The sequence below is a fragment of the Manis javanica genome, chromosome 18 (genome assembly GCF_040802235.1).
Source record: "Manis javanica isolate MJ-LG chromosome 18, MJ_LKY, whole genome shotgun sequence".
Lineage (NCBI taxonomy): Eukaryota > Metazoa > Chordata > Mammalia > Pholidota > Manidae > Manis > Manis javanica.
The window spans coordinates 3432652-3680089 of NC_133173.1; the positions used below are offsets into that span (position 1 = coordinate 3432652).

Here is a 247438-nt window from a genome sequence, read left to right on the forward strand (position 1 = left end):
CAACATGATTATCTGTTCTCTCCCTAAAACAGCCCAGACCAAGAGGGGAGGGCTCTGGGCAAAGGTGGAGGGCCTAGCTTTAGCGGGGAGCCACTTCTGCTCCGAGCTGGAGGGGAGGAGTCCAGTGTGGGGTGGCTGCAGGTGCTGGCCCTGAAGCAACCACAGGCAAGTGAGAAGGAATGTCACCGGTGGGGGAGGGGGGAGGACCGGTGGCTGATGGGAGGGAGGAAAAGTTGTCACATACCATTGGAAGGAGGGGATAGTCAGTGACTAGAGGGAGAGGAGATTGCCAGGGATTGTTCAGGGCCAGTAAATTTATAGGCCCTGGTTGGTCTTCTGGTCATGGGAGCTAAAGAGGAGAAAATAACCAAAAGAAGGGGGTGCTAAGAATCTAACATCATGGTGGTGAAACCAGGAAGAGTGGGGAACGATGGGGACCACTGGATTTCCCAGCTAACTGGTCATTACTGAAGTGATGGCCAGAGGGTGACTATAGTATCAGAGCAGATGATAGATGGCAGAGAAGAAAGGAAACAAAAAATAATGAGGCACTAAGCACATGCAATTCAAGAACACTGTGAAATTAAAATAATTGGTAGACACTGACTGGACAGAGTGAGTCAAGGGAAGTGTATTTTTCTTTGTAATGGCCATAAAGTTATATATTACATATATGCTTCATATGTACTTATCATATATTCATATCATATATATCATCATGTATTCATATCATATAGATAGATAGATATAAATGTTTTTAAAGGTGAAGGTAGCAACTATAGATACTGACAGAAAAGGGAGGAGAAGCCTTAGGGTCTTTTAAAGTTGGCGTACTGAAAAAGCCTCACTTTACATAGAAGAAAATTTCACTTATTTTCATAAGAATGCCTTGATACCACAATCCCCATTTATAGATACAGAAACTGAGGTACAGAGGGGTCATTTGTCTAGGAATCACACAGTTTGCAAGGGGTAGAGCAATTTGGCTCCAGGGCTCACTTCTTTAACCCCCTGTCATGTCCTGGGGCTGTAGGTGTTTGCATGTGCCTGGACTGTAGGGTGAGGGGTTGACATGGAACATCAGAGATCAAACTGATGAGGGAGGCAGTGGCGAAATCAGGCAGTGTGGCAGAAACACCTTGAGGAGAGGCTCATTGTTACTTTTTTTTTTTTTGGTATCATTAATCTACAATTACATGAGGAACATTATGTTTACTAGACTCCCCCATCACCAAGTCCCCCCCACAAATCCCATTACAGTCACTGTCCATCAGTGTAGTAAGATGCTGTAGAATTACTACTTGTCTTCTCTGTGTTGCACAGCCCTCCCCGTGTCCCCCCATATTATACATACTAATCGTAAGGCCCCCTTTCTTTCCCCACCCACCTTATCCCTCCCTTCCCACCCATCCTCCGCAGTCCCTTTCCCTTTGGTAACTGTTAGTCCATTCTTGGGTTCTGTGATTCTGCTGCTGTTTTGCTCCTTAAATTTTTCTTTGTTGTTATACTCCACAGATGAGTGAAATCATTTGGTACTTGTCTTTCTCCGCCTGGCTTATTTCACTGAGCATAATACCCTCCAGCTCCATCCATGTTGTTGCGAAGGGTAGGATCTGTTTTTTTCTTATGGCTGCATAATATTCCATAGTGTATATGTACCTCATCTTCTTTATCCATTCATCTACTGATGGACATTTAGGTTGCTTCCATATCTTGGCTATTGTAAACAGTGCAGTGATAAACATAGGGGTGCATCTGTCTTTTTCAAACTGGAGTGCTGCATTCTTAGGGTAAATTCCTAGAAGTGGAATTCCTGGGTCAAATGGTATTTCTATTTTAAGCATTCTGAGGAACCTCCATACTGCTTTCCACAATGGTTGAACTAATTTACATTCCCACCAGCAGTATAGGAGGGTTCCCCTTTCTCTCCAACCTCACCAACATTTGTTGTTATTTGTCTTTTCGATGGTGGCGATCCTTACTGGTGTGAGGTGATTTGTTTTCTTATGGCTGAATAATATTCCATTGTGTATATGTACCACATCTTCTTTATCCTTTCATCTACTGATGGAGACTTAGGTTGCTTCCATTTCTTGGCTATTGTAAGTAGTGCTGTGATAAACATAAGGGTGCATATGTCTTTTTCAAACTGGGCTGCTGCATTCTTAGGGTAAATTCCTAGGAGTGGAATTCCTGGGTCAAATGGTATTTCTATTTTGAGTTTTTTGAGGAGCCTCCATACTGCTTTCCACAATGGTTGAACTAATTTACACTCCCACCAGCAGTGTAGGAGGGTTCCCCTTTCTCTACATCCTCGCCAACATTTGTTGTTGTTTGTCTTTTGGATGGCGGCCATCCTTACTGGTGTGAGGTGATATCTCATGTGGTTTTAATTTGCATTTCTCTGATGACTAGTGATGTGGAGCATCTTTTCGTGTGTCTGTTGGCCATCTGAATTTCTTCTTTGGAGAACTGTCTGTTCAGCTCCTCTGACCATTTTTTTATTGGATTATTTGCTTTTTGTTTGTTGAGGTACATGAGCTCTTTATATATTTTGGATGTCACCCCTTTATCAAATCTGTCATTTATGAATATATTCTCCCATACCGTAGGATGCGTTTTTGTTCTATTGGTGGTGTCCTTTGCTGTACAGAAGCTTTTCAGTTCGAGGTAGTCCCACTTGTTCATTTTTGCTTTTGTTTCCCTTGCCCAGGGAGATGTGTTCATGAAGAAGTTGCTTCACTATTACTTTTAAGTAAATGTTTTTTATCACTTGGGTGCTTATATAAATTGCTAATAATTGTATCTTTGAATGTGGTGGCAATAAAAGAACATTATATTCAAATCCAGATTTAAACAGGCCACGTTCCCAGTGGTGATTCACTTCCTCAGCAGATTCCCATAGGATCCCTTAAGTTATCAAGAGGAACCAACCCCTGTCATTCCTCTTATGAGCAAAAGCTCATAAGGCCTTTTATCAGTGAAGAGCAGATATAAGCTCCAGTTAGAGGGGAGAAGTTAAGGTCACCCCTGCTCTTGGCCTTTCACCCACAGAACCTCTGCATTCACAACACAGCTCGCTTCTCTAAGAACTAAGGAAACAGACAGCAAGGCCCTTGCTTCTTTTAGCCAAAATAGTGGCCAAACAGGAAACTGGTGCCTCTTACCCCACCACATGTACACACATACCAACCCAGAAGGCTGGTGGTTCCTTCTCTCCCAGGTGCCCCTGCAGCTGTCCAGGACTTTCTTGAGAGAGCTCCCCAGAAATCTTCTGGGGAGACTTGCATGACTTTAGTAATCTTTCTACCCAGGAGGCACCTTTGATTTTTGGCAATGAGATGTATTCCTGACGCCTCATGTTATAAGAGCTGCTGCATCTTTAAAGCTGTGCTCTCTGATATCCATAGCCATTGGGCTGGTAGGCCCAAAGTTCCACCTCTCCAGCCCCTGACCTGACCTTGAGGAGGTTGGATGGACTTGGTCCTCTTGGCAAACCCAGACAGATCCTTTGGGGAGGTGGCACCAACGAGGCCAGGCCTCCGGTGTGGCCAGTGCGGTGGCCTGCCCTGAGATGCCTGGGCCACTGCCTTTCCTGGCAGGGTCATAGGAGGACTTCCTCTGCCCAGTCACTACTTCCTGAATTGGGAAGGTCAAGGGGAAACTGGTGAAATCATCTTGAATAAGGTTTTTTAAGTGGAGTCAACTTTGCTTCTGCTGGTAGACACCCTTGATTTGTACAAAAGTGATTAAACAGGGTTCAACTGTAGTTGACCCTTAAACAACATGGGGATTGGAGTGCTGACCCTCCCACACATGCAGGCAAAAATCAACATATAGTTTTTGATTCCCCAAAAACCTAATTAATAGTCTACTGCTGATTTTATAAACTAGTATCTACATATATTTCATGCATTCATGACATACCTTTTTCTTAATTTTTTCAGTATTTCCAGGCTGCAGTGTGTTTTCTTCCAATTGTTAAGAATCTCCAAAAATTTTTCCAATCTATTTATTGAAAAGCATCCACACATAAGTGGATCCGCACAGTTCAAAGCCATCTTGTTTAAGGAACGATTGTATAGTGACAGACTCTCTTAGCCTTTGGACATCAGTTTGAACCCACTTCCTGTTTTTAAAAATTAATAGAATTAATTGTCCACCTACCATATGTCACCCATTGTGCCAGCAGCTTTATTAAGGCACTACCTTGTTTACCCTTCAGATGAGGAAGTGGTTTTTTATTCCCATTTTACACACCAGAAAACTGAGGATAGAAAAGAGTTAACTGGCCCAAGTTCACCTAGCTAGTGAGTAATTGGTCTGTGATTGACAGCCAGGTGAGTGTGATGTAATCTCTTATAATAAGGTGCTTCTTTCGCACAGGCCAGCAGACTATATATGAAGGAGAATACCAGACATGCCATTGTGATTGATGGGGTCCAAAACTCTTTATGTGTTGGGAAGACTGGCAGGCCAGTGAGTGGAGAAAAATCGCCTGTCAGAGCCCTCATTTGTAAAATTTGATTGCTTAGGCTTTACGTCTTCATGTAGTCTGGGATCAGCTGTTCTAAACGTCTGAATTATTTTCATAATGACACTCTTTCCACCTGAGCACTGAAGGGAAACCTCATTAAGCCTTTCCAACCCCACTGGGTTTGTATTAATCTCTCTAGGTCCCAGTCCTTCCTAGTGGATTCTTTTCATCCAGTTATTTCTTGCTCAGTCTGTCTTTCCCACAAGACTGTACTCTCCCAGGAAGGAGGCTTGGGTGGTATTCATCTCACCACACCTAACCCCGTTTCTAATCTGTGCTTGTCATTATGCATCCTCTGTTATAAGGCAAAGCTTTCCTGACTGTGGCCTGGCTTCCTTCAGAAGTCTCCTTTGACTTAGGCTGTGCCGGGAAGATTCTCTCTCTGGAGTTTTCCATAGCATGGAGAGGCCAGCTGTTACACCTTAGCGTGTTTCCTTTCATAAAGATACCTTTTTTTCTGCAATGGTACTGAAAGCTCTTCAAAGACTAGGGCTCTATCTTCTGCTCTTAACTTTGAAAAATCCTCTTTCACCCCGGGGCACCATCCCCATTGATCTGAGCAAGAATAATCCTATCCTTGGAGTCTTGCTTAATCCATCTGTCTCTGGGAGGGCTGGGCCTTCTGGACTTTAAGATCTCCATTCATTTATTTAACAGCCTTTTTTGAGTGTTTGTTTCATGCAAATACTGGAGGTAAAAAGATCAGTAAGAAGGTCCTCCCCCCCCCAGAAACTCAGAGTTTGGCGAGAGCAAAACATACACAATTAGATAGTGAATATGCAAGTAGACCTCAGTAAGGGGAGTAGAGTGCTGGGATAGGCGGAGGGCGTGTCAGGCAGAGAAAGCAGCTTACACAAAGGTGAGAGTACACAACCTTAGGGAACTATACACTCTCAAAAATGAGAGGAGTGAGGCCAGTTAGAGGGGTTGGCAGGGGCCAGATAACACAGTGTCTTTTGTAGCATGCTAAGGAATTTGACTTTATCCTGAAAGTCAAGAGAATCTACTGAAAGATTTCAGGTAAAGTAACATCACCAAATTTATGGTTCGGATAAATCATTCTGGCTGTAGTGTAGAGAATCAACTGGAGAAAGGCAAGGCATGGGAGCAAGACTACAGGCTGAAAGACCAGTCGGGAGTTCACTGTAATAATCAGGGTAAATGATGGCAGCATGAACCATGCTAGTGACGGTGGGGATGGAGAAAGTGAATGACTAAGAGATATATTAAGAAAGGAGAGTAACAACACTTGGTAACTAAGTGGCTTTGGAAGGTGAGGGAGAGGGAAGAACCAGGGGTGGCAATCAGGTATCTTTTGTTATCAGTTGATGCCGTTTGTATTTGGAGCATAAGAGTAAGAACAGGTCTTTTATGAGGTGCAGTAAGAATGGAGAGCTGTAACACTTGGGACAGGGTGAGCTTGAGGTGTCTGTTGGACATGCAAGTGGAGATGTCCAGAGGTGGTTGGTAAGTCCAGGAGGAAGTCAGTGCTATAGATACTGAAAAGGTGAATGCACAGAGAAGGTGGATGAAGTCATGAGAACAGATAAGATCACCCAGAGGCAGTGTAGAATGAGAATATGGTACCGGATTCCAAACCAGTTAAGGAGTGGGCTAGAGTCCATGATGGAGACAGAGAACAAGAAGCCAGAGAGGTTGGAAGCAAACTGCCAAAGGGACCTTATGGACCTAAAGGGATTTCGAAAGGCTATTTTATGACTTTCAGCCATGGGATGGGGGCAGAAAGCAGCTTTCAGTGAATTGAGAAAGGATGCAGATGATTAAATAGTTATGTCTATTGGTTGAAATTAATCAAGTTGTATACATATTGTTGATGCATTTTACTGTATGTAAATCATACCTCAATAAAGCACTAAGCATAATAATTTTGTAAGAAATATTTGAACATGATCATATGCTGGGAAAAGAGAAAGTTAAGGGGAAGAAATCAAGGGAGAGAAGGAATGGTTAAGAGGAAAATGTTCTGAGGAGGCAGAAAAGATAAGCCTCAGGCAAGTGGAAGGTTTGGCTTTAAACAGGAGGAGGGCCCCCTCTGCCACCCACAGAGGAGAGAAAGGAGGAAGGGATGTTTATGGAAGCAGATGAGGTGGGTAGGGGGTAAGGTAGGAAGTTTTTTCTTTAATGCTTTCTTTTCCACCATGCAAATGGACTCCAGATATGGTGGCTTAAAACATATGTCTATAAATGATTTGTACTCCTCCCTCGAAAAGGTAGACCTTAATTCTCCTCCCTTTGAGTCTGTACTGGACTCACTTATAATGAGTAGAATATGGAAGAAGCAGTGATATGTTACTTCAGAGATTAGGCTGTAAGAAAGACTGCAACTAAACTGAAGGAACAAAACAGCAGCAGACTCACAGACTCCAAGAAGGGACTAGTGGTCACCAAAGGGGAGGGGTGGTGGGGTGGGGAGGGAGGGAGAAGGGGATTGAGGGGCATTATGAGTAGTATACATGGTATGTGGGGGTTCACAGGGAAGACAGTGTAGCACAGATAAAAGAGGTAGTGACTGTGGCATCTTACTACACTGATGGACAGTGACTGCAATGGGGTAAGGGGGGGGACTTGATAATATGGGTGAATGTAGTAACCACAATGCTTTTCATGTGAAACCTTCATAAGAGTGTACACCAATGATACCTTAATAAAAAAAAGATTGCAATGTATTTATTTATTTATTGGTATCATTAATCTACAATTACATGAGCAACATTATGTTTACTAGACTCCCCCCATCATCAAATTGCCACCACATACTCCATTACAGTCACCGTCCATCAGCGTAGTAAGATGCTATAGAATCACTAACTTGGGAAAGACTGCAATTTTGTCTTGATAGGATAACCAATGAGGCCTTGGGACTGAGCTGCTTTCTGGGATGCTGAAATTTCAGGGGAAAAAAATAGGAAAGTTCTGGGAAAATCAGGGTAAGTTGGTCATCTTAGTCTTTGGCCGGTTCTTAGATCATTCACTCTAATGGAAGCTAGCTGCCATACTGTAATCTGTCCCTAAGAGAGGCCCATGTGGCAAGAAACTGAGGGAGACCTATAGTCAACAGCCAATCAGGATCTGAGGCTCCAATCCAACAGCCCAGGAATAATGGAGACCTACAAACAATCACATGAATAGAGCTTGGAAGCAAATCCTCCCTCAGTTAAGCCTTCAGATGAGACTGCAGCCCCTCTGGACAGCTTGACTATAACTTCATGAGAGACTTTGAGCCTGAACCACCCAGCTGTGCTGGCCCCAAATTTCTGATCCACAGAAACTGTGAAATAATGTGTGGTGATTTAAGTTGCTAAGTTTTGGGGTAACTTGTTATACAGAAATAGATCACTCATTCGTCAAATAAATGAAAATGAAAGGGAAGTGGTGAGATGGGTTTCCAGGGCCTAGCATGGTTGGATAGCTCTCTCCAGGAGCCCATAGACAACTCAGACAATGTGCCCATCCACTTTGTAGGCCACTGATATTGTGTGATGTCCAACAGTATCTTTTTTTCCCCAACACTATATTTTCATAAAGGAATTTTGCCAAAAGATTATTTAGCTTTCTTACTGAGCATATTTAACATTATGATTGATTTTAAAAGCTTCTTGGCAAGAATGTGATCTATCAATGTTTTGGCTATAAAAAGTTCAACTTTAAGGGATGCCTTTATAGCTTTGATCACTACTCTTATCTTTAGGGAGAAATTTTATCAATGTTTTATTAGGAAGCATTATTTTGTGGGTTTTTCTTCCTCTAGAAAAATTTGTTTTGATTATCAGATTGGCCACTGAACTTTTTTTTTTAAGTGGCCCTAAAGCTTCATTGGCTTTATGCCACTATTTGACCAAGTTTCATAACATAATGTACTGGGAACCAGGGGCAAATAGATTACCAGTTTAATAAGACATACTTCTTAGAGGCTTATTATGTTTATTAGCAGTTTTCCGTTTTTTTTTTTTTTTTGAAAAGCAATATACTTTATCTGTAGTGGGCTTTATCTGAAGTGGGCCATGTCCAGAGACCTAAAGTAATTCCAGGCATCCTGAACCAAAATAAAAGGACACAACTTGTAGAAACAGTTTGTTTTCCATCCACCTTGTTTCCTTTTTGTTTAAGAGTCATGGAAGAACAGCTTAAGACCACTCAGTGGTGGTTCCTACCCATTTGGTGGCCTGAGCAGTGGGAGCAGTGGACTGGTCTTTGGTGGCAGGCTGAGTGCTCCAGTCTTCAGTGGGGTCTGCTGAATAGGCACAGCGGGCACCTGCATGCCGTCAGACCACTCTGTGACCTCAGGCTGGGCAGCAGTGAACTTAGGGGCAGGAGAAGTCCATTCACCCTGAAATTCCTCCTTGGTCACAGCCTTTTCAGTGTTGGCCTGCTCTTCCTTTTAAATTTCTTTAGGATCTCTGTAGAAGTAAGGATCAGGCATGACCCCCCACAGGTGTTCACAGGAGATGGTGCCACACATACGCAGAACTTCCCGGGCTGGCAGTCCCCACATCAGACCCACCAAGTAAGCTCCCTTGTTGCTGCTCGAGATGGTAATATCCACCGAGCACAGAAGAGAGTCCGGGTTACACTGGGCAGCAGTGGGCAGGTTGATATGTCCCTGTGAGAGGCTGGTGGTCAGCCCTGGGATTGGGCTGCCCACATCTGGTTGGTGAAGGTGCCAGGACTGAAGTGGCCGGCAATGGAAGTGGCTCGTGGCAGAGCAAACCAGAACAGCTCAGTGGCCAGTGTTCCTGGACAATATGATGCTGCTGTCAGCCAGGGTTTCAACAGCAACAATGGCACAAGCTCCCCGCAGAAGCTTCTCCCAGGTTCTCTTCAGATTTATGATATAGACACCATCGCTTTTCCTTTTGTAGATGTGCTGTTCCATTTGGAACTCAAGGTTGGAGCCACCTAAATGGGTTCCTGCTGCGAGGAATTTGAGGACATCCTCATCCTTCATTTGCAAGACATCATGGGTTCCAGACATTGTGAAAGTTTCCCGTTGTTATAATGGGACCAACCGCCACATGGAGCCCTTGACCGGCTCAGAAAGGGAGCACTTTTCCTTTTTAGCTGCTCTTCATAGTTCATCACACTTAGGATCACTCATCCCAAGCACAGTCATATTCACCCTGTATATTTATTTACACAGGATTTCTGGTCAATGTTTCACTTACATTTTTTCTGAGTTTAAAAGTATTCAGCATCCTGATTTAATTAACTTTCAACCAACTAGTTTGAATTACTGGTCCATTTTTGTGAATTGAAAATAAAATGTAACACAATGAAATTTCAAATTTAATACATAATAGAGCAGGAATTACTGGTCCATTTTTGTGAATTGAAAATAAAATGTAACACAATGAAATTTCAAATTTAATACATAATAGAGCATACTATGAAACAATGCATTAGTTTAGATTAATAGCATCCTGTGAAGTGAACAGCAGCTGAAACAAAACTATAGTGCCAACACAACTTAAACCTTCAGAGTGAAATGACTAATGAGAGTGTAAGATGATTTCTGGGAAAGTCATAATTAATCTGACATTTAAAACTTGTGAGGTAGATGTGTAAAAAGCTTCTCATCCTACTAGAATAGCTTGTAGACAACTTGATAGGTCACTAGTCCAGGGACCACATGTTGGAAGAATGCTGGCAGATGGGGAAAAATCGCAGTCCTGTGACTGGAGGACTTATAGAAGTAGAAGAGAGTAAATTGGTGGATGGAGAGCAAAAACTGAAAGGAAATGTACAGTGTGATATCATTTATGTAAAAAAGTGACTGTAAATTTTATGTATATAGGAAAAAAATACTAGAAGGAAAAACTGCAGTGGTGATCAGTGGAGAGAGGGAAAAGAGAAGGAGAGCAAAGACCTCCACTTTTTACTCCATATATGCCTGTATTTTTTTTATTTCAAATTGTGGTCAAAATTTACCATCTTAACTACTTTTAAATGTAGAGTACAGCAACATTAAGTGTATTCATGTTGTTGTGCAACCATCACCACCATACAATTCCAGAACTTTTATCAGTAAATCTTGAAAAATTGAAACTGTACCTATTTAACCTATTTCCTTCTCTCCCTAACCTGTGGCAACCACCATTCTACTTTTGGTCTCTATGTATTTGACTACTTTAGATACCTCATATAAGGGGAATCATACAGTATTTGTCCTTTTGTATCTAATTTTGCTTAGCATGTTTTCAAGGTTCATCCATGTCATAGCATGTGGGAGAACTTCATTCCTTTTTAGGGCTGAATAATATTCCATTGCATGTATAGACCACATGTTGTTTATCCATTCATCTATCGGTAGACACTTGGTTTGTTTCCACCTTTTGGCTGTTGTCAATAATGCTGCTATGAATATAGGTGTACAAATATCTCTTCAAGACCCTTTCAATTCTTTTGGTTATGTAGCCAGAAATGGAATGGCAGGACTGCTTGTCTTACTTTAATATTTTATCAACAGAATGTATTCATGTATTATTTGGATAATATAAAACATACAGAGAAATAAAAAAGAAGTAGCCATCATAAAGTGGGTTATGGAAGCAGAAGATTTCAGATGCAGAGTAGTATATGAATGTGGCTGTGAGTGCAAATCATGTGTAAACAACAAATGACATGTCAGGTTTGCTCGGGCTTCCTCAGTGCCAAGAGAGCACCTGCATACCTAACTAGCCCAGCTCCTTAAGGTATGGGCAAGGGTGGAATATCAAACTGGACTGTTCAAATACATTTTCCGGTTCCTGCCTCTATACCTTTATTGCTGCAATTCCTTCCACTGGATATATTCTTTTTGTCTGCCCACTTTACTCATATATCAAAACAATTTTACCCATATCTCAACTGTTCTACCCCTTTTGAGCTTCCTTTTTTAGCTCCCCAGATAAACTGACTTAACATTGACTTTGTGCCTTAGGGCTCTTCACAATACAAAGGTGAACCTACTATTTGCTACAAGTCTGGCACTGGTGAGACCGGAGGATAGAGAGGTGGACGAGACAAGATCCCTGCTCTCAAGGAGTTAATGTGTATTTTCCTTCACAGGCTTTCCTAATTTGGAGAAATCAGGAATTCATTTTTCAACTCAATAAATATGGTGTGCCTAGGGGCAGCAGCTGGAGACACCACACACACACCCACACACACTTTAAATTCGACAAATATGCATTGGGTGCCTAATATGGGCCAAGTTGTGCATTTGCCACTTGGAATTTAACAATTAACAAGACATCAATGGTTCTTTTTTATTTTTATTTTTCATAACAGCTCTTTTGTGATTCATATACCATATACCATACAGTTCACCAACTTTTGGTGCACAATTCAATGGTTTTTAGTATATTCACAGAGTTGTACAGTTATCACCACCATAAAGTTTGGAACGTTTTCAATACCCCCAAAGAAGCCCCATGCCCATTAGCAGTCACTCCCCATTTCTCCCAACCCTCCAAGCCCTAGACAACTACTGTTTTCTGTCTCAATGGATTTGCCTATTCTGGACATTTTATATAAGTGGAATCATGTAATACGGGGTCTTTTGTGACTGGCTTCTTATGCTAAGCCTAATGTTTTCAAGGTTTACCTGTGTTCTAGCATTTCTTTTTATTGCCAATATGCCGTTGTACAATATACCACATTTTGTTTATCCATTCGTCAGTTGGTGAACATTGGGTTATTTAATTACACTTGCTAGTTATTATGAATAATAATGCCATGAACACTCAGGTACAAGTTTTTGTGTGCATATTTGTTTTCGGTTCTCTTGGATATAAACCTAGGAGTGAAACCGTTGGTTAACATGGTTAACAGGGTAACTCTACATTTAACCTTTTGCCGCTCTCACTTCCTAAGTGGCTGCACCATTTCACATTCCCACCAGCAGCGTAGGAAGGTCCCATCCTCCACCAAATTTTTTAGCTGCCCTTTAAAATTATAGTTATCCTCAACTCTACTTTGCTTTTTATTTAGAAATAATTTTCGATTTGAAGAGCTACAAAGATAGTACAAAGGGTTCCAGTATATCCTTCACTCAGCTTCCCCTAATGTGAATAAACCAGTCTTTTGAAAAAGAGGGAAGTCAAAGCAGGAGACCAGCTCTGTCCTTCGCATCCTGGGTGAGTACTGGGAGCTTCCGCCAGTCAAAGCAAAGGCTACTTACACGCAGAGCAAAAGGCAGCGAGAAAAGGGTCCCATCAAGGTGCACGAGGTAACGCCCCGGGGGCTGGAGCTCGAGGAGGGGCCGATGCCGTGAGCGAGGTCGGGCTCGGGGAGGAAGGGGCCCTGACAACCTGCACGCCTGGTGCCCTCACCGCCCCGCTGCACCGCCCGGTTGTTTTCTAGTCGCACTGGGTTGCTTTCTCTCCGACCAGGAGTTCCCTACCTCCCGGGACAGGCTCAGGCCGCGCTTTGTACGTCTCTCACGTCCTCCACGCTGACGGGAACTGCACGCCTGACACCACCTCCGCCCTCAGCTTCCCGGACAGTGCCGGGCGGCCACCGTCAGCGCCACACCCAGACCCGCGCCGGCGCCGCCCCGCGCCCACCACTCAGGGGCCGCTGCTGTCGCAACGCCGGGGACGCGGCTCCCTATTGGCCAGACATGCAGAGAGCCCGCCTTCCGGAGCCAGCAGGGCGGGGCCCGCGTTTAACTCCGAGGCAACGCTTCCGCGAGGAGCGGTAAGACTGAGCGCGGCCAGTGGCTTCTGGGGCTTCTCAGCAAGCGAGGTCCGGAGTCAGGGAGCCCTGCGGCAACGAGGCCAGGCCCGGAGGCTGGTAGGAGCGCGCGAGTCCGTTGGTCGGCTCTCCGCAGAGAGGCGCGGCCGCGCCGGTTCCCGGCCCGGAAGCGGAAGTGCGGGCACCGGGGGTCCTACCCAGTGTAAGCGCCGCGGGAGAGCCAGCCGTTTACCGGCAGCGAAGCATCCTCCCTGCTCCCCGCGTGGCCTTCGCCGGCCCCGCCATGCTGTCCCTAGACTTTTTGGACGATGTGCGGCGGATGAACAAGCGGCAGGTGAGGTTGGCAGCCCCGTTTCCCCGGGCTGCCCTGGTCCCTCCGGCGCTGCCGCTGCGCGGCCCCGCGGATCTCTGGTCCGCTGTGTGAGGGCCCGAGTGGGTCTGACGCCTGGATCGGTCCAGCTCTTAGCGGGGATTGTGGCCAGAGGTCGCTCTGCCCGTCTCCTATTTTTAGCCCCCAGCGGATTCGGTGCCGCTGCGGGCGGAGCTGGAAGCCGAGGCTTCACGTTCCCTTCCTCCCGGTGAGCCGGGAGCAAGTGGAAACCGCAGGGCGCTTTGTAACTGGGAGTTGCGGGCGCTTATTGTCTGAGACTTGGTAAGGCGGCAAACTCATGGTTTCTCCAGTCGCGGCGACTCCCGATGGATTGCGACGACCAGGTTTAGCAGTTCACTGCTGCTCTGGCTTCGAGGATGCGCAGGAAGGCGGTCGTAGCCCCACGAGAGCGGTTTTGCTGCTTTACGCCCGTCGCAACCCTTCGGGTACGCCTGGGCCCTAGCAGGCTGCAACTGACTTTTCCTTGGACCACCTCTGACTTTAGAGATGGGGCAGTTGCTGTACTTGCCCTTGAGTCCACTTAGCAGTAAGGTGGCAGCTCTCAGAATCTTCGGGTATACCGTCCAGTATTGGCACAAGGATCTTGAAATTTAGATCTCATTTTGTCCTTAAACACTACTCCAGCTTGGACTTCTAGATCGTGTGCCAAATGGCAGTGGAAATTCTTGTGTAATAATTAGTCTTTAGAAAAGGTTGTTCCTTTTTGTTTTCTGCACCAAATGTGTTTGCAGAGCCTAGTTTGGTGGGATCTTTTTACAGTATTTGCTGTTAAGAATTATCCTGATGTCACTATTAAAGGTTTTTCTCTTGGACTTTTATTTTACACTATTTAATGAAGTAGGTATGTAACCTCCCATTACATCCCTCCACACTCGGGTTATAGCTCAGTGTAACCTCTGAGACATGTTCCGAATTCTTCTGGTCATATCGATTGTTCTTTTCAAAATGCACAAAATGTTTATGTCTTTGTTATAACAGATTCTCACTTGTACAGTGTTGTTTTTTTAACTCATTTCTGAATTTCTAGGTGCCACAGACATTGTCTGGAGAAATACTTATTTGGGGCCTACTATTTATTATATTATACCCTATGCTAGGTATGATGAGGGAAATGCAAAGATAAATAAGAGATTGCCTTCAAGGAGCATAAATGGATAGAAAATGACTAAAGCAAAACAGTGTCTATTTGGAGCTCTTCTTAATTGTGTCGTGCTTTATATACCTGGGAGGTAGGAATACCTGAAGAAATTACGTACCTGAAGAAATTGAACAGCCTCCCAGAAGTTGTTAAGAAGGGCTTGGTGGGAATGGATAGCATGAGGATAGAATGAGAGAAAGTTATGAAATGAGATTTTACTTGTACACAATAGCTGGGAAAAAGAATTGACAGTTACCGGAGATAATGAGAGCTAATGGAATGAAGAGAGGGAAGCTAGAAGTTAAGTTTTACTCTTCTAAAATTGCTGTCATTTGCATAACTTTTCCATTTATGCCGAAAATACTAGCACCTGGCAACCACTGATGTGCTTTTTGTCAGTATGTATGGGTTGCATTTTAAATGGAATCATAGGGTATGTATTATTTTGAGCTTTGAATTTTAATTGATTTTAGTGCCATATTCAAGACTTTTGTTTATTATATGTAGTGTACTTTTTTTATGTCTGCTTCACGGTTTTTAAGAATAAAGCGTTTCATTAACTTCACTGTATCCTATCAACTCTTGCTAGATTCATCTCTCTCCTGCCCTCAAACTTTCCGTAGCTCCACATTGCCTTGTAGGTTAAAGCTCAAACCCCTCAGAATGGCATTTGCAGTAAGTCCCAATTGTTTATAGTCTGCAATTTCTCAGTGTTTCAGTCTTGTCTCCGTTTACCTTTCCTACTTATTTTATGCTGTCTTTATGAACATTTCTTCTGTTCAAACCTCATGTACTTAAATGTCTTCAGAACTCCCCTTGTATTCTTTCTGAGACTTTGGGGAATGCCCTAGAATATTAGGTGATCTCTAAAGTCCTTTTAGCTATTATATACTGTTTTTATTTGTCTTCACCCTGTGGGAAGTGACTCCTTTCATCAGATCATCATTTTCCTGCAGCTTTTCTTAGTCCATAAAGCCCTGATTTGTGGTTTGCCTATTTCTTTGGTGTAAATATTCCCAACATGGCTGATTTCAAGATACTAATATGACATCACTGATTGTGATATTAGAAGATGTGGTAACATACAACTATAATTTCTACTTTATAGATAAAATAGAAAAAAGTAGCCTTAAGTAGTGTATAGTGAAATAATTAGGCACTGATGAATTTAGAATATTTATTACCTTTGTTTTTAATGTAATTTAGTTGAACTAATTTTTAATAACACTGTGTTTAACAACCAGCTTGCAAAATTCCTGAACATTTAGTAAATTGGCTCCACACAGCTGATTGTAGGTTAGGGTTTTGATGCTCGCTGGGTTGGCCTTTGTATGTAGAAAAGCCTATTGAGAGTTTTCATTCATTAAAAAAAATAATATCCAGTCTACAGAAGCTAAAAATTTAAAACTTAAGCTCTTAACCTTTTAGAATCAGTTTACAAACCTTTATCCTATTTTATGTCAGGCAAATTTTAACTTTGGGTCTTTGAATATTAATTTACAACTTAAACATCTTAAAAACATTAAATTTATTTTATTAATTTTAAAGTTTCCTTTTTAAGAATGTTAATTATTTAACAGACATCACTGATTGCTTAGGTGATTTTTGTAATCCATGACTTAAGGTCTTTCAAATGTTTCAATACTGTATATAAAGAGTATACTTTCTGATTAAAATAATAAATCTGCAATAATTGATTATACACATTAAATTGGAATTACAAACCTGACATATGACTTCAATAGGTCAAATTCTCTTAAATTTTACAAATACTTAAAGTACCAAATATGCACAGAGTCCTTAACATAAAATATTAATATTACACATAATTTCCTTTAAGCATTCCTGGGTTTTTTTTGTTGTTGTTTTTGGTATGGCTCCTTTTTGGGGGAATATACTTGACATACAATATTATGTTGGTTTCAGATGTACAACATAGTGACTTGACAATTATATACACCACCAAATGTTTGCCACAGTGACTATAGTTACCTCTGCATTTCTGTTCTTAATTGGAAGTTTTCCTAGGGTCAGAAGATGTTTACTAAGAAAATAAGTGTGTAATGGGCCAAATAATTTTTATGTTACGTGCATGTGTAAAATTCCTGGGATTGTTTTCACTGAGTTCTGAGAATTCTTAATGACCAGAGAATATAGGCCAGGATGTTACTAGGTCCATGTTTGAGCTCTGATGGGACTAAACAGGCTTTCACAGAATTTGCTTATCAGGAAATTACCTTTATGACTTCCTGCCTAAATTTAATGACCTTAGGACTTGACAGAATCCTTCTTTTTATATCTTCCTGGCTCTTAGGATCAAATAACTCTTAATGACTGTTTTAATGATATCTGATTGAATTCTGGATATCTTCGGTAACTTTTTTTTTTTTTTTAATGAATTAGCCCTTTTGTAGAGCACATAGAGACCTAGGAGAATTTTCTTATACTTGTATCTAATATGAATGAGTGTGCAGCAAATAGGACAGATCCATTGCTTTTTTAGATTATTGAAAACTAATCTGGTCTTGTTTAGGATCAGGAAAATATCACTGGCAGGGTGTGGACATTCCGTAATGAATTGTCCAGTTTTGATGTAGAAATGCTAACATCAGCCTCCATTATATATACAAAGAAATCACAAGTAAAATTATGTTATAAATTGCACTTATTATCCATGGGTATATTCTTGAGCATCCAGAAATCATTCTTTATCCTATGTAACTCTGAGCAAAATCTAGAAGACAGCACTGTAGTAAGGATGTAGCCATTTACTTGGCACTGATTCCTAGGTACTTCACATTTTCTAGGGTTTTTTTTTTTCTTTCATAATATTATCTCCATGGACATAAATACAAGCATAAAACTTTTATTCAAAAATGTTATCTTTTCTGAGTTCAAGGAAGGAGGTAAGATAGTGTCCAAGCACAGAAGATGTCCACAGGGACAGAAAGCTTTATCTGAAAAGCATGGTTTACCAGCCAGGGTTTAGTCTGGAAAGTAGAACCACTATGAATTTTATGGAGTTTAATATAGGAATAAGTTCTTACACAATTCTGGGAGAAGCTGGATGAGAAGAGTCTAAAGCATCTCAGAGATGGAGGATCAGAGAAATGTCACTAACCAGGTCTTGTAAAGCATTGCTGTAGGTGGCAAGTCCATGTCTGGCCCATGGAGTGGGACCACACTGAAGGAGAGTAGATGATGTCTATTGCCTGTATATCTAGTCTCTGCTAGTCAGCCTGAGGAGCTGTACATGGGGCAGGGAAGAGAGAGAACAAACTGAATTCTGCCAGACCCTTAATGTCTGTCTCTAACTGCCTCTAATGACATTGACCTTCAGCATAGTAATAGCTGCTTCCCTTTCACTTCCAGATCTTGGGCAAATTTCTCTTTTTGGCCAGCTCTAACCGAGAGCCATACAGGGAAGGAGATTTGGGGAAACCTAGGTCTAATTTAGCCAAATTGGCAAAGTACAAAACTACTACAGCCTATCCTTTGTCCATTCAGCATCTATACACAGCCTTTAGTCGTATTTTACTTTTCAAATTAAAATAAAAGTAAAACTGCACTCTAATACTCAGCTAGCCTTTGTTTCTGTAATTGGTCATGTGGCCATAGCTGTATTCTTCTTCCCAGTAACCATCCCATTGTCCTTCTGTTCTCAGCAAGAACCCAAGTTGCTTCTTGTCTGGTGGTTTCTTGTCTGGTGGAATGACCCCAATCTTTACTCAAGAGTTAATGTCACGAGTAGCCTGCCTGAACTGGGTTGTTAGTTTTCACTAACTTTTATCACGGGACAAGGGCACAGAGAGGCTTCAGAGGACTCTCCGTATACACTTATACTCACTTCCTTCGTTATGTAGTTGCAACTCTGTTTTTCTCTAATGGTCAGGCTCAATCACCCTTGCCAATAAAGAACCCCCTGTCCTGTGTGTTTTGGCTCAGTGGTGTGAGGAGCCCAGTGTGGCCAGGTGACAGTCTCAGTTTCAGTTTAATGGAACTTTTGTGCCCAGTAGTTGAGGGATATCTCCTTTAGGAATGAAAACTTCTGCACCAGCAGAACCCAAAGTTGTGAGAATGGGAAGTAGAAATATCCCAGCAGATTAAAGGCTTTCCTCACTTCACTGTGCTTTGCTTTCTCACACTTTGCAGATACTGTGTGTTTTTTACAAATTGAAGGTTTGTGGCAACTGTGTGTCTGTCAAGTCTGTTGGTGCCCTTTTTCCAACAGCATTGCTCATTTTGTGTCTCTGTGTCACATTTTGGTAATTCTTACAATGTTTTTCATTATTATACTTGTGTTTTATGTGTGTGTGTGTGTGTGTGTGTGTGTGTGTGTGTGTGTGTGTGTGTGTGAGATCAGTGATCTTTGATGTTACTGTTGTAATTGTTTGGAGTGCCACAAACTGTACCCATATAAGACAGTATATTAGTAATTAGTATTTAGTATATAAGTAAACTTAATTGACAGATGTTGTGTGTATTCTGACTGCTCCACTGACCAACCACTCCCATCTCTCTCCCTGTCCTCAGGCCTCCCTACTCCCTGAGACACAGCAATACTGAGATTAGGCCCACAGTGGCCTCTAGGTATTTGAGTAAAAGGAAAAGTCACATTTTTCTTACTTTAAATCAAAAGCTAGAAATGATTAAGCTTAGTGAGGAAGGCATGTCAAAAACCAAGAAAGACCAAAAGCTAGGCCTCTTGTGCCAATTAGCTAAGTTGTGAAGGCAAAGGAAAAGTTTTTGAAGGAAATTGAAAGTGCTACTCCATTGAACATAGGTATGATAAGGGAGTGAAACAGCCTTATTGCTGATAGGGAGAAAGTTCTATTGGTCTGGGTAGAAGATCAGACCAGCCACAACATTCCCGTAAACCAAAGCCTAATCCAGAGCAGCGCCCTAATGCTGATCCTGTGCTGAGAGGGGAAGAGGCTCCAGAAGAAAAGTCTGAAGCTGGCAGAGGCTGGTTCATGAGGCTTAAGGAGAGAAGTCATCTCCGTGACATAAACGTGCAAGAGGGGCAGCAGGTGCTGGTGGAGAAGCCGCAGCAGGTCACCCAGAACATCTGCTGAGATCATTCATGAAGGTGGCTGCAGTAATCAAGAGAGTTTCAATGTAGATGAAACAGCCTCCTGTTGGAAGAAGGTGCCATCTAGGACTTTAATAGCTAGAGAGGAGAAGTCAGGGCCTGGCTTCAAACCTTCAAAGGACAGGCTGACTCTCTTGTTAGGGGCTAATGCAGCTGGTGACTTTAAGTTGAAGCCAATGCTCACTTACCATTCTGAAAATCCTAGGGTCTTTAAGGATTATGCCAAATCTACTCTGCCTGTGTTCCATCAATGGAACAACAAAGCCTGGATGACAGCACATCTGTTTACAGCATGGTTTTCTGATGTTTTAAGCCCACTGTTGAGAACTACTGGTCAGAAAAAGATTCCTTTCAAAATATGATGCTCACTAACAACACATCTGGTCCCCCACAAGCTCCAATGGAGCCGTCGCAGTGAGATTCATGTTGTTTTCGTGCCACTAACACAGCATTCTTCAACCCACGGATCATGGAGTAATTTGGACTTTCAAGACTTATTATTTATGTAATACACTTCCTAAGACAACAGCTGCCATAGATGGTGATTCTTCTGATGGATCTGGGCAAAGTCCATTGAAAGTCTGGAAAGGAGTGACCATTCTGGATGCCATTAAGAACATTTATGATTCATGGGAAATGTCAAAACAAACACATGAACAGGAGTCAGAAGTTGATCCCAGCCCTCATGGATGACTTTGAGAGGTTCAAGACTTCAGGGGAGGACGTCACTGCAGATGCAGTAGAAATAGCAGGAGAACTAGAATTAGGAGTGGAGCCTGAGGATGAGACCGAACGGCTGCATCTCTTGATAAACTTGAACAGGTGGGGAGCTGCTCCTTAGAGATCAGCAAGGAAAGGGGCTTCTTGAGGTGGAATCTGCTCCTGGTGAGGACGCTGTGAAGACTGATGAAATGACAACAGGGGATTTAGAATATGGCATCAAGTCAGTTGATAAAGCAGTGGCAGGGTTTGAGAAGATTGACTCCAGTTTTGAAAAAGTTCTGTGGTTAAAAATACTTTCAGACAGCATCTCATGCTACAGCGAAGTCGCTTGTGAAAGGAAGAGTCGATCAATATGTCATACTTCATTGTTGTCTTATTTTAAGAAATTGCCACAACCACCCCACCGTCAGCAACCACCCCCTTCAGTCAGCAGCCTTCAACATGGAGGCAAAACCCTCCACCAGCAAAAAGATTATGACTTGTTAAAAGCTCACGTGATGGTTAGCATTTTTTAGCAGTTAAGTTTTTTAATTAAGGCGTGTACACTTTTTTTAAAACATAATGCTGTTGAGCACTTACTAGTGTAAACATAACTTTTGAATGCACTGGAAAGCCAAAAAATTCACTTGACTGGTTATATTGTGATACTTGCTTTGTTGCGGTGATCTGGTGCCAAGCCCGCGGTGTCCCTGAGGTGACCTGTATTAGCGCTGTAAAAGACGTCATACACATTTCCATCCTTTGAATCCAGACTAGTAAATCCTGCCTGTAGGTGACGTAACCCTGTATGTAGTGGTTGCTAATTCAGAGCACAAACTGCACCAGAGGGCATTAGACATCATCCCACAAAGTGCCACAAAGTGTTACTAGTGCCTGGCTGGTGCCATAACTGTCTTCACAATGCCATTTGTATCACTCAGGAGATAGAAACACCAGTAATTAAACAGGGGAAAACTTAATATAAAGAGTTGTTAACTAGCAAATGATGCTTAACTACTAAAACGGATAAAAGAAGATTCTTAAGGGATTTAGATGTAGCATGTACAGAAAAAAGCTTCTGCCCTCTAGGATGGGGAAGAGTGAACAGGGAAAGAAATCTCAAAACACCTTCCATCCCTCTTCCCAAGCCTGAGATTCAGACCTCTTTGGTGAGGGTGCTGCCATAGGAACATGCAGTCTGTCATGGTGGCCGTGACATTGGTCAGTGTAGTGATCTGGAGCTGGTGCACAGAAGTGGCCAGCTGAGAGGCTGAGAAATTTCCTAGACGGTTTATGGGGCAGGAGCCAGTCTGTGAAGGTCACTGAGGTGAGCACTGCCAGGCCTCCTTCATACAGATCCACCTGCTACCGTGTGAAATAAAAACGTGGAGTGGGCAGGGAAGCCCCTTCCTCCCTCCGTCACTTTGCAGTGGCCCTTCAGTGCCTTTTATTAGGAAAGCCTAATGTCACTGAGCCAGTTGGAAAAGGAGAATTTGTTTATAGAGGTCAGCTTTAGAAATACGAAGAAGGATGGGTTTGGAGTTGAAAGACAATAAATTGATGCCTGACCTACCATTCCACTGCTCTTTCAGGCCAGCTACTTGAAGATGATGGGGGACATAGACCGGTTAATTCCATGACCATGTGCCCTCTACTGTGCTCTAACTGCCTGTATGCTAGGTTCCCCGGTCAGAGCAATGTTGTGTGGAGTACCATGATGAGGAATAAGGCATTCTCTAAGTTCATGGATGGTGGTTTTGACAGAAATACCAAGGACAAGGAAGACGATCCGTATGCAGAGTCTGTTCGGGTCAGAAGAAACTGCTTCCCCTTTCGTAATGGAAGTGACCCAGTGTTAGGAGTGGTGCGGTTGTTCATCTTTGCGGTTGGCTCTCACCGTTGGCTAAAACCAAACTGGTCTTGGTGAGTGAAAGTCATGTTGTTGACCTTCCTCTTGGCAGCTGCAGACAGCCACTCTGATCATGAGTCCACTAGGCATGACAGGAGTGGCTTGGGAAATGGGCTGACTGACACATCCACATAATTTTAACTTTATCCATCTAATTATTATGATATTCCTTGGCTGAGATAATTCTTTGGTGAGCATTTATATGGGACACAACTATCTTCACATTCTCTGTTCCTGTTTAGAGGGCTCTAGCCACATCTCTCTTCTGCAGACCTTATCTCTGCAGTTTCCCAGTGATGTCCCTTCCAAGTCTTGGCTATCCAGCTAGACTGCTAGCTACTCTTGAGTCAGCATAAATCCACACCTGTGGCCATCTCCTTCCAGTCAAAATGAACAACTGTTGTATGACTCAAAGTTCTGCCTACTGGGAGTATTTCTCTTCATCACAATCCTTCATGGTCAACTCTAAGTGGGGATATAATGCCACAGCTGGCTACTTTTACTTAGTGCTCAATGGTTCATGTAGAACCATCTAAAAACCAGGCCCAACGTTTTCCTTAGTCCACTGGTGACAGGGAACTCCTGTGAGGCAGCAGGTGTAAGATGAGAGAGAAAAGCATTGTAGCATGAGTAGGAGCAGTGAGTATCTGAGTCCCTTGCTCATACAACTTGTATCTTCAGGACCTGCTTGAGCCCAATCTTACTACTTCCCTTAATGAGGGGGTACTGCTGTGAATGCCTAACCTGACGGTTTGTGGATCTGGCAGCATTCAGTTCATGCTGGGGAGTTTAGGTCACACGGTAACTTGGTGCTCCATGGTGAAGTATTTAGTCTCTACTAGACCTCAGTAGCGAGCTAGAGCTGTTACAGTAAAGGATAACAGTTCTTCAGAAGAGCATAGCTTTGTCCTCAAATCCACAGTTATGTGCTGTCATTAACCTGTAGAGGACTGCCAAAGGCTCCCTGTCTGTCACAAATACTTAAGTCACCATGAGGTCTTCTGGGTCTTATGGCCCAGGTGATAGAACAGCTTTCATTGCAATTTGGCCCTGTTGTGGAGCCCTACCCAAAATTGGCTCAAAATTGGTTTAGTAGATAGATTGTAACAGCGCACCCAAGTGAGTTATCTTGCTGCCAAAATCCAAAGAGGCCTCTAGCCTTTAAGTTTCTTAATGATAGCAGGAATCAGACGTAGCAACTTGCCCTTTGTCTAGAAAGAGGTATTTTAACATGACCAGGACCACCAAACCCCAAGAATTTTCAATGAGATGGGACTTTTTGTGGTAGTTTTTCCACACAGGCCACATACGTGTTTTCACCAAGGTATCCAGGTCACAAAGCCCAACCACCAAGTCCAGTCAGTATGATATCAGTATAGTAAATAAGTTTGTGGAATGGAGGGCTAGTCAAGGCCCCCATGGACTAGAGTAGCAGGCCAGAAGGGAGTGGCATGAAATATTAAATGTACTGAAAAAGAAGGACCTTCAGAAGAATCCTACCCAGCAAGATTATCATTCAGATTTGAAGCAGAGATTGAACAGAGTTGGTTGATGATATTCAAGTTTTCTATGTAAAGGCTCAAGGAATTTATGACTAAACCAGCATTACAGGATATGTAAAAGGGACTGCTGTAGATAGAAATGTTCCTAAGGCTAAATAATTTTCACCAGTAAAAATAAACCCAAGTAAAGGTAGTAGACCAATTAATGACCAAGCAAGTATGAAATTAAAAGTAATAATACCAGCTATATTCAAAATCAGTCAAGGGATACACAAAAAGTACAGATTATGACATCTAATACATAAAGTGTGGAAGAAGAAGAAGAAAAGTACTTTTGAGATTGTGTTGGAAATAGAGCAATGAGCAACGTAACATACAGACTGCTGTATAGTCAGGAAGCTATCCTTGAACCTTATGATAACCATAAAACTAAAGCCTATAATTGATACACAAAAAGTAAAAAAAGAAATCTAATCACAACACTGAAGAAAATCATCAATAACAAGAAAAGAGTTGTAAGAGGAAGAAAGGAACAAAGCTGTAAAACGAAAACAAAACAGTTAATAAAATGGCAACAAGTACATACCTATCAATAATTCCCTTAGATGTAAATGGACTGAATGCACCAATCCGAAGACAGAGTGGCAGAATGAATAAAGAAACAAGACCCATCTATATGCTGCCTACAGGAGACTCATTTCAGACCCAAAGACATACACAGACTGAAAGTGAAGGGATGGAAAAAGATATTTTTTGCAAATAATAGGGAGAAAAAAGCAGGAGTATCAGTACTTACATCAGACAAAATAGATTTCAAAACAAAAAGTAACAAGAGACAAAGGACATTATATAATGATAAAGGGGTCAGTCCAACAAGCGGATATAGCCATTATAAATATCTATGCACCCAACACAGGAGCACCTAAATATGTAAAACAAATACAGAATTAAAGGGAGAAATAAATTACAACACATTCATTTTAAGGGACTTTAATACACCGTTCACATCAGTAGATCAACCAGACAAAATAAATAAGGAAATAGAGGCACTGAACATTAGATCACAGAGACATAACGTAACAGATCTCTACAGAACATTCCATCCAGAAGCAGCAGAATACATGTTCTTGTCAAGTGAACATGGAACATTCTCCAGAATAGATCCCATAGTAGGCAGCAGCAGGAGCCTCAATAAATTCAAAAAGATCGAAATTGTATCAAGCAGCTTTTCGGACCACAGTGATATGAAACTAGAAATAAATCACACACAGAAAAAAAAATCGTGGTAAAATACATATAACAAAATGTGCTGTCTTAACCTTTTTTTTGTTTTTGTTTTTTAACCATTTTTTAAGTATAGAGTTGGGTAAAATACATTCACATTGTTGTGCAGCTAATCTCCAGGACTCTTCATCTTGCAGAACTAAAACTCTCCATTCTCCCCGCCCCCAGCTCCTGGCAGCCACCATCTACTTTCTGTCTCTGTGAATTTAATTGATTTTTTTTCTCTCTATTTATCTGTTTTCTATTTCTTTGATTTCTGCTCCAAACTTGATTTCTATCCTTGGTTGCTTTGTGTTTAGTTTGCTATTTTTTCTGGTTTCTTGAAATTTTGGGTTATTGATGTGAGATCTTTCTTCTCTAATTAAAGCTATAAATTTCCCCCTCAGCCATGCTTTAGCTACATTCCATGAATTTTGATATGTTGTGTTTTTGTTTATTCTCAGTTAAAAATATTTTGTCATTTCCCTTATGAATCCTCTTTGACCCGTGGGTTATTTATAAGAATGTCACTTAATTTCCAAATATTTGTGGATTTTTCCAAATTTCTTCCTAGTGCTGATTTCTAAATTCCTCTGTGGTTGAAGAACATAGTTTGTTTTGTTTTTTTTTGTCCTTTTTTTTTTGAGGGCGTCTCTCATATTTATTGATCAAATGGTTGTTAACAACAATAAAATTCTGTACAGGGGGTCAATGCTCAATGCACAATCATTAATCCACCCCAAGCCTAGTTCTCGTCAATCTCCAATCTTCTGAAGCATAACGAACAAGGTCTTACACAGTGAATAAGTTCTTACATGGTGAACAGTACAAGGGCGGTCATCACAGAAACTTTCGGTTTTGATCACACATTATGAACTATAAACAATCAGGTCAAATATGAATATTCGTTTGATTTTTATACTTGATTTATATGTGGATCCCACATTTCTCCCTTTATTATTATTATTATTATTTTTATTTTTAATAAAATGCTGAAGTGGTAGGTAGATGCAAGATAAAGGTAGAAAACATAGTTTAGTGCTGTAAGAGAGCAATTGTAGATGATCAGGTGTGTGCCTGTAGACTATGTGTTAATCCAAGCTAGACAAGGGCCTTAAAACATCCACGGATGCAGAAGATTTCTCTCAAAACAGCGGGGGTTGAAGAACATAGTTTTATATCATTGCAGTCTTTTAAAATTTGAGGGTCTTTTTTATATGCCTAGAGCATGGTCTTTGGAGAATGTTTCATGTATATTTTACAAGAACGTGTACTCTGCTGTTTTGAATGGAGTGTTCTGTACATATTAGTTGGTTGATGATACTTAAGTTTTCTATATCCTTGATGATTTTCTTCTGTCTTGTTCTGTGAAACTATTTAGCAACAGATACTGAAGTCTTTTTTTCTCCCAGTAAAGGCCTACTTAGTCATGATGTGTATATTGTTGTACCTGAAATGCTAAAATGTTACAAATAATTTTTCTATCTATATCCATGATTCTGTTCTGTAGTTTTCTTGTAACATCTTTGGGGTGGGTATCAGTAATGCTGGCCTCATGGAAGGAGTTGGCAAGTACTCCATTTGCTGCAGCTTTCTGGAAGTGTTTGCATAGACTTGTTACCGAGGTTTTCATTGAGCACTTGGTGAATTTCACCAGTTAATGCCATCTGAACTTGCAGTTTTTCTTTGTGGGAAGGTTTTTAAACCATAAATTCAACTTCTTTAATAAATATAGGTCTTTTCATGTTGTTTTTCTTCAGTGAGTGTTCGTAGCTTATGTCTTTCTAGAAATTGGTAATACTGGTATAAAGCTATTCATAATACTTATCCTTTTAGTATCTGTATTAATACGAATTAATATGTATTACTCTAGTTGTGTCACCTCTCATTCCTTCCTAATATTAGTTATTCATATGTTCTCTTTTTCCTTTTAATTGATCTTCTCAAAGAAACAACTTTTGTTTTGATTTTCTTTACTTTCCTCTTGTTTCATTTATTTCTTCCTCATTTTTAGTATTTTCTTTTCATGGGTTATGTTGGGTTTCATTTGCTTTTCCTAATGTTTGAAGGTAGAAGCTTAATTTGGGAAGTCCACAAATATTTGGAAATTAAACAGTGTATTTCTAAGTAACCCATGGGTCAAAGAAGAATCACAAGGGAAATTGCAAAATATTTTGAACAGAGTGTAAACAAAAACACAATGTAGAATTTAAGACCTTTCCTTTTTTTTACTTAATACAGGCCATTACTCTGTTATAAAGTTCCCTCTACACAATACTTTAGATGCATCCCACATATTTTGATATGTTGTATTTTTGTTTTTATTCAGTTGCAGATACTTTTTCTAATTTCTCTTTTGATTTCTTCTTTTACCATGGGTTATTTAGAAGTAATCATTTGATTTCTAAATACTTGGAGGATTTTTCAGGTATCTCTCTGTTACTGATTTCTGCTTTCATTCCACTGTGATTGGAGAATACACTTTGCATAATTTAAATTCTTTTCTGTTCGACATGTTTTGTGGTTCTTAAGTATGGTCTATCTTGGAAAATGTTCCATGTGTACTTAGGAGGCATGTGTCCCGGCTGCTATTGGGCAGAACAGGCTATAAATAGCAGTTAGGTCAGCCTGGTTGGTGGGGTCCAGATCTTCTCTATCCTTATTTTCTGTCTTCTTGCCATATCAATTATTAGGAGAGTGGGCTTTTGAAATTTCTAATTGTAACTGTGAATTTGTCTTTCTCTTGGCAATTCTGTCTGTATTTGCTTCTTATATTTTGAAGCTAAGTTGTTAGTTGCATAAATGTTTAGGATTATGCCCTCATAATGAACTCACCTCTTTATCATTATGAAATGACCTTCATTATACCTAGGAATATTTGTTTTGAAACTACTTTGTGTGATATTAATTTAACCACTCAATTCATCCATCCATCTTTCATATCTTCAGTTTTCTTTTGATTAAAGTTAGTATGATGTGTTCTTCTATCTTTTTACTTTCACAAAATTTGTGTCTGTATTTAAAGTTCAATTTTTTTATAGGCAACTTGGGCTTTTTAAAAAAATCTAATTCGTAATGATTGTACATTGAGCATTGACCCCCCTATACTGAATTTTATTGTTGTTAACAACCATTTGATCAATAAATATGAGAGATGCCCTCTCAAAAAAAAAAAGTCTAATTCAACAGTATTTACCTTTTAAGTGTAGCATTTAGGTCATTTACATTTCATGTTATTAATAAAATGGTTGTGTTTAAATCCACCATCTTTGTTCTTTATTTCTCCCATTTGCTTTTTGTTCTTCATTTCTTTTTTTCCACCTTATTTTGGATTAGTTGGGTGATTTTTGTTTGTTTATTTCTATTTTATTTCTCTGGTAGCTTGTTAGATATACCTTGTGATTTAGTTTGCCTTAAGGCTCATCATACACATTTTTAACTTATCTCAGCCTGTCTTCCAGTTACGTTATACGACTTCATGTATGAGAACATTACACTAAGGTACTTCCATTTACCTTCCTCTGGGATTTGTGCTTTTGTTGCATATTTCACTTCTACACACGTTATCCCAATACCTTGTTGTTTTTGCTTTAAGTAAATTATCTTTTCAAAGGCCTTTAGGTAAGAAAAATGTATTTTATATTTACCAACATACTATTCCCAATGCTCTACATTCCTCTGTGTAGATCCAGATTTTATTTGATATTTTCCTTTGCCTGGATAACTTTTTAAAGATTTTGTTGTTTTAGAATAGGTCTGTTGGTGATTTTTTAGTTTGTGTGTTTGAAAAGGTTTTATTTGTCTTCATTTTTGAAGGAAACTTCTTAGGGTCTGGAATTTTAGGTTGACAGTTTTCTTTTAATATTTTTCAAGATGTTGCTCCAGTGTCTTCTGCCTTCTGTTGTTTTCAGAGAGAAGTCTCTTGGACTCTGCCTTCCTCTTTGTATAATGTCTTTTTAAAAATCTGGCTGCTTTTGTAATTTTCTCTTTATTGTTGGCTTTAAGCAGTTTGGTGATTATGTTGTATTTTGTTATTTTTCAAGTTTTTTTCTGCTTGGGTTTTGCTAATAAGCTTCTTGGATATATGGGTTTACAGTTTTAATCAAATTTGGAAAAATTTTTACCACTATTCAGTTTTTTTTCTGTCCTCCCTTTCTGCCTGATGAATCCAATTTCACATGTTAAACTGCTTTGTGTTATTCCTCAGCTCGCTGATACTCCACTTTCTTTCAGTCTTTTTTTCCTTTTCTTTTTCATTGAGATAGTTTTTACTACTGTGACTTGCGACTCACTAAACTTTTCTTCGTGGTGGCTGATGTGCTGTTACTCCGTCCTGGGTGGTTTTCATTTCAGTCATTTTACTTTTCATCTCTAGAGGTTTCATTTAGGCCATGGATATATTTTCTGTCATCCAAGCATCGATTTAATGTGTTCGATCTTTGCTCCACCTCCTTGAATATACAGTTTTAATGTCCTTGTGTACTAATCCTATCATCACCTTCATTTCTGGGTTTGTTTCTATTTACTGATTTTTCTCCTTATTGTAGGTTTTAGATGTTTTTTATTTTTGCCTCTTTGAATAGTAATTTTTTTATTGGTTGCCAGACTGAATTTTACTTTTTTGGGTGCTAGATATTTTTGTATGTGCCTAAGTATTCTTCATCTTTATTCTGGAATAAACCAACTTCCTTGGAAACGGTTTAATCCTTTCAAGACTTTTTTAAAGGTGGGTCCAGAGCAGCCTTTAGTTTCAGGCTAATTTTGCACCACAATTGAACAGTACCTTTCTGAGTACTCTATCCAAAGCCCACGTGTTATGTTCCCACAGCTGGTGGAACAAACTCCTCCTGCCCCATGAGCTCTGAGAATCATTCCGTCTACTCCTTTCAGATGCCTCTCTGTCCGTTCTTGGTGATTCCCTCATATGCATGTGCTGAGCATCTCTGTTCACTCCTCAGCTGAAGATCTTTGTGGAAATCTCATTTCTGCTGCTCTGCAGTTCCCTAGCTGCCTTTGTCTCCCCAGACTCCAGTTCTTTATCCTCAAGTCAAGGAGACTTCCCGGCTCTGTCTGCATTTCCCTGTTGCCTTGTGGTCTGGAAACTCTTCAGTCTGTAAGTTGGGGCAGTCATAGGGCCCACCTTGTTTCTCCTTTCTAAGTAATCACAGTCCTCTGCTACCTGGACACAGTCACATGTCCAGTGCCTAGAAACCTTTGTTTCATGTATTTTGGCCAGTGTTTTAGTTATTCTAGGCAGGAAGATTAATTTGGTCCCTGTTACTCCAGCTTGGCCCAAGCAACATATTTTTGAGATTTATGTATGTTGTGTATGTCAGGAGTTCATTCTTTTCTATTCCTGAGTAGTATTCCATTATATGGAAATAGTGTAATTTATTCATCTGTTGATGGACATTTGGGTTTTCTCAAATTTGGGGCTATTATGAATAAAGCTGCTATATATGTATGTATAGATACGTTTTCATTTTGTCAGATTTTAAAAAGATTTGACAGATTTTTAAAAATGAAACTTCTCTTACTTTATTGATATTATACCTGTTTAGACGATTCATGTTTTTTATTGTTGTTATTTTCATTTGGGCTCTTCACAGGGACTATCAGTGTCTTCATTGAGCCATAATAACTGTTCATTCTGGACATACTTCAATTTTTCCAACGCCATCGATTTTACCTCTAGCTGCTATCATTGTATCTGCCCCTAATACTCTAGCTTCTAATCACTTCTGCTCCTGTGAGTTAGAAAGCAGAGAATTATAGTTATGGATTAATGAGTCTCTGCTTTGAGGTGTTAAAATAAATGGAATTTAGGACTTAGGCCAACTGCTATTTTATAGCTTTGAGTCATATTTTTGCTTCTGTGGTCATTTCTTTCTTTACTTGAGATGGCTGGAAGTCTGACTTTTATGAAAATATTCTGCATGATGGACTTCAAATAACTCTTACATGAATAGGAAATATACTGGTGTATTTGATAACTACAGTAGATAAGTGCTTAGTACATAACTTCCAGATTATGGCCTGTTGAAAATAAACTATAGTATTTAAAATTATGATCAGCTTTTATCTTGCTGAATTTTCTGTCCTAGGTTTTCTTAAATTCTTGTGATATGTTACTTACAATGTATTTTAAATTACCATGCAGATTATTCTACTCACAGAACTTTTGGGAGCAGGTTCCACATTACCTCTTAAAAGTACAAAAGGAAAATAGCACACACAAACCCCCACACCATACCTACCAAGAGATATTACATAGAGCTTTGATTGGTTTTCATAAGATGCTTTTCTAGCTTCATCTTGGGCATTGAGGAACATATCGTTCCAGGCACTTTTTAGACAAAAATAATAGTGCTGTTCAGTCCTGTGGTGGTTGTTCTACACACATCACAATGTCTTACTAGCAGCTTGATGTGGCCAATGAGAAAGTTAAATAGTCGCCACCTTATTTCTGTCAGTGCCAGAAAGAGACAACACTTTTTCTGGCCGTGCACATGCCTGAGCATTCAGCTGTGGTGGTAAAGAAAGCAGGGGCTGGGGAGGCTATAGTTTGTCTTTTGAGTAAAGGAAATAGAGGGGAGAATAACATGCTGTTTTTCAAACTTCTGCTCAGAGAGGATACTTGTTTTACCAAATAGTGTGCTTCTCTCACTGACACCTTTTAAGGAACATACCAGCCAACCATGGAGAGGGGCTTTAGCATTTTGCTTTAATAAATGGTGAGGATGATCTTGGTGAGAGAAATTTCACAGTAATGACTCTGTAGTGAAAGGTAGTATTACAGGTCTGAAGAAAAAGGGGAGGGTAATTATGGGCAGGCTAGTGACCTTGTAGGGACATAGGAATCATAATGTTTTTGGCTTTCATATTTCTTCTAAAGAACAGTTATCTTACTAGATATCCCACATGTATTCGGACAAGCTACATCTGTGCCTGTCTGAAAATGGAAATATTTTCCTCAACAAAATGGACTTGAACTGATTGGCATTTGCCTATTGTTAGTTTTTCCTTACTTCAGTGGGAGGTTTTTGTGTTTGCTGCAGAAATACTAATGTGCTTGGTTATGAGAACTGTCACAGGCCCTGCCTGCTGTGGGTGCTGCTGTGTGACATACGGTACATGCAGGTGTTACTTTTTTCAAAATCTGGCCAGGTCTGAATTATAAACGTATCTTATCCCCGTGGGTTTTCAGTAAGGGATCATGGAACTATATTTTGTGTTTTTTATGGAATCCTACAGCCTCTCCCTCAGAGGTTCTGGATTGAGGTCCAGAAGCTATTGTCCCAATCAGTAGTTGGTGATTTATTTTTTTAGCATGGAAAGCTTGGAAAATATAGCCTTTAGCTGAATTCTTGACTGCTTATCCATTTGTTGACTATAATTACTTTTTACAAGCTAGTTTTCCTACTTCTGGCTTCTTCTACTTCACCTCCTCAGCTCTGACTTCTGAATAAAAAGACTGTATTTTTTTAACCTTTAAAAAGCTGCTATTTCGAAGAGGTGGAATTTAGGGGACCTGAATTTTGTTGGCGCTCTGCCTGCCAATGGCTGTACATTATTCCTTGGCTTGTCTGTGCCTTCGTTTCCACACTTACAAGTGAGAGTGTCAGACTAGGTCTCAGATCACACCATTGCTCAAGGAACGGCATATACTTCTAAGTGTCTATTAGAAAATGTCCACATTTCCTTTTCTTCCTTTGTGGATGACATTAATTATAATGACAGTTATGTCATACTTCATTGGAATGCCAGAAGAGAATGTTATGGCAATTAACACAGACCTAAGAAAAATCTGAACAACTTATTTTTGAATAAGTTATCCTTGCTCCTAGAAAAACTTTAAAAATATGAAGCATATATATATTGGAAAGTATTTTCCTTCCACCGTGATTTCTAGTTTCTTCCCAGAAGCAGCTACTGTCCCCGATTTCTTGTGTAACCTTCCAGAGATAAAGTGTGCATTTATAAGCATATGCAACTTGAAACTTTTAAATTTAAGTATGCAGGAGAAGCAGGTCGATTTCATGGGAAAAAAAAAATAGAAAGTGGTGTGAGAGAGCTAAAATCCTCATTGTAATGGGTAATTTTATTGATCCAGATTTTTGAGAACAAGAGAATCAGTTTTTAGAAGCGTGAGGGTAAATACCAGAAGAAATAGCTACGAGAGATGAAAATGATTGCTGGGGGTGGCCTGCCATGGCCAGGTCATTGCTTTTTTTTTTCCAAATTATGTATCTCTTGGCTCTCTGTATATATCATATTCTGATAGAAATGAAAATTAATTTAAAAAGAAAAAAGTAGAAAATACAAATAAACAAAATAGAACAAAATTGCCTGGTATTATAGCCCTGGATGTGGCCACTGACATATTTTGTTTATATTCTTCCAATTTTTCCTATACTTTGAGAAAAATTGAGAGAAATCATATCCGCCCCCTCAAAAAAAAAGGTAAATACATGAGATGATGGATGTGTTAATTAACTCTATGGGGGATCCTTTGACAAGGTACACATATACTAAATCACCATGTTGTACACTTCAAATACCTTATGATTTTGTCAGTTACAATTCAGTAAAGTTGGAAAAAAAGGAAAATTGAAAGACTAGCACAATGAACACTTGTAAACTACCATATAGATACAGTTGTTAACATTTTGCCTTATTTGCTGTGTACTTACCTGTGTGTGCATATATGTGAATTTTTTCTGAATCATTTGAATCGAGTCGAAGATATGACAATTCACCTGTAACTACTAGCATCACTAATTAATTGCTACTAGCAAGCATCTCCCAAGAAGAATAAGGACAGTATACTGCATAACCACAAAATCATTATCACATCCAAGAAAATTAACATTAATATTAAGTCATTTAAGTATCATTTAAGTCATATTTGAGCTCCCCAATTGACCCCAAAATGTCTTTTATAATTGGTTTTTTTTCCTTATATACATTTTGTTCTTTTGAACCAAGATCCAGTCATAGTTTATGTATTACATTTGGTTGTTATGTCTCTTTACTCCTTTTTAATCTAGAACAACCTCCCGCCTTTATTTTCATGACATTGGGTTTTTGAAAGCTAGAACAGTTGTTTTTTAGACTTTATACATGCACATATATTTTTAAAAAATAACGAAAGAACTCATTTTGTGCAAATTTTTGAAAGTTTTTTTTTTTTTTTTTACCTTAAAGTATTTTATGAATGTCTTTAAAGGTCTACATCTTTGGCCGTACATTGAAGGTTCTGCATAATGTGAGTTTACTATTCTTTTTCAGATTTCTCCCAATACTCCCAGCACCATCTTTTCATTCATTGAACTGTTTGCCATAGTGTCCAGTCATCCTCTAGTTTGACCGTTATCTACCCTAAATCCAACACAATTAGCTTGCTTGAAATGCCTTTCTGGTATTATATCTGCTTATCAAGTCATAGCATTTTACAATTTGTTGGGCAGTGGCAATTTAATAAGACTGAAGGCTGGCCTTCAAGTCTTATGTGACTGACCAGCTGTTATTAAGTAAAGTTATTTCCTCTCTCTGAGACTAAGTTTGCTCAACTGTAAAATGAGGAATGGAGTTAAATGCCATATTGAACAGCCCATCATTATCATGGGGTAGACTGTAGTGGAGAAAGTACTAGAGAGTTCAGAAGCAGAGTTATATTATTCTTTGCTGGTATGTATCATGGATGTAATCCAATTTAAGGTGAATAGTTGTGAAGTCCACATGAAAAACTTATGTGAACAGTTCTGTTATGTAAAAAAAGGAACACGTTTTAGCAAACCAGATGGACCAGGGTGCTGTGGTGAGAGAAGGAGCACCGGTCCAGGGTGCTGATGGTGTCATCATTACAGTATTTTAAAGAATGGCTCAGAGCTTCAGCTGCCCTCATAGTAGCACTTAAACTTATTAAACTGATAACTATTCTCAGTTGCTTTCCTGGGTGAGGATAATCTTGGATCTGATCTCTTCTCTTTTGTTCTTACAGCTCTATTATCAAGTCCTAAATTTTGGAATGATTGTCTCCTCGGCGCTAATGATCTGGAAGGGGTTAATGGTCATAACTGGAAGCGAAAGTCCGATTGTAGTGGTGCTCAGGTAACAGATTTTCTTTTCAAGGCATGGAATTACATGGCATTATTTGAGAGAAAAATTGAGATACTGAATAACTTTTATTATTCCTTTGAAACTACTCTTTCCCAGAAGAGGGCCTGGAAGAAAATTAGTTACCATTTCTCAGTTGGGAGAAATTCTCAGTTTTGTTAGACAGTTTCCATTCAGACCCCAAAGGGTTTATGACCTTTTTTGTAAAACATTTACAATGTGAGCTTTATTTTTGGCACCCTCTTAGGCGAGTGTTTCAGTGTACTTGCCTGAAAGTCTTTTGTCTTCTTAACACTCTTCACTTTGATACATCAGGACTGGTACTTAGTTCTTAGTTTACTAGAATATATATCATCTCGAGGAATTAAGAGTTTTTCTGCAGCGTGTTCTCAGTGTCAGTACAGAAGCATCGCTAATTATTTCCATGTTTCCTTCTGACCTTTAAATATCACTTCTAAATAGACTTCAGGAATTTTGAAGGTATTAATGCTATTTCTTAAAGTGACAAACAGTACTGAATTTTTTGCCCACCGTACATCCTTTCCTTGTACTCATAGTGATTTAAAACCTAATTTAGTAACTCATTTTTGGAGAATTACCACTTGATTATTTAATTGGATCATCATAGTTCTGTGTTATTTGGGGCTAATTATGTAAGGTATCTCAAAGTCTTTTCTAGAGTTAAATATAAAATAAAACATTACCATTATCTAGAGTCTAGTTAATAGTACATTACTCGGACCATGGATTCGAGTCCCTCGTTGTCATGCTGGGGTGTACTTGCGGAAGCACGTGGCTGGAGGCACTGGGTCTCCAGTGTTTTACTTGTACCTTTAGCTTTGAGTCTTTATTAATAATCAAATGCAACTGTAATTTTAGAGGTCCAGAGAGATGTAGGGCATTTTATTAGTTGGAAAAGCATGTAATGTACTGGTCTGGGAGTATAAAGCTCTTTCACTGTCTAACTACAACCTTGGGCAAATCACTTTTTCACTGAACCATAGTTTTCTCATCTATAAAATGAAAGTTAGACCTGCATGATGTGAGAAGACCCTGTCAGTTCTAAAATTATGTGGCCCTAAGTCCTTAGTCTTTGAATTCAGCCGAGAGCTTCAATTTGTGAAGTGTTCAGTGACAGAAGGAGAAACCACACCAATTGGCACTGTGGGGGAGAGTGTCGAGAGCGGGCCCAGCGAGGCTGGTGTGGAGATTGCTTCTAGGAATGTTTCAGATTGAGTTCCCTTCAGTGGAGATGTTTTAAGGACAATCGAATGACCTTTAAACTGGGAATGTTGTAGTGAATAGGGGCTTAGATGAAGGACCTCTCAATACATTGGTGGTCCTGAAAATAGTCCATTTTTGTAATAGTTGGAAAATTTGTAATACCAGTTGGGACTTAAAAGTGTTGCTTGGATAAATTATTTGGTAGCTAGGTTATTTATATACTAAACTTTCCTGATTGCCATTGTGGAATAAAGAAATCAAAAGAGACCAGGTCTTGTTAGAGGAGAATCTGGTCAAGAATGGAAGGAGTGGCCATTAGAGAAAGGTAATTTACGTGCTTGGGTGGCCAGGTAGATTTGACCTGACTGAGGGCTTATGTAACTTGAAGGAATGTTTTTACCTGGAACCATATATGCCTCAGAGGACTCCGGCTGACTGAGAATCCACTTTCAAGACTTGTGAAGCCTTTGGGGGTAAAAACAAATACTCTCATTATTTATTTTACTAACTGGGTTTCAGAGAACATTCACAGTATTTTTTTTTTCCTTTTTGTAGAGCTGAAGTCAGTTTTAAAATATTTAAATGATTTATATATAGCTTATAAAATTATGATAAGTGCATTAAATTGAAAATATAATTTAATCAGATAATAGTAAAAAGTTTACTGATTATCTAATGTTTAAAAGGTGTCCCCCCGGGTCTACTTCTTTAAGGTCCTCTCACTATACTCTTCTGTCAGTACTTAATTGCCGTTTCCATATGAATTCTTATATGTTTTATTTCTTATCCAGCTTTCTTCCCCGAAGCCTCAGCTCTTGTTCCCACCCGACACTGGATGTCTCCATCTGGATGTGGGATAAGCACTTGAAACTACACATAATGAAAATGAGATTCATGTCCTTTTCCCACAGACCTGTTCTTCCCCTCCTGTTTCTGTGACTGTCACTGCCATTTGCTCAATTGCCAGTGTTAAAAACCTGAGTCATTCTTGATTCCCCACTTCTGTCATATCCAGTGGGCCATCAAATCTGTCATTTTCCTCCCCCCAGTCGACCCCTTTAGAGTTGCCCTCCTTGCTGCTGTTCTATTTCAAGCCCTCTCATTTCCTGCCTGGGCTGTTGTAGTGACCTTTAAAAAAATGCTTTTATAATCAGAAAAAAGTTTATATATTTTCATTACATGAAATGTTGAGAACACACACAAATACAAGTGAAACTAAGTCACCCATAGTTCTGGGATATAATCACAATTAACATTTTAGTCTTTTCATGTATATGGTTTCTTGAATAATTGAGATAAATTCTGTATATGCATCCTTTTCTCTGTTTTTCTCCCCTTATCATTCTCCATGTCCATGATTTCAATAACACTTTTAATAGTGGCCAAGTATTTGGTTATACTTGTATGTGCTTGTGTATGTATGTACATGTATAATACATATATATGTACATACATACACACCAGTATACAACTGGTCCTTCTGACATACCTTCTGATCTTTTCAGTTTACTCGTTAATTCAATAAATATTTTAATATTTTTAATACACCCCATAGCTTCTAAAGTGATGCTTCTTAAATGCAAATATGATTATGATACTCCTTGCTTAAAATTCTTAAGTGGCTCAGAGTCAGTTTAGCACAGTGAGAGTGGATTCTGCTGAACTCCTTTGGTTCAGATCTCACCTTCACCATTTTTGATTTATGACCTTAAGCCTTTCTAAGCCTCAGTCGCCTTTTCTGCAAATTTGGGATAGTAATAATACCTACATCATAGAATTGTTCTGAAGATTGTTACCATAAAAATTAGAATAGCACTTGGTATATAGTAAGTGGTCAATAAAGATGAGTCATTTAACCAGAGCAACTCAGCTTTTATCCATTTTATTTATATAATTTTCAAGCATGGTTTTACTTGAACAAAGGATATCACTGATTTTTAGAAATCAAAGTAAAAACTTGAAAACTACATGTTTAGAATACCTTTTATAATGTTTTCACTAAACTGATGTCCTGTCTTCTGTCTGAACACTTTCTGAAAAAGGGAACTCATTACTGCATGGGGAACCTTAATAAAAGTTTTAAGAATAAATACGTACTGAAAATTCATATTCCCAATTTTTTGCTGTTTATTGGAATTACCTGGGATTTACAAAATACTGTTGCCTGCCTCCCATCCCCAGACATTGATTTAAATGGTTTGAGATACGACCTGAGCATTGGGATTTTCTTTGTGTTCCCCAAGTGCTTTTAATGTGTAGCAAAGTTTGGGAACCACTTCCATATTCCCTTAAGAGAGGGACCAGTCTTCAGACAGAATTGTTTGCTGTCTGTATTAATTTTATTCTCTGTATTAATTCTATTCCTGTATTTTATTCTCTGTCAGTCCATTTTCTTCTTACTAAATCTGTTGTTATTGGAAACTGGAGCTTGAGTTTCTGAAAATAATACTGGCAGGCTACTTCTTCATAGAAGAAAAAGGTTCATTAATTAGTGAAAATATCCTAGGGCCTTTGAAAAACTTGGTATAGGTGAGAGATGAGAAGACACTCTAGAAGTTTGTTCTCACTAATGGAGAGAACCGAATCCTTTCTTCATTTATGAAAATCTTCATTTATGAATCCTTTCTTCATTTATGAAATTCTTAAGCAAAAATCTCTGCTTTGGTCCTTGGTTTTCTTTCTTGTTCCTCTTTTTAAAATAAATAAATTTATAACACAAGCATTATCTCTGCAGCTGGCTGGTCTTTGACTTGATGTGCTGTTTTGCCTTCATAATGGATTGAAACCATAAGGTCATCTTGGTCTGTATCTGTATAAATGGCACAAGAAGATGATCTGGTTCTCATTTGAATATTTGAATATGTCTAGCATTTTCAGATGAAGTGAGAATAAGGGCAGTGATTATAAAGTTCATTCTTTTATATATTCTGTTTGTCATTTGAAATTTTAAAAGGTTAAGGAATTAGTAACATTGCCCTTTTCAAGATTGAAGCTCCTTTGAAAATAATGCTTGAAGTGGAACTGGTTAGTGAAGGCTAATAACTAAAATCTTTACTATAACTCATTAGTCTGAGGAAACCATAGTGGAGAACAGTACACATTTCTGTAGATGTATTTAGTAAGGTATTGAGTATACTCCAAAGGTAATAATTTTATTTGTTGAGTATCTAATTTTGGAAGTAAATGTAATCTCCAGTGTCCTTTTTTTTACCATATTCTTCTTTTCCTCCCAGTGGCAGCATGGAACCTGCATTTCATAGAGGAGATCTTCTCTTTTTAACAAATCGAGTTGAAGATCCCATACGAGTGGGAGAAATTGTTGTTTTTCGGATAGAAGGAAGAGAGATTCCTATAGTTCACCGAGTCTTGAAGATTCATGAAAAGTATGTGCAAACTACTCTGTTTTAAAATATTTTTATGTTTTAGTGTTTACAGTATTTAATTTAATAGCCTAAAGGTTAAGAAAGGGTGGGGAACTCCTGTGTTCTTATCCCAATCATTTTTATGAATGTCTGAATGTTTGGTGAACGTTGGAAAACTAAATAGTTATTTATTAGTTCAATTTATTTCTCTGAAGGTTTTTCTGGAGGTTTTTCTTGGCTCCCTTCCTCTTCCTATGGGAAAGTTCCCTTCTAGTAACTCTGATCTGCTTATAACCCCTAAAAATATGACATAAAGGTTAATCCCAAATAGAATCTTACAATACAATGGATGAGATGGCCCTAGTCTTTCAAAAAAAATCCTTAAGGCAATCTAACAAACTCTTAATTTCAAATAAGAATAAATTTACCAACTTTTCAAGTCCCAAAGGAAATTTCTAAAATCTGAGGTATTCTTTTAAATATAGACATTTGTATTTTAGAATCAGAAAGGACATACGTAAAACCGTTAGAATCACTAGGGGTGGAAGTGGGGCATGCCGCGAGCAAATAGTGTCGCCCGCTGGGTTCCCCTGGGTCTCGGTGTCCTTCTCTGTGCTGCAGAGGTCCGGGGAGATGGGCTGTGAGAGCCTGAGTTCCGAGCCTGTGCTCCTCATCCTCCGCTTTCCGAACCCCTAGTACTTCTCGTTAAGGGAAACTTCCAGAAAGGAAGGAAAGACAAAAGGGAGAAGGAGGCATGCTGGAGGTCGCGGGAGACTGAAGCGGAGGGGGATTCGCGTTCTCGAGTGTGAGGAGGCCCTACAGAAGCGTTACTGTATTCTTACCACCCTCTGACATAGCTTGTTTTCTCCACTTAAGGAACATGGAACTCTCAGTGGTTGCCTTTTGAAAATCCCTGTTTAGAAATTCTAGTTTAGGAGAGTTCTTTCTTCATTGATGAAATAAAGATCTGACTGCTCTTTTTTTTCCAGATCTCAGTGTATATTGTGAAAGATTATTATTTTTAAGTGACATTCTGTTATCGACTAGGAAGGAATAAAATTTCTTCAGAAATTTATTTTGGAATTTTGAAGGTTTATTCCATAAAAGTAATGTTTTCCAGATTCTCAAAGTGGATTTGTGTTCTTTGTTCTCAGCGCTGCCCTTTATGAACAAAGCAGAACCAATTCCCCTGAATTTATCAGAGAAAATTAAATTACACCCAGGCCCTGCTTTGAGTAGAGTTGTCCATTTTTTATGTGTAACCCTTTGGAATTGAGTGAGGTTTTTATTTTAAAACAGATCATTTTGTTTCAGAGCAGGTCCATTGACAGATACTATATTAACTGCAAATTCCTTAAATTTTAACAATTTTTAGCGTGAATGTTTTGAGCTGTATGATACTTAGAACTTGGGGTTTTTTGTGATTTATTTTAGGCTCTTGAGATGCCTTCAACTTGCAGTTTAGATAATAGACCCTATTAATGTTCCGAAGTTTCCAATTTTCTTTTATCCTTTGAGAAGACTAAAATACCTGGTTGTGATAATCATTTGATTTAATAATATAACATTTTTTAGTTGTTAAATATGGGACCAAATGACAACCAAAATGGATACGGTTCTGTAGTAATAAGTGTGTTCTGAGCATTTTCAGGCTGGCTTTTGCATTATTCATTTCTCTCATCTTACCCTTGTTTTATGGTAAAACCCTGAGCTCTCAGAATAAAGGTGGGATTGTGCCACTGATTTCTCTCTTGTCTCATCCCCCTTTCCTCCTGTACCTGCTTCTTATATAATGAATGCCTTTGTAAATTTGTAAATCTCATATAAAGCTCTCTTTCATATATTGAATTTCTGTCTTATGAACGTCTTACTACATGTGTATTGTGGCACATGATATTGTGTACAATTGGAAAACACAGAAAACAAAATCACGGTGTAATCCTATCACCCAGAGGTAGTGTTAAATTCGGGGTAATTCTCTTTGTTTTATAAACATTTCCCCCATACAATGCTTGGGATCTAGTCAGTACTATTTTGTAACATGATTATCTCATGAACATGTGGTAGAATATATCTGGTATTACCACATATGCAAAGAATCCCTGAGCTAAAAAATCAACTTGCCAAGTACTGCTTAATAAGATGGTAACAGGTCCTTGAATTTGACTCTGTTCTTTGTGCCCAGTGCAGTCATTTGCCTAGTCCTGCCTGCCCTCCAGGTGAGACTGACTGTGTGTACTGAACATCCAACCAGCGGAAAAGCACATGTTGTTATCCAGGGCTTACCTCTAATGCACTGCTGAGCTCGGGCAAAATTCTCTCGTCAGGAACATTGACACTTCCAATATGTGGTCACAATAGCAAATCGAGAAAAAGTCGTTGGCACTGTTTCTAAAAAAGAAACCTCCTGCACTTATTATAGTTACTATATTTTTAATTAAGTAAAAAAATAAGAATTATTCCTGGCTCTTACCTGGGGCCTGTGAGATACGCACTTCGGCAGACAGCGAAAAATCTCTTTGAATCCTTTTCTTCCCTTACCTGTTCTTTTCTGTTTTTTTCCAAAATAGATGAGTTACAAAAGAGCTAGGAGATAATGAAGTTTGTTTTTTAATTTAAAAGGTGATACTGCTTTTAAATGTTGTCAGTTACCTTAATTTTTTTGATAGCTCCTCATATTAGCTTCTTAGTCATTCTTAAAACTTACATTTTCCCACATATAAACTCTTACTTCATCTTATTTTATAGCCTACTCTGTATTTAGTAAGCTCAGCTTATAGAACATGTGTTGAGATTGAATACTGGCATGTGATCAAGTGTTTGGAAGGATACATTTTGCCTTTGGGATAACTTCATCCTTAGCTTTGCTTTTTGTGTGCAAATTATTTTGCACCCATTTGGCTTTTCTGGGTATGTCTTTTTCCTACTTATAAAGTGGTTGTTTCCTCCCTCCTAACATTGCTGTATTATGATGACTGAATTACATTGTGAGAGCTCTAAGCTCCTTGGAGGTAGATGATATTAAATGTTTGGTTCCATGCTAACAAGGGAGAAGTCTCCAAGGGAGAAGTCTTGCACCAATGGGCTGTTGTCCATCAGGGTTTTGAAGTGCTGTGGTGGGTTCATAATAGCAGGTTTCATAGGAGCAGGTTGCCACAAGAGAACTGTTGTTACACTGTTAAGTGGAGGAAGGAGACCTGTGCTTTTTCACACAGCTCTAGTGGTCTCGCCTGATTACATCCCAGAGGTGGGGAATTGAGTGTGTGTGTTTGTTTTGTTGGCAAATCACGTCTTTGGGAATAGTCTGTATCTCCTGTAGCATCGTTCTCCTTTCCTTCCCTGGGGAGTTTCCCATTTTTCCCAATTCTCTCTCCTCCTGTGTGATGTGCTGCTGTGCGGTGGCTGTATTGCCATGGTTGGCTCGATCGTCCTTCCTGCTGCCCCTCACTCCCACTCTGGCAGCTGGCCCCTCTTGGCACCTGTCCTCTTGTTACCTCCAGGATTTTTCAGACATTCTCTCGCTTACTGAGTTGTCTGCTACACATTAGTTTTCTCTGTATATATTTGCATTTTTCCTAACCGGAATCTCATTTGTAATGTGACTGTTTGCAGTTAACTGCTTTTGGTGTTTGCAACACCTCCCAATTTAGTTCCATGTGCAGATTGAGTGTCTGGTGAGCCAGTGTCTGGCTAAGAATTGGAGTGATATCAGTCAGTAGGAAATCTGAATTTTCTTCTTTTCTAGTTACAGTGGTTAACCCAGCTCCTCTTGAATTGACTTTAAGATAGTATTTATTGAACTGTAAAATGTACTTTGCTTTCAATTAAATTTGAAAATTTCCAGAAACCTCATGGTTCTTTAGAATTAAACTAATAATTTTCTGATGAAGCAAAATGCTGTTCCTTTAAACCCTGACATATAAAAGCAGTGTATGTGTGTTGGAGGAAAAAAACTAAAGGTAAGCTAAAGAGCCATAGATAGCCCCTGTTTGCACCTTGGTCTGTCATTTTAGATCTTGTTTAATATCTTTTTTATGTTCTTTCATTTTTTTAATATGGAGAATTTCTAACATGCACAAAAGTCAACAAAGTAGTATAGTAACTCAGTACTGTCACCCAGTCCTAGTAATTACTCATCTATGGCCAACTCTGCCCAACTACACTACCACCTCTTCCAATTCTCCTGCCTGTATTATTATTTTGAATCAAATCCTAGATATCATGTCATGTCATATATAAATACTTCAGTAAACATATATAAAATGTAATCAATGAGCTTTTAAGAAACATAACTATAATTACCATGGTCACAACTAAAAAAATATGAACAATCATTCCTTTGTGTGATTAAGTTTCCAGTATTTATTCAAATTCCCAGTTGTATCGTGACTTTTTTTTAAACAGTTTGTTTGAATCTAGATTCAGATAAGGTTCTTGGTTGCAATTGGTTGATATGACCTTAGAGTCTCTTTTATTTAACCTGTAAATTCTTCCTCCAGCTTCCTTTGTTCCTTGCAACTTACTGGTCAAACAAGCTGGGCCACTCTGCAGCCCCCCAGAGTCTGCATTTTGGCAGTTACGTCCAGTGGGGGTAGTTTAGTGTGTTCCTTTGCTCTTTGTTATTTCCAGAAAATTGGTGGTTTGTGTTTATTTTAATATAAAAACAAGATTGTACTGTGCCTGTTATTTTTGTAATCTTCTCTTCACTTAATAAAATATTTATGATCTTCCAATGTCATTAAATGTTGTCCGTAGCATTATCCTTAATGCCCAGCCTAGTATTTCAGCTCCTGAATGTTAGACTTTTAGCTTATTTTCAGTTTTTTGCTATTATCAGCAACACAGTTACAGACATCCTTTTAGCTGAATAAATAAATATGTCAACATTAATAATGATGGTAAAATACCACAGTAAATTTTGGTGAACAAGAACGGATTTCATGTTTTCAAATGGCATGAAGGTATTTGATGGCTTCGCTTTCCTTACTCTTTTAAGGCAAAATGGGCATGTCAAGTTTTTGACCAAAGGAGATAATAATGCAGTTGATGACCGAGGCCTCTATAAACAAGGACAGCATTGGCTAGAGAAGAAAGATGTCGTGGGGAGAGCCAGAGGGTGAGTACAGAGGGACATTACTGAGCTTTTCATGTCACTTGAAACATGGCCCCTCAGTTACATTGTCTGATCCTGTACAGTTCACGATAATGGTTCAGTGCTGGTTCTACCAGATTACCTGTGTCCTTTGAAAAAGTGTGCTTCTTAAAATGCATCTAAAACTTAAGGTATACTTCTCCCGGGTGGGGGATTGATGGGGTACAATGAAAGAATAGAATATTAGTGATGAGATGATGAATTGGAGTGATAGTTTCAAAAATTAATTTGTTTACTTAATTCGTTCAAGAAATGGTACTGGGCACCTTCCATGTACTCTGATGTCTATACTGTGCCCAGGCTGTGGGGATCCAGAGCAGTTTCAGTCCTGCTTCATGAAGCTTACATTTCTCAAGTATTTATTGAGTCAGCAACTTAAGTAGTCATCTAAATTAATTTTATCCTGTTAACTGATTCCGTACTGTTTCATTTCTAGTCTTGAAATTATTGAGGTTAAATGAAATTAAAAGTTATATTAAGCCTGTTTATTTCAGATTTTATCAGGAGAACAGATCAGTGGAGGACAGGAATTGTAAGTTATCGGTATGAGGAAGTATCCGATTGTTACTACCTTCATGTTATTAATGGTATTAACAATAACTCACATTTTTTAGGGCTTACTGTATGTCAGAGACTCACTGTCAGCGCTTTGCAAGTATTACCTCCTTTTAACCCCAAACAACCTAATATTGCCATTCCATAGATGAGGAAACACAGACGAGTTAGATTGCCTGTCTGAGCTCACGGTGATGCCAGTAGTGGCTGGCTGACTCTGGGGCCCACCCTCTTAAACCGTCATACCAGAACCACTGGCATAACGCTTACGAAGTGGGGAGCTGCTGGTTCTCACTATTTAGATGCCATACGGCTCTCCTACCACTGTCAGAACATCTGCTCCTTCTGACCTAGAACAGACACTGGGTCCAGACGGCCATGCAGAGGAGCCCTGTCCCCGTGGAGCAGCAGTGACGAGTCATTAAAGGAAAGCTGCCTCAGGGACGGCGCGAGAGATCCTCGGCCTGGGGCCAGAGGGAGCGAACCGAACAACCATCGGGGTGTTTTGTCTTCTGCAGAACTGGGGTTCTATACATGCCTCCATTTCAAGGGAACTTGGTTTCCTGTGATGGAGCTAACCGTGCTTTATAATCCAAATTAAGTCGCCAGTGTTCCTCAGAAGTCAGTCTCCATCCCTGTCCGTTCCCAAGGTGCTGCCGATGTGGTCAGACTCTTCAACCTCTGGGAGTCTCTCTGTTTTTCCTTTAATAGTAAATGTACAGATTGCTGTAGAAGCATAAGGAAGTAACAGCCAGGAGTAGTCACTTCTGTCCTTCCCCTCCCCTGCAAATCTAACTTCGGGTTTATGTTCTTTTCACCCCTATATATAAAGATACAGATGCTAGTATATAGATGTATGTATAGATAAACACATGTGGTGGGGGAGGGAGAAGGAAGGATCACACTGTTTGTAATCTTTTTTTTCATCCCCTAAAGTTATTAGTATCTTTGCACACCAAAGGATTATCTCTATATCATCATTTTCAACATTGTGTGCTATTCCACTGTATGGATAGACCGTATTTTTATTCAGTCTGACTCCTGTTGTTGGACACTTTGTTTCCATTTAAATGTGAACAGTGTCATGATGAGCATTCTCGTTACATATATCTCAGTGCCTCTGCCCAATCATTTCTTCACAGTAAATTATTAAAAGTGGAATTACTGGGTGAAACATATACTTATTTTAAGGCTCTTGACAAATTTTGCCATACTGTTTCATTCATATTCCTACCAGATAACACAGTATCTCTTTGTCTGGATCTTGATTCTAAGGTATTTGGTGCAGCTGTCTGCCCACTCTGGCCCCTGTTTGGGTAAAAGATGTAGCATCCTATGAAAGGATAAGAGAGCCTGGCTTTCACTCAAGTAACTTGTCTTTCCAAAGAATTTTTGAAAAATCTTTGAAAAATCCCAAAATATAATGTTATATATAAAATTATATATATATATATAATGTTATATATAAAATATAAAATTCCAACCTTGAATATAGACCTTTTTGTGGCTTTTAATAAAAAAAAAAGTAATAGTCGGCACTCCCTGAATTAAGTAACTTTCCATGAAGTGTAAACATTTGGAACATGAACAGCAGGATTATAGAATCTTAACTTTACAAACTTACTTTCCGTTGATTATGCCAAGACCTACCTTGATACTTAATGGGGCATATCACCTCCTTTATGGAAATTGTTTATAAAATACTAAACTGATATTTAAAAGTCAGGCTGTACCCAGACCTTGAGGCTAGAGCTTTTCTGCAGTCTAGTCTTTGACTGTGGTACATGTCTTTTATGCATTAAAAAAAATTTTTTTTCAGTAGCTGCACACTAAAATATTTTACACTGAGGCCTAAGGCCCTAGATAAAAACTAATTTTTAAAATTTTTATGGAGATATAATTCACATATATTGGGATATGAAGTCCACAATTTTAAAGTGCATAATTCAGCAAGTTTGATTCTATTCATATAGTTGTGTGACCACCGCCACTACCTCATTCCAGGATGTTCCCACATCCCAAAAGGAAAACTCCATACACCTGTGTAGGCACTCCCCATGCCTGTTTCCCTGGCACCCACTAACCTACTTTCTGTCTCTATGGATTGTCTGTTCTGGACATTTTATATAAAAAACCTTGTAATACATAGTCTTTTATGTCTGGCTTCTTTCACCTAGCGTAATGTTTTCCAGTTTCATTCATGTTGTAGCATATAATAAAAATTTTAGAAAATAAAACTAATACTGAACCAACTAAGTACTTAATACGGATGATTGTTTCTAAATTCAGAAAGTTGAAAAACACAAACGAAGAGGAGCAGAGAGCAGCGGGGGAAGATGTGGGGGGCTGGCAGGTCAGGGCACAGGCGCAGCAAGAGGAGGAATGAGAGCCGAGGAAGCGAGCTCTCGACTGGAGTCGGTTCAAATGTACTTCATCGTTAAATCGTGCTGGGGCAGAAACAGTCATTTTTAAGTCAGCTACTGGAATCCAGGTGTCCCAGATGTAGACTACTTTAGACAGCTGACAAAATTATTTTCCCCCAGGACGTCAGCAGCTAGTTCTCCCTCCTGAAGCCCGTTCCTCAGCAGCGCCTGTGATCCCGCGGGCTCTCAGAGACATGCATTCTTCCACACTCTGCCTACTAGCAGTTACCTTGGCACAGGCTGGCATTGGTGTTGGCCTTGTGGGTGGCTTTTGTTTTACTTATTTTAAACCTTCTGCTTATTATCAACCCTCCTTCAGTAGAGTTTATCTGAGCCGAGTAGGGAAAAAGCGCGACTGATGTGAATCGCAGACGGCTCCTGATGGAGGCGCTGTGTATTTAACAGCTCTTTGCCGTCTCTGTCCATGGAAGGAAACGGTGATAGAAATGGTTGTCTTTTGTTTGACTTTGGACTGCCTGTCACATTCTGGCAGCCTTATATCTTGTTTATATTACTGTTGAAGATCAAGTTGCTACCATTTCACTTGTTATGGGTAAGGAAGAACCTACTTTAGGGGAAAAAATGTCTCTGTGGGTAATTCATAAGCAGACTGTATGGCTCCTGGGAGCCGAAGGCTGTGGGGCTTTGAGCAGAGACACAACGGCGTGGACGCCACAGTGGAAGTCTTAACCCATGAGAGTGGCTGCTCGTTGGTTTCCAGTCCAGAATTATCAGCCTTATACTGTTTTAATAAGATCAGATGCTTGTATAGCTTTCATTCTGCATTTTACTATAAGGCATCTGTCTTTACATTTTTAAATTGGGTGATTTACCTGCACTGAGAGCTGTTGGTCTAGTGGAGGCGCTATAGATGAGACAAAAGAAGTAACAGAGTTATTGCATTAAAAAGAAAAAATATGTGTATTAAAACTAGAAACTTCTATCACCCTCCTAGAGCTTAACTCTGCTGTTCTGTAGTGACTGTTGCTTTTCAGCCTCTAAAGGTACAGGGGGTTTAAACTGAAGCATGGGCCCTAAGAGGGAATATTATTTGCCACCACATGCCTGTTCCATGCAGTTCACTTGCTAGAATTGTGCTTCATGTACTTTAATGTACAGAATTATCATTTGGGCCCCACCTTCCAGAGATGCTGTCAGTAAATCTGTGGAAGATGCAGCCTTCTGCATTTAAACAAGTCATCCAAATGATTCTGGTAAAGGAGGTCTGGGTTTTATGCAACACCAACTTACAGAATGGGAGCTTGGGGACAAGGAGAGAGAGGGGTCTTGGTGATACCACCAGAAGGAATGAGAACTGGGAGATGGAAAGTAAGAGAAATTCTTAAAAGCAAGTGAAATGCACCAAAGACAAAATTTCCGTTAGTCAAGTTTGCATAAGGCTTTGCCGGTGGAGGTGTAGCATGGGAAGTAATTTGCCGGTGCACCTTCGGTGTGGTGCAGAGGCTGTAGACGCCCTGAATAAAGGTCTCTGGGCTGGTTGAAAATACGCAGTTCAGTCCCCACTGTGTCCCAGCCCCCCTTCTCCAGGACAGGGCTGCCTGCCCACTCGAGCTCAGCAGGGGCAGAGGAGGGAAAGAAGGAAGCTGTGTGTGTGTTAACTGCTGCTTCCCCCCAAGCCAGGGGTGCCCTGGCAATGCCCTCTTGCTCTCCTGAGTTCTTGTGATCATGAGGAGTCTTGTGTCGAGGGGAGAACGAAGTCTGGAGAGAAAATGAGATCCTGAGGAAAAGGAGAGACCTGGACATTCAAACTCACTCAGGCAGAATCACTGGATCCCTGCTACGTGCGAGCTGTCGGGTTCGGCCTTGAGGGTAGTACAGTGGGAGCAGGGCTGGCATCAAGTTTGCCCTGATAGAACCTAGAGTCTCGTAGGGGCGGCAGATGCTGTATAGCTTCTCATACAACTAATCATGTAATTTAAACTGTGAGGAAGACTTCAAGGGAAGTATATCAGGTGCTGTGAGGTTATTTCATGGGTGGTTTTTACGTAGTTCGAGGGGACAAACTGTAGGGGCAAAAGGGAAAAGCTAGTGAATGAAAAAGGACAGCAGCCAAGAGATAGATGGAAAAATAGATTTGTGGCGCATTGCAGAAACCAAGGAGAAGGGGGTGTCGGGGGCAGGTTTGTAGTCAAAGCCAGATGCTGCAGAGACGTGAAGGAAGCTGAGGGCTGAGGCTGGTCTGCTGCATTTGGTGACTGAAACTGTTGTAATGAAAGGTTCAGGATTAAGCGAGCCGAAGGCAGGTTACCTACCGATGGTTAAGAAATGAGAGGGTGGTGAAATGTGAAGTACTGTGATAGAGCTCTTACACTCAACTTGAAGTACCTTGTAATGTGCTGGCTGTGTTTACCTGTCTCCTCAGCTAGATTGACAGCCCCCTGATGGCAAAACCAGACCCTCGCCCTGAGTCGGCAGGTAGCATTAGAGTCACCGACTAGAGGTCTCGGACCTCGGACCTGCTACTGGTCCCGCAGAGAAGCCGCGTGCCTGGGGCATGAGCATCTGTTTCCTCATCTATGAAAGGGTGACGTTCCTAACTTCCCTATCACATGGGCTGTCGGAAGGATCTAATAGGACGAAATATACAGATGGACTTTGTGAGCTGAAAATTAGTATTCTAGGGAAGATACTGAGAATATTCAGTAAGTGATAACAGCTACTTAGAAGTTCTGTGCTGATTAGTTTTTTGTTTGTTTGCTTAGATTCGTTCCTTATATTGGGATTGTGACAATCCTCATGAATGACTATCCTAAATTTAAGGTAAGACCCTCTATTGTGTATTTCATCAAAAATGTGATCTTTTGTTTAATTTTAGAAATTATTAAATGGATTACAGTTAAAAGATGAAAGACTGATTGGATAGTTTAATAATTTATTGTGGTAACACAGGCCAGTTTATTAACTAAGTGAGGATCTGTAAACTTTTGAGAGCTTCTCTGACTTGTGGCTCTGTGCTTGTTTTCTAGTATGCTGTTCTCTTCCTGCTGGGTTTATTTGTGCTGGTCCATCGTGAGTAAGAAGCCCTCCTTGCTGGCCCTGGAAGATGCCATGCTTTCTGTTACTGGCGTGTGGTTGGTGGACTGGAGAACGCACATGTTGGCACTTCTCGGTGGCCCTGGTTCGCATTAGTTTATGTTCCCACACCAGAGTGCGTGTGGGTGTGCGTGGGCACTGTATGGCGTGGACTCAAGGGGACTTTCAGTCACAGGATTTCATATGTTGTCATGATCACACTTTCACATTTTTGTACAACAGTGGATTTTTTTATATTAAAAGATTGAGCCAAAGCCCCCAGTGTTTGTATTTTGAAGCCAAGCTTCACTTCTAAAGTGCCTACAGAGTTCTGTAAACAAAAATGAGCTCTGCGCAAGCTTGAAACTGTCATTCCTCCTTCTAAGGGGAGTGGCATATACTGAGGTGGTCATCAGTCTTAACTTTTCAAAATTTTAAATAAAAGACTTTGCATATTGAACCCCTTATCCCTGACTTGTGTTTGTCGGGAAAGCTTCTGAAATCTGCCTCCCAGTGCTCGTTCTTAGCACCCCTTGGGGCATAAAGAAAGGCTGTGATGTGAACAGTCCTTCAGCCGAGAAGGTTGTCCTAAACAACTGTTTGTTTGTTTTGTTTTTGTTTTTGTGACGCAAAAGTAGCCGTCAACGTTGACATTGATAGGAAATCCCTTAGTCGTGAAGTTGATTCTTCAGCAGGGCGCGACTCGGGTGTGCATGAACCCCACTAGTGTTGCTGAGAGGTTCAGAAAACCTCATTTTGCTGTACAGACTCACAACCTTTTCCAAGCTTGAGACACCCTCGGCCCCTTCTGTGGGATGGCAGTGTGCCGTAACGCCTGGAGGCCTCCCGAGGCAGGTGCTGGATGGCAAGCAAGCCACTGGTTTTCTTTAAACTCTAGTTTGGCTAAACCTGTTCTCATAGGTGCCTGGCTTTGCTTTTCTCTAACGCAGACTTAAGGAAGCGAGGTTTGAAGTAGTGAATGCAAAGCCCAGTTATGTTTTTTTTTTCTTTGAAATTGAGGCAGTTATGGAAATAGAAAGTGTAGGATGCGCCAATGTGTTTCAAACACAAAACACTCTTAAATCTTTCTGTTCTTTTCAAGTATTAATGTGAAACCTCAGAGTCAGCAAATATTTGGTGTTGGGCTAAGTGAATGGTCTCTACTAGTTGAGCTGGGATGGAAGTGAGTCCGTACTGTAACGCTGATGCAGCGAGAGCAGGGACAGCCTTCTGCAGCCCCCGCTCTAATAGTGCCGTCCAAAGTCCATGAGCTGGGCCCCAGCCTCCAGACCTTGGATATGGACTCTTAGTGGTCTCGGCAGGGGATGAAAGTTGACAAGTCACTGCTAACAAGTGCATTTTGAACCTGTCTTTGAGGCTTACGTGGTACTTGGAATTTTCTGAGCCAAGGGGAATGCTGAAATAGCTCCCTGTTTATGGAATGGCAGAAAATTGCTACTTACTCATTTTTTCCCCTTCTAGTTAACCGCTCAGTCTAGTCAGTGCCTGGCTCTGCTCTGTCCTGACCTTCTTGGGACTGCTCAGGGCGAGAGGAGTTCACTTTGCTGGCCAAGGTTGGCATCCTCGGGCTCTCTACCCTCGCGGCCTGAGTGTGAACACGCTCGTCCTTGTATCTTCAGCCATCCAGACTTCTCCTCCTCGCACACTTACTGGGAAGAAGACATTAATATTTTCCTCACTACCATATTTTCACAACCAGTTCTGTGAAATTGTTTTTCCTCCTTTGCTGGGTGTGCTAGTTGGAAACAGCAGCTAAATTTCTCTGAAAAGTAATCATATCATTTAAAAATATTTGAATCACTCTATTAGCCAAAAATAAAAAGATTATTTATGGGAAGAGGTATTATGTTCCAAGTTTTTATATTGTCTAGTTTAGTAAAAAAAACATAAGACTTAATACTGGGAGATTTTATTAGCAAATAGAATGTATATTAAAAGCTCTGTGAAAATAGAAGAATTGCCAGAGATGTTTAATTTGATGTTTTAATGGAATTATAAGCTCCTCGACATTTGGCAGAGCAAGTGGGAAGTTGGGAAGGCTTAACTGTTGTGGGTGAAGGGGAATCGCAGAGAATGAGAATTGGTAACACTTCACATGAGGATTTGATAATGGGACTCTCGGCATCCACTCCCATTACTCCAGCTACTGAGTCCCCACAACTTACTTCCAAACGCCTGGCCTCAGTTCTAGTCCCCTGTCTCTCTGCTCCCACTGGGCACTCCATGGATGGTCCCATCTTTAAACTTAAGCTCACAGCAATTTCTCCAAGCTTCCCTTCCAATTTTCTTTGAAGGTTTATTCACCTAGATTTTTCGGTTTCCCACCATATTGAGTCACTTGCAAGTCCTGCATTTACCCCCTACCATTCCATTCTCATTCCATCGCCCAAATCCACATACATATTCAATGGATTCCTGTGGCTTGAATGACTGTGTATCTCCATTGTCCTGCAACATGCCAGTCTGTGCCTATTTTAGATCATTTCTACCTGTTGATTAATTTCAATCCCCCTTTTACTCTGAAGAAGTGTCTCTTTTTGGACCATACATTCTGTGTTCAGCCTGCATACTAAGCATCCGTGTGCTGCACTGCTGTGTTTAGTTAAATTATCTCAGACTCTCGTTTCTACTTGTCTGAGTCTCATTTGCTTTACAAGTAATTGTTCAAATTCAGAGTAATTGTTCTTCCTCTGTCACTCAGTGCTGGCAACCTCGTGCTGTTGTGTGAGTTCATGAACGTGGCCTCAAGTTCCTCCATCGGATTCTAAGCTCCCCCACTGCAGGCACCCCATTTTATAGACACTGTCCTCTGTTTTCCAGAAACGTCCAGCAGCATATACTAAATATTCAGTGTAATCATGCATTGGAACCAGAGGCAGGGTAGCATTATGGAGGAGCTTTTATTCAGGGGCCGAGCATATGAATCACTAGTGATCTGTGCTCTCCTGTTGCTCAGTGAGTGCATTATCTTGGTCTTGCCCAAGTTGGATCTGGAAACTTTCTCCACGGTTGCATTCAAACAGCATGTTCCCTTTCTGGGATGTTTAATGTTAATTCTGCTTTCTTCTTGTGTGTTTGTGTCCTTGGGCTCTTCGTGTGTCCTCTTCCTTGGTGGGAGAAGTGTTGGCATTTTTCACTCAAGGAGTCACTTCTCAGAGAGCCTAGGCTTGGACTAAAGATTCTGTTATCCTTGAGTTCATTTTCTGATCATTTGAATGAGTATGTTACCAAATCTAAATAACCCCTAAGAACATGGCGTGGGGTATCTCAGCACCTGAGGGTCCTCTTAGGACACTTACTAGCCTGTTGAGCTTCAGGAATGAACCAGCTGATTGCCGCTGGCTGAACGGATTGTCCGCCGTCCTCAGGGTACTCCTTCCGTCAGGATGGCCTGTTCAGGCTGGTTTCTGGCCAGGGAGATCTTTGCCACTGTTCTCCCTTACAAGAACTGTAATACCAGATACTCTTTTAGAAATAAAACAATAAATATGACCCTTCACACACAGCTGTGGTGCATCTGGTTGCAGAAAGAATTCTGTGTAACCAAGAAGTGTTAAACACTGAAGTATGCAGGGGTATCCAAAAAATAGTGAAGACATTGCTTTTCAAGTGCCGTGTAGCCCTCAGGAATTTTTCCAGCCTTAGCTCTCAGTAGACCCCACATTCTTGTACCCTTGACATTGGTCTCACTGTACGGCCATGCCGTCTTCGCTTACATTGGTCGCTCTGTCTGCAGTGCTGGCTCACTTTTCTGCCTGCTAAAAGCTTTCTCATTCAGCAGGCATTCATTGAGCATCTCCTCTGTGCCAGATTTCGGGCCACGCCCTAGAGAACACCGATGAATGAGTAAGGCAAGGTCCCTCCTCTGCCGGAAACTCAGTGCCTTAACAGGGGCAACATGTAAACAAATTTTTCCACATAGGATCATAAATGCAACAATAGAGATGCCTGGGGAACTCAAAAGGGGAGTGTTTTTTATTTTCAGTGAAGCTGTAGAATGTATAGTGCTTCCTGCTCGGTGCTCCCCAGGGCTTTGTTCTCGCTCCCCTGTAACATTGCCCTTGCAGTGCTGTGTCGTGTGTGCCCCTGTCACTGAGCAGCTCCTTGAAGGCTTGGAGACTCCTGTGTCCTAGTCACAGCGCTTTGCACATGTTAGATTGATTTATGCCCTGCTTTGTTCTAAAAAGGATTTGAGTGGCTCATAAAGGTACCTAGTATTATGTGATAAGATACAAAATATTTGAAAAATTTGGCATTGAAATGAGTGTGGGAGGAGAAAAGGATGAAATCAGAGGTAACGTTAGTACCTTCAAGACACATCAAAAGATTCTGTTGTTTGCTGGAGATCCATAGTAGTGGTTCTTAACTTTTTAGGGGCTAATATAAGAAGGGAAATAACCACTTCTATGCTTTATGGAATGGGCATAAAAGGGGAATTAAAAATTTTAAAGATTAAAGGACTAAGTTTCTGGAACCTCACTGCAAGGGTACTGTGTGGTGGTACGCAATAATCTTGATGTAAATTACGCTGAAGATTTTCATAGAGCTGTCCTAGAGAATATATATTCTTTTAGTGCAGGTATAATTTGGCAACCTCTGCAGAGAACCACTTTAAAAAACACCACCTACTCCTCTACTCAGCCAGGAGCCTCCAGTTGGCTGTCCTGTAGAGCAGTGTTCCTTAATCTTTTTTTTATTATTATTAAGGTATCATTGATAAACAATGTTATAAAGGTTTCACATGAGCAACATTGTGGTTACTGCATTCAAACATGGTATCAAGTCCCCACACACACCCCTTTGCAGTCACTGTCCATCAGTGTAGTAAGATGCTGTACGGTCTCTACTTGTCTTCTCTGTGCTGTACTGCCTTCCCTGTGACCTACCTGCATTATGTGTGCCAATCATAATGCCCCTTAATCCCCTTCTCCCTCCCCACCCCGTCCCCTTTGGTAACCACTAGTCCCTTCTTGGAGTCTGTGTGTCTGCTGCTGTTTTGTTCCTTCATTGTTATACTCCACAAATGAGTTAAATTCTTTGGTACTTGTCTTTCTCTGCCTGGCTTATTTAATGGAGCGTGATACCCTCTAGCTCCATCCATGTTGTTGCAAATGGTAGGATTTGTTTCTTTCTTCTGGCTGAATAATATTCCATTGTGTATATGTACCACATCTTCTTTATTCATCTGCTGATGGACACTTAGGTTGCTTCCATGTCTTGACTATTGTAAATAGTGCTGTGATAAACATAGAGGTGCATATGTCTTTTTGAATCTGGGATCTTGTATTCTTCAGGTAAAGTCCTGGGAGTGGAATTCCTGGGTCAAATGGCATTTCTATTTTTAGTTTTTTGAGGAACCTCCATATTGCTTGCCACATGGTTGAACTAATTTACATTCTCACCAACAGTGTAGGAGGGTTCCCCTTTCTCTGCACACTCGCCAGCATTTGTTGTTCCTTGTCTTTTGGATATTGGCCATCCTAACCACTGTGAAGTGATATCTCATTGTGGCTTTAATTTGCATTTCCCTGATAATTAGCGATGTGGAGCATCTTTTCATGTGCCTGTTGGTCATCTGAATTTCTTCTTTGGAGAAGTGTCTGTTTATATACTCTGCCCATTTTTCAATTGGGTTATTTATTTTTTGGGTGTTGAGGCATGTGAGTTCTTTATATATTTTGGATATTAACCCCTTATCAGATATGTCATTTATAAATATATTCTCCCATACTGTAGGATGCCTTTTTGTTCTACTGATGCTGTCCTTTGCTGTACAGAAGCTTTTTAGTTTGATGTAGTCCCACTTGTTCATTTCGCTTTTGTTTTCCTTGCCCAAGGAGATGTGTTCAGGAAAAAGTTGCTCATGTTAATATGCGAGATTTTTGCCTATGTTTTCTTCTAGGAGTTTTATGCTTTCATGACTTACATTCAGATCTTTGATCCATTTTGAGTTTACTTTTGTGTATGAGATTAGACAGTAATCCAGTTTCATTCTCTTACATGTAGCTGTCCAGTTTTGCCAACACCAGCTGTTGAAGAGGCTGTCATTTCCCCATTGTATGTCCATGGCTTCTTTATCGTATATTGACTATACATGTTTAGGTTTATATCTGGGCTCTCTAGTCTGTTCCATTGGTCTATGGTTCTGTTCTTGTGCCAGTACCAAATTATCTTGATTAGTAGAGCCTGAAGTTGGGGAATGTAATCCCCCCAGCTTTATTCCTCCTTTTCAGGATTGCTTTGGCTATTCAGGGTCTTTGTGGTTCCATATGAATTTTAGAACTATTTGCTCTAGTTCATTGAAGAATGCTATTGGTATTTTCATAGGGATTGCATTGAATCTATAGATTGCTTTAGGCAGAATGGCCATTTTGACAATATTAATTCTTCCTGTCCATGAGCATGGGATGTGTTTCCATTTACTGGTATCTTCTTTAATTTCTCTCATGAGTATCTTGTAGTCTTCAAAGTATAGGTCTTTCACTTCCTTGGTTAGGTTTATTCCTAGGTATTTTATTCTTTTTGATGCAATTGTGAATGGAATTGTTTTTCTGATTTCTCTTTCTGCTAGTTCATCATTAGTGTATAGGAATACAACAGATTTCTGTGTATATATTATGGATCTTGCAACTTTGCTGAATTCAGATACTAGATCTAGTAGTTTTGGAGTGGATTCTTTAGGGTTTTTTATGTATAATATCATGTCATCTGCAAACAGTGACAGTTTAACTTCTTCCTTACCGGTTTGGATGCCTTTTATTTCTTTGTGTTGTCTGACTGCCATGGCTAGGACCTCCAGAACTATGCTGAATAAAAGTAGGGAGAGTGGGCATCCTTGTCTTGTTCCCAATCTTAAAGGAAAAGCTTTCAGCTTCTCGCTCTTAAGTATGATGGTGGCTGTGGGTTTGTCACATATGGCCTTTATTATGTTGAGGTACTTGCCCTCTATGCCTGTTTTGTTGAGAGTTTTTATCATGAATGGATGTTCAATTTTCTTGAATGCTTTTTCAACATCTATGGAGATAATCATGTGGTTTTTGTCCTTCTTTTTGTTGATGTGGTGGATGACGTTGATGAATTTTTGATATTGTACCATCCTTGCATCCCTGGAATAAATCCTACTTGATCATGATGGATGATCTTTTTGATATATTTTTGAATTTGGTTTGCTAATATTTTGTAGAGTACTTTTGCATCTATGTTCATCAGGGATATTGGTTTGTAATTTTCTTTTTTGTGGTGTCTTTGCCTGGTTTTGGTATTAGAGTGATGCTGACCTCATAGAATGAGTTTGGAAGTATTCCCTCCTCTTCTACCTTTTGGAAAACTTTAAGGAGGATGGGTATTAGGTCTTCACTGAATGTTTGATAAAATTCAGTGGTGACGCCATCTGGTCCAGGGCTTTAGTTCTTAGGTAGTCTTTTGATTACCAGTTCAATTTTGTTGGTGGTAATTGGTCTGTTCAGATTTTTTGTTTCTTCCTAGGTCAGCCTTGGAAGGTTGTATTTTTCTAGAAAGTTGTCCATTTCTTCTAGGTTATTTGGTTTGTTAGCATATAATTTTTTGTAGTGTTCTCTAATAATTCTTTGTATTTCTGTTGTGTCCATAGTGATTTTTCCTTCTCATTTCTGATTCTGTTGATGTGTGTAGACTCTCTTTTTTTCTTGATAAGTCTGGCTAGGGGTTTATCTATTTTGTTTTTCTCAAAGAACCAGCTCCTGCTTTCATTGGTTCTTTCTATTGTTTTATTATTCTTGACTTTATTTATTTCTGCTCTAGTCTTTATTATGTCCCTCTTACTAATTTGGGCCTCATTTGTTCTTCTTTTCTTAGTTTCGTTAATTGTGAGTTTAGACTGTTTGTATGGGATTGTTCTTTCCTGAGGTAGGTTTGTATTGCAATATACTTTCCCCTTAGCACTGCCTTTGCTGTGTCCCACAGATTTTGTGGTATTGAATTATTATTACCATTTGTCTCCATGTATTGGTTGATCTCTGTTTTTATTTGGTCATTGATCCATTGATTATTTAGGAGCATGTTAAGCCTCCATGTGTTTGTAGGCTTTTTGGGTTTTTTTGCATAATTTATTTCTAGTTTCATACCTCTGTGCTCTGAGAAGCTGGTTGGTACAATTTCAATCCTTCTGAATTTACTGAGGCTCTTTTTGTGTTCTAGTATGTGTTCTATTCTGGAAAATGTTCTGTGTGCACTTGAGAAGAATATGTACCCTGCTGCTTTTGGGTGCAGTGTTCTGTAGGTGTCTGTTAGGTCCATCTGTTCTAGTGTGTTGTTCAGTGCCTCTGTCTCCTTACTTAATTTCTGTCTGGTTGATTTGTCCTTTGGAGTCAGTGGTGTTTTGAAGTCTCCTAAAATGAACGCATTGCATTCTGTTTCCCCCTTTAATTCTGTTACTATTTGTTTCACATAATTAGGTGCTTCTGTGTTGGGTGCATAGATATTTATAATGGTTATATCCTCTTGTTGGACTGACCCCTTTATCATTATATAATGTCCTTTGTATCTTGTTACTTTGTTTTGAAGTCTTTTTTGCCTGATACAAGTACTGCAACTCCTGCTTTTTTCTCCCTATTATTTGTATGGAATATCTTTTTCCATCCCTTCACTTTTAGTTTGTGTATGTCTTTGGGTTTGAAGTGAGTCTTTTGTAGGCAAGATGGGTCTTGTTTTTTATCCATTCAGAACTCTGTGTCTTTTGATTGGTGCGTTCAGTCATTTATATTTTGTGTAATTATGAATAGATATGTACTTACTGCCATTGCTGGCTTTAGATTCATGGTTACCAAAGGTTCAAGGGTAGCTTCTTTACTATGTAACAATCTAACTTAACTCACTTATTATGCTATTTCAAGTACAATCTAAAGGTTCTTTTTTTTTTCTCTTCCTTCTTTTTCTTCCTCCTCCCCTCTTTATATATTAGGTGTTATATTCTGTGCTCTTTGTGTATCCCTTGACTGACTTTGTGGGTAATTGAATTTAATTTTGCATCTGCTTAGTAATTAATTGGTCTACTTCCTTTACTGTGGTTTTGTTTTCTCTGGTGACAGCTATTTAGCCTCAGGAACACTTCCATCTAGAGCAGTTGCTCCAAAATACACTGTAGAGACAGTTGGTGTGAGGTAAATTCCCTCAACTTTTGCTTATCTAGCAATTGTTGATTCCCTGCCAGGTAGAGTATTCTTGATTCAAGGCCTTTCTGTTTCATTGCCTTTAATGTATCATGCCACTCCCTTCTGGCCTGTGAGGTCTCTGTTGAGAAATCTGATGATAGCCTGATGGGTTTTCCTTTGTATGTGATCTTTTTTCTCTCTCTGGCTGCTTTTACTACTCTGTCCTTGTCCTTGATCTTTGCCTTTTTAATTATTATATGTCTTGGTGTTGTCCTCCTTGGGTCCCTTGTGTTGGGAGATCTGTGTACTTCCAAGGCCTGAAAGACTATTTCCTTCCCCAGGTTGGGGAACTTTTCAGCAATTATTTCCTCAAAGAGACATTCTAGAGCCAGGGGGTGGGCACGGGCGCGGGCATGGGGCTCATTGCTGAGCAGCTGAGCACATTCATTCTTCCTCTGCCAGTAGCGGTTCTGAAAGGCCGGTGGGGATACTCGGCGGGGCGGCGGCAGTGCCAACTTTCCCACCACCTGAATGGGAGCAGAGGTACCCCTCGAGGCAGGATATTTCTTCAATGGGAAAAATGTAGTGGCACAAAACATCTCAAGTGCAAGCAAAACAAGGATTACAGAAAAGTTTTGAGGAACCTAAACTGAATATGATTGAGGAACATACTGGAACTGTATCAGGTATTTTACAGATTGAACAAGAGGATATATTAGAATGGGGAGCCTCAGAAGCAAATTTAAGCCTCAGGAAACATTGGAGCCAGCAGATGAATCAGCCATGCAGATGAGTCACGTAAACCTTTGGAAGATGAACAGCCCAAAGGTGATTCAAAAGCAGCCAAACGGGTATCTTTAAAGTTCCCTGCATCTTAGCCTGGCTCCTGATGACCTTGTGTATGAATTCATGCAGTTGCCTCCTGGCTTTTCTTCATTTCTTAAGCCCTACAGGTTCCTCCTGCATGACACTAGCACAGTGATCTGGGAATAATAGGCAATAAGAAAGATCCACAAATAATAGTTGACGAGAGAAAATCCATCACTGTTGTCAGGGAGAAGAGACTTAGCCTGTGCTGGTGACCATCCAAAGTCACGTCGTCCCTCTAAAGCATGCGCTTGGGGTATGAAGTAAAGCTTGCAAGGTTAGGTGAACCCAATCACTGTCACCTACTTCAGGTGCAATCATCAGAATTGTTGCAAATGAGAGGAAAAGAAGTTAAGTGAACACAAAAAGTAAATTAGGGATTCTACAACAGATAAAGTCGCCCAAATCCCTGTGGGATCAAAAACTTCCTAAAAAAAGCATTCCACAAGACTCCTCTACTTCTGCCCTGCACGATCTATGCACCACTGTCCTGACCTGTGAGCTGCCCATTGACTTGCACCTGGCTTCTTGAGTGTATCATACAGCAGACAAAAAAAGACCACAATACTCTACTTGGAATATTTGGAACCTCTTCCTAGGTGATCCCTGCACAGATGAAGAGCAAAGACTTAGAACTGAGATCCTGAGTCTTGAGCCAGGGTTTGAGCCTTCCTAACTGTGATTGTGACCTAAAAAATAGGTTGTGAAATCAATTTAGTGACTTGCTATGACTACTTAAAAAAAAAGATGTCTGGAATAGAATACCCTATTGCATGTGATCTTTGGAAGAAGAGTTGTCAACTGATTTTGGATGAGTTTATTCATCTTTTAGCAAGAAATTCCTGGTTCTGGGTCCCTATAGCATAAAGTGATGCAGTGTGCCCAGTACAACAGAGGATGAGTGAGACAGAAACTTTATTTTAAAATTCCTATGTTGAACCAATTAACCTGGCAACTCCAAATTCTGCTTTCGCTAATTACTCTGTTGGTAGATGGGAAATGTGATCAAGTGTGTGGAATACTTGAAGTATATTTCACTAGGAGTAAATGTGGCAAAAACTCAGTGTCACCTTAAAAAAAAGACATTCTATCCCTTCTTTCTCTTTTTCTTCTGTTACCCCTATAATGCAAATACTGTTCCATTTGGAGTGGTCGCATTTTTCTCTTAATATTATTTTATTTCTAGAGATCCTCTTTTCTCTCTGTGCCTCAGCTTCTTTGTATTCCTGTTCTCTAATTTCTATTTCATTTAACATCTCATCTACCTCACCTAATCTGCTTTTAAATCCCTCCATATATGTCTCATTTCACGTACTGTATGTTTCAAAGTTTCTATCTCTTGTGAAGTCCTCCCTGAGGTCCTGAAGATTTTTCTGTAGCTCTGTGAGCATGTTTATGATTTTTATTTTGAAATCTTTTTCAGGAAGATTGGTGATTTCAGTTTCACTTAGCCCTCTTTTTGGTGTTTGAGGGATTTTGCTTTGCACCATGGTCTTTGGCCATTTTATTCCTAATGATTGCTATGAAATAATAATTTTGTGTTGGCGGCGCCCTCTAGTGCCCAGAAGCTCTACTCTCTGTAGCTAACTGGCCCCTAGAGGGATGTTGGGGGTCGCAGTTGCATGGCCCCAGTGCCTGCCAGAAGGAAAGAGCACTTTCCTGCTTCCCAGCCTTAGTGCCCACCTCCAGTGCCAGGGCCAGTGGGCTGAGTGTGCAAGGAGGAGTCCTTGTGCTGCCCTAGGTCGGGCTGCCCTCCAGCTAGCCTTGTGCAATGGTGGGGGCAGCAGGTTTGCGAACCAGTACGAGCCGGGAGGAAGGAGCAGCAGGTTGCATGTAGCACTGGGGGGGGTCTCGGTACTGCATTGCCAGCTAGGGGGCTGCAATCTCAGTCTGTCCTAGCATCCACCTGTCTGCTTTCCAACCCCTCTAATCTCTAGAGCACCATGTAATGTAGGTTTGTGCTTCCAGAGTGGATCTCCAGGGGTGGGTATTTAGCAGTCCCAGGCTTCTACTCATTCCCCACTCCATTTCTCTTCCTCCCACCGGTGAGCTGGGGTCGGGGGAGGGCTTGGGTCCTCCCGGATCACGGGTTTGCTACTTCACCCTTCTCCATGAGGTCTTCTCTTTTCACCAGATGTAGGCTGTCTGTTGTAGTCTTCTTCCCAGTAGCTCTTTGAGGATTAATTATATTTGCTGTATTTTCATGTTATATGTAATTTTGGGAGGAGGTTTCTGCTTCACTTCTCATGCCGCTATCTTGTTTAATCATGTTTCTTAATCTTTTGAAACTCATGGCCTCTTACAAGACACATAAAAATCTCATACCTCTTCTCTGTTCTGATGAACTCTCCCCCCTCAGGTGTATTACATCCATCCTCTTTCCCTCACCAGCCAGTAGTATTTTATCTTGCTTTTTCTTAAGTTTGTATTATAAAAACAATAGTCATTCCTCTGGTACATACAGTTATGATACTGAATATGACTTTCAAACTATAAGTCTTTGTCTCTCAATCTTAGGAATTTCTAGAATGCTACCTACTCTCGATTCAGAATCATTTCTCTAGAACCCTTATTTTATTTGGCCAGTACACTGGTTTCCAGCTTTAATTCAAGAAGTCAAAAGACTTTGTACCCAGGATTTGTGTCAGGCATGTTAAGTTAATCAACTAATATGAAGGTTTGATCAAAGCCCTCAGCCTGACAACTTATTTAAGTGAAAAGAGAGAGAGGAGGCTGGAGAGAACTGGTTTCTTGGCATTGGCCAGAAGTTGAGGTAAGTATGCTAGCATTTTAGTTTACCATACAGTTAGTTCATGGTGCAAGAGGCATTTTGTTGACTGTTGTGTCAACACCATGGCCTCAGTTGCTGTCCAGAAAACCTTTTTTCCCTATAATAGGCTTAGGTTTATAGAAGGCTTTGCTTTTCCCAGGATCCAGCTAATAATATTGAGTACTTAGAATTTACTATGTACTCTGATAAGTGCTTCTGAATTTATAACACATTTTTTATTTTCTCTCATTTATTCCTCAAAATAAACTCCATGTTATAAAAGAGAAACCGGAAGCTAAGAGATTTGCCCATGGAATCTCCCAGCCCGTGGATGGCAGAGCCAGGCCTCAGGGTCTGTTGCTTTCGGACATCATAGCCCAGTCGTTCTACTTCTATAAAGACTTTTGTTCAGAATAAACACAATTTCAAGGGCTTTGGGAGTCCTTTAGAGGCTCTAGGTTGTTCTGTGGATTTGCTCCAGTTAGTGAATCTCCTAGAAATAGTGAGATTCTCAGACGGATTTCCACACATTTAAGCCTCTGAAGCTTAAAGAGGACTTATTTCAGTTACTGGAATGTCCCCTGGAGTACCTGACTGTGACTCCCAAATAAGACCGATGGTAGGTCCAGGGCTTCTTCATTTCTTAGATTTTCATTACCTTTCTAGCCTCTCTTGAGGTTGTCATCATTCTCATTCGATGTAGGTATTTTCTCTTTTTGAATATAGTCTTTACAAGAAAAGATGTTGTATTTTGGCAATCTCAGTTTCTGAAATATTTCCTTATTAATGGTTAATGTTCAGATTTTCAGGCTGATCCCTATGTATTCCCTCTGACTTTCCTAAATCATAGACCCTTGATTCTCCCTTCCCCCTCTCTTAGAGAGCCTGCCCTTTCCTGACTCCACAGCCCCTTCCCCATTCTGGAGCTGAAGAGCAGGACCCGAGCTATCCGGATGTCTCCCCTCAGGCCCCACAGTCTGTGCTCAGAGGTTTGCCAGGAGAGTCATTTCACACCTTTCTGTTCTGAGCAGCTCAGCATCTGTTGTCAGTCCTTTTCACTAGACTCAGTTACATCTGATTTAAACTTTAGCTTTTTGCTTTCTCTGTTGTCCTCTGTACCTTTCATGTGTTTGAGGTCCATGCTCTGGTTTTCTCCATTTCTTTAGTTTCTCTGCAACTAACTTGGCTTTGCACTTGAGTTAGTTATCTATAAAATGGGCATAATACTAGCTTTCTACATATAGTGTCGGTGATGAAAGGAGCATGTATGAAGTGCTTTTAGGAAACAATGGAGATGCCCTTATGAGAAGGTGATTCCAATTTAATGAAAATAGAGCAAACAACAATACATGTTTTTTACTTCTGGCAGTCTTTGATTAAAAACCATGATGTAGTTTAAATGTTTTGTTGGTGTCAGTCATGACAGGATTTGCTGTGTATCTCACCCTGTGATCATCTTTTGGGTTGTCCCGTGAATCCTCTGTGTTCTCTGTGGATGTCCTCGGATGCCGTAGAAACCCAGGAAGGGTCCAGAGTGGACGCTGAGAGCGTCGCCATGCACCTCCGTGTGGCTCACTGTCAGCCTTCCCTCGTCATTGCAGCGGACGTGGGGAACAGCAACAGTCCGTGGTTGAGGCCCTTGTTCTAAACTCTGAGCCCAGCCCCCCCGGGGCATCCTGCTCAGACACGCTGTCTTGGGCAAGTCACCCTCTCTGCTTGGGCCTATGGCTTTCTGTTCCTGGGACAGTGTTTGTAGCTGGCTGTGGAGCCACTGCCCCGCTTTCTCCAGGCTCCTCGTAGGCCTTCCTTCCTGTGCTCTGCTGACACATAAAATGATCCTAGGGGCATGTGGGCTCAGTCTTGGAGCTGTGAGCCCAGGCTTGTCAGAGGAGGAGCCTCAGTGTAAACGAACTTGTCAGAGCAGAGCCCAGGGTTCCTGGGGCACCTTCAGTAGAGGTGAGGTCTAAATAAAGTGCCTGCTCCCTCTCCCCTCTGAGAAATCCAAACCAACTTGGTGTTTAAACTTAAAGTGGTAAAATGGGAGTGGGTGTGGTTTAGGGAAAGCAGCATGTGCTCTGTACGGTTTTGTGGTCCGAACAGCCCCAAAGTCTGATTCCAGTGTGACATGTGGGCAAGTGACTCCACCTCTGAGCCTGTTTTCAATTATAAAACGAGGAGGGATAAACCTACCAGATAAGGTTCCGACAAGCATTTAAGTGGGGCAGCACTCAAGACCAGCTGCTAGTGTTCCTAATTCCTGCATCATTGGGCCGGAGAGGGTAGGATGAGTGTGCGATGGATGCAGAGGAGAGGGAAGGGGCACAAAAGGAATGGTTATTATGGGAAGGTGGTAAGAGATGTGTCTGTGCACCATGGCTAAGCAGTGACAGGAATGCAGAGCGGCGTGAATGCCAGGGTGGGGGAGGAGAAGCAAGGAGACTGGGACAAAGCCAGGGCCAGAAATGGAGTATCCCTGTCTTTTGTGTCATGCTCCGGAGAGCTCAGCATGACAGCTGCTCATACACGCTCCCCCTTTTAATGTGGCGATCCCTGAAGCTTAGCCGGGCCTGCTGAGCTGGATACAGAGCAAGAGTAATAATGGCAAGTACCATTGTCGAGCCGGCCTGGGAAGCAGGTTCTGGCACTGCCGGGAAGACTGAGTCCCAGGGTTGGTTTGTACCTTGCCCCTCTAGCGTGTGCCCCATTCTGGACTGTCTTCGGTGCAGTGGTAAAGTCCTTTGGGAGCAGGGAATTACGTTCTCCCCTCCTCCTGCGCCCAGCATACTGCTCTGAACATTGGTGTTTGGTAAACATTTTAGCAGACATAAATGTATTACTCTGGAGCACAGCATCTTCCCCTACTCATTAAGTGATGCCGCTGATGCAGGTTCTTCCCAAGACAGGCCTGGACAGCTCCTTGGGGAGAGGAGAGGGCAGTCCATAGGACTGCTGCCAACTGCCACGGAGTAAGTGCTAAAACTTGTAAAATTATTAAAAACAGGGCAGTGTGCCTAGTCCCACTTAATAGAAGAAAAAGGCTCAGTGAGGTCACAAGCTTATATATGGACTCCTGGTCCAGTGCCCGCCCCGCTCTGACCCAGAGATCCGGCTCCTCCCGCCTGACAGACCAGGCTCTCCCTCGCGGAGCGCCCATCCGGCCGTCATCCCGCATCCCCACCCCGGCCCCGCTGCGGTCTCCGAGGTCGCTGGTGAGTGCCGGCGGAGGAGGGCGGTCAGGTTCCCCAGGGGGCAGCGCCTGCCACGCATCCCGTGGAGCTGCTCCGCTGCCTGGCGCTTGGCTCACACGGAGAACCAGGGGGCCCGGCGTGGACCCCGGGCCAGGTGGTCAGCCTGAAGGAGGTGGCCTTGGGCCGGACACCCTGGGGAGCGGGCGTCCACGTGGAGGAGTGGGGGCGGGGCGGGGGCGGGCTCCGGGGCGGGCCCCGCTCTCAGGGCGCGGGTTTAAAAGGAGGGAAGGCGGGCGCCCGAGACTCAGCCGCTGCGGAGTGTGGGGTCGGCAGCCGCCTGGGCACAGCCATGACCCTGCGGGCGGAGGGCGCGCGGCTGCTCGGCGGCCTCCTGCTCTTCGCTTTGCTGGCCGCCGGCACCGCCTCACCCGGCTTGGACCTCCAGGAGTCCCGCGGCCGGGCCGGCAAGATCCGCGTGCGCCCGCGGGGCAACCTCTGGGCCACCGGTAAGTCTTCGACCCTCTTCGGCCTGGCGTGGGTACAGCGCCGGCTGCCCCGGGTCTGCATCCGTGTAAGCAAAGTGCAGGCAGCAAGCGCCCTCCCCGCTCTGGCTCCGTTCGCCTTCGGCGGCTGCTCCTCGGCCACGGCCTCGCGGCTGCTGGGGACCCTGCAACTAGTCTAGTTTGTAGACGGGGAACTTGAGCCCCAGAGGGGTCAGTGACTTGGCTAAGGTCACTCGGCCAGTTCAACGCAGAGCTGAGGCTGCATCCTGGATCTGCCCGCCAGCCGGCACCCCTTCTTTTAGTCCAGATCCTCTTCTACCCCCCTGGTGCCATCCCTTTGCACCTCCGCCTTCCAGACCCCCTTCATTCTCCACTCCCGGCCCTTCCCCTTCCCTCTTCCAGGCGGGCAGCACAACGGGCAGGGGTCCTCGCTGGCCCTGGGCCATCCCCACCTTCCCCCGTCCGTGCCCTCCGCTCCGCCCTGCCCCGTTCAGGACAGGCCGAGGTCCCGCCTCACCACCACCCGCGGGTCTCTGTGGCTCCTCGGTGACGAAGCAGGAAGGTTTCGCATCTTTACACCAGAATTGACAGGTGGGAGAGATGAGAACCTTCCCACTGCGCTGGGTCCTTGCTCCCTGACTTCCTTATGCCTCGGCACCTCCGTTTTAGGTCACTTCATGGGCAAGAAGAGTCTGGAGGCCCCCAGCCCATCCCTCCTGGGGACAGTGCCCCAGATCTCCCCGAGGGCCCAGCGTCTACAGCGGAGTCACGACCTGCTTGGGATCCTCCGGCTGAAGAAGGCCGTGGGCCCGGGCCCCGGCGGCCCAGCACCGCACACCCAGGTGAGCCTCGCACCCGGACCGCCACCTCAAGCCCAGGAAAGCCCCAGCCAGGCTGCCCCGGGGTCCGGCACTTGGCTTAGGGGGTGGCTGCCCCGCCAGGCTGCAATGGGCCCCAGAAGCCAGGGACTCCAGGCACCCTTTGTGTCCCAGAGCTCAAAGGGAGGCTACTACGAAGCGACAAGTAGAGGAGGAAGCTCTCTTCACCCACTGCCCCGTCTCAAGGCCCAGCCTGGGATCAGCCAGTCTCCCGCGGCAGGACCTCCCCCCACCAGAGCCCCGGTCCACATGGACTCGCCCCGCCCCAGCTGCCCACCTGTGCTGTGCCCGGTGTGTGCTTGTGGGCTGAACGGGGACCCTGAAGCCCAGAGAGGGAAGAGACAGAGGAGAGTCAGTTTGCACCCAAGACGGTCTAGACCTTGCCCACCGTGCTGGGTGCTCTTCCCAGTCTCACCCGCCTCGGGGGCCAATCGCAGGGTTTCTCAACCTCAGCAATCGTTTTTGTTCTGTTTTGTTTTTTCAACCTCGGCTCTCTTGACAATCCGAGCTGGCTAATTCTTTGCTGTGGGGCCTGTCGTGGGCTTTGTAGGAGGTTTAGCGGCGTCCCTGGTCTCTACCCACTAAAGCACCTTCTGTCTCCGATTGTGACAACCAGAAATGCCCCCAGACATTGGCAGAGGTCCTCTGGTGAGGGGCAGGGAGAGAGCCCAAAGCACTCTTGTTGGAAACCACTAACCTCCGGGGCTCAGTGTCCCCAAGCTGGAGCCAAGCCAGCCTGCATCTCTGGTAGCAGCAGCTCCTCTGTCCCTGCTCCTGGCCTGGTATTTTGTTGCCATGTACAGAAGGCAGTGGGACGAGACAGGATGGGGTGAACTACTTAGTAACGGGGTGACCTAGGAAATGTCGTTTAATCTCTCAAAGCCTCATCTTCCCCATCCATAAATGGGAATAATAGCACCCATCTCTCATTACATGAAGCCCCTTATGTTACATGCTCAGCATGATGCCTGGCGCACAGAAAGCACTCAAGAAACAGGAACCCTTGCCAGTCCGAGAGCTCCCCGGCAGCACCTGTTGCTGGCTCACCTTCTGTCCCCTCCCCGGCTTACAGTGAGTGCATTTGAATGAAGGGAAGGACATTCCCGAAAGAAGGTCCACTCCCCGCTCCAGTCCACCCCCCTGACCCTCCTGATGACAGAACCGTCACCCCCAGGGACCTCAGATATAAGGGCCGGGGGCTTGGGCTGGCTGAGTGTAAAGGGAGATACCACCTCTGGGGCCACTGGTCTTGAAGGCCTGGAACATGCAGGTGAACTAGAGAATCTGAGGAGGCAGCACCTCACCCCAGGGAGTGGGGCTTTCAGAAGTGAGGTGGGGGTCAGTGCTGGGTGGGGGCTGGAAATGCTGACACTGGTCCAGGGCCAGGCACCCTACTTGGACTTTACTTCCATGATCTCCTTTGACTGTCATGGCTACTCAGCCTCAGCACCCTTGACAATCTGGGCTGTGAGGCTGGGGCCATTATTCTGAGAAAGCCGCTGCCCTGGCCCCTCCCAGGCTCTTCTGCAGGAAGGAAGGTGCTGGCGGCTGCCTCGGCTGCCAGCCTGCCATCGCCTGCCTGCCACTTAGGAATGGCAGGCTACCCCTGTCATTTGCCCCCTCTGCCCAGGTCAGTTCCTCTGTGTGTTCTCCTCCAGTACAGGAGGCTGCTGGTGCAAATGCTGCAGAAGTGATGCCATTAATGAGGAAGATACAACAACGAGGCTCTGACTGTGCCCACCCAGGGAAGGTGCTGCATGGGACCCTGGTAGGGGTCCCACCTGGATGTAAATCCTGGGCTCAGATCTCTGTTACTCCATTTCTGTGATTTGTGGTTGGGCGGCCAGGAGTATCACCAATGTGGACACAAATTATGTTCCTTCTGTATTTCTCACTTCCCTGCAGAAATTATGAATAAAAACCCTTCTCTTTACATAGAATGTCTGGTCCTTTCTTTCCAGCCATGATTTTTTTTTTAACTTAAGTATCATTGACTGTACTTACAACACAGGGTTCAACAGTTACCCATATTAAATCCTCACCCCCTCTAGTGCATAGTGCAGTTGTTGTCTATCAGCAGAAAGATGTTGCAGAATCACTGACTGTATTCTCCATGTACTACTGTCCTGTGACCAACTTACATTGTGATTGCAAATTATTGTGCCCCTTTATCCTCCACACCCTCCTCCACCACCCACCCCAGCCCTTCCCCCTCGCTAGCCACTAGTCACTTCTCAGTGTCTATGAGTCTACTACTGTTTTGTTCGTTCTGTTTTGCTTTGTTTTTATATTTCACAAATAAGTGAAATCATACAGTATCTGTCTTTCTCCACATTCCAGCCCAGTTTGAGGGAAGGGAGGGGGGCTGGACAAGAACACTCCATGGCACCAGCCTGGCACTGACTCATGCTCCAACTCATTAACTCTTTCTGCAAGCAGGTACCCAACTCATTAACTCATTCCATGCAGGTCTGTGCCAGGTGTGCGGTCTGCTCCCACCTCTGCCACCTACTGGCACAGGCAAGCCTCTCCTGCTTCCCCTCCTGTAATAGGGAGCAGCCCATACCAAGCCACAGAACTTTGCTCACCCCTTCTGTGGCCCTCATGCCAGGCTCTTGGGGAGGGTCTGGCGCACATGCAGGAGAGCTGAGCTGGGATCCAGACCTGGCTGACTGCCCGCCTGTGCCCTTCTCTGGCATTGGGTAGGGTGCCGGTGTTTGCAAATAAAAATAACCAGACACCCAGCTAAATTCAAGTTTTAGATGAATGATGAACACTTTTTTTGGATAAGATGTTCTAAATACTGCGTGGACATATTTATATGAAAAGATTATTTGTTGTTTATCTAAAATTTAAATTTTGCCGGGTGTCCTGCATTTTATCTGACCTTGATTGTAAGACTGGTGGGTGTTGAGGACAAAAATCACATGATCATCTCCATAGATGCCAAAAAAGCATTCAAGAAAATTGAACATCCATTCATGATAAAAACTCTCAACAAAACAGGCACAGAGGGCAAGTACCTCAACATAATGAAGGCCATATATGACAAACCCACAGCCAATAACATACTTAACAGCAAGAAGCTGAAAGCCTTTCCTTTAAGATCGGGAACAAGACAAGGTTGCCCACTCTCTCCACTTTTATTCAATGTAGTTCTGGAGGTCCTAGCCACAGCAATTAGACAACACAAAGAAATAAAGGGCACCCAGATTGGTAAGAAAGAAGTTAAACTGTCACTGTTTGCAGATGACATGATAGTCTACATAAAGTCCCTAAAGAATCCACTCCAAAATTACTAGACCTAATATCTGAATTCAGGAAAGTTGCAGGATACAAAATACAAACACAGAAATCTGTGGCATTCCGATACACTAACAATGAACTAGCAGAAAGAGAAATCAGGAAAACAATTCCATTCACAGTTGCATCAAAAAGAATAAAATATCTAGGAATAAACCTAACCAAGGAAGTGAAAGACCTGTACTCTGAAAACTACAAGACACTCATGAGAGAAATTAAAGAAGATATCAGTAAATGGAAATACATCCCATGCTCATGGATAGGAAGAATTAATATTGTCAAAATGGCCATCCTGCCTAAATCAATCTACGGATTCAATGCAATTCCTATCAAAATACCAACAGCATTCTTCAATGAACTAGAGCAAATAGTTCTAAAATTCATATGGAACTACAAAAGACCCCAAATAGCCAAGGCAATCTTGAGAAGGAAGAATAAAGCGGGGGGCGGGGGGAATTACACTCCCCAACTTCAAGCTCTACTACAAAGCCACAGTAATCAAGACAATTTGGTACTGGGACAAGAACAGATCCACAGATCAGTGGAACAGACTAGAGAGCCCAGATATAAACCCAACCATATATGGTCAATTAATATACAATAAAGGAGCCATGGACATACAACGGGGAAATGACAGCCTCTTCAACAACTGATTTTGGCAAAACTGGACAACTACATGCAAGAGAATGAGACTGGATTATTGTTTAACCTCAGACACAAAAGTAAACTCAACATGGATCAAAGACCTGTGAATGTAAGACATGAAACCATAGAACTCTTAGAAGACAACATAGGCAAAAATCTCCTGAATATAAGCATGAGCAACTTTTTCCTGAACGCATCTCCTCAAGCAAGGGAAACAAAAGCAAAAATGAACACATGGGACTACTTCAAACTACAAAGCTTCTGTACAGCAAAGGACACCATCAACAGAACAAAAAGGCCTCCTACAGTATGAGAGAATATATTTGTAAACGACATATCCGACAAGGGGTTAACATCCAAAATATATAAAGAACTCACACGCCTCAACACCCAAAAAGCAAATAACCTGATTAAAAAATGGGCGGAGGATATGAAGTAACCACATTGTTTTTCACGTGAAACATTCATAAGAGTGTATATCAATAATACCTTAAAAAAAAAAAAAAAGAATGGTGGGGGTTTGTCCCTGAGGCCCCGCCCAGAGCTGACACCGTGTGACTCCCCGGATCTCTGTCTCCATTCCCGGAGCTCTTGAGCGAGGAACCCCAGATCTGGCGGATCACCGACACCGCGGGATGAGGAACGCGTGCGCCGGAGAATCTCGGCCCGGCCCGGCCCCGCCCCGCCCCGCCCCCGCGGCGTGAGGCCCCGCCCCGCCCCGCAGCGGGCCACTCCTCGCGAGAGGGCCGCGCCCTCCCGGGTAGGCTCAGGGGCGGAAGTGGGGTGCCGGAAGCTGCCGTTGCCATGGAACCTGCGGAAGACTGGCTGGTGGAATCCCTGCGCTTGTAAATCTTGCGGGCCGGGGCGGGATTCGGGCCTGAAGCGGGCTTGGCGGGCGGGCGCGGGGAGGAGCGCGAGGGGAGCGGTGGTGTGCGATCGGCCGGTGCGGGCCGCGGGGCAGGGCCGCCGCAGAGGACTCCGCCCGGGACGTCGCCTCCCGCTCCTGGGAAACGGCCCCTTCTGTGTGCGCGGGTTGTGCGAGGTACCGGTAATTGCACTGCCTGTGGACGGTAATAAGTGACCAGTTATTTTGCGTCAGCCTCTGAGTTAAATACTGAACACAGTTTATCCTTGATCCCGCACATCAACCTTGGGAGGTCTGGGTGCCCTGGGAGTTCCATTTACAAATGAGGACCGAGGCTTAGGAAAATTGTGACTGGCCTGGTCCCAGTGACACGGGGGACAAAATGTGTAACAAGGTTTGGTCCCGGCCCGCCTGATTCCAGAGCCCGGGTCCCCAGCCACCAAAGCATGCTGCCGTCTCAGATTTCTTTAACAGCCATCAAGTGCCATGACCCGTTGTGACATCGTGTCCCTCTTACGCAGGTACCAGGATTTCCATGCATTCGACCTCTCGGGAGCCACACGCGTCCTTGAATGGACTGGTGACAAAGGTGATATGCCCTGCCTGCCCCCGAAGGGGATGGAATCCCACTCCTCAGGCGGGGACTCAACAGCTCAGCCCAGAGGGACCCAACCCCCTCTTCTGGGAACCTCTTGGTCGCTTGGGGCAATTTCGTGTCCTGTCAGCACATATTTTCGTCGTATTAAGATCTAGATCACTTCCATGCCCCAGTACAAGGTTGCATACCGTTGGCAGAGGAATTTATGTCTGCTTTGGAGGATTTGGGGGACTTCCTAGACCCAGCTTTGTTCCAGAATCTTTCTAGCAGTCTGTCACAGTTACTTCTTCTTCTTCCAGGAGTCTTTGTTGCTGGCTATGAAAGCCTGAAAAAAAATGAGATTCTTCATCTGATATTACCTCTCAGACTTTCTGTAAAAGAAAACCAGGTAACTTGAAATATAAATGCTGAGTGTATGTGTCTACTTTTACTCACTTACTAAACCTTTATGGAGCATGTCTGCTAGATGTCCTGGATACTAGAAAGAGAGACAGGCATGGGGCCCGCCCTTCTAGTCTCATGGAAGAAGGAAAATAGTCACAGAGATAAGTGCCACAGAACGTCCCATGATTTACAGAGCGCTACTGGAGGAAGAGGTCAGTTTTACTTTATTAAAAACAGATGTAGGGGGCCAACAAGGTCAAGAGAGTGGTTGGAGCCCTTAGAATGGTTAAGATCACGCAGGATGAATATGTAGTGTACAAAGAATAAAAGGAGAAGCTGGCCAAAGACACAACCTCAGGGAATACATGTAAGGAGTGGGTAGAGGAAGGCGAACCCACAAGGACTGCCAAAAAGGAATAGTCTTTGAAGTAGAGAGACTCAGAAAAGATCGTTTCGGAAGCCAGGAGGAGAACATGTCAAGAAGAGAAGAGTGGGTAGCTCTTCTCGAATGCTGCCAGGCTCACCTGATGGCAGCCTGGCCTGTGCTGGCCTGGGGGACATGCCCAGCCCAGTGCTCCCACCCTCCCGCATCCCCACCGCTCCTGCTGAGGCCGGAGCTCGCCTAGGCTGAGCCTGGATGGGAGACCCGACTCACCTCCCACCTCACCACTGGCTTTTCCCTTTGCTTTTGTGGCCACCTCCCTTTCCCCTGCTTCCAGCTGCTCACGTGGAGAGCGTAGAGGCCAGTGGCTACTTGCATGGACTTTAGTTAGACAGACTTGGGTTCAGATTCACAACCTAATTCCTGGGTGACCTCAGAAAGGTTGCTTAAACTCTCTGTGCCTTAGTTTTGTCATTTTTTAGAACAGGGATAATTATAGTACCTGTATCACCAGGTGGTTGTAAGAATTCAACATAATGTAGATAAAGCGCTAAACACAGTGCCTAACATAGTGAACACTGGATAATTGGTGATGGTGCTTATGTTTATTGCTAGAAGAACTCACCTGACCTCCAGTAGGAGGTTGGGGGAGAAATGGGGATACGTTAGTTGGCTGATACAGTGCGGCTTGCTTTGATGAAGTTGCTAAGCCTCTGGCTCCTCTAAGAAGGTCTGGAGTATAACACTTGTGCTGAAGTGGAAGCGGCAGGTAAAAGGTTGGGAGGAGGGTTGGGATGTGCCGGAAAGAAGGGCAGCTGTCTATGCAGGCAGCTGAGACCAACATTAGCAGTAGCACCTGAGGCCTTGCATGGAGGAGCCTCCATTGCCAGCTAAGAGGCTTCCACAGTTTCCTGCCAGGCCGGGATCTGGTCCTTACCTAGAGCTCGTCTGAAATGGCCCGTTGGAGAGCAAACTCTGTCTGATTGGCCACCCCTTTGTATTTTAGGGCTTATTTCCAGAAAGAGATTTCAAGGTGCGCCGTGGAGGGTTTTCAGACAGGTCTGTCTTTGATCTGAAGCACGTGCCAGACACCAGGTATGGCAGCGGTGTGACCTAGACCTTCCGTTCGGGATGGAGCTGCTGGAATGTCAGGGCAGTCCTGCCTCTATCACCACCCAAGTCCTCCCCATACACACCCATAGCCACACACACGTAAAATACAAAGAAACCGCTGCTTGGTGGCCTCATGGTCCCCCATGGACATTTCAACTAATGTAACCCACTATCGCTGGAGTTGCTCCAGGGAAAGATACAGAGTAGGACGTTCTTAGGTTCTCTGAGCTGCTGGTGAGTGGTTGGGGCTAATAAGCTCAGCCGGCAGAGGCTGAGGCCCTGGGTTGGGGCTGTGTGTTCAGGCTCCACACTGGTGGGAGCATCATGGCCATATGGAAGCCTGGGCTCAGTCCCGCCTCTCCACGAGCTGTGAGCCTGTTCCTCATCCGTTAGATAGGGGACTGCTGTGGATGACCCCTTCCTAATGCAGGGAGTGTAGGAATCCCAGGCTGAGGGGGCTGGAGAGGGGAGAGGCCGAGGGGTGGTGGGAGGAGGGAGGGGAATATGGATGAGCTGCCCACTGTCTGAACAGAGATTTCCTGTCCATCCTGAATAGGTTCCTGGTAACCAGTGGACTTCCAGGTTGTCACCTGCAGGTGTGGCAGGTTGCAGAGGACAGTGGTGAGTGACTTTGAGTTGGTGGGGGCTGGGGTGGTAGGAAAGCCTGATACTCTCACAGCCCCACCCCCTAATCTGAGCCAGGTTAATTAGAGTAAGAAGCAGATACAGAGCCAGGTAGGAGCCAATATGCTGTGTCTACTTTAATGCAGGCAGAGGTGAACAGCACGGCTCACAGACCCCCCAGCGGAGCTTCCTGTAACTGGATTCAGGAACTGAGCTTGCCAGTCTTGTCGTAGGCAGAGCACCTTTCCCCCATGCAAGGGCAGGGCAAGGGCACAGCCAGGGCCGCTCAGGCCAGCTGCCCTCCTGGAGGAGGAGGCGGCAGTGGGAGGCCGTCTCTCTTTGCAGGCTTGTTAGTCTCAAGGAAGGAAGGAAGTGAGCCAGAGGCAGGGCTGACGAGCCTCCTTCTCGGAGGAGCCACTACTCGCCAGCAGGGGAACAGGGAGAAGAGCTGGAGTGCTAATGCCTCGCCCTTTGGGAAGGAGGGGGAGGCCCGCGTGGGGAACAGGCTTCCCTCCGGCAGTGGGGTTACTGTTCCGTGTCAGGCAGGTGCCAGGGCATGGAGCCCCGTCCCAGCCCCTCCTGTCCCTCCCGCCTGCAGTGAGAGCGGTGCTGCCCGCCCCGGAAGGGTGCGCCGGAGGCAGAGTCGCTGTTCTGCGGCGCCTTGCTCACGTGACCCTCGGCCCCTGTGTGCCCACTCCTCCCACAGTGGCTCCTCCCAAGCTTCCCTGGGGCCGAAAGGCTCATTTGCTTATTGAGGTCACCACCCTTCTCTTCATTTCTTCCTTGTAACTTGTCACAGTCTCCAGGTGTTTGTATCACTTCCTTCTAATTACGGTTTTTAAAATAATTTCATTGAAATTCATCACAAATCATTTTTAGAGCATTTTCCTAACCCAGTAAGATCCATCATGCCAGTTACTGTTAATCCCCAGGCCCTCACCCTGTCCCAGGCAACACTAATTTACTTTCTGTCTGTATAGTAGATTTGCCTTTTCTGGGCATTCGTGTCAATGAAATCATACAATATGTAGTCTCTACTATCTGGCTTCTTTCCTTAGCTTAGTGCTTTTGGGGTCTGCCATGTGTACAGCGTGTACACCATGTTGCAGCATGTATCAGTAGTGTGTTCCTTGCTACGGCTGAGCAGTACTCCATAGTATGGATGTACCACATTTGGCTGTCCATTCACCTGTCGATGGACCTGATTTGGGGCTATTATGAATAATGCTGCTAAGAACACTCATGTACAAGTCTCTGGACATATGTTTTCATTTCTCTTGAGTAGACAGGAATGAAATCTTTGAGTTATATGGCAAATATATGTTTTCTTTTTTAAAGAAACTTCCAAACTGTTTTACAAAACAGCTTCATCATTCTCACCAACAATATATGAGGGTTCCTATTTCTTCATGTCCTCACCAACATTTGTTATTGTATTTTTATTAAATCCCACTGGGTGTGAAATTGTATCTCATTGTGGCTTTCGTTTGCATTTCCTTAATAATGGTGCTGAGAATCTGTTCATGTGCTTATTTGCCATTCATGGATTTTGGTGAGATGCCCATTCACATCTCCAGGAGGGAGTTAGTTCTGTTGTATTTTTCCCCAGCAGACTGTCAGATGCCCTTCGATATTCCAGTTTCACTGTACATTTTAATAGATACTTGTTCAGATTAATCAACAGTCTCCTCACTGGCACGACCCAGAGGCAGGCTGTGCCCGTGGCTTGGTTGTCGCGTCTGCCCTGAACCTGTGTGGCTCCCGCGGTGGGAGTAGGTCGGTTCCGCCAGTCAGGAGGAGCGCGCCGGGAGTCCCTGGGCTGTGGGGGCAGTACTGCAGGGCCCTCTGTGCTCTCGCCCAGCCCGGAGATGCCCCTCTGAGCACTTGTACGTGAACTTGCGCCAGGGAGCTGGCTGCCACATGCCTGCTTGATAAGCCGCGGCGTCATCCTTTGCTCATCTGCGCCTTCCTCATTCTCACTTTGACCTGTTCTTCAGAATTGAAAGAATACTCAGATCTCCGTTTTCCTCAGAGAATGTGGAAGCAGAACAATGAGCCCCTCTTGGAGCAACAAAATATAAAAGGGAAAGTATGCCTCCCTTTAAGGAGTCCGTGCAGCCATCTACTTGTTCTGATCTGTGTCATGAACAGCTTCTACGATGAGAAGCCTCGGCTGCAGGACGCAGCGGCAAGAGCCCGCCCGCCAGGCAGGCCGGGACGCACAGGACTAAAACTCGATTGGACCTCGGGTCACGTGTGTCTTTCTTCCATTCAGTGTAAAAATAGATGTGGACTTTCTTGCCGGGTGTGTGTTTGAAGACAGTGACATCTGCTAGGCTTCAGCAAATTGTTTGAGGCCCTGGAACATGTTTTTGAAGTAAAAACAATAGTTTGTGAATTCTGTACCTGTTATTTTCACTTAAGGTGTAAGTGACATCAGTGTGTTGTTTTCTCCTTTGATTTGCTTTTTGCTTGCTTTATTAGCCACAAAACTATAAAAAGGCAGAACTGTTTTTGGGGTTGTGAGACAGCTGCTATGATTCATTATTTCCCATTTGCAAAACAGTTCCTAAGGCAAATTATAAAGAAATTAAAGTGCTTCTGACAGATTCAGAAGTGTAAACGTAGGGCAGTTTGTTTCCACATCCTCTCTGGCCAGCTGTCAGTTCCTTTCTTCCTTGACCTACTGAATGTACAGGCGAAGACTGCTGGCTGGCCTTCACCGTGTCATGTTGCAAACCTTTGTTAACATTCTGGATTTTGGCCTCTTCCACCTCCCCCAGATGTCATTCAGGCTGTCAGCACCATTGCTGTGCAAGAGAAAGAGGACCGACTCTGGCCTCGGGTGGCCATCTTCTCGTCAGAAGCCCCGGGAGTCCTCCACGGGGTGAGGCTCAGCAGCCTGAAGGTCGTGGACCTGGAATCCCACCAGCCCACATACTCCTCAGGTACTCCCCCAGCTGGCATCCGCCTCCCCGCCCGCCTCAGCACCTTCAAGCTGAATTCAACCCTGGGTGCTGGATGCTTGGGAAACAAGTGGAGGAGAGGCAAGCCCTGGCCTCAAGCAGCTGCCAGTCTGGGGCTGGAAGACGCAGTCCTGGGCCAGCACCCACCCGGGGGAGTAGAATATGGCAACACTAGATGAGTGGGTGGGGGGGCCTTCCCAGAGAAAGGGGCTGCGGCCTCTCGGACCCACCGACTCCAGCAGTCTTCCTCTTTCGCCCTGTCCTCCAGGCGTCAGTGACCGTGAGGAGCTGAGTAGCCTGCAGGTCCTGGATGCACACACCTTTGCTTTCTGCTGCGCCTCGGGCCGGCTGGGGCTCGTTGACACCCGCCAGAAGTGGGCACCGTCAGAGACCCTCTGCCCCAGCCCTGGGCCTGGTGGAGAGAGGTGGTGTGCAGAAGTTGGGGCCAAGGGCCAGGGCCTTGGGCCCCGCATTGCCAGTCTTGGCTCAGATGGGCAGCTCTGTCTTCTTGACCCCCGGGATCTCTGCCATCCTGTGAGCTCAGTCCAGTGCTCAGTGTCCACGCCCAGCCCTGACCCCGAGCTGCTGCGAGTGACTTGGGCTCCAGGCCTGGACAGCTGCTTGGCCATTTCAGGTACTGCTGAGCAGGATTTTATCTTATTGGATCTCTCTCTGCCAGGGGACTATAGGGTGCCCAGGAAGGAGCCCCATATTAAATCTGGTCCCAGAAGCTGAAGTTGATCACAGAGAAGCTCCAGGTTGAATCTCCAGGTTCTTCAGTGGCAGGCCCTTTCCCGTTGTGGCTAGGAAACTCCCACTCACTGGTAGCAGGCCTTTCCTTTGTTAGCAGGGATCTACTCTGAGGTTGGGTGACAGGTCTGCAGGTGATAAGACGCTAGGCCAGTGCCAGAAAGAGGTGACAGAATCTCAAGGATGCGTCCAGCCTGCTTGCTCTTCAGCTGCTGGGCCTGGCCTGCGGGATCCAGTGGAATGAGGGCGGCCGAGAGCCAGTGCGAAGGATCCATTGCAGTGGGGGTAGCAAGAAGGGGTGACTGATAATGGCAGGATCCAGAGTGTGGAAGAGAGGAGCCAAGCTGGCATGGGGCACTTGGCTGGCTCTTTGGCAAGAGGAAGGTGGCAGGATGAAGTGAGTGGGGTCCCGCCGTGTTCCCCCCTGATGCTCCTGTGCCCCCCTCAGGCAGGAGACAAGGCTGTGTGCTGAGAGCGACCCAGGTGTGGAGAGCTCAGAATCTGGGGCAGGTGGGAAAGATTCGCACAAGTCTTTTAAGCTTCCGTTACCTGAAGAAAAGAATAGTATCTACCTCGCATGGTTGTGAGGATTAGGAGAGAGAATGCACGTCCAGGCTTAGCTGGGGCACGGCACGTGACAGACAGTGACAGTCATCGTTACCTGCTGACATTGAGGTCGGATGTTATGTGAATTTTGGTTGACCTTTGAGTTTATGTTGCTGTTTGACTCCTCATCCTATAGCCTGTTTTGGGACCATAAGAGTAAATTACAGAAACTGAGAGAATCAATATCAGTCCTCTTTTTTTGTTCTTCCTCAGGTTTTGATGGGACGGTGCAGATCTATGATGCCACGTCTTGGGGTGGACCGGGGGGCCAAGTAGAACCTCTCTTCACTCACAGAGGTCACATCTTTCTGGAAGGCAGTAGTGCAGACACTGCTCCCCTGGTCACCACCCACACCTGGCACCCCCGCAAACCAAGGACCCTACTGTCGGCAGCAAGTGACGCTTCTCTGCAAGTGTGGGACTGGGTGGACCCCCGTGCCTCCCGCTGACACCAGCGTCTTTCTTTCCAGGCCTCAAGGAAGAGGAGCAACTGCTGCCTAGCAGAGGCACGGACTTAGGACTAACTGACCTCAGGTCCCGGTCACCAGCTGAGTGGCAGGTTAACCAGCTTCTTTAAGCCCCAGCTTCTTTATTTGTGAAATGACAACAGTAATTAATACCCACCTTGTCGGGCTGTTGGGAGAGTTAGAAGTAGTATGTCGAAAATCACTGGCAGGATGTGGGTATATGTTTGGTAGCTAGCAGCTGACGGAGTTGGAGCTGTCTGCCCCCAGGAAAATGGCAGTGCTTTTTCCCAGTGAGGATAGAGGAGCTAACAAATGTACGTGTCCTGTGAACTTTTTTAAAGAACTAAAAATGTCAAAACAAGATCATGTCGTTTTTGCTGACCAGATTGCCCAATTTTAGAACATTATTGGCTTGAACGGCCGTGCGAGCTTATAGCATATGCAGTTCAGACGGCGCAGGGGAGCAGCAGGTCCTCTAAGCCGCTTGTGGAATGTACGGTGGTATGGTAGGCATGGCGAGCCATGACTTGTATAGTCCGTCTCCTGTTAAAGGACACTTGAAATGTTATCTTTTGCTGTTAACAAGTAGTGTGAACAGCTTTTCTACCCATGAACAATATGTCTGTAAGATAAATTCCTAAAAATAGAATGCTAAGGCAGAGGATGCGAGCATTTTAGGTGTTGTAAATCCTGCCACAGTGCCCTCCAGAGAGACGCATTTTATGACAGCAGCAGGGATATGTCTGCTGTTCTTACCTCACTGACAAGCCAGCTCAGTGGCTTCCTGGCCTTTGCCGGTCGGATAACTGAAAAGTCATTACTTGTAGTTTTAGTCTGCATTTGTCTTCCATGTGAAGTTGAGACTCTTCATATCTTTGAAAGTTCGGGGGCATATATTTTTAAAGATAATAGCCAGTCTGAGTAGAGGCATTTTCTCACCAGTACCACCTATGGTGCCAGCGTTAAGGTAGGGACTGGGCCACCCTCCACTCTGTGGTTCCCGTTGGACCCAGCCTTTGCCAGGGTGGTGCTGTGCACCCTCCCCCCAAGGGGCATTCCTACTTGCTGGCGCAAAGCAAATACTGAAGTGTACCGGCACCTCCATTGCATACCATCTCTCCTGGTCATATTTATTAGAGGGTTTTCAGCAATTTTGCTTTTGAAATTACTTGATCACCACTCACAGTTTGGGCTCTGATTTTTTTAAAATAGCTTTGTGTTGAGATATACATACACCATACAATTCATCCTTGTGGATAGTTTAATGGACTTTGGTATAGTATATTAATTTTTAAAGATTGTGATAGGTATATGTAACACCATTCTTTCCATTTTTAAATGTAGAATTCAGTGACATTACTACATTAGCAGTATTGACAGCCATCACCCCTGTTTCCAAAGCATTTTTATCACCTTACACAATTTCTGGCCATTTTGGGATGTGGGTTTGGCTGTCAGCTGGGCTTACTCGGTGTGTTCATCAGCTCAGGCTGCCATGACAATATCACAGACTGGGGGGCTTAAAAATGGACATTTGTTTCTCACAGTTTAGGAGGCTGAAGTCCAGGATCAAGGTGCTGGCTGACTAGGTGGGTTTTGTTCATGGCTTGTGGAAGGATCGGAGTCCTGCTTGGGGGCTGTGGTTCAGCTGTTCTGGTTTTGGCTGTGTGTGTTCTTCACCATTGCCAGGAACAGACACATGGATTCTGTGCTTGCTTCACATGGATATTTAGGGAACCCAGTACTGATCCTGAGAGTTCCTGCTCCTCTGTTCAGTGACTGGAAGTGGTCAGAATTCTGTAGCACTAATTAATCATCCGAAGGCACAAAGAAGCAAAGGTGAAACCAGTTTTATGCAAATCTCTGCAAGGGCAGCAAGGAAAGTGGATATGTGGACGACTTCAGAGTGAAGTCCCTGCAGTCTTCCCACCCAGCTCTCCAGTGCGGCTCCTGTCAACGCCCAGGCAAAACTCAAGGAAGACAACAGCACAGCTATTTTTCATAGGACCCAAAGGTTCGATATTGTCCATGAAGACCAGCGAAGCCCTTGCTTCAGGCTGGCCGCTGCTGAGTGAGAGCTGTTCTCCAGAAAGAAGCGCTCCTCCTCGATCAGAGTGACGTTCAAGCCACTTGACACGGTCCTCCTATCTAGCGGCAGGGACCTATACTCAGAGCATCCGATGTGCATTCTCTGAAGAGTCGGTCTGAACTTGAAGGGAAAGGTGCAGCTCCCAGGCCCAGGGAATAAGCAAACCCCACTTGACACACCTCACACATCACATGCCAGCAGCCCAAGGTGGCTGTCTCTACGTTCCTCTGTTGAAACTATACAGAGCTAGGTTCCCGAATCTCACCTGCAGCCCCTCTCTTCCAGGTTCCTTCTGCAAGTCTTGCACCAGGGTCACTGCCTCCTCTCCACTCTCTGGATGCTTCTGTCTAACCCAGAGCTGGGTCTCCTGGGGAAGGACAGTCAGGAACTGGTCCAGGACGAGCAGCACCAGGATCTGCTCTTCCGTGCACTCCTCTGGTCTCGGCCACCGATGGCAGAGCGTCCGGAGTTAACAAGGGCCTCCAGGGTCCTAACGCTTCTTGGTAGCAGAAATGCCGAAAATGCTGACAGGAGGTCTCTGGTCCAGGGTCACTGTCTTGAAGGGAAATGTCCTGCCCCCTGTGGGAATCTTCTTCCGGTTTCACTATTCGAAGCTCTTGTACTTGTGGAGTATGGTTTTGTTGGTCCACAGCTACAGCCATTGTACAGCTCAGAGAAGAATCTTGCAACTGCTCTGAAGCTCAAACTTCTTTTACCTTCCTGGGAAGCCACCTTCAGGCAGGGGTCACTAAGTAGAACCTGACATCCTAGTGCCAAAGACACGAATTACGGAGTGAGCTCTAGTGAGAAATCACGTGTCAGCCCAGCAGGACTCAGGTGAAGAAAAGAGCCCCTCTATTTCCCCCTCCCCATGTCCTGGTGACCTTGAAGTCTGGCCCTCTCTCACTGGGGAGGCAGCTCCAAGTTTGATAAGAGGGGTCAAGGGCTGGAGGCTGCCTGGAAAGTAGAGCTTGAAGCTGTGTTTGTGCATCAGTTTACTTGAAGCTGAGAAAATGCCAGTTACCCATATGGAAGAATGAGGATGGGCTGGCGGAGACAATGGGGACAATACACCGTCCACCCTCCCCAGGCCACTGGTCTTCAGAACTAGAATGCTGCAAAATGAACGCGCGGCGAGTAGGAGATGGCGCAGAGATAGCAGCACCTTGGAGAGCAGCACCGGGCGGAGCCGCCCGCAACCTTGATTCAAGGGACCCGCGGCCGCACCACTCGCCCCTCTGGCTGGGTCCTCAGCTGTGGGTACCCCATCCAGCTTCTGTTCTGACATCATAACTCTACCAAATAGGAGGCCTACCTGGTTACGGTTACAGGCTTTCAGAGCAAGGATAATGAAACCGACTCACAGGAATTTAGGAATATTAAGATATACTCATGCTTCAACTCCCTCAAAGCTGGGCAATCATGGCTCAGAGATCCCCAGGGACTTGCCCAAGGTCACGTAGGTGGTTTATGGCAGGAAATAAGCACTGGCTCAGCCCTCTGACCGTGGACCGGGGCGGGGGTGGGGGTCTGGCCCAAGAGCGTGACTTACTGGCAGGCTACTCTGCTTTGCGGGCGACCTTCTCTGGAAGCTTCATGGGGTAAGTACGGGCCCTGGGGCCCGGGTCACCTCGGCGCCGACAAGCCCCGTGGACGAGAAGGAGAGCGCCGCCCGCACAAGGGGCGCATCCTGCCCCGGAGTCTGCTCGCGGGGACGCGGGGGCCGGGCCCCGGGGTCTCGGTCCGGCCGCGCCTACCCGGCGAGGGTGGCCCGGGCCCGAGGTGAGAGCCGCTCCTGCCCGCCAAGGCTCTGGACTACGCGCGGCCTGGCCCCGCGGAACCTTCCCGGCGGCCACGCGACGTCCCCACACGGCACTAGGACCCCGAGACCCGGAATTGGGGTGTCCAGTAAAGACCGGAAGCGGAAACGCGAACCCCAGAAGGGCTTGGTTTTGCCGGGCCACATTTCCCATAGGCCTCCGCCTGTACCCGCAGACTGACAGCAGCAGCAACCAATAAAATTTGGGGATGATTTAGACTTTCTTGTTTCGGGCAAATCATTGACGGGATAGGACTTTACGACACGCCGCATTTGGGGGAGGGCCCGGGCCACGGCTGCTGCCGACCCTGCCGGCGAGTGTGCGGCGTTACCTCGCTTCCCCTGCTTCACGGCTGCTGCGGAGGCGGCGGCCCCTCTCCGTCTGCGGCCGGGGGCACTGCGAGAGAGCGCCCTTTCCGGGGCGCTTTCCCTTACAACCGAAGGCGAGTGCCTACCCGTGAATTCCTGTTTGCCCCCATTGCACAGGCGAATAAACCCAGGCGGCTCGGCCGAGATGTCTCAGTGTGGTGCCGAGACACCAGTTCAGATTTTTGCCACTTAGGAAAGTGCTTCTCTGGAATGTTGTCCACTGTGGTAATGCTTCACCACCGCGGTTCTCCCCGTCTGTCGGCACAGTCACGGACACCCACTCCCCCATTTCCTGCGTGCGTGGTCCTGGGGGATTCGAGAATACCATCGATGCTTATTCACTCAAGATCAGTTGCGGAACACCTACTTGGCCAAGCAAAACAGACCCTCCTCCTGAGTGTCGTCCAGGAGAGGATGCATTATCTGGAACGCTGCTGTGAAGGACCCAAATAACCACAGTGCAGTATGGTAAGTGCTAAATGGAGGTGCATTCCCAGTAAATGGCTAGGAAGAAATACTGTAAAGCGGCCCAGAGAGTCCACGAGGGAAAGGGGGCAGGAAACCATACTTTAAGGAGCACCCACTTTGCATATTTTATATGGTTTGGGTCTGACCAGGAACCCTGCATGGTAGCTCCCACATCCTATTTAACAGCTGAAAGGTCCAAAATCCAATGGAAGGTGGGTGAAGCTGTGATTTTCCCCACAGGAGGGACAGCGTGTGGTGGGGCAAGGGAAGGAGACGATAAGAAGAGGGGCTCTCCAGAGCCTCTCAGGTCCAAATGTGAGTCTGGGTCATGGAAATTTCTTCTATCATCTGATCTTAGGACAGGAGTTCCAGGAGGCCTGATGTGGAAATTCTGGCCCACGCTTTCAGGATGCACACACATGTAGCTTTCAAACCATTCCCTGGGCCCGCCCAGAAGTCCCACAGGGACTGGCTAGGGGAGACAAAGGGCCAGCCTAGGAGAGGGCTTGGGGTTCCCACCATCAAGTCACCAGAGCAGCTTTACTGTTACATATTTTCTATTATTTTAAGATTTCACTTGAAAAGAGGTTCCACTGTTGAAAAAAGAAAATTGAAAATTACTAACCCAAATCCACTCCCCATTCCCTTAACTCAGGCACCTCTTGAACAAATGAAACTTTCACTAGAAGCAAAATCAAGCATGGAAAGGGTAGCTCCAAAGGCAGCACCCATCCCCTTCACCATCAGCCTCACATCCAGCCCTTCCCTGGAGAGGACACGCACACGTTCTTGAGCTGTGAGCCACACCCCCAAAGAATGGGACAGAGTGTCACGCAGGGTAATGTGTCGTGGCCTGGCTGGACTTTCACCCGGCTGTGCCACTGTAGTACCTACATGTCCTGTCTGAACGTTCACCTGCTTTGTGCCTAAGTGCCTACTGATGCTGGCTGAACTTCCACATGGCTTTTCTAGGAGATAGGATACCTGCAGCCCAGGGTCTCACCTCAGACCAGACAGGCTGAAACTGGTGGGATCTAAGGTGGCAGCTCACTTGACCTCAAAAAGCTCTTTAACTTCATTATAATGTAACTTTCCATACTAAGTGACAGGCCCGCCAGCGCCATGACAGTTGACAATCACCATAACAACGACTGGAAAAAGGCCTAAAGGGACAAAAGGTGATGTTCCAGTTTTGAGAACTTCTTTGCCCATCCCAATGAAAAAACATGAATATTCCTCCCTTGCTTTTAATGCCAAATCCCTTCATTAAATTTGCCCTGTATCTACAGCTTCCCAACTCTCACAAGCCAGAAGCTGATTTGTGAGCTGCCATCCTGCTGTGCCTCTGCTGCTGAAGGAAGCCTGCCCTCCTTGGCACTCGCTTTTGGGCTCTGTACTGGCTTTGAGGCACAGACCTGGGACAGACCGCATCTTTTGGGGACCGACTCCCATCGGGAATGAAAGGACCCCAGTCGTCTACATAAATAGGATGCTTTCCCAGTTGCAGCTTCCTGACCCCTCAGAGGACAGCTGGTCTCAGAAACCTAGGTAGGTCCGTTCTTTGGGGAAAACAGACTCCATCTAGGTCAGTTACCGGTATTACCACAGAGAATGGGATTTCAGTGTTTACGGCCATGCAACGACTTACCTCTTCCCAGCAGATTTCTGGGATGGGAAGAGCAAGTATTGTCATCAGTTTTGCAGATGAGGAAAACGAAACCTCCAGAAGTGGTTTGTGCTAGTCACACTACCAGCTAGTGGTGCATGTGTCTCGAACCAGGTCTGTTAGGTCTCTTTGGCTCCCAGTACTCCACCCACTGCACCCCAGATTTCAGGTCAGGAGCAGGGAAAGACACACAAGAGCAGATAACTCTGAAGGCAGCACCATACGGGACAACTGAGGCAATGTCAAAAGGCCAGTTTCAGCAGGAGTTCGGTTTCTAGATCACTGATGTTTAGAAAAACATTGCATGGAGGTGTTTATAAGCAGCATGTAAGAGGACAAGGATTTTGAGATGAAGGAAATAAGCATATCCTCTAAGAATTTGACTGATTTCAGCCACACATAGTGAGTGGAGACTGTTGCCTAGACCCACTGGGTCATCCATTTAACTCCATCTTAACCAGTGACACTAACCTAAGTGCAGACGGGGACATGTTCAGCAGGGAAACCTGGAAGGAAGTTAATGAGGCAGCCTTGGGCATTGAGCAGACAGTGGGGGTGTGGGCAGTGGGACCTTTGAAACATTTCTCTGCATCTCCCTCACAGGACCTCTTTCTTTCATTCTATGCTGATCAACCTCTGATCACAAAGCCACCATTTCAGTCACAGGGCCAGGAACAAGGGGTGCTCTGAAGTGGCTTGGGATAGGAGATTCCCCACTGTTAATACTCAACCAGGGTTCTGGTCTCTTGGAAATTTAGTTAACAGGAGCCTACCACCCAGGATCTGGTCATCTCTAGATCTGAGGAAGTCCAGTCTCTGCACCAGAAAGGTGGGGACTGGAACTGGGCTGTGGCAGGTTTGCTGAGATGTGGCAGGTTTGCTGGAGGCCTCCTGCCGGGCACCCCTACCCTGGGACAGCAACAGTGTAAATGGACAGTAGAGGTGCCGAGCCGCCAGGGCCTGCTGGCTGTGAGGGGGCTGGGCAGTTTCCCTGGAGCCAGACCCTCCCTCCCAGCAGTTCTTGTACTGCTGCCCGGGCCTGTGAGCAGATGGAAGATTCTCTGAGTTGGGACATTTAAAGAGCAAGCCAGCCAGGGGCAGGTAGGCCGCAGGAGCCACAACCTCAGCGGAGGCGAGACACGAGCCAGAGGGAATTAACCCTCAGTCATGCAATTCTCCTTCAGCGTCTCCTGTGATCTTGGGCTGTTTTATCAAGTCAAGAGGGTGAAAACAAGGAAAGACTTTTAATATTCTGTCCAGAGGTTTGAAATAGCTGAACAGGGCCAGGCAGCAGGGAGATTAAAACAGCCCTGCCTTTGAAAAACTCCAGGGCTGCCGTGAGAGATGGGGTGCAGCAAGCCGAGCCCATGGGCCCCTGCTGGACCCCTGGTGATGGAGACAGGACCCTCATCAGGGATAAAGGGCTGAAGAGTGACCACCGGTCATGAGCAAGGAAGGACCACTTACAGCTGTGGGTCATCTCAATACTCGCTAAGGAGACTAGAACTAGCAGCCAGCAAATGGTTTTGATTTTAGTGTTCTGCTGTTCTCTCCATTGGTTCCCTAGGTATTTCTTGTGGCTTTAATGGAGTAGAGTGGTTAAATGACAGGGGCTGGGCAGGCTAATTCTGAGTCTCCACCTCCTCGGCTGTAAAGTGGTGACACTTACCTGGCTCACAGGGTGGCTGTCAAGACTGAGACATGCGTGTAAAGAGCTGAGCACAGAGCGTGTGCACAGGAACTGCCTGTGAACTGTGCCACTCCGAGCTGTTACAGCGTATCGTGAACCATAAATGCAACCAAAGGGAAGTAAATTCCATGAACAGAGGAAGCTCTTCTCTAAGTGTAAAACCAGTAGTGAAAGTGAGGATGTGCGGTTAGTGGCACAAGTGTGTTGAGAACCAGGTGCGTCTGGCTCCTGACACACTGTCCTCTACACCACAAGCTTCAGAACAGGGTCCCGGGAGACACGGTAGGGGAGCTGAGTGGGGACTTCTTCTTTCTTGACCTGGGTGCTGGTTACACAGGGACGCTCGGTTTGTAAAGTCCAGTGAGCTGTACACTTTTCAGCATTTATCTGTGTTGTATTTCAACACAAAAGTTGAAACAAAGGGAGCTGTCTCAGTATATAGTGGCATGAGTATAGCGGGATCAAAGGGTAGAAATAAAATAGTCTCTAAGTTTCACTGCGTGCCCGGAGAGAAATAGACTGTGTATATAGACTCAGCTACAATAAAGAAGATGCATGGTTTTTCACTGGCTTTTGATGATGTGACATTCCAAAAATTTGTTTTATTAGAATTGGTTGGCAACCTTTCATAAATGTCTTCAGCTCTGTCTTCATTCCCAATACCAATAAATCACAACTTAAGCCAGAGGCCACTAAAGGCAAAACATTTACTGTGTCACCAAAGGGAAGAGTCTGAAACTAATCCATTTTCCAGGTCAGAATTCTGGCTTTCACCTGCCTCTTGAATATATACATATAACCTTACTGAGCTTCTGCTGTGAGTCTCCATTTCCTCAGCTGTAAATGGAGATATTTACTTGTCTCATAGGGTTGATGTATATGTATCTCCAGGAAGAAAACTCAATTGGCAAGAAAACTTGCTGAGATTCCATCATATACCAGGCCCCAAGCTGGTGGCTGGAGATGAGTTTGGAAACTTCTGTTCGGGTATGAACATAAACAGAAGAGGGAGGGGGCAAAATCACACAGGGGAGAGAGATGTGCTGAAGGTCAACGCCAGAAGAGTCACAGGCACTGAAACTCGAGGGCACAGGGTACAGAAGGCAGGAGGCCCTCATGGAGGAGGTGGTACCCAGGCTGAGTCTTCAAAGCTGTACAGGTGTGCCCAGGCAGACAGGGTGGCCCAGAGTTCCAGAAAAGGGAGGAGAGCAAGCAGAAAGATGAAGTAAGGCCCAGCGGGCCACATTCAAGGGAAGCCGCCATGATGCGAGGATGGCTGGGGCTAGACGTGCAGGGGTGCCGGTCCGCACAGACCCCATCAGGAAGGCCTCATCTGCCCTCCAGTGCGGGGAGCCCCAGAGGGTTTAAGCCAGGTGGTGCCAGGCTGTTCTGGGTTGCACACTGGTTACCATGTGGAGGATGGAGGAGTGGGTGGCAGGGCCAGAGAGGGCTCGGAGCACCAGTAAGGGAGCTACTGCAGGGGTCAGGCAAAGGCCTGAACCTATGCCAGGGGGTCTGAGGCTGGGAGACGGTCTAGCACATGAGGAGTGAAAAGAGAAAGTTAAGTTTCAAAAAGCTTAATATCAACTCTGTCCTGAAGTGGAGACTTAGAGGAAGAGAGATCTAGTGTCTTCTACAATAAATTCCAGAACCTGGTGTCACCTAGGAAACCACCCACCCATCTTCCCACCTCCTAAAACCCCGCGAAGCAGCAGTGGGACTCCTCGCGCACAGCCTCCCCCTAGTGGCCAGCACAGGGACGGCACACTGAGTCCTCAAAACACATTTGTCACGTTAAGTGAAGGAATGGGATTAATGGCAGGGACTTCAGTCTACTGGTTCAGTTTAAAAACCATCGCTGCCTGGCTTGGGAACCGCCGCCTTGTATCTGAGTCAGCTGATTTTGGACAGAGATGATCCCCTGCAGCCTCCTTGGGGGGCCATCTGGCACCTGAGCCAAAGCTGTCACCCCAAGTCTGGGTTGACAGATTGGAGGCAGAGCTGACAGAGGGCTGTGGAAGGGGTGCGCTGGTCAAGCACACGGGTCTAGGTCCACCCAGGTTATGCTCTTTGGAACTGGCTTTTACTCCCTGAAGGTCTTGGGCCACTTTTAACCTGGGGCAGGAGCTTAATGGGTGGGGAAGTGAGATGTGGGTTTGTGGAAGTTAAGGTTTTTAATACACGTTAAAAGGCAGACTCATGAAAGCAGTGGGACTGTACTTTATTAGGCAATACCGGGCGTCCACTATACAAGAACCAAGGCCCTTTGTGAGTGAAGGCTGTGTGTAGAAGGCAGCTTTACACTTCCCAGAAACACCTGCTCTCTCCTCTTCCCTCACCAGACCCCTTCACCTGCTGCTATCCTCGTCTCTGCTATTTCCAGGCTCAAGGACCCAAGAACAAAGCCCTGGCAGCAGTTCCCAATCAAGGGTAACATCTATAGGACAACTCCTGGTCCACGCCTGAATCTCTGTGGGCACAGATGACGTGTCCTCAAAACCAGCACTTCTGTAAGCATAGGAAAGCATACAAAAGCCACCAAGCAGAATCCCAGCTCTGCGTGTATAAAATAAATAAAAACAAGGGAAATGACGAGGGCACAGAGTGATACTGACGGGGCTACACATCTGTGGGGTCACGACACAACCCCACCGTAAAAGGAGACAGAAACTACCATCCACCAGAGGGAGGCAGCTGGGGGTCCCCAACTTCACACTCAGAACCTGAAACCCCATGAGAACTAGTGATCCCCTGGCAGCTGACTTACCAAAGGACAGAGAGCAGAGGCAGAGCAAACATGTACGCCTCCTCAGCTGACACCTTCCCTAGCAGGCCCACTGGGCTCTCATCAAAGCAAAGGCCACTGGGACACTGGTCCAGGCCATGCTTCCTGGTGGCTCGGTGTTCCTAACACTTCCTAGAAATGGAAACGGGCTTTACCTTCATGTGGATGACTCAGAATTGGAGCAGCCTATCCACTGTGACCTGAAATCAAAGCTCAGGACACAAGGCCAGGAAGAGCTGTTCTGACGCAGGCAGGGGTCTGGAAAGCTGGCGGATCGGGGCCAAGGCATGTTAGCCCCCCAGAGCGGCAGCAGCACAGCCCATTCCAAGAGATTCCAGCATTTTCTGAGGACTCAGCCAGCTGTGGGCCACACAGTCTCCCACCCACAAAAAGAAAGTTGTCCTGTTCTACCAAAGAGGAAACCGAGGCACAGAGCATCAGGAGAGAGGGAGCCCATCAAGTCATGAACTGCAACAGAAAAAGACCCAACTTTGTGACCTTCGACTGCGCTGCTCCGTTCTTAGGGTTTGACTGACCACTCAGATGACAGGACCCTAGAAATGCAGATGAGCAGGGTTAAGAGTCTGGCAGAAATCCCCCAAGAACACTTAGGAAGGACGGTTCTGCTAAGAAACAGCACCACCTGGGGTCAGCGTGGCAACCCCTCTCCTGGGCCCTTCCCCTCCTTCCCTCTTTGCTGCCTCAGTAAACCTTCTCTTTCATGTGAGTCCTCTGATGTGTAATGAAATTGGAGCTGTTGCTGAAGCCCTTGCCACACTCTGGGCATTTGTAAGGCTTCTCCCCCGTGTGGATTCGCTGATGTATGATGAGAACTGAATTCCAGCTAAAGCCTTTCCCACATTCAGGACACCTGTACGGCTTGTCCCCCAAGTGGGCCCTCTGGTGCATGACCAGGATGGAGCCCCGGCTGAAGCTCTTGCCACACATGAGGCATTTGTAGGGCTTCTCGCCTGTGTGGGTCCGCTGGTGCACCACCAGCTGAGAGCGCTGGCTGAAGCATTTCCCACAGTCGCCGCATTTGTAGGGCTTCTCGCCCGTGTGAGTCCTCTGGTGCTTGATGAGGTTGGAGCTCCAGCTGAAGCTCTCCCCGCATGTCAGGCACTCGTAGGGCCTCTCGCCCGTGTGCACGCCCTGGTGGGCGATGAGGCTGGAGCTCTGGCTGAAGCTCTTCCCACACTCCCCACACTTATAGGGCTTCTCAGCCATGTGCGTCCTCCGGTGCGTGGCCAGGTTGGAGCTGCGACTGAAGCTTTTCCCGCACTCGCTGCACTGATAGGGCTTCTCTCCGGTGTGAGTCCTGCGGTGGGTGATGAGGGCGGAGCTCTGACTGAACCTCTGCCCACAGTCGGGACATTTGTACGGTTTCTCCCCCGTGTGGATCCTCTGGTGTCTGATCAGGTTGGAGTTGTAACTAAAGCTCTCACCACATTCTTTACATTCGTAGGGCTTCTCTCCAGTGTGGATTCCCTGATGCGTATTAAGGCTGGACCGGTTGCCGAAGCCTTTGCCACACTCGGGGCATGAGTACGGCTTCTCTCCTGTGTGGGTTCGCTGATGAGCGATGAGATTGGGGCTCCTGCTGAAACTCTTGCCGCACTCGGCACACTGGAAGGGCTTTTCTCCTGTGTGGATCCTCTGGTGCGTGATGAGGTTTGCGCTCCGGCTAAAGCTTTTCCCACAATCCCTGCATTTGTAAGGTTTCTCCCCAGTATGAGTAGTTTGGTGTCTACTGAAGTTTGAACCATCGCTAAAGCTTTTCCCACATTCGTTGCATTTGTAATATTTCTCTCCCGTGTGGGTCCGCTCATGTGTGATCAGGTGGGATTTCCGGCTGAAGGTTTTCCCACACTGGTGGCATTCATAGGGCTTCTCACCCAAGTAGGTGCCCTGCAGGCCAATGAGCTGTCCAACTTCCCTGCCCTGGGATGGTACCTCCCCGGGGTCCTCACCTGGGGCATTTCCCTGGGGCCCCCTGGATCCACAGTCTCTCTGAAAGTCACTTTCCCAATCAGACTGCCGAACGCCTTCCCCTTCAGGCATTTCTGAGAACATCTCATGTGCTTCGACATCCTCAAATATGTCTTGATTAGGGTTGTTGCAGTTTTCACTCTGGACCTCAAAATCTGAAACAATGAAGAAAAATGTACAATTACTTATAATGATGAGCAAAGAAAATCAAAGAGAAATTTTTTTAAAAGTTAAACTTCTAGTGTAAATAGACGCTAGAGAATCCTCAACACTTTTCAAAGCCAGGTCTATTTCCTTCTGACTGGTTTAGTCGCCAGGCCTCATACCTTTGTGCTTATCACCCAGAATTTCCAAGTCTTAAAGATCTGACTTCTGTCTCTGTTTCTCCCCTGGGAAATGAGGTCAGGTGGGAATTTGAGAATCCTAATCAAGGGAGAGCAGCAGGGTTCACAGTGACCCCCCAGTACTCACCATGATGCCTGATGCTTAATAGGTGCGCAAGTAATTTTGATGAATGAACAAGTATTTCATGGGTCCAACAGAAATTTCCCTAGAACTCTGTCTCCCTTCCAAAGGAGCTTACATAATAATCTCAGGCATTAAAATATGTCTTGGGCTTACATCTTGTTGGTGGGTAAGACACCGACAAGATGACAGAGCCCCTGCAAGAAGGGCACTAGGTGTCTGTACAGATGACTGGCAACAAGCAGGTGGACAGTTAAAAAAGCTCGCAAATTCATGTGCAGTTGGAACCCACAGATAGACCTCCCACTGGTAATACAAAATATCCACTCCCGGCCACTTGGACACTCTCCACTGCCCGATATTTACCAAACCCTGGGTGAAAGAATACATCGGGGAGGATTGCTGGGGAAATACACATTCCCTTCCTTAAATGAGAGACTCTAAAGTCTGTCCCAGGACTGAGCCAGCAGCCATGCGCCCAGGGACACTGCCCACAGCTGCTGAGATGTGTTCACTGAGCTGCTGTGCTGACTCAATGGCTCTGGCCAACAATGACCTACACTCGAAGAAGTGTCATCAGAAATTAATGGCTGTCAGGAATGCTGCCAGGAAGTTGTTGATGATACTGTTTACACCATACAGTGTCCTCTTCATGAGCCCGAAGAGGAAATTTCCCTCCAGCCAAAATACCAAAAGCTGCCACTCTTCTGAGCAACCGGTTTGTGTTTGCTGAGTTTCCCCCTGCGGTCCCTCCTGGCCTTGCCTGCTTGGAGCCACAAGCTCAGGACAGGAGCGCCGGGGGCTTTCCTGCTTGCAGTTTATGTTTTTTTCATTTCATTTTTTCCTTCCCATTATTCTTTCTTACTATAATTTCTTTGTATCCTATTTCTGGAAGGTGGTTTCAATTCTTTTTGGGAATTCTGTGAAGAGTACAGAAATCAGTGACTTACTGATAAAGATAATAGCCTGATTATTCCTAACACTTAACATCAGACTCCTGAGAAAGCAGATCCATCCAAAGCAGGGAGACAATTAGTAAAATGGTTACACAAAGTCCTAGGGACATTTCCATTATTGAGGCCAGTAAACTATTTAAAGTGAGATGCTCAATTCAGTGATTATTAGTTTCTGTAAGATAATGTACATTTCCAAATGTGCACATGATAAAATCTGACATGCATCTCTCAGGCAGAACCTAGGTTCCACGTATGTCTCTAGTCAATATAAGACTGGCTGAACTTGGAAAGAGACACCTAACTACATTTTGTGCTCACGCTAACATACATACTGCAGGCAATCTGTGGGCCCCCTTGCCCCCCCCTTGGACAGGGTCAGCAGTTCTGTGCTTCCTCAACTTCCTGCAACAGTGTTTTGTAAGTTTCTAGCACACAGCTCCGCAGTCACATCTCTTCCATCATGTCCTCCAGGCTGAGGCCCCAATTTACTTTCTGTAAGCTAAAATATTTTCTCTGATTTTAGTAATTGTTCATTTCTAAATAGGGGCATTAACAAATAAAGCCTTTCAATGCCTTAAAACCAGAAGACCTGGTACGTTCTGGGATGAGCTTAGGAGCAACAGGGAAAACAAACAAAAACTCAAAACCTCATTTTCAGTGAGATTAGGAGGGCTTCCAAAACCAGCAGAGACGGCACGAGCCAAGGAGGGAGGAGGTGAAGAGAACTGTTTGGCAGCAAGACACCGAGGGGCAGCAGATCTGCACCAGCTCAGGCAGAAAATCACTTCCTGAAGGTAAGGGACTCGCCCTCAAGTTCAACAGTGCACTTGGGACCTGTGGGAAGCAGGGCTGGCTTTGCTGGTTCAGAGAAGCAAAGCTGGTGAGGCTGCCACCAGAACCCCACAGAAGAGCCACACATGCAGGAAGCTTCCTGTTTCTGTAACGCAGAGAAGAGAGCCTTTGACTGTCACACATTAATCACGGGAATTTCTATTACTGAGAAAAGCGATCACTTTCCATCCATTAAAAAAAAGTTACCTGAAGCAACCGCCTCTATGAAGGAAGACCACAAAGAGCTGAGGGAGGGACGCAGCGTGGGCACCCAGCCCGGGAAGGGGGCAGACCCAGGGGCTTGAGGACAGAGGGCAGGAACACAGAGGAACAGGCACCGCGACGGGAACGCACAGAGGGCAGCCGCGAGGGCCAGGCCGACCGGGCAGAGACAGATCAAGAGGGTTAGGGAGGCTGATAAACAGCAGGCAAGGGAGAACCGGTAAGCCTGTCCCTGGGGTCCTCAAGACAGGAAGCCGCATCAGAGGCACAGAGCAGACACCTGAAGCATCATCTATAAAGAAGGCCCCTGGGGGGTACACCGTGTGCCAGGGAAACCCAGGGCACTTAATAGTGAGACAGGGACAAGGCAAAAAGACCAGACCACGTCCATGGTTTGGGGAAGAAAACCCACTGGTCTCGGACTTCTCTGCAGGAACAGACGGTGCCTGCAGACGGCACAGCGAGAGCTGCAAGACGCGGAAGAAAAGAAACGGGCACCGAGGATTCTGTGTCCTGCCAGTGTAAAGTTCATAGGCAAACCGCTCTGAGTACACACAGGGTCCAGGATACTGCTTTTCTTGAGGAAACTACTGGAGATGAACTTTGGTCAAGCAAGAGGTACAGGGCCCTTGAGAGCAGAGGTGAACACGTGAAGCAAAACAGAAACTCCAGGAACAGACTCGACGGGCGTGAAGTGGGGGGATAGTACAGATGGCACGCGGGCAGACAGACCAGCGCGACAGAGAAGTGAACCCAGGAGTGCCCGCGGGACTTCGGCAGATGTTCCAGGCAGCCTCTCGAATGGGCACAGCGCTCGGTAAATGATGCTGGACCGACTTCAGGCCAAATGGGAAAGCTGGGGTGGATGTATACTAGGACAAACCCCAAAAAGAGCAAAGATTTAAAAGTTAAAAAAAAGTATCAATCTATTAGGCAAAAATAGAGGATTCCTTTATAGTCTGGGAGCCTTTAAACGTCATACTTAATTGTGCGATTATCTTCCATCACCTTGTTACAAGGCCCCTCTGAGGACAGTCCAGGCCTGGGGCCCCCTCCCTGTCTGCTGCTGAAGGACTGAGCCTACCCCCCCTTTTCTGGACAAAGAGGCAAGGCTTCCACTCCGGAGGAGGACTTATAAAGGTTCTTTATAAGTTGATCTCTGATAGCCAGAGGCACAGGAGCCGTTCTAAAGGACAGAGAAGAGTGGCCTTTCAGGTGATCTGCCTCAGCTGGGCCTCCACACAGGAAAAAAATTCACTGAGCTGGAAGATGAGGGGTCCTGGCCCTTTCCAAGCTCCTCGAGGAAGGCTGGTGCTGGTCAAGTCAAGGGCACAAAGCAGAGTCCGTGTGAGTGCAGGTGACGCCTTCCTTCACATACTAGTGGCCAACTGAGAAAGCAAAAACCAGAAACAGGTCAGACACAGAGGGAGTGGCTTCACCAAAACGTTAGGAAGGGAGATGGTAGGAGCTGGGATGGTTTTTAAAAGGGAACTTTACCAGTAGAGATCGTGTCTGCTGCTCAAGGTGTCCAGAAGTGACAGGCGACAGGGAGGTGGGCTTCTGAGGAGCAGGTGATCGGAAGGCCCAGATCTCCAGGGGAGAAAATTCAGAGACGAGGCAGAGACTAAGGACCAGGAAAGCTCCTGGGGGATCCAGTGCTGGTCACAGACCCGCCCATAACAAGGGTCTACAGCAGCGCTTTTTTTTTTTTTTTTCTGAGACATGTTATTTAGTGGAACCAAAGTGTAGAGTCAAATTATAATTGGTTTGGTACAAACCAGGGGTGTGGATACATACATGCATATTTACACATACATGAAACATTTCTAGAAGGATACAAAAAACACAAACTGTGGTTGCCTTTGGGGATGAGAACCGAGGGAGGGGGAGTCTGGGAAAGAAGCAGAATTATCACTAGAACCCTTTATTATTATTTCAGTATTTCCCTTTGTTCTATAGATATTACCATTCAAAAACTAATTAAAATTTTTAAAAATAAAGACAAGTGCCCTCTCTCTTGAATATTTCCAAGGCCACTCCATTGTCTCACCTCTCATCATCCCTTTATGTGTGATTTGTTTCTACAGCAAGCAAAGCTGGACGCCCAGCTCCGGGACAAAGAGTTTTATAGGTCTGTCTCCAGTCCCAACCCCAGGCTAGAGGATGGATACCCTGCCTTCAAAAGACCCCTCATGACTACAGCAGCGCTTTTTAACCTTTGTTGCATCTTAGGACAGTCTAGAGGGCTTCCAAAACTCCCTCACCTGTGCCATACCTCATGCCAACTAAATCAGAAGCTCAGAATCCCTGGGAGTGGGCTCCAGGACCCCAAAGTTTCTGGTTCCACAGGGCGGAGTGGGGCCCAGGAACTTACTATTGACACACGTCAGATGATGTCAATGCTGTGGTCCAGGGACCACCCCCAGAGGAACACAGGTGTCAGGAACTTACCCATTTTGAGCCTAATAGTTTCCCCTTTGATGTCAGCAGTTTCTCTTTTGGGTGAAGGGGTGTCTAAGAGATAAAATGCATCTGTTAAGAGCATTTCCCTTCTCACCGTGACGTTGCAACCACACTGACCCAGGTCATCTGGGGGAGGCTGTCGCACGAGTGCCCTGGGCCTCCAGCCTCTAACAGTGCTTCTCTGTTTACTGCACACGGAAAACTGGATGAACGTGGGCACAGCTTGAGGCCGAGCTGTCTCAGTTCTGTAGTGACTACTTCTGGAACCAAAACTGGGCCGCACAAATTTGTGAAATGAGTTATTGCCCTAAACCCCTGGCTGCTTACAGATATGAGACAGTCTGAGAGGTACAGCTTGGCTCCAACTACTGGAATTTGACACACTTTGATGATTTAGAGACAAATATTTTATATTCAGGACTGCCCTAGAAAACCTGGATTGTCATTCCCTAAATCACCAGAAATAAAAAAAATTGGGGAAGTGTTTTGGTTTTTATGTCAGTAATTTGCAACAAGTGACAGAGACAATTAATGCTTTTCATAAGTGGTCTTTTTGGGGCTGTGCAAACACAGCCTGAAAAAGAAAACAGAGCTGCCAGGCATAAACCAGGAGGCCCCGTCTCACCTAACCGGACAGCCTGTGCCACAGGAGAGATGGTCTCCACAGGACCAGTGATGCCCCTCTGGGCTTCAAGTCCAGCCCTTAACGGGGCTGCTTTCTCCGTCAGTCATTCCTGGAGGTACACGTCCATGACCAGCTCCCCAACACAGGAGACTTTCAGGCAAATGTCCTCCCTGGGGGTGTGGAGTCACCATCCTCAAGGAGTCCGAATTCAAACCTCGTCCTATCCGATGAACGCTGTAGGCCCCACCCACTATTCCTGCAGTCGGAGGGGCGATACCAGGTGAGGGAGGTGCCTGCTAGTTTACACCCAGGCCAGGGGGGAGGATGCCTTTGAGCCTCTGGAATCTGAGAAGTGGAAATGGTACACACGTTTAAACATGGTCTCTCCATTTAAAAGTGAGTTACGTTAACAGCATAAATATGTAAGCACTCTCTGTGTTTGCTCTGTGAAACAAGGAATATGGGGCTTCCAAGAACAAAAACCCCACAGGCTAAGAGTAGGTGCTCTTTCGCTGGACCAAGTGGCCTGAGCCACCTGCAGTGTTCTCCCAGGTCTGGGCTGCAGTCTTACCCACCTGCCCTTTCCAGATCTGGTAGTATCCTGGCTCTGTTCTGCCAAAGTCGGGCTTGATCCTATTTTGTTTCAAAATGAGGTTTAGCATGGCTTTCTCAAGGGAAGGCAGATACCTGTCCACCTCCTGCTTGGACTGAGCAGACGAGCCCGTCCACACATGCAGGTGGGATTCGTTTACTCACACCAACACTTAGGGAGTTCCCACTGTGTGCCGGGCACTGTGCTGGGTACTAAGAAAGACGGGGGGGTGAGAAAGACAGGTTCTTTGCTTTCTGTGTTTTTATAGGTTCCTAGAAGCAGTAAAACAAGTACTCACAGAAACAGAAAACAAAGTGGAATATAATAAAAAACCCAAAAAGAAAGAGAATCCAAATGCTTGTGGGGAGATGGCTTCAGCAGAGGCGATCAGAGATGCTCCCAGGTGGCTGGATCTGGGCACAGGACAAAGGACCAGAAGTAAGGATGGCTTTATGGAGCGAATCTCGAAGGTGTACACTCAAAGGGGACTGGGATTTTATCACAGAGGGAAGGGACAAAGCCAGTCCAAGTCAACTTCAGGAGCCAGGTGGATGCTACAAAGCACAGGCTATGTTCAGGGAACAGCAACATCTGGTCTGAATGGAACAGGGCTACACCAAGAGGATCATGGCGTGGGAGGACCCAGCTACGGGCAGGTCTGGGCCGGACCTCCCAGGCCACAGCGAGGACGTCACGCCTGACCTGGAGACACTGGGGAACTCCTGAAGGTCATCAAGCAGCACGCCTGTCTGGGCAGGAGTGGGGCAGCTGCAGTGAAGGGCCAGACGCTGAAGGCGGGGTTCCCCTGGAAGCTGTGACAGCGTTCCGGTGAGCCCCAGAGCGGGAGCTAGGGCTGGACGTGGGGACTGAGTGACCTACCACGGAGAGCGGTGGGCTCTGCCACCCAAACCACTGGCACGGCTTGTCTTGGTTGGAATTCTCAGATACTTTACATGTGAGTACCAAGAGGTGCCCGCTAGTCAAATATTATACAACCACTGTCTAACCAGGCCTTGAAACGTCCTGTGCAGGGCAAATGTGTTCAAAGGTCCCAAGCTGGACAAGGGAACAGAGGTCAGGTGGTCTTATGTTGTGTAAATGTTTGAGAAAGGATGAAATGACTGCAGAGGTTCCTCTGTGTGACTCTGAGGAAGGTCAGAAGCATTTGTCAAACAAACAAGGACGACCTCAAAGGCAGGTGTCAGAGACTGCCAAATCCCCCTCAGGGACCCTGGGCAAGGGGAAAGGTGCCAGGCCTCTGCCAGGCCAGGTGGGGGGGAGCCGCAGGCCATTCCTGTAGTCACCTCAAGCCACCTGTTGAGACCTGACCCTCCACTTGGTGACCTCCCCAGCCAAACCACCCTGGAGCCTCTCCTCAGCCCTCAGCACCTCTGGCCTCTCGTTGTCTCTCACTGAAGATCCTGAAGTTCATTACAAACTTGTCACATCCATCAGGAGGCAGGGAAACAAAGCTTTTAAATAGGATGAGATGTTTTCGTTTTTTAAATAGGAAAAGCAAAATTAAAACTTATTTTTCAGGGCCAAAGAAAATTAGGTACTTTGCTTCAAATAAAACCTAGGTTCTACTAAACACATGTGGAAGCAAACACTGGGTATCTGAATCCTGGTCCCACCTCTTAACAGCTGTGTGACCTTGAGTTAAGGGCTTGACTTTGCTGAACCTCCATTTCCTCAACTGTAAAATGACATCCCACCTGCCCCAGGGGACGGCTGATGAGACTGACAGGTCAGGTGCCCATGCAGGGTGGGCTCACAGCGGCTGTCAGTGTCAGTCCCTTTCTCCAAAGGATAGCTTTACCCATATCTCCAAGTCCCTGGGAGTTGTCACAACCTCTGCCCCCAAAATGAAAGCTGTCACTTCTCTTGCCTTTTCTTCTCTTCCCAGCCTTCTGAATCCTCCGGGCTCGCCGCCTCTGAGGTGGTCACCTTCGTCTTAGTTCTCATCTGCATCCCCTCTTTCCAACATCACACTGGGAACTATCACCGTGCATCACAGATGTGAGGAAATGCTTAAGAATATGGGCCATGTCCTCAGAACCACAAGTTCAAATCCTAATTCGGCCTCATACTAGCTGCATGTCTTAAGGGAGTCACTTAATTTCTCTGGTGGAAATAATCTCACTTATCTCCAAGGGGGGTAAGTTTCCCAGAGTTTTGCCTATCAGATGCCAGGCACACTGCCGGGTCCACAGGAAGGGACGGGCTCATGCTAGCTATCGGTAATTACGGGCTCTTTCTCACATGCGTCCCTCTCCTCCCCTTCCCGTGCTGGCCCTACCTCGGCCACAGCCCGTGTCCAGGCAGCTTCCTGGCTGCTCTCTGCCTCCAGCCTCTCCCTCCTAATCAAACCTACATCCTGCTGCCAAATGCAGCTCCCTCCCATACCCCTTGGGCTCTAGTTCTGCTGAGGCCGTGACATTCAGTCCAAGCCTCCACCCACCCTTCCCCCAGACTACTTCCTAAAAACACACTTTCCACTCCAATCGGCCAGCCTTCCTGTCACCTGAACGGATGAGCCACACTGTCCAAGCCTCTGTCCCCACACCCTCCTTCCTGCTGTGCGCCGCTCCACATTCTGCCGCAGCAGCAGCAGCCCGCCACCTCCGACACAAGGCCTACGTCCCCCGTGAGGCCTTCCCTGACCTCTCCTCTCCCCAGCCCCTTTCTGAACATCTACAGTTCTCATCAGCACAGAGGCAGCCGTTTTCCACGGGTCCGGAAACAGTCCGAGGGGCACAGGGAGACCCGCAGTAAATGTCTGTAATCACTGCAGTCCAGGTGACAGCTGAAGACCGGAGTGGAGACGGAGTAGTCAAATGGCCGGCCTGGATCCCAGGATGTATTAGGAACGCAGGAGACACACACACAAACCATTCAAAGAGCTCAAGTAGGAAATGACTCTTAGAAGCGCAGGATGACTTTACAGCACAGAAACTAGCAATTAGCTGGTTTACTGGTCATTCATCTTGGTTTCATAAAAATAATCACTTTTAAAAACAGGATTATTTGGTTTTTCTAATTGCTGGAACTTCAAATATTTGGATGCTTATTACACAATCAAGCAAAGTGCCCAAGGCTGGTTTATAGGGTCTTCAGCCCCACCCCCATCAGCTTCCCAGCCACTCCAAATAAACACAGAAATAAAAACTGTCCTTACTATGCAAATACATCTCCAAGAATAGTCTGCTAAGCTGCTCTTATACTGAAACTCTGGAACATTTGGTTTGCCATTATATACAAAGGCATTAACAAGGGTGTCAGTGTGCTGAGTGCCTGCAGACACAGCGGAGGGCCGGGGCCAAAACTCCATCCCCGATACTACCTTCTCCCCTCGGAGGGCCGCCCCACCCTCTCCCCGTGAGGTTCAGGCATCTCACCACTGCCTCGAAGGGTCTGGGTCAAGTCTTCCACCAGGGCCGCTGCCTCCTCGCCGCTTTCGGGTCGGTGCTCTTGCAGCCAGGCCTGAATTTCCCTCGGTAGCAGGGTCAGCATCTGCTCCTTGGTGTGCACCTCTGGCCTCAGCCAGCGCCGGCAGAGCTCCCGAAGGCGGCTGAGTGCCCCCTGCGGCCCTCCTGCCGCGTCCTCACGCAGGCTGCCCTTGCCGGTGCTCTGGGAGAAGGACAGGGGCTCGGGGCCCTCCTCCTGCAGTACTGCTTCCTGCACCCAAGAGTCGCCCTCCAGGATCATGGTGGTGACCTCCGCCTCCTGCTCGTCTTCCTCTCGAGGCACCTGGACCAAGGAGCTCAGGGGAGGGGTTACCCTCGGCACCTCTGCAGCCATCATCCACAATCTTTGGGCAATGGCTCAGGCTTCTGGCCTTGAACTTCAGTCTTCTCCAGCCAGGCCCTCCTCAAATTTCAACAAGTAGTCTGGCTGAGAAATGAGAAGGGGAACCAGAATCAGTAAGTAGACTGCTCTAAAAAGGATCTAACTCACAGCAGCCCAGGTCAGGCCACCTAATGATTCTTACATCCTCAAATCAACACAAGTTTCCTGTCTCAAAGGAAAAATGGCTTTTATCCCTGAACATCTGTCTATGGCAGTAGAAGTTAAGAATCACAAGCACAAAAAATATACCGTTTCTCTCTCCAAAAGACCACAGCATAAAACAGAACTTCAAAGCCCTTGTGAGAACCCAGAACTGAGTCACCCTGCCCTCAGTAGGCTCCCACTTGTTGCAGAGTGAGTGACCTAGACCTCCCATGAACTGTCACTCAACCTCAGTGACCACCTAATACGCAGAGATAGTCACACCCACCCTTCTTATTTTACAGATTAGCAATGGATCAGACGCCGAGACACTCTGCCACTCCCACTTCTCACTGGAAGAAAGGCAGCATCTCAACTGCGTTACTACAGTATTTTAAGGTATGAAGTTTTAAAATGTTCATACTCTTCCGTCCAGCCTTGGTCCCTCAGGAATTATTCTTTAAAAATAACCATCTTTGTAAAGAGAAATTTACTTGCAAGGACATACACCATAGCATTGTTTCTAATTGCAAAAAATAATAATAATAATTCACACCTTAAAAATCCTGTAGCAGGGGAATGGTTAATAAATTATTGTTGAGGAGGGGCAACCGGGAAACGTTCGTCATTCTGACTCGGTTTCTCATTTTCGCGGTCCCCGACTACAACAAATTATGGCACATCCATACAGTAAAATGTATTAAAAACTATGCTGACATAATTACGGCTACCTGTGCAGGGGTACCAACTGAGACGGGGCTCACAAGAACCTTTTGGGGTGCTGGAAATGTTCTATATCTTGATCTGACAACAGTTGCACAAGAGCACACATAGGAAATTTAAGATTTGTGCACTCAGCTGTATGTATTTTTAAATATTTTTAAAATTATGCTGACAGATTATTAACCACTAAAGATTTAAGAGAATCCTCAAAACATGGACATTATGGGTAAAAACAAAACCAGCAAAGCAGAAACACCATAGACACAGTATGACCCCAATTTCCTTTAAAAATGAACCCATACACACGGGGAAAAAAAAACCTAGACGGAAATTCTACCAAATGTTGACAACAGTCAAATTACAAAACTACTTTTTAAAAGCCTTACTACATGAAAAGGATTGAGAACAACCCCTGACCCCCGCTCCGACCAAGAGAGGAAAAAGGGGGGGGAAAAGAAGGAAAAGCTAAAGAAAGAAAACAAAAAGGGAGAGCTGGTGTGAACACCGCGACTCTGCACGTGCGTCTGCCGGACGGCAGCGGCTGTACAAGCAGGCAGAGCCCCCCAGGGGCCCGCCGACTGCCCCGCGCCCGCGCCCTCACGGCGCGACCCGGGCCGGGCACGCCCCCTCCGAAGCTCAGTTTCCCCTCCTGCAGAAAGGGCTGCGCGGGACGGCGACGGGCGTGCCTTCCACCCGAGCCACGCGCCCAGCTCAGTGTGCGCCGAGCTCGCCGCCCGGGAGGAGCGGGTGGGTTCGCCGAGCGGCCCGGCGGAGACCCCGCGGCCCGGCCCGCGGGCGGCAGCACCCCCGACGCCCCTCCCCCAGCGGACTGCGCGTTGGCTCCGGGCCCGTTATTCCCTCGCCCCCGGCTCCTCCCCGGCCCGCGCGGCCCAGGTCTCCCTCCCGGGACTCACCTGTCCGGAGGCCGAGTCCGCTCCGGCGGACGCTCCGCGGGTAAAGCGCCCCGGGCACTGCCGGCCTCTGCGGATCCTCGGCGGCTCCAGCCCGAAGGGCCCCGAGAACAATGGACGGGGAGGCCCGCCCCGCGCCGCGCTCATTGGCAGGAAAGACTAGCCGCTGGAAATCTTGCCTTCCTATTGGTGGAGATGCCCGGCGGGCGGGCCGCGGCATTGTGGGAGGTGTAGTCCTTCGCGACCGCCCGGAGCGAGCCGCCCGCGAGTTTGGGGCTGACAGAGCAGCTGGTGCCCGCCCGCCAGGGGCAGGAGAACACGCCGACCGGCCTTTGGGACCCCAAGCTTGGCCAAGGCAGTGGCCTGGGACAGATCACGGCACTTCTCTAAGGCCTCCGTATATATTTGTCTGTAAGAAGCTATAGTGGGATGGAGGGAGCTCTCCAGCAGTGACCTGCGTGACAAGTACTATGGTCAGGCCCCTCGACGGCCGAAGTCAGTCCCGCAGCAGGAAGGGAATCCGCGCAGGACAAGTCCCTGGGCGCCCGAGCCCGACGGCCTGCCCCCGGCTCGCAGGTGCACGCCCGCCCCGGGCTTTCGCACGTGCTCCCCTACTTGGACGAAAGCCCCTTCCCTCCTCTCCTGCCGCGGTGCCCCACCCTCGCCTCCCGGGCAGACACCGCCTCGGCGCACCTGCTGGCCTCCATCGTAGTTCGCATCCCGGCGTTGCTTACAGCCAGTCCCAACCCCGACAGGTGCGAGTGGACGCTGACCTCTATCTCCCATATGCGTTCCCATAACGGACCTGGTGCTCTTGAAGAAATGGCTGCCCCAACGCTGGTGACAACAGGCGAGAAACTGCCTGGAAACCCAAGGGGGAAGTGTAAGAATGGAGAGCGAGTCACTCTTAGTGGTCTGTGACAAACAGTTGTGTATATTTATGCAAAGCGGTTTTTGGAGGCACACGATCAAATGACTACATTTTTTGTTTTAACTTTCATTTCTTGAGTGAGGAATGTTTCGTGTTTATTGGTACTTTTGATCTCGTTTCCTCTCACCTGATTGATCATATTGCCTTCTCTTTTTAAATTGAATTTATTTGTAAGATATAAATATCTTACACCACCTCTCCAGTGATCAGCATTCCTAGAGAGCAAGACCTACAAAAAGACTGAGGGTTAATAATTCTTTGCTGTCTTTCTATATTAAAATTATTCTTTATCACAGAATTTGCTATTTTTCTCAGTTTGCTGTTCTTTTAATATAGAAATTTGCATTTTTGCCTTCAAATTTCTCAGTGTTGTCTTTTTGTAGCTTCTGAGTTTTTTGTCATTCTTAGAAAGTTCTATATGCCACTCCAAAGATTACTTGACCATTTTTCACTAAATAACTCCCTTAATTAGTCCAAGTATGTAGATGCAACGTGAGGTCTAGCTATTGAATGCTAATCCCCCGGAGCATCTTGATTTATTAGCCCAAACTGGCCATAGGCAAACAGCACCACCTCCAGGCTGGTGTGAGAAGCCTGCTCCCCGGGCCCTGATGCGGAACGATGATGATCCTGTATTAACAAAGATGTGTTTCTCCACATTTCCATCCTTACTAGGAATGGAAATTTACACAAATGGGAAAAGATTTGTTTGTTTGTGAGGGGGCACTGCTGAAACTTCCTAGCAGTCTAAGAGTTCATTTACCTCTGCTTCTATCCCAAACCCATCCTTGGCCACAGGAAACTGGCACTGTCATGTCATGGGAGAATCCTGGAGCCAGCCATCTCTGCCTTGTCCCTGATTCTCCAGGAAGTTAGTCCTGGCCATTGTCAACTGTCCCAGGTTTAGATAGAGGGCACATCACACTGAAGACCAATTCATGGCATAGTGGTCCTGGCAGACAAACCAGTGCACGAAGACCAGCCTGGGACAGTGAGCAAGCCTAGAAACACAGCCCAGCTCGGACAGTAAGGCTGCTTCTGCAAGCAATTCCTTTTTCCATCAGCCAGACCTCAGAGGTGACAGGGGCTCTCTTCTGCCAGGAAGCATTCTTGGTTAAAAGCTTTAGGGAATTACTCTGGTTAACTTAAGTACAAGGGACTTATTGAAAGAATATCCAGGAATTCACCAAGTAAATAGGAGCTGAAGGATCAGGCTTGAAAACAGTTGGAAAACCAAGAAACACAGGATAATTCCAGAGGAGCCACTTCAACACTCTCTTAGCAGAGTCAGCCCAGCCCGCCCACCCAGCCGTGCGCCTGGTGCGATACTCCAGCCATCTCTTTTTGCCACCTTTCTCTTGAGGTTCTAAGACCAGGGAAAGAGCCTTTGGCTGGCTGAGCCTAAATCGCATGCCCGCGTGGGCCCTCCGTGGTGAGAGGGCTTTGAGTCTGGCCCCTGGCTTCCCCTGCTCTGGAGACCGCAGGCCTATCAGAGCGACCTGGGCGGGCAGAAACTATCTGTGTCATTACTTGTCTTTAGCTGCAGAGCCAGAGGAGATCTTGCCCCAGGGACTGCTCAGCCTAAGGCCCCCAGGGCCCTCCCAGGTCACCTAGAATTGATGAGATGATGAGGATGGGGATGGGCGAATGGTTCTGTTAGGCCTGGTCACGGTCAGGGCCAGTGACCCCTGAGTGGATGAGGCCCAGGCACTGAGGCAGAGGGCCTTTGGGCCGCGAGGATGCAGGAAGTTACTCCCCCCACCCAAGCCCCACATGGTTGCTTTATCCAGCCTACTTCCTCGACCTTGGGGGAGGGAGTCTCTGGTCAGGCAAAGCGTGTGTATCCCATTTTTGCTGTGCCGCAGTGTCAGGGCCACTAAATGTGAGTGGGAAAAGGTCACTGGAATGGACAGTGTTGCAGGCTGTGTGTGGCTGGCCTGACCACAAGGAAAAGGGGGGACTTGTCCAGTGGGACTGTCCAGACAAGAAGGGAAACGAGGGAGTGGGATCAAGAAGCATTTATTTTAATGAGGAAAGAATAAAATTCAGCCCAAGCAAGTATCATAGAATAATTGTGAAATTAGGCACCACATGACACATGCCCATGTAAAATGAAGAGCTAGGGTGGGAGTATTTTTTAGAATGGAATTCTTTTCGCACACCCCCACCCTCCATCCCTGCCACCAAAGAAGGCCTGTATCACTTTTTCCTGTTTTTCACGGCTGTTTGTAGTCGGTGTGACAGGAGGAGGCCCTGCGGACCGCGTGTTGCTGCTCAGGGTACACGGAGGCTTCTCCCTCAGAGCTGGCCCGCACTGGCCTGGGCCTCTCCAGCCCCTTCGTGCCAGGAAGAATGGGGAGAGTGGATTCCAACCTCCGCCAGTTCCCACGCCCTCTTCTGAACTGCTCTATTCAAGGATATTTCTGGGAAGAGGCAGGGGACTCCGGGCTGGGCAGAATGACTCCGGAAGCGGCCCCGTGCCCAGATGAACAGGCACAGCAGGGCCTGAGGCGGCTTGAGGCAGGGTGCGTTTGAGGGGGAATTTAGCTCCAGAATAATCAGGGTGCCCCCCAAGCTATTACAAGTACAGACTAGGTAAATAGAAAGATAGGAAGAAAACAGGAAAAAACTTAGATACATGTGCGTACACACACACACACACGTGTGTGTGTATATGTACATGTTTGTGTATATACATATAATCCCTAGGCTGCTTAATTTCTAGAAAGAAAATTATCATTAAAATAGTTGACCATTAGAAAAAGAAAAAAACGTCTTGTAAACTGCAGTAAAAACTTGGCATGTACTTGGCACACAAAAGAGGTTTCAGGACAAGTTCCCTAACTGGCCTGTGGGACTGGACTGCTGCCCTGAAGCCTCACAAATATTGGAGCCACTGACTATGAGATGTACTGAGCCACATGGCCTGGGAGGTGGACACATCCCCATGGAATGGTTTGGTGCCACGGACTTTCCCCTAATGGGCTTTGACTATTGTGGGTTTGATGTGTTCTCTCTCTCACACACACACACACACACACAAGCAAGATGAATTTTTTAAAACTATAAGACAAACGCCCTTAGAAACCAGGAAGAAAAATAAATCTGAAACACACAAAGCTAAGTGGGTCTGCATAGCATAAAAGATGATAAATGAAGTCAAGTGACAAAGCGGGGAAATATTTCTATTTCCAACAAAGGGCTAATTTCTAATTCACTGAGTTTATACAAATGAACATGAAAAATACCAATAACTCAATAGAAAAACGAGCAAAAGATAAGAATAAGCAGGTCACAGAGAGAAAGGGGGCGAAAAACTCAACCTCACTAGTAATTTCTAAATGCAAATCAAAACAAAGATAGCACTTTTCACTTGTATGGGCAAAAATTTTCAAGTGTGATAATACACAGTAGTGTTGACAGAAAAATATTTCATTCTCCGGCTGTTGATGATAGTATAAATTGGAGTAGTCATTTTGGATGGCAAACCACCAATTCTATTGCTAGGAATATATGATAGATCGTATCATAAAAATGTGCCTAGATATGTACAAAGATTTATTACAGCAATATTTATAACCAGGAAAAAAAAATGACTTAAATGATGATAGAGGCCTTGATCAATAATGTTTGGGACATCTATACCTTGGAATTCTAGTTAGCCTTTTTAAAAATGAGCCTCTCTACATGCCAAAAGGGAAAGATATTTAGGTGGGTGAAAAAGCAAGGTACAAAAGCCAGTGTGCATATATGATACATCTTGTGAAAAAATGGAAAGGAAAGAGCCATTTAATATATACTCTGAGAGATACCTAATGCATTTTTCTTGTTGCATAGACAAGGAAGTTGTGGCTGGTGATTAGCTGTAGCAAGGACTGGAAATCAGGAGAGAGACCTTTTTACCTTTAATTTTATAGTTTCCTAAGAAGTTTGACATTTCTTCATGTGTGTGCATTTATTTCACTTTAAAAATAATAATAATGGAGTTGAGGAATTTTATGTCATTTCCTCTTAAACCTTTTTGTATTAATAAAAAACACCAATGAGGATTTGGAGCAACCGGAACTCTCATTTGCTGGTGGGAATGCAGATGGTACAGCCACACGACAGTTTGGTGGTTTCTTGCAAAATTAAACACACTCTTACCCTGGGATCCAGCAGTCACTATCCTTGGTAGTTACCCAAGGAAACTGGAAACTTATGTCCACGTAAAAACCTTGCCCATAGATATTTATGTCAACTTTGTCTAGAACTGCCAAAACTTGGAAGCAACCAAGGTGTCCCTTCAGTAAGTGATGGATAAACATCCTGTGGTCCGTCCGGACAATGGCATATTAAAGATCAATGAGCCAGCAAGCCATGAAAAGACATGAGGAACCTTAAGTGTACATTACTAAGTGAAAGAAGCCAATCTGAAGAGACTCCATACTGTCTGTGACATTCTGGAAGAGGCAAAACTATGGAGACAGTAAAAAAAAGCAGTGGTTGCCAGGCTTTGAGTGGGGAAGGCAGGAAAGGATGAACAGTTGGGCCACAGAAGATTTTTAGGGCAGTGGAAACACTCTGTGTGATACTCAAGCGAGGGATGCATGTCAGACCCACAGAATGTAGCACAAAGTGCACCACAAGGTAAGCTGTGGACCTCGCGTGGCTGTGACGAGTCAGTGTAGGTTCATCAGTTGTAACAGATGTCCCCACTTTGGTAGGGGTGTCGGTAATAGGGGAGGCAGTGCATGTGTGGAGACAGAGGATATATGGGAAATCTCTGTACCTTCCTCTTAATTTTGCTGTGAGCCTGAAGCTCTAAAAAATAGTCTTAAAAATAATTTTTAAAAAGTCACAGTAAGATGCCCTAGTACACCTTTGTATGAGAAAAATGAATATTTCTGTCAAAACAAAATAGCAAAACTGATATATGCTCCTTGTTGAAATTTTGGGAAACAGACACCTCAAAAAAGATAATAAAAATAATGCAGAATCTCAACACCCACCTACGACCTCTGTTACCATTGGGGGGGGGGTTCCTTTTCATTCTTTTTTCTCTGCATATGACGTGGTATGAACTGCACCACAACCAGTAGAATGCCTTGAAAATTTTTCCCAAAGTAAATGCAATTAAAATCAGCTAGCTTTTAGAACAAAATAGCAGCAGACTCACAGACTCCAAGAAGGGACTCGCGGTTACCAAAGGGGAGGGGCGTGGGAGGGCGAAGGGGACTGAGGGGCATTACGTTTAGTACACATGGTGTGGGGGTCACGGGGAAAATAGTGTAACACAGAGAAGGCAAACAGTGAATCTGTGGCATCTTCTACACTGGTGGACAGTGGGGTGTGGGTGGGGACATGATAATATGGGTAAATGTGGTAACCACATTGTTTTTTCATGTGAAACCTTCGTAAGAGTGTATATCAATCATACCGTAATAAAATTTCAAAAAAATCAGCTAGCCTTTAGCTCCAGCTCTGATGAGTTAGACAGTTACCGCCTCCCTGGAGCTCCCTCTTCTCTGGACTGCCGGGGACCCTAGGGTTTATGTGACAAAGTACTGCGGACACCCGCGTGTTGGGGAGAAGCCCAGCTCCCCAAGTTCCGGGCTGCGGCCGTTGATGCAATTGCTCTTTGCTACCACAAGGCGTCACTCTCTGATGCCCCTGCACTTCCCACAAGGTGACCCTGCGGGACAGCGCGTCGGAAACAGGCCTGTTAGGTCCTTGGGAGGAAGAACTCCGCTCTCTCAGCATCAGTTCATCCCGAGTCCCTCCCTGCAGCCCAGGCGTCACACCCAGCGCCCAGCCCTTTCACGTCCTGCCAGCCTCTCCCGCTCCGAGCCCGCCCGCGCCCCCAGCGCTGTCTCAGAGTCCGCGCACAGCAACAACACCCGCTCCGGACAACCAACCACTTTTTCTTTCTTGCCTTGGTGTTTTCAACCCTTAAAACACATCCGGCCTGTTTCATTGACTTCCCTGCTGGACCGTCGAACTACAGATTCCACCCCACCCGCGGGAGTGACTTCCAGCTGGTTTTCTGGGGATCGCATACCTTCTGCTTTGCACGCCCTTTCATACAAAAGGCTGGTTATTTGTGGTGTTCCCCCACACCCACTTTCCTGACAATAGGGACTGATCACCTGGGGGTGTGGCACCTCTTCTAGACCACTAAATTCCTTGTTTCTCCCTCAGAGGAAGAGGACCTCCTGGGGCTGTTGCCTACCCAGGAGAAGGGTTTCTGGCGTGCTTTCAGCAGAGCCCTGCAGAAACAGCGCACAAGTTTCATCTTCAGCTCAGTGTCTGCTACCTATGACTATATTGTACATATGTTTTTATATGGTTGTAACCACAGCATATATAGGTCCATATCCTGATTACTGTATCTTGGGCATTATCCCATATCATAATAAATTCTTCATAAACATTTTTTAATGGTTAAATAACCTTTTCCTCATATGGTTCTATTGTAATTTTGGCTATTACTTACCTATTATTAGACGCTGGTTATTTCCTTTTTTTTTTTTTTTTTTTGCTATATTGATAATTCTTGTAAAAGCATCTTTGCAAGTATTTCTGATTATTTCCTTATGAGAGACCTAGCACTGGAATTACTGAGACAAAACCACTTTAAGTCCTTTTATTCTTGCTGCAAAAAGACTTCTTAGGAGGGGTGCATACCATGTAACTAGCAGCAGCAAGCAGAATATAGAACGCTTACTTTATTGCACCCTCATCAAAAGTAATAAAATTTAAATGAACAGTTTTAAATTTATGTTTCTGCTTCTGTAAACTGTTAGAAGATTTTGTCCATTTATTTATTAGGGTCTCAATTTTTTCATGATCCAGGTGAACTCTTTATTTATTGAAGATACCAGTCTATCGTTTTGTTTTATTTGTTACAAATATTTTCTCAGTGGAATGCTTAATTTAAATTTTTATTAATAACACTTTTTAATATTCATATATTTTTTTAATTTGTAGTTTTCTAAGATTAAAATAATTTTTTAAATCGAGATAAAATTTATGTACAGTGAAATGCACATCTTAGGTGCACATGTCAAAAGGTTTTAAGAAACATATACACTGTGATGTATATGTTTTTTGTTTTTATATATTCATATTTCTTGGTCTTCTCCAGTGGTATTAGAAAAAAGTGAAAGACTTTGAAATGGGCCCCCAAAAAGTTACTGGCTGTCTTACCTAGAGTATCCTTCCATTGTTTCTTTTCTTGTCTTTAATCTATTTTGCAACTGGTAAGTTGTAGAGACCTGTATTAATGCCTATTATTCTTGCCCATGGACATGCAAATTAGTGTATCTGGTGGAATGCAATTGAGTATTGCCCTGTGGATAGATACTTTGCATCTATTAATGCATTCATTTTAGCATCCCTTATCTGTCTACAAGATGTGTGTGTGTTCTTTGAATTCTCTTGTGAACCAGCTGTAACATCTTACTGGGGCCCCAATTAATTGACTTAAATAAAATATTTGACATGTATTCATTTTATTTCTGTGTGAGAATCATGATTATGATTCTTTCAAATGTTACTTTTAAACATTGCCCATATTCAGGGCATCGGTTTATAGGTCATGGTCTGGATTCATTCTGGAAACCGTTTATTTTCGAGGTCAAACTGAGTATTTAAAAGGACTAGAACAAAACGGACCCTTCATCATTTTGAGTCATCAAGAAAAACTAGAATCACTTCTGCTTGGAAAACAAAAAAAATATATCCATGTATGTCTCCAGATTTCCAATGAAACAAGTTAGCATCCACATACTGTAGTCCAACTTTGGATTTTTTTTTTTCCTACATTAGCTGCTTCTTAAGGCCTTAGAATTTGAGGAGCCAGAGGTGTTAGGGAGTTCCTTGACGGCAAGCATTATTTTCATTCATTTCTAGCAGTCAGTTCCCAGTTGACTCAAAATATCGGGAAAGTAAGCAATTTCCCTAGTGATGTGAAAGTTTTTATGCATATGTAAGGGAACTGGGCAGGCCTCAAACTCTCCAGGTTGCATAGTGTCCCTCCTTTGTTTTTCCCATCTTCTTCCCACTCCCCAGGCCAGTCAGATGGCAGAACCCAGCGCGCCAGGGAGGAAAGAGAACAGAAGATGATGAAATGGGGTGTGTATATATATATATATATATATATATGCATAGTAATATGCATTATTACTCTGGCTAGGATTTTCAATACTATGTCACATGAAAGTGACGAGACAAGACATCCTTGTCTTGTTACTGATCTTAGAAGAAAAGCATTCAGCTTTTCAGTCGAGTGTAATGTTAGCTGTGGACTTGTCATATGTAGCCTTTATTATGTTGAGTTATGTTTCCTCTACTTCCACTTTGTTGAGAGTTTTTATCATAAATTGTTGTTGAATTTTGTCAAATGCTTGTCCTGCATCTATTGAGATCATATGACTTTTATCCTTCATTTTGTTAATATGGTGAATCTCATTGAGTGATTTGTGGATGTTGGATAGATCCATCCTTGCATCCCTGAGATAAATCCCACTTAATCATGGTTTATGATCCTTTTCATGTATTGTTAAGTTCATTTTGCTAATATTTTGTTGAGGATTTTTGCATCTGTGTTCATCAGGACATTGACCTATAATTGTGTGTGTGTGTGTGTGTGTGTGTGTGGCATCCTTGTCTTGTTTTGGTATCAAAGTAATGCTGGCCTTGTAAAATTTGTTTGGAAGAGTTCCTCCCTCCTATATTTTGGAAGAATCTGAGAAGGACTGGTATTTGCCTTTGAATAGTTGGTAGAATTCACTGGTAAAGCTTTCTGGTTCTGGCATTTTGTTTGTTGGAAGGGTTTGATTATGAGTTCACTCTCCTTGCTAGAATTGGTCATTCAGATTTTCTATTTCATCATGTAGGTTTTTAACAATAGATGTCTAAATGTCAGGAAATTTTATTAGAATTCAGCTATTATATTTTTCAATGAAAACTTATGAACCAAACATATGAAAAACTATATAATTTCACTAATAATCTGAAAATACACATTGCAGCAAGGTATCATTATAAGACAATCATATTGGCAAAAATAAAAATTCACAATACCCAGTTTGATGAAGATGCAGAAACAAGCACTTTATAATTCATTGGTAGAAGGATTAATTGAGGGAATTCTTTTGAAATGTGATTTAGCAGTATTTACCAATATTTTAAATGGGCATTCTGTTTAAATCAACTTTGAACTTTTGTATATTTATCCTAGTAAAATATTCATGTATATGCATATAGAGACATATACATACTGAACATAATATAAAAATTGAAATCAACCTAAATATTGATAAATAATGGAGTAAATGGATTATGGTAGAGCCATATCATTTAATTCTATGTACAGTTGATTAATTATATTCAGTAATTATGTTCTGTAGTCACTGCAAACACTGAATCAGCAAATACAGAAGTATTGCTTCTGGAGGAAATACAGGGTTGGGTTCCTGGGAGTCTCTGGGCACATTTTTATCAACCAATCAATATATGGTGTTGTTTTATGTGTGTTTCTGTGTAGACACTTAATGTATATTTCTTACAAATAATTGATTATATAATCTTTCAATGATTTTAAGCCGGGGCTTTGGAGGCCATTTGCATTATACAGTTTCATTTACCAACATCCTTGTAAAATAAGCCAGTCTATTCAGTGTTGTAAACCTGCTCTTCCACATAACCCTTTACCTGTAAAATACATAGCAGGTATTTTAAAAATTCTTCCATAGCCTACTGATAGCAAGAACCTGCCTTGCCTACAAATTTAACATTTTTCATGCTGTATCATCTTTTGAAATGTTTGAGCCAGTCAGTACTAGCTGAAAAGATTTAATATTTTCCTGTTCTAACATGACTGTAAATTTCTTTGTCTTTCACACTTTACAACCAGGCTGTCAACTACACTTATATTGGCTGTCATCTCATGAATCCAAAAATTTAGCTTCTTTTCTATCTTTTCCATAGATTCATCACATACTATAATATCACATTAGCACTTTCTGGAGAAGCCTCACTTACAGTTCAGCCAATTTTCCTTTTTTTAGGTGTGTGACACTGTTGATTACTAATATAGAGCTCTCAACCAGAGACACTACAACTTATACCTGAATGAAGCTCACCTAACATACATATTTTCTCCATAATGCACATCACAGCCTTCTCTTTTTTCCCCTAGTTTTATTGAGAAATAATTGACATATGCCACTGTGTAAGTTTAAGGCACACCCCATGACGGTTTGGTTTACATACATCGTGTAATGGTTCTTGTGAGAGATCAGGCTGACCCTCTGCCTTCTCGGTCCTGGGACCGAGCACAGCACTCTAACACTACATTTGTCATTCACAAAGTGAAATCAACAACAAAAAGCACAGAAATACAAAAAACATGGCATTGGACAGATCACAGAAAAGACACTTGTTTGCAGTGTGAGAGGTGAAACAAGAAAGCAGAGCCTTGCCTTTTTTCAAATTCAGCTGGGAACGTGCACAGGGACTCACATTTTTTACTGCTCTGTACGTGTCTGAAAATGACCTCAGAAGCACTGCAAGTATTGATTTGGGGGTTACAAATAAATTTTATAGAGTAGGTAAATTCATAGAGGTGGGATCTGCAAATAATAAGGATGCAAATAAAAGGAATAGGGCAGATCAGAATGTACTTGGAAGGATGCCCGTGATATGTTTTTAAGTGAAAAAAGAAAGCCATAGTACAACATGTACTAAGGTCTAAAAAGCAAATGCTTATAAGGTCCAGGCAGGCAACATGAAATGGTGAAGTGGGCCAGTGGAAGACATCTGGGAATAGCGGGGACTGGAGAAGAGGAGCGCTCATCCCACCTGCAGGGGGCAGCACACTGCTCAGGGCTAGTCAGTTGTTTCCAGGCAGAAGTATGGACCCCGCGATGCCTTATCTTCCAGGTTTAGAAGATTTTTGTGAAACGTCCCAACTTAAGATGTTGACAAATAATTCACAAATTTAAAATAACCGTAATTCAAACAAAACCCATTATGGGCTACATTTGGCCTACAGGCTGCCAGATTGTGGCCCCCAGCATACAGCAGTATTTATGAGAAAAGTGCACATATGAATAGAAATGCACAGAAAAAGGTCTGGAAGGATGCACATCGACCAGAACACGAACAGTGGTTCCCTCAGGTAGAGGAAAAGAAGAGGGTTGCTGAAGGCTGGCTATAGGTCTTCATCTTTTCTGTACTATTTGAGATCTTGACCATGAAAATGTAGTCACGTGTCACTTATCTACTTTCCAAGGAAGAAAAGAGCCCCATGAACGGAAAGACCAAAGACTTTTAGTCAGATGTCGGATCCACTCCTCCCGTCTAAAGGCCGATAGTAGCGATTTACCTGGGCACAAAAAGGTGTCTGTCAAGTGCCTTTTGTGAGGAAGTAAGTATTAAGTCCTGATACTGACATCTTGGAAAATTCTAGAATGTCTCTACTACTTTTTTTCACACATCTCCTCTATCGCTGTTCACACTGGCACGTGATTCCAGTCCCACAAAACATGCCCGTTGAGGTGGTGTCTAAGCCTGGGTCCCTTAGCAAACAGAACGGGAGGCAAAGTTTATATACTAGCACTTGATGGGGTGGATATTCCCAGGGAAGCAGGAGCAAAGCGAGACGGGGAGTGACCAAGGAAAGAGGGAGAGCAAACGGAACCGCGTGTGTTACTGTGCTGGCCCCTGCTTTTGCAAGTGTAGCTGCTTACTGGGTGTCACAGGACATCTTTGAGAAGCCAGATAAGCTTCTGCATCTCTTGAGCATTCTGTGGGGGACATGGGGAGACAGGAGGAAGGATAAATGTATCTATAATTTTATCTGCCATCTCCCATTGGTCAACATTTGTCCCTGAGTGTGTCACCTCTTCCTCACTTATGAGTTGAGCAGTCCTACTACCAGTGGACTGGCGGCAGTCGTGGCCTCTGTGGCTAATGTCAACTGCAAGGTGAGCCGGTGTGTTACCCACGGATTCTGAGGTGGCTCACAGCGTCTCTTGCATCTACAGCAGCAGGGAACCCACTGGCAGAGGACAGAAGCACAGATGCTGGTATGAGGCCAGGCGCTGTGATTTCACGTCCTCGTGAGAAGCCTGGAGCCTCACCACAGAGCAGGTCATCGCTAGGGTTCCGGCCAGAAAGCAAGGCAAGTGAGTACAGGGTTTGTAATGACACAGAAAGGGAGTCTGGCACAGATGGGAACATTGATGTTATTTCATCAATCCTGAGATGGCAAATTTTATTAGCTGTTAGTAGTATCCTTGAAATCAGGACGCATCTTACAATTGACAACATGTCAGAGTTTAATGAGCAGCTTTTTCCCTTTCGTAGTCCTGCATAACTGTCATTTTAGGTGAGAGACTATAATTTATTTAGGCTGATGTGCATCAACATATCTCTTGATGCCCTGGGCCCAGAAATGGTCTCACAAAAGAGGTACTCCTATCACCTATGGGAAAGATCCACAACAAGAAAGAGCGATTAGCACATTCATAAATCAGGACCTTGTATTTCCATTGTTGATAATGAACAAAGAATATGACTGTTTGCTGCTTATAGGTATCAGTGCTTGAAAATATTTGCTAAGGTCAAGTCCAGGCTGGGAAACAAAAGTTCTTCCATGTGTTCACGGTGAGTAATGGCTTTAAGGAAGGCAGAACTCCACGCTAAAGATTAACACCTCATTAGCCTTAACAACAGAATGACTCCACTCTTATTTTTTTTTTAAGTGTGTATACGTATGACTGTGTTTATCCAGTATGTCCCAGGTGTGTGTTTATATTAATGCTCTAGATTGTGATGCTCTGAAATGTAGTCTTTAGAGGTTAGAGCCTCACTACTCAAAGTGGGCTCGTGAACCAGGCATATCAGACACACCTGTGAACTTGCTGGAAATGCAGAATCTCAGGCCCCACCCTACACCTGCTGAATCAGAACATGTATTTAAAACACAAGCTCAGCTGGTAAGTGGATAAACAAAAATGCTATATCCACACAATAGAATATTATTCAGCCATAGAAGGAATGAAATAGTGGCACCTGTTATGACATGAGTAAGCCTTGGAAACATTGTGCTAAGTGCAAGAAGCCAGACACAAAGGGCCACACAGCGTGGGATTCCATTTGTATGAAATGTCCAGAAAAGGCAAATTCAGAGACAGAAAGTAGATTGGTGTTTGCCTAGGGAACGAGAGAAGGGAGATGTTGAGAGTCACTGCTAATGGGTATGGGGTTTCTTTTGGGGTGATGGGAATGTTCTGGAATTAGATCGTGGTGAGGGTTGCTCGACATTGTGAATATACTAAAAACCACTGAGTCATACAAATAAATTTTTGAAGTTTGCGTTATATGAATTTCATCTCAAAAAAAAAATGAAGCCAACATAGCACATTGCTTGCAACATTTAACAAATCATGTATTGCTTTCTTTGGTTCCCATGGGATAGGAAAAGAAAATGCCAAAATCATTATACTAGAAAGAAAGGCCATCTGATATTTACTGTTCCCCAAGTAGTGCAATTTAAAGTATGGATATATTTTGGATCATTCATGTGTTTTTGTAAAATAAAGGTTCCCTATAAATAGAGTGGTGTTATTAATGACATGCAAACTAAAAAAGGATCAAAAGTAGTTTACAAGGCATTTAAAAGTTAAAAAGAAAGCAACCCCTGCCCTGTGATCCATGTGCATTTTGAAGTTTGGGAAGCACCGCCTTAAATCCCATCTCCTAGACTGCAAGACCTCAGCGTCCTTCCCCACCCTCACCCCAGAAAATTCTTTCCTGTAGGGAATCCGCAGATGTGGCACTTGTGAAGCTCATCCCACATCCTCCTGGCGGGTGCCGGGCTCCAGGGCCCGTCTGCCTGGGGTCAGGAGAAGAGGGCTCCCACTCCTGCTCTGGGATGCGTGACCTGCGCCCTGGAGGGACTCTGGGGGCGCAGGGGCCCACTCAGCCTCCGTGGAACACAGCTCCCTCTGTTTCTCAGCCTGCTGTCATGGGGAAGCAGAAACAAGCCAGACACCAGACCGCTTCTGAAACTGTCTGCCTCTCTTCCTCTTCACCAAAAATCTCCTCTAAACAAAAAAACAAATAAGACACACCAGATGCAGATGCACATAAGAGGATAAAATGGAGTAGGGAAAAAAAGGAAGGATTCTCCCCTTCTCCCCACAGATACCTGAACTCTAGTTTCTGCTCAGCCAAAATTTTCTATTACGCACACACACACACACAGAGGAAAGATTTGTAGCAAAATATTAACAGTGGTTTTATAGTGGGTAGTAGGCTTTCTCTTCTTTTTATTTACCTATATTTCCAATTTTTCAAAAATGAATGCATATTACTTTCATAATAAAAATAAATAAGTTTTTTCTTAGAGGAAATAAAAAACTCCCCATGGTGATGGAATATGTGACCTCAACATGCATTTTTAAATAGAGGATTTCTGTCTTGCAAAAGTTAGCCTGGGAGGGTCATGAAGGCTTCCTTGCACAGTTCACAGCACACAGAAACGTCTTTTATAAGGGACGTTGGGTCAGCAGAGACAGGAAACAAAGTCGGTCCCCAGATCTTGAGAGGATGTAGCGGGAGGCCCTCTAGAAACCTCAGACCCCTCCTCCAGATGAGAACGTGCTAAATTCTACCTTCCAGAAAGAGGCGGTTCTTAAAGAGAACTACTGCATTATCCCACCAGGTCAATGCCCACCTGATCCGTTGTATTACTTAGACGGAGGCATTAGACGCTTTGTTTTAAATCTCTACCAAGAAGTTTAATTGGTTAATTATTCTGGAAGTGGTTCATCTTAAAAGGGTTTAAAATGATGTTGCTTATTTTTTATTGTTAGCAAGGGTGAAAGCATCTCGTTTTATTTCTAATTTTATTCCCTCTTATGTGAATTAACTAACCACTTTACGAGTAAATTTAAATGGATAATTCTAAAATGTGGTATTAAAAAATCAATGTCTTAATTGAGGAGGATTTAAAATACGGATAACCTATGTACATGTGTACACATATGCATGGATTTTTTTAAGAAGAAACAGAAATAGTGCATTAGTGGGGATTTTTAAATTGCAAGTGCCTGAACTTTACCCCTCAAACCAGCTTAGGAAAGAGGAATATTTATTACTCATAAAACAAACCCAAGGACAAGTCGGGGTTATTTCTGGCCTCGGCAACCAAAGACTCACATGCTCTCAGGACTGCCCCCCCTGCTTCTCTCTCCCTGCGCTCTGGGCCGCCCGCCCTTTCATTCTCTCAGGCTGCAGCTCTGCTGGTGAGAAGCATGGCTGCCAACAGCCCACAGCCTCACATCTTCCCATCTTCATGTCCAGGGAGTAGAAGATCTGGTTCCAGATTAAGAAGCCCCAGGGAAGGTCTGACTGGGCAGCTTGAGCGACCTGCGAACTCCCCGACAAACTGTCAAGGGCGAGGTGGCACGGTTCTGTGACTGCCTCAGCGTGGGTCAAGTGCCTACTTCTAAACCAAACCCTGAGACAGAAGGAGGGCCAGGTAAGAAGATGGCAGCTCCTATCTGAACCACAGGGTGCTGTTTTCCAAAGAAAGGTCAGGTGCTTTTCCCCACAGGATAGTGCGCTGGTAGACAGATGACAAGTATTCACCACATACAAGTGGGATCGTATTTCACATAACTTTGGCCACATGATTTTTTACATCTCTCATTTTTCCAGTTCTGTGATATAATTTCAATGGCAATGGCATTTAATGTCAGAAGAATATTCTGGAATGCAGATATGATGCCTGGGAGTGACCGTGAGGACAAGAGCCACCTACTAAGGTCGGCCGGACAGGCAGAGGACCTGGATCCTTGGTGCATCCCAGAGTTGCTGTGCCAGTCTTGCTTCTATAGTTCTTGGTCAATAACCCCTGATTCGGCTGAACCACAGCAGTCAGGTTTCTCTTACATACAGCCAAGTGCAGTTCCTCTTAGATGAACTTCCAGGCAGCTGTCTGCCATTAAAAGCAGACCAGGAAATGTACCATCAATGGGAAGAGAAGCAGGGGAGGGATGGTGAGAACCCTAGAGAGGTTGAAAGGGAAGCTGAAATAAAGGAAATTTCAGCCTATTTCTTTTTTGAACCATTAAAATAAATGGACCCAGCATCCTTGCTTAGCCTGGGCAGGCACCAGAGAGAACAGGCCCCCAGGCTTGGATGGGTCAGGAGGGGATGCGCTGAGTAGACGCAGAGATCCTGGGAAGTGAGTGGAGCCCGTGGAGAAGGGCAGCTGGAGAACTGGGGTCCCTTTCCCCAGTGCTTCCCCTTGTACCCCAGTAACTTCTTGGGAAAGAGCAAGTAGAGGGGAGACCTTTGGAGGAGAGAGACAGCTCTTACAGGGAGTTTGAACTTTAAATTGACTATGGTTTACCCCAAATTAGCCACTTTTCAACCCAGAAGAGTGCTGTTTTTAACAGTAAGCTGAAGAACTGCCAATAATGAGAATCCTCTAAGGAATCTTGGTTCGGTTATAGAGACATTTTTTTTGCATTTAAAAAAAATTTGTTATCATTAATCTACAATTACATGCAGAACATTGTTTACTAGCTCCCCCCATCACCAAGTCCCCCCCCACAAACCCCATTACAGTCACTGTCCATCAGCGTAGTAAGATGCTGTAGAATCATTACTTGCCCTCTCTGTGTTGCACAGCCCTCCCCGTGCCCCCCACACATTATACATGCTAATTGTAAGGCCCCCTTTCTTTTTCCCCTCCCTTATCCCTCCCTTCCCACCCATGAGACTTTTTTTTTTTTAATGTGTACATCTAGGTCATGCTGTGTACACTGTGACAGCTGCCCTGACTCCCCATAGATATACATCTCTACTATAAGTTTCCTTAAAAAGTGTCACAGGAAAAACAAAAAAGTGTCACAGGAGTTTGACAGAGTATGTCACAAGGAAAACGTCCTAAAATCTGCTTTAAACCTGTGGTGGCCAGTCCCCAAGGGGGCCCACAAGATCCCTGCCTCCTTGTATTCCTGTCCTTGTGTAGTCAGTCCCCTGCCACACTGTTCCAGGATTGATCTGTGTGACAGGAGCTATGGCACAAGGAATGGGATATCCTTCCAAGATTAGGTTAGCTTCTCCTTGTTCTTAGATCACTCCCTCTGGGGTGTGAGGAGAAGCCTGCAGGTGAGCAGACAGCCACACGAGAGAGCTTGGAAGCAGATTCCCAGCCCCAGTCAAACCTTCAGATGACTGCAGCCCAGTCAACAGCTGGAGAGAGACTCTCAGTTAGAGACACTCAGCTAAGCCGTTCCATTCCAGATCCCCGACCCGCAGAAACTACAATAAATGTTTGCTGTTTTCAGCCACTAAGTTTGAGGGGTAATTTGTTACGTAGCAATAGATAACTAATATACTCCTTCTCAAAAATTTCAATGACAGCACCTGCTAAAAATCATTATTTTCATTCCCCACGACGTCCTTGCATAACCTCCCTCCCCTCTTCTGTCTCCTTCTCTTTGCCACGCCTGGGACACAAGCACGGCCCTTCTCCAAGTGGCCCCCTGTTGTACAGGGCTTTGCTTCCTCTACTGGTTGTTCTTATCACGAGACCAAGCTTCTTTGTCCCTTTTTCTCCCCACACACCTAATAATCATGAATAAAATGGTGAGAAAACAAGGCGGGGGCAGAAGGAACTGAAGCCAGAAAGAGAGAGGCAGGGGACGGCCATCAGCCAGACTCAGCGGCTGTGCATTCACCTGAGGGCCTGGAGATGCCTTCAGTTCTCCACGCCCCAAACTCTGCTGACATCACGTGAGGCCTGGCACTCCCCAGGGTTTCCTGGGTGTTCCTTGCTGTTCTGGGTTCCCAGATTTCCATTTTCCTCATTCCCATCTAATAAAAAAAAAACATCTGCTAAGCAAAACCAGGCATTTATTTATAGTGGACAGAATTCCTCCAAATAGTATCTTTATCTTACAGATGACTGCACTTATGTAGCAAAATAAGTGAGATGACATTAGGTACATAAAAGAAGGACAAAATACTATTTGTTTTTTATGTATCTTTTATGGTTTCTCTCCCCTGTTGGACTGTGAGCTTCACCGAAGCAAGGCTTGTATGTATTCCTGTGGGTAACAGTGCCCAGGAAGATCTTGAGTGTAGAACGTTCCCAGCGCGTCTTTGTCGCGACATGCTTGTTGCAGGGATGGTTGAATTAGCATCAGTCTTCCTCATAAGCCCATTGGCTGGTAATTGCAAGCATTTTTACAGTCCATCACAATATATTCTTTTCTCTTTTTAAATTGCACCGAGTCAACAAACAGGGTGGACACGCGTTTTCTAGGTTGTAAGGAAGGCTCCTATTATTTTTTGGGTAGGGGCCGCCCAAAGTGGACGCGGGCTCTCACCCAAGCCCAGGAGCTTCCAGTCTGGAAGCCGACGGTTTCCTGGGAGGGACGCCCTCGCCGTCTCTGGCCATCCGCAGGCGTGTAACCCCCGGGGAGGGGATGTGCCCGGAACTGCGGTGCCGAGGGAAGGGGCGCCAGCGGCTTCTGCTCGGGTTTCTTAAGCCCGGTCGGGCCGGCGGCGCACACTCAGGCTCCGGCCGCCGGGGAGGGCGGCGGACGCGGCGGAGACGGACCCGCCGCAAGGCTGCGGCGACGAGCGGCCCCGCGCTCAGCAAGGCTGCTCCGCCGGGAGGCCAGGGTTCGCGGGTGCAGACCCCCTCCGGACGCACGGTCTGTGGGGCCCCCTCTCAGCTCCGCCTGGCCATCCCCGCGGTCGGGAGAGCTGGGATCAGTACTTGTCACCGCTCGGAGCCGGGCATCCCGCGACCCTGAGTCTCTTGCTCAGGACTGCATTTCCCAGAAGGCTCCGCGGTGATTGAAGGCTCGGTCAGCCTATGGACGGGAAGACTTCGCGTCACGGAAACTGAGAAGCCAATGACAAGAGGTCAGGGGCCGCATTTCCCGGCCGCTGGCGGTCGAGCCCCGAGTCCCACCTGTGTCCTCACAGCCCCGTCACGAGTCCCCGGCGCGCCTCAGGAGGATCGCCTCGGCGGCGAGGGCCCGGGGCGGCCCGGCGGTGGTGGACGCTCACTTCCTGCTCCTTCCCCGGCCGGGCCCTGGGGCGGTGAGTGATCCGGGGAAGGAGCCTGCGGGCGGCAGCCGGCGGCCGCCCAGGGGCGTGGAAGGGGCGCGCCCGCCGCCCGAGGTCGTCCCTGCGGCGGCCCCGCGCCCGGCTGCGGAGCCCGCGGACCCTGCTGCGGAGCGGGGAGAGGCGGCCGCGGTGCTCTCCGCATTCGGCGGGGCGGCTCATCGTGTCCGCTCATTTCCTGGCTCCTCGGCGGCAGCGCCCGGGCTTCAGCCTGTGACCCTCCGACGCCGTCGCCTCTTCGGGGCCTGGGGCACCGCGAGCGAGGAGAATGCGAGGCGGGCCCACCGAGCGGTCGCGTTCTATTGATAAACCCAGTTGAACCAGCTGGTGCTTCTCGCAATGGCCCTTCGTCACCGCGCCCCAGAGCCCCAGGGCCTTTGGGGTCACCCGTGCGGGGGCCGGAGACCGGGTGGGAAACAAGGTTTCCATAGCGGCGGCAGTGACCCCCGGCCCCTTCCGCCCCAGCGCCTCCGGCCCTCGAGGGGCCCTGCGGTCGGGTTTTGTAATGGATGGAGAAGTCAGATTCATGCTGGAAATTCATTTCAGTTTGCACGTCCTAATGACATTAATCTAGTTCGTTAAGGTTTTAAACCAGAGAGATGAAATGTATTTATACGGTTTTTAGGGCCTTAAAATCTTAGTGCTTTATAAATGACCAATAGCAGTGTTTGTAAATGCAACAATGTTCCCACGAAAAGTGTTTGTGTGTATGTTGAAGGATAGCCAGGTGCTTTGCCTGGTGAGACGAAAGGTGCGAAAAGGGTAAAACGTCCTCACCCCAACGTCGTCCACCCTCCACGGAAATGCAGAATTTTTTGTAACAAGCTCACTGGTGACCTGTTGTGCTTGTTCCTGTTAGAAACTCTTCAGATGGGGACATGAGAGGACAGGACATGCTCTTTTATTTCTTTGTGACTTCTAATGCCTTACAGCATATTACTGGATACAGTACTGATCCATTCGGTAATCTGACCATCCCCCCCGCAAACAATGTTTTCATCATTTTATTTACGTGTCAGTTTTATTAGTATGTTTTCAGCCCCCAAAGGTTTTGTTTTAACTCCATTGAATTCCACTTAATTTGACAGTTTATCCATGTCTTCTTGTTGTTGTGTTTATCCATGTCTTGTTAAGTCCCATTTCTGACTCCATTAAACCTTGAAATAGAATTGTACCCAGGGCAGTTCCCTTTGGGGTTCTGCATAGTCTGTTCCTTGGAGTTGACACCAAATCTATAAGCCAGGACAAGGCCCGCTGTTCTCATAACTAATGTGAGGATAACTGAGTCCACAGTTTCCTAGCTTGCTGAGGAAAGTGTCGCTGGAGCGAATCCCAAGCTTTCCAGAAATGGCTTTCTACCTGCGCAGCCTCCTTTGTTTGCCTTGTCCGTCATGGACAGTTTGTTCCTCGAAAAGTTAATGTGTCCAAAGACTGAGAGTTCTGTAGAGAGGGAGGTACACGCCTTGCTTAGTGATGTGAAAGTTGGTCAAGGGAAGGATTATGCAAAACCAGAATAAGAAAAGCAACCCTTCTGTGGTTGACAGAATTTACCTCAGAGCTATTCTAGTGGGGGTTGTGGGGGGCCTAGTTTGGGTGTGCTGGGGCCATGGTGGCTCGCTTTTGGTTTTGAGACAATGGTGGGAATATCCAGAAAGCTCTTGATGCATGCCCAGTCTCTTGCTTTAGCGACTGATGACCCTCAATGATGTGGCTGGGGACTTCCGGGAAGAGTGGGTTACCTGGACGCTGCTTAGAGACTCCTCTTCAGGGATACCACCCAGCACAGTTAGCAGAATGGGCTCTCAAAGGGTAAGGATGGCCTTTGCGCCCCCACCTCCCGCCTTTTTTTCCCCTTACAAGTGTTTGTCTTTTTCTCATGACTATGTTGACTGTTGCCCTTCTGGGAAAATTTTAAAGTCCAACATTATAATTAACTTCCTTGATTCTTTCTAAGGGTGAGGTCCTGGCAGCATTGTTTCTGACAAGATTCACTCTCCATATGGGTGTGGGCTTGTGTCTTCAGAGATGCAATATTACGCTTACTGTAGAGTTTCTATCACCCGTACCTGTTGTTGTTTTTAATGGAAAGAAAAGGGCTTTTTCTCAGCCTCTTGGAGAGAGTGTTTGATCACTCCGTCACAGCAGCCCTTCCAGCAAGACCAGATCTCCATGACCGTTGCCCTGTGTGTTCTCAGCCTGGGAAGGAGGGGGGCTCGCCTACCGGTCAGGCCTGTGCGGATGGCTGAATGACCTTCTGTGTTTATCTTCCGGGATAGGATTTCCAAACCAAGTGTAACCTCCGGCTGGGGCAGGAAGAAGGGCCATGGGTCCTGCCGCTCCACAGTTTGGAGGCAAGGAAGGTCCTAAGGGCAGGTCACACAGGTGAGGTGGGGCTCTCGTCTGGAGGGGGAAATCCAGCATTGCAGCCTTTGCTTAGGTGAGGAATTCTGAATGCTGCCCTAGACTTTTGTTCTTACTCTTAGAAATTTAAACTTGACTCCTTGGGCAGTCAGTAGTTGACCACATTAAGTCTTCATTTTAAATAAGCATTTCACTTTTGTCTAGACTGTATCATCTTTGAAAGTAGTTGACTGATTTTGACAATATGTTATGTTTTCTTGAGGGATGTTGAGGTCACCTCAAAATTCATCTGGCCATCTTAAAAAAGCTTAGGAATCCATGTGTTTTCAATGAACTTCAGTAAACTTTTGCATGAAGGGAAAACAGAGTAATCTAATTAAGTGTGTAGTCTTGCAAAAACACTAATTTTAATCTTTCTTGCTGCTTTCTGATATGTTTCCTGATAACTGAGAACTTTATTCTCTGTCATTTCTGTTCATTTTTCAGACTTTGAAAATCAGGTGGCAAAACTCAACCGGGCCGTTTCTGAAGCAGCAGGACAGTGCGCAGTATCCTCAGAAAGGGCCGATGAAGATGTTTCTCATACTCCTAGCTGGGGAGGAAACTGGGAGAGAAGCTTTGAATTCGAAGGGCAACGTGGGACCCTTCCAGGAGAGGGCCAACAGAAGCCCTTCTCACAGGAGCAGCATTTAAACAAGCTCCTGGATGGATATGTAAGAAAGAAGCCTGTGTGTGCAGAATGCGGAAGAAGCTTTAACCAGAGCTCCTATCTCATAAGACACCTAAGAACCCACACTGGTGAGAGGCCGTATAAATGCTTCGAGTGTGGGAAAGGCTTCAAACAGAGTTCAGACCTCGTCACCCATCGCAGAACACACACAGGAGAGAAGCCCTACCAGTGCAGTGGGTGTGAGAAAAAATTCAGTGACAGCTCAACCCTCATTAAACACCAGAGAACCCACACAGGTGAGAGACCCTATAGGTGCCCAGAGTGTGGGAAGACTTTCGGGCGGAAGCCACACCTCCTAATGCACCAGAGAACCCACACGGGAGAGAAGCCCTACACGTGCCTCGAATGCCATAAAAGCTTTAGTCGAAGCTCAAATCTCATCACCCATCAGAGGACCCATACGGGAGTGAAACCTTATGGGTGTAATGACTGTGGGGAGAGCTTCAGCCAGAGCTCGGATCTGATGAAGCACCGGCGAACCCACACGGGAGAGCGGCCCTTTGCCTGCCCGGAGTGTGGGAAGGGCTTTCGAGACAGTTCTCATTTTGTAGCTCACATGAGTACTCACTCAGGAGAAAGGCCTTACAGTTGTCCTTACTGCCACAAAAGTTTCAGTCAGAGCTCACATCTGGTCACGCACCAGAGGACACACACAGGGGAGAGGCCTTTTAAGTGTGACAGCTGTGGGAAAGGATTCGCCGACAGCTCGGCCCTTATTAAGCACCAACGGATCCACACGGGAGAAAGACCCTATAAATGTGGCGAATGTGGGAAGAGCTTCAACCAGAGCTCCCATTTCATTACCCATCAACGAATCCACTTAGGGGACAGACCTTATTGCTGTCCCGAGTGTGGCAAAACCTTCAATCAGCGTTCCCATTTTCTCACACACCAGAGAACACATACGGGAGAAAAACCTTTTCACTGTAGTAGATGTGACAAGAGCTTCCGTCAGAAAGCACACCTTTTATGCCACCAAAACACCCATTTGGTCTAGGAAATGGGCTCATGGCTCTGCTGCTCCTTCCAAATTTCCACGGCTGACCTCTTCAAGTTTGTCTTCAAATAGAGATAATCTGAATGTGGGCGTCAGCAGCTCAAGTTGGGCCTCAATCTGTTCTCTCTGTTTCCATGCTCTAATGGGGAGGATACACCTATAGAGTCCAAATAACACGCTGAACAAAAAAGGCTTTCAGTGTTCCTGACTGACTCTTAGGGAAATGTGAGTTTAATGGTTGATGCCTGGTTACTGAAAGGGAAGTGAGATAAATGCAGTCACATTATCACTATTAGTGGTTAATATCTGAGATCATATAAAGCCCTTAATATACTGTCTGACCCTTAAAAGACACTCAGCACAAGGTCAGTTGCTTTTATCAGCCTTATTACTCAATAAGAGAGTTATTAGTATACCCCTACAGGCCCAGAACATGCAAGACATTAGATTGGAGCTAGAGGATGTGGGGTGGGGACACAGATTTCATGAAACGGGAAGCACCCCCAGAGCAGTGCTACGCTGGCATCAGTCACCAGATGTCTCATTACCATGACAAGGCAGAATTACTGTAAAGGGTTCTGCGGTCTTGTGATTTAGAGGCTGAAAGAGTTTCAGAAGCTCTCTGCACAGCAGCGTCTGAGGTACTCCCACCGCAGGTTTGCTGCCATCGAGGCGTAGGAAACATCCTGTGATAAATCAGCCCGAGGGACCTGGAAGAGGACTGTGAAACTGGGAGCAAAGGGGCTGAGAACGTTAAGTGAGGTTATAAGGGGCCTTCCTGGCATTTAACTGAAAGAAACAACTCTTATATTCTAGTTTGTTGGGTCCCTGGCCCCTTGATTCTAAGTCAATGCAACTCTCTGACCCTTCTGGGGCAATTCGTTTCATACACTAGTGTATTCCTGCATTTGATTGAAATAAACTGAGGGAAGGCAGTGTGTCAGGAAGAACACTGACTTCATGTGAAGGGGAGGTGTTCAAGCCCTGGCCTGACTTGACTTGGCCAGACTTTCACCTTCTCTCAGCCTCTGCCTTACCCACCTCACAAGGTTGTGCACATCACACATACACACACACACACACACACAAGCACTTTGTTGTTGAACTACACAGTGTAATACCTAGAAAGTTTAACATGACAGTATCATTGCTAAGGTCTTTTTTTTCCAAGGAATTCCAGCTAATAGTTCTCCAGGTGTCCCATTTTCTTTCATAATGACAGACTTCTTTTTTTACCTGTTGAAAACGTAAGGCCTGGAAATGCTAAATGACTCGTGGGTCACCTAGTTTACAGAAGAGCCAGAATTTGGCTGCAGGTCTCCTGAACCACATGGAGCAGACCAGCTCTGGGATTTGTTAGTGTCTCTGAGACGCTCCTGCATGTTGATAAGCTCGCCGGGTGACTGGGACACACACTCAAGTTAGAGAACCACTGCTTTACATGGTGTCTCTTTTACTAAATAGCCACAGGGCTATTACTCCTGAAAAAATTAATGATTTTGTAGTATCATCAGATATTCCAGTTAACACTCGCATTTCCTTATTTTTTTGTTTTTGTTTTTTAGTTTCTTTGAATCAAAATTCAAATAAGATCTCTACATTCCATTGGTTGGTAACGTTCCTTATAAATCTTGCTCTAATCTCCCCCTTCTCTCTCTCTTTCTCTCTCCTTTTCTTGTAACTTACTTGTTGAAGAAAGCTGGGTGACCTGTGGTGTCTCCTATAGCTCTGTATGTCGCTGTTGGTCCTTAAACATGCTCCCCTGTCCCCTGCTTTTGCAACATACTGTAGTTGGTCTGTAAACATGATCAGATTCAGATTTTGGGGGGCAAGAATACTCCATAGTGATCTTACGAACTTCTATCAGGAGGTACCCCATGGTATTAAGTCCTTACATGAGTAGCCACTGGGGAGCCCTTGTTTCACTTGAGTTTACCAAATGGCGATACTTTATTTCTATTGTTCCTTCTTCATTTATTAGCTGGAAGACTTCTACAGAAAGAAATCCCCTTTATCAACTCATTAGTTTCCCTGAGGTACAGTCTATATAAAAACAGCACAGTAGCTGTTTGATTAGAATTCCTTCAGTTTTTAATACCACTATGTAAATTTCAGCCTCCATGCCCTAGATTTCTAAGCCCATTCCAGTGAGAGACTGGCTTCTGAGAGGGCATTTACAAATGCGTAAATCTCATAATAACTTTTCTAAAGTACTTCGTTGTTAATCTTCTGCCTCACTCCCCTCCAGTTTGTCTAGATTCTGCCTAGTGGTGCGCTAAGAGCTCAAGGAATGCTCCAGTGATTCTTTAGCCAGGAATGGACTCTCTAACGTGCAATTAATATTTTCCAATACTATCGTGGCCTGAAACAGGAAAGGAAACAACACCCCTATTAGCAGAGAATGATTTTACATCCCTTTTATGGTACTATGAGAGTAAACTACATTATTTTATCTACCTAAGTGTTGTTCTAAATCAAATATGATCAATATGTTAAACAACAGCAATGATTTGTATAAATGAGAACAACAGATAAGGAAAAAGCCTGGCTGGCAGAGGTAAGGGGTAATTTGTGTGAATTCCAGGGGTACCATCTCTCTGGGAGTAGAAGTGTTTTGTTTAGGGGTGGGGTGCAGAATGAGAAAGTACAGAACTGAATATGATAACCCTTAGACGTGACCTTCTGAGAATTTTCCACTGGATTAATGTAAGATGTCCTGGAAGGTGTCCCACAAGAGGGAGCCCGTTAGAGGACACAGAGGGACACAAAAGGTACGTTATCAGCACAGCAGGCATAGCCCTAAACCCTGCCAGGAACGTGGATGTGCTCATTGTCTGACTGGCCCTAGAGTTAGGAGGCAGGATGTGGAAGCAGCACAGAACCAGGGGTCAGAAGACCCAGAATCTAGTTTGGGTGCAGGTGTTTACTAGCCAGCTGTGCTCAGACACATCAGTCGATCATTCTAGGCTTCAGTCTGTCTGTTAAATCAGGACAAGATCCCTTCTGGTTCTAAACCTTTACAAACCTCAGCTCCCTCAGAACCCAGTACTGCCTGATGTGAGCTGGCTCTTCCACATGAGAGCCGGCTCTTCTACCTTCATTCCGGGAGGATAAAAGCAGGCAGTCTTTAGCCTGGGTCCCCCTCCATCTCCCACTCCTCAGCCCTCCCCGTGTCTTGGAAGAGAGGCAGAACCTTAGGCTGCCAGCGGTCAGCACACTACCTCCTCGTTGAAGACCTTCCTGGCCTCCGGCCCATCCTATCACTACTTCCTGACAGTATTTAACAGACACAGGTCCTTGGCTTGTCATATATCGAGTCTTTTTTACCCCCACCCCCTTTTGAGTCTTTTTCTATCACCCTCTTTTTCATATTGTACATCTACAGAAGTGTCTATCCTGTAAGAGGTGAGCTTTTGAGAGGCATGTGTGACTTGCTTTGTGGCTCTGTCACTCCCCCCCATGCCCCCCGCCATGAGCAGGAATGCTTACATGCTGTTGGTGAGGGTTGACGTAACTGACTTTCCATATTCTTCCTTTGTTTCTACCCTGTGACTAGGCCATTGGCTTCTTGCACTGCCTTCCACCTCCTCTCTCCCTGACTTCAAAATCTACATCCTCACCGAGCCCTATCGATTTCACCTCCCAGATTACTATCACAGCCCCTCATCTCCACTGTCACTCTCCAGTCCCAAACATCCAGCTCTTGTCTGAATTCCATCGTAGCCTCCTAACTGATCTCTCAGATGTTAGTTTTGCTCTGATTTCTTCTCATAGAAGCCAGAGTGTTCCTTCAAAGTCCTAAATCTAATCACATCACCTATCTGTTAAAAACCACAACTCCCATGGCTTTAAGGATAAAGACCCAAATCTTTAACCAGGCCCACAAGGCCCCCCTTGGCTCAGCTCCCTCCCCCAGCTTCTGGTAGCACCTTGCCTCTCCCTGTGCTTCAGCCTGCGTTTGTTCTCTCTGTCCCGGATCTTACCAATATTGTGTGCACCTTAAAGTCTTGGTACTAACTGTTCCCTCTGCCCAGAATGTTCCTTGCCCAGATCTTTGTTTAGGTTCCTATTTGTCAGCCAGGTTTTAGCCTAAAATAAAACTCACCTTCTTGCAGAGACTTTTCCTGAAATCTAATCTAAATTTGTTCTCCCCCAAGTCATGCTCTGTCCCATTATCCTCTTTTATTTGCATCAAAGTCCTTACACCTGTCTGACATTTTCTTGTTTACCTACTTGTTTTGATAGGAAGGAGTCATTTCTCTTGTTTACCATTCTATCACCAGCATCTATTCCAGTGCCTGGCATGCAGTAGGTGCTCAGTTATACTCACTGGCTGGATCAATGGATGCACCCTCCCAGGCAAGGAACTCATTGTGCTGGAAAAGCAACACTGAGATGAAGCTGGACAGGTAAGTGAGGGTCACACCAAGAGGGTTCTCAGTCGCCAAACTGAGGGGTTTGGATATCATTCTCTGAGGAATGGGGAGTCACTAACGGTTTTCCAGTAGAGGAGAGGCATAATTAGCACTTGAGCAAGTTTGATTTGGCAGCTATATGTAAGTCACGTTACAGAAAGAAAAACAAGGCTTTGAGACAATCCGTGATGTAAAGGGCTTAGCACAGTGCCTGACCCACGCGGACGCTCCAACAAGTGATTGTCATCACCAAGCACCGTGGCAAGTACTGGGAGATACCGGAACAGAAAGGCAAGATCATTCAACTTCTCTAGTTCAAAATAATTCCGTCTAGACCCCACTGTCAGATTCATTCTTTTTCCTTTTTGTCGGACTTCCACTAGCATGTGGTTATTCTCAGGGTTCATGTCTGGGCTTTTTTAATAGGGCTTCCCACTCTTAGCATGCCTCTGGCTTAGATTTCACTTTTTCCTTTGCTTCCCATATTTTGCTGGTGCCAAGTCACGTAGCCTCTGCCTCTACACGGTCTCTCTCTCTTTTAAATATAAAAGCAGCATGTGCTTTCTGTAAAAATTTCCAAAAAAATACAGAAGTGCCCAAAGTAGAAAAATGGAAATGCCGTGTCTTCCTCCTTCCCTCCCCCAATCTCACTCCCAGATTTCAGCTCTGTAAGGGCCTCGCATGCCAAGTTTTGTTTCTAGCGCCTTTGTTCCACGCCTGCTGCCACCCCCTGCAAAAGGGATAGCTTAGGGATGGCTTTCCTTCTGGTCTCCTTGACTTTCCCCTTCAGTTCAGCCCAATGAACATGTATTGAGTGCTTACTTCACACCGAGTCCTGCACTAGACCCTGGAGGTACATGGATAAATAGGATAGTGAAAGACGTCCACATTTAGGATCTGAATCAAGGGCTTTGGCCCAATTACTGATGCTCTCTGACCCTTATTTCCGTATCTGTAAAGTCAGAATAATCCTAATACCTTCCTCACAGGGTGGGGTGGGGAGTAACCAGGTGACCCACAGGACATTCTCTGCCCACTCCCTGCCACATTTTATCTGCTCCACAAATTTCAGTGATGATGACCATGATAAACTCCACCTTGGAGGCGTTTGTAGTTTTTTAATGAATACGAATTATCTAGTTGAAGAAAGATGGGAAAATATTTTTGGGAAAGGGGAGACAAGCCATTTAACTGAAATTAAAAGGCAAAGGTACAGAGTTGGGAGACTGAAAGGTAAGAGCTTAGACTCATACTCCAAGAGTATTTCTCAAAGTGTGGGGCAAGGATCCCCTGCATTCGATCTGGAAGTCTTGCATGGGGCAGTTGTTCAAAGTGCAGATTTAGTGGCCCACCTCCCACCAATCTGGTAAATTCACACAGCAGAATACTGTACATCAGGGAAACTGAACAAGCTTCAGTTTATGCTGATAAGCCTCCAAAACTCAATGTCAAGCACAAAAAATAAGAATAATATATATCGTAAGGCTTAAAAAGTAATCAAGACAAAAACAGGCAAAACTGAACAAAATATTGCTTGAGCAATAGGGACATACACATAAACCGTAATGAAATTCAGGGTGGAGGTTAACTGGAATGGGGAAGAAGAATGTTAAGTTTCTATTTCTTAAACTAGGTGCTGGGTACACAGGTTTCCTTTTTATTATAATTCTTTATATTAATATGGATTATTTACATACTTTTTATTTGCAAATATTTCACAAGAAAAAAAACCCCTAAAAAGCAAATAGGAAACAGAACACTCTTCTAGGGAGCTTTTCCATTTAAACTTCTTAAAGTTGAGTTACATTAAGAAAAGAAAAAGGTGGTCCAAGTACCCGGGCCTGAACACACACCAGCCAGTTCCCTCCTTTCTTTCTCAATCCCACACTCATACTTTTTCATTTTTCTTTCAACTAAAAAAAGAACCCTCCCTTATGTAAATTGTGCCAAAAAACATCCAGTGGCTTAAAGGCCTGCCCTTCTGTAAACAGCCAAACACAGATGCCTATTTGGATGCAGGATGCGCAGCTATATTAAAAATGCTCTCGTGATCATCTTTTTTTTCCCCCAGAAAAAAAAAAAAAGTTTCCACGTTTTAGATGATTTCCACCGGGAGTGAACATTTTTACAGCTCTTGTTACTTGCTGCCAAATCGTTCACTGAGCAAATTGTACCAATTTATAATGCTATCAGCAATAAATGACTGCCAGGTTCACTACACCCTTGCCCTTGAGAGAGTTTTGCAAATTTAATAGACGTGATTCTTACATATTGTTTCAATTTGCATTTCTTTGATTACCAATGAAGTCGAACATTTTTCTTATGTCAGCTTTCTTGTGGTTCTTCTGCTGTCTGTCATCTGTGCACTGAGAGTGTAGGATCAGAATACTTGCCTGTTCAGCTTTGAGGAAGTCACTCTTTGTTCCTTTCCCTTCTTTTTCCCTGCTTTGTTATTTTTTTACTTCATAAGTTATACATATTCATTTTAGAAATATCAGAAAATACAATTAAGCAAACAAGCAAGGTAAAAATCACCTGTTATCCCACCTTCCAGAGATGACCACCCCTATTTATTGTACATCCTTTTTTAAAATTAAAGTATCATTGATCTACAGTCTTGTGTTGGTTTCATATATACAACACAGGGATTCAAAAGTTACCCATATTATTAAATCCTCATCCCCTCTAGTGCTGTTACTATCTATCAACATAGAAAGATGTTACAGAAATACTGTATATCCTTTTAAAGTTTCTTCTAACAAAATAGTCACAAATATATTACTCAACCTTTCTAAGCCTGTGTCCTCATCTATAAAATAGGAATACTTGTCTCTCAAGTTGATAACGAAATGAGCTGGTATATGTGAACGTGATTTATAAGGTGCAGGATGTTATATAAATGCAAGTTCCTGCATTTATAACGTAAGAGACCCTTCGCTGTGCCAAGGTTGATGATGACACTTTGTTCCCTGAACACAGCCTGCCCTCCCCAGTACAGTTTCTTCTCTCTAGAATGACTTCCTGCCTCAATTCTTCTTAACAAACAAGCATCCACTCTATTTTTTAAAAATTCAATATGTAGGATATATAAAAGGTATACAAGGTAGGGCAAAGAATAATCATGTACCTGCCACACAGCTTAAATAAAATTTTACCTACACACTTAAAGTTGCCCGTGAACTCCTCCCCAGGTACAGTCCTGTCTTCAACCCATATTCCACAATCCTGATTTTGGTATTTCTCAGTCTGTGTTATTGTGATTGGTAATAAGAAATACATATTTGGTTTTTGTCACCATTTCAGGCACAGAGTTCCTAAACCCTTGGGATTTCCTAAGTGTGAGTGAGAGTGATAAAAGTGTCTTCTGCTCTCTGAAGTGAGTGACTTCTGGAAGGACCTGGAATGGGGAGCCAACCGTGTGATGAGAAGGTGGGAGTTTTCAGTTCCCCCCCCAGTGATTTGATCAGTCATGCCTGTGTGATGAAGCCTCCGTAAACACCCAGTGGACGGAGTTCAGAGAGCTCCTGTCTGGTGAACTTCTGGAGCCTGGGAGAGCGGTGCCCATGGGGAGCACACGGAAGCTCTGCGCCCTTTCTCCATGCCCTGCCTGGGCATCCCTTCCATCAGGCTGTTCCTGAGTTACATCCTTTTGTAATAAACTGGTGACCTCGTAAGTAAACTGTTTCTCTGAGTTCTGGAGCCACTCTAGCAAATTAATCCAAATGGAGGAATAGGATCTGGGAACCTCCGATTTATAACTAATCTGTCAGAAGCAGAGGTAACAGCCTGGGCTTGCAACCAGCATCCGGGGAGGGGTTGGGGAGGGGTAGTTTTATAGGACAGAACCCTTAACTTGGGGAATATGATGCTATTTCTGGGTACATAGTGTCAGAACGGAGTTGAATTCTGGGGACACCCTGCTGAGAATTACTTGCTTGTTGGTGCTGGGGAAGCCCTCCCCCCACTACATTGGAAACTGAGTCTCAAAGACACTCCTACGCCCTTACATTTATTTATGCTTTCTCTTTCTCTTTGTATATATATTTACATAGACACACTGATATGAATCCCTAAGCAGTGTATAATATTGGTTTGCATAAACTTGTTTTGAATGTATATGCATGGGTATCAAGGTGAGTATCCTATACTTGACAATATCATGTTCCTGAGGATCATCCATGTTGGTACATGTAATTGCACTTCATTCATTTCCTTGCTTTCAAACTCAGTGTATGATCATACTGCAATTTATCTGTTTTCCTGATGGTGGACATTTAGGTCATTTCTGGGTTTTGCTGTCACAGAAATGGTCATTCTGGCAATGAACATTTTGGTATGTCTCTTTGTGTACATGAGTAGGAGTTTTCTCTGGGTATTTATACCTAGGAGTGGAATTCTGAGGGCATAGGGTAAGTGAATCTTTACCTAGATGTTGCCAAATTACTCTCCAAAGCGGCTGTACTCATTTCCATTCTCACCAGTAGTGTATAAATATTCTCTTCACTACTCCTGTTTGTCAACACTTAGTTTTGTCAGACTTTTAAATTCTTCAGTCTGATGGGTGTGAAATGACAACTCATTGAGGTAATATGCATCAACCCGATTGGTAGGAAAGTTGAATTTTTACAAGTTTATTGATCATGTTGCCTCCTCAGTGAATTCTATGTAAATTCATAAAGTACCCATTCTTAAAGACCCCCTTAAAAACACTTCCTCTCTATGAAATATTTCTCGACCTCCTCCATCAAACAATAGGATCCCCTTTGGCTCTCTAAAACCTCTTTATACCTTAGGTTTCACTTATTTTTTATTTCATCTTGCACAGTCATTTGTGTGCTTGTCTGAAGGGCAGAGACCATGCTTAAATAAACTTGATGCCCTTGTTAATACCTTGTGCAAAATAAACATTTAATAAATCTTTGTTGAAACAAATTATGTTCCTCCCCTGCTTAGAAAATCTTAGTTTCCTATTGCCTACAGGAGAGAGTTGAATCTCCCTATTGTTGAACTTAAGACACTTACGTGGGCGCTGGCCTCGGCTTTCCTTTCCTGCCTCCTCTCCTGGTATGACCCTGCCTTTCTGCCCAGATACCAGATTCCTTATCCACAATGGGGTCCCAGCCCACAAACGTTTGGATTCTCTCCCAGCAGCCAGGATGGCATGTTGATCTCGCGTATTTCAGTTGCCCATCAGATTATTTCAGGGACAATCTAGGGAGCCTGAAGCCAAAGGCTGCTATTATTATTGAGCAGGGCTTTTGCTCTGAATCTACCATTTATTGACCAGGAGTATGTACATGTCTTATTCAGGTGACTTGGGTTGAGTGAAGGAAACCTGAAGCATTGCAGTTCAGCACCTTAGCCTGGAGTCTAAGCCCCAGCAAAGCCTGTCCTACCTCTTCCAAACCAGAGGCATATCACAGACAGATTATGTGAATACATGCCCAACCCCACATTATGTTTCTCCAATTTATTCAGTTTAATTCAGTAAACACTCATTACGCACCTATTACATCCAGGCCCAATCCAAGGTGCTGGGATATAGCTTACACATGACAATTTTCTCAAGAAGCACACAGAGTAGCTGGGGGACAAAGATGTATAGACACATAGTTTCAATATGAAGAAGAATATGGGAGCCAGAGAAGGGTTACCCTGAGGATCAAGGAAGGCTCCCTGGAGGAGGTGTCCTTTAGGTCAGTTGGTGTATGAATGAGTAGATGAATACACGCATGATGTTGGAATTAAGCTTTGTTTAAGCTTTACATGTGAATTCTGCCATATATCTAAGACACGGATCTATGTGGGTGTTGCCAAAGATTCCACCAAACTGAACGACGTGATTGTGCTTATGGTTTGCAGAACCCATCTCTGTACTGTGAGGAGGTGGTCAGAACTTAGCCACTTTCCTACCAGACCGGATGTGGGTCTGGTTAACTGACTGGTGTCTTGGGAAGGAACAGGGCTGCATACATGTGTACCTCCCCCATTTTTGTCTCTTTTGTCTTTACATACCTTTGGAGTCTTGCAGTATCCTACACACCCCATTCTGGCAATACAAGTGGTGGTAGAAATATCACCAATCGGCCTGACTCTCATAAGAGGCCCAGGGGGGGTTTCCACATTCCACTTCTGGAAGAGCCCATGGGAAAGTGGCATTCCACAGAGGATGTGAGCATTCTGCCACCTGAATTCAGTCACAAAGAGAATGAGGACTGACAAAGGAAGAGCATATTTGTGACCTCTCTCACCAAGAGCGGCCCCCGGTTCCCAGCCAAAGACCCTGGTACCTGAGGAAAGAGGAGGGCACAGCCTCTGCAAGGCCGGGGCCCCTGTCCAGAGAGGTGCCACTGGGGCTTCTGGAAGCATCATGTAGCTTCTGCTCTTCAAGGAGAGGAAAGGGAGCTGGGAAGTAAGTGGGGCCCATACACCCACGCTTGTGCCCATACACAGTACATTCGCACAGTTTCCTGGCTTCTTTTTACTCTCTTCCACTAACTTGTACTCTTTCACACCCTTTTTGCTCGTCTTCCCTGGAAGTCTTGCTTAAATAACACCTCTCCTAGGAAACCCTCCTATTATCATGTAGTAAAAATCAACTGTTCTCTGATCTGTGTGCCCTGGACTCTCTCTTGACATCTGAAGGCTCTTTGGCAGCACTTTGCCACGTCTGCTCCACTGTGTTCTTTGGTGGATGTGGCCTCACAGATCTCCCAACCCGGTTCTCTCAGTAGCCACCCCCATGGATGACGGCTGGCCCATCACCGACAGCAGTGTTGACCGACGTGCAGTTTGAAGCCCAGCCATGTCACTAATTACGTGTGCGTAACCTTTGGAAAATTGGTTAACCTTTCTGAGTTTCAGTATCCTGATCCCTAAATTGGAGAATTCTAGTAGTTCCTGTCTCCTAGGCCTAGTGTGAAGATAAGTGAGATGATGCACCTCAGACACTTAGAAGTGGACCTGGAGGAAACTCATTGCAAGTTAGCTCTTGTTATTAGTAACCCATTGTCCGCCTGAAGATGTTTAAAGGCTTGCCGTTGGGAACCCCGCCCTTACAGGCGTGTCTCAGGATCCAGTCCTATGAAGGAGTCTGTCTGGTGTTCCTTGCATGGTCTATCTCTCTCTTCTCCAAACCTTGGTCTGGCTACGTCCTGAGCTCATGGTCCCTGTGTCTCTCCATGGGTCCTTATATCTGTCTTTAGCCTTGAGACTGCAGGAGCACCCTGTGGCCTATTCTAACTCCAGCCCGGAAACCTATGCCCCGTCTCCGCTCTGGGCGGACTTCCTGGCTTCCTCCCACAACTTCCGGGCCTCTGTTGTTGCCAGTTGCCCTTAGACCAGGACATGGATGTTCATCAATGTTGAAGTGTTTCCAGAGGGAATTAGGCATGTGCAGGAAGTGAATGAACACCCTCTCGATGGTATATTATTTATAAACTGGGAGGTGGTATTGAATGGTGATTTGCCAGATTTTAGAATCATGAAGACCTAGGCTGGATTCCCAGCTCTGACTGTTATGACCTTGAGCAAAACACCCAACCTCTTTGTGTCTGTTTCCTCATTTATACCGCGAGGATAATTATATCTCCTGCATAGGAATCCTCATAGGAATGCTTGACGGGATTCTTTGTTCAAGGTCTTACAAGGCAAATGTCAAAATGTCCACTGGGCTGGGCTATTATCTTGAGGATCTGGGGAAGAATCTCGTCAGGCTCATTTACATCATCAAGTTCCTTGCAGTTGCACATCTGAGGTATCTGTTTTCCATCTGGCTGTTAGCCCAGGGGTCACTCTCAGCTCTTTGAGGAGGCTCTCAGGTCTTTTCTAGGTGGCCCCCTTCATCTTTGAAATTGGCAATGGTCCATCAAATCATTCCCGTGCTTTCAGTCTCTGACTTCTGCTACCACTTGGAGAAAACTCTTTGCATTTAAAAGCCTCCTGTAATACCTAGATAATCTACTTATTTTAAGACCAGCTGATTAGAAACCTTTATAACTTCTGCAAGATCCCTTCAAAGCAGTACCTAGATTAGTGTTTGAGTAAATAACTAAGGATTGGGAATTTTAGGATTCTGCCTACCACAACAGAGCTACCCTCCCCTGAAAAACTATCCCTCGAGGTCCTTGACTCTTGACGTTTCAGAGTGTTGAGAGGTATGGCCTCAGATTTCCCAGCTTCTTCCAGAAGATGCTGATATCCAAAGCCCTACATATTCTCATACAAGACAAGGCACCAAATCAGCCAAAAGAGTTACTGTCTGTCCCAGGAAATCCATCCCTCCAGAAAATTTCTATATAAACTGTATAAAAAGCAAATCTTAAAACTCTGACAGTAAGGATGCCACATTTGTCAACTATTCACACTGAGCTTATTTGTCCCAACTTCTGTCTTTGAGGAGTTAATGATCTATCTGGGAAGATGGGCAACTAAATAATTATAATTCAGTGAACTAAGTGCTGTAATAGAGTCATATAATATAATAATAAAAATATTCATAAGTCATATAACAGAGTCATATAATTTCTGGAATCAAAGACACCTTTGTACCACCAAATTCCAACAGCTTTCCGGGATATTAAGAATATCCTATTAAATGTATATGTGTCTAAAAATTGACAGTAGTGAATATTTGTCACTTGAATTACTTACTAGCCTGTTCTCTAAATCAAAGTTGGAGCCAAGCTTTTTGTGAAGAGTCTAACTCTATTTGACTCTACTAGCTATTTCTAAAGTGTGAATCTGTCATCAGTTCTAGCTCTGAAAGTCCTTTCTGACTTTCTGAGAAATGAGTTAAATGTGCACACCTGCAGGCAATGACAATTATGTTACATTTCCGTCTACAACTCTGCCTGGCTGCTGGTTAGTTTCTTTTAGTACTGATTGTAATGCCTATCCTGATCTTCAAAGTATTGAAATGTGAAAAAACTTGGGACTTATTTTTGAAGACATACTACAGTGCTGAAATGGTTTCCAAAGTGCTACTGGGAAATAAATAAGGAAGTAATTAATTTTGCTTAGGAGAGGAGGTGACGTTTAAGTTGGGTCTGGGAAGTTGAGTAGGAGTTTCCTAGGCAGATAAGGCTAAAAGGTATTCCAGGTAAAGAGAACCTCTATTAAGTTGCTTATCTGAAGCTATCCTATTAATCTTGCTCCACTCCCAAAAGACTAAATTTCTTGAGGTCATTGAGATCTAATTCTATCCCCTCAAATGATCACTTAATTCATTATTTTGCCACTTATTTTTATTTATTTATTCATTGTATATTTACTAACTTTATTTATATACTTATACTTACTGACAAACTAGTATTTTTGGGTAGCTCATTGTAGAAAACTTGGTAAATACAAAGAAGCAAATAAAATCCCACACAAATCCATTGTAATTCCATTACCTGGAGAAACCACTTTATATATCAGTGTATGTGCTTCAGGTCTTTTTTCTATTCATACGTACATCTTTATCTGTCTACCTGTGTACTTCTAAAGCAAAAATGTTATAATATATCAGCTCGTATTTTGTTACTGATCCTTATTTGTCTACCCAGGCTCCCATGGAAAGAAAGAATACCCAGGTCATAGCATTCTATTCTGAGTTGGCTGCATCTCCTGACCACAGCTAATTGAACTAAAGGATTGGCATCTACTCTAAGGGCAGCTCACCTGTGGGCATACCCATGGGGTAAAAAGATGAGGTGGGCCAATGGGCAACTGAGTTTATCCTCAGTGGAGCTGATGATGTAAGGATACCATGGCCTTGACTTCAGGCCATGGCAAGTCAAATAGAAGCGGGAGTCGTGAGCAGAAAAAATAAGAATGGAGGAAGCTGGTTGTCAAAGAGCGAAAGAGCACAACTGTGGAGAAGCAGAGATACCCAAAGGGAGAGAGCCATACCTTCCAGCTTCCGTCAGTCCTGTTTTTTCTTGCTCCAGTTCCAGTCCATATATATCTTTATTATAAATGACTCCCTTCTGGCCTTTTTTCCGGTAGGAGTAAAACAAGTGGGTCTCCATTCCCCGTAGACAGTCAAGCCTGGCCAGACTGCACATCACCACTGTTACGGCTGTAGAGCCTTCCATTGTGTGGAGGTGCCATTGCTGATTTTAAAAGCCCGGTGATGGGCATTTCAGACATTTACAATGAGCATATTCATTGTAACTCCGCAGGAGCTATTCATTGTAACTCCGCAGGAGCTACGTCTGCAGAAACCACTAGTCAAAGGCAATCTTAGTTGACTAGGTTAGAAACTGTCTTTTAACAGTTCTGTCTTTCAACTCAAAGAAGCTTTAGAATTAAGTGAAGAAAGACTTAATGGGGTACAAACTGTGGGATTAATAATAAATTGGGGTTAAGAAATACGTGCATATTTCACATTTTATGCACTTGAGATGTTTAAGAAAAATTAGTGACAACCTCATAACTGTTATTCTAAATGAATTATTGAGTTAGTTTTAGACTTAAGATTTTGAGTTGAAATCTTACAAAATTTACACATGAAACTGGGCTGTCTAAAAGAACTTTAGACTCATTATATTATCAGTTATTTGATTTATAAGGATTACTAAGCCTTGAAAAGGTCCTAGGTTAGACAATTGAAGAAATTAAAAATAAAATCGAATAAATTGAATTTATAGACATCATTTTAAATGTTTGAAGATGTAAGTCTGTAATGGGACCAAAAATTATTTGAAGTTTCTGAAAAGTGGTAAAATATGCTAGACTTATAATAAACAGAATAGGAAAATTTTTAAGTTGAATTTATAAGTTTAAGAAACAACTAACTTTTGAATTTGTTATTAATTTTTGCCCATATTTTAATGGGTATGTTTGTTTTTACAGGTTTTCAAGTATCCTACTTTAATATTTTTATGGAAAAGTGAATAAATTGGCTAAAGCAGAAAGCCTGGACAGGTTGTGAAGGGCATTATTTAGCATACCGAGAAACTGGGACCAGATCCTGAAGGGAGTAACAGGAAAAGAAAAATGTAAAAAGGAGGTACACAACTACATTTGCACTTTAGAAAGAACACGCTGGTGACTGAGGAGTTGGTTGGCAAAAGGGAGACTATAGATGAAGACAATGCAAGTGGTGCAATCACAGTGGAGATGGAGACAAAAGCAAGACAATTGAGAAATAGCACTGTGCCGCATGTAGGGCAGGAGGCAAGGAGACCCGGGCGGGACAGCAAACGGAGCAGTTCTAATAGAGAAGGTGCAGGAGCAAGGTCGGCGGCACGCATGTTGAATATGAAGTGTTTGTGGGATTCACAGGTGAACGTGCCCACTACTCGCCTGAAAATACTGAGCTGAGGTTTGTAGAGCGTCTGGAGATGCACATTTCGGTAGTTTAAGGGGAGCGTGGATAAAGTTACTAAGAATGGGCCAAGTCAAAACGGAAGAGGGCTGAGCCGGAATTGCGTTGAACACCAATTTTTAAGCGCAGGCCACAAGGTGCAAGGAAAAAGGAGCAGAGGCGGGGAATCTAAGGGAAGGAAGTTTGGGCAAGCAGTTCTGCGTTAGCATCCCTTCTCGAATGCTAGGGAGCTTGAGCTCAAATCTGGCGACTGCGGGCTAATCTGGGAGCGGCGGAGGCCAGACCGCCAGGCTGCGCGGTCCCCACGGCAGTCTGGGTCCGGCTGGTGTCCAACAAGGGCACCTTGGACCATCTCAGGGGACGCCTTCCGGGAGCCCTTCCGCACAGCGTTGTTTAGCTCGGCAGGCCGGGGAAGGCAGGGGCCCACGCCTTTCAAGCCAAGCCGCAGCCGCGTTCGCAGCACGACTGGGCGGCGGCGGCTGGCAGGGGACCTCCGACCCTACTGGGGGGCGGGCTCAGCTCCTTCCGCTCCCGCAGGCGCGGCCGGGCCGGGGCGGGGCCGGGGCGGGGCCGCGGGGCGCGGCCGGGGGCGGGGCTTCAGAGTCCCGGGCAGCCCGCGCGCTCTGCAGGAGCTGCCGCCGCCCGCGCCTCCGCGGTCTCGCCGCTTCTTCAGCAGAGACCCGGGCTCGGCCGCCATGTCCGCCACGGAGGAGGTTGACGGGCTGGGCGTGGCCCGGCCGCACTATGGCTGTGAGTGCGGGGCCGCAGCGCGGGGCCGGGCTGGGCTCGCTGCCTCGGTCGAGGCGCCGTTTCCCGGGGCGGGCGGGGCGGGCGGGGCAGGGCGGCGGGGGGCCTCGCGGACCCGGAAGAACCGGCGCTGCGGGGACGAGGGCGCGGCCCCCGGGCGGCGGGAGCACCCAGGCGGCCCCCGTCTGAGCCCGGGCGCGGCGGCCGGAGGGGCCACCCGGCGCCTCGCGCCTCCCAGCCCGCCCGAGACCGGGGAGGCGGCCTGGGTGAGGTGGCAGGAGGACGGGGCCGGGCGTGTCCCGAGGCCGGGGCCCGGCTCCGCTGGGGCCTCGTGGAGGCCCAGGGTCCGGCCCTGCCCGGCCCTGCGTGAGTCACTTCAGCCTCTGGAAGGAGCTCAGTTCCCTCGTCAGGATTTCAAAAGTAAAAATAAATGAAAACCCTCTGACTTCCTCATTTTCTGAATCTCATTATCTGTGGCTGCCCCTGGGACGACCCTGAGCTGCGGGCGGGATAGTCCCACTGGCCAAAGGGGAGTCCTTTGGAGTCTTAAGGTTATCCACTTTATTTTACATTCTGGGAATAATATTCTGTCTTTAGGATAATTTCACCCAACGGTTATATGTGAGGTATTGTGTCATGTTTGTGAAATTGAAGATGAGTAATACCAGGCCCGGCCTTCAAAGAACGTTTCAGAGAAACAGGCAGGTGTACAGCCTAATACTGTAGGGTTTGATAAAGATACGAGATGCGTGACCTGACTGGGCGTAAACGGCAACGCGGGCGAGGAAGAGCTTGGGGCCCGCAGGTAGTGACATGTGAATGGAGCCTTGCAGGGCGCTGTGTGAAGTCCGACAGGGCGGGGTGGGCGGGAGACAAGGCTTGATCAGCGAAGAGCGCGAAATGAGGTCTGGAAGAGTCGACAGAGCGCTGTGGGTTTTGGGAACTGAGCGGTGTGGGGGCACAGGTGTGGAAAGAAGGGTGGCAGGGAGAGGGAGGGGTTCCCCAGAGTAGCTGGGGCTAAGTAGGGAAAGGCCTTGAATGCCATCCCAAAGAATTCAGAATTCATTCCATACCCTGAATGCCCACGAAGAGGGCAGTTTGCTTCAAAGGTAAGCTCACAGACTTCTGAGACAGACTGCCTGGGCCCTTGGGGCTAACATCAGCCAGCTTCGATTTCCCCATCTGTAAAACGGGAGTGATAATCACGGAACTGTTGTGGGGTTTTTATAAGGGAGTGCATGTAAAATGCTTAGCACAGTGACCGCCACTTGGGTTCTCAGTGACGACTGGCTTTGGAAACAATATGATTAGCTCTGTATTTAGAGAGTCTGGCAGATAGACCAGGACAAATTTGGCCACATTTTCAAGTTACACTAAAATTAGTACATGTTCATATTATGGTACTTTTTTTAAAAAGGGTAAGATGAATACAGTTGAAATCCTGTAGTTTCTGTTGTGGGAAATTTATTATAGCGCGTTTGGGTGTCTTCACATCCACAGGCTACTCCTCTGGTGGCTAGCAGGAGTTTGTTGCTGTGGCGTGCTTTTATTGCTCTAGGCTGCAGGTTCTTGCATTTACATTCATTCTTTCATGTTTTAGCTGTCCTGGATAATGAGAGACTCACTGCGGAGGAGATGGATGAAAGAAGACGTCAGAACGTGGCTTATGAGTACCTTTGTCATTTGGAAGAAGCCAAGAGGTAAGGGTTGACTGGCTGGAGAGCAGATCGGCAAAGGGAAGCTGACGCAGTGTGAACACAGATAAAGATCTCTGAGTATGTGGTAGGCGCGACTGTGGGAGCCTGTGGTTTGAAGGAGTAAGTATAGGTGGGCTATTTATTCATGGGAGCTAGTAGTCCTGATGGCAGCTTGCCGTGAAACACTCTGGTGGGCACTTATGTACACTGAAAAATTTCCAGATTTGTGTTGTTAAGTTTAATGCTTATGGTACGTGTTTTGGGCACTACCAGCTGTAGGGGAAAAATAGCACGTTCAGAGTTTGAAGTTCTTTTCCTTATTTCATTGGTTCTTCACTGCTTTTGATTTATATATGAACTGGGTCTGTTCTCCTCTTGGTAGTGCTGTGGGTATAGGTCCATCCATTTGGCAATATTCAAAGTTTACCAAAGGCAGTATCCTCTGCCTTTTGTGTAAGGTGATTGATGTACAGCTGCTCTTTTCCTTGTGGTCATAATAGTGTCAATTTGCTATCAGTGCTTCATTTCTTTTGTTCTGGTGCCTGTGTTCCTTAGCAGGGTCCCAGGTAGATAGATGTATTTATAAATCATGTCCCCTACAGTGAGCACTGGTAGAAAGGCCTGCAAGGAATATGAACGGTATTTGGAATTAAAGTCTAATGAAAATCAAGGATGTTTCAAACTGCTAATAAACATGAGTGTTTTTATTTTTTTAATTATGAGAATAAAACACTCCAGGAAAGTCCAGAGAACAATAACAAAACATCCGTGTATTCCAGAACAAATGTTAGCCCTTCAGATATTTCCCTTTCCTCTCAGAAGACACAGTTGGAGTCCCCGCCATGCCCTTCCCCCCCCTGCCCTTCCCTGGCACTACCACTACCATGCATTTGGTGTCTTCTTGAATCCAGGCTGCTTTTCTGAGTTTAAAGGCCTTCCTTGAGACCGGAGGGTTGGTGACTGGGTGGGGATTAGTGATGTTTTAGGTGGGGCGAATGATAACAGCCTGCATTTTTCTAAGTGGAAGGATAGACGGTAGTTTATTTCTCATACAAAGTTTGTAAGGGTCCTGTGGACTAGATCTAGTTTTGGAAGGTCAGAGCATTTGAAAGTTGGAACTGGCATGAGAAGCCAGTGGTACTCTGGGAAGCCTTGGTGCCCCTGTTGGGGTAACCTGGGGACAAGAGGAAAGAGCCCCAACTTGCCTTCCTTCCCACACCTAAAACAGTTCACTTTTTGTTTTTTAATATTGGATTTCCACAATATAATTCCCTTTTTTCAAAGGGTGTCTTGGCTAAGATCTTGCTACCAGTAAGCTAACTCAGCTACTAATTCAGTTTAACCATCTCATTTCAGTGAGTAAACTGAGGCCTGAGTTTTCATGGTCTTGTAGTTTTGTTGATTGAGAATAGTTTTCATCATTTTATACAGTGGTTCTTAACCAACTATGTGCATTAGAATCACCTGGGGAACTTTACAGAAAGAACAAGCTCTCTGGGACTTAACCCAGAGATTCTGGTTCAGTAGATCTGGGCTGGAAGATCCAGATGCCTGTATACTTTAAATGAAATGCTTCCAGTGGTTCTGATGGGCCCCTTCATTGAGAAGCAAGATTTAAAGCATTTCAGAATTCTGACTTAATGCTGAGTTGTGAAGCTTGTACAGAATGTTGCTCTTCACATTTCCTTTGTCAGGTGCTGCCACCAGCAAGGTACTTCATTCCTGTCTACTCTAGAGCATGTTCTTTTCTGTCAAGTGTTTTTTTCAGAATGGGAAAGTAGCCCATTTCCTTTAAAACCATCCAGGGGGCATGATCCCCTGGGGTGTTTTTCAGTTGGGTGCTTTTGTGTCCTAAGGAAGTGACTAAGGCAGTGAGACATTTGTGGTAGTCCTTATTTTTTATGCTTTGGGTTCTAAGGGAGGCCATAATAGTGCCATATTGCCCTGCACACACTGTGCATTGGCCTGGTGTAGTGGAAATGTGCTTGGTTTATTTTATGGAGGCAATCCTGTAAAATCTGGATGTGGTGATTCTTTTTTATTTAAAGCTTTGATTAGAAAACAAACTTGGGAAGCACTTTTTAGATTTTACAACTGGGGGCTAGGTAAAGAGGCCTGGGAATGTCATGCTGAGAAAAGACTGGGATCCTTACTGGCCTCCTAATGTGACTGCTGCCACCCCTACAAAGTGTTGGAAGTGCGCCACAGATAAGTCACATGCTCTTCCTTATTAGCTGGGGCTTCAGCTCCCAGTCGTGGCTCCTACCCTGGTGAGCTGGGCTGTACCTCCTTTGCTGCTTGGGCCCCACTTTCCTCTTTAGCACAAGTCCAATTTGTCCTTCTGGACCGGCCCCATCCTTTTTCCTTTATAACCTCCACCCCTCCCAAGTTGGAGGAGCCCCAAGGTCTGGAATCTACACCCTCTCCAAGGCCGGGAAGAAAGATCAGAAAGATCCCAGGGAGAAAAGGTTCCCCTCTTTAGTTCTATTTATACCTCCACTCCTCCCACTGCCGGCTCCGCCTCGGAGCACAGCGGCCGCATTGTGTGTCCTTAGGCACTCTGTTTTCTCCTGTACCTGTACAGGAGCTCTTCCTGGGAAGAGAGGAGAGTGAATACCAGTGTGTGGAGACTGAGTGTAAGGGTGTGTGTTGAGAAGTGAGAGGGAGTTGTGGGTTTGTGTTTCTCCAGAAGTTAAAAGGGACAGTTTAGGGGCGATTCCATAAAAGTGCACTGGGAGTGATTGGGAAATAGAAACTGTAGAGATTCAGCTTTTCTCTGTTAGATTAGCATCAATGTAGAAATTAAGTTCTTGTTCTAATGAAGTATCATCTAAGACTCAGGGCTTTTGCTAATGGCTGCAGAGCAGACCAAGGACTTCCAATGTGGACTTGGTTTTGTTCTTTTGCCTGTTCTGATGACTTTTACGTTTGTTTTGGCCAAGGAGCCCTTGTGTAGTAGAGATGAACAGCATTTTCATTCAGTTGAAAGTGGTGGGATTTAAATGTGAGGTATGGGTGCTCAGGTCTTGGACAGGAGGAGGAAGTAGAAGGATCTGAAGGTTCAGGTGAGGAGAGCCTGTCAGGCAGGGCAGAGCAGGGCGGTCTGCGCAGGAGAGTGTAGGAGCAGTGCTGGAGGTGGGAGGAAACCCAGTTAAGTTAAAGGCCATAGGAGGAAGGTTAATTGCGGCACTCTCTGAGTCCCATAATTTCGGATTCCTTTTTCCAGAGGCTTGCTGGTGTGCCCTTTTGACTTTCATGGGCCACCTCCCTCCTGTTCAGTGTCTGTACCGTAGCTCAAGGAACACCTGCCTTGTAAAAGAAAAGTACAGCTGTGTCTGGTTGGAGATTGTCAGAAACTGTGTGGGGTTAACAAGGGCATAGCACTAAATAGAGACACTTAACCTTCTCTAAGGGAATTGAAAAAGTATCTTGGAAAGAAATCAGTTCTTGAGAAAAAAATTCTCTTTTGTACGTATGTCTGTTGTTGGTATCAAATATTTTCCAGGACCATCTCTTTAGATCTCTAACTGGGATCAGAATTCCAGTAACATCTGAATCTGTTCAGGCTGGCACACTTTGGTTGTACAAACAGAAGTTAAAGACATTTAAGAGGCATGAAAATGGTAGGTGAGGTGACTAGGAAAAACAGCTTGTCCACCAGCTTCTAGAATTCTCAAATGGAGGAATAACAAAGATTGAAGGGGATCCTGTTAGGAGGTTGACCTAAGCTCTCCTTTTACAGAAAGGAAAGCTAATTTAATTGCTTCTTGAGACCAAGTGTATGTAGTTAAGGGGCCACATAGGACGTAGCACATTGGGACCATGAGCTGGATGCATTTGTGTATTTATAATCATATCAAGGGGAAGTACGGGGAGGGGTTTATTCTTAACTCTTAAAATGGTGACATAGATGAAAACCTCTGTACTCTTTTCTGAAAATAACCTTAGTGCAGCTGCCTTGGACAGACTCCCTGATAAGAAGTGGGTTGACTTTAAAAGTGTATTTGTTAAAGTGGTTCAAACTAAGAGTGGTTTTTCACATAGTAATAATGTTGCAAACAGGAAGATTAGTCCGTAGCTTGGCCACTTTTTACAGCTTTTACCCTAAAGTGTAGCTGAAACACTTAGAAAACTTACAAGAAGAAATGTGGAGAATAACCTTTATATATTAGGCATTCAGTTAGTAACTATTATTATTATTAAGAAAAATCATATGCTGTAATCTCATGTGCTTATAATTAAAACAAATTTTAAAACTCTGAATAAAAAGTCCTTGAATGACTGTTGAGATACACGAAGTGGAAAAAATGGGGACTTTCAGTTTTGGCAGGTGTGAGTTCTGGTTCTGGTTTTATGAGTTGTTTTTTGAGTCCTTTGCAGAATGGAGATACTGGGCATCCTACAGATGCTTCAGGGTTCAGGACTGGGCACAGTGTCTGAAATACAGTGGGCAGTCAGTAAATGAGCTCTTTCCTCATCCTTGGGACAGAAGCAGACGCGATATGAAGATGATGCAGCCTTAATAAACTTTACTGTGGGATTTTTTTCCGGGACTTTCATGGTCCTCCAGATTGGCAGCCCTAGTTTTTCACCTCAGACTTAAGCTTTTGTCTGAAAAGGATACACCGGACAACAAAGATACCTTTAGGGAGTGGAATGAGGGTGGAGGGTGTGAGAAGATTTTTCCTCTTTATTTAATGCCCTTTGGTATATTTAAAATGCTTTTTATAGTGATCATGAATTTTATAATAAAAAAGGAAAGTGTTAAGGGAAAAGAAAAACTCTCTTAAGTACATGTACATAATTTTTAGATAGTTGTAATCACAAATTTAGATTTTTAAATTGTATTATTGTCTAAATTACTATTTTCAGTGCTTGCATAATTTCCATTATTTAGGCTTATTCCAATTTAAAGTTTGGTTGCTGAAAAGGTTAAACTTTCCTGCATATTTATTGACCAATTTTATTTTATTATGCAAATTGTTGATGATAAACTGGAAAGAGTCGAGTCAAGCTGTTAGCTTTCATGTTCTCTCTTATAATATGGACATTGACCTTCTATCATATTTGCTAAAAACATTTTCCCTAAAGCCCTGCTGAAATTTGAAGTTTTATATTCGATTAGCTTTTCTATGATGTAATTTTTTTTATTAAGGTATCATTGATAGACAATCTTATGAAGGTTTCACATGAGCAACATTGTGGTTACTGCATTCTCCCATATTATCAAGTCCCCCCCCCCACACCCCATTGCAGTCACTGTCCATCAGCATAATAAGATGCTATAGAATCACTACTTGTCTTCTCTGTTCTACACTGCCTCCCCTGTGACCCCCCCTACATTATGTGTGTTAATCTGATTCAATTTTTTTTAAAGACTCTTAAGTCTTTAAATCTCATGGTGTATCTAAATAATTGTATCATTTAATAACAATCTTTTTACAACCTACTAGCAATTAATAGCTACTTTGTCAAAAAGTAAATTATATATAGTTCTATTTATCTGCTTTCTAGTCTGTTATGGAGAACTGTATTTTTCTTGAGAAAATGAGTATGGCTTCACTTTCTTGTACTAATTATTGAGAAACAGCATCTGAAGCTAACTTGATTTTAGCTCCATGACAAGTAACTTTTTTTAAACATGGTTTTTCATGATTTGAAACTAGGAAAATTCTTATTCCTTGAAGTGTCTCCAATTATATATTAGAGTTGATGTTGACTTAGTAATTTTGCCTGTAATGTGAAGACACTTCTTGATTTATAGTATCTTTATTTTAGCTCTAGGAAATTGTTGTACCTTTAATAACTGGTTCTGATTCTTTAGTTGTGTCTTGAGGGTACCTATTGGTAAATTAGTTCTGCAACAGTCTGTTTTATGGCTATTCATTTTATTTATGTTAAATTAACATTCTAGATGTGTGTCTCACATGTATCTTCTTGTTCACCTATTTGATTTTCTACTGTCTTGATTTTTTTCCTTGGTTCTGTTAGTGGTCATTGCTTTGTCTTATTGCAGTTTTCATTTTGGACTGTTAATCCCTTTTCCTTCTCTACTCTTGTTAATAGATTAAATGGTCTCTGATTAGCTCATGAAGAATAGTGTGACACATACAGGATCCTTTCAAGTAGAAAAAAAGGAGCTGGGAGCTGAGAGAGTTGGGTTAAATGATTTACCAATTCTCCTTATTTTCAATATGTTTTGGAGTAGATGATGACCACAGGAAACCAGTGTTAACTGGCCAGCCAAGAGTATGGATTGTCTACCAGTTAAGGTAGGGAAAGTTTGACTGGACTAAGTTGACCATTATTTTGACCTAATTTGGCGTGTATTTTTTCTGGTCTTAGAAGTCAGAGCAACAATTGTACTTACACATTTTAATGTTCCCAATGACAAAGTAGTAAAAATATATTTTCAGGCCTAAGTTGGCATGTTCTAGGAATTTAATTTTCTGGCTTGGCATGGTGACCTGTCACTGATTTCTGCACAATTCCTTCTCCTTCACAGTTTAGCAATTTGGGGATAAACGTTGGTCAGCAAGACCTGTTTTGAACATTTGAAAGCCATGTGGTATCTGATGGACTCCTGGTTGTTTCCAGTGGGGCTGCTAACTAAACTGCTTTGCAAGAAGTATTTGTGTAAGTGCTGGTAGGCAAAGTGAGACTATCCGGAAGTGATTCATCTGACTGGGGCTGTTTGTTTAATTCTGGACTTGGTTGCCTAGCGACCATATCTTTGAACAAGCGAGTGGCTTACCACTCAATGTAGAGGGCCCAGTGCCTACCTGGTTGGATCAGGACTCTGCTGCTTTCTTTTTCTTCTGGAAGGGTTCCTGGTATCCCTGTGCTTTGACACTCTGTGAGCCAAAAAATCTTGAAAATAAAATAAAATTTTGTTAATGGTTTATTTTGAAGAGAAAGTTTACTTTCTCAAGTTTGAATTTTTTAAAAACACTTTTTCTTATAATCGCATGTTGGGAAGAATTTGTGATTTTGCAGTAAGGCATTTTATTATAGAAACCTTAATACATCTGTACCTTTGCGGCAGCTATAATGAAAGTGTGTCATGATTTGAACTATTTCCTGTCAGCCCCAAGGATCGTGGACTCCTCTTTCTCTCCCTTCATCATCATCAGTGGGACTCAGTGAGCACTTAGGCGCTAGGCACCGTGCTGAGCACTCTCCGGGCATTGTCTAATTAGCTGTTCGCAAAGTTCTGTGAGGTGCTTTTTCTCATCTGCATTTAACAGGAAGGAAAGCAAAGCTCAGGAGGGTGACTCACCCATCTGGTAAGTGGTAGATGCCGGTTTCACATTTGGCGAGGGCTCCAAAGCCCTTGCCCTTAACCCACCAGGTCAGTTTGCTGGCAGTACTACTACTGCTTCTAAAATAATGACAGCAGCAACAGTAACCACCAGTAATGAGAATGATGATGTGCTGCACATACAGCATCAGTGTGAGACAGCCATCATTTTTATTTAAGGGGGGAAGAATGAATTAGTATCACTTGTCTCAAGGTCATGTAACTCTCTGTGGAGTTCCAGCCCAGGTCTGTGTGACACCAGCACTTGTGCTGTCCACCTGTGCAGGCATGGGCGGGGTGGCATTTAAGTCCAGTGTGAAGTCCAGCATTAAGTCAGCTAGTTCCCAGAGACGTTAAGTAATTGTCTAGTTAATAAATGGGCAGGGGCATGTGAGCTGTTTCCTGCCTCTTAGGCAGAGTCTCATCACCTGCTGCTCTGACCCAACGAGGGCAGTTCTCCAATTTGTCTTATGTATTTTTGTGTCTAACTGAATTGTTGGACTTGTACTTTTTTAATTTACTGCAGAGCTAAAAATAGTGATTGACATGTATAAGTAGCTGTTAAATGTTTGTTGGTGAAAAATTTGTGCACACATGCTTATAAGAAATATGGTAAATATAAAATCTAAGTTAAGTGATATTTATGTGTATCTAGAAGCATGATAACTGGTCTATGATGAATGTGTATGTTTAGCATTTTTGACCTAAGACAAAAATGGAGGTGGATGGAAGGGGAAATGGATGCAGTAAAGGTTATATAGTTATATACAGTGGCTCTGGGGAGGCTGGTGAGTGCCCAGTTGGTTTATTCTTTATAACCTGGTGTCTGCTTTTGATTCAGCTTAGAAAGGCCTGCTTTCTTCCCAGTTGCTTGTTTTTCAAATAGTGACCTCATGCAGACAGGAGTGGCAAATTGGATTGGAAATTATTTGGCAACAACTGTATTTTCTGGTGTTGTGGGTGGAGGAAAGGCCTGTCTAAAGGCCTCTATTTCTTCTTTACCCAGAATACCTTCCTGTTGACTCACTGGAAATAATAACGAAAAGCAGAAGGAGCATTGGAGAGGCAGTTGCCAGCCCAGGGCTTGGCTTCTGTTGGGGCAGATGTTTGGGGACTGAGGGAATGCTGGCTTTAAGAAAACTTAAGAGATTTTTTTAGTAGAAGGAAATACTATCATTGTGGTAGATAGTTATCCATAAGGCAGAAGTATTAGCTTGTTGCTAGGGATCATTATTGGCCAGTATAAAAAAATTAAAAATATTTTCCTGAATGGGATTAATTAGTGTTCCTAAAAATTGAAGCAAAAGGAACTGAAATGTGAAAAGGGAGTAGGGCAAAATTAGAAAAGGAAAAACTGAAAAGAAGAAAAGCCCCAAGATCACTGAAGATAGAAAAATGATATAAAAATAAAATTTAAGTAGAAAAAGTCTCAGTACGACAGATCATTTTATTACGAATAACATATACATCTCAGGTGACCTTTAAAATAGCTAACAGGAAAAAGAATTACTACTTAGTGACTATCATGACAAAAGGTTTTTTTGCCCCAAAGACAAAATATTTTGTCATTAATTTGAACAAGGCTTCTTATTCATTGATAATTAGGAAATGTAGTGCTTGACCTTGAGGGTTTTCCTTGAAACACTTGAAAAATTCCCACAAAAATATTTTCCAGGCAGATTTGGTCTTAATATTTTATAATGAAAACTTAAAAAAAAACCATTTAAGAAATAGGTGATATATGAACGTGATACTTTGAGTCTATGCTAGGATATACAGTGGGAAAAAAAATCTTGTCTCCTTAGTCATGTTTCCCGGCCACCCAGTGTGACCCCAGGTGGAATCATTGTTACGATTGTGTATCGTCCCAGACGTAGTCTACACAGGTAAATACAAATCACTACTGTTTCCTTGTTTAGAAGTGATAGCAGACTATACATTCTGCTTTGTGTCTTGTAACTTAATCCACATGAATACATTAGCGTGCCTCATTTTTTTCTTCACAGTTGCATAGTTTTTTAGTGTATGAATCAATTTATCAATGGACACATTTTACCCCCAGCTTTTGCTATTATAAATTGTGTTGGAGTTAGCTACTTTGTATATATACCATCTTATACTTGTGAGTACTGTTGACCTTTGAACAGTACTGGGGTTAGGGGCACCAGCCCTGCCGCTTCTGCAATAGAAAATCTGCGTATAGCTTTTGACCCCCAAAACTTACTACTAATACCTACTGTTGACCACATGGTAGTAAATAATAAAATAGATTAGTATCTATATGTATTTTATGTATTCATGACATATCCAACTTTTTCTTAAAATTTGTAGATATTTCTAGTATATGCAGTTCATCCATGAGTTTTTTTTCAAATTGTTGCTAATCTCCAAACAATTTTCCAACATATTTATCGGAAAAAATCCACATATGAGTGGACTCAAGAGTTCAAACACATGTTCAAGGGTCAGCTGTATTCTTGCAACATAAAAGTGGAATTTCTGACTCAAAGGGCACATATTATGTATGTTTGATTTTGATAAATGTCAGTTTGCTCCGTGGAGGTTGTACCAGTTTACATGTCAATCTATAATATATGAGAGAGATGCTTTCCCCCTAATTTCACCAAACTGGAATACTACGTTTTGACATATGTTGAACAGCATGGGTTTAAACTACATGGGTCCACTTATTCGTGAATTTTTTTCAGTAAATATATTGGAAATTTGGAGATTTGCGACAAACTGAGAAAACATTTTCTTTTCTCTAGCTTTATTTTAAGAATGTAATATGTAATACATATAACATACCAAATATGTGTTAATTGATGGCTTATGTTATTGGTAATATTCCTTTGACGGTAGGCTATTAGTAGTTAAGTTTTTGGGGAGTCAGAAATTATATGTAGGTTTTCAGCTGTGGGAGTTGGCACCCATAACCCCCACTTGTTCAGGGGTTAGCTGTATACTATGAAGACAGGAGTAGACTTGCCAGATGGACAACTTACTCTTTGTATTAAAGGAAAGTACAGTTTGGAATTTGAAAACTGACTGACTTTTTATATCACTATTTTTTGAGGTGTATTTTCTTAATGAGTGCTGCAGTATAAAGGAAGAAAGAGCTTAGTGCCAAATAAGTTTCAGAATACTGGGTTAAACCAAGTTAAACAGGTTATTTAACTGGTGGATTATATAAGACTCAATCATGGACTGTAAATTCTGAATCTCCAAGGGAGAGGACGGTGCACGCAAATTATTCCCCAAACCTAGCTTATTATCACATAGTTTTTTTCTCAGATAATCTTTCTTAGGACTAGTGTCCCCAGTATCTGGTTTGGGAAACACTGTTCTCTATCAGCATAAAGGGTTTGAGGGACTGTTTCAAATAAGAGTTTGGTCATTTCTCAACTGTGTTATGTTTTATCTATAGTTTATTTTCATTGTCCATTGAATTCTCATGTTCTTGGCTTATAGAGCTTAGATTAAAGCCATTATTGTATACTTGGGTAGGTATAATTGCTGGAGATATCAGTGATTTTTAAAGGCATTGTGAAGAACAGGATGTGGTTTTAAAAGGGAGTGCAAGTGTATTATTAATAAAATGAAAACGTATCAGAAATTCTAGTGAACTAGTCTCTGGCAAAATTATATAGCATATTGTAAAATAGATGGCTTAATGGCAGTTAGTAAGAAAAGAAGTGATGCCTAGGAATCAGCCAGGACTTCCTCTGAGAATAGGAAGCCCTGTCACATTAACATAATTTCCTTTTGGACCGGGTCACAGATTGGTGAATCAGACAAACACAATAATGTCTAGATTTCAGTAAGGCATCTGAAAGTGTGTATTTTCATTGTTTCGCAGACAGGCTGGATAAATGTGGACTAGATTATAATATAATTAAGGTTTGTAGCTAGCTAAATAAGCCATATTCAGAAAGAACTGTCAGATATTGGGAGTGACTGCTAAATGGGTGTGGGGTTTCTTTTTGTGAAAACTTTCTGGAATTAGATAGTCATGATCATTGCACAATGTTACAAATATACAAGAAAACCCACTGAATTGCATACTTTAAAATGGTTAAAAAATGGTGTATTTATATGAATTTTATGTCAAAAAAAGGAGCTGCTAGCTTTTCAATTCAAAGAAAGCCCTTTAGTGCATGTTACAGGGAGGACATTTTAATTGGGGCTTATGAATGGATCAGTGCTGTATCAGTCAACCCTAAGTTGGACTTGTTGCTGGAGGGATGGTTAATGCACTCAAGACAAATTCTGCTATCAAAATACTTTGAATCTAATGAAATTTAATAGTAGTAAATGTGACATCTTACATTGGAGTTCAACAAATGGGGTGTCTAAGTACAGAACAGAGAGAAGTAACATTAATGGGAACACCAAACAAAAATGAAAGAAACTTGAGGTGCTTATTAAGTCATTAATAGAATTGTGGTATATGCAGCAAAGGAAGACGTGGTTCCATTGTCCCCTGTATGGATCAGAGGCTGCCTGCAGTTGGTCTTCAGTTCTGGAGGCCATACTTTAAAGGGGGACCTTGAGAATCTAGAGCAGAGATGATAGGTATGTGGTGGGATTCTTTCACACCCACAGCAGGCACTGCTGATACACCAGAATCCTTTTCAACATAGAACCTGAGGAACCACTCCCAGTCACTGGGTGTTGGTCCACTAGTTGGGACTTGGTTATTGCTCCAGGGCTAGAGCATGTCAGTGAGCATGACCGGGAGGATAAAGAGGCTCTGAGTTATGATTCTGAGGAACCATTGAAAGGACTGAGGTTATTTAATATGGAAACAAGGGTTAGAGGGAATGTAGAAACAGTGTCAGAAGTTCAATCTACCATCCAGTATAGGAATTCATTCAACTGTAACATTTTGTCTGCATTATTAAAAAATTCTTGAAAAATGGAGGAAGGATTCAATTTATCATGTGTGGAACCAGAGAACAGAACTAGGCAATGAAAGTCTGCTTAATATGAGGAAGAACTTCCTAACAATAAGAAATTCCCAAAAAGATTCTGCAATGAAACCTTCTTCAGAAAGCCCATGTTACCAAAGCTTTTTAAGCATAGATTGTGTAACAGTTAATGGGAGATTGTGTTCTTACCTAAGTACTTTCTCAAATTACTTAAAAAAAATTTATTTTCATTTCCTGTGTTATTAAAGGTATTTTTATTTTGAATGTCTTGATAATATCTCATTGCCCATTTTTTCTGGCATGGCTTAAAAAGTTGTGAAAAAACACTAACAATAAAACAAACAGATAAAAAGCATTTTGAGTCCCTTCATTGTTCAGGACCCTCTACTGGAGAAGATGCAAGAGGGTAACCCAGTCCTGCCTTTAATGAGCTTGCAGATTAATTGGGTGGACAGGGCATAACCTTTGGAAAGTTACTCAGCACTAAAGGTTGAAAGGTCTAATGTCCCAAAGCCATGTATGATTGCCAAGGAAATGATGCAGCTAATGTTTGAGAGTTTAGACAAGGGAAAGATTATTTTATGGCTGAGTTTTGCAAGGTAAGCTGAAATTGTGTGGGATAGAGGGGAAAACATAATTATATGTGGATTTCTTATTCTTCTGTGTTCCTTTATAGTTGAGACTATCTTTTTCCATTTCTTCGTGCCCAACAACACCTTCCGTAGTGCTTGTCCACAAAGTAGATGCACCACAAAGTAATGCTTGTCCACAAAGTAGATGCACCCAAATTTGGGCTTGGGGGTGGTTTAGAGGATTTCAGTATTGTGGGTAATTTCTTGTCCTTTTATTATGTGGTTGTAGTTGAGACCAGGACTATCTGTGGTCCTTGTGCAGGACAGAAATAATAGAAACTTTATTGAAGAAGCTGAATGACAGGCTGTATCATCGAACAGGTGTTTGTTTATTCAGCAGGTACTCATGCTTCAAAGGTACATCAGAAAAGGATTCCACCTATGTACTTAAATAACTGTATTAAGAGGTAAAAAAAATACAAAGTGCCATAGGAATGTTTAGAGGAAATTGGAGGAAGAAGAGATTATTTCCAACTGTGAAATACCAACTGATAACATTTGTCAGAGGGAGTACATACTTGGCCCTGCCAAGAAGGGTTCATGGAAGAGGTGACTTGAAAGTAACATTTGAATTGTCAGAAATGGGTGAGGCTGATCAAAAACTTTACCAAGTAATTTTTCTTAGTAATAAAAGCATCTCCATTCCTAGTTTCCCATATTATGGCTTAATGACTTCTATTTTCTCTACAAACTCCATTTTTCCAGCCTTAACATTCATCCCATCCCATTTAGTGTGCTATGTTGACCTCCTTCCCTGTTATCAATGGGAGAAGTATTTTTCTTCTTAAGCTGACTCAGTCTTCTGTCTGTGGTCTGGGTCTTATCCCTTCTTGTTTTCTAGCATTCTTACTCCAGTATTATGTTCTTAACTGTAACTTACACTTTTTCTGCTGATTCTCCTTCGTGCATAAACACCCTCACCCATTCAAGATATACTCCTTTAATACTAGACCCTACTTTCATTATTGTCCCTTCTTTTTTCCTTCAAGGAAAACTTGTTTTTATTTCCTGCATCCACTTCTTTAACTCATGTGGATGTGATTTAAGTGCCTTCTCTTCTCCAACTGAAATTTCTCTTGTTTAGATCACCAGTGACCTATGTCCATTGGAAAAATTACACTACTTTATCTCTGCTGCATATGACACTCTTGTCTGTTCACTTCATGAAATTTTCTTCCTTTTGACTAGGTAGCTTTTCATACTTGTTGAACTTTGACTTATGTAAATATTATTATTGCCTATCTAAGAAAATTAATTCAGGTAGCACCTCCTCCAGGAAGCTTCCCTGGACATGCACTCCTACCCCAAGTCTGAATTAGGTGCGCCTCTCTTGTATTTCATAGGTGCCCCCTGGCCCCATGTATCTTTATTTTAGATTTTCACAATATATTATGTCTTACACTCTTCTCTTCCCTATTATACTTTGAGCCTTAGAGGGCAAGGACTATGTCCTTAATGAGTCTCAATTAATTTCTTCTTCTGATATGCTCTCACTAAGTATTAGATCTGAAAATTAAATTTTTGATGTCTTACTCTATAGGCTCTCCTCGTTCCCGTGGAACTCTGTCCGCTGCCACAGTAGGCAATGTCTCAGAGAATTGCTCTTGCAAAGAAATATGTCCCTGTCTTCTGCCTTGTAGAGAACTCCACCAGTTATTCCTTTCTCAAGAGCTGCTCACAGCCATTAATAACTCGGCTGTAGCCGCTGAAACTTAGCTATCATCTAGGTTTAAGGCAGTTTGAAGATTTTTTTCACTTAAGGTTAAGAGATCTTTCATGTTTCATGACATATGGTAAAGTAGAGATGGATGGACAGACAGGTCAAAGTGGTAATGTTTCATTTGGCTCTGTGTCTAAGATTGGTCTGTGAGTACGTTAATGCTGTTAGCCCAGGAATCTAAAAAAAACTTTATTGAAGTATAACTTACATGCCATGTAATTCTTCTGTTTTTGATGTACAGCCTAATGATTTTTAGTAAATTTACTGAGTGGTGCAACTGTCACCATAGTCTAGCTTCCATCACTCCAGTAAAAATAGGGACTCTCAAAATAGGACAATTGATGCTTAATATTGGCAAGTAGACTTTTCATGCCTTGTTCAGTTCAAGCAAAGAGTTAAACGATTTGCTCAGAGATCCGTCTGTATTAGGTGTCAAGAAAAAAGAAGTTAAATGAGAAAGTTACTTAAGGAGAAAAAATTTCCCTTCTGTTTCTCATTTATCCCTATAGCTGTTCAGATTCGTTTAATTCATACTCAGAAGTACATGTGCACACAGACACACATGAGCGTGCACACATACACAGTTCTTCAAGATCTAAATGCTATTTTCTCTGGGAAAGTAGCCTTCATTTCCCTCCCTCTTTATATGATGAGGGATGTTTTATTGAATAGTTTATATTCTTGATTCTATTTTCTGAAGACTTGTTTTTACTGTACTATATTGAAATTACTATGCTGTTCCAGCACCTAGATGGTGCTCAGATGTATTAGTGGCTCAGTAGATTACTAATTGTGAGGAAAGACTGCCCAACTTGGGAGGTTTCTGGCACCGAGTAACCCTGGCAATTGGGGGCGTTTGCTGTACGAGTTGGGTGTGGTCCCAGAGGAGCGCTCCTGGAGGAACTGAATCTCGGTGGTTTGGAGGAGTCAGTTCCGGCATTGGTCTGTTCCCCTTCTGTATTGCACAGAGCTGGGAAACCACTGAAGTCATGTGCTCTGCAAAACTTGTTCAACTGGTTTCCTCTTCACAGACCCCTAATTCAGATTTCTACCCTGATTCTTTTCTCCATGTGCTCTTGGTCTGGGCTTGTTTTAATTTAAGGCTTACCACAGTAGAGTTCCCCCAATAGTCATTTCTTTGTCTTGCTTGCTGGTGGAATGGGTAGGGCCAAGTATATACTCCCTTTGATAAATGTTATCAGTTGGTATTTCACAAGTTAATGGGTGTCAGTCTCGTCTCTGGAAGTAGGGTTGTTTCTTGTATCCAGCTGTCTCACACACACACCCATATATACACACACAGCTACCATTATTTAGAGCCTGCTAGAGCTGATGTACACTCTCTCAGTTAATCTTCACAACCGTTTTAGGAGAATAGGTGCTGTTCCTACTCCTGGTTTGTGGACAGGAACCTGAAGCTCAGAGAGGTTAGCTGGGTAACATGTCATTCGTATTTCCTTCCGTCTTTTCTCAAGGAAGAAGTGCGTATGTTCCTTTCCAGAGCTAGCTATCCCGTGCTCTTCAGAACCTTGCTTCTTTGATTCTTTATTTCTGTGTCTTTAGTCCCTCCTTCACTGTTCTGTTCTTGCAGGCTGCCAAGAGGTGCCTCTTCTTCAGTCATGGAGAGTGAGAGACAGACACACAGACACACCTTCCCTGGACATGCTACCACCTCAAGACTAACTCCCCATTTCCCTAATTTCTCTTCTTCCCTTCTTAAACTTCTTGAAAAACAAATCTACGTTTGCCATCCCTACTTCCCCACTTCTAGCTAGTTTTCTAGTGACAGGAATCCGAGTCTTCCTGCCTCCCCACTTCACTGAGGCTCCCTTTATCGGGCTCACAGATGACCTTCCTGAGTTGCCGTATCCTTTTTCTCTTTGCCACCCACCTCTCTGCAGCATTTGAAGTTGGTGACCTCTCCCAGCTTCCTGAAAACCTTTCCTTCCTGAATTGCCATCATGTGATTCTCTCATGGTTCTCATTTTACTATAGTGACTGTTCTTTATCTTTATTATTCACCTCTGGAAGGTTGGTGTTCTCTGAGGCACAGTCCTTGACCTTTTAAGTTTTTCTCTGTAATCTTTTTCTCTGGTCAGCTCATCCACTCCTATGGTGCCTCTGGGTCCAACCTGGTCTCTCTCCTGTGTTTTTGAGACTTGAATTTCCAGACTCCTGCAGGAGGGCCCTACTTGCATGTCCCTTGGACATTTCAAGCTGAACTTGTTTCAGGCCTGAAATTATCATTCTGCCTGCTTCAGCTAGTGTCCCCAGCCTTGTTGAATGGCATCATCTTTTATTTAGTCATCCATGCCACAAGTCACCAAATCATCTTTTAAAAATAAAACAACCTTTTTCCTTTTATAGAAAAGTTTCTGCAAATTTACTATAGATAGTACAAATTGCCAGATTTTTTTCTGGAACAGTGTGAGAATGTGGGGTTTCCCCACACACTGGAGAATAATAAGTTATTATTCTTTATCTTTGCTAGTCTGATAGCTGAAAATGGTATTATTATTTAATTTGCGTTTCTTTGATTAGTAGTGAGATTAAGATTTTGTCCTATAAGTTACTGGCCATTTATATTCTTTTGTAAATTGCCTGTTATGTTTCTAGTCCATTTTTATAGGGAAACATTTGTCTATTTATTTCAACAATTTAAAATCTATATATACACATGTACAGATTATTGGAGATCATTAGTTCCTTGTTAGATGTAAATTTTCCATCCAGTTTATCTTTCTTTTTAAATTTTAAGTCTTTAGAAATTGCCTTATAGAAGATTAACTGCTTTTTATGTAGCCAATTTATTTTCCTCTTCCTTTATGATTTCTGCCTCCGTAGTTTGGAAAGGCTTTTCCCATTGCAAGATTATACAACCACTCACCTGTATTTTTTCTCCTTTTATTATTTAAAAAGTCTCTAATCTATTTGATGTTTAATGTCAGTAGCAAAATACGAGGTGAGGAACTAAGTTTAATTTTTTTCCCTTCTTTTCCCGTTGTCTGTAAAGCCTTCATCTTCCCTAATGCCCTCCTAATCCCCACGCCCAGCCGGCTCACAGACTGACAAATTGGGTCAACCTTCCTTTAATTACTCATCATTCTTTCTGTTTCCACCATTGCGTCCGTTGAAGACCTTAATACCTCTCACCTGAATTCCTGAAATAGTTGCTGGATATTTCTTGAAGCTGTTTTCCATACTCCTATCCTAGTTAAGGTTCTAAGTCTCAGATCTGACCATGACACTCTTCTGTTGAAAACTGATGGTTCCCATTGCCTGCAGATTAAAATGATCCAGCTCTGTCTCCACCTACTCCTCTCCCACAAAGATTTGTCATTCCCTAAACATGCCATTTGTTTGCACACCTTTTTGCTGTTTGTCTATGCTGTTTCGTTTGTCTTAACTGTCTCCATTTTCATTTCTCACCTCTATAAATACAATTTATATTACAAAGACTAGCTCAGTTATCTTCTTTTAAAGCTAGTGTTTAAACATCTCTATTCCTAGAGGGTGATCTTGAAGGTGGGGACAGGTATTTAGCACATTTTATGCCACTGAAAATGTTGCACTGAGTGGTCCATTAGAAATGTTTCCTGAATGGATACGTAACTGACAGTAGGTAATTTTTTGATAACTGATTTAAGACATGTATAAAACAAAGTTTTATAAAAATAGGCTAAAAATGAGAGGTATATAAGAATTGTGTAATTATATTAAAGATGGGCTTTTACATAACCACTCATTTTTCACACCAGTTGTATCAAGTTCACTGGTGTTTAATATTTAATATGCCCCTGTCTTTGTGCTTGATAGAGTAAGGGTTGTCAGTGAGGTACAGGTTGTATGTGGTGCCTGATGCTTCAGAACCGGGCTTTTGTTTGTGGGTGTTTAGTAGTTGGTAGGTGTTGCTGTGTTTAAAGGAGGCAGTATATTGTAGCAATGGAGATTGGGTTTTAGAATCCCAGCATCTTGAAGTGTGAGGTCAGACATCTACTAGCTGGGTATCTTGGACGGGTTATTTTACTTATTAAAATTTTACTTTCAGAAGCCCATGGTTTCCTTATGTGTAAAATAAGAATAATACGACTACTTAACCTTATGGGGTTTTTGCAAGGATCAAATGAGAATTCATGCACAGTACTTGGCTTAATATCTGCCACATGGTTTTAGAGATTTTTTTGGTATTATTTATATTGAAAATGAAGCGTTCAAGTGTTAATTATTTTTTGGTTTATTAGTTGGGTTTCAGACCTGATGTCACTTAAAAAAAAATAGTTTTCCTTTGCATCAGATTTGCTAATGCAGTTATGGGCTTAAACTTGAAGAGGACAAAGTGTTGAAAATTTATATCCCTGTGAGAGGAAGAACTCAGAACTCTACTCTCGATTTCTCTCACAATTGAAAGAAATAACGAATTTTGTTGCTGGGTTTTATTGTGGCTGTGGCTGTGGCTGCGGCCGTCACTGGGAGTCCTGATCACAGGTAAGGTGTGCTGATGTCACCACCTGGTAGGATAGCCTCAGAACTTGCTTTTTTAAGCGATTATACTTGTAGAAATATTTGAAGAAAAAATTAAAAACCTCACAGTATTGCCAAAGTTATTTTCTGAAACATAGACCTGATGAGGTCATCCCCCTCTTAAAATCCTTCAGTGGTTCCATGCCTAGGGTGAAAGAAAGGTTTCTTAGCTTGACAAACAAGCCTTGCCACAACCGAGCCTGCTGACCTTTCATTCTCTCCTCCCATTGGGCCCCTGCGCTGTACCTTCTAGAAGTGGCAGGGCTCAGCTACCCCTTAACCCACCCTGTTTTCTCATGCCTCCTTGGCTATTTGTAAACTCCTCTTCACTCTTTAAAACCCTTTACTATTTGTGGGTGATGTGAAGTTGGTAGAGAAGTTAACATTTTGGGGTAAAAGAATTAGGACCCCAAAAGATGCCGACATTAGGGATTATGGGCCAAGTCATACATGAAGAAATACAGTGGAGATGAGTGCAGGTAATGAGTCTTATACAGACTTACAGAGATAGGGGTCAGCAGCTGCATATTTGGAAGAAAGTAATATTTTTTGTTGATTGCAAGAGTGATAAAATAATCTGAGGCTTTGTTTGTGGTTATAGAGTGTTCAGAATGAAGAAGGGGATAGTCTTGTCCATTTCAGGCTAGTTAGAACATGCCTGCAACATAGGGTGCGGTTGCAGAATGTTGAGAGATGAGCGAGGAAGCTGTGAGGGCCTGGGGTCATGTCTGACAGTGTGAGCAGTGCCATCTTGAGTGTACTTGAGGACACTAACATCTTGGGTGCTTGCTCTATCCAGGCACCGTTCCTCACATATATAATCTCTTAATCCTCACAACCATCCTTTGAGGTAGGTGCCGTTCTCTTTACGAAGAGGACTCGAAGGGCCTGGAATCATTTTACTTACCCAAGCGTCAGCATGTAACTCGTCACACGAGGGACGAGGAGGAAAAGCACAGCTATTTTTTAAAACAGCCAGCCGAGCACTGTGCTAGCTCTGCACTTCACGTGCGGTCTTTAATCCTCAACAACAGACCTACTTGGGCATTATTGTTACTACCTTTTGACAAATGAAGAAACTGGTTAAGTGGCTTGCTGTCTTGATAAATGATAGAGGAAGGATATATCCAGGTCTTTTAAAGACTTTGGTCAGCACTGGTCACATTATATTTTTAATTCCATGTGTTGTCTTGCTTCAGAAGGCAGCTTAGCCACTAGTGGGGAACTGGTGCCAGATTAATAACTTTCTGGCTGCTAGAATCCACACATGAAATAGGCTCATTTGAATGTTTGGTTCCCTGTGAGCAGCAGCGGTGAGGCTCAGCCGGCTTGTGATTGGGTGGAGATGTCCCAGGAGCTCCCAGGCGTTGGGGACGGAGTGGGGGAGGGAGGGAGAGGGGCAGAGGGGCAGCCGTAGGCTCCAAGAACGCGAATGAGCTTTCCATGCGTGGAATTTTGTGACTATGGTTAAGAAAGTGTTGAACGTGAGAATTAGTAAAAAGTTGTTTTGGCCAATGATTTTTCTTTTGGGAATAGATTTATATATGTATATTTTTTATTTCAGCTTTATTGAGATACAGTTAATGCATACAATTTAAGATATTTTAACTGTATATCAGTTATATGTATACATTGTGAAAGGATTTCCCCCCACCTAGTTACTTAAAACATCTTTATCTTCTTTTTTTGGTGAGAACATTTAAGTTCTCTTTTAACAAATTTCACTTAATAAAATACAGTGTTATCAACTATAGTTATCATGTTTTATGTTAGATCCTCAGACCTAATTAATCTTAGTGGCTGAAAGTTTGTACCCTTTTACCAACATTTTCCTGTTTCCCCTGCCCCTTACTTCCTGAAATCACTTTTCTATGAGGTTTTTTTTTTTTTTTTTGAAGATTCTATGTCTAAGTGACACTGTGCAGTATTTGTCTTTCTTGGCCTGGCTTCTTTCACTTAGTATCATGCCCTCAAGGCCATCTGTGTTGTCACAGATGACAGGATTTCCTACTTTCTCATGGCTGAATAATATTCCACTGTACACCACCTCTCTATCCGTTCATCTGCTGATGGACACTCAGGTTGTTTCCATCTTCCTGTTATTCTGTCTTTGCACTGGCTAGGTGGCAAAAAAGGACAGATAGACCTTATCCAAAGGTGACCTTGGGTGGACCTTACTCCTATTCATAAAATGAGGGTGTTGTGCAAATAGGTCCAGCCTTTGGATAAGCTTTTGGGCAATAACATTTTTTTTAATGTCTGTAAGTTTTAATTTTGGAGTTATACTTCTGAGGACCTCTCCTTAGGAATTAGTTTATTTATTTATTTATTTTTTAATGGAGGTTGTGTTTATTAGCACTACATTTTACTATTATACATGATGTCTTATTGTTTGGGCATATTCATTAAATATCTACAATGAATACATCTATATATGCATGTTAACAGGGCTAAAATTGTATTAGTCTTAGTAAAAAAAAATAGACACAATCATTAGAATTAAAATGCTAGTTTTTAAAATAAAGTACATTATTCAAATTAAATTGAGGAGAAAAATTGGATATGAGACTGTTTATATGTACCGATTACTATGCTTTGACTTGACCCATTTATTGAAAAATGTCAGTTACATGAGGGTTAATATGGGCACACCAATTACTGCAGTAAATAACTGATTAGATTGTTCTAATATTCACTTATATAAATGTGTTAGTTTTAAAAGAGGGGCTAGGAGGATCAAGATTCCATGTGGAGAAATATTTCATATAATGTATGTCAGTATTTAAAAATGTAGTCTATTATTCTGCATCTGCAGGCTAGCCTTTCTCTCTGTAAAGAACTGATGCTACACTGAATTTGAAGATTGATTTCTAGGGAGCAGTTATTCCTTTTGTAAAGTTCTGTTGTGACTTGCCCTACTTAAAACATAGCTGCCTTTCCTAGTTGTGATATATCTGTGGATAACTACTGTTACGCATATCTTGGTATATAATGAAAAACTGAAAATTCTATGCTACATGCAATTGACTTTTTCTTTGGCCTGATTGATGAAAAAATGGTAAAATAGTAACATATTCTATACTCAGTCTGACCTAATTCTCATGCTAACAGATTCTAGGTGATAAACATTGAGTATGAATATTGAAAATGTTTACGTGGCTGCAAGATTCTCATTTATAAAGACCTCATATAAAAATTTTGTTCCTTAAGAAACAAAATATACTCCCTCCAAGATACAGGATTAAAAAGGAGGTATGTTGTTTTCACTTGAAAAACGTAAGCCTTATTTGTCCCATTTCACATTTCTGCTTTGCACAGTTAATATGAATCACACCAAGCTCAGACTGCCTCCATATACTTCCATAATGCTAATTTGAAAATATTCTTCCTTGAAAATACCACCACCTAGAATATAAACTTTAGAAAACACCATGTAGAGGAACAAATATTTCACTTTATATTTTACATTACAACTTATGTACATGTGATTTCATAGGTGTTAATTTAATGGAATTTATGTTGGTAAACTGGTTTTTTAAACATTTTTCATATTTAAGAAATTTGCTTTGGTTATCCTCTTGGGTGAATGACAGTCTTCTCTAGGATATTAACTCCCTTTAATGTATCCCTTCAGACCTGTTGCTGTACATGATGGAATACTTGAAAAGCTGTACTTTGTGTTAGCAGTCTGAACAGCCACAGGGTCCTTCAGGTTCCCTTCCCAGGGCAGTTTCCCACATAACCACCGCAGCAGGCAGTAGCCAAGGATTTCAAGGTCACTTCGTCTGGACAGAGCTACTCCCTTGTGGGCATCCAAGCTGGTAAACTCTATTGTCCCGTTATGGCCTTTCCTAGGATTTTCCTGATAGTGTTTGTGGTTCCCATTAGGACAATATCTGTAGGCAAGTCCATAATCTGCAAGATAAACCTGATCTGGATTTCTGTAACCCAAAAGTAGATTTGCTGCCTTTATATCACCATGAACATACTCATTTTCATGTATAAATTCCAGTACATCCAACATTCGGATACCTAGCTGCAGGACAGTTGACTTTTTAAAAGTACCATTCTGGTCTGAGATCTTCTGCAAATCTTTTCCTAGTCTTTCCATTACCATAAATCTGTAACTTCTTCCCTTGAATTCAGTAAGACCAGATCCATAAAACAGTGGAATTCCTAAATAATCAAGTTGTTTGAGTTCTATCCATTTTTTGATACAGTCTCTTTTTGCAACTCTTTGATAAAATTCAAGTTCTGAAAATAACGGGCCATTTTCTTGATATTCCACTTTTATTACATGTCTTGCATCTTTTTCTGGTTTATTCATGGGGAAAGCTAAGTATATCAGTCCAAATCCTCCAGATCCAATCATCTTGCCCAGCACCCATTGGTTTCCTTCCCCATCATGCAAAACCCTCCCTTCTGGAAGTGGAGCAGGAGGTCTGTATCTCTCATTTCTTCCTGGTGGCATTACTTCGCTTTGGCAGGGAGCCGGCCCGGACGGGGCCTGCGGCGCGGGCGGGCGGGCCGAGAGCGGGGTGCGGGACTGCCGGGTCCCTCCCGGACCCCAGGGCTCGGAGCTGGAGAAGGCCGACCCCGGCCCTTGATGTGCCCGCCGCCAGGCCGCGCGTGACGCCTCCCGCTGACCTCTCGGGGCGGGCGGGGCCAAGGGACAGGAATTAGTTTTAAATACAGAAGAACACTGCACAAAGATGGTCCTTGCAGTATTATTTAATGGTTGAAAACATTTAGAAATGACATAAATGGCCAACACACATGAACTGATTAAGTACTTGGTGTAAATTCGGGTCTTTAGAAACTATATAATAGCATGGAAAATATAAGATGAGAACTCTGTGTATGTATTATATCCGGGGTGGATGAAAAAAAGGCATTTGCCTTAGAAGTGCATCAAGTTCCTGGCTCTCACAGTTTGTGATTCTGTGATTTAGTGGCAGAGAGCAAGATCTCAGATGGGCTGAAGAGCACAGAAAAGAGGATTTCTTGTATCTTTTTGGAATTATAGTAGAATATAAAGTTCTGCTAATATTAAGTTATAGTAACACAGCACCCTACTTAATGCTGCTAATTTCTCAAAGCAGTTTGGTCCTAATTTTACTTATTCTTGTAAACAAACCAGGTGACACTCTGTTGTGAACCCGAGCTTAGGATGCAGGGTAAGCCACACACATGATAACTTGGAGCACAGCTCTGCATTCGGGGTGGTTGTTTAGAGATACTTTTGTATTTTGCCTGTTTATTCTAGCTTTCTGTCTCTGATTATCCCTTTTCACCATATCACAATTTGCTTTTCTTCCTCCAACCTGACAGTTGTGTAATGTGCAAGGTAATCATTCCACCGTAGAAAACTCAAGTCTAGCTGTTAACTAGGGCTGTTTTATAGCAGTTAGACTAGGGGAGGCAAAAATGAAAGATTGTAGGGGATCCACTGCGGTCCCTCCTTTCACTGTGATTTTAATCTAGTCGTCTCAGAGAAGAGGGGAACCCAGCCAGCTTTGGTAACTGGCTGTGAGTCAGGGCAGAGGCACCCGCTGTGCTGCTCATCCATCGTCTTCCCAACGTGTTACCTCGTTTTGAGGAGAAAATACATAGTTTTTTCTTCATACTATTACATGGTAGAAGGCTGTTTTGGGCCTAGACTAGAGTTGTTGTAGGTTTGTCCCTGTTAATGAGAACACAAGTTAGGCTGTCCCCTGAGAGCTGGGGTTGCCAGGAGCCATCTGCCATATTCTGTTTAGCAGTAAAATATTACTGGAGGGATGATTATATGAAATGTGTCCTTGGACTACAACTATTTTCCATGCCAACGACATACATCCTTTTCATATTGCCTTTCTGGTCTTCAGGCTCCTGCAGAGGTATATTTTGGATTTCGTAGCTGTTACAAATTGGTATCTAATTTAGTTACCATGGCAACTCTTCTGGGAAACTCATTTGTTGTCCACCCCCAACACACACATTTAAATTCTGCTGAAAGAAAAGCCAGAGGAGAAGAGTAATTATTGTTAGGCATAGGAAATACCCAGAGAATTCTCTGGCCCATTCATATATTCAGCCAGTACTTATTTAAGTACCTACTGTGTGTCAGACAGTATGCTAGCTGCTTTAAAAGTAGAGTAGATTTGAAAGTGAGGTTGAGTGACTATTCTAGAAAACTTGAGAAAAACAGGAATCATTTTTTAAAGATTCTGAGCAGTATCAGTTTGAAAGGGTAGAATTAATACAAGAAATTTTATTCTGAATTATTAAAGTATGATAAATTCAAGATTTATATATCTTTCAAGGAATTCTATTAATATAAATTATATGAAAATATATACATGGGACTGTAAATACATTTACATATTATTTGGTCTGTTTTTCTATTGGTTTGTTAGTCTTCATATAAATTTTCATAGATTGTATGTGTGTGTGTGTGTATGTGTGTGTATGTACGTGTAAAATATGGCATACTTAAATGTTTCTTCCAGTTTTATTTGCCTTTTAATTTGAACTTCTGTGTATCAGTGAACATTATGTTTCATTTTTATGTTGTCTTATTTGAAAATAAATCCAGTTTTTACTTCAGTCTGCTGTATCTTTGGATTTTTTTTTTTTTAAATTCAGCTTTTCAAAGGTTTGTCTCTAGTGAAACAGACCAGGAAACATCTATGGTTGGGGAGGTTTTCTTTTTTCTAGTATGGTGAAGAATGTGGGGATAATTTCAGCCCTGTAAAATTTGAGTAGAATAATTTTTAGTTAGGAGTTTTTAATCTGGGGCCAATGAAATCTCTGAAGTTAACATATTTAAGTACACTTGACCCTTGAATAAGCTGGGTGGCCAACCAGCCTGAGCAGTTGAAAATCCACGTATAACTTTAGACTTACCCAAAAACTTAACTACTAATAGCGTACTGTTGACTGGAAGACTTACTGATAACGTAAGCAGTTGATTAACATGTATTTTATATGTTATATTTATTATATACTGTATTTTTACAAAGTATAAAGTAAAGTAAGGAAAATGTTTTCCAAATTGTTGCAAATCTCAAAAAATTTTTCCAGTATATTTATTGAAAAAATCTTATCTGCTTATAAGTGGAGCTGCACAGATTAAACCCATGTTCAAAGGTCAGCTATATGTGTACATTTTTCTGGGGAAAGATCTATCTATAGCTTTCCTTAGATTCAAAGAATTCTGTGACTCAAAAAATGGTTTAAAAGCATTTTCCTAAGTGATTTTTAGGTACCTGTGTTACCTGTGTACCTTTATTTGTGTAGGTAGAAAATACAAGTCATGCAAATAAACTTTGCTTTGTTTTATCTTGGGCTTATCTTGATATGCAATCTTGTAAGAGGCATGTGAGGGAGAAAACACAGTTTTCCCTTCCTTTCCCCTTTGCATCTTCCTCCCCCACTGTGAAAGAGACTTAGGAATTCCTTCCTTCCACTGGAGTTTTCTGAAGTATTTTAGCTGAGATAATTGACTATTTTGGTGACCTCAGAACAACCTTAGAATCTGCAGCTAGAAGTTCTGAAGTCTGAAACTGGAAAAACTTCAGTAAATACAAATTTCTGAACAGTTGAGATGGGGGCTTCAATCACAAATGGTTTTTCTTAGGAGTTCTAAGGAGTAACTTCAGGACTGAGGGAAAGCGCCTGGGATTCATCGGGTAGTCAGGGCCTGGGGACCAGCAGCTGTTTCAGCTGCTGCTGGAGAGGAAAAGCAGGGTAGAGAAGAGAGTGGCATTTATGCTTAGGAACTTTCCTAAGTTCCCTGCCTCTGGGATCTAGCAGGGCCAGGACAAGGATTATGTGAAATTGGGTCTTAAAAGAGGATTGCTTATGTTTAACTTAAACTTCTTCAAGGAAAATGGACATTAAGCTCAACATCTCTAAGGAACAGCTCAGGCTTCCCTCGTTTCTCACGTCTTCTCTTCTTTTGTGCAGGTGGATGGAAGCATGCCTTGGGGAAGATCTGCCTCCTACCACAGAACTGGAGGAGGGACTTAGAAATGGGGTCTACCTTGCCAAACTAGGAAACTTCTTCTCTCCCAAAGTGGTGTCCCTGAAGAAAATCTATGATCGAGAGCAGACCAGATACAAGGTGAGTCCTTCCTTGCTTGGTGCTGAAATGTCCATACATTGGAGAGAGAAGGGCAGCATACTTTATCCTGTGCAACAGTTACGGAGAAATATGTGTGAGAGTGTTTGGCCCAACAAAATATAATCCCAGGAACAGTGGAGAAAATAATGTAAAGTCAAGATTTAATAGTAAGAAAAAGTTAGCTGTCTGTATCTCTGGTACAGTTCTGACTATGGTGTGTATCTAGAAATTTTCATGGTACTTGATGAATTTTTTATTTCTTAGGTAGAGGAGGTAACCAGGGTAATCACTGTTTTAAGTCTGATTTTAACCAAGTGCTGAGATTTGTTGGCAAATTGAAAGCAATAGCAACTTGAGGGAAAAAAGATCACCCTGTGATATTAGACTTCAAGGTAAAATGGGAAAGGGATCCAATTTCAGAAAATTGAGGTAAGTGAAAGGGTTTGATTCTTGTGACCCAAGACCTTAAAAAAGAAGACTGCTTAATTAAATTGGGATGTTGACAAGGATCCAGTTCTGTGTGCAGAGCTTCTGTGGGAAGCTTGCCTATGAGCTCTTAGTTGAAAAAGGATGAGTATAAATGACAGTGGAAGATCGCAAACCCAGTGCCTGTGTTAGAGCGGTCAGTTACAGGAATTGGGCCAGAAGTCAACAATGAGCTGAGGATGAAGACAGAATCAAAAGAGGTTTTTATGCTTTATATTTAGATTCAAAGGAAACAAGGAACCTGTAGGTCCTAAGCCAAAATCAGTATCCCAGATAGAAAGTTTTCTTAATCAAAACGCAAAGGTTTATATATTGAATTTTAAATAAGTGGTTATTCTGAAGACAGCTCTGGCACTGTTCTGTTGAGAGTCTACAAAATGTGTGACAGAATAGCAAGACATTAGAAGAGTGGGGACTGTGGTAACAATAAAACAGTGCCCTTCTTAATAGACATAGAGGTGTAGAGGGGGATGTTTGTATGTATAGTATGAAAACCCTGATTGATATAGTTAATAATCTGGCATTGAGTGAATATCTTCTATCCTCCAGACACTACATGGAGTACTTTATGGACATCTTTTCATTTAGTCTTTACAACATCCATATAAAGTCAGCATTACAGATGTGGAAGCTCAGAGTCAAAGGGTGAAGTGACTTGCCCAGTGTCACTAGTAATGACCAAGCCAGGAACTGAGTCCAAGATAATTTCATTCCAAAGACCATGTTCTGTTGAGCACCCTGTACATAGGGAAGAGCCTCCAGGTGGTTCTTAAGTGAGAGGAGCTGAGATGTCAATTTGGTTTTTTGGGATCAGACTGTGAACATAATGCTGCAGGTAGACCTTAAGTTTAAGGGGACCATGTAAAATTTCACAGGGGAACTTTTGCAGGGAGAGTTCTTAGTATTTGTTTTCAATATTGCCAACAGTGCCTCATGGTCTTTCTTTGTTCTAGGCAACTGGCCTCCACTTCAGACACACTGATAATGTGATTCAGTGGTTGAATGCCATGGATGAGATTGGATTGCCTAAGGTAATTTACACGATACTCATAGTTTTGACTTAGATCTGGCTATTTTGGCATAAATAGTTTTCATTCTACCTATTAAATTATTCTCAATTAAATCTTTGGTGATTTTTTTTCTTTTTAAAAATACTGAAGGATCTCTTTCTTCCATTGGTTTAGGAAATAATTTTCTTTTTCTTTTATGTTCTTCATCCCTACTTGATCTCACCCTAGAGAAATTCCCTGTGTCACATCAAATTGTAGACTTAAAATTCACATATCATGAAATTCAAAGTATGTAATTCATTGTTTTTTATTTATTCACAAGGCTTTAACACTAAAATTTGACTTTCAGAAATCAAGGAAATATTTTAGAAATGTCATCTTCCAACATCAGAATAACTGTATCTGTAGGGAATAGGAAAGGTCATTTAACATTTCAAATTGTAGAAGCAATATAATGATACTGAGATATGGTTTTTGGTGATGGTAGTTTTTCTTGAAAAGAGCTTTGTTGAGGTATAATTGACATTCTAAAAATGGCAAATATTTAATGTATACAATTTGATGAGTTGGACTGATGGCTGTCGTTCTGATATGGGAGTGTGCATATATCACTTGCGTGTTTTGCTCAGGAGTTTATTTACTACTGCTTTTATTGAAATCGCCATCCTAACTACCCAGTCCTACCTTGCCCCCTAAAGGCCATGCTGTTGTCACTGTTAGAGACATGGACATCTCATGAATACCTCTCCCCATCCCCATATCCTTTGATCTAAGAATTCCACCTCTAGGAATTTATCCCTCCAAAAAAGTCAGACAAGCTCAAAAAGATGTACATGTAAGGATTTTCTAGCATTACTTCTGATAAAAAAACTTGATAGCAAACCACATGTTCCTTCACTAGGGGTATTAATTGTGTTCTAGCCAGTCAACTACTAGTGCAGCCATTAACAAGGATGATGCCAATCTGTATTGGCAAAAAGGACATTGCTGTGATGTGTTTGGGGGTGGGGGGATGACAACAGACTAAAGTTTAGAAGAGTTTGTGTTCTGGCTAAGATGAGATCGTCCTTTTTGTGTACAAATGAAAGTGAGAATTCTTTGGGAAATATTGTAAGGAGAAAGACTTCATTTCTGTCTGATGGGATTAAAGAGTAGTTTTTATTTTCTTCATACCTTCCTGTAGAGTCTTAAGTTTCTGTAAGTAAAGGAAGATTAAGAGTAATACGTGAGATGTGGCATGTCAGAAGTGGCTAAACCCACTCAGAAATGAACATTTGGTGTTTACCGTGCAGTGCCGAGCTTGATGTTGTGTATCTACCTGTTAAACGGAATAAATCCAGAGCGGAGTCTTTTCAGAAGACTAGATGTTACCCTCTTTTTTTCAGAGCAGAGTGCTGAAGTTCTCTTCCTTACACTGGTATGTTTGAGAACTAGGCCCCACAAATGTCAGGAAGCGCAATATATCGCGTTCTTACAGCTGCTGGGCCTTTCTGTGCGCGTGTAACTTCCTGTTCCTATTTTTTATGTGGTACGTCTGATGAGTGAGGACGATTTAACTTCTTTTGAATGGTACTAAGAGCTTCGTTAATACTTGCTATTGCTAGTAGTATTGTTACTGCAAAATGCTTTTTTTAAATTTTGGTATCATTAATCTATAATTACATGAGGAACGTTATGTTTACTAGACTCCCCCCTTCACCAAGTCCCCCTACAAACCCCATTACACAAAATGCTTTTTAATTATTTAATTTTATTACCTTTTTTGTTTACTAATGTAGTACATTCGTCTGGACCACAATTTCAACAAACAAAATTGCCCTAAGACTTTCAGGGACAACAAGGTTATCACGGTTATCAGCCTTAAGTCCACCCTACAGATTAAGGTCCAGAAGACGTTTGAGGAATGTAGACTGAAGATACTCACCTCTGAAAATGTGTCCTCGCCCATAATGTAGTGTGTGGTCCGTGACTGAATGATTGTAGTGTTTATTGGGATATCTTCCCTGATCTCTTTGTATTTGCACATACAGACTAATTACAGAAACTTAATACATTTTTTGGTTCCTTATCCCTTTGGCTCCTCCTCCTTACACCTGGTACTCCTGGCTACCTCCTCCATGAAATATTTTGTTGTTTTGACTTTGATTTTCTAAGTTGTTTCTGATCCGGCCAGCTAGTCCTCTGTTTTCTTCAACTTTCTATCTGCCATACCTAGTGGTGAACATTCCTTAAGATGCATTCCTTATTTTAGCTACATTCTCTCATCCTCATGGTTTCAATTATTTTGAAGACTATGCTGTAATGTAAGGTAAACACAGTATTGACTGCCTGGTATTCCTCCCTTGATAGCTTTCTGTCACCTGGAATCTCCTAGAAAGGTGGAAATTCTCCTAGGAAAGAAACCTACCTCTCCCCGCAGTGACTTCCCCTCCTCCATAATAAATGTACCCTGCCATCACCAGCCGTCCAGTCTCAAAACCCTGCAGTTAACTTGGACTCCTAAATGCAGTTACTTCTTTAGCCTTCCTCAGTTATTTGAAATGTCTCCTTTATCTCTTGAAACAGCCTGCCAGCCTGCCGCCTTAGCGTCAGTCTCTGCTCTATTCAGTGTGTCCTGTCTCGTCTCAGTCAGGACCTTCTGAGGCTGTTTTTATGCTCGGCTCCAAAGCTAGGACTCTTGTGTGGCCTGCATATCAAGTTCAAACCTGTTTGACTTTCTAGCTTAACATCTGATTCCATCCTACCTCCCCAACCTTACTTTTCTATTACTTTCTAGACTGTATTGTGTACTATTTTGGGGAATGGTCGCTCCCTGTGACCATGATTTTCATCTTCTAGGAGACCACATTTCAGTCTTAGGAAATGAGCATGTAGAGTTTGAAAAATTATCAAAAAGTTTGATTCTGATACACCCCATCTCTCAGGGGGGACAATTTTTTCTTGTTCAGAGCCATAGCTGTTGTGGGAAAAGCATAAAAACAATTAAACACACTGTGTTAAGTGGCTATAATAGATACAAAGTACTCTTCCCACTGCCTTAGTTAAGGCCTTTGATTGCTCATCCAAATTCTTCTAGTCACCTCATAATTAAGTCTTTCACTTCTCCAATCCACTGTGCCCTTTTTTCCCTAAATTACAGATTGAGCTGTATGGTACCATGAGAATTACCATGGTAATGTTAATCTAATATAATTAAAATATCTAATATATTACCATGAGAATAGGTCTTGAAATTCAAGGTTGTTCCCAGTCTCCAACCTGTACTTTCTCTGTTCCTGTTCAGCCTCATTCATTGACTCATCAGATGTAGAATTCCTTCCATGACCTTGGCTCTGGACTTGGCATTGAAAACAGAGCAGTGAACAACACAGACCTGGTCCTTGCCTTCATGTGGCTTATAGTCTATTAAATGTAGTAGATAATAACATGAGAAATTGGTTAATTATGCTAAGTGCTACCAAGGAAAACTATCTCCCACATTTCCATATACATCCTCTATATCATCTGTGTATCTTTCCACTTCGGCCAAATAACACTTTTCAATATTTTATAGTATTTTCAATGTCTAAATACAGTGGTTTGCAGTAACTAAAGCACTTAGTATTCACTGTTGAGTTATTCCTCAGTCTAGGCATGGTGGATAGTAACTAGCTAGATGGTAACTTAGGGAGAGTGCAGGCCTTCCAAGCCTCATTTGTTTGCCAATCATTTAAACTGGACTGGAACTTGGGTTTCATTTGCCTGCGTCTGAGTCTATAATAAGTAAATCACTTTCACATATCTAGTGAAATTTGGTGGGTTGATGAAATAAGGCTTTTCCAAGTAGTGTTTCCATTCTGTATTGTGGCAATTTGTTCCTTGCATTACTTAACGATGTTATGTCTGTTCACCCTAATGACATTATTTGCTGACTGCCAACTAATTTTTCTAATTGTCCAAAGGTTTATTTGTATTATTGATGATTGGTGGGTGAATGATCAGATGAACCCCAGTGGGATGGATACCTTACACTACCTCTTTTATTTCTTCTTAGATTTTTTACCCAGAAACTACAGATATCTATGATCGAAAGAACATGCCAAGATGTATCTATTGTATCCATGCGCTCAGGTAATCAGATTTTCTTGGTAAAATAAGCAGTGTACATAGATCCAGAAAATAGATCGGTGGTTGCCGGACATGGGGCAAAATGGGTGGAGGGGGTCAGAAGATACAAACTTGCAGTCATAAAATAAGGAAGTCCTGGGATGTAATGTACAGTGTGGTGACTATAGTTAATGTGTTATATATTTGAAAGTTGCTAAGAGAGTAGATCTTAAAAGTTCTTGTAAAAATGAAATAGATTTATTACTGGGTGGTGATGGGTGCTAACTAGACATGATTATTTTGCAATTATACATATCTTAAATCATTACATTATACTTCTGAAACTAATGTAATATGTCAGATGTCTCAATAAAAATAAAAAGAAAGGAGTTTAGGAATAACACCTGAATTGAGTGTACAGCTTTTTGTCCATGGAGTAATGAAAATATTTTTACGTTAGCTGACAGAATTTTCAAATAGAGTAGGATATTATTATTTTAACGAAGTGGTAAGAAAAAGCTGTGTTTTTTTAGAGAGCAGGGAGAAGGGGTGTATTTATTCCCACAATAGGAAATAATTTTGCTTTGAAAACATTATCTTTCAATATTGATGTAGTGTTTCTGTGAACTATGCATTTCACTTGGGGCACAGTTCCTTTTTAATTAATATCTTAAATATTATACAAAGTATATATTTGAAAACATTGTTTACCTTTTTGTTTCAAGCTGCTGAGATGAATTATAAAATGTATTACATCTTGATATTCTTTAGTAGTACAATCAAATCTTGCCAGTATCTTCAAATAGTATCAGCAAATATCGAATGGTTGATTTATAGTTCAGTTATCTAGGTCTTCACCAAGCCATTTGTTCATTAAATGTCTTTTATGCCAACATGAATATTATAAATAGAAACAATGTAATTTTCTCACAATTTCATAGTAAATTTGAAAAATGACTTAATTTCAGATCCTTAGCTCTTTAGAATCAACAAAATATTCGAAGGAAGAGGGGATACGTGTGGAAGGAGTGTGGGATGGCATGGGAGTAGGTGTGAGAATTATCTTATTGAAGAGCAGAACAAATGTCCTTGGTGGCCAGAGGACTAAAGGAGAAGCGGGTAGAAGTGAGTGGGACATGAGTATGAGGTTCCTTAGCTTGGGCCGCTCCTTTTATATAGCATCCCTCTGTGTGCCTGATAATGTTAATCACATTGATGAGTGTACATATAACAGTGACCCGTTTGATCAGACATGCACCCGATCCTCGGTAGCACTGGAATCAGTGTGAAACCCTGAAGACAGACTGTAGCAGAGGACTGGGGGGTCTCCTGTGTGGACTAATGCATTAACCTCCTTAGAAGTTTCCCTCCCGAGGCCCCCTTCTGGTCCATCTGCTGTGCTGCGGTCAGAGCTGTCTTTCCAGAACAACCCTGATCACATCGCGTCTTCCACAAAATATTTTGTTAACTCCTTTCCAGTCTCACCACCCGCCATTCTCTCCTACATGTCTATGCTCTAGTTTTCACCAAACGCGCCTTGTACTCTTGTGCCTTTGGCCTGTTTTATGCTGTTTCCTCTGTCCCGAATTCCCTTTTCTCCCTAGTTTAACATGCGCTCTTCTCCAGGTGCCCCCTCGGAGTGTTGCTTGTTCATTGATGAGTTCTTTTACTTTTTCTCTCTCAGGCAGAATTAGCTACTAGCATTTTGTACATAAAGTAGAGTGCTTGTTACATTGATATTCTGGTTGGTTGTTCTTAAAACCTGCATTTTGGGGGCAAGAGCTATTTTCCTTTATTTTTTATTTTTGGAATTAATGTTGTGTCAGAAATCACACATTATAACACATCTTCCTCTCCCCCTCTTCCAGCCCAAGGGGATATTGAATCGGTACTTTGTCTTTATCAGATGACTCTCGAGCTTTGTCTCATCCCCGCAAGGTGCAGCTCAGTCCCGCCCTTGGCGGGGTTTGCCATCTACAGCGACTCCAGTTTATTCCTTTGTCTAAACTTGTGGGTTGCTGGTTTTGCTTTCTAGTTATTGTTTCTTTCATGTTTAATTTTTGTCTCCCTATTACATTATCTTAGGGACACAGATCATACCTTACTTTTCTTTTTTTTTTCCTCCAAGGTTCATAGTGTAATGTTGGACATGGTAATTTTTTAAAAATGTTCAGGAATGGGTGATATCTAGGGGAATTTATAGATTGTAGCAATTTCAAATGTATGTGTCTGAGCCAGAGTCAGATTAATTCCGAGAACTGTGATTGGCTTAGTGTTACCTGAGGTCTGTCTGTGTTGATAATCTTCTGAAGGCTGTACCTACAGTGGGTATTTGAACTTGCAGGCACAGAGGCTAAGCTGGCAGAATTCCTTCCGGTGAGTTCTGTAGCCACCACTCCCTGCATTGTAACCTGGGTTCTAGGTCCTCAAGTTCTCTGAATCAGAGATGAAGTATGTATTAACTGTGCCTTTCCAGTAATGGGGTCAGAATGAGAAAGGGAGGAAATCTACTATTGTTTTCCATTCTCTTCAATATGCTGCTTCTGCTTAGGAAGTATATACAGAGCAATGTGTTCTGGTTGGTTGGTGATTTATGATTTCTTTCCTTCTTTATATTGTTTTTCCTGAAGGGTGGGTTGGCAACTCTAGATAATCTGTAGGAAATATTTATAGGCGTGGAGCCTCTTTACCATAAACACAGTGCTCAAGGCAGATTCCTCCCTGCACTGTATTGGGTTAGGCACTGTCTCCTTTTTGAATCAACAGTAACAGAGAAGCATTATCTCCCCCACCTGCCTTGTTTAGTCTTGACTGGTATCATTGCAGAGCTAGTGTAACATTTAGTCATGCTAAATTACTCGTGTTGATTACATTCCACTCTTAGATAAGACCCCAGTTCTCCATTATTCCAGACATATTTGTGTACTCCCAGTTCCCCTGATGATTTATCCTTCTAAGAACTGGTTTTGGAATTAAATAGGCCCACAATCCTTTATTCTAAATTCAAAAGAACCCTAAAAGTTCTGAGGATTAAGTTTAAGTTTGGTTCAAATACTTTTGTTGGCAAAATCTGATCAGAATCAGTTGAGGTTATATAGCATATTTGTCTGCTTAGTATGATTATATATTTCTTTGCAGAAAAGTAATGCATTTGTTTAGGGGCATGGCCTCCAAGCTTCCTGAGAGTGTGCTGTAATACTGTATCCACTGGGAAACCTTGCTAATATCTGAGAAATCTTAAATGCATATCTGGCCCAGAGAATTTAGATAGGTAATCATGGATTATACTAGATTCTGATTCTAATTAACAGCTCTGTTTGTGTCTAAGAGCCTTTATTAATCATTTTTAGGTCAGCATAGTGACTTCTAGGTTACTTCATAGTCAGCAAAGGTAATTGGAATCCAGATAGACTAACACAGCTTCCATCTCCACATTGCTATGAAGTACTGCTTAAATAAGAAGAAAGGAAAACTCTGAGGTGAATTACAGACTAACTGTTACAGGTTCCTAACAGCTTATTTATAAAAATAGGCAGGGGAGAGCAGGAATAAAGATGGGAGAGTGATGTTTACCTGTACCTTTAGGATTTTTAGGTTTCAGTTTTGAAGCTTAGTGCTTTCTGTTTTGGGTAAGGGATCTAAGGATCTAAGTGGCCATTATGATTATAGTCATAGCTTAAAACATTCCTAATAATTAAAATGAGATAAAAGTAAGGTGGTGCCCTGTCTTATCTTCTCCTCTACTTTTTATAGTTGCTGGTGATAACCTTTAATTTACTAGTGAAAAACATTAAAAGCTAACACTGTTAGAGCTGTGAAAGCCACATTCTTGAACTTTCTGAATGCGTGGCAGCCCCTCTCTTGTTTCAAAGTAGAAATAAAAGGAAGAAATTGCTGGAGAAAATATTCTTACTAATTTAGAATGCAGATGGGACATACTATGTGGGAGAAATACTTAAGGAAACATATTACATGTAGAAAGTTAGCTGTTTTGCTTTGGAAGATGTATTACATAGATTTAAAACCTATGAGAGGAACTTTGTGTAGTTCTGTCTTGAGTATTTTACTCAAAACGGAAATACATGATTTATACTTACACTTTTCTGAGAAAATTATTAGCTACTGTGGATGTGTAAATTCGAATGTGCTTTCAGAACACTTGATTTTTTTACATTGCACATTTGGATTTATTATATACAATTTAAATTCTGATCTGTGTTTTATGCATGATACATATTTATATTTAGATAATACTGAGCTTTATAGGTTATTTTCAAAAACGGTAGACCATTCTATTGAGTTTCCATGGTTAGATATTTTTTATTTCTTCCCTTATTGCTAGGCTGTCATTGTCTTGTTCATGTCTATCCCTGATCTCTTCTAACTTACTCATTCTAATTTACTAGGGTTTTAGAATCCAGAGAACAAGTCAGACTTACAGATACTTAATTATCCATCTGTCCATCTGTGAATATATGCTAGGCTCTGGGTAGACATTGGTGAATAAGACCTTTATTGTTCCTGCCTTTGATGAATTTTAGAGTGTAACAGATATCTTCTTTTATCTAAAGAGTAAAGATAATATATTATGTACTTTGTTTAAAACTCCCAAATTACCTGAATTAGGTTTTTCCATCAGTAATATGAATTCAATTTAAACAAGATTTTCTATCTGAATCATTTTCAGATTTGTAAAATGTCTTGCTACTTAAAACTTATTGATCATAGAAGGTAAACAGAAGTGAAGATTCTTCTCTTCTCATTAACATTGATGTTAACATTTATGTTAACATCTAATCACACACTGGATTTGTACCAGAACTGAGATTTGAACTTATGTCTAGTGATTCCCAGTTCAGTGTTTTTCGCTTTACATTATGTGGCTTTTTATGTAAAACTAAAGAAAGACTCTGGAGTAAAATATTGTACTGCAAAGGGGAATATTGTAGAGTACTGGAGTCTCTGTATTCAGAATGTTTCTATTTATGCTGATTTTCCCTTTAAGAGGGGCAGCTAGGTATAGCTGGGAGGCCTAACCCTTCTGCATGTTGCGTGTTCTAGTTTGTACCTGTTCAAACTTGGCCTGGCTCCTCAGATTCAAGACCTCTATGGAAAGGTTGACTTCACAGGTAAGGAGTTACTAACTTGGCAGGAAATGCTTGATTTATGTGGAAATAGCCTGGAGAGTCAATAACACCAATCTTAAAGACATAGGGCTCGAAAAAGAAACTGGCAGCAGAGATGAAAGAAGTAGAAACAGCTTGCTTCTCCTGGTGTGGTGGGACGATCACCAAACTTGGAATTTCAATTTCAAGCTCTAGTCTCTTAGTTATGATGTGGGGATAATTAGCGAGTCTCAATTTTCTTATGTAAATAGGGCATAAAATTAATATAATATATAAAACAAAGTATGTAATATTAACATCTAACATTAAATGTTCATGTATAGTAAAAAAAGACTTTATACCAGTCTTTCCCTTTCCCTTCTAGCAAACACTGATTGTGGGCAAAGCAAGGGGTGGAGGGAGTGAGGTGATGCACAGATGACAACTTAGTAATTTGAAAATTCTAGCTTCTTTGGGTAATTTTAAAATTTAGCTGACTTTATGTGTATTTGCTACAGTCAGATGCTTAAAGAGATGGGGGCTTGGGAAGAAAAGAATAGTGGTAGTATTGGTTAGGGGTAAGGCAGATCCAAATCATTTGGGCTGGTAATTATTTTGTAGGTCTGGGAATTTTAAAAGTTGGTAATAAAACTTTTATCTATGGTGTTTTTCCTTCAGGGAAGTTGTTCACCAGACTTGGGGCAAGGGCCAAACCTTACATGTTGTTTTCTTTATCATTTGGTTTCCTGCCTTACTAACAAACTTGTTTAATAGCAGCTAGTGATTTGGATTGTAAAGACCCAGATAACTGCCTGGATTGTCATTTACTTCTCGTTGAACTTCCTTTAAAACTGTGTTATTCATAGTTCATTGGAGGAAATGCCACAAGTAGCAGTTTTGGAAAACTATTTTCTGTAGGACCATTCTCATGCTACAGCTATTTCTGATGCTCTTGATATTAGCAATAATAACTAATGTCTGTTAAGTACATGTTATGTGCCAGGTACTGTTAAGTGCCTCCCATATATTATCTCATTAAATCCTTGTAACAACTCTAAGAGGTAGATGCCATTTTATAGTTGAGGAATCTTTTTCCTTCCTGAATTCTGGAAAGGTGCTTAACTTCCTTGACTGAGTCTTAACTCTTTCCTGTAGAGGAAGAAATTAACAACATGAAGATTGAACTGGAGAAGTATGGGATCCAGATGCCTGCCTTCAGCAAGATTGGGGGCATCCTGGCTAATGAACTCTCAGTGGATGAAGCTGCATGTAAGGAGAGAGAAATTTTGTGGTTTCAAATGGGATTGTTGCTACCACTTTCAGTAATTAATACTTTAATGATGATATTGGACATTATGAATTTTGCTAGCAAGTTTAGGTCAGTAGATGCAGTTTTAAATACTGCTGTAGTTTTTATGCTATTGTTACTTGGAAACAAGTGATGGATAATGATTAAAAGCACTTAGATGGGAGAATATATTCATAAATGACATCCGATAAGGGTATAACATCCAGAATATATAAAGAGCTCAAACGGCCTCAACACCCAAAAAGCAAGTGACCCAATTAAAAAACGGGCAGAGGATATGAACAGACACTTCTCCAAAGGAGAAATTCAGGTGGCCAATGGGCAGATGAAAAGATGCTCCACATCACTTATTATCAGGGAAATGCAAATTAAACCACAGTGAGATACCGCCTCACACCAGTTAGGATGGCCAACATCCAAAAGACAAGGAACAACAAATGCTGGAGGATGCAAAGAAAGGGGAACCCTCCTGCACTGTTGGTGGGAATGTAAATTAGTTCAACCATTTTGGAAAGCAATATGGAGGTTCCTCAAACAAACTAAAAATAGAAATACCATTTGACCCACGAATTCCACTTCTAGGACTTTACCTGAACAAAACAAGATCCCAGATTCAAAAAAATATGTGCACCCCTTTGTTTATCGCAGCACTGTTTACAGTAGCCAAGATATGGAAGCAACCTAAGTGTCCATCAGTAGATGAATAGATAAAGATGCGGCACATATACACAATGTAATATTATTCAGCCATAAGGAGAAAACAAATCCTACCATTTACAACAACTTGGATGGAGCTAGAGGGTATTGTGCTCAGTGAAATAGGCCACGCAAAAAAGACAAGTATCAAATCATTTTACTCATCTGTGGAGTAATAAGAACAAAGAAAAAAACTGAAGGAATAAAACAGCAGCAGACTCACAGACACTAAGAAGGGACTAGCGGTTACCAAAGGGAAGGGGTTGGGAGAAGGGAGGGAGGGAGGGAGAAGGGGATTAAGGGGCATTATGATTAGCACACATAATGTAGAGGGGGCACAGGCAAGGCGGCGGGGCACAGAAAAGACAAGTAGTGACTCTAAAGCATCTTACTGCACTGATGGACAGTGACTGCATTGGACTGTGTGTATGGGAACTTGATAATATGGGTGACTGTTGAAACCACAATGTTGCTCATGTGAAACCTTCACAAGATTGTATGTCAATAATACATTAATAAAAATAAATAAATAAAAGCACTTAGTGAGTTCTACATTTCAGTGCCTCTTTGAGTTTCTTATTTTTTAATGGTATTTACATGATGATTAAGGGTGAACACTTCTGTAATATATGCTCTTTACAAGGGTTTTTTATGACTATTTCCCTGTGAGATTACAAATTCAGCATCCCACATACGGATTGCAGGCAGAGCTGTAGCTTTGTGCATCCTGAAGAAGAGACTGGGCTTACAGGATGAAGGGAGCCACTCCTCCCACCCCACCTGTTGCTTCTCTATGGAAAGGAACCTCTCTCTGTAATGGGGGTTGCAATGTTTTTCTTATGTGTAGTGTACATCCTTCCTATCTAACTTCAGTGTTCTATGCTTTTTGATTGTTCTTTCAGTACATGCGGCTGTTATTGCTATTAACGAAGCTGTTGACCGTAGAATTCCAGCTGACACGTTTGCAGCTTTGAAAAACCCCAATGCCATGCTTATAAATCTTGAAGAACCCTTGGCTTCCACCTACCAGGATGTGCTTTACCAGGCCAAGCAGGACAAAATGACAAATGCTAAGAACAAGGTGAAAATTGATTATATTCTTTCATCATTTGATAAGACTCCATTTAAAAAAATCAGTTTTATTGAGGTATATCTTATATACAATAAAATTCACCCATTTTAAGCATATAGCTTGATGAGTTTTGACAAATGTCTATGGCTATGTAACCATCACCCCGAAAGGTCTCCATAGTCTATCTCTACTGCCCCCCACTCTCTTCCCCTGACCCCAGGCAAACTGTTAATCTGTTTTCTATCACTTAGTTTACCTTTCTAGAATTTCATATGAGTAAATTGAATCATACAGTATGTAGTGTTTTGGAATTATATTATCTGCTTTGACTTCTGCTTTCTTGAATTTCGTGCAAACCAGGGAGAGGCTCTGAGCTCTGGCACCTACAGGTGCCTGTCGTGCCCAGGTCTGCAGCAGGGATGCAGGCCCACAGGTGGGCAGGGCGGGGGTCACCGGCACTTCCCTCTCTTGCCCGACTCTAGGGGAACCCCTGGGCTTGCTATTAACAGGTGGATCTGCTTTTTATGTTCTCAGTTACAGTCATGCAGCTTTCTGTTTTGTTCTTTTTTAAGAATTTTAAGCTACGCCCTTCCTTGCCCTTGGTTCTGTTCTGGTGAGGGAGGAATGCGAATGTGTGTCTGCGGTCTTGGAGACCTGAGCTAATCTGGTGATGCTTTCTCATCTTCAGACAGATAACTCTGAAAGAGAAAGGGATGTTTATGAGGAGCTGCTCACTCAAGCTGAAATTCAAGGCAATATAAACAAAGTCAACAGTAAGTATGTCCCTGAGTCAGGCATCTAAGGGGATATTACAGAATAATGTGAGCGTCGATCTATTCCTGGACTCATGGCATGGTTTACATTTATTTATTTTAGACCTTAGTGGGTTTGTTCAGGAACTATTGCTTATCGCTGTCTTTGTGTTCACACGTTTTCTGTAGGAGTGACCATGGCCCTCTGGCCCTCGGTCCTCCATGCACTCATCTGCTCTAGCTCGTCTGGCCTCCTGGCTGCAGGTTCACTCTTCAACCTTGTGTTACATATTAAAAAAAAGTCTGAGTAGGGATTTTATTTTTCCTATGTAAAAATAATGATATACTTCTGTTTATCTTTTAAAGAGTAATGAAAGTTATCTAGAAGTAAACAAAAAAATTAGACCCCTATCACCTAGAAATAACCACTATTGATATTTTTATGCATATCCCTTTCAAAACATATATTTAAACAAAAATAAGATTCTTTTCATATTTGGTTTTCATATATATGTGTTACTTTTGAGAAATTAATTTTTTGAAAGTATCATTTTCATTTTGTTACTCTTTTGCTAAATAACCTGATTTGGTTCCTTATTACTTGCCAGACAAAATGTGGATCCCTTGCAGTATTTCATGCATATAGTTCTCTATAGAAACTCACTTGCCTAATTGTCTCCCATACTCATCCCATCCATTTTGTCACTCGTGAAGAGTCTGGCTCTGGAGTGGTACAGACCTGGGATTTGGTTTCTTGTTCTCTTAGTAGCTGTGTGACATTCAGCATGTGTGGCATAGAATTGTTGTGCTAATGATGAGGTAGTGTGTATAAATTGCTTGGTATTTTGTAAGTACTCTAACATCAGTATCATCACGTTTCTTAATCATGCTTTATCTCTTAGCTGATCCAAATTGTTCCCATCGTTCAAGATCCAGCTCAGCTCTCATTTCAGTGCCTAGCCCAGCTCCAATATACTTGCTGTTCAAATCTCCTACAGCATTTATAGACTAAAGCACACAATTTTTTTTTTTTTGAGAGGGCATCTCTCATATTTATTGATCAAATGGTTGTTAACAACAATAAAATTCTGTATAGGGGACTCAATGCCACAGTCATTAATCGACCCCAAGCCTATAGCTCAACAGTCTCCAATCTTCTGAAGCATAACGAACAAGTTCTTACATGGTGAACAAGGTCTTACATAGTGAATAAGTTCTTACATGGTGAACAGTGCAAGGGCAGTCATCACAGAAACTTTCGATTTTGATCACGCATCATGAACTATAAACAATCACGTCAGATATGCTTATTCGTTTGATTTTTATACATGATTTGTATGTGAATCCACATTTCTCCCTTATTATTATTATTATTATTATTATTTTTAATAAAATGCTGAAGTGGCACATAGATGCAAGATAAAGGTAGAAAACATAGTTTAGTGCTGTAAGAGGGCAAATGTAGATGATCAGGTGTGTGCCTGTAGACTAAGTATTAATCCAAGCTAGACAAGGGCAACAAGACATCCACGGATGCAGAAGATTTCTCTCAAAATGGGGGGGGTGAGGTTCTAAGCCTCACCTCTGTTGATCCCCAATTTCTCTCCTGATGGCCCCCGTGCGACTGTGCCTGTCTTAGGTTGTTCCTCCCTTGAGGAATCTTACCCGTCTCTGGCTAACCAGTCATCTTCTGGGGCCATACAGGGAAATGTAAAGTTGGCAAGTGAGAGAGAAGCAATATTGTTAGAAAAGGTTAGCTTTTTACTTTGCAGATTTATGCCCTGTGGCTTCTATGCCCAGCATTTGTCTTGACGTATCTTTACCACTTGGAAGAATTATGATACTCGGTAATTTTCGAGATGAGGCACTAATTCTACTAAAGGGTTGTAATTAGGAAGGAAGAAGAAAAGCTATAGAAGTAGCAGACGGAAGAAAACATGGGAAGATTGATTATTTCTTTGACATATCTTCTTGTAGAGTAACATAAGCATGTATAGGTTTTAAACTACTACTTAAATTGCGCACAGACATTAACATAATAGGAATACAGCTACATAACAAAAGCAGATCTACAATTACCAGCCATATCCAGTGAAACCAAGAAAACCAGTTAGGTAACCTAGACATTTGCTTGAAAACTTATCAATTATATGATGGATATTGTCTAACTGAATTTGAATAGTTTGAGAAAAATCAGACAAATTAAAACAACACATTCCTGGGAACTGTTCACATCCCATATGTTCTTTTAACAGTAGATATTCAATAGTCGCAAGATTTTGGAGCGCTGCAACTTGCACTTTTCCTAATTCTTGGTTGAGTTCCGACAGTATAGATCCAGTCAAATTTGTTGTTTTACTGTATGCACAGGCCAGTAAAGCACACAATTTTATACTTAATTTTATATTGTCTTACATTAGTGTTTTTACATTTATTTATTTTAGACTTTAGTGGACTTGTTAGCTTGGTCTTTGCTTCTGACATCTTTATAAACTACTTAAAATAGAGATTACTTATGAGTTCTGCTACTTTTGAAATCCTAGTAATTCCTAGCATGGGGTTAGAGCCACCAAAAGAGGTAGAAAGCTCTGCCTCTTAATTTCTCAAAAGTAACACATATATATGAAAACCAAATATGAAAAGAATCTTATTGATTTCAAGTAGGCTCGATTCTGTTTTGCTCAAGTTGATCATAACATCAGTGGTAATAGTAATTAGTGTCCTCTTTGTTCATTGGAGGTCCTAATCTCTCACTTGAACTACTACTCTGAATAACTAGAGAATTTATAAGATTTTACCAACTCCATATGATAAGTTCTAAATCCTGACCAGGAATCTTTGTATCTCTTCCATCCTGGTGCACTTTGGACAGCTTTCTGAACAGGGCAATGATTCCATTCAACTATGGGTGATGTGCTGTGTCTCACGAATGCTTAGGCCAGCAGATACAAGCCCAGTGTCCCTGCATACCTAGCTGCCTGAGTGAGAAGGAAGTCCAGTGCTTCCTGCTGCATACAGTGCGCATCTCAAGGGAAACACAGGCGAGGTTCATCCCCTAGGGTGTGAGATCCAGCTGTGAAGCTATGAGCGCTGCCCCAGGAGAAAGCCTCAGGCCAAATAGTTAAAATTGAGAAAAAGTTAATTTTATTTCTTGTTAAGTAGAATAAGGAAAATTAGAGTTGGATAATTCAAGCTTAGAGGGAGAAAGTATTTAAATATTCTAAATTTTCTCTTTATAGTATAAATTTAGTAAGTGTTCATTTAAATATTTGTATACGTAAGTAGTAAGTTTATGTTTCTAGTAAACGCATAATTGACTTGATGCTTTTGTAGATTGATAAACTGAGATTCTGCATTGCAAACCTAGAGAAAGCCTGGTTATTATCTCTGTTGATTTTGTTTATTTTCTGTTCCCTGCTACTACCAAGCTCCATGAGGACAAGAAATATTTTGTCTGTTTTGTTCTCAGCTGTATTTGCAGCATGTAGCAGATGCTTAGTAAATGTTAAAGGAATGTCTGGTTAGGTGGCAAAGGACCACGTAGACCTGCAGCCATGACTCACGGAGACCCCACCTTGGTGTGGTGATCAATTAGCTGAATTATAGGCATTATCATTGTGAAGAACTGAACAGTCTCTTGAAGTCTACAGTGAGACCATAAATCCATGGGAAATTTTTAACTTTTCATTCTGTGACCTGTTGGTTTTGTTTATTCGTTCTGCTCGTCCTTGCTGTCCCACCCCCATTTTCTAGTATAGTTGGGACTTTATTTTTCCTTGAATTGTTTGTCTTCTAACACCTTATGTTAATTTTTTCCTTTTTGATTTTTTTCACAAATGGCAGCATTTAAAATTAAGTACTGCTATGATCCAAATATTATGATTTCTAGTATTTTATTATTGATTTGTTATGCTACTTTGGTGATAAAAAGTCAGATGTTCCCATTCCCTGGGTATGGCATGAGAACTCTATTTTCTCTTCTTAAAGTAGGGAAACTAAAAAATAGTATGTAGTGATCATTTCCCAGTGGCTGTCACTTCTGAAATCAGAAAACGCCTTGGACTTTCAAGCTTATAACTTATTTCTTTACAGTATACAAAGTACTTTTGTATATATGATTTCATTTCATCTTAACCATAACACTGTAAAGAAGGTATGTTTGTTTATTATTATTCCCAATGAAGGAGCATCTGGGTTCTCACTGTCAGATACTGTATTAAAGACCTTATGTGGTTCTGAGAGGGTGTAGACAGCCCCTTCCCTTCCACAGTCAGGCCACCCTTCATGTCTGGGCACTGCCTGCTCTGGGTGAAGTGTGCTCAGGACATACTAGGGTAGTGAAGGGATTCAGAATGATGCTGTGTACGAAGTGGTTGAAGGAACTAATTAGTCTGGAGTGGACTGACACAGGGAAAGGGGAACTGGATGTATTCATGTGTTGACTCTAGGGTGAGAGTTTTAACCATGTTTTTTTTTGAAACAGAATTGTCCAAAGGTATAATAAATAACTGTGGAAGAAACTTTCTCCTGTTTAAAAGTTACTCTAGACAACAACTTGGCATTGTAGAGGGAATTTAGGCATGTGTTGGTTTGGATTGGTGCCTCATATTGCTGCCCATATTGGCGCCAAGCTTTCTACATCTGGAAGCTTTTAAGTAGGGCTGGGGTGTGGTCCAGGAATCTTTTAAATCTGATCAACGGCCTGGCTGGGAATCCCTGGGTTTGATGACTTTAGGGTTCTCTTCCAATCCAAGATCATACTCCAGATGTTCCAGAATAAAGGCTGTCTGAATTATGTCCTCCTAATCTGGAACCAAGATTGGCTTTGGGGAAGAAAAAATAACCTAGGCCATAATGTTAATGTAATTTTTTCTTGAGCTTTTGCCTTTTTTCCTCCTCAGCATTTTCTGCATTAGCAAATGTAGACCTGGCTTTGCAGCAGGGAGCTGCCCTGGCCTTGTTCAAGGTTCTGCAGTCGCCGGCTCTGGGCCTCCAAGCACTGCAGCAGCAGAACAGTGACTGGTACCTCAAGCAGCTGCAGAGTGATCGACAGCAGAAGAGACAGGTAGACTCAGGGGAACTAGCAAGGGGCTGGCTGTGTCCATTGGAACCCACTCTGTCATTTAAGGGCATTTATGGGGCTGTTTTTTTCTAATATAAGTTTCTTCTGGGGTTCTTAAATGTTGTCAGGTAAAGTACACATTGTCTTCAATCTCTTCTGCTTTTAGAGTTGTAAATCCTCTTTTAAGTAAACAAACAAAACCTATCCTCCCAGCCTAACCACTTGAAGCCTCCTCAACTCCCAACTAAAAGCCATTGGGGGAACCTGAATTTTTTTACATTCTTACTTCATGTATTTCCACTTTAGAAAACCAAACTTCACTGGTTTCTCAGGCCACACTGGGAAAATGATTAACGTCCAGTAAGAGTAGACTGTGTGGGATTGTACTTTGTAGGCTTTTGAAGGACAAATATGAGGGGCTTTCTTTTTTTTTCCAAATAAGGGCAAGTATACATTTTACAGATTCCCAGCATATACTGGCTAGAGTAGGCAGCATTAATGTGTTAAGGATTCTGTAAACATTTTATCTCAGAACAGTTTGATGTTTCTCATGAAAAAAATTGTTTTTTTTCTGTCCTGGCACTTGTAAAGTATCTGTACCCCAGATTTAGCAAGGGCTTTTGGCTCTTGCTAGGGCTGTGCCTTTGGCTGCATATAGCCTAACGCTGTCATTTAAGCCTGGGGTTCTCTATTCCTAGGAACTGCTGTTGAGGTGTGGAAACTATCAGGTCTGGAGGCATAGACATGAGTAATCTTTACATAAGTGTTCTTTGCTTTTCTCAGGGTGGTCAGGCTGATCCCCTGCAGAAGGAGGAGCTACAGTCTGGAGTGGATGCTGCCAATAGTGCTGCCCAGCAATATCAGAGAAGTAAGCGTCCTTGCAACTGGGTGTCCACCGAGCACCGTCACTTACAGGCCTGACGTTAGATTCCTGTCACCCCTCACCCCGACCCTAGCCTACAGTCATAATCCACCACTAAGTCCCTTTGGCAGTGGGGTTCCTCTAGTTTTGAAAGTAGAATTGGAGTCACTGTAGGGTCCTTTTGGCTAGTAAGCACTTCGTGGTCGGTTAGGGAAACATTTGGGGGAAGCAAGACTTCACAGGATTGATGGGTGAGATTTGAACGGTGAAAGAGGAGAGAGGTGTTCCTAATGTGGGCAGTTGGGGAAAGGAAGTGTGAGCAGAGGTACAGAAGGTGAGACGTGTATTTAAGGAACTGTGGTTAAGATAAAAATTTTGTAAATGTTTTGGGCTGAGTTGCATAAAATAAAGGCTTAGCTAGATTGTGGAAAGCTTTGAATGGCAGCCTAAGAAGCTGATCTTTATATGCTGGGCTACAGGGGAAGAAAGGAGTATTTCCACAGAGTAGTGATGGCGTGCAGGCTCCTGTGTGAACGGGAGTGGGAAGAACACGGGGAAGGAGAACAGGGGGCTGCTTTCTGTCAACAGCTTCATTGAGATACAGTTTGTATACCACATAACCCACCCTCAGAAAGGAGGCGGCTTTTGAAAGATAGAGGTTCTATTTCTCCCTCCCCCTTTTTTTTTTTGGTTTTCCTAGACTTATTTTTTATATTAGAGTTTTGAGATAGAATTAATGTACCATACAATTCACCCAATTTAGAGTGTGTAATTCGGAGATGGGCCGTCATCACCAGGATCCATTTTAGAACATCAACCACTGCAAAGAGAAACTCTGTACCCATTAATGATTGTTGCCCATTTGCTTCCCAGCCGACCAGCCACAGGTGACAACTAGTCCAGATAGAGGTTCTGCTTCAGATGGTTTATGTGCTAATGGTTTATCTGCAGAATAACTCCTGTGAAAACGGCACCTCCTTCCCTCAGGGCTCTCCAGCTGCGTTTCTCATCTCCTGTTTTCTACCCAGGACTGGCAGCAGTGGCGGCAATCAATGCCGCAATCCAGAAGGGTGTTGCTGAGAAGACTGTTCTGGAATTAATGAATCCTGAGGCCCAGCTGCCCCCGGTGTATCCATTTGCTGCTGATCTTTATCAGAAAGAGCTGGCTACCCTGCAGCAACAGAGTCCTGAGGTAGGTCAGCAGAACCCGTCCTGTTCGCAAGCAGAGTGGAGTGGAAGTGAGTTTAATACCCACTCCTTGGTGGGGTTGGGTAGAACCAGAAACCTATAGTGCTTAATGGTTTTATGAAATGTCCAGGCTCCTTGGTGTTCAGGAGTGCCTCTCCTCACTCTCCCCCACTTCCCTCCCCGCACAGCACAGCCTCACCCATCCTGAGCTCTCTGTGGCCGTTGAGATGTTGTCATCGGTGGCTCTCATCAACAGGGCGCTGGAGTCAGGGGACATGAATACAGTGTGGAAACAGCTGAGCAGTTCAGTTACAGGCCTTACCAATATTGAGGAAGAGAACTGCCAGAGGTGGGTGTCCAGAGTGGTGGGTGGCCTGAGCCCGTCAGGGGGCTGACGCCTCTTCCGTGTGTCAGCGCTCCTCTTCTCAGGCATCGCGACTCTAGCGTGACTGTCTCGTTTTCTGTTTTGATTACTTTCATTCTTTATAAAGCTGAACGGTTTGTAGTAAATTACATGTATCGTAGCATCCCACTCCTAACTATACAACTAGTCTTATCCAAAACAATGAGGATATTTTGTCGAAGAGCCAAAATAACACTCTTATATCCTTATAAGATCAATAATAACACTTTAGTATTCTATAAACCCAGTCCATCTTAATACTTCCTCACTTGTTCTAAAACTGCCCTTTCCAGCGGGTTTTTTCAGACTAGGATCCAGTCCGGGACCACGTGTTATATCTGGCCTGTTGTGTCCTTTAGGGATCTTTTAGCCTAGCATTGTCCCTTTCTTCGTGACACTGGCTTGTTAAAGAGATGGGACCAGTTGTCCTATAAAATGTCCCACTTTCTGGTTCTGGTTGCTTCCTAATATTTAGCTTAGTTCTGTAAATTGCAAATTAAGTCTAAAAGCTTGTCAAGATTAAATTCAACATTTTTGGTGCTATTTCATATTTTCTTATATCAGAAGCCCTATCAGATCTACCTGTCACACCATCAGAGATAGGAAGAGTGATCCTTGGATGAGGAGACTGCCCATCCTCCCATTGTATATTTATGTTTTTCCCTTAGCACTATTTCTTTTCGCACCTTTTGTACCATCAAAATATCAAATCTCTATTAACCATTAACCATTCACCTAATATTTTTAACCCCAGTTGATAATCCTTGTCTAAATCCATACTTTTAATTAAGAGTTGCTGAGTGATGATCTCTTGATCTGTCATTCCTTCTACATTTATTAGCTGGTGTATGGCCTCGTTTTCTTCTCTTTAGAGAAGTTGCTGGAGCTGCTGCCTCTGATTCTAGAATCAGTCTTCTGTTAAGATTGAGTGATATCGTACATTTGCGTATTTTGTTTCAGGGACCTCCTTAGTCCCAAGCTGGCCTCTAGAGTGTGTCAAACTGTTGGAGTACCTGAGCCGTCTTTGTTTCCTTGATATTTTGCCCCCAGACTTCTTACTCCTCAGCAAGCCTGAGGGAGGGCCCCTTTTCTGATGTTGACTTCATTGTCTTTTGGTGGGGCACTGGGGCAGGTATCTCGATGAGCTGATGAAGCTGAAAGCTCAGGCACATGCAGAAAATAATGAATTCGTTTCATGGAATGACATCCAAGCCTGTGTGGACCATGTGAATCTGGTGGTGCAGGAGGAACATGAGAGTGAGTAATCTACTTCCCGTCCCCTCAAATGATGTCACAGCTAAAGGCGGTGTGATTTCCATGAACTGGTTCTAAACACTACTCCTGGAAGGATTTTTGGAAATTGAAAAACGTATATATAACTCAAAATGCTAAGGTTGGATTGTTTTTAAAACATTAGGCAATTGCTATAGTTACGTGTGTGTGTCCTAAGAACTAGAAATTTCAGGAGGTAAATTGAACATGATCTGTTATTTTTGAAAGCTGTTTTAACCAGTGACCCTAACTACCCGGTTAGGTCCTACTGCGTGGCTTGAGGGTAGAGTCCCCCAAAGAATCCTCTCGTTTCAGGCACCAGCTGCAAGTTCCAGGGAGTTCCCAGGTCACCATATTTCTGAACAACTGGCTGTAAATTCAGGGGCTCCCTCTACCTATTCAGGTTCAGTAATTAGCTAGAATGACTCACAGACCTCAGGCAAGAGTTGTTATTTATGATTATAGTTATTTTATATATAAAGGATACAAGTCAGGACCAGCCAAAAGGTCAGTGCCTGGTAGGGTCCCTGATGTGAAGCTTATGTGTCCTCAGAGTGTGTTGCCCTCCCAGCCCGTGCGAGTGTATCACAGCCAGGCGGGGTTTCCAGAGTCTCTATTGGAATTTCATTCCATATGAATTAATGAACAATTGGCCACGTAACTGAACTCAGCTTCCAGTCCGCCTCCCATTCCTGGAGACAAGGGGCTCATATCGCAGTGTTGGCCCAAAGCCCTAGTCTTCTAGTCACACGGCTGATCTTCCCAGCAGGGCCAGCCCCATTCTGGAACTATCCAGGAGCCTGGCAGGAGTTACCTGGTTAGCATAGACTCGGGAGTGGTCCTCGGAGCCCCCCGTGAATACCAAAGATACTCCTGCCCCTTGGGAAATTCTAAGGGTGTAGAGGCTTCTTCCCAGGAAGAGGGACAAAGATACCCCCAATTTTTTATTTATACAAAAGATTTATTACAGTTATAAAAGTACTGCCAAAGATACCTGAGGAGTGAATGTTTCCAGTTTTAATTTGTATTTCCTGTGAGAAATTGATGCATTTGACTTAGTGGGAAGAGCCTCGTCTTGGGTGGGGACCCCTGGGATAGATCTTCCTTCTGCCACTGGTTTGCTGTGTGATCTTGGTGAAGAGATTCCCCTAAGCCTCATCTTTTCTTCTGTAAAAATTTAAATTTGGTGACTTTTTAAGATTCCTTGAACTCTGACTTTTTGCGAATCAAAAATGGTTTTGATTATACATTGGAATGTACCTGAAAGCTATACTATAAAGCCAGTTTCATCAAAATCCTCATCACCTTTCAGTTAGTTAAAACAAAAGGACTTGAAATTTCAATGGAAATATGGATACAAGGGAGTTTACTTTAAATGAAATAAACATTACATTCAAAAAATGTTTAAATGCTGCTTTTTATGGGTGACAAATCATAGTTTGAATTATGGTAATGCTTAAGTGGATTTATTACTACTTAGCATGTTTAAAGACTGATTTGTTTATTAACTTATTAATTTTAAAAATGACCTTTGTCCCCTCGTATTTAGGGATTTTAGCCATTGGTTTAATTAATGAAGCCCTGGACGAAGGGGATGCCCAGAAGACTCTGCAGGCCCTGCAGATTCCTGCGGCTAAACTTGAGGGGGTCCTTGCAGAAGTGGCCCAGCATTACCAAGACACACTGATCAGAGCCAAGAGAGAGAAGGCCCAGGTGAGTGCCATCGAAATTGTTTTCTGTGCAGAGAATTTCAGCTTTCTAGAACCAAGGTAGGGGTAGGGGCATGTCCCTAATTCACCCGGTGACCATTTCCTGGGCACCCTCAGCCTCGGAGCACTGGAGGGACACAAGGTGTGAGAGGCACGGTGCCCTCTGGAGGCTTGTGCTGCTTTACACATTTGGTTTTTCGTTCTCTGTTACTACTGTAGACACATACCCTATGTCTCTTTAATTCTGTGTTAAAATGTAAGATCCAAAAAACTGCGTAAGTGATTTAAGATTGTATACGTTTTTACAAGTGAACATACCTGTGAATTCAAATTATTGAAAACATCAACAGAATCCTTCTCACATCGCCTCTCTCCCTACCCACTCCTCCTCTCCCAAGGCAGCGGTAACCACTCTCTGGGTCTCTAATACCACAGGTTTTTTGCCTGTTTGAATTGTGATCGGGTGAGGTCGGACATTGTCCACTCTGTGTCTGCCTTCTTTTGCCGACATACTGTTGGTGAGACTCATCCATGCTGCCCGCGTGCAGCAGTAGTTCGTTCTCATTGTGTGTGATGCCGTTGTGTGCTTATAGATTCTATTACTGGTGAACTTTTGGTTGTCTCCTTTTTGGCTGTTGCAAATAGGTCTTCTATGAATATGCTAGTACTTGTCTCCTGGTAAATATACGTATGCATTTTCTGGTAGGTGTACCTTTAGAAGTGGAATTTGTGAGTCATAGGGAATACATACATGTTAAGGTTTAGGAGATAATGCTATAAAGTTTTTTTTAACAACAGCTTTATTGATATATAATTCATATACCATATGTCTCACCATTTTAAAGTGTACAGTTCAGTGTTTTTTAGTCTGTTCACAGAATTGTGCGACCACCACCACAGTCAGTTGCAGAACATTTTTATCACCCCAAAAAGAAACCTGGTACCCATGAGTAGTCACTCATTTTCCCTCAGGTCTCTCCAGACCAAGGCAACCCTCAGCTTTCTGTCAGTGACTTTCCTGTCCTTTGGAAGCAGAGTCACATAACATGTGGTTCTTTGTGACTGGCTTCTTTCACTTAGCTTGGTTTATCTAAGTTGTAGCATTTTATAAGTATTTCGTTTCTTTCTGTTGTCAAATAATTCATTGTATGGCTGTTTACATTCTATTTACCCATTTTTGAATTGACGGATATATGGGTTGTTTCTTTTTACAGCCAATAAGAATAATGCTGCTATGAACATGTAAGTTTTCCAAAGGAATTGTAACACAGACCCATCTTACACAAAGTTTATCTTGCCTTCAGCTAGTTTGCTGAGGAAATAGACAAGGTTTATGCTTCTTTTTATCCTGTTGCTGAATAGGAAATTGTGTTGTATGTGGTAGGCACTCAAATATTAGTTGGAAGATTAAATTAAAGCTTGCTTAGTTCTGTTTTTTTCTAATTGTGATTGATCTCCTTGTAATCATCCTAACAAACAACAATCAGATAGGGAGGGCCACAGCTTCCTTTTCTGACAGGACATTCCTACAGTGTAGCAGGTGGACGAGCTGAAAGAACTTTGTAATTCAGGGGCTCAGGTTCTTCCTGGGAAGTGAAAGGTAGAAAAACAGACCAGGGCTTTTGCGTTACTGAAATTTTTGTACACTGACACCCACATGGGCTCCATAACCTTGGACTGTGGTAGAGAAATTACGGGTGATACAATGTTGGTAGATCTCCTTTGATTCCATTGTTTCGAGAGTTGTTGACATTACCGTGTCCTAGTCGTGCATTTGTGGCAAGTACCAGGTTTCATTTAAGAGGCAAATTATTATTCAGAATGTTAGCTGATCCTGTTGCTAGGATTGAGTCACAATTCCTATTTTGTAGCCAGGAAATTGAGACAAAGGGACCAAGGATTTCACTTCCTCAGGTGAGAAGCAGCCGGCTATAGGAAAGCTGTTAAAGGAGGTCTCTGTTCGATATTCGGATCAGAGCTTCCCAAATTTGGCTGATCATCAGAGCCCTTGAAAGTCATTTTACAGACTCCTAAACCCTAACACTGTTTCTGCCGATTCAGCCTCTCTAACCTGGGCCCTGCCTGCAGGGATTCTGTGTAGGCCAGTCGTGGTAGTGTTGGTTTTGCTGCCATGTAAGTTCAGAAGAGACTTGTGTCTGACGAGGACAGTGAGCTAGGTCGGGTTCCGTGTCCAAAAAAGGAGAACAGATTGAGGCTACACCTTGTGCCTGCTCTCACCCAGGCTCTGAGCCTGACGGCTCCTTTTGTTTGGGTCACGGGAGTTAAACTTTCAGAGGATGTGACTAGAGTTTGAAGCATTACCTTTTGCTGTGGAATAATTTTTCAGAGTTCATCAAAGGCGGAGGAAATGGGGAGTTAGAGGGAAATTAGCTTGACACTGCAGGCCCAGCTGGGTATACTGCTTATAGGTGGCGTTATCTTTTTTTAGGCCTTAGTTTAGCAGTTCCTCTGAGCCATCTTGGGAGTGGTTTTAAAAATAATCTGCGTTCTAAATTTAGTAAGCACAAGATCTTTTTTTTCGAGCATATTTTTTTAAATTAAAATCACTAATGCAGAATATCTGATCGCCGTCTGTGGGTAAAACTAATATTTCCAGAATATCTTGCCTGGCTTTAGTACGTCTGCATATCATTAGGCTTTCAGAGGTGGAACGAAATACGGCTTTAGTGCATTTGCATCATTCCTCAGGGGTGGAGAGAAGTTCATCTCCATGTCAATGGGTAATTTCCCAGGCAAGGAGGGCTTATGTGTACTTGAGAGGTGAGGGGAGGGCCGGTTTTGCTTCTGGTGGAGCAGGAAAGAGAGAAGGCCCCGGACTGCAGTTTGTAAGCAATAAATGGGTTTTAAACTTTATTCGTCCCTTTGACTGATTTCGGTTTTTAGAGTTTTTGGCCCAGGATTTCCTCTCCCCAGACTTACACTATCATTTCTATTTTCTTTGTTAACAAACTGTCTCCTTTCTGGGGCCCTTGAGTTTTTTTATATGCATTCTCTTTCGTTTTGCTCAGATGGCGAAGAATACACATTACAACTTTTCTCGTTTAGCAGGTTATGGCTTGGATGGGAAGGTAGCTATTCCAGGCATAGTCTGGAGTGTATGATTAAATATCTCCTCCATGTCTTCATCATTCTTGCTTTGTTTTATAGTAATTCGAACTTTTTATTTTTCTCAATTCACCACTGAATCTGTTTGCTCTGTATGTCCAAATTATGTTGTCCAGTATTGGAAGAAAAAGTTACTTTCTCAGGGTTGGTCCAGGCTGTGGCTTGGCCTGAGCCCTGTCTTGCAGCCGCAGCTATACTTTGTGGATCTTCGTGCCAGTCAAGCGGCTGGGCGCTGCTTCACCAGCCTCAGGTCATGCTTGTCAGTGAGCCTGATCGCGGCTGCTTGGTGCATGTTTCCCGAGTCTTTGCCCTTCTCATCAAGGATATGAATAACCTGCTCATGGACTTTTCTACCGACGTTCCATTCTTTCCTTTGGGCTTTCTTCTGTCCTCGGTGTCCCTGTCATACTGCAAGTATTTGCATGGATTAGGTGGGGTGGTCTGGGTGCACAAGCAAAAAGGCTCACTGGCGCGGGTGCCGTCTTCTGCATCAGGTACTTGCTGAGACAGCTCCTTATAGTCTTCATAAAGGTTTGTAACATTAACCTCTTTGGAAAGAGTGTGGCCATCCTTTCTGTGCTGTATTTTCTTGCTTTTAGCAATTTCTGCTACTTTCAGTCCTTGTTCCTCTTCTTGGACCTCCTCTCCAGCATCATCACTAACTTCCCTGTGCTGGGCCCAAACAAAAGATCTTAATTTAAATTTGGGCTATAGTTTTCTTGTAATATCTTTGTGTCTGGTTTTGGTGTCTACATCATAGAATGGATTGGAAAGTGTTCTTTACTCTCCTGTGTCTTTGTAGAGGTTGTAAGGGCTTGTGTTAATTTTTCTTTAAATATTTGGTAGAATTCTCCAGTTGTAGAATATGTTTTGATTATGAATTCCATCTATATTTTTTATAGGTCAGTTCAGATTTTCTTCATGTATTCTTCATGCTGCTTCCTGCCCTCTGGGAATTCCATTATGCATATATTAGTATGAATGATTATGTCTGTAGTTCCCTGAGGCCTTGGTTCATTTTTTTTTCATTCTTTTTTCTTACTATTCCTCAAACTAGATATTGTTTTTCAGACCAGATAACTTCAAGTGAACTACCTTCAGGTTCACTGATTCTTTTCTTCTACTGGCTGAAATCTGCCGAGTCCCAGTAGTGAATTTTTCATTACAGTTATCATACTTTGCAACTCCAGAATTTCACTTGGCTCTTTTAAAAAAAATAATTTCTGACAGTAGTCTCACTTGGTGAGACATTGTTCTTGTACTTTTAGTTCTTTAGATGTAGTCTCTTTGCATTCTTTGACATAAGTCTTTTTCTTCTTAAAGTTCATTTGGACAATTTCTATTGTCTGCTTCTTCTTTTCCTGTTTGGACCTTGCTTTCTTGTTTCTTTGCATGTATTGCAATTTTTTTTTGAAAACTGGACGGTTTTAGTTTCTACCCCCTTCTCAGTGTTTATTGTTATCACTATCATTATTGTTTGTTTAGTGACTTTTAATTCTGTTAAGTTTGTATTGTTTGTCAAGTGTGTCCACTGAAGTCTCTGCTTGTTTAGCTAGTGGTCAGCTAATGATTAGACAGAAATTTCCTTAAGTGCATAGAACCAATAAAGCCCCAGCCTTTGCTGAGGGGCCTGTGTGCTTGTTAGGTCACATCTTCAGTGTTCAGCCGGGCAGGTTAGAGTTCTGCCTTAGCCTTCACTTCATGCGTGCTCAGAGCCTCAAAGGCAGCCAGAGGTGAGAGCTTGTGGACTTATCAGATCTTTTCTGAGCACGTGCAGAGCCCCCACACATACTGTGACCTTCTAGATTCCCATCCCAGGAGTAAGTCAGAGCTTATCAAAGCTGTCTGTGGACATTTCATTCTCCAACTTTTTCTTTCAAGGTTTTTAGTTGCTTGCCTAAATTTTTATCCACTGCCCCAGGCATTTGTGTTAAACACATATCTCTTACTGTTTTTGACAAATGCCCCTTGAATAAAGTATGTTTGCACTGGGTCTTACTATGGCCTTCAAAGGAACCACCTAACTGGGCAACTAATGACAGTTCTGGGAATAGATGGGGCTTTGGAGGAGGTATGTGTTGGGGCTGGGGGACACTTGCAGGAACAGGACCATTTAAAGTGCCACAAGCACACTTTAAAGTTGAGATTCTACTGTTTTTCTTGAATAAACTCTCCGATTGTGGCAAGTCTTTAGTTAATTTCTATAGTTATGAAAAAGTTGATTCTGATGATTGTTGCTTTTATGTAGGAGAGGATTTTCAGAGGTCTTTAGCCTACCATTTTCACTGATGTCACTTCTCTCATTTAAATTTAGTGCCGTTGGAATACTTGCTGAAAACAGACTACTAGTCATTGGGTAGTAATGTCTGAATGCAAGACATGGCTATCAGGGATTCTCAAGGAACTCATTTTATAATGACAAATATGAATGACTTTTAAATTTCTCCTCTCCCATTCCACCGTGTGTGTACACAGACACGCACACGTGCATGGAGCCAAAAGTCGGCTGGTATGAAGTGGTTGGAATATTCAGACACTTCCATTTGGTACATTGCTGGCATCCCAACCCGCCCAGATCTGTGCCACCCCCAATTCTAGCTCTGTCCCCAAACTTCCTCTATGCAACAACTAAAGGATTAATACCTAGACCAGCAGACCAGAAGGACTCTGCTCCATTCTGATTGCTCAGTACCTGTGTTGGGTAGTTGATAAATGTGTTGTATAGATTCATATAATGTATGTGTTTACCTGTGCATATGGTATGTATGGCATGATTTATATATATAACACATAAGTATATATGTTTTTAAATATATGGTGTGGGATATATGTATGTAATATATATGTAATATTTTATCTGTCATCACACATGCAAGCCAAGCCACATATATAGAGACTTTTAAGGAAGTTTTAGGGGTGAGAAGTGACCTTTAGAGGGGCGTGTGTGCATGTGCTTTCCATACACGCACACACGTGTGCACACACCAGCCATTCTTTCACCCTGTCTCCCGTTCCCTTCCCCATATTTTGTGGCTTCTCTACCTCTTTTACCTACAGTCCTTGCCCACTCCATTTTTGATTTGTATTTCTGGTCCCTATCTCTTCACCTCTTCTGAAAAGTAGTCGGTGCACTTCTGAGTATCAGGGTTGTTAGGGGGCATTATTTCACTGTACTTCAGTGGCATTTTCACACGAAATCTCTTCTATCTCAGTGTTCTCCACAGTGTCTAGCCTGCAGGTTTTAAATCTGCACAGTGATGTGTGTTCATCTTAGGTGATCTCTTTAGAGCAAGCTCCAGCAGGAGGATTGTGGGTTTTGTCATCTCACACTGTCTGATTGGAGCCGAGACAACCTTCTCTTCCCTCACCTGGGGTGAGGTGACGCGTCGGCTCCCTTTGCTCCTTCAGTCTGGTGAGGGGTGTTTCGTGTCGTTGCCCCGATATACCTGTGCACCCACCCTCTCTCCTTGCCTTTCATGCTGTAGCTCCGCCACTTGTTTCTCAGAGGAACAGGTATGAAAATTCTGATTTCACTCTTTCGGTTTAGTTTGCATGAGGCAGTGAGGACAGAACTCTGAATGGTCAGAATCCTTGATAAGCCATGCCTTTCTCTAACTGCCAGGAAGCTGGTGCCGAGCCTCCCAGCTTTGCTAACAGTAGATTTGCTTAGAGATAGCCTACAAGTGAACCAAAAATGGATTGGTGCTGTGGAAATACTTCATTGTTTTTGTGATGCAAGGATTTTTATGCTTTTTCTTGTTGAGACTGTACATACTTCAGCCTTCTAGCTTATGACTTCTCAGTTTAAGTTGTCACAGACCTGTATCTGCTTCATTGTATTGTCCCACAATGAAACTGTTGCTTAGCATTTCCAGTATTTATTCAGTGACTCGGGGGGAATTGTGTGTGGCTCTTTTCCATTATCAATAGTAGAAAGTGACTGGTGGTAGGAACATGCTGCATTCTGCAGCTCTTAGATGATTTGTTCTCACATTCTGTTTATCTGTTTACTCTTTTCCTTTCCCCAAACTGTTTGCGTCTTAAAATTGGGAGAGGGCCTCAGCAGTTGTAAGCCCAGCACTTACCATAATTTAGTTAAGTGATCTTTCTTTCAAAAACTCTGCATTTGAGATAAATCACTGCTTTCAATTTCTTCTGTTTCCTTTGGCCTTACCCTGTCACCAGGGTACTTTATAAATTGCAGGGATTTGTGACTGCATGGCTCTGCTGAGTGAAATATTGTATCTCTCTCCATAGTCAGGCAGAGGGGAGCCAGGTCTCCTCTAAGGTTTGTGACTTCAGCTGCTGGGCCTGCTGAGGACACTGAAACTTTCTGCTCTGTCCTAAGCCCAGACCTGCCGCACCTGGTAACACAGCCACAGTGTCTGACCCCAGTGCTCACTGGTGCCTTGGCAAATCGTGTTTATGTCAAGTACCCTGAATGGTTTTTGGAGCTGCTCTTTATCCCAGCATTAACTCAAGCCTTAGGAACAGTTAATTTTGTTGGGTCTTGCCAACATCGCTTCAAACCTGACTGTCTCAGCCTGGCTGGTCACCTTAAAACCTGCAGTACCTCACCTTTTCTGGAGGAAGCTTCCATATTAATCAACCGAATTGATGCTTTCTATAAAGACTTTGGAGACACCTTAACAAATAAAGGACCTTTACTCTTTGAGAGAGGTGACACTTCTGTAATAACTTCAGTGGGTCCCCTGAAATCTACGTCAGTATCAGTGGTTCCCAATTGTGACTCTCACGCTGAAAAAGGTAAATGGTAGAGTCCTGCTGCCTCTCCTGACAGAGGTGAGTTCTTGGCTGATCCATAAACTACTTCCCTAAAACGGTGGGGGTAGCTAGATTCTTAGAAATTGGGAGATACTAGAGAAAGATACTTCTGCTAGTCCAGTTTTGTTTAAATTGCCTTCTGGAGCAAATGATCATCAATACTACTTAAAAGAAATTACCTTAGACCACATATAGACAGAGGGAAGTAGCCACCACATCGATTTCATATCTGTCCTCCGTATTCAGCTCCAGCTACACCAGAGTTTAGTTGATCATGCTGAGGAAACAATTACCATTCTATTTCTGGGTGAAATTGGGTTTTTAAGTTGCCAAGAACTGATGTAACATTTAAGTTTTAAAATACAAGTTGGTGATAAGTTTAGATCACCTGTAGGGACTTCTGGCTTTTACATGTGATAAAGTCTGATAGTCTTAAAAACAGTAGTCATGGAGAAAATCGGCTTCCTCTGAAGTCATTGGCAAAGGACACTTTCTCAAAAGTGTTGCACATTCATGTACGTCCCATGGCCCTTTTCCCACCACCGGAGTCCCTGGGTCCTTTCCCGGGTTCCCTTCTAGCTGCTCTTGACCTTCTGGGCCACCTGAACTAATCTTACGTATCTGTTACCATATCTGAAGCATTTCTTTTGTAATCTTTCTCCAGTTTCTTTATGCCTGGCTTCCTCCAGTTGACTATTTCCGGTGTCTTGTGTGTTTGAATCTTCTTCCTCTGTGTTGAGTCTCAGAAACCCCCTTTCTTACATGTATCCTGATTTTATGATTCTAATATTGTTTTGCTTTTAATGGTGTGTAGGAAACCGAGGATGAGTCAGCTGTGTTATGGCTGGATGAAATCCAAGGCGGAATCTGGCAGTCTAACAAAGACACCCAGGAGGCACAGAAATGTATGTATCAGTTGTTTCATACCTGTCTTGGTGGGGGGTGCAGGTGGCAGGGGGCTCCGTGGCTCAGGATTCAGCTTGACCAAGGTAGATAGTTGTGGGGGGGCACCTTTTTGCCAGTAGGATTAGTTAGGTGAACTACCGTGTGAACTTAGACACTTTCTAAACCATTCTCATAACACTTCTCTTCTGTGATAGTTGCCTTAGGAATTTTTGCCATCAATGAGGCAGTAGATAGTGGCGATGTTGGCAAAACACTGGGTGCCCTTCGTTCCCCTGATGTCGGCTTGTATGGCGTCATCCCCGAATGTGGTGAAACTTACCAGAGTGACCTTGCTGAAGCCAAGAAGAAAAAACTGGCAGCAGGTGAGTTATGGGGAAATGAATACATGTCCTGAAAGTAAGAGCATGAACATATGAGGGGAGAGATGGGGGAGGAAAAGGTCAAGCTATTAGGAAGGATACTCTGTTGTAAGAAGTAAGGCTTACTTTAAGACCGTAAGGAGATAATATCTTTATTTTTGAAAATATTTACTTTTTTTCCCCTTTTTAAAAACTGTGTTTAAAAGGTCAATTTTCTAAGAAATGTGGGTAGGATCAAAATATTGTTTATCTTTCACAGGGTTAAGCCTACAGATATAGTTAAAAGGAGTTTTTCTACACAAAGAGGGGACTGAAGATAAGATTTCTTATCCTATTTTGCCGTCTTTTTTTTTTTTATTACTGAATGGTTACAAATCTTTTATCAGAATAGTTTTCTGACACACAAGGTCTTAGGTTTAGGCTTTGGAAGGAATAATGTTAGAATTAATTCCACAATTGGACTTCATGAGTATTTTCTATTTGTAATGTAGATGTTAGTGAGCTAAACGAGACATTACAAAGCCACACTTTAAAAGGGATGTTGGACGCATGCTCTTTACTCTAACAAATCCAAGGAACAGGTTTTCGGGATGGTCTTTTTTTGTTTTGATTGTTAAACCTGGCCAGATTCATCCTGTAGGATTAGACAAGAATGTGGAGAGTGTGGGTCTCGGTTTCTTGTATCTTTCCTTTGTTTTCTGTCAGGAGATAATAACAGCAAGTGGGTGAAGCACTGGGTGAAAGGTGGATATTATTACTACCACAATCTGGAGACCCAGCAAGGGGGATGGGATGAACCCCCAGACTTCGTGCAAAATTCTGTGCAGCTTTCTCGGGAGGAGATCCAGGTAACTCAGATTTCTTCACAAAAGAAGAACTAATATTAGCTCTAAAGTTCTAATACTAGCTAGGAAGAACAGGGCATATGGTCAGAAGCCCGAGGCCAAAATTAAGGCTAGCTAAAATGAACTGTTTTCGCGTTATTATTATTTTTTTCCTAATGGCTGGGAGAGTAAGGCCTAAATTGGCAGGACATCCGGATCGTAGAATCAAGTCAGATAAATTGTGTGCTTATTAAAGAAAACTTTGATGATCCAGAAAAGAAAAACGAAAAGGTGCTATGACTACTCATTAAATGCAACTACTGTTAATCTCTCCCAGTTTGCCAAAGGCTCTTTTCTGGCTATTCCACAAACTCCAAACTGTACTGCATTAGAATAAACCTGCACTTTTAAATAAAGGTAGCATTTTTTATAGATGCTTTGCAAGTGCTTTTTTCCCCATCCTGTTTCTTTGCTCTGCTGTTCATCCTCACCAGAATTACTCCTTCCTTCAACAGTTGCTGAAGCCCTCAAGAAGGCACTCTTCTAACAATGGGGAGATAGTTGAGAACAAAGTCCCTCCCCTGCCATCTACACTGGTCGGAATTCTTTCCTCCCAGGCACACCCATCTCAAGTATCACCTTCTCCATGAATCTTTTTTAAATTCTCTCTCCTTCCCTCCATCTTCATTTGAAGTTCCCTTTGTACTCATTTAGAACTTAAACAACTTGGATTTGAATTTCAGTCATGTTTGTACTTGTCTTATACCCACCACTTGTTTTTAAGGGAAGCTACCAAGTTTGCAGTCCTTGTATGTAATGGCTACTTATCTTGACCCTGATGGGCTGGTGAGCACTTACTGGATGTGAGAACTTGCCCAGAAAGATAGAACTCAAGTCTTTATTCCCATTAGGCATCAGTGAGGGTTTATCTGTGCGCTGTGCATGACACTGTGGTAAAGTTGTATCTGTCCCCACCCAAGTGTGCCTTCTCATGTGACCAAATGCTCTTCCAGAGCTCCATCTCCGGGGTGACTGCTGCATATAACCGGGAACAGCTTTGGCTGGCCAATGAAGGCTTGATCACCAAGCTGCAGGCTTGTTGTCGTGGATACTTAGTCCGACAGGAATTCCGAGCCAGGATGAATTTCCTGAAGAAACAAATCCCTGCCATCACCTGCATTCAGGTATTTCAGAGCTTGTAATACCGGCAGCAGGTGGGCTGCCAGAGCCGGGCTGGTCGAGAGCTGTGCCTGTGATTGAATGTCTGGGTTTGATTTTTGCCCTCTGGTCTCAGTCTCCCCTGCTTTTGACAAGCCCCTCCTCGCAGTGGTGGCTAGTAGGGAGTTGTCTGGCTCGGTGGCAGTTCTTCTTGGGTGCCTCATTGTCTCCAAGACTGTTCCTTGGTGTCAGACTTGAATATTAGTGTTTTGCTCCAATGACAGGCTAGCACGGTTTCCCGGAACAAGTCCTGAGTTAGCCATTTGGGCTCCGTCACCGCCAGGTGGGTGGGAACCTCTCTAGCTTTGTTCCTCCCCTGTAAGTGGGGCTGCTAGGAATTACCCTTGTGAAGTGCCTCACACCGTCAGGGCGTGCTCTCATGTGGAGGGCTGGCGTGCGCCCCATCCCCGTGCCGATGTGGTCCTTCTTAAAGCTTTGTCATGAATTGCACTTGCATAATATATGAAGATGAGATTTTTTTAACTCCCTCTGAACCTTGGGAAGTAATGTGTTGACTCTAATATGTGATGGTTCTAGTCTCAGTGGAGAGGATACAAGCAGAAGAAGGCATATCAGGACCGTTTAGCTTACCTGCGCTCCCATAAGGATGAAGTTGTAAAGGTACGATAGCTCGAGCAAGGTTTCTCGGTGCGTGGGGGTGTGACGTGTTCAGATAAAGGACTCTTATAATTTTCAGGATCCCTTTTCCATAGATTCAGTCCCTGGCAAGGATGCATCAAGCTAGAAAGCGCTATAGAGATCGCCTGCAGTACTTCCGAGACCACGTAAGTACCCTCGCTTAATAAGCAGCAGTAGAATCAGTTTTGCTCGGTTGTTGGTGGACAGATGAACAGAGGACTTTCCTCTTCTTTGTTCCTTAGATAAATGACATTATCAAAATCCAGGCTTTTATTCGGGCAAACAAAGCTCGTGATGACTACAAGACTCTGAGTGAGTAACTGGCTCAGCAGAGAGGAGTTGAGGCAGTGGTTGAGAGCCACCAGGTTCTGGGGCTTCTCCACAGATCTCTTTTCTTGTCCTGAAGGCAAGGCTTGGGGGGTCGGATGCTGCTTGTGACTGAAGCCCCTTTGCTAACCTGTGGCTGGATGTCTCGTTGCTTGCATTGCCCACCTTTGTCATAACAGCGACACCATGACTGAGAAGGCCGCGCTTGGTGGTTGTCTTTGCACCTGTCAAAAATAAACGAGTATTTTAACGTGTGACTAGAGCTATTTTTTCAAGATGGCACTGTTTCCTAAGACTTACAACTTTTTCTGATAATTTCATCCTTTGTCTGATGCATACTTTCTTTCTGTCAGTCAATGCTGAGGACCCTCCCATGATTGTGGTCCGAAAATTTGTCCACCTGCTTGACCAAAGTGACCAGGATTTTCAGGAAGAGATTGATCTTATGAAGATGCGGGAAGAAGTCATTACCCTCATTCGTTCAAATCAGCAGCTGGAAAATGACCTCAATCTGATGGATATCAAAATTGGACTGCTAGTGAAAAATAAAATTACATTGCAGGTAAGGCCAGTACGAGCAGAGGCCTCAAAGCACGTTGTCTAGGCAGGCAGTTTGACCTTCCTCATCCTTTCTGACTTATAGGAGAAGCGGGTAGAGGCTGGCTTTCTTCTCAGCTAATGCCATAAGCTTTAAAAAGGTTATATCAGAAGTTAAATCATGCAATTCCAGAATTTTAAATAGAGAAAGAAGAAGATAAAAAATCATCACATTAATTCTACCACCCCATTATCATTTTGTATTGTACAGTTTTACTTAAGATGCTTTCCTTATGGCAAATAGTAATAAATGTTATTAGGTTGTTTTCTAAGTTTTTATTATTACAAATAACATTGTAGTTGATATTTCAATGTACACATAAGTTTTATTATATTTAAAACTTTGTTTTTAAGATAGATTCCCTGATGATTTCATGAGTCAATGGACATTTTATGGTTCAGGTTCTCGAAAGGAAGGTGGAGGTAGGAATGGATTTGATTGGCATACCAGAAATAGGATGCAGTGTAGTGCTTCTAAAAGTTTAATGGGACCTGCCAGTGCAATAGATCTCCATGCAAGTTTCCAGGCACTGATAGACGTTTCCACAAAGTCCAAAGTTTTATCTTTGAAAGCTTTTTGATTTATGTAAATGTTTTTGTTTCCAGGATGTGGTTTCCCACAGTAAAAAGCTTACCAAAAAAAATAAGGAACAGTTGTCTGATATGATGATGATAAATAAACAGAAGGGAGGTCTCAAGGCTTTAAGCAAGGAGAAGAGAGAGAAATTGGAAGCGTATCAGCACCTGTTTTATCTACTGCAGGTGAGTGGCTTCTGGAATTGGTATTGTAAAATTTAGCTTATGATTTTTCCGCAAGAAACCTTATCCATAGATCTCTGCGGGAGTGTTTCTGATCTCCATTGAGGGGTGAGCAAGCCTGACTCATTTTTCTTCCTTATGTACCTTCTAATTCTTCACGTTTAAAGATCTTGAATATTTGTGCCAGCCAGTGTATTATCTAGAAAATACTTATCCATTGATTTTATTTCAGACCAACCCCACCTATCTGGCAAAGCTGATTTTTCAGATGCCCCAGAACAAGTCCACCAAGTTCATGGACTCCGTCATCTTCACACTGTACAACTACGCCTCCAACCAGCGGGAGGAGTACCTGCTCCTGCGGCTCTTTAAGACGGCGCTCCAGGAGGAGATCAAGTAGGGGCCTCGGCGGGGCGGGGGCGGGGCGGGGGTGGGGCGGGTCCCTCCCGTGGGTCCCTCCCGTGGGTCCCTCCCACAGCCCCGGTGCGCCGTGGGAGGGTCAGGCCTGCCTGGGTCTTCTCTCCCTCTCAGCCGAAACTGTGATTTGTGTGGGACCCTGCCTGAAGGGGACGCCCGCTCCCTTAAGTTATGGTACAGGTCGCTGCTTCTGGGGAGTGGTAGAACGAGAGGTTTGCCAGATTAATTTTAGGAACATTATGTAGTAAGATATAATTTTTTAAAAAGCTGATGCAAGCATAAAGATTCAACATTTTTATCTAAAAGGACTTGATCGCATGTGTCCATGATTGAGTTCGCAACAACGGGAAGGCCAGGTGAGTGCTGGAAAATGTTCCTAGAGGAAGAGCACACACCCCGGCCTTCCAGTTCCCTCTGTTCCCAGGAGTTGGGAGCTTTAAGCAGAAAGGGTCTTTAAGTCGACATATTCTGTGATTAGTGTGAATTGAATCTGTATCTGGTGTTTTATAGGTCAAAAGTAGATCAGATTCAAGAGATCGTGACCGGAAATCCTACAGTCATTAAGATGGTCGTAAGTTTCAACCGCGGTGCCCGGGGCCAGAACGCCTTGCGACAGATCTTGGCCCCGGTCGTGAAGGAGATTATGGACGACAAATCTCTCAACATCAAAACTGATCCTGTTGATATTTACAAATCTTGGGTTAATCAAATGGAGTCTCAGACAGGAGAGGCAAGGTATAGTAACAATACACCTTTTTCTTCTGTGTTGTGTTAATATTTTCTCTCTTTTTTAAGCAGTTAACTTTTAATTGAAAAATTAATAATTGTTCAGGTAGTTTTTCCTTAGGAATGTCTTCTTAACATTGTTGACCTAGTAACTTTTCACCTATTTAGCAGACGTTTATTGAGTAATTATTATGCCCCAGCCACTGTGTTAGATACATATATAATGTACAGCAATGAATGAAACATAGGATGAGTGAACCAGATATACTCCCTGGCTTCTTTTCATAGTTTATTGTGTGGGAGAGACAACAAACAGGTACATAAAAATAAAATTAACAAATCAAAAAAAATTTTATGAAGTTTTGTGTAGGGAACAGTAATGGAAAGATACAAGAGGGGCTAGCTAGCTTAGCTAGTTGGGGCGAGCCTGAGAAGGTGCCGGTTCACCTGGCTGCAGCCTCCCTGATACGGCGGGGCTATCGTTGCTAAGAGCTTTCCTGCCGGGGGCTCTCGGGTCGGAGCTTTGGAGAGTCTAGGACTCGGAAGGACATGGGCCCCGCTAGAGGTGCGGCTGGGTGGGAGAGTTGGACAGATCTGCGCTTAAAGGGAAGGGGTGGGTGATGAGCTGCCCTGGAATACTGAGAGTGGACTGGTTAACACAATTGAGGAGATTTCTGTGTCCGTCCATAGTTTAACCACCAGTATTAACACTTCTGAAGCAAACGTGTGTCAACAGAATATGGGTAATGCTGGGAAAATACAGTTCAGAGTGCCAAGATATTTCTGGTTTTATACAGGTTGGGTGAGGATGGGGAAGTGAGCAGCTTAGTCTGGCGTTTTTTCTTGTTGGGGAATAAGGTAGATCATGCGTGGAGTTCTCCAAAGCGAAGGAAGGGTAGCTGTTCATACCATTGCTACACTGAGTGTGTTTTGGAGACCAATAACCGAAAATCCTCTGTTACTAAATACACTGTTTAGTTCAGCTGACTTTTCTTTCACAGCAAGACTTTCTCAAGGAAGGAAGCAGCATGTTGATCACACTGTTGCTCAAGTTCCTTATCCCGTCTTGGATGATTTGTAGACCGATGCTGGTTCGCACTTTGAATAGTGCTGCTTGGCCTCGTTCTACCTTCCAGGTACCTGGACACCAAGCACAGGTGAAGGTGTCCGTGCATAGACAGAGAGCAAAACACCCTGCTGCCTCCTTGAGAGGGCTTATCCCCTGCTGGGAATCACTGGGCACCCGGCCTGGTTCTCAGTGACGTGTCTGTCATCAGGAGTCAGGTCCATTGTGTTGGACCTGCGCACTGGAGACTCACGTCCTGGAATGGGGCTGGCCAGCTGCCGCACTGGGGTGGGAGGTTTTGCCCAGAGTGTCCCTGATGACAGCCCTGTGAACACTGGCTCAGGAGCAACAAGGTATTTCCTGCAATGATCCATGAGTCAGTCATTTTTAGAGCAATTTTCCAGTAGGCATTTCGGGATTTTTTTTTTCTTGTGGGTGCCTATCAGAAACTGGTGTCTTTTTTTTTTTTTCCATAAAATGGAAATTAGTCTTAACACTTTTATTGATGCCGAAACCTGAGAGGTGTAATGGGGCAGTGGGAGCCCACCCTGCATGTCAACATCACAGATCTCCAAGCTTTAGTGGACAAGTACAGCAAACTGAAACGTCACCTCTAAAGTGCTAGAAAGTGAATATTCTCTCTCACTACAGGCTTTGTCTTTACCACTGTAGTTCCCTTTGCTCCTTACTACTTTTAAAAAATTTCGTATTCATTAAGTTGTAAGTTTTACTGATATGAGATATATAGCACATAATTTACAAATAATAAAATATGATAATACTCTTTATTATAAATCCCACACAGCCAGTTGTTCCAAACAGAATGCTTGTGTTGATTTTTGCTGAATTCTTTGTTCATAGTCCACCTCTACGTAATTAGGCCACGCTCTGACAAATGGAGTTTACCCCTATCCGTTTCCTGTTGCTCCTGTGACAAATTACCACCAACTTCATTCCTTAAAACAACAGTTTATTCTCTCACAGTTTTGGAAGCCGGAAGTCTGAGATCAGTATTAGAGCTCTGCAGCCATGCCGTCTGCAGGGCCGCGGCCCCTCCGGGGGCTCGAGGCAGGAATCTGGTCCTTGCCTCTTCCAGCCTCTGGTGGCTGTTGGCCTTGCTGGGTGTGTGGCCATGTCCCCCAGTCCGTAACTCGGTGGTCGCATTGCCTCCTCTTCTGTGCGTACCAAATCTCCCTCTCCCTTACTAGGACACTTGTGACTGGATTTAGGCCACCCAGATAGTCCGACATAACCATTAGGAATTTTGACCTCGTTGAAAGTACCAGAACCTTGCCTTTTGTCTAGCAGCTGCCTCCTGCCCTCTTTTCCTTCCTAATAAAGCCTGGGCTCCGTGTTGTAGCACATCTGCTCTTCTCATAGCTAGGATTTTCTGACTCAGTGCCCTTCCCTTGAGTGATCCTGGCAGCTTCTTCTATTCCTGTATGTACCTGTCACCTCCCTCACCACCCGAAGGGTCACCACGTCCCTTCGATGTGTCTCCTCAGTATCCCTCAGATCCGTCTCTTGGTCCCCACTGCTGCACCCTTGCTCGTGTCCTCGTCCTTTGTCGGGGCGCTCATCTCCTGTCTCTTTTACCTGTGACTGTCCATCGTTAATTCATTCCTCACCGTGGGTCAGAGCTGTCTTCCTTCAGATTCAGATCTCCTGTCTTCTAATGGCACATCTCTGGCTTCTGGGACTGTCCAGAGGCCTGAGCATCAGGCACAGGGCCTACCACAACCTGGCTGTTTGCTCTCCACCCTCACTCCTCCTCCCTCTTCCTTTCTTTGCATTGGATCTTCCTGGAAGACTTCTCGCTTTTTCCTGAGTTAGATGTCCCTTCCTTATGGACGTTGTCCTCTATTCTTCCAGTCTGAGTAAAAACCTCTGCTCTGTGGCACTCTAGCATTTCTGCTCATCTTACTTACAGCACGGTGGGTTTATATAATTACGCGTTTGTGTGTCTCTCCCACCAGACTGTAAGAGACTCGAGAAGCTATCATGTCTCATCGCTTTTATCCCAAAGGCCTATCACAGTGCCTGACAGAGTTCAAGGCACCTGATTCACAGTTCCAAGTGTGAGGTCAAGTTGTGGCCCCACCGTTTGCTGGCTATATGAGCAGGAGCAAGCTACCTAATATTTCTGGGTGTTTCTGTGTATGAAAGATGTAGTCTTGTGTCAGGCTGTTCCTGGCTGTTGGTCTAATATAGTTGGGGATAATTTTTGTTTTCCCAGCAAACTACCCTATGACGTGACCCCTGAGCAGGCTCTGGCTCATGAAGAAGTCAAGACACGGCTGGACAACTCCATCAGGAACATGCGGGCCGTGACGGACAAGTTCCTGTCAGCCATCATCAGCTCTGTGGACAAAATCCCGTGAGTACTGTCACTTGTGCCCCAGACAGAGCCCAGCATGGGCCCTTCTGCTCCCTGGCCTGCTCACCAGGTCTGTCTGTCCCTCAGGTATGGGATGCGCTTCATTGCCAAGGTGCTGAAGGACTCGCTGCACGAGAAGTTCCCTGACGCTGGTGAGGATGAGCTTCTGAAGGTGAGAGTCTGAGCGGTGGCCCTCTCTCGCCTTCCCAGCAGCCCTTGCAGGAAAAGCCGTAAATGAAGGCCTAACCCTAGACTTTTACCAAGTGCTTAAGCCTGGGTTCTGGCAGAAGCTCACTGTTTATTGTGAGCTTCTGAAAATGATTAAAGTAGTAGACGATGCATCTCTTAGTTCCTGTGTCGTCCCCGTATTGTTTGAATGGCATGCAGACACTGAACAAGTAGGGAAGGGGGACTTTCCTGTCCTGAGGTAAAGGGCTCTCAGTCCTATCTTTTTGCTGCAGAATCGCGCCTCCTGCTGGCGGCCAGGTGAATGGCAGCACGCCCTTTCTGCTGAGGCTGTGCCTAATAACTCTTTCTACTCAGCTGTGCTCCTGCGTTTTGGTTTTTTTTTTTTTTTTTTTTTTTTTTAATCTGAACGCTTTTTCTTCTCTCTCCTAGTTCTGTGCTTTCCTACAGTGAGGCCTCGATTCTAGACTTTCTGTTCAGGTGAATTAATTTTATTCTTTCTGAATGAAACTAGGGGAAGTGCTGTGACTGTCCTTGAATTCTCCTGTGGAGATGTGTGTTGAGTGACTTCAGTTTCAGAGGTGTGAACCTGTCTACCTTTGAAGTCCGGAGCATGTGGATGACGGGCTTGGGCAGAGTACGCTGTGCTCATTAGGTCACGAATAAGCGTTTATTTTAGCTGTGCTCTTTAGTTTCTTAGCATGGAAGCATACCTAATGACAGTGAAAAGTGCATGTGATGAGAGCAGCTTTATTTGCTGCCATGATGTGTGAACAAAGGATGCCCCAAAATGCTCAGTGATAGGCTTTAAATCTATCGTTTACCTTCTGAAGCTGCTCTTTCATTGTAGTGATTGTCAGTACTGTTCTCATTTTGTTGTTTCTGTATCCATTCAGGGGATATTTGATCCTCTTAGTTTCAGGCCTTGAGAGAAAGTGTGTGTATGTGGTGTGATGTTTTTTTTTTTTTTCCTTACAGGCACTGCATTTTCTGGTTTTCTTTGCTAACAGAGTTGTTCAGGGCTTACTTGGTGGAGTGGTGTTTCACACCCTTCTTTTTCCATCTGTTCCCAGATTGTTGGAAACTTGCTTTACTATCGATACATGAATCCAGCCATTGTTGCTCCGGACGCCTTTGACATCATTGACCTGTCAGCAGGAGGCCAGCTTACCACAGACCAGCGCCGAAATCTTGGCTCCATTGCAAAGATGCTCCAGCATGCAGCTTCCAATAAGATGTTTCTGGGAGATAATGCTCACTTAAGCATCATTAATGAATATCTTTCCCAGTCCTACCAGAAATTCAGGTGAGGGGAGAATGACAAGGTACTTGAAAGATTATGTCTCTGAGGGTAAAGGCAGACCTGGCTTTCCCTGGACTGTCATGGTGTATGTTGTGGGATACATGTTTGATGTGCTCAGAGCTTTAGGAGATGATAAGATTTTTGCGTTACTAAGATGTATTGCCATGATACAGGCAATCCTTAATGTAAAAACAATGGTTTTGCACTAGGCACTCTGTTACGAGAGAAGAATTGGGGAGTGCTTTTCATATTTGTAAGTTAAACGCTCAGTTGCGAGAGTAGGGCAGTTACCTTAGAGAGAAAGTTGGTTCTTCTAAGGGCACAGGTGTTTGAAGACTGTTGTAAGTTACGGTTGAGCGAGTCTTGTGGTAGCTTATTAGAACCAGCATCCCAAGGCTGTGAAACACAGCGAACATGCAACCGTTTCTCTAGGACTGTGGTGACTAGTTTCTGTTTGAACTCACTGCCCCAGAGGTTTGTGGATATCTTCTCACCGACTTTCCACACACCTGTCACTGTTGGGATCCGGCCCCTTCTGTTTGTTTTCAGACGGTTTTTCCAAGCTGCTTGTGATGTCCCCGAGCTCCAGGATAAATTCAATGTGGATGAGTACTCCGATTTAGTGACCCTCACCAAACCAGTGATCTACATTTCCATTGGGGAAATCGTCAACACCCATACTGTAAGTAATTTTCTTTCATTACTTAATTGTATTGTTCTGCCTCTAGCTACTTCCCCTGGCTGCTCCCTACCATCTCTGGAAGCCGGATGCTTCACCTTCCAGTGACATCACATCCGCTTGTTTCTCTTCCTTTGCTATTAGCAATTTCTACCGCTGAGTTTCTCGAACCGATCCTCAGGCCACCTGCATCAGAATCATCTGGGCTCTTTGTTAAAACTGAGGGTCCTGAACCCCACACGGGCCTGCCGAATCAGAAACTCCACGGGATGGGGTGCCTCAGGATCTCTGCTGGGAGCGCTGATTTAGGGACTTGATAAAGCACCGTTTCCACCGCCCCTTTTTTCACCCAGGCCCTCTGTGTAGTTTTCTCACATGATCTAAGGGCCGGCCTTTTCCTCTGCTTCCTTGCAGTGGTTTTCCCCTTGGATACTCCTTCCCACCCCACAAACTTGTATAATTAATTCCTTTGCCCTTGGATGGTGGGGGTAGGGCATGTAGAACAGGAAATGAGGAAATAAAATATGAATGGGATTTCAGGTGTTGTCGTTTCTGAGGAAGTTACCTAGGATAATAGCCTCTTAAAGGCCGTGCTTGAGTGCCCCTGCGAGAGTAACATTGACCTGGTGCATTTTTCTCTGAACTATAAGATACTGTACACTGGAAACATGAAGTAGAAGTATGAATTGAAGGAAAATGAAGTGAAAATTTGAACTGGTTGCAGAGTACATTGGTGACTTTGGATATTGAAGTCTATGGGTTTCGTTTTTCTTTCTCACGCACGGGGTATTTAAATCCCTATGTCTGTGAGGTTGAGAGAACAGCTGTGCCTCCTCTCCATACAGCACAGCATAAGTCATGAGCAGAGGCCCGTGTGAGGCTTTGTGCTGCTGGCGGGGTCGGTTCGCTGAGGTCGGCTTGGCAGTTCTTCGGTCGTAGGAGCTTTGTTACCCACCTTTGTGCTCGGCATGGTGGGTGGGGACGGGGCTCCTGGGTGGCGTGTGTGCATGGAATTGATCCCTGGGTGTCTGGTGCAGCTCCTGTTAGATCACCAGGATGCCATCGCTCCGGAGCACAATGATCCGATCCATGAACTGCTGGATGACCTTGGCGAGGTGCCCACCATCGAGTCCCTGATAGGTGAAGTTCTCACTTATCTGCCCGGGAGCTCGGAGGGGGGACCATGGCAGAGCAGTGCTGTGATCGTCACGTCCTCTGCTTCTGCACTGTTCAGGCTCTGCATACACACTGGGGAAGAAAGCAGATCTGAATCCCTTCCTGTGAGGAATTCAAATCGAGTGGAAGAGATCGTTTTAAATGTATATTCACATAATCATGTAATTAGAAATTGTAAGTCCTGTAAAAGAAATGGACAGAGTATTTTGAGAATTGTAGTATTATAGTGTTGAAATGCTTTGTTACACATTATGACACACAGTCATTTCAGTGGGGCCCCTTTGCCTGTGTCCTTTGGCATCTATGTTCTTTCCCAGGGAAGGATGTCCTTGCCACCATGTGCTTGTTGGCTTATTCAAGTGTCTTAGATTTGCGTTATCTTTTACTTGCATTAACATCTCCTCTCTTTCTTATATTGATTATTTCTGCCTTCCCAAAACTTTAGGAGAAAGCTCTGGCAATTTAAGTGATGCAAATAAGGAGGCACTGGCGAAGACAGAAGTATCCCTCACGTTGACCAACAAGTTTGATGTGCCCGGAGATGAAAATGCAGAAATGGATGCTCGGACTATCTTGCTGAAGTGAGCATTGTGCGCGGGAAGAAAGAAGCGAATGGAATCTAATGATTCCTTGGCTTGGTGAACAGGTCTGCCTGTTCACACCTGAGATGGTCGTCTTGACCTTTAAGCCTGTTGTAATTTCGGTCACCTCATATATTATACTTGGCACAGGACTTACCAGCCTTTTTAGCTGATAAGATGCTAAAGTGAAACTTGCATGTCAGAAGTCCCAGCCTTGGCACCCACTCAGAGTTCCACACATAAGCCTGAGCACCTTGAGTTGGCAGCTGCCCAGGAACCTCTGCGAGGTGGTGTTTGTATTGCTGCTTAGGCTCATTTGAGAGGAAGTGGGACCCCTGTCTGTGTTTAAATGCTTCCTCCATCTCCCTTCAGCACGAAACGTTTAATTGTGGATGTCATCAGGTTCCAGCCAGGAGAGACCTTGACAGAAATCCTGGAAACACCAGCCACTAGCGAACAGGTAAAATGTAGGGGTTTGATGTCCACCATAATAAAGCACATAGGTGCCTCTGTGGTAGGTGCATGACACGGTTGAGGAAGTGGGATACAGATGAGAAGAGGCAGTAACCTGGGCGGGGGGCGCGTTCAGGCTTGTTGAAAAAGGTTGTTGGCCCCTAAATCCAGAGGCAGATGTCCTTAGGGCTTCTGCTCAGTATACGTGTGTTCCGCTGTGACCTGAGGCGGTCCGTGAGGCTGCTCGGGAATTAATCCGATGTCACGCAGAATCTCGTAGGTGCCTTTGCCTTGGTGAGTAGAAGAAAAGTACAGAATATGGATCGTGAACTCAACTCGTGATATAAGTGGTGAATGAGATGTATATATATCTGAAACAATTTAGAAAACCATTAAAAATTAACCAGAATTGGCTGTAAAAATGCCAGAGGTTCAGGAAGGAGGCCAGTGAGGAAGCAAAGCATCAAGAAGCGGACTGAGTCACACTTGGGGCGAGTGGGCGGGATGCAGGGGCGCTGTTAGATGGGCAGGGGGCCCACAGGCAGAGGCGCAGCGGAGGGAAGGGCATGAAGTGGCCACACCTATAGAGATTGGAGGTGTGAGTGAGGCTGAGTAGTGAGAAATAGAACATGAGAACACATTACGTAGAGCCCGCAACCTGGACAGGAGTTTGGCACCGAGATAAGGAGTGCAGAGCCTTTGTAGCCTTTGGGGCCCTTTGATACTGATTAATTTGGCTATCATAGCAGATGGTGGCTGAGTCAGCTACGTATGTGATAGGTCTTGTCCCTGCTGGGTGGGGGTTGGCCTGGCAGCAGGAAGGGATGTACGAGTCACTCCATGTTTCAGGCCCCTGTTTCACATTGGTAAAATAAGAAAAGAAGGTCATATGTTTTCAAATTTTGAGCATAGAAGTCCTTTAAGTGACAGTTTACTGAGAGGCCCACTATATAAAGCAGGTAAAGTGGGAGCTGCTCTGGTAGGCCAGGAGTGGGGCTCTGGGATCCCACCCTCTAGGGCTTCAGTGCCACTGGAAAACCCTTAAGGATGCCCACAGGACTATTTGAAAGCCGCTGTTGTAAGTGAATTCTTAGCTTTTCGATGCTGTGATTGATTACTGAATAGGTGTGCATGAGAGACAAGAAAAGAGGCGAAAACAGTAACTGCCCCTCCTTTAGACTAGGAGCTTTGAGCAGGGAAGGAGGAGCCAGTCTTTAACCGTAACCTACTGTTAGTTCAGGGCTTCCACCTCTGTTCTTTCATTTAATCCTTGTACTCCCCCTAAGAGCTGAGTTTCATCCTCATTTTAGGTAAGGAAACTAAGACCTTTAGAGGTTAAATAATTTGCCCAGGGTCATCTGTTTGTAGTGGCAGAACCAGATGGCGCCTCTGCTCTGACTCCCCAGATCTGCTCTTTGCATGTTCGTTGGCCCTTGAGCAGTGGAGTGGTGAGGGGCACTGACCCCCGTGCAGTCAGACGCCTGTGTATGACTTTCCACTCCCCTAAAACTTAACTACTAGTAGCCTACTGTGCCTGGGAGCCTTACCGATAACATGAATAGTCGATTAACATATTTTTTGTATTTTATATGTATTATATACTGTATTCCTACAATAAAGTAAGCTAGAAGAAGAGAAAATTATAAGAAAACCATAAGGGAAAATATAGTGCTGTATAGCATCAACTGAAAAAACCACCTGTAAAGTGGACCCACATAGTTCAAACCTATGTTGTTTAAGAGTCAATTAGGAGAAAACTGAATATTGGGAAAGGGAATTTCTCCAGTTTGGGAGGAGTTAAAAGCCATTCCAAATATAAACATTCAGCACAAATAGTTCAAAACATGGTACCAGAGCCTTAGCTGCAAAGATTCGGGATCCGTCAGCATAGAGGGGATCATTGAAGTACTGAGGGTGAATGGTTACAGAGAAATGACCCTGAGTCCCCTGTAGGTACCAAACCTGCGTAGGGCGCGGAGAGAATGCAGACAGGCCGGGCAAGGTGACAGCTGAGAGAAGGCACTGGGTTTGGGGTGGAGGCAGTGGTGCTTGGCTCTGAGAGCAGTAGGTGCAGATGAAAGGACTGAAAGAAGAGGGTGAGGGGGCCATAGCAGAGGGTGTTGCAGTTGTCACCGCCTCTGTTTCGGTGCTCTTCAAGCTCTGAATATGCGGTGGGGAAGTAAACAGATGTTTGTAGGATGGTTGACAGCAGAGGAAAGGCTAGAGCATGATTTCCCTGGACACGGTGGCTAAAAGGATCAGCAAGAACTCACTGAGCACTGGGCTTGCCTTGGTGCAGTTGTAACATTCATAGGCTGTGTTTCAAATAAAATTAAGTGGCTTACACGTGTCAAAATTTGAGAGGGAAAAAGCAAGGGATTTTGTCACCAGTAGTGCCCAAGCTCCTAACCGTACCTGACAGTCTAGTTGAGAAGCCTGTGATTTCCTAGATGTAATAATCTCTTCTGGGAGAAAATGTATCTGCCTCTGCTTCATGCAGTTTCTCCGTCAGTGGTCAGGAGTTGAGTTTGTTACCCCCTCGGTTTCCAGAGTGGAGTTTGAGAGCTGTATAAATTCAGGTGTGGGTATCTCAGATCACTCAGGTCGGCGTGGTGGACTTGCCAGGAACTGCTGCTTTTCATCTTTAGGAAGCAGAGCATCAGAGGGCCATGCAAAGGCGTGCTATCCGGGATGCCAAAACTCCTGACAAGATGAAAAAGTCCAAATCTGTAAAGGAAGACAGCAACCTTAGTCTTCAGGAGAAGAAGGAGAAGATCCAGTTGGGCTTGAAGAAGCTAACAGAGCTCGGGACGGTGGACCCAAAGAACAGATACCAGGAGCTGATCAACGACATTGCCAGGGTACTGCCTTTGGGGGCAGCGATGGTCCAGCCATCTTTAAAGCCGTCCCGGAGGTTTCTGGTTCATGGCAGATTAGTGTCCTCTTTTCTGGGGAGTCATGTCTGACTCCCTCAGCGTGAGAGCCTTCCCCTCCCTTTGAAGACTTACTCTATGGCCTGGGTCAATAGGGTGAAGACCTTGTTAGAGCCCCCTGTGTCTCAGATGGTCTCTGCCTTTAAAGAATCCTTCCAGATTTTTTTAATGACTTACAGTGAAATATAAATTCACATCAAATTGATCATCAAAGCCTTGATTTGTGTAAATCTTCTCAAGTAAGGGGCCTTGGTGCAGGCTGAGAATTTAGGTGTTTTCTGCTGTTGTACTAAGGAAACACCCATGCGGATCTAGAAGCTTGGTGATTGATGTATTAAAATTATCTTTTTCTCCCTCTCCTGACAACATTTGAGCCATTGAGGTTTGAGCCAGATTCACAAGTAAATTCTAAGAATGTATAAGTCTGTAAAACACACATTTCCTACCTCTAGGAAATACAAACGGGGGGAAAAAATGAGATCTGAGTTTCTTTGTTAATTTTTAAATATAAATTCCTTCCTATTAGAATGTGTGGTCATGTAAGGCAAAGTTAAGCCCTGCTCAGTTCTAGTGGTAATGATTCAAGAAGCACATGTGTCTACCATTTTCCTAATTTTAATAATTGTGTCTCAGGATATTCGGAATCAGCGGAGATACCGGCAGAGAAGAAAGGCTGAACTGGTGAAATTGCAACAAACGTACGCTGCTCTGAACTCCAAGTCCACGTTTTATGGAGAGCAGGTGGATTACTATAAAAGCTACATCAAAACCTGCTTGGACAACTTAGCCAGCAGGGGCAAGTGAGTACTTTTTTTAAAGACTCAGTGTTGGGAAAAGAAGTGCAGGCAACTGTAGTGACATGGAAATTTTCACTGTAAACATAACTGGATCAGTTTATTGTATTAGTTCTTTAGTTTGTTTCTAATCATTTGCATAATTTCCTAGTTCGATTTGTTACTGTATGATGTAAATAAATAATGTGTGTGGGATTTCTAAGCATCCCATTTTCCAAACTACGTTCTGGCTCTAGAAATTAAAGAATTCATGAAAGGAGATTATCTAGCAGTCCCCAAACCTAGATGTACCTCAAAATCACTTAAGGAATATTAGAAACATTGCAGTTATCTGGCCTCTATATATACCTTCAGGGGATGGGATCCCAGACTCTTGACTTTTTCTTGGCTGCCAAGAAAAGTCTGATGCGGCTTTCCTAGTGCTGGCCACAAGCCATCAGTATACCCATTTTGCAGGGAGGGAAACTGAAGGCCTGGAAAGGTGAGGGGATATGTGCAGATTCTCCATTGTAGGGTTAGTTTGTTTCTTATTCCTAACTTTTCATTGTAAGAATTTTTACTTCTCAGAAAGGTTAAGTGAATAGAGCAATAAACACCCATAGATTCACCTGTCTTAAACATTTTAGCACATCAACTTCCACTCTCCCTGGCCTGCTGCTCTCCTGCCTGCACACTCTGTCTTTATCTCTATGTGGAGACTTCTGGAGTGAGGCGGGGCTGATGTGATGGTAAGAATCAGGTTCGTGTCACCCAGCTTGCAGAGCTGGCTCCTTTTGACGTGTCCCCATCATGCTTTGAGCGTTTCCTGACTTAAAGGCACACGGTGTTACTGGTTCAACTTGTACCTTCCCCTCCCCAGGCTTAAAATAGTTACTTCTCCAACTATCCCTGGTTCCTTTTATTGAAGAATGGTATTTAGGAACCAAGATCTAGTTATTAGGTGTACTTATTCCACGGAGTTGACGTGCCTTCTGTGCCTTCTGAGCAGACTGATCTAGGTTCTTGGTTGGTTGGTTGTTTTTAAATGGCTGCATGGTATTCCACTTGTAGCTTGTACAGTTAATGTAATCAATACTCCATTGCTAGATGTTTACACTGTTCTGGTTACTTATAAAAAAGTCTGCAACATACAGCCTCTTGTACATATGTCATTTTGTAAATGTGGGCATATTTTTAAAGATAAATTCCTAGAAATGGAATTTCTACGTCAAAAGTTTCATACAATTCAAGAAGATATGTCAAAGAAATAATCAATCTTCCCATGTTTTCTTCCGTCTGCTACCTCTATAGCTTCTCTTCTTCCTTCATAATTACAACCCCTAAGTAGAATTCATGCCTCATATCGAAATTACCGAGTATCATAATTCCTCCAAGTGGTAAAGATACCTCAAGACAAATGCTGGGCATAGAAGCCACAGGGCATAAATCTGCAAAAAAGTAAAAAGCTAACCTTTTCAAACAATATGGCTTCTCTCTCACTTGCCAACTTCACATTTCCCTGTATGGCCCCGGAAGATGACTGGTTAGCCAGAGACGGGTAAGATTCCTCAAGGGAGGAACAACCTAAGACAGGCACAGTCGCAGGGGGGCCATCAGGTGAGAAATTGGGGACCAACAGAGGGGAGGCTTAGAACCTCACCACCCCCCCCAACCGTTTTGAGAGAAATCTCCTGCATCCGTGGATGTCTTGTTGCCCTTGTCTAGCGTGGATTAATACTTAGTCCATAGACACACACCTGATCATCTACATTTGCCCTCTTACAGCACTAAACGATGTTTTCTACCTTTATCTTGCATCTACCTACCACTTCAGCATTTTATTTAAAAATAATAATAATAATAATAATAATAATAAGGGAGAAATGTGGGATTCACATATAAATCAAGTATAGAAATCAAACGAATAATCATAATTGACCTGATTGTTTATAGTTCATGATGCGTGATCAAAACCGAAAGTTTCTGTGATGACTGCCCTTGCACTGTTCACCATGTAAGAACTTATTCACTATGTAAGAACTTGTTCACCATGTAAGAACCTGTTCGTTATGCTTCAGAAGATTGGAGACTGACGAGAATTAGGCTTGGGGTCGATTAATGACTGTGCATTGAGTCCCCTATACAGAATTTTATTGTTGTTAACAACCATTTGATCAATAAATATGAGAGATGCCCTCTCAAAAAACAAAAAAGTTTCGTACAATTATAATTTTGATAGATACTTCAGTCGCCTTTCATAGGCGTCATTCCCTTTCACACTCACACTGACACTGCTGCTCCATTTCTTGAGACCCTCCCCCTGGTTCCCCCGGGCCCTGGTTCTCCTTTATCTCTGTCCTTCCCTTGCTTTTCTTAACATTTCTTGCCATAATTGGCCCAATACTTCCTTACGTCTGTTTCTTTTTCCTTGTTCCCACTTTCCTATAATCGCTACAGTGGCTTAAAACTCTTCTAAAAATTACTTATTCTTAGATTTTTATTGTTTTTCTCCCAGCCATGGGGCTTCAAGTGGTTCCCCTGGGGTTCAGTACAGGTCCCCACGCTGGTGGTAGAAGCCCTCACGCTTCCAGGTGCTCAGATGCCGAGAGGGACGTCAGAAGATTAAGACACTGTCACATTCATGGTGTGTTCTCAAATGTAATTCAAAGACAAAAGCAATTTAGTAACGTTTCCCCTGTTTTGCAGAGAGATTGCTTAGTCTAATCCTAACATTTATTTGCCGTTTTAGAATTGATATGTTACCTATGCTTGTGTGTGGGGATTTTGTTTTCTGGCCTCCTGTCTTTGAATTACCAACAAACTCGAAGTAGGCAATTATTTCTAGAAAGTGACCGATGTTATTTCTGCAGGGTCTCCAAAAAGCCTAGGGAAATGAAAGGAAAGAAAAGCAAAAAGATTTCTCTGAAATACACAGCAGCAAGACTGCATGAAAAAGGAGTTCTTCTGGAAATTGAAGACCTGCAAGTCAGCCAGTGGGTATTTGCTTCTTTACTTTGTTCTATATGTTCACTTTTTTAATTTCTGCATTTATCACTTCTTTATTTCATTGCCTTTATTTCTCTTCTCTGGGGTCATTTTTATATTTCTGTTAGAATCAGGCCTACTACTCAGAGTTCATTTGCTGTACGAGGGGAGGTATTTCTTTTCCTTGTCTGCGGACATTTGTGTCAGGACGTCACACCTGCTGGTGTGGCCCTCGTTTAACTTTTCCACTTTAACACGGGAAGCCATTCCGTCTCTTTTGTGTCTACATCAAGAGTATAAATAAGGATAACAACAAGAAGAGGAGTTTACTTTATTCCACTGAGGCTAGGAGCTGGGGACTTGCCCTCGTTTTCTTTTCTGAGAAGCGCAGCTCGCGTTGCACGAGGCTGTGGCCTGACCTGACCGTGCCCCCTGGGCTTCGGCCTAGCTGTATTAGCAGACGCTCACCGAGTACCTGCCCAGCCAGCCCTGTGATCTCAGGCAGCCACACTTCCTATTCTTGGGTCATTTAAAAATCAAAACAAATCTGTTTTTAAAGAAATTTTTGTATTTTCCTAATTTTAAAATAATATATATTCATTATTGAACTTTGAAAATACTGTAATGCATGAAGATAAAATACCTGTAATCCTACAAGCCAAAAATAACCACTGAAATCATTTTAGTGTATTTTCTTCTATGCATCTGTTTACATAAAAATTATCTCACCACCTGCTTATTATCTATCTGCCTACTGTTTTCTTTTTTTATTATTATTAAGGTATGGTTGATATACACTCTTATGAAGGTTTCACATGAAAAAATAATGTGGGTACTACATTTACCCATATTATCAAGTCCCCTCCCGTACCCCAATGCAGTCACTGTCCATCAGTGCAGCAAGATGCCACAGATCCACTATGTGCCTTCTCTGTGCTACACTGTTCCCCCGGTGACCCCTACACTATGTGTACTAAATACCCCTCAGTCCCCTTCTCCCTCCCTCCCCACCCGCCCTCCCACGCCCCTCCCACGCCCCTCCCCTTTGGTAACCACTAGTTCATTCTTGGAGTCTCTGAGTCTGCTGCTATTTTGTTCCTTCAGTTTTGCTTCATTGTTATACTCCCCAAACTGCCTGCTGTTTTCTTAACATGAATTGGGATGATACTATTTAGTCATGCATCCAACTTTTTTCAAATAACATATCAGTAAGCATTTTTCACATTCTTTGAAAGCATCCTTTTTAATGCCCATGTAATATTGTAGTTAAAATATCACCACTCACCTGTTGTGCAACATTTAAGTTTTTACTTTTTACATTATTACACAGTGGTAACACCTTTATATGTAAATCTTTGATCCTATCTCTGATTACTTTTTTATGATAGATGCCTAAAAATGGAATTTCTAGTCAGAATATAAAAATAATTTATTTGTTATAAAAAAACACAAAACAAAATTTACCATCCTCACCATTTTTTAAGTGTACAGTTAAGTAGTGGTAAGTACATTACATTGTCGTGCAACAGATTTTCAGAACCGTTCCATCTTGCAAAACTGCAACTCTATACCTGTTAAACAATGACTCCCTGTTTTCCCTTCCCCCAGCCCCAGGCAACCACTATTCTACTTGCTGTCTGTCCCTCTGTGAACTTGACTACTCTGTGAACCTCATAAAAGTGGAATCATGGAATACTTGTCTTGTTGTGGCTGGCTTATTTCCTTTAGCATGATGTCTGCATGGCTCGTCCATGTTGTAACATGTGACAGATTTCTTTCCTTTTTAAGGCACTATGATACTCCATTGTATGTATGGACCACATTTTGTTTATCCTTTTGTCTGTTGTTGGACACTTGGGTTGCTTCCACCTCTTTGCTGTTGTGAAATGCAAATGCTGTGAACACGGAAGTGTAAATACTTTTCAGGACCCTGCTTTCAAGTCTTTTTGGTATATAACTGGACGTGAGATTGCTGCATCATATAACTGCCAAAGGATTTTCTAGTAGTGTCTGAAATGTGAGGGGAAGTGCTTACTTATTTCACTACTTCCTTGCCATCGTTGACCACTTGCTTGTTGTTTTTGATGCTTTTGAATTTAATAGTTTAAAAATAATATCTCATTTTAAAATTTTGCATTTCTTAGAATTCTGATTGTGTTTTTTGTGTGTTTTAAATCATTCTTATTTATATTTTCTTTGGTCATTTTCACAATTAGGGACCTCTGTCTTTTTGAGGATTTTTTTGGTTGAACATTTCATGCATTTTTCAAATCTGTTTCATAATATTTATTATCTCTTTCCTTTCCTTTTGTCATTATTTTCCACTGCTATGTAAGGGCTTATCATTATTTGTCTCTCATACTTCTTTCTAAATTTGCCCCTGTGGGGTTTAGAAACTAGGTAACAAACCAAATCAGTTAAAATAAAAGGATTTTGTACGTAAATAAACGTCCTTAAGGACTAACCTGCGAGGCCCCCTGTTGAGGAAGGGGCCTGTGCTTTGGTGCAGAGACCTGGTGCTGCCTCGTGCTGCTCTGCGGCCTCTTTTGCATCCTTGGTGGTTCTCAGCTCTGTTCATAATAGGTAAGTTCACTCTGTAGGTGAGTTCTAGAAATCTTAGGTGAGGTCCTTTGACCACCTGAGGAACAGCATGTTCCCACTTTCTTCTGGTGCTTTTAAAATTTCTGGACAGGTAACATGTTGAGAATGAGCGACACCTGAAGTATTTTCTTAAGTAGCACCTACTCTTTGCAGAAAACCTGCTCGCTTGTTTTTTTTTGTTCCGACCCCCTTTTGTTGACTTACTCAGTTTTGCCGGCCCTCAGACATGCACCTCCTCGCGCGCACCCTTCCCCTCTCTCCTCCAGCCCAGTCTCCTCCGGATTCTCCTTTTGTTTTTAGGCCTCAGCAGTGGCCACACGGAGGACCAGCAGGATCCCTCTGACATCATCCCTTTTGAGGCCACTTGCGGCGTCCCTCAGGGGTTCCTCTTGCAGCGGAATACGGGTGCCACGGGGAGAGGCTGCCATTCTCCCCCCGAGCCCTAAAGCAGACGGCGCCTAGTGCAGCCGTCCCATGCTGCTCATCTGCAGATGTGCTTTGCAAATTTATTTTATACCCCTATTCATTCTAGAAGATATCACTCATCTCCTGTCCACATTTCACAAAATATTATTATAATGAGAGCATAAAAGTCACACCCTTATGATGTTATGTTTCAACAGGTTTAAAAACGTTATCTTTGAAATCAATCCAACAGAAGAAGTTGGAGACTTTGAAGTGAAAGCCAAATTCATGGGAGTCCAAATGGAGACGTTTATGTTGCATTACCAGGTGGGTGCGCGCCAGGCAGAGCTGAGAGCTCTGCGTCCCGGGTAGGAGAGTAGGCGAAAGGGGGAGATCGTCTGGGGAAAGCGACGCGCATTCAGCAGTGGGCTGGGCTCCCCGCTGGGGAGTGGGGGCTGAGGGTCTGTGTGTGTCTGGTCTGTCACTGGAGAGCTTTTGCAGATGTGTAAATCTTCAACAAGCATTGCCTGAAGGCGCCACTTCATATTGCCACTAAATTGAGCTCATACCTTGGACTTCAGCAAAAGCTTAAGTGTAAGTCTTGAAAATACAAAATTGTGATTTTGATTTGATATAAGGGCTTAAAGGTGTATTTTGGAAAAGGTGTGTGTAAATTGCATCTTTGTAAATGGAATTCCATTTTGACTTTTTTGAAAGAATCGTTTTATAGTGTAGTCCTTAAATTTTATTATGAACTATCTGGAATGTTTATGCACTAAAAAGTATCACCGAGAAGACAGGTGGTGATTATACAGCATCTTGCTATGCTGATGGACAGTGACTGTAGTGGAGTGTGGGGGGGGACTTGGTGAGGGAGGGGAGCCTGGCAAACATAGTGTTCTTCATGTAATTGTAGATTAATAATAGCAAAAAAAAAAAAAAAAAAGTATCAGGCATCAAGGACTCCTAGGTAGCACCCAGACCCCTTTAGCTCTGTGCGCACAGCGCCCGTGTCACCCTCTGCTGTTCCATGCTCTGCACTCCTCCACTGGCCTGCTGCCTCTCTGAACATGCCCTGGGCTTTTGCACCTGCTGCTCTCCCTTAATTGGGGGCGCTTCTCCCTCCTTTATTCCCCTGTCGTTACTGCGTAATGTGTGTTACCACCCCTAAAATCTCCCCAGCCAGCCAAGCCACAGCCGGTTTCTCCTCGGCTTCCATGGCCTGTGGAGACGGCCTCTGTCTGCTGGAGGGTTGACTTAGTTTCCTCTCATCCCCAAACTGAGCTCCTTAAGGACAGGTAGTATTTCTTTGTTTCCTTCTCAGTAGCTAGTAGACCTTCAAAACGTGTTGGCTGAACGTGTGAAGCGGCTCTGTGCTGCACACGACCACCTCAGGGGCCTCCACGGAAAGACGCTGCTGTCGCCTTCGTTTCACCAGGTTCTCAGGGGCCGCCCAGTCCGCCTCAGCTCCTGCTTCCGTCCCTGCACAAATCGCTGCAGAGGGAGTGACTGCAGGTGGGAGGGGTTCCCTTGGTCCTCGTCCTCGGGGAGCTCCTAGGATTTTCCAGACGATGAATTGGTCGAACTTTTGGGCTCCTTTTAAACGCTTTGCCTCTTGCTTTCTCATCACCCCTTTTCTAAAGTTGAGGGGCGAGACCACCCAGATTTCCTACATTTGCTCTGGACCGTGGAGAGCAGGGGAAAAGCAGGGGCCTTGCAGTAGGACCCAGATTCACCCCATCCGGCTCTGCTGTTGGGTGAGTCCTGATACCCGTGAGCCTCAGCGTTAAATGCAGGACAGTCACACCTGGAAGGATTTTTATCAGGACTTAAAGAGGCTCTGTATGACGTGCTTATCCGCTCGAGCTCGCAGCAGGCACCGAAAAATATTTAGTCCTCTTTTTCTCCATTGGCTTCCGACTAAATGCTTTCTCATGTGAAACAGAAGTTAAAACTGCAGTAGCTTTTTTGAGATGACATCACTGGCCTTGACTTGTTTCCGGTGATGAGTGCATTTCATCAGGGAGGGAAATGCGTGCGTCTTCTCGGGGGCCCTGTCCCTCAGCCAGACCGGAGGCGCGCCGGTGTGGCTCCCCGAGCGGAGACCGCGTGTGTGTGAGGCGAGCCTGCTGCTTCTAGACCCCTGTGTTCTTTCGTTCTTTATTCCTCTGTGTGTTTTGATACGAACCCCCTGACTTCTTAACTTCAGATGTGCCAGAAAATTCGCTTGGCCAGCATGCCCTCTTCTTCGGGCTCTCAGGATGGTTGTGCACTGGGCGGTCCCACCGTTGGGGGCTCAGTTCTCACCCCTCTTCACAGCTGGCATACAAGGCACGCCTCTCACGGGGACCCCTGCCCACATCACGTCCTTCCTTAATCCACAGACTTGATTAACTATCAGAATGTTTTTTTGAACAGGACCTGCTGCAGCTCCAATATGAGGGCGTTGCAGTCATGAAATTATTCGATAGAGCGAAAGTAAACGTCAACCTTCTGATCTTCCTCCTCAACAAAAAGTTCTACGGGAAATAGTCGACCACTTGCTGCCGGCCCAGAAGGATGAAGGAAAGACGCTCCCCCTGGCTACCTTCCCAGGGCCTCTCAAAGGCCCAGCCCACAAGTAATGCCTCAGTTTGACAGACTCCCAGGGCCACATTCCTAACTCCTCCCACTTTGAGGGGGCATTTATTACCCTTTTTTCATTGTGAAATTGTATTTTAGGCTTAGTCTGGCCCTTCCTGTTCCTTCATTTTCTTCTGTCACTTAAGAAAGAGTGGAAACTCCGCTAAAGTCTGTGTTGGGCTCCGAGGTTGCATTACCATATTGTAGGCTTTGGTGTTGTGTTAATTAGCAATAGGGATGGTGGGGTTTGAATTCTTGCTATTTAGAAATAGAAGCTGTTAGCACCAACAACATAAGCACATATGAGACACAATCAAAATGTAGGGTTTTCTATAGTTACTAGGTTTCCAATTAAAAGTGAAGTTTATGTTTCTGTCCCATCAGGAAAATTGAAGGACACAGGGGATCATTGGTCCTCTTCCGTTTTGTTCTCCTTTATGGGCAGAAGCTAATAAAAGTCACTGTCCTATGTGCAGAGGAAACATGCCTAGGAAAGGGAGGTATTGGTTTTCAGTCTCACCCTTACCCTTGGACAGTTCTGTCAGAGTAACTCATCAGTGGGTGGGAGAGTCCCACGGGTAAGATTCAGCTCTTTGGGTAATTCAGGACCGTCTGGTGCCTGCTCATTTGTGTTGGGGACAAATGGACTAGATTCAGGAAGACAGCCCGCCCTGTCCCTGTGGCAAAGGAAGGGGTTAGCCCTTGCATAGAATATAATTGTTTTCAGAACTGTTTTATATCTTAAGAGTGCCTTATTAAAGTATAGATTTATTTCTTAAAATGTGGGTGATAGGAATTTTAAAGATTTATATTATGCTTCAAAAGCCTTTAAAATACTGTAAGAAAAGGGTTTTTAAAAATTGGCTTATCTGTATATCTGAACTCTTAAAGCTTTCTTAGAGCTAAAACACTAGGATTTATCTGCAAGGTTGCAGAGAGATAGGCCTGCCTTCAATAGACTGAAACAAAAACAAACAAAACCAAGCAGTCGATGTTACACTTGATATTAAAATCTATTTTTCCCCATTGCTTACTCTTTTACTGCCCACATTGTGCCATCATTCTGTGAGCTCCAGTTTTTCTGGGTCTCATCAAAAAACAACTGAGTTTTAAAAATTGATTTTAGGAAGCTTTTGTTCTTAGATCATGTGCTTTAAAAAAAAATCTATCCAGGAAAATATATTGAAATCATGCTATTGAGCCTCCATTTTCTCTGATGTTTTGGTTCAGTATTTTTTATCATAAAACTTAAACTAACATTTAAACATTTACTGATGTATATTTAAAGCTAATAAACTGTTTCGCTAATAACAGATTATGTGATGTGTCCCTAATACAAGTGCAAGTATTGGAGACGTGTTTCTCACGCCAGTCTGCCCGGTCTCACGCACCAGTGCAGGTGTGACTGCCTGAGCGCACAGCCTCCAGGCGGCCCCCTCGCACGCGGGGGACAGGCTGCGATGGGCAGCGCCATGGCCAGAGTCTCACTGCCCTGACCTGGTTTTTTTGTTGTGTTTTGGAGATAATTTTTTGATGCAGATTTTCCTCATATTAAAAGAAGACACTGTCTCAAGCAGCATCAACTCAGAAACTGAGACCAACGTGTCAGCCCTTTACCCTGATACGCTTGTGAGGCCCCAAAGGCCACATCCATGGCAGACAATGAGCAGAGTTTACAACTTTAAAATCAGGATGTTTCAACTATTTGTCAGGATTGTAGTTCCCTTGACCCGCCTCTAACGCAAAGTAGCACAAAATGGACTTGGAGAACCTCGGTGGTAGCTGTGTAGAACTGGTGGTGACAGCATGGGCATGCCCCGGGGGACACAGGCTGTGGCGTTGAAACCGTGTGGCTCTGACCACTGTTATTTATTCGCTCTAGCACTCTCTCATCTCTCAGTTTCTCTGACCTTAGCTTGGAACAGCCATCATGACATTTACCATGACTTGACCTCCTCCCAGGAATTTGGACTGCCCATCAGATGGCTGCTGCTCACAGTTGCCTTTGTATCTATATGAAATAAAGGGTCATTTGTTCATGTTTGTTTATGTTTCTCAGTCTCATTGTTAGCAGTTCTTGCTAAACAGAGTGTTGACTAGAATGAGATTTAATAATTGAAAACCGCAACTGAAAATAGCCCCTTCATAGACTTTTTGAAGGAGCAGGCTCAAGTTAGCTATCAAATTTCACTGGATTATCTCAAAGTGATTTTTAACATGTGAGTTTAGCCTTTTAAAATGCAATAAGCTTAAAGTAGCCTCAATATAAAAAGAGGTGGGGGTGGTGGGGAGAGACATCATGTCACTTGGCTCTGATTGGCTAACGACTGAAAGCTGAAAATTGCAGCAGCGTTTAATATTTTACGAAGAGCAGCGCCCTAGGTGTCGAGCATGTAGTCATAGTATGTTACATACCTGGCACCAGAAAAGACCAGGAGAAGGTTGATAGGGAAACTATAGCAGAAGGAAAAAAAGTGGCTTCCCTTTAAGTAAGGCCCCATGGGGTAGCCTGCCTTAGCAACCCAAATATGTATGTAAGCACCCTGCTGTGTCTATAAACTGGCCAGGCTGTATTGGAAAATTAGTGACAATATGAAATAAGAGGTAAAATGGAATAGTTCTAAAGTAAACAAGTGAGAAGTTGGGGGTGAGTGGCTGGAGATGACCCCACCCACCTCTGAAGTGTGCTAAGAGTATGGGTTTGCTGGCAGGGGGCCCCCCGGGGAGTGAGCCGTCTGAGCCTGTTTCCTTTCTGAAGTGGGGAGGATGCTGTCTGGTACCTGTGTTACTGAAACCCTAAATATATTGACGTAGGCTCTGTATTGTCCTGCAAAGAAACAAAGGGAGTGGAAAGGTACTTGGCAAGGTGTCACAGTGTCAAACAGGGAAACCGGGAGGAAGGCAACGGGGCTAGTGCACAGCCAACGGCCCCTGTGCCGACAGTGCGGCCACGCAGAAGGCTGCCAGGAGCTGCCACCACAGTGCCACCCCTGTGCCTGGATGTCCTGAGTTTATAACAAGCTTCATAAAGTGCTCTTATCTTAATATATATACAGTTCTAAGGGGGGGGAAATGCCTTGATTAGCAGCATTTGCCAATTCTGTGGTGAAAGTACTCCCCACAGCTGGTTTCAAGCTTGGTGTCCCTTGTCATTGAATATAGGGTTGGAAAGTAACAGTCGGCTCTTAGGAGCTAGTACTAAACGTTTTATAACAAGAATAATAGGGAGCAATGGGTGTGTTTAATGAAGAAAAGCAAAACATCTGATTGGGGCTTTAGAAAGAGGAATGGAGATAGAAGGCAAGAGTCTGGCCAGGTGGCTAGATGGCTTATGTGTCCCTCGAGATTCAGTCTTCTCCCCCCCCACTCCTCTGCGCCTGGGAAGCTGGCTGCGTGGACTGCGTCGGTCTCTGTCCGGCTTCTGGTTGAGTTTGACCACTGGCAGGCATCACAAGGAGATAGAGGTCCGCAGGGAGGCAAGGTCAGGACTGATTCTCCCAGGTCCCTGAACTAGCTGCCTCTCCCCACCAAAGGCCAGAGCCCCCGACAGGCAGCTCTCTCCAAATAAGACCCCTGTCCCTGTGGCAATAAGCCATCCCTCCTCACGTCCCTTCAGGCCAGCGTGCTAATGATCGCCGCTCTAACGAGCCCCGGGGGTGCTGCATTATCTCTAAGCCCTGCCCTGTCTATTAACTTCCTGCCAATCACAAGTGCAGTTGGAGTGTGCCGTCTGTTTCCTCCTAGGCCTCTGATACGCAAGTGGGCCAATTAAGGCCTCAGTTAGTGAGAGGTTTGGTGGCCTGAACTGGAGAGTGGTGGTTAGGATGGAAAGAGGTGAATGAATTGTAGAGATATTTAGGAAGTAGAGTTTATTTACTGGATGGTGGGGGAGCAGTGTATCACCGGGCCAACAAGACCTCCTCAGGAGGTGATGAGTGATCAAGAAATTTAGGGAAATGTGTTCTATCATCCTACTTGCAAATCACAACACACATCCACATATTAAAAAGCTTTGAGAAGTCTCACAGTCAGGAAACCTGCTTTCCCCAAATGTATTCGGCAGTGCAGTCTCCCCCCCGTTACTTTCCAGGCTAACTCCTGTTAGTCATCTTGAAACTCATGTTCCACGGAACCACTCGGAAATGCTGGAGAAGGAGGAGGAGGCTAGAAGAGAACCTGACTTTTAGCTTTTAATAGCTAGTCAATATTACTTAGGAAACAAAAAGCAAAAATGTGCAATTGTATCACGGATGCTAAAGGATTTTGGATTCTGTTCTATAATTTGAGTTTGGTAAAAATATTTGTTAAACACTTTGGGCCTTAAATTGCCAGTATTTATTCTCTAGTTTGCCCCTGCTTGTTTAGGAAGTTATTTTTACATGAATATGTAAGAATGTATACTTGATAAACTTAAGGTACTCAAAACCATTGGTCTTTGTTTCTGGAGGAACATATTCCTGATTCCTATGGGTACAGGGGCACAGAGGTCTGGATGCTGGAGGAAAAATCTGGAAGTAAGGGTTGAAAAGACATGTAATAGAAAAGATTATAAGAATTAAAGGATAACTCCTCTCATTAAAAGCCAACTCAAAACTGGTTTCCCAATACACAGAATCAGTGCCCAAACGACCCTTTTCATGTAAAGAAACCAGCTTTGCTTGCAGAAATGGCTAATTGTGGAGCAGGGGGAAAAAAAACAGTACAAAGTGAGCCTAAATCATGTGTCCAGGAAGAAAACAAAAAACTAAAAAATGGACGGGGACATGTTTAAAAGACACAGAAGCCAGCTTGGATAATTTAAGTATAAAAATACTAGGAGTGGATAATGATCAATTGGTTAAATAAGAATTCATGAGCCCATTCTGATACAGATAGGAAAAGGGATGCTAAAACTAGTGGTGCAAGTTTGTTGAGTAATAAGATATTTACATAGTCTCAGAGTATCTGCCTTCAAGAGTCTTATTGGTCATAAAGGGGAAGAAAGCAGAAACTTTACAGTGGAGAAACCTGGCAGACATCACCTTAACCAAGTGATCCAAGCTAAATGTCACTAATGCGACAAGCTGACACCATGTGCCTCCTGATTGATGATCTGAGAAGAATGCAACATTGTTCCTGTGCTGTTCCTGCCAGAAATGCACAATCTGAAATTAAACATGAAAACACAAAATACAAACCTTAAGGGACGTTCTACAAAATAACTGACTTGTCACATCATAAATTTTCAAAATCATGAAAGGCAAAAGTTGAACAACTGTCCCAGATTAAATGAGCTAAAGAGACATGGCAATTGAAAATACATTTTTCTTTTGCCATAAAGAATATTAATTGAGACAGCTGGTAAAACTTTTAATAACATCTATAGATTCTACAACAGTATTATATAAATGTTAATTTCCTGATTTTGATCATTATACTTGGTTATGTAAGAGAACATCCTTGTTTTTTTGAAATGAACACTGAAATTTTAGGGATAAAAGGGCATCTTTTCAACTTACTTTCAAATGGTTGAGAAAAACAAGAATAAAGCAAGTACAATAAAATCTTAACATTGGGGGAATCTGGGTAAAGAGTATATGGGAATTCCTTATATTATTGCAACTTTTCTGTAAATCTGAAATTACATAAAATAAAAAGTTTTTTAAAAGAAATGAGGATCTTTAAGTGCATCAAGAATGATTTTGGCTGTAAGAAATGGAAAACTGACCTAAAGTGATTTAAACAAATTAACTTCACCTAAGTCTAAAGGAAAAGAGTTGCAAGTGTTGGTTTAGCTACTTAACAATGTCAAGGCTGGTGCCTGTCTCTGAATACTGAATCTGCTGTTACGATTTCTCCTTTCATGGTTGCAAGATGGCTCCATAGCTCCAGGATCACATCTGTATTCAAAGTACAAAGAAGGACGGGGCCAGCCGCCCCTGAATCTGTCCCTTTCATCTACAAACCAGAAGTTTTCCTAGAAGCTTTTCAGTAGGCTTTCCCTTACATCTCAAGACCAACGTGGTCCTGCGGCCGGCCCCATCTGTGGGGGAGGCCAAGAAGTGGCACCTGCCATTCTAGTCTTTGCAGGAGAAGTCAGGAGGGAATGCTTACCATCTCAAACAGTTGAATACTCCTGACTTGAAATCTATAGAGACCACATTAATTCTTTGATTCATTCTATTATGCAATTCTTGATGGCAGCATTTATTAAGGTTTGACCCATAGACCACCTTTATCAATCACTTATATTATAAAGGCAGAATCCTGGGCTGCAGCCCAGTCTGCATAAATCGTAATCTCTGGGGATGGGATCTAGGAATATACATTTTAAACATCTGGATTCCAACAATCATAAATGCAAGTAAATGAAAAACTTAGTAAAACTCGTAGAAATGCTGGATTCGACATAAGAAAAAATATAATGAACAGTTGATCTTACAGTAAGGAAAATCCTTGTGTGACTAAAAGTCAAATAGTAACCAGCACATGGTTATCTAGCCCAGCTTCAAGTTTTTTGTTTTTAATGAACTAACATCCATACTTTATTCAGATTTCGACAGGTTTTCCTGTTACTGTTTCTGTGCTCCAGGACACTGCATGACATATAGTCATCTTGTCACTTTAGGATCCTCTGGGCTGTGAGAGCTGGAGTTTCAGTGTTTAATGCCCACTTGGTAAAAGGAGACGATGGGCTTTTATGAGCCAGGGAGTTAAACTGGGAACCCAAATCAGGACCCTCAAAATGATGCCCCCTCAGGTGTGTTGGAAGAGGTTATCCTCAATGGGCTCTGAGCAGTCTTGGACATTCTTATCAGTTATGCCACAGACACAAAGCTCTGATCGTTCTTTGCTGGGTCATTTCTCAGGGTTGTGCTTGTAGCAACTTTGAGCTGCTTGCTGTATGGTGTCACGGACCCAGGATTCTCATTCTTGCTAGTATCCATGAAACAGACAGTTAATGTACTAGCTTGAAAGTAGGGTAAAATGCCAACCTGCAATGATGAAATCTATGCACTGGCAAAGTTAGCTAAGAAATTTGACTTTCTGGCTGGGCTCTGGGAGAAAAAAGTCCCCTTGAAAAACCAAAAACTTGGCCCTTCATGGGCTTAGGGTCTGAACTTACAGTAGCCATATACAAAAATTCCCATGTAATCAATTCTGCAGCTCATGGAACAAATTATGTTTGAGTCATATTCCCCTACCTAGGGTTCCCATAGGAAAAAACATCAAGCCCCCCTAAAGATGAAAGCATAGTTTAAAACATTAGGAATTAATTCACCATAAGCAAGAACCTGCAGATAGAACAAATAAGATTAGAGCACCCCAGACTTGGGATAATGGAACTACATGCTAAAAGAGAATATAAAATTAGTATAAAGGCAAAGAAGAAGGAATTAAAAAAGTAAGGACTGAATAAAGAGTAGGCAAATTTGAAAAAAGCTAAAAAGAACCATTAGATGGGAAAACAGTAATTGAAGAAGAAAAGCAACTGACAGGTTAAAGCAGGTTAGATACAGCTGAAGAGAGAAGTTAGTGAAGTAGAAGATAGATCTGAGGAAATTACTTAGAATATAGCACAAAGAAGTGGAAAAATAGGTAAAAGGACATGATGGACAGAATAAGAAGGTGTAACATTATCTAACTGACCCTCTAGAGGGGAAGCAGAGAGAATATGGAGAAGAAGCAATATTTGAAGAGATTTTAGAAAATTTTCTAGAACATTTGAAAGATATGTATCTGTCTTCCAGTTCTACAATATATGTTCTCCCCTCATCTAATGCAATGGTCCTCCAAGTGAGGTCCCAAAGCAGGCAGCCTTGGAGTCACCTGAGAACTAGTTAGAAAGGCCCCATTCGAGCCCTACAAATTCTCGGCCCCATTTAAGCCTTACGGAATCAGAAACTCAGAAGTAGGGCTCAGGAGTCTGTTTTATTAAGCTCTCCACTGATTCTGATGAATGATAAGTTTGAGAACCACTGTTCTATTGTAACAGAATCCTGATACTTGTGCACATGGCTCTCGTATCTAGGATGTCCATGGAACTAAGTTCTGTTCAGTGGGACAGATAGAGAAGGAAGCTCATGTAGCAGCCTCTGAGAACCTTGTAAGAGACAGAGTGCATATGCCATCCTCCCCTCCTTCTCCCCTTCGTCTATCTTGCTGCTTAGAATGTAGATACCACCATCTTGCACCATGAAGTTGAGGTCATGAATGGCATAGCAACAAGAGGGTACCTTGGCTGTTAGGTAAGAGAGAAACTTTCATCTTCTTTAAGGTCACTTTTGGAGAGGTTTTCTGTTACAGTTAAGTCTCATCCTAACTGATACAGGTCTTCACATTGAAACATTCTGAGTTCTAAATAAGATAAAAACAAAACCCACAACTCAACATACTGTAGCAAAAAACCTGCAAAATAGCCAAGGACAGAAAATAGATTATTTACAAAGGAACAGAAAATTAACAACAGTGACATAAAAGTCTTCAAAGTTCCAAGTATGACCTGAAAATAACATACTCACAGATATCAAGCAATTCTCTTACAATCTTTGTCAAGCATGAAATGGTATGAGAACAACTTAGATCAAGGGTCAGCAAACCACAGTCAATGAGCCAAATCTGTCCCCGTCTGTTTTTGTATATAAAACTTTATTGAAACATAGGAGCATCCACTTATTTATGTGTGGTCTATGGCTGCTTTTGTGCTACTATGGCAAAGGTGAGAAGCTACGAGGAGACAAGACCCTCTGGACTGCAAAACCAAGTCACGATTTTGGCCTTTACAGAAAAGAGTTTGCCTTAAAGTGTACATCTCAGTGAGAGTGAATTCCCACTGTTTTTCCTTCCGCTCCTCATGGGGGATGCTCCGAATGGCAGTATGGTCAAAAGACCTGACGACTTCAATGTCAGCCTCCCAGAGTTTTAGTTCTACCTCTGCTGGAGTGGCCGTATTAGTACCTGGGAACAACTCAGGTTATGGCAGCACTTAGGGAAATAATTCTGCCACTGTAAGCCTGGTTGTCTGACTCCTGCTTCTGGGTCCAGGTTCAGGGTCCTGAAATTCATGGTGCCCCCTCCCCATGGCCAATTTATACAACTTGCCTGTGCCTTAACTGTTAACTTTGATCCATGTAGGGGTGTTCCAGTGGACGCCTAGCCACGGCCTGCCACACATGGGCCAATGGTAACTGACAAAGCAGAACACACAAACCTGAACTCAAAGTGCCCGAGAACAAGGGTAAGGAGGAGACGCTAATAAGAAGCAAGATGACACCAAAGAACTTCAGAAAGAGGACCAGAGGCACCAGCAGAGCAGGTCAGGGCTGAAAATACAAATACTGGTGGAAACTATGCACAAGGAGCAGTCGTACACCCAGATCCCCTCCCCAAGTGCTCAAAACTGGGTGACAACTCCTTTTCCTGTATGACTGTAGATGGGAAGTTAACTAGGGGAGTTGAGCCAGAGATTCTGGACTCGCTGAGGCGAAGAAAAATCGGCAAGCAAAGTGCATCTAAAAAAAGAGATGAAGAGCAAGTCAACACATCAAACAGACCATTGGCTCTTTTTTCTCTCTTGACTCTCAGAATGCAGGCAGCCAGGCTTAAACTCCTAGAAGATTCTTCAGGCAGGAGAAACTGACCTGCCCAAGAGGAAACAGCAACAAACCTAGGGATATTATCATTTGGGGGACATGCAATGAAAAAATCTGGGTTTCCACTCAATTACCCTACAGTGAGCTCACCAGTCAAGAAGCCCCACACATGCACACAGAACTTGCAGTCAGTTGTTTAAAACTAAGTGGTATTCATCCTTCCTTAGTTTGCCTGATGTTAATAGTAAACGTATTTGTTTTTTAAAATGCATAGAATTTAGAAAGTTGTAAAGGAGAACATAAAACTTTTCCAGTAGCCTCTACATCCCTAAAGGCGATTATAGTTAACCATATCTTGATATGTTTACAAAAGTTTTTCTACTTAAGTATAATAGGTCCTGGTTCAGTTCCTATAACAAAGGCCAAAATAACAGGACTTGAAAGAAATCGATGCTTATCTCTCAGTCATGTAATAGCCCAGAAGCCGCCCAGAGCTAACACTGTGGTTCCACAGTACTGGCGACACAAGTCCCTTTGCTACTGTTATTCTGTCATTCTCAATACATAGTTTTTATTTAACAGTTTAAGATAGCTGCTCCTAATCTAGATATCACATCCGTACACCAGCTAGTGAAAAGGAGAGAAGAGGAAAAGGCCATTCTCCTTTTCATTTAAGGGCATGATCCCGAAGTTGCTTATATTACTTCTGCTCACCTCCTGTTGGGTGAAACATAGTCACATGACCATGTGTATTTTCAAAGGAGAATGGGAAATGTAGTCTTTTTGGTTTTAGCTGGGAAATGATGTGCCCAGCTAAAGCTCAGGGTTTCTTTTAATGACAGAAGGATGGGAGAATGAATACTGGGAGACAACTTGAAATCTCTGCTACAGAATATATTTTAAAATATTTTAAAACATTTTTATTTCCAGAAGCAGGGAATCTATTCATAGTTAGTGTCTCTGCGTTAATTAATTATGGAGAGTGGAGGGTCACTGGAGGTTTGCGGAAAGCCTCTCGATGGAGACCAAAATGAGCAATCTAAAAAAATGAACTCAGACAAAACAGAGACAGACCATAATGTAGAAGAAAATGTAAAAACAGAAATAACCTGTAATTAACAGCACATCCATGTCCCAATATTTTATGATGATATGACTCGGTATGGAGCTTTTGTTGTTATTGTTCATTTTGCTGGGCAATAGGTGTGTGTATAGAAACTGTATGCTAATATTTTAGAAATTAAAAATATAGCAGAAACAAAAGTCCCATAGAAGGGTCAGAGGGTAAAGTTGAAAACATCTAACAAGAAATAGAATAACAACAAAAGACAAACAAATGAAAAATAGGAGAGAAGAAAATTAGGAGAGCAATCTAGAAGACCCATTAACTAAGTTTTCCAGAAAGACAGAGCAAAGAAAATGAGAATGAAAATTACAAATAAAACAATTTCCCAGAGCTGAAGGATATGAGTGTCCAGTTTCTGTACACACACCCACTGCCCCACAAAATGAGCAAGAATAACAAAAGCCCTATACCAAGGCTTATCATCATTAAATATCGGGACATGCAGCCTTCAGAGAAATGGGGAGAAAAAGCAAAAATAAGTATCAACGGTCTTCAAAAAACCAGGTCACCTAGAAAGGAAAGGGAAACAATGTGAGTGGCCTTCCCTGTCACAGCACCGGAAGTGAGAAAACAGTGAAGCAATGTGTTCAAGATCTAAGTGAAAAGTATTTCTGATGGAGGAGACTATTCTTAGCCAACTATTAATCAGGTATGAGGGTAAAATAAAAAACATCTGCACACAAAGTCTCAAGGATTTTATCTTTTTTTTTTTTTTATCCTCAGGAAACTACTGGAGAATGTTTTCCAATATAATGAAGGAGTACATGAAGCCAGAGGACAACCTGGGGTGCAGGAGGAGAGGAAGGACCCCTAGGGACCGTAGTGAGGCGGGGGGTGGGCAGGCACCCCCGCAGAGCAGGTGGCCTGCAGAGCGACCCCCAGGGCAGGGTAAGAAGGCAGCGTCAAGGCTCCAGGGGAGAAGTTTCCCTCTGGAATGAGCATGCACAGGTCCAGGAATGCACTTCCCAGTTCTCTCAGAGAGTTTGGGAAAGGGCTTAAAATGGGTCGAGAGAAATGTAGGAAATAAAAAATGGGAACATTTTTAACTCCAAAAAAAAAACCATGCAAAAATGAAACTACATAGTACATTATGTAAATACTTGATACAGACTTACCAAAATTTATCACATAACTACACTGAAAGAGCAGGGAAAATCATGTTTTTGTTGGGGGCACACAATATTACCTATTTCCATAGTGGAAAATGAATACTTAATACCAAAAATTGAAAAAAGAATCACAAGGCAGCAGGATAGACATATTTACAGAGGGAATTGGGAATTTTTTAAAAAGTATAGGCCTTGTGAAACTATTATTAATTCACATGTATTGATTTGATTAAAAATTAAAATGATTAGGCTAACCACAATAAGAACAGAAACAGAATGCATATCTTCCAAGTCAGATGAGGGGAATATGGAAATAAAAGCCCATCATTCAATGCGATAGAATGCAGATATGATAGATACCTGCACTGCTGAATTGGTGGACGAATATGGAGAGTTCAGCTCAATACCCAGCCCAGTGTCTACTGTGCCTTCCTGTATTT

General features: G+C 43.3%; 6 protein-coding genes, 1 long non-coding RNA gene and 2 pseudogenes across 15 annotated transcripts; 6 read left to right on the plus strand and 3 right to left on the minus strand.

Moving 5' to 3' along the window:
* Positions 1-8439: 8439 nt before the first annotated feature.
* On the minus strand, positions 8440-13071 carry LOC108391226 (small ribosomal subunit protein uS2 pseudogene; annotated as a pseudogene).
* A 159-nt stretch (positions 13072-13230) lies between these two features.
* SEC11A (SEC11 homolog A, signal peptidase complex subunit) lies at positions 13231-51371 on the plus strand. 2 transcript variants are annotated; one of them, XM_017650745.3, is made up of 6 exons: positions 13243-13565; positions 35232-35341; positions 39805-39954; positions 44930-45049; positions 50787-50844; positions 51051-51371. In XM_017650745.3, the coding sequence occupies exons 1-6, from the start codon at positions 13515-13517 to the stop codon at positions 51099-51101; spliced, it is 540 nt and encodes a 179-aa protein (XP_017506234.1). In that variant the 5' UTR covers positions 13243-13514; the 3' UTR covers positions 51102-51371. The 2 variants fall into 2 exon arrangements, with proteins under 2 accessions (XP_017506235.1, XP_017506234.1); XM_017650746.3 differs by lacking the exons at positions 50787-50844; positions 51051-51371 and adding an exon at positions 45580-45649 and having other exon boundaries at positions 13231-13565.
* NMB (neuromedin B) lies at positions 51362-70384 on the plus strand. 7 transcript variants are annotated; one of them, XM_073227063.1, is made up of 6 exons: positions 51362-67091; positions 67516-67576; positions 67976-68164; positions 68243-68415; positions 69412-69522; positions 70115-70384. In XM_073227063.1, the coding sequence occupies exons 1-6, from the start codon at positions 66945-66947 to the stop codon at positions 70277-70279; spliced, it is 846 nt and encodes a 281-aa protein (XP_073083164.1). In that variant the 5' UTR covers positions 51362-66944; the 3' UTR covers positions 70280-70384. The 7 variants fall into 7 exon arrangements, with proteins under 7 accessions (XP_073083164.1, XP_036856586.2, XP_036856585.2 ...); XM_037000691.2 differs by lacking the exon at positions 69412-69522 and having other exon boundaries at positions 70110-70384; XM_037000690.2 differs by lacking the exon at positions 69412-69522.
* Positions 70385-73114: 2730 nt separating this feature from the next.
* On the plus strand, positions 73115-81818 carry WDR73 (WD repeat domain 73). Its single transcript, XM_017650748.3, has 8 exons — positions 73115-73244; positions 73786-73853; positions 74162-74250; positions 75635-75723; positions 76298-76362; positions 79149-79313; positions 79600-79965; positions 80901-81818. The coding sequence occupies exons 1-8, from the start codon at positions 73204-73206 to the stop codon at positions 81134-81136; spliced, it is 1119 nt and encodes a 372-aa protein (XP_017506237.3). The 5' UTR covers positions 73115-73203; the 3' UTR covers positions 81137-81818.
* Positions 81819-85318: 3500 nt separating this feature from the next.
* LOC118968767 (uncharacterized) lies at positions 85319-93828 on the plus strand. Of its 2 annotated transcripts, none has more exons than XR_005056609.2 (3): positions 85319-85899; positions 87189-87447; positions 93506-93828. It is a non-coding gene; the product is annotated as an uncharacterized lncRNA (long non-coding RNA). The 2 variants fall into 2 exon arrangements; XR_005056608.2 differs by lacking the exon at positions 93506-93828 and adding an exon at positions 91598-92767 and having other exon boundaries at positions 85325-85899.
* On the minus strand, positions 92743-107153 carry ZSCAN2 (zinc finger and SCAN domain containing 2). Its single transcript, XM_073227194.1, has 3 exons — positions 105811-107153; positions 103582-104077; positions 92743-94184 (listed from the first exon to the last, which is right to left on the minus strand). Exons 2-3 carry the CDS (start codon positions 103985-103987, stop codon positions 92743-92745), a joined length of 1848 nt encoding a protein of 615 aa, XP_073083295.1. The 5' UTR covers positions 103988-104077; positions 105811-107153.
* An 18565-nt stretch (positions 107154-125718) lies between these two features.
* On the plus strand, positions 125719-130273 carry ZNF774 (zinc finger protein 774). Its single transcript, XM_037000614.2, is given in 5 exon segments — positions 125719-125860; positions 127571-127693; positions 128161-128186; positions 128189-128266; positions 128732-130273. Coding segments are annotated over 4 exon segments (1452 nt in total). The 5' UTR covers positions 125719-125860; positions 127571-127586; the 3' UTR covers positions 129973-130273.
* A 16020-nt stretch (positions 130274-146293) lies between these two features.
* On the plus strand, positions 146294-237230 carry IQGAP1 (IQ motif containing GTPase activating protein 1). The gene is made up of 38 exons (XM_073227103.1): positions 146294-146451; positions 148049-148148; positions 175200-175356; positions 176796-176873; positions 180886-180962; positions 186000-186067; positions 187199-187312; positions 188951-189129; positions 189809-189893; positions 194774-194937; positions 195718-195802; positions 196825-196988; positions 197173-197333; positions 198520-198644; positions 200209-200372; positions 209094-209184; positions 209380-209547; positions 210250-210392; positions 211382-211552; positions 212124-212207; positions 212300-212371; positions 212468-212537; positions 212906-213114; positions 213756-213911; positions 214141-214304; positions 214836-215060; positions 218354-218494; positions 218582-218666; positions 219754-219986; positions 220533-220665; positions 221700-221802; positions 222284-222419; positions 222792-222879; positions 225521-225733; positions 226439-226605; positions 229449-229571; positions 232788-232896; positions 234988-237230. The coding sequence occupies exons 1-38, from the start codon at positions 146397-146399 to the stop codon at positions 235099-235101; spliced, it is 4974 nt and encodes a 1657-aa protein (XP_073083204.1). The 5' UTR covers positions 146294-146396; the 3' UTR covers positions 235102-237230.
* On the minus strand, positions 168666-173608 carry LOC108403847 (serine/threonine-protein kinase VRK2 pseudogene; annotated as a pseudogene).
* Positions 237231-247438: the final 10208 nt, after the last annotated feature.

Bases quoted from the DNA above. Each gene is read 5' to 3' on its own strand.
- SEC11A (XM_017650745.3), top strand. From the start codon at position 13,515: ATGCTGTCCCTAGACTTTTTGGACGATGTGCGGCGGATGAACAAGCGG. The intron at 13,566-35,231 runs GTGAGGTTGGCA...TTGTTCTTACAG, and splicing joins GGCGGATGAACAAGCGGCAG to CTCTATTATCAAGTCCTAAA. The intron at 39,955-44,929 runs GTATGTGCAAAC...TACTCTTTTAAG, and splicing joins GTCTTGAAGATTCATGAAAA to GCAAAATGGGCATGTCAAGT.
- NMB (XM_073227063.1), top strand. From the start codon at position 66,945: ATGGACTCCTGGTCCAGTGCCCGCCCCGCTCTGACCCAGAGATCCGGC. The intron at 68,416-69,411 runs GTGAGCCTCGCA...TTACATGCTCAG, and splicing joins GCCCAGCACCGCACACCCAG to CATGATGCCTGGCGCACAGA. The intron at 69,523-70,114 runs GTGAGTGCATTT...CCTCCAGTACAG, and splicing joins TGTCCCCTCCCCGGCTTACA to GAGGCTGCTGGTGCAAATGC.
- WDR73 (XM_017650748.3), top strand. From the start codon at position 73,204: ATGGAACCTGCGGAAGACTGGCTGGTGGAATCCCTGCGCTT. The intron at 73,245-73,785 runs GTAAATCTTGCG...CCTCTTACGCAG, and splicing joins CTGGTGGAATCCCTGCGCTT to GTACCAGGATTTCCATGCAT. The intron at 76,363-79,148 runs GTGAGTGACTTT...CACCTCCCCCAG, and splicing joins GCAGGTTGCAGAGGACAGTG to ATGTCATTCAGGCTGTCAGC.
- ZSCAN2 (XM_073227194.1), bottom strand. From the start codon at position 103,987: ATGATGGCTGCAGAGGTGCCGAGGGTAACCCCTCCCCTGAGCTCCTTG. The intron at 94,185-103,581 runs GTGAGATGCCTG...TCATTGTTTCAG, and splicing joins CCAGACCCTTCGAGGCAGTG to ATTTTGAGGTCCAGAGTGAA.
- IQGAP1 (XM_073227103.1), top strand. From the start codon at position 146,397: ATGTCCGCCACGGAGGAGGTTGACGGGCTGGGCGTGGCCCGGCCGCAC. The intron at 187,313-188,950 runs GTAAGGAGAGAG...TTGTTCTTTCAG, and splicing joins CTCAGTGGATGAAGCTGCAT to TACATGCGGCTGTTATTGCT. The intron at 211,553-212,123 runs GTATTTCAGAGC...TGATGGTTCTAG, and splicing joins CTGCCATCACCTGCATTCAG to TCTCAGTGGAGAGGATACAA.